At 38.7% G+C, this 249,190-nt stretch overlaps 5 protein-coding genes across 11 annotated transcripts; 3 read left to right on the forward strand and 2 right to left on the reverse strand.

Annotated features, from left to right (window-relative positions):
- The first annotated feature begins 8,041 nt into the window (after nt 1–8,041).
- On the forward strand, nt 8,042–90,152 carry NFKB1 (nuclear factor kappa B subunit 1). Of its 3 annotated transcripts, XM_058192333.1 has the most exons (24): nt 8,043–8,378; nt 27,269–27,321; nt 32,902–32,989; nt 36,173–36,213; nt 39,703–39,801; nt 47,487–47,635; nt 49,789–49,952; nt 51,265–51,423; nt 52,023–52,127; nt 55,618–55,709; nt 55,966–56,104; nt 67,958–68,098; nt 70,001–70,090; nt 71,099–71,257; nt 72,873–73,014; nt 78,105–78,219; nt 78,755–78,956; nt 80,777–80,946; nt 81,274–81,376; nt 83,735–83,853; nt 86,843–86,909; nt 87,249–87,421; nt 88,150–88,324; nt 89,488–90,152. In XM_058192333.1, the coding sequence occupies exons 2-24, from the start codon at nt 27,277–27,279 to the stop codon at nt 89,673–89,675; spliced, it is 2,925 nt and encodes a 974-aa protein (XP_058048316.1). In that variant the 5' UTR covers nt 8,043–8,378; nt 27,269–27,276; the 3' UTR covers nt 89,676–90,152. The 3 variants fall into 3 exon arrangements, 2 of the variants coding, with proteins under 2 accessions (XP_058048316.1, XP_058048317.1); XR_009156241.1 differs by lacking the exons at nt 88,150–88,324; nt 89,488–90,152 and having other exon boundaries at nt 8,042–8,378; nt 81,274–81,384; nt 87,249–87,386; XM_058192334.1 differs by lacking the exons at nt 8,043–8,378; nt 27,269–27,321; nt 32,902–32,989; nt 36,173–36,213; nt 39,703–39,801 and having other exon boundaries at nt 47,512–47,643.
- Nucleotides 90,153–90,305: 153 nt separating this feature from the next.
- Nucleotides 90,306–150,135, reverse strand: MANBA (mannosidase beta). Its single transcript, XM_058193120.1, has 17 exons — nt 149,752–150,135; nt 145,750–145,844; nt 145,375–145,480; nt 140,386–140,556; nt 131,024–131,147; nt 124,866–125,041; nt 119,036–119,146; nt 116,713–116,864; nt 115,148–115,265; nt 112,663–112,749; nt 108,145–108,312; nt 102,904–103,122; nt 100,659–100,929; nt 98,953–98,960; nt 95,929–96,135; nt 94,074–94,331; nt 90,306–93,165 (listed from the first exon to the last, which is right to left on the reverse strand). The coding sequence occupies exons 1-17, from the start codon at nt 149,965–149,967 to the stop codon at nt 92,941–92,943; spliced, it is 2,712 nt and encodes a 903-aa protein (XP_058049103.1). The 5' UTR covers nt 149,968–150,135; the 3' UTR covers nt 90,306–92,940.
- Nucleotides 150,136–164,066: 13,931 nt separating this feature from the next.
- UBE2D3 (ubiquitin conjugating enzyme E2 D3) lies at nt 164,067–223,135 on the reverse strand. Of its 4 annotated transcripts, XM_058193609.1 has the most exons (9): nt 192,296–192,422; nt 191,351–191,715; nt 170,582–170,645; nt 170,401–170,432; nt 169,634–169,711; nt 168,441–168,546; nt 167,194–167,287; nt 166,732–166,781; nt 164,067–165,377 (listed from the first exon to the last, which is right to left on the reverse strand). In XM_058193609.1, exons 2-8 carry the CDS (start codon nt 191,372–191,374, stop codon nt 166,733–166,735), a joined length of 447 nt encoding a protein of 148 aa, XP_058049592.1. In that variant the 5' UTR covers nt 191,375–191,715; nt 192,296–192,422; the 3' UTR covers nt 164,067–165,377; nt 166,732. The 4 variants fall into 4 exon arrangements, with proteins under 4 accessions (XP_058049592.1, XP_058049594.1, XP_058049591.1 ...); XM_058193611.1 differs by lacking the exons at nt 191,351–191,715; nt 192,296–192,422 and adding an exon at nt 222,869–223,135; XM_058193608.1 differs by lacking the exon at nt 192,296–192,422 and having other exon boundaries at nt 191,351–191,780.
- On the forward strand, nt 201,932–209,840 carry LOC131203417 (CDGSH iron-sulfur domain-containing protein 2-like). Of its 2 annotated transcripts, XM_058193607.1 has the most exons (3): nt 201,934–202,181; nt 208,267–208,484; nt 209,645–209,840. In XM_058193607.1, the coding sequence occupies exons 1-3, from the start codon at nt 202,079–202,081 to the stop codon at nt 209,732–209,734; spliced, it is 411 nt and encodes a 136-aa protein (XP_058049590.1). In that variant the 5' UTR covers nt 201,934–202,078; the 3' UTR covers nt 209,735–209,840. The 2 variants fall into 2 exon arrangements, with proteins under 2 accessions (XP_058049589.1, XP_058049590.1); XM_058193606.1 differs by lacking the exon at nt 209,645–209,840 and having other exon boundaries at nt 201,932–202,181; nt 208,267–209,226.
- A 1,126-nt stretch (nt 223,136–224,261) lies between the features above and the next one.
- LOC131203420 (CDGSH iron-sulfur domain-containing protein 2) lies at nt 224,262–233,876 on the forward strand. Its single transcript, XM_058193613.1, has 3 exons — nt 224,262–224,498; nt 228,505–228,719; nt 229,804–233,876. Exons 1-3 carry the CDS (start codon nt 224,396–224,398, stop codon nt 229,891–229,893), a joined length of 408 nt encoding a protein of 135 aa, XP_058049596.1. The 5' UTR covers nt 224,262–224,395; the 3' UTR covers nt 229,894–233,876.
- The last annotated feature ends 15,314 nt before the right edge of the window (nt 233,877–249,190 follow it).

A 249,190-nucleotide genomic window follows, 5' to 3' on the forward strand; every position in this document is an offset into this window, starting at 1 on the left:
AGCTCTATTGTAGAGTCAGACAAAATGTTTGGTTTTCCAGTTTTGAAATGATCAATATTTGGAAGGACAGAAGAGGCAACAGTCGATTGTAATTTTCTAAATGTAGTCTATAGTAAATTCTAAGAGCCATTTTTATGTCCAGCAAATTCACCTTGCATTGTTACGGGGCACAGAAGGAAATTAGTGGGTAGATGTTTTTTAAGGTTTTCTCCCTCAGGGTCAGGGAATAAAATGGATGGTGGGATAACTTCAGCAGTGTAGAATAACAATATTCGTAATTCATTGCTTGCCTATAGGCTTCTGGGCCCAATTCAAACAGCTGGTCATTACCTTTAAATCCTTACATGGCCTAATACTCATATATCAGGCAACACCTGCCAGAATCAAATCTCCCTTTCAGTCTGGTTGTCTAGACAGCCATGACTTTCTTAAAAGTCATCTTTTTTATGATCTTTGAGACCATATCTCAAGTAATTGTGTTCTCTTTGCTGACGATGTCAAACTATTTAACACCACAGACAATACATCTATCATTCAAAAAGACCTTGATCATCTAACTGCTTGGTCTAAAACTTGGCAACTCCAAATCTCAACCAGCAAATGCTCAGTCTTACATATTGGAAAAAAGAACCCAAACACTAAGTACATACTTGATGGACATTATCTTACAGATGACCCCCATCCCGTTAAAGACCTTGGAGTTTTCATGACAAATGATCTAAGTGCCAAAGCCCACTGCAACTACATAGCAAAAAAGGCTCTAAGAGTTGTTAACCTAATCTTACGTAGCTTCTTCTCCAAAAACACTACACTACTAACCAGAGCATATAAACATTTGCTAGACCAATTCTAGAATACAGCTCACCTGTTTGGAACCCTCACCACATCTCTGACATCAATACAATTGAACGTGTCCAGAAATATTTTACAAGAAGAGTTCTCCATTCCTCTGAAAATAACAAAATACCTTATCCCACCAGACTTGAAATCCTAGGCTTAGAAAACTTGGAACTCCGTCGCCTTCGACATGACCTAAATTTAACTCATAGAATCATCTACTGTAATGTCCTTCCTGTTAAAGACTACTTCAGCTTTAATTGCAATAATACAAGAGCAACCAATAGATTTAAACTTAATGTTAACCGCTTTAATCTAGATTGCAGAAAATATGACTTCTGTAACAGAATCATAAGTGCTTGGAACACTTTACCTGACTCTGTGGTCTCTTCCCATAATCCTAATAACTTTAACCAAAAACTTTCTACTATTGACCTCACCCCATTCCTAAGAGGACCATAAGGGGCATGCATAAGCGCACAAACGTGCCTACCATTCCTGTCCTATTGTTTTTCTTTTCTTCTTCCTATATATAAATATGCTTATACCTCCTAATATTTACTCATATATATGTTTATATACTATATAATTTTTTTTGTATGACACTTATATATATTGTTGTGACAAATAAAATAAATAAATAAAATAAATAAATAAAGAGGTATAAGAGCCGACGTGGCGCAGTGGTTAGAGTGCAGTACTGCAGGCTACTTCAGCTGACTGCTAGCTGCAGTTCAGCAGATCGAATCCGGGCTCAAGGTTGCCTCAGTCTTCCATCCTTCCGAGGTGGGTAAAATGAGGACCCAGATTGTTGGGTGCAATATGCTAGCTCTGTAAACTGCTTAGAGTTGATAGTAAAAGCACTATGAAGTGGTATATAAGTCTAAGTGCTATTGATATATGTGGTGTGTATGTGTCTTTGATTGATCCGCTTTTTTTATTTTTATAACTAACTGAAGATAATGAATACAATACCCACCTACCATGGTGGCGGAGTAGTTAGAATGAAGTATTGCAGGCTACTTCTGCTGTTCACCGGCTGCCAGCAGTTTGGCAGTTCGGGTCTCACCAGTCTCAAGGTTGACTCAAACTTCCATCCTTCCGAGGTGGGTAAAATGAGGACCCAGATTGTTGGGGACAATATGCTGACTCTGTAAACCGCTTAGAGATGGCTGTAAAAGCACTGTAAAATGGTATATAAGTCTAAGTGCTATTGCTAAGTGCTATTGCTATCTTCCTCCTATTTTCCTCACAACAATAATCCTTTGAGGTGAGTTGCACTGAGAAAGAGTGACTGGCCCAGATTCACCCAGTTGGTGTTCATGCCCAAGGTGGAACTAGAATTCACAGTCTCCTGATTTCTAGCCTGATGCTTAACCATTAGACCATTCTGAAGTATAAGTTCCTCCACAGCTAGAGTACACACATTCCCCATTTTATTTATACATTTATTTATTTACTCCAAGGCCTTGTATTTGTTATCTCCATATCTATCTATCTATCTGTCTGTCTATCTATCTATCTATCATCTATGTATCTATCTGTCATTACATCAACTTGGTTAACATTCTGGAGGTAAGTTATCCATCCACCCACCCATCCACCCACCTATCTATCTATCTATCTATCTATCTATCTATCTATCTATCTATCTATCATCTATCTATCTATCTATCTATCTATCTATCTAGCTAGCTAGCTATCATCTATCTATCTATGTATCTATCTGTCTGTCTATCTATCTATCTATCATCTATGTATCTATCTGTCATTACATCAACTTGGTTAACATTCTGGAGGTAAGTTATCCATCCACCCACCCATCCACCCACCTATCTATCTATCTATCTATCTATCTATCTATCTATCTATCTATCTAGCTAGCTAGCTAGCTAGCTAACTATCATCTATCTATCTATGTATCTATCTGTCATTACATCAACTTTGTTAACATTCTGGAGGTAAGTTAAATCTATTAACTTAACTCAGTTAAGTAACTCTAACTTAACTCAGGCAGGTATCTAATAGAATCTTAAAAGCCTATCAAAAACTTTATTTCAATTTATACTTAGCATAATGAAGGCACAGCTGCTTTGAGTCTCTTTCTCACCCTTTCTACTTTCCCAGGACTTATATGTTCTACATTGAGTTTATATCCTCCTGACATTCCATCACAGGCTGATAAAAAGCAACTGGTCTTCGGGGACCAAGCACTGAGTCACAGGAATCTATATATGTCTGTTTGTGGGTATATCTGGCCCGTTTCTTCTATTAATTGATATTAAGTATTACAATTTTGTAACTGAAAGTAATGTAACCTTATTTTCTAGCTCTGTAAACCTGAAGATTGAGACAGTTGATAAATTGTAGAAAGAAAGAAGAGAGAATGACTACACTTGGTCTATAAACCACTGATGATCCATGGAAAGCTCTGAAGGTCTTCTTCGGATAGCAGGTAGCCAGCTTTCCTAAATGTCTATGGAGATTCTCAATCATTCAAATCATAGTTGTCCCAATGTTTTGTTTTGTTTTCTTAAAAAAGCAGCTGGACTTCCTTTTCCTTGAGGATGAAGGAGAAAAAAACCCCACCCTCAGAACTGATGAAGATTCTTGGATGAGAAGTGAAACGTTTTCTTCTTCCTCCCCAAGGGGGGAAAAACAGTCCAGTGGCCTTTAGAAGGAAAAAACAAAAATCACCTTTGAGAGATGCTTTCTTAAAGCATCGAACTCCATCTCTTATGGCTGGAATTTAGAACAGGTCAGAAAGGCCCGTTGGAGATGTCTGATGTCAAAAAAAATATTAAAATGCATTTATTTATTTCAAATTTTTTATTGGTTTATTGATATATAAAATACAAATAGAAATTTTAAAAAGGTAAGGGAAACTAGGAAGAAAGGGGAGGAGAAAATATGGCGTAAGGAGGGAAAAGGAAAGAGAAAGGCACCACCACCACATCAAAAAAAATATGTTGAGACTCTAGAAAGAGTGCAGAGAAGAGCAACAAAGATTATTAGGGGCCTGGAAGCTAAAACATAATGAAGAACTGTTACAGGAACTGGGCATGGCTAGTCTAGTGAAGAGAAGGCCCAGGGGTGACATGATAGCAGGGTCCCAATATTTGAGGGCTGTCACAGAGAGGAGGGAGTCAAGCTATTTTCCAAAGCACCTGAAAGCCAGACAAGGAATAATGGATGGAAACTGAACAAGGAGAGATTCAACCTGGAAATAAGGAGAACTTTTCTGACAGTGAGAGCAATGGAACAGAAGTTGCCTTTGGAAGTTGTGCGAGTTTCACCACTGGAAGCTACCATTCAACCATCTATACAACCATCCATTGTACACAACCCCCAACCTACTAACATCCAAAACTAGGTATGCACGCCCCTTACCTCTTCAACACCAATCACTTCAGATCTCAAATGCAAATTGATAAATGCAAGAAGCATTGTCAACAAATTACCTGAATTTATCCTCTTGTTAAACAGTGGCACATTTGATATCATTTTTGTGTGTGAAACATGGCTGAACTCATCCCTTCCTGACTCCATTATATCAAACAAAGAATATCAAGTCTATCGATCAGATCGTAAAAACCGAAGAGGTGGTGGAGTGGCTATCTTTTACAAAAAGTCACTGAATCTAAAAAATATCCAAGTAGCACATAAACTTTCTCTTCCTGAAACTATTGTATGCGACCTATCCCTTGACACTACTCTTCGATTCTTACTATGCTACAGAGCCCCTGACTATGACATTACCCATGCAAATATGCTAACATGGGCTACCTCCTGCCCATATCCTCTCATCTTCCTGGGTGACCTAAATCTACCTCTCATTAACTGGATAACTAATGAATGTTCAACTGACCCAATCCATACTACACTATACAACGCTGTTACAAACCTATGTCTTGAACAACTTGTAACTAACAATACAAGACTCAACAACTGCCTTGATCTCATCTTCTGCAACAATTCAAACTCAATTTACGGACTACAAATTAAAGAACCTTTTTCCAACAGTGACCACTGCATGATTGATTTTCGTCTCAATATACGTCCATACTTAAATCGTCATAACAACAGTATTCCCAACTACAACTTCAAAAAAGCCAATAATGACCTTATAAACAACTATCTTTCATTTCTGGACTGGCAAAATCTGTTTGCAACCTGCATAACTGCTAAAGACCACTATAGAGTCTTTCTACTTGAAATCAATAGAATCATTAAACTATATGTACCACAAATGACCACCATGATCAGGAAAAACAAACTACCCATATCAATAAAAAAGTTTCAATCAAAAAAAAAATCCCTCTGGAAAAGAAACAAAAAAGGCTATGTTGCAAATTTCAAAAACCGCTACAGAAATATATGCAACCAAATAAAAACTGAATGCACAAATTACCACACCAAGCAAGAAGAGAACCTCCTACACACAAATTCCAATCGTGCCTTTTATAATTTTGTTAACAATAAACTTAAAGACTCAAGATCCATTCCACCACTAAAAGATTCTAACAACAAAGAATGCAATGACGAAACAGTTAAAGCAAACCTCTTCAACATTTTCTTTGGCTCAGTTTTTGTTAACTCCGATAACACATATCCGACATTCCACAAACGTACCAGCAATGATTCTGATGACTTAACTCATATAGATTTCACTGAAGATAACGTTGGAAAAGCTCTTCATAACTTAAAACCATCGCTATCTATTGGATCCGATGGACTATGTGCATATTTCTTAAAAAAACTTTCCATTAATATAGCTGAACCCCTTAGTATTATCTTTGATAAAGCCTTCACTACCAGTTCCCTTCCCAAACTTTGGTCACTAGCCACAGTCATCCCTATCTTCAAAAAAGGAGAGCCCAGCTTAGTCGAAAATTACAGACCGATCTCTCTTTGCTGCGTCACCTGCAAAGTCATGGAATCAATCATCAACCAATCCATCACCTCACACTTAGAAACTAACAACCTACTCTCCAATAAACAATTTGGTTTCAGGAAAAAATTATCATGTAACTTACAACTTCTCCACTGTAAAAACATATGGACTACAAATCTTGATCAAGGCAAACCAATAGATGCAATCTACATAGACTTCTGCAAAGCTTTCGACTCAGTAGTACACGATAAACTTCTCCTAAAACTAACATCCTATGGCATCTCAGGACCCCTTCACAAATGGATATCTGCTTTTCTGTCTAACAGACAACAAGTGGTCAAAATTGGCAATGCTTTATCAAATCCTGTTCCTGTCAAGAGTGGCGTTCCTCAAGGCAGCGTCCTTGGACCAACACTCTTTATACTATACATTAATGATCTTTGTGACCATATCTCAAGTAATTGTGTTCTCTTTGCTGACGATGTCAAACTATTTAACACCACAGACAATACTTCTATCATTCAAAACAACCTTGATCATCTAACGCTTGGTCTAAAATTGGCAGCTCAAATTTCAACCAGCAAATGCTCAGTCTTACATATAGGAAAAAGAACCCAAACACTAAGTACATACTAGATGGACATTACCTTACTGACGACCCCCATCCCGTTAAACACCTTGGAGTTTTCATGACAAATGATCTAAGTGCCAAAGCCCACTGCAACTACATAGCAAAAAAAGCTCTAAGAGTTGTAAACCTAATCTTGCGTAGCTTCTTTTCCAAAAACACCACACTACTAACCAGAGCATATAAAACATTTGCTAGACCAATTCTAGAATACAGCTCGCCTGTTTGGAACCCTCACCACATCTCTGACATCAATACAATCGAACGTGTCCAGAAATATTTTACAAGAAGAGTTCTCCATTCCTCTGAAAACAATAAAATACCTTATCCCACCAGACTTGAAATCCTAGGCTTAGAAAGCTTGGAACTCCATCGTCTTCGACAAGACCTCAGTTTAACTCATAGAATCATCTATTGTAATGTCCTTCCTGTTAAAGACTACTTCAGCTTTAATTGCAATAATATTAGAGCAACTAATAGATTTAAACTTAATGTCAACCGCTTTAATCTAGATTGCAGAAAATATGACTTCTGTAACAGAATCATCAATGCTTGGAATAGTTTACCTGACTCTGTGGTCTCTTCCCATAATCCTAAAAGCTTTAACCAAAAACTTTCTACTATTGACCTCACCCCATTCCTAAGAGGACCATAAGGGGCGTGCATAAGCACACAAACGTGCCTACCGTTCCTGTCATAAATAAATAAATAAATAAATAAAGCTTTCAGGAAGAGTCTGGATTGCCATCTGCCAAAAATGGTGTGGGGTCTCCTGCTTGAGGGGGGAATGTTGGACTAGATGACCTACAAGCAGGGGTGAAATCCATCAGGTTCTGACAGGTTCTGGAGAACCGGTAGCGGAAATTTTAAGGAGTTCGGAGAACCGGCAAATACCACCTCTGGCTGGTCCCAGAGTGGGGTGGGAATGTTGATTTTGCACTATCCTTCCCCCAGGAGTGGGGAGGGAATGGGGATTTTGCAGTATCCTTTCCCTGCCACGCCCACCAAGCCACCCCCACAGAACCGGTAGTAAAAAAAATTGGATTTCACCACTGCCTACAAGGTTCCTTCCAACTCGGTTAATCTGTTAAAACTCTGACTCTCTTTAGCACAGTAGAAGATAACAACATTAAAACCAAGCAATTTTTTAATTTTACGCAACAGTATGCACAAGCCATTTCTATAGCAATAAACCTATCTAATTAGCAAAAGCAAGATCAAAGTTACTTTTGATAGCAAGCAACTTCAAAATAGAAACAAGGTGATGATAGATAGATAGATAGATAGATAGATAGATAGATAGATAGATAGATAGATAGATAGATAGATAGATAGATAGATTCTCTTCTTCGGGTAAAAGAATCCCATTTCTTTCCTTATTTATCTTCCCTATCCTCGCAACGAAAGAGTCATCTCTGGCGGCCGGCATTACTTCCCCTTGTAAAGCAGGAAAACGCTTTGGAGCCAGGGCGTGCCAGCTTAGCTTCCGTGTAATAAACTCGCGAGGGCCCCCGGCGGGTTGCCCAGCCCCGGCCACCACCCTTTCTTTGCTTCCAACCCTCCCCGGGGGCGTCTTTTCTTTCGCCGCTCATCTTTCAACGTCAGTGGGAATTTCCAGCTAGGAAGTGAGAGGGAGGCGAAAGTGCGGCAGGGGAAGGAGCTCAGAAGTGGGCGGGCAGGAGGGAGGGAGGTGCGAGGCGCTCGGGGTCGCGCTCCCAGGGAGCGTGCCCGCGCCCGGTTGTTTGTATCTGCGTGGGCGGCAAGGCGGCCGAAGAAGTCCTCGCGGGACCCGGACAGGCGACGGGTCGCGGGGTTTCTTTCTTTTTATATTTCTTTTTGCTTCCTTCTGCCGCCACCACCGATCCCGCACAGCCTTTGCGCCGTGATATGGCGCTCTTTTGACCCAGGACTTCTCCGCCACGGTCGCCTGCCCTTCTCCCACCGCGCTTGGTCTCCGATCCGAGGTCCTCCTTCCTTTCCTGGGTGAAAGTTCTCGGGAATACCATTCCCGAGTGTAAGGTGAGTCCCGGGTGTGTGTCCATCCCCACGACCCGGCTTCTTATGCTCGGGGCTAGCGGGAAAAACCCGCGAGGGTGCGCTTTCAGTGCCATGCGGAAACGTTGCAAAGTAGGGAAAGAAACTTTTTTTCCCCCTCCAAGCGCGACGGTGGCTTCGTCCCGTGGGTTTATGGCAAGCCAGGCGGCTCTTCCCCCCCCCTTTTTTTTTTTTTTTTACGATCCCCGGATTTTTGGCGGCCCCAGCTTCCCTGACAGCCGCGGTCGGTCTTTAGGCTTGACAAACTGGGCTGGGTTTTGGGATGGAGAGACCTGATGCGCTCTTCAGCCCAGTTTATACTAGTCCATAGGGTCACATGCAAAGAGATCCAAAGCAATTCTCTGTCTTTATGGATTATAATAGAGGTCGCTTTAGCAATGGATTTTGGGGTGGGATAGGATTTCAGTAGGATTAAGTCTTAAAAGCGGGGATGGTTATAGATCCGGCAACCTTGTTTTAGTTGTAGATGATCTGAGCTTGACTTCTAGAGAGGCCATAACATTTGCTGTATGGAAATCTGTATTTTGTCACATTGCTCTGTGTGTGTGTGTGTGTGTGTGTGTGTGTGTGTGTGTGGTGTGTGCATGACATCAACAGAACTTTCTACTTCCTCATTCCTTCGTAAAAGACGAGACACTATTCCTTCTTCACAGAAACTTTCTGGAGCACATGGTTTTTAGGCCTTCCCTAAATGATGCATCCAATTAATGAAAAGTTGCAACTTTTTCCATTTGCCACAGATTCTTCTAGAGGGGTGCCAAAGACCAACATGCAACTAGTAAAGCTTCCCCCCATTACTTCCTCTCTATTTCAGGAACAGTCTCAGTCTGCACATGGCAGCCTCAACACATTTACAACTGTTAAAGACATAAAAGTTTTGCTGGGAGAAAAAGGTGGCAGGAGTCTTTGATAAGGGGTACAGGATCTTGTGGGAATGTGTGATCGGCTTTCTCATGCTTGCATTGTTCAGAAAAAGGCCATTTGGGCAAAACCAGTGAAAGTGTTTATACTTCAGATGGCAACTTCACTGATACTGAAAGTAGTCTTTTAGCTTTCTGGAATGAATAAAGACAAGTTTCTCTTGCAATGATGTAAATGTTTTATCTCTTTAGTGCCAAGATTTTATTGAACTGATTTGTTAGACTGATGTTTTGTCTCTCCGCTGGTGACTTAATATTGTGTGTAAGAATATTTCTTCCAAATTTTCTCTGAGACAGATAGACTAGCCTGAGAGAGTGACTGGTCCGTAGTCATTCAATACAGTTTCATGGCTGAAGAGCACTTGAACCTGAGTCTTCTTATCTTTAACCTAATGCTTTCAATGCATTTAATCCAACATCTAATCATGTTTGATGCTGATTGTCCTATATGAAGCAAACATGGGATTAGGAGCTGAATATTTTTTTTAATGTGACTGTCATTTTTTTCTCAGATGAATGTAATATTTATCGTTGTTGGTATGACTTTTCCTAAGTATGAGGGCTAGAACTGTTATTGCATTGTTCTGCTAAAAAAGATCTGATTCTTAAAAAGGCCCTCAAAGAAAAGAAAATTGATATACGAACAGAGTGTAAAAATGACCAGAAATGGAGAAAAGGGAAATAGATCCAGTATGTTTATCAGTGCTAAGTTCTGCTTTGGAAACTTTTAATATTTTGAGCATAAGAGAACATGTCTACTTAAATGAAGGAAGGTAAATCAATCTAAAAGTCAGACATCTGAGTCTAGGTTTATATTAATCTCTAATACTGGTAAGAAATAATTATTATCACAGCATAAATAGGAAGTTTCCTATAAAAATACATTATATAAGTAAACTATTGTTGTTTCTTGATACCTAACTTAGATTCTTTTGGCTGTTTTGATTGAATAATATCAGTGGTGCAATTCTAGCCTGCAGTTTGATGATAATTACATGCCAATTCTTAGTGACCACAAAGATAAATTTACTCCATGATGATCTGTTCCCAACCTAATCTTCAGCTATTTCAACCGTGTACCCGTCACCTCTGTAACTGAGTCCATTCACCTTATTGCTGGTCATCCGCTTCTCTTTCCTTTCACTTTTCCCATTGTTAGAGCTTTCTCTGGAGGAAAAATGCAATCTAGGCATTGTTTAAGTGAAGCACATTTAAGGAACTATGCAGATGAAGCTGAGATGGGATAGGTGAAGCAGGGCATATGCCTTTGCGTTTTGACCGTTATTGTGGATTGTCAAATGCCTTGTTGAGATTATTAGGAAAAGTCTGTACTGAATAGAAATGGGAGCTGTATGTCAGTGCAATTCAAGAAGCTACATCTGCCTTTTAAGTATTAGACAAGGGATATATTAGACTTGGACATAAGGAGAAAGGACATTGTGAAGTCTGCCCTCTATTAATTTACGAGTGCTCTATATTCTGAAATAAATTGTACTTTTTCCACAATATAAGGTATTTTGGCATGAAAATATGATTTGTTGAGTCAATAATTTATAAAGGAAAAGCTGAAATCGGATTGTAAAACATTTCTTTCTTTGCAGCTAAGCTTTGCACAATTTACAAGATTAAGATTTCCTTAATAAGTACCAATTCTAAAGATACTCAGTAGTGGTTTTGTATTATTAATAACAAATACTGGCTACTTACATGTTCAGTTTTATGCAATTATTGTATTTTCCAGTTTTTGTGACTTCTGTGTTATTGTTCAATGTATTGTTTTTAAATTAAAAATACCTCTTATCTGAAACGTATATGAAGCTTTGTTGTTTTTTGGTTGATTCTTCACCAAGAAATAAGTTCTTTTCTCTACAATGAGTCTGTTAGAAATGATGATGACACGAAATACAGCCTGCCTTTGTATTGTATCAACCCTGAATTTTATCTATTTCAAAACCATTGCTACATTTTCTAGTCTAATGCCACTAGAATGCTGAGGTTGACACCTCTATGTTCCAAAAGTGGTATTGGTGTGTCTGCTATCCTCTGACTGGAGATATGATATATCCATAATTATCATTGGTAACCTCAATTGCCTTGCATATGTTAAAATTAGATGAATAGATCTCAGGGGCTGCCACAAAGAAGAGGGAGTCAAACTATTCTCCAAAGCACCTGAGCGTAGAATAAGAAGCAATGGGTAGAAACTAACAAAAGAGAGAAGTAACTTAGAACTAAGGAGAAATTTCCTGACAGTTAGAACAATCACTGGAACAACTTGCCCCCAGAAGTTGTGAATGCTCCAACACTGGAAGTTTTTAAGAAGATGTTGGGTAACCATTTGTCTGAAGTGGTATAGGGTTTCCTGCTAAAAGGTCCAAGGTCCCTTCCAACTCTGTTATTCTATTCTATTCTATTCTATTCTATTCTATTCTATTCTATTCTATTCTATTCTATTCTATTCTATTCTATTCATGCTTGTGTGAGTGCAAGCATGAAGCCGTAAGCACCAGCCTGAAGATGACTAGTGAGACCTCGTCAAAACATCGCCAAGATACTCTCAACCTTACATAGGAAAAGACCCGAATACGCCAAGACCTACATATATATATATATATCAGTGGTGGATTGACCCGGTTCACAAGAACCAGTAGTAAAACTGGTGGGAGGCTCCCCTCACCGACCCGGATGTCATCAGGAAGCTTCTGTGCATGCGCGCTCACGCACTGCCCCATTGTGAACCGGTAGTAAAGATAAGTAGAATCCACCCTGATATATATATTTTGCATAATGGTTCACGGTCCTAGGTATACATTGTGTTATATATTTTATTCCATCAGATGGATCTTCCTAATTTAGTTATATACAAACAGTAAAACACACAAGGGTTCATTAACTGTGTGAAGATAGAATTAAAATACCATATAAAAACTACAGGTTAGACAAAATTTACAGCATCCTCTCCTTAAAACAAAGGCCAACCAGATGCCTCCAAACATTGACATCCAAAATTTGAATTTATAGCTAGTCTGAAGTGCAAAATATAATATTCAAAAGAACTCTGGGCCCATGTCAGACCTGTCTGGCTTTCTTGTTAGCAAGAGCATCTTATGATAAATGGAAAATAATCAGATAAAATAATATTCTAAGCTACTAAAAACGTATAATGAAAATGCATGACTTAATAAAAATTAAATTTAACATTTATAATATCAGGTTTTTGCCAATCTCAGTTTCTGGGATAATGTCATTGTACATTAAGAGAATGAAAAACAAATGTAAATAATAATTGCTGCTTAATTCATTAAAAAACACAATCCCATGCACTGTCTGTATTCTTATCTTTAGTTTAAAGAGATCTTCTTTATTGGGTTATCAGGCAATTGGTTGCATTGATAACCCAATAAATATAACGTATGTTATCAAATTCTAGGTAGTCTTTGATTTACAACCATAATTGAGCCTGGCAAATGCAGTGGTCATTAAGCAAACATGGCAGTTGTTAAGCAAACCCATTGTTCACTATGGATCAAGTTTTACTACTTTGCCAGAAGTAAACTCTGGTTTCTGTCAGAGCTGTTGTAAATCATAGTCACATAATTGCGAGGGGCTCATATTGACCACAAATGCAGTTGCCGAACACCCAAAATGTGGTCATGTCATAGGTGGGCTTCACATAATTTAACAAGCGGTTCGCCTAGTGCAGGCCTATGTGTGGCTCAGGCTGTTAGAAGCCTGTTATTAAAACACAGCTGCCTGCAATTACTGCAGGTTCTAGTCGCACCAGGTCCAAGGTTGACTCAGCCTTCCATCCTTTATAACAGGGGTGTCCAAACTTGGTCCCTTTAAGACTTGTGGACTTCAACTCCCAAGTCCCTCAGCCAGCAAAGCTGGCTGAGGAACTCTGGGAGTTGAAGTCCACAAGTCTTAAAGGGACCAAGTTTGGACACCCCTGCTTTATAAGGTAGGTAAAATGAGGACCCAGATTGTTGGGGGGGGCAATAAGTTGACTTTGTAAATATACAAATAGAATGAGACTATTGCCTTACACACTGTAAGCCGCCCTGAGTCTTCGGAGAAGGGCGGGATATAAATGTAAAAAAAAAAAACAACCTGAAAATGTGAGCTCATGTGCTCTCTGTGCACGTGCCTTCCGCACTTGCACATGGCTTCAAACACACAGTGATTTCATGCACGCGGCTTCTAGCACACCTTCTCAGGCAGCCGCAGTGAGTAGAGCAGGTGAGGTACGGAAATCAGCTGGTCTGTGTGGGCAGGGTGAACAAGTGAACAGAGAGTGAGAAATATAGGAGGGGATAGTCTATCATATTGAACCTAATTGTGGTGTTATATTGCATTCAGAAGTCTGAAAGCCCATGGATAAAAGCTATTTTTAGCCTGTTCGTTCAGCTAGCTGTGCTTCTATATCTCCTGCCTGATAAGAGAGTAAAGAAGTGCTGACCAGGGTGTGAATCAGTGGTGAAATCTGAACTGGTTTGCTACCGGTTTGCTGGCCGCGCATGCATGCTGCACGCCAAATGCACGCTGTGTGTGCACGCGCATGCGCAGTACACAGCAGAAGGAGGCTTGGGAAGGTAAGTAGAACAGTGAGAGGGGGGGATCAGCTGTGCCACGTGATTTAGCTTTGCTAGAAAGCAGGATTTCCTGCTTTCTAGCAAAGCTAAACTGTACGGAAATACCGGTTCCGAGAAACCGGTAGCTTTTTTTCCACAACCGGTTCTCCCAAACCGGTAGTTTTTATCACTACCGGTTCATCCAAACCAGAGCGAGCCGATAGCATTTCACCCCTGGTGTGAATCATCCGTGAGGATTTTCCTCACTCTGTTGAGGCAGTGGGTCCTGGCGATTTTGTCCAGTGGTGTCAGGGACAGCCCATAATTTTTTGTGCTGTGCTCATCACCCTCTGTAATGCCTTTCTGTCCGCAGCTGTCAAGCCAGCATACCATACTGTAACGCAATATGTAAGGACTCTTTCTATTGTAGACCAGTAAAAGGAAGCCATCAGTCATTGTTCCACCTGATTTTTCCATAAGATCCTAAGGAAATGGAGTCTCTGTTGAGCCTTCATGACCACCTGGATCATGTTATTTTTCCAGGTGAGATCCTGGCTAAGGTGGACTCCCAGAAATTTGAAAGAGGAAACCCTCTCCAAACAGCCCCCCTTGGTGTAGAGTAGGGCAGGTTCCTCACAGCTTCTGGAAGTCTAACACCTTCTCCTTTGTCTTGCTGGTATTTAGATGCAAGTTGTTTTCTGAGCACCCATGTGGATAACTTCTGGACTTCTCTGTATGCTAATTCGTCTTCTCCTGTAATAAGACCCAGTACAGGGCTATCATCTGAAAACTTTATTATCATGTTCCAGTGTTTTAATCAACCTTCAAGGTTGTCTTATTGCATTATTGCTATTTCCTTCCTCTTCCTAAGAGAAATACAGAACTGGGAGGTGGGGAATCCATTTTGCGTTTCACAATTGCTTCATTTGATGCTAACCAAGATTTGTTTGTGAAATTTGGGGTGGTTTATTTTGATTTCTGCATGGATTTAAAATAGGTGATTGAAATTTTGCAACTATGTTTGGAAGCTTTGCAAAACAGTGGAATAGAAGGAGATAAATACACTTCTGAAGAATGAATAGTTGATTAAGAAATCAAGATATAAGCTTTTTAGATATTTGGTACTATTGAATAATTTCATCTTTTTTTAAAAGACATATCTTCCTTTTGGAGTTAGATAAATGATTTATATTAAAAAAATCAAGTTCCTGTTTGCATTCACATTTACGTCTCTTCATTTTTTTATGTCAGTGTATTGAAATTTCATTTCCAATTAAAATAATTAAGTACTGACCATATTATATATACTGTGCATTTTATTCTTATTTTGGTTGAAATGCATGAAACGTTCATATGTTTATTCCACTTCGTTTAATATAGAGACACAAATAGTTTGCATGTACTAAAAAGCAATTTGTAATGTAACTAAAATGTTTGTGTACAGTATCTTGAACTTGGCAAGCAGGTTTATTTGAGAGTCAAATAAATAGATAGGCAGAAGTTATGATTAGTACTCTTAGGTTTTAATCAATAATTAGCTTTAGTTGATTATGTGGTTACAAATTAAGGGAGATGAATCAAAGAATATATGTATTCATTATTATTATATTAATTTTGAATGGATTGTAAAAAGGAACACAAAATAATATATTGAAATTATATATTTTTGCTTTCAAAACAATTATAATTTATAATAAATTTAGATTATTCTTCCATAGTGATAATCTATAAAGGTGTTTGTTCTGTTGCCCTTTTACCTATCCATTGCTGGACTGATCAACTATATTCTTCAGAAAACTAATTTTTTAAAAAAAACTGTAAACTCTTATACATATTTGGAAATACTGTATTGAAATTGATCTGTACAGAGATCAGATGGTATTTATTTATGCTAAATGAGTAATATGGCATATTTGTTTTTCAAATTATTTCATCCATTCTTGAACATTATGCTATCTTAATAATTCAGTACCATAGTAGAATTTTTAGGGTGTGATGATAAAAGCTTTTTTTTTAAACTAACCAAACTAAAACTATTTATTTAAATTAGGTGTTTTGGATCGCATTTGAATATTTCAACAAAAATTCTGTTATAAAAATTGCAATTGGATATGCAATCATAGTATACCAATTCAAAATATGTATACCATAAGAATTATGAAATAAACACCACTTCTCCAGAAAAGTAAATTCTCCCTATTTGTCAATCTTATGGTAAAAGGAACTATAAAGCTGGCTTGACCGGTTTCTCTTGAAAAGAGGTAACTAATAGAGAAAAGAGGAAAAATCTTTTGAATCATAAGGTTTTCTGAAGAACTGGAATTCTTTGCGGTACATTTAAAGACCCGTGCAAACTTACACTATGGATTTCTAACTAGCTGGGACTGTGCTGAAAAGAAATCCAATTAACTTTTAACACCAAAAGGGTTTTACCACCAATTATGAGACCAGTTCCATTCTGTGCTAGCGCCGCACAGTGGAATAGAAAAGTCTTGAGCTCGCGTTTAAAAGACCGGAGGTCGGGGAGTTGACGAAGCCCCGGAGGCAACTCATTCCATAGGGCTGGAGCCCCCACAGAAAAGGCCCTCCCCCTAGGGGCCACCAGTCGACATTGTTTGACTGACGGCACCCTGAGGAGGCCCTCCCTATGGGAGCGCACAGGTCGATGGGAGGCTATAGGCGGCAGTAGGCGGTCCCGAAGGTAACCCAGTTGTTCTGTTTCCCTTCCCCCAATACTCCCAGCAAAGAGTCCGTCAGAGGCCTTCCTTTTTTTTCCTTTTATTTACATAGATACATGTCCTGGCCACGTCTACCCACGGGCCTGCCAAGTTTCTGGAGATAACGAGGAAATTATAGATAAGGCCAGAATTACTCACGAATATATTCTTCCCTCCATTGAAATAGTTAGCTCGCGCCAATTCATTAGCTCGCGCCAACTCATTACTTTGTCCAAGACAAAAAACCAGGAAGTCCCGCCTCCTATTTATAGTCTCTGCAGATGTCACTGCATGACAATTATGACTTGGCTTTGTCCCAACTCTTCCGCTGCTGCGCACGGCGATTACGTCTACGTGACCTTGCATCGCTCCAAAACTGTTCTTGGGGCGTTGCCAAATCAGAAGGAGGCTCCATGGAATCAGGCTGGGCCCGAGCCTCCCCTCCCTTTGAGTGGGTGCCAGGGAGGGAAAGGGCTCAAGAGAAGCAGGGCTGGCCAGGTCTTCTCCCTCACTTTCTGAATCATCCGAGTCCAGGAGTCCGGGTCCAGGAACCTGGGTCACAACACCAGTCCTGTGTCATGGAGTGCTTTAAAGGTGATAACCAGGACCTTGAATTGCACCCGGAAGACCACCGGTAACCAGTGCAGGCTGCGCAGGAGCGGTGTTATATGGGAGCATCGCGGTGCCCCTTCTATCTTTGATTTATGCTTTATGATGACTATGAGTCATTTGGGCTGCAGAACAATTGTTTTTGGCCATTAAGTGTGTCAGTCTATATTTTCCCTCCTCTGTCCATAAAGAGCCTTTTAAGCTATTTTCTCTGATTCATTTTCTTATTGCTTCTCATTCCCAGGCAATAACAAAATTAGATAAATAGTTTTATGTAGAGAATTAGGGAACCATAAATAGGAAGAGTTTTTTTGTCCAGGAGTGCGTTAGAATGATGGCATTGTTCTGTGTTAGTCCTGAAGTTTAAATTATGGTCTCCTTTCTTCTGTCTTTGAATCAACAGCCATAGAGCTCCTAATTTTCTGACCATCAAGGCTTCTGCCACCTATCCCTTGTTTATAAAATGGTATTATTTGATTTTATCAGCTTCAGTCCTTATGGCTTATGATACAATATACTACAGTATTCTTTTCTGGATTGAGATTTGTTTTTGATGTTGTTAGTTGCAAAGTCGTGTCTGACCCATCGCGACCCCATGGACAACGTTCCTCCAGGCCTTCCTGTCTTCTATCATCCTCTGGAGTCCATTTAAGCTCATGCCTACTGCTTCAATGATTCCATCCAGCCACCTCCTTCTCTGTCATCCCCTTCTTCTTTTGCCCTCAATTCTTTCTCAGCATTAGGCTCTTCTCCAGTGAGTTGTTCCTTCTCATTAGGTGGCCAAAATATTTCAGTTTCCTCTTCAGGATCTGGCCTTCTAAAGAGCAGTCAGGATTGATCTCCTCTAGGACTGACCAGTTTGATCGTCTTGCAGTCCAAGGGACTCATAGAAGGCTTCTTCAGCACCATGGTTCAAAGGCCTCAATTCTTTGGCACTTAGCCTTTCTTATGGTCCAACTTTCACAGCCATACATTGCAACTGAGAAAACAATAGCCTTGACTATACGCACTTTTGTTGGCAGGGTGATGTCTCTGCTTTTTAGAATGCTGTCTAGATTTGCCATAGCTTTCCTCCCCAGGAGCAAGCGTCTTTTACTTTCTTGGCTGCAGTCCCCATCTGCAGTGATCTTGGAGGCCAGGAAAATAAAATCTGTCACTACCTCCATTTCTTCCCCATCTATTTGCAGGAATTGAGAGGGCTGGCTGCCATGATCTTAGTTTTCTTAATATTGAGTTTTAAGCCAACTTTTGCACTCTCCTTCGTCACCCACATCAAGAGGCTCTTCAGTTCCTCTTTGCTTTCTGCCATTAGAGTAGTATCATCTGCATATCTGAGGTTGTTGCTATTTCTCCTGGCAATCTTAATTCCAACTTTTGATTCATCTAGCTCCGCCTTTCTCATGAGGTGCTCTGCATAAAAGTTAAATAGGCAGGGCGATAGTATACAGCTTTGCCGGACTCCTTTCCCAATTTTGAACCATTCAGTGGTTCCTTGTCCAGTTCTCACTGTTGCTTCTTGACCCGTATATAGATTTCTCAAGAGATAAATAAGATGATCTGGTACTCCCATCTAACTCTTTATATTACCAATAAAAATATTACAATCATACTTTGTTTTATTGTGCTTAATTTTATTATGCTTCTCAGATATTGCCGGGGTGGTGGTGGTCCATATTGAAAGTTTGTGGCACCATTTTTTCAATAGCCTTTGCTATCTTCATGTCTTTCTATCATATTTTGATAATCTCACAATATTTCATTTTTTTCATTGTATTAATCAGATAATGATTAGATTTTAGCAATAATGTACTTTTAATTAATATATATACATTTATTTTGATATAATGCTATGGCACACTTATTAGACCACAATATAATGCAAACATACCTAACTTTTATATGCCCTGGGGAACAAAAAAAATCATGTGACTTTGTTTTATTGCTTCGGTCTGGAACCAAACACAAAATATTTCCAAGGTTTGTCTCTATGGAGACGTTTCTTTCGTTTTGGTTTTAACTTGGTCAGAAGTTACTGCATTTCAGTAATGTATTAGTGTTCCATTGATACAAAAGAAGGCAGAGAAATGTGAGAAATATATGAGGTTATAGATGTAAGTTATTCAATATGAATCTCTGCAAAATTTTAAATATATAGTAAGGTGATTGTATAGTAAGGCTGAAGAGTTTACTCTACCATCATAAGAAGGTGCATTAAACGACTATGTGGGAATAGTTAGGCTAAGTGGTGGGGTGGGTGGAAATATATACAGAACAATTGGGAAAATGAGTATGTTATAATTATATCATGTATAACAGATATGTTATAATTATATCGTGTATAACAGATCTGAGCAACTGCAAGAGTTTATAAGCTCTCTTTTAAATGGGGAAAGGAATCTATAACTATAACAAAAGTTGGTTTAATTAACTGTAAAACTCCACTAGAATTCTGTCTACTTAAGAGCATACTTTGTAGCTTTAACGTTACGTCGGTATTTTCTTCTTCCCTTCCTTTCCTCCAGTTTAAATTTATTCCCAATCTCATGAATAGTTTGTGGATAGTTCTGAAGAATTCAAAAGCTTGTTCATGATGTTGCAAAATTATCTAAGTTGGAAGTCATCATTACATTTTGGAATTACACATTGTAAAGAAGCATCTCCCAAATTCAACTTCATTGGATAAACCCAAATTATAATGTAGAATCCTTGGTGCTTTCTGAGCTTGGTTGTTTTCTTGCAGATGAAACAGACTAGCTAATGTCTTCAGTACTGCAGGAAAATGGGCTCTGCTCTCTGTTTATATGAGTAGTTTGCCTGACAGTGGGGACATTGCTATGTATTTCCTTGATTAGACTGTTGTTTACTTTTTGATTGTTTGTCTCAGTTAGTAGTTCTTTGATTAAGATATTATTTGCTACTTGATAGTTTGTTTGGTGTTAATCGGTGTCACCCCCTGCTTATTTGGATGTTGATTGCTGATGAGAAGGTGTTCTGATTTTGCCTTCCATATTTACATGGCATTTCTAGGTGACAGTTTTCTATGAATTTGAAATTGGATAGCAATTATGGATAACACCTGGTACTCTCTTTCCATTGATTCATTGATGATTGTGAACGATCAAGTCATTTTTGACTCTTAGATAGATTTTTTTTCCCTTTATGATTTGTCCCTAATCTGGTCTTTCAAGTCATCCAATGGTGCATTGCTGGATATCTTCTTCTTCTCTTTCCTTCCACCTTTCTCAGCATTAGAGCCTTTTCCAGAGACCTAGGTCTTTGGACATAATATGCTCAAACTAGGATAATTTGAGCCTCATCATTTAGGCCTCGAATGAGAACGGTCGATTGATTTGTTTGATGACCCATCAATTTGTGTTCTTAATTGTCAATGTTATTCTCAAGAGTATTTTCCAAAACCCAGATTCAAAATAGTCGATTTTGCTTCTTCAAAGTCTCTCCTTTGAATCTGAGGATTTTTTTAATGAATGTCATAACACAGTAATTGTTATGTGGGCTCATAAAAGGAAATTGTATTTAGTTAAGATAAGGTACTGTAGGTGATTAGGAAAACTAAATGAGGAGTAGTGTAATGGTAAGTAGGACTGACCTTGGGAGACAAGGGGAAGAGATGCTGCCTGTGGAATAATAGAATAGAATAAAATATAATTTTTTATTGGCCAAGTGTGATTGGACACACAAGGAATTTGCCTTGGTGCATATGCTCTCAGTGTACATAAAAGAAAAGATACGTTCATCAAGAATCATAAGGTACAACACTTAATGATAGTCATAGGGTACAAATAAGCAATCAGGAACCAATCAATACAATACTGATAATCAATATCAGTAAGGATACAAGCAACAAGGTTACAGTCATACAGTCATAAGTGGAAGGAGATGGTGATGGGAATGATGAAAAGATTAATAATAGTGCAGATTCAGTAAATAGTCTGACAGTGTTGAGGGAATTTGTTTAGAGAGTGATGGCCTTTGGGAAAAAACTGTTCTTGTGTCTAGTTGTTCTGGTGTGCAGGGCTCTATAGCGTCGTTTTGAGGGTAGGAGTTGAAACAGTTTATGTCCAGGATGTGAGGAAGGGCCAGGTAAGAAACAGGTAAGAAAAATCTAACTATAAAGTGGGTGGGGCAAATGTCTCAGAAGGGTTCTTCCCTAAGTTCTCGGACTGAGAAGGGAATGGTAAGAGAATTTTACTTTCAGACTTTCAAAAGTAGCTTTACAGTAAAATAGAATTAATTTATCTGGTTGTGTGTTCTGTCTGTTTTATCTATCAGGCTGAGCCTCTTGCTATGTCCGTTATGCAGTTGCAGACTATGCTGCCTCTTATCTGACCTTTCCATAAGCAGCAGCCTGTCTTGCAAGGTTTTTCTCACGTGCCATTATAAGTAGGGATAAATCTTGCTCTACATTGGGTTTTATACCTCTTGAAAAACAAGACCTGCATTTACATATTTATAATACTCTTCAATATGGTTTTGAGCTCCAGTGGGAAACCTGGCAAAAAAATATTGGTTTTGCCCAATTTGTGATAGGCATACCAGAAAATATGCCCTCATTCTCATCTGCTGGCAGGAACTCTTCAAGAATGAAGGTTCTGTAACAAAGTGGGGAATACCGTTTTAGCTTTACTTTACATCACCTTTGTTTCATGATAATTGCTTCCCCTATTTTCTGAGAAAAATTTAAATTCTTAGTTCTGGAATATAAAACTCGAAACAGTTTTATTCGATAAAAAAGTAGATAGAATCCACTATCACCTTTTCTGAGGAACAGTTTTTTTTTAAATGCATATGCTTTTAACTGCAGCTCGCATAACCGAATAGTTTTTTCTAACCAAATGCAAACAATATGACATCATTCCTAAAGGATTGAGTAACAAACTTCTACAGACTACAGCCAAGGTCATGCCATACTGACTCCAAGAAATTCAGCATTCTTTGAAGAGCAAAAATTAAATCTAGTGTCATCTCTACTCTACCACATAAGGTCTTCTCCAAGACGAAGACAACAAACCTTATAGAACAGAGCATATCTCTTTGAAGAACCAGAAACAAACTGCCCATGCTTCTACAAATCTCTACTCACCAAAATGGAAGGACTCAGGATTGGGTAGCATTTCTCCAGTTGGAATTGATGCTGATTTATGGGTCTTCCTAGACTCGTGGCCCTTGCTTAAGGAACAGGGGCCAGCTTTGACTAGAAAGGCCTTACCAAAGGCCTTTATCTTGAGTACCAACTGCACCCTTTCCTGCACCAGGAAGTTTTTCTCATAGTCATTCATGTATTACTCACCTCTGATATCTCATTTGGATTACAGCAATGTGTTCTGTAGGCTCCTTGGAAGCTACAGCTGACTTGAGTAGTTACAATTGTATGGTTGCACCATGGTAAGCTTATATTACACAAAATATACTAGTTACCATTAGGCTTTCAAGTACAATGCAAAGTGTTGGTGGGTTTCTTTGAAAGCCCTATACCTGTGATGGCGAATCTATGGCACACGTGCCACAGGTGGCATGCAGAACCCTCAGCCCAGCTCCACCACCCACGCATGTGAGTCTCCCACCAGCCAGCTGGTCTTTGGGTCTCTGCCACGCATGCCTGGAGGGCCAGGCGCATGCATAAGATGCATATGCCCATGCCTTTTGCACCAACCTGGAAGCCAAAATGGGGTGTGGCAGTGTGGGGCGCATGCACAGAGGGTCCGCTGGCATTGCATTTTGGGGGTTCAGGCACGTGCGCATGCATTCACATGTGTGCACGCTTTGGCCACTCGACACCCAAAAAGTTAATCATCACTGGCCTATACAGCCTGTTCATTTTCAACCTCTCTCCAATTGTCTCTGCCCATCCCATACAATCCATCATGGTTGGCATGCTTCAGATACCCTCACACTCATGGAAGGTAATCTTGTGAGAGACCTGAAGCATGCCTCCTTTATTGCCATTCTTGCCCACAAGGTCCATGTGGCTTCAGCCTGCTGTTCTTCAGGAAGGCCATAAAGAGCTGGCTTTTCCTGCAGGTCCTACCCATTGGGGTTTTATGAGAGCTCTGTATGTTATGATTATTTTAACTTTCTATTCCCCAAACATTGTTTCTATTTGATTTTGTTTATTGCTATATTGTGCTTTGAAGTTGGGTCCATCTTCAACATCAGGTTTTCTCAGGGTTACTTGAAAGACATAACAAATTAGGATTTTTGGGTCCTTTGTGCTGTCTGAATTTAGCTTTTTTTTGCAGATGTTTCATTACTTAGCCAGATAACATCATCGGTACTAGAAAGGAATGGGATTTGCTGTCTGTTTATATACAAGTGCCTTGCCTGTCACTGTTGATGGGAGTGCTCTTGATGGTTCTTTGATTAGGCTGCTATTTGGTGTTTGTCTGAGTTAGTTCCTTGATTAGAGCAGTATTTACTGTTTGATTGTTGGTCTGATATTAAACTTGACCTTAATCTTTGCTTATCTGGATATTGATCGCTCACAAGAATGCATTGCGGTCTTCTAGCTTTTTGATAGTTTCTTTTGACTAGTATGTAGGTGTTGTTTATCTCTATATTCCTGTTGACGGCTGATATAGTTTAAGTTCTATAACATTTTTGGATTTGGCTTGGTCTAGGATACTCACAGTTTCCCAGTTGAAACTATGGTGAACTATGTCCATATGTTGCGGCAGTTAAGAAGTTTTTATCACGGGTTTGACTGCTTGTTGGTTCATTGATGCGATCTGCTAGTCTTCTGCCTGTTTGTCCCACATAGTGGCTGATACAGTCCTTAATATTGTATGTTGTAGATGACTCCTGTTTTTTCTTTTGGGGTTACTGTGTCTTTTGGTTGACTTAAGATATTTTGGAGGGCTTTAGTTCAGGGGTGAAATGGAATCGGCCGATCCAGTGGCAATGATGGCGGGTGGTTCGGAGAACCGGTAGCAAAAATTCCTGCCCCACCCGCCCATGCCCACCCAATCACCCTGTCACCCGCTTGCCCACTTGCCGCTTATTTTAAAAGATGCTTTTAAAAGGTTAAAAAATAGTCTCTGACGATCACAACTGAGCTGTGTGATCGTCAGAGCCTTTTTTTTACTTTTAAAAGCATTTTTTACAACCTATTCGGCCGAATAGGTTGTAAAAAAAAACTTTTAAAAGTAAAAAAAAAAATCACGCGCCACAGCTGATCCCCCCCCTCGCGCTGTTCTACTTACCCCATGCCTTCTTTTGGTGCGCACTGCGTGCGCACACCCCTTCCATTTGGTGCATGGTGCGCACTGCGCATGCGTGCACACAGCGCGCATGTGCAGCCAGCAAACTGGTAGTAAACCAGTTTAGATTTCACCACTGCTTTAGTTGGTTTGTGTGCTACAGCGATGTCATGTGATAGTAATAATACATTGATGGTTTCTGAGACAGTTGCAGTGGTGGGATTCAGCCAGTTCGCACCACTTCGGGAGAACCGGTTGTTAACTTTCTGAGCAGTTTGGCAAACTGGTTGTTGGAAGAAATCATTAGGGCAGAGAACCAGTTGTTAAATTACTTGAATCCCACCACTGGACAGTTGTTATCCTTTTCACAGCTTATATTGGTTATGCTGTAGTGGGTTGAGTGGTCAGGCACTTTTTTGATAAAGTTGCGTAAGTATCTGTTTTGTTGGAAAATATATAAATTACCTGTTTCCTTTTTCTTATGTTGAATGGTCAGACAATTTTTCTCAGGTTTGCTGCAATGTGCTTCTGCTCATCTAAATGGCGTTCTTATACAGCTTGTCTTGTGGGAAGTTGAGTTATTACTTTGGTAATGGAAATCTTAATTAGTGTGGGTGGTTTTAACATAGACTTGTGTTTCTAATTTGCTGTTGTTGCTTCCTCTGATGAGGCTATCCAGGAAGGGTAATGAATTGTTAGGAGTGTTGGGAATTAGGATATTTGGGAATTAGACAGCGTATATATTTAGATGACAATGATGATGATCTGGCCACATCGAAAAAGGAAAGAGAAATTATTTTTGTTTCCGCTATTTCCAAGTTTTATGGATTGTGCCAAACATATAATCAAGTTTATTGTTAGTCTATAACAATAAAAATAAAGTGCATTTGACAAGTATTGTTTTTTAATACTGGTAACAAAATGTCATTCTCCACAGTCTCTACATAAAATAAGCCAAAGATTAAACCTTATGATGGCTTAGTGTGATACATGAATCTAGCTATTGAAATCTACACTGCTTTATTCTCTCATTCCATTCTGTTCCTTCTAAGACTATGGGTGGAATCTAAAATTGAATTTAGGATCAAAAGGTAGAACGAATATAAAAAATACCTTATGTTTTTGTCTACTAATATCTTGTTTGTATTAGATATAAATAGAATTAATTAATATTAATATATTAAACTTATATTCTCAGTAATTTTTCTAAAAAGTTTGTAATATACTTAATTTCTTTTGTTATTCTTCAAAGAGCTGGTTAGCTAAATTACACTAAGTATTCTTCTAGTAAAAAGACAAATTATTAATATTACATTTAAAATTGGTCGTATCTTAATCAATAGAATGCTGCTATATTTGTTAAGTGCATAGAACCTTGTGCATTGGCGCTTGTAGAATATAATCTGTGTTTCAGATTACTTCTGCTTTTTTAACGATCTTTTCTAATTGTCTTAATTTGCATCTGTATATTGCTCATTCTTGAATCATCCAAAATTACATCAGATTCATATAATCATACCTATTAGTTAGAAACTTGGGACACTTTTATATGGAAATCCCAAGAGTGAAACCTTTGTTGTAATATGTTGCTCTGCTCCATATCCTTGGAGCTTATGCAAGAGCATTACTCTGCTATGTCTCAACTCCTTCTAGTGAAGACTTACGCAGAAACACATTTTTAGAAATTGTCCCTTGGCATGCTGTGACTAGAACTATTTCTGATGTTGTATTGGTGAAATGCATTTGTTCCAAACCGGAATGACTATTGCTAAACTACAGTCATCCTACAGCGTTGTTTATGAGCAACCTTATGTCCATTAATTATATTTCAAAGTCCCTTCAATTTTTTTCACGAAACAAACACATTCTGTAAGGAAACCAAAACAGTTAGAGGAGGGGTATCAAACTGGATTTCATTGAGAGCCGCATGAGGGTTGTGTTTGACCTCGGGGGGGCCAGGATGGGCGTGGCCAGCTCGACATCACTCCTATTGGGGGCACCTGTGGTGGCCCGAGCGCTCTGCCAGCGAAAACAGGCTCCCGAGCTCCACTTTTGGCTGCCAAGGCCTCCTGCAACTCCTCTGCCAGGAAATCAGAGCTTGGGAGCCTGTTTTCGCTGGCAGAGGGTTGCAGGAGGCTGTGGCAGCCGAAAACGGAGCTTGGAAGCCTGTTTTTGCAAGCAGAAGAACCACGGGCCAGTCCTTCACTGTTTCCAGGGCAGCTCTGTGGGCCAGATCTAAGTTCCCTGCGGGCCGGATCTGGTCCCCTGGCCTTGAGTTTGACACCCCTGAATTAGGGAGTTTAACATAAACTTAACAGACTTCATGCACATGGCATCTTAATTTCTCATTGGTTGCTGAAAGCAGTTCTGAAATATTTCCCTTGTTGTCTTTTCTGTTATGGAGCCTGTGGAGTGATATCTTCCAGCTCCTCATAATTTCACTGGTCCTGACCACGTTAGCCTTCAAGAAGGTTTTGAAGATTCTAAAGATAACAGGATACTCATCCTGGGAGGTGAAATATATTCTGATATATGCCAAATGTGTGTATTTTCTTGATGGTTGTTTTTGTTGTTGGGGGATATACCTGTCATCTTTCAAAAAAAATGAGCAAAAACAGCAGAGATTTTGATTTGCAGTTGCCCTCCTTATTTTCTTAGATTTTATAGATGCTGCAGTATCTGACAAATTTATTTCTTATATAGATGGATTGTTTTTCCTCTAAATTTTGTTCCCTCTTATTGCCAATAATATTAGTAATAAAATTACTAAAAGCCATTTGCTAACTGTGCACTGACTTATCTATATTTGCTTAATTGTTTCAGCTCTCAGAATGGCAGATGAGAATTCTTACCTCTTGGGAATGAGCGATCATCAGGTGAGTATCTGTACCTAATAATAGTAAAATGGAAATAATAAAATGTAAAAAGCATTTTGTTATATTGTCCATTTAACAAACGAAGGCTGTCAGAGCATTGTAGATTCTACAAAATATAAATAAAATATGCCTAATTCAGGCAAAAATATATATCATGAAATATCCCATTAATGAAACATTAAAATATCAGAGGTACAACATATTAAGTGAATAATAACAGTGTCCAGACATGTCATTCATTTAGCATCTTGTACCTCTGATATTTTAAAAGCTAAGTAAATTTCCCATTGGGATGGACACACAGGTTCTCATCACTATACTGAACAGCAACTTTTCAAGAAGTGGGAATACCTTAAGTGAGATTTTCCTCCCTTATTTCATTATTCTTGCAATCTTAAGCAATTTGAATAAGAAGCTAAACCAACATAAGGGTTGTGTGAAGGGAAGAATTTTTCTTTATTGTGATCCTGATGTCTTGAAACCACTGTTCCTTTGATACTACTATTTGCCTTTTCCACTTGGAAAGTAACCACATTGGAACAATGTCAGTAGGTTGGGTTTTTGTTTTGGATTATTATTATTATTTTCATTTCCATCGATCTTGGGAGGGGGGGTTGTTTTTGGTTCCTTTGAGTCATTGTTGACTCCTGGAATCTACCTGGACAAGTTTCTGCAATTTTCTCAGCAAGAAATTTGGAAGTAGTCTGCCATTGCTTTCTACCAAGGGCTGAGAGAAAATGGTTGGTCCAAGGTGACTTTGTGCCTCAGGCAGAACTAGAACACATGATCTACTGATTTCTAGTCTGATGCCTTAATCCTTACACTAAATTGGAGTTAAGATGCTATTATGTTAACATTTCTGTAAATCACTTGTCTTTTAAGCTTATGATCAGTGTACCCCTTTATTTGTGAATCTATTTCAAAGACCTTTTTTGAATCTATATTCTAGAGCAGGGGTGTCAAACTCAAAGCCTGGAGGTGTTTAAACATGGCCTACAGGGCTGCCCTGGAAACAGTCCTGGAAACTCACTCCGTTTTCGCTGGCAGAGGGTTGCAGGCAGGGGTGAAATGTAATATTTGTTACTACTGGTTTTGTGGGTGTGACTTGGTGGTGGGGGTAATGTGACTGAGTAGGCGTGGCCAACTTTTTTTTTTTACTTTTAAAAGCATCTTTGGCTGAAGAAGTTGTTAAAAAATGCTTTTAAAAATCTCTGATGATCATGCAACTCAGCTGGGATCGCCAGAGGGAAAAAAGGTTTTAAAGGGTTCTGACAATCCCAGTTGAGTTGCCTGATTGCCAGACCCTTTAAAAGCATTTTTTCTACAACCTCTTCGGATGAAGAGGTTGTAAAAAATGCTTTTAAAAGATTTTGGTGATTAGGCAACTCAGCTGGGATCGCCAGAGGAGCCTTTTAAAAGCTTTTTTTTAAACAACCTCTTTGGCTGAAGAGGTTGTAGAAAAAATGCTTTTAAAGGGTTTTGACGATTCCAGCTGATCATCAGAGGCTTTTTTTTTACTTTTAAAAGCATTTTTTCGGCTGAAGTAAAAATGCTTTTAAAAGTAAAAATAAAACCCTCTGATAATGGCGCGGCTCAGCTGGGGGGGGGGCAGGAATTTTTGCTACTGGTTCTCTGAACTACCCACCACCATTGCTACCAGATCAGGCGATCTGGTCCAAACCGGGAGCATTTCACCCCTCATTGCAGGAAATGGAGCTCACAGTCGAAAATGCAGTTCGGGAGCTCGTTTTCTCTGGCAGAACAATTAGGCCACCACAAGTGCCCCTGACATGAGTGACGTTGAGCTTTCCACACCCACCCTGGCCCCCTGAGGTCAGATACAACCCTCAATGAAATCAAGTTTGACACCCCTGCTCTAAAGTTAGTTTCATAGCTATCTGATACGCTATTTAAGAAAGAGCTGAAAGTGAAGGAAGAATTTTCTTTATTGTGATCCTGATGTCTTGAAACCACTGTTCCTTTGATACTACTATTTGCCTTTTCCACTTGGAAAGTAACCACATTGGAACAATGTCAGTAGGTTGGGTTTTTGTTTTGGATTATTATTATTATTTTCATTTCCATCGATCTTGGGAGGGGGGTTGTTTTTGGTTCCTTTGAGTCATTGTTGACTCCTGGAATCTACCTGGACAAGTTTCTGCAATTTTCTCAGCAAGAAATTTGGAAGTAGTCTGCCATTGCTTTCTACCAAGGGCTGAGAGAAAATGGTTGGTCCAAGGTGACTTTGTGCTTCAGGCAGAACTAGAACACATGATCTACTGATTTCTAGTCTGATGCCTTAATCCTTACACTAAATTGGAGTTAAGATGCTATTATGTTAACATTTCTGTAAATCACTTGTCTTTTAAGCTTATGATCAGTGTACCCCTTTATTTGTGAATCTATTTCAAAGAAGACCTTTTTTGAATCTATATTCTAGAGCAGGGGTGTCAAACTCAAAGCCTGGAGGTGTTTAAACATGGCCTACAGGGCTGCCCTGGAAACAGTCCTGGAAACTCACTCCGTTTTCGCTGGCAGAGGGTTGCAGGCAGGGGTGAAATGTAATATTTGTTACTACCGGTTTTGTGGGTGTGACTTGGTGGTGGGGGTAATGTGACTGAGTAGGCGTGGCCAACTTTTTTTTTTTACTTTTAAAAGCATCTTTGGCTGAAGAAGTTGTTAAAAAATGCTTTTAAAAATCTCTGATGATCATGCAACTCAGCTGGGATCGCCAGAGGGAAAAAAGGTTTTAAAGGGTTCTGACAATCCCAGTTGAGTTGCCTGATTGCCAGACCCTTTAAAAGCATTTTTTCTACAACCCCTTCGGATGAAAAGGTTGTAAAAAATGCTTTTAAAAGATTTTGGTGATTAGGCAACTCAGCTGGGATCGCCAGAGGAGCCTTTTAAAAGCTTTTTTTTAAACAACCTCTTTGGCTGAAGAGGTTGTAGAAAAATGCTTTTAAAGGGTTTTGACGATTCCAGCTGATCATCAGAGGCTTTTTTTTTACTTTTAAAAGCATTTTTTCGGCTGAAGTAAAAATGCTTTTAAAAGTAAAAATAAAACCCTCTGATGATGGCGCGGCTCAGCTGGGGGGGGGCAGGAATTTTTGCTACTGGTTCTCTGAACTACCCACCACCATTGCTACCAGATCAGGCGATCTGGTCCAAACCGGGAGCATTTCACCCCTCATTGCAGGAAATGGAGCTCACAGTCGAAAATGCAGTTCGGGAGCTCGTTTTCTCTGGCAGAACAATTAGGCCACCACAAGTGCCCCTGACATGAGTGACGTTGAGCTTTCCACACCCACCCTGGCCCCCTGAGGTCAGATACAACCCTCAATGAAATCGAGTTTGACACCCCTGCTCTAAAGTTAGTTTCATAGCTATCTGATACGCTATTTAAGAAAGAGCTGAAAGTAAAGCAAGAGACTAGAGAGTCACTTATTCTACTAAAGATGTGAAATAGGCTTTTTGAAAGCAGACATATAAATAGTTTATTTGGTATTGCATTTTTAGGTTAGTGTATCCTGACTGAGTCATAACTATAATTTAGATATTTCTTCATCTGTTCATTAATGAGTGGGAGTTGTAACTTTTTGACACTGATGAAGCTCTTTGTAATGTATGATACTGAAAGTAGTGAAAGGCCAAATTTCCAAATAAATAGCATCCATCTACATAAACCTACTGCAGAATTGCACCATGGGGAGGCAATGAATATGGATAAGGATACTAGTCACAGTGTCCACTAGGCTACCTGAGCCAGGTAATGTTAGGTTTTTATTACATTTTAAATAAAAAAGAAGCAAAGGTAGCATATTGCAAAGCAAAGTACCCAAAGTGAGTCTGAACCTTATATGAGCTATGATTTGCTAAGAAACAAAATATTTGTAGACAGCAAAAAATACTGCAGATTTCAGCTCTTTGCTTTGTTTGGAAGTATGCCTACTTACCCCAAAAGAACTGCATCTTCAATTTAACTTCGATTACTGAATTATATCATGTCAGTTTTTCATATTGATTGATTCACATGGTATTTGGAGTTTTCACTGTTAGCTATACTAGATGGCTAAGAGTGGACAATTCAAACCCGATACTGGAAATAGCTGGATGGTGAAATAGCACAAATAGTAATTATGCAGATAAAATATAGCTACCAAAAAAGTTACAGTTAGTCCTAGTTCAATATATGACATTGTAATACTTTAAATGTTTTTAATGGAAATAATGAAATTTAGCTAAAACATCTGAATTTATAGAATATTTTTAATGGTAATTATGGAACTTACTTAAAGCATTTGAAATTATATTATATTATGAAGATTAACTAAATTTTTGACTATGGTTCACTATAAAGAGATATAAACAAATATATACATTTGAATATTAATATTTGTGATTGGAACAGGAAATTTACTTAGAATTATAACTGAAGTAAGATCTATAAGTATAAATGAATTGTAGTAAATGTAATATAAGAGATTGTAATATTCGAAATGTTTTTAATTGCAAATATGGAACTCAGTCAAAATGTTTGAAATTATATTATATTGTAAAGATTAACTTAGTTTAAAAAGCAATGGAAATTAATGATTTTAATGTTATATAATTAAGTGAGTTGTAATAAGGTATTTGATTGTAGTATTTGGATAAATTGTATATGTAAAATTGTATGAACATCAATTTTTGTGATTGGAATAATGGAATTTAGGGAAAATGCTTGAAACTATATTCTGAGGTGAAACGGGAGTAATGGGAAAATATCTGAATAGGATGATTTAGAGTCAGGGTTAAATATTAGAAAAAATGATTGATTTGAAATTAAAGGGTTTTAACTTAGAGGAAGCAATGAGAGAAGGAAAAAAGAAAAAAATTGATTAATGATTAGAGATTAGGGTGAATGGTAAGACTAGTTATATAATAGAAATAAGGAAAATAAAATAAAACTTAGAGAAGAATATTTTGGCAAAAAATGAAACATATAAATTGTGTTGGAAGATAACTAAAAGCGGTACAAATTTGGGACTCAGCCAATATTCTGTTTAGAAAAAATGCATTGTTTGTTTGTTTGTGTGTGTTCATTAAAAAATAAAAAACTTTTTTAAAAAAAGTTACAGATAGTCCTCAACTTACAGCTATTTGTTTACTGGCCATACAAAGTTACAAGGGACCTGAAAAAAGTGACTTATGAGCAGTTCTCATCCTTTTGATCACTGCAGCGTCCCTACAGTTTCATGATCAAACTTTGAATGCTAGATTTACTGTAGTTGAAGCATCCCGCAGTCCTGGGATTGTCATTTGTAACGATACTACAGAGGTCCTGACAAGAAAAGTCAATGGGGAAGACAGATTTACTTAACAACCGCATGATTCACTCAACAACTTTAGCGATTTTCTTAACAACCATGGTAAAACATTCATCAAATGGGGCACGACTCAGTTAACCCCTGCCTTGCTTAGCAATAGAAATGTTGGGTTCAATTATGGTCATAAGTCAAGGACCATCTGCATAGTATTTGATTTTTTTTAAATTAGCTTTTATGACTAGAGTTACTAAAAATGTAAACCTTCTTAACACAGGTATATGCAATGGAACATTACCCCTTGGGGATGAATCAGCTGTACAATAACACAAGCATGATTTCAACTGATCTGCAGCTTCACACAAGTAAGAGCCATTATTGCTTGACTGATAACATTTATTAATTATATATTTATATATATATATAAAGAGAGAGAGGTATAGATATATTGATGATGAGGAATTTTTAACAAGGCAGCTTCTCCAAATATGGTTTTTGAAAACATAAACACAAATTATGCGTGCCCAAACTATTCCTTTTAACTGTTGTATAGATCGGAGAATCTGAGCTAACTTGGGAAAGGACATCTTGAAGTATTTGAAAATGAAAGGCATTGTCAAATAACATTCTGATCCTTTTTATATCATCACTGTACAATTCTTTCTTGTGTTCATGTGTGTTTGTTTGGGTGTAGGAGAAACACTTGGGAAATTTGGGGACTTCCTGAAAACAAATACCCTGTTCTTTGCAACTGTGCAAAGATGACAGGGTTTTTTGTTGTGGTCCTGGTGGTTGTTGCTATAGTCTGCTAGGCCTATTTCCCCAAATTGAAACACCACAGATGACTTAGGAGCAAATCTGCGTGATTTTAACAACAGTGCAAGGAAGGAAGTATGAATGATTTTTATTCTTGTGTTCTTTATTGTTTGAAAAATGGGAATGGTAACTCATTGTCTCCTTCAGGAAAACGTGTGAATTGCATCTTGATTTCCTGTTTGAATGTTAATCTCTTCTATTTATTACATATGAAGATGATTTGGAAGATAAGGCAGTCATTGAACTTCGGGCTATTTAGCTGTTTAGCTTTGTGAGCTGTGGGTACAATGCTTAGAATGCAGTATTGCAGGCTAACTCTGCCCAGTGCTAGGAGTTCAATTCTGACTGGCTCAAGGTTGACTCAGGCTTCCATCCTTCCAAAGTTGATAAAATGAGGACCCAGATTGTTGGGGTCAATATGCTGGCTCTGTAAACCGCTTAGAGAGCACTGTAAAGCACTGCAAAATGCTGTATAAGTCTAAATCCTATTGCCGTTGCTATTTAATTTATTTACCATTGCCAAAGCCCAGAAAACCTAAGTGTACATATTAATCATGTCCATATACTTATATGACGAAGGAGGAAGGACAGTTTCATAGGCTCTAAGCAACAGCAGAGGAAAGAACTGGTTTTGTAACAGAATGTTACAAGATAAATGATTATATTAATATATTCCTCATTAATAAATGAGGAAAGAGAGGAGGAGATGTGGCTAGGAAACAATCAGCGAGGAAATGCAAAAGCCCCATAGTTTGGTGGTCAGAGAAAGAAAGTTAGGAACAACCTACTCCAGTGATGGGGAACCTATGGTACGCATGCCAGAGGTGACACACAGAGCCAGCTCAGCCAGCTGGCCATCATGTTTCCGACATGTGCATGCACACCGGCCAGCTGGTTGTTGGGTTTCCAGTGCTCTGGCGTGCATGCGCCTTTCAGTTTGGACACTCTGTGCCAGAAAGGTTCGCCATCACTGATCTACCCTAATGGATAAAGCAGTCAAAAGTGGAGGTGGGAAGTTTATGTCTTCAGATTTGTAAGGTTTTGTTAATGTAAGCCTTACAATAAAATAGAATTCATTCATCTTGTCATATTTCCTGGTTATGGTTTACCTACTTAATCAGTGAAAGGCTGTTATTTTGAATCTTGGACCATATTTTTAAAAACTGTTTCCCTGAAATTAAAAGAATGATAAACGCATGTCCATCATCTGACCAAAAATGTTTTTAAAAATTAAAATAAAAAATCCTCAAAGGGCAGACTTGATGGACAACTAGGTGTTTTTATGCTGTCAGTTTTCTATATCTCTAATGCTCAAAAATAATTTAAAAATATAAAGCTTTAAAGATTTGTTTATGGATAACTGAAAAGATATAGGAAAAAGATTTTGCCAATAGAAGAGAATATTTATATCTCAGGGTAGAATTGTGGGATCCCTGGTGCTCTCTGTGCTTGGTTTTCTTGCACTGATGATGTTAGCTAGTTGGGTAATGAAAAATCTGCAAGAAAAGAACCAAGCTCAGAGAGGTGTCCAAAGCGGAAACAACCAAGTGGAAGGAGCCCAAAGAAATATTTTGTTGTATTTTCAGAGCAAATGGTATGTTATTGTGTTAAAAGGAAAGGAAAAGAAAGGAATACGAAGTTGGCTTATCTAGTTACGGTTAAAACACACACAAACACACACACACACACACACACACACACATGTATGTACGTACATATGTATGTATGTTATTTCTGGTAACTGGACTTCCGCTGAGTAAAACTGAGTGGGAAGTTTTAATGTTTGTAGCTAAGATATGAGATATGGGAAGAAAAGATATTTTGATGTTGTAAAATCAAAAAAGGTGAAAAGTTACTGAAATTGTTGGTATTTGTCTTTGTAAAGAGGGAAGTCATTTCTTTATCTCTTAGTTTTTCATTACTGTTTTTATTCTTTTTAAATTTTGTACTGACAGTTTTATTTTTACTTGTTATATTTGTATCATAAGTTTGTATTCATTTTTTATCTCCATAAACTTTAATAAAATAATTATCAAAATAATTTAAAACACCTATAACTATTTTGCAAGAAAACAGCTTATGTCAAATCCGAGCAATTACGGAAAGTCTGCATTTCTTTTGTGTAAAATATTTCCCAAAAAAAAAGGAAGTATTTTTAATTGCAATTCCCTTGGGCTGCAAATTGTTCTTTAGAACACCTGTTTTCTACTTGCCTTAATATCTCTTTGGGTCATCCCATTTAACATCTTTTCTGTTTTATTATTTATGCCTTATTTGTTATTGGATGTTTATTTCCTTTGGCTTTCTATATTATTAATGTTGTAATTTTTAATAAACTGATTTATGGTTTTCAATTATTCTGCTTTGTGTATAGTGATTTAACTATACACAACTGTATAGTTGTGACTGACAATAGAAATAGTTAAATAAGTATTTGAAGCTATTATTTGTTTAGAAATAGCTTATTTGCTTAGAAATAGCTTTCTAGCTACAAATTTTCATAGATGTTTGAAAAAAAATACATGATTTTTATTGTCAATAAATATATATATAGCTAGGTTTATATGATTGTATCACTATTTTATTTTGTTAGGATTTTTCTTTGTTGAATGTATCCACCAGGAATTGCAGTCATACATAAGTCTTCAGTTTCTTAAAACATTATTTGCAAAATGTCTTCAGAAATATATTTGTATGAATTCTTCTGTTTTCTTCATTATCTTTTTTACTAGCTGATGGGCCATATCTTCAAATAGTTGAACAACCTAAACAGGTAAGAAAAGAGAATTGTTTTCTTTTTTAATATTGAAAGATTAATAAATTAGCATAGGAAAAACACAACTATTTAAGATAATGCTATATAAAGAAGACACATTTTATATAAAATTTTATCATGGTAATATGATTATCATAATAGATGAAAGTTTGGTGGTCTTAAATCATCTGTCCCACAAATTGTATGAGATCTTCTTATCCTAACTCTATTGTCTGCTTTTAATATCTATATTTATATTTATCTCTCTTAAGAATATTCATTACAATAGTAAAACCTAATACAAATTAAACTTACAGAAAGGGAAGAGAATTAAAAGAAAAAATAAAAAGGGGAAAAAGGAAAGAATAAAAAGAGAATATAAAATAAAGAGAAAGAAATATCAAAAGTGACTTCTAACCATCATAAGTATAAACAACTTTAATAAATTTGCCCCAAAAGATTAAATAGATTTAATCTTTTCATCCCATATAGTATCCCTTATCTATAAGCAAATCCATAAAACATCAACTTTTCAATCATGGTATCAACAAAAAGGTTGCCAGAACATTGCAAAAAGATATCTTATTTTAACCTTGGTCAAATAAACCAACTTTATATTTCTTCATTTTACTTCTAATAGTCTTAATCAATATTCAGTCAAATATTGTCATCAAATTTGATATCTCTTCAATTCTTCTTTATCCCATTGCACAGATTTCTTCAAGATTTTAACAAGTTTGTTTTGTAAATCTAATAAGAAAACTCTTTCCAGATTCTTGGTTAATCATTTTATTTCCCTTTTTATTAATCCATTTTCTTTAGACATTTTCTGTAAAGCTTTCTTTTCCAAATCATTATCTTGGCCTGTCATTTGCAGTTCCACATTCTGTACTTTTTTATTATAGCAGATAAAATTTGTTCCACAACTTTCATGTTTTATCAATATTTTTAGATACAGTTTATCCATAGAAGCAGACTTTATGAAAGATTTGATGCTGCAGTTACTAACTTCTGGCTCCATTCTTCAAATATCTCCTTTAATGTTTCTGATTTTATATCAGTCCCAGTCCCAGTATTAACTGACATCCACCTTTGCCTTTTTTCTTCTGCTTAAAATCTTTAGTCCCCTCTGGTGTCCAATTTCTGAAATCATCACTTTTCTTTTGTTATGACTTTCAATTGTCTGGATAATTAAAAAAAATTCTGTTTCCCACAAGAAAGTGTTAATTTTTTATAGTTAATTCCAAAATGTTATACTAAAAATCAATATCCCAAGTTTATTTGGACCCATAATTCATTTATAGCTTTATTTGATAACAGTTTTATATTTTTGCTGCATATATCCAATTCTTTAAGTTCTTCAGCTTGTGATTAATATTTCTTTTGTTTGAAGTTGAAGATAAACTCATCCAAAGAAGGCTTTTCAAACCTCTCATTCTGAAGGTCTATTTAATAGCTTTAGAATAGTTAATAGGAAACTTCTGAAAGTGATAGAAAGTGAGGTTTGTGAACTTGGTGTCCTTTATAAGGGGTGTGCATAAGTGCACAAAAATGCCTACCGTTCCTGTCCTATTGTTTCCTTTCATTGTATATGCTTGTATATAATGTTGTGACAAAAATAAAAAAAAAAGTCTCCCCTCCAGTTGCAACCAAGATGGCTGATCCTGTTGTCTCCCAGACAGCAAACTCACACAAAGCAACCGTCTTGAAGTCTCCATGCAGGGAGCAGCCCTCCAAGCATATGTGAGCGATCTCCTATCCTCTCCTTATCCAAAAATGTTCCAAGAAACCAGTCTACTCACAAGTTCCTTGGCTTTGGTTGTGTTCATTGGCCTTACTTTTACAGAGCCATCTTCAGTTCATCTCATCCCCCCCCAGAAGTCCTATCTCCTGTTTTGATACAACAGCTTGGAAATTCTCGTTGCCACCATCTTTTTCCAGGAAGATGCTTTTACCTGTTGTCTGTCCCCCAGCTCCAGTCAATCAGAAAAATAAGGTTCACATCACCTATGCATCTTACTGGCAAATAAAAGGAAATAAAAAATGACAAATGAAATAAATTCTATAAATACCCTTATTTATAGCATTGATATATTTCATCTCATCCTCATTTTCTTCTGTAGTGATCTAGACCAATTTCACAAGAGATAAATACAAGCCAACTTTATTTTAAAATGTGAAAGAGAGAATGTAAAAATTCCCTTCAAACATCAAGACAATGCAAACCAATCAATGGTGGAAGGAAATAAAATTATAGGACTGCTCAAATCAGGGACAACATTTTACAGGAACATCCAACAGGAAAAAAATATGAAGAAAAATGCAGGAATTTCAGCAGTTACATGGTTTTGCTTCTATTTAGAAGCAACTCTGCCGTAAAAGATACCTGTTTTGCACAAATCCTTCATGCATGGAGCATGTATAGGGAAAATAATTAAACACAGAATTGGACTTAAAAATACAGGGTGGGGGAATCAGCTCCATCCAGTTTGTATCTAACATTTACCTATTTCTCTAAAAAATATAGACCTGTGGAACATATATTAACTTTACACTGTTTTTCCTTAACAAGTCCTTCTTCCTTCCATTTCAAACTTAAACCAGAGATTGGAGGGAAATCTGAATTCTGTCCCTTGAATCTAACTTCACTCTAGCTTTTTGGTCTCTTTCTCTCAGAATTCTGATTGTCGTTTTTCAAATGTAAACATTTTCCCTCTAAACAGAGAGGGAGGGATTTCAGTAATTTGACTTTGTAGGTGACCCAGAACTCAAGAGTTGTCCTTCCTGGAGATGTAAATTTAATGTTTGAGATGAGTGAATGCATATTAGACATGCCCAAGCCTGTTAGACAAGAATGGCTGGCAAGAAGGCTGCACGTTTGTAAAATTGGCTGGTTATTTGGAACCATTGGTATTTTTTTAAAGTATAATATTTTTTCCTATGAATGACAAGTTGAAAGGATATTGAAAAATTAAGCTGTTCTCTATATGAAATATGTTTTTGACAAAGCATTGTAAATGATACAGAATTAAGACAACTAAGCCTTGTGTTGCAGCTGCTGTTCATGTTTCCACAAACAAAATACATGTTTCCACAAACAAGTGTAGGATGAAAAATAAAGACACTAATACAGTAGTGTATAGGTTATAAAAGTCTTGCTAAAGGAAAATCAAAGCTGCCAGCTTTCCCTTTTTTGTGGTACTCCAAAGATTTAAGACACAGAAATTTTCATTTAAATTTCATTAGTTTATTGTCTCAGCAGCATTATCACTAAATGTTACCGTTCATTATTGTTGTGAAGATATCTATAGTTTACATTTAAATAACATTTTGAAATATAGTTCTGATGTTAAAAAAATATTTAAAATTCTGGGAGTTGCAGTCTACAAGTCTTAAAGTTGCCAAGGTTGGAGACCCCTGGTATAGGATATTACTGATTTATCTACCTGTTGAGGAGTTTGTAATTAAGTCAAGTGTTCTTTAATTCTTCAAAACTAATCTCTTTAGAGGGGCTTTCGTTTTCGCTATGTTTGTGAAGGACCATCCCATGGTGGACTTCCTGGAGCTTCTAGTGAAAAGAACAAGAAGTCTTATCCACAAGTTAAAGTAAGTTAATAATATAATTACTATGTTTAATATGATTAATATTTATTTAACATTACTATATAACTGTATTATCTATTTGTGTGATACACTACAGAATAAGAAAGGACATACTTTGCTGCTCAAGGTACAATTTGTCTGAAGTGATTTTACTTAAAGTTCCTTCTGTGGTATTGTATAGCCTTCATTGGAAATAAATGATAAATTAGATTAAATCCCCAGTTCTATCAATATTGAGAAGTGAGGGATGAGAATTAGCCCGATAAGAATTAATTCAAAATCCACAATTACTGAGATCTTTTTGAGCTTGAAATGTTTTTCATAAAACAGTAAGCTGAGATTCGGGGGCATCCTGGTTTATTTTTATCCAACTGTGTTGTGATAATTGTGGACCTTTCACTGTTGCTTTGCTTCTCTTCACAAGCAGAGAAATAGCTTCATCAGACAGGCTGTGTTGAGCAAATCCAACTCATTTCCTTAAAAAATATCACAAAGGAGTTTGGTCTTCATTTTCAATTCCCAAATTCAAATATTTCCAAATGTATTGATTACTGTAAAGATATCTGTGCTTTTACATGTTTTGGTTAAAGTATTATATATCTTCTCTCAGCTGTAGCTGAATTATCTATATACTGTATGTACAGTTTTCAGAGAAGATGGTTGTGTCCATATTGATGAGGTTGGCATGTATTTATTTATTTATTTATTTATTTATTTTTGTCACAACAATATACACAAGCATCACACAAAATGATTATATAGTGTATAAACATATATATGAGGAAATATAAGGAAGTATAAGCATATATATAAATATATTTAAAAAACAATAGGGCAGGAACGGTAGGCACGTTTGTGCTCTTATGCACGCCCCTTATAGTCCTCTTAGGAATGGGGTGAGATCAATGGTAGATAGTTTTTGGTTAAAGCTTTTGGGATTATGAGAAGAGACCACAGAGTCAGGTGATGTGGTCCAAGCACTGATAATTCTGTTACAGAAGTCATATTTTCTGCAATCTAGATTGAAGCAGTTAACATTAAGTTTAAATCTATTGGTTGCTCTTGTATTATTGCAATTGAAGCTGAAGTAGTCTTTAACAGGAAGGACATTACAATAGATGATTCTATGAGTTAAACTTAGGTCTTATCGAAGGCGGCGGAGTTCTAAGTTTTCTAAACCTAGGATTTCAAGTCTGGTGGGATAAGGTATTTTGTTGTTTTCAGAGGAGTGGAGAACTCTTCTTGTAAAATATTTCTGGACACGTTCGATTGTATTTATGTCAGAAATGTGGTGTGGGTACCAGACAGGCGAGCTGTATTCAAGAATTGACCTAGCAAATGTTTTATATGCTCTGGTTAGTAGTGTAGTGTTTTTGGAAAAGAAGCTACGTAAGTTTAGGTTTACAACTCTTAATGCCTTTTTTGCTATGTAGTTGCAGTGGGCTTTGGCACTTAGATCATTGGATATGAAAACTCCAAGGTCTTTAACAGGGTGGGGGTCATCTGTAACGTAATGTCCATCAAGCATGTACTTAGTGTTTAGGTTCTTTTTTTCAATATGTAAGACTGAGCATTTGCTGGTTGAGATTTGGAGTTGCCAAGTGTTAGACCAAGCAAGTTAGAAGATCAAGGTCTTTTTGAATGGTAGATGTATTGTCGGTGGTGTTAAATATTTTGACATCGTCAGCAAAGAGAACACAATTACTTGAGATATGGTCACAAAGATCATTTATGTATAGTATGAAGAGTGTTGGTCCAAGAACGCTACTTTGAGGAACGCCACTCTTGACAGGAACAGGATTTGATAGAGCATAGACAGGAACAGGATTTGATAGATGTATGACTTAAATGTTTTTGAGGGCTATCTCTGCTCTTTCCTGAGACTCAACAGAAGAAATCTAGTTATGCTTTAAGAGAAAAGAAATATTTTAAAGACTGCTAGATGTTAACACCAATAAAGAAACATCGAGAAGTTTGGATATGTTGGACTGGTATATCTGCTGTTGAGGGCAGGCAAGATGGAGGTTGTAGCTCATAATCAAAGCCATCGCCTAACATGTATTTGGGACTATTTGGATGACACATTACCCATTATGATACCATCACCCTTGCAACTACTCAACTCTGGAGCAATAATTTACAGTACAACGTTATTTTTTTACTGTAATTCCTGTTACAAAGACACAGGACTATATTGTTGAATCACAGTGTAAACAATTACCAACTGTTTCCTCATAAGGCTATACTGGCTTCTTGAAGGCATCTTTTATTATTTTTATAATCATAATAGGTGATTCTTAGGCTTTTATTTCTACATAAAAATTGGTATCTGTTTTTTAAGGTTAACTGTATTATATTCAAGAGGTCTAGTGGCCTAGCAGTTAAGACACTGGGCTGTTGACTGGAAGGTTGGCAGTTCAAGACCCAAGTACTATGTGGAAGGGTAAGCTCCTGTTTTTGCCCATCTCTTGCCAACCCAGCAATTTGTAAATATGCAAATGCAAGTAGATAAATAGGTATCACTTTGGTTGGATAGTAACAGCATTCTGTGCACACCAGCATATAGTCATGCCAGCACATGACCATGGAAGTGTCTTAGGACAACACTGGCTCCCTCGGCTAGGAAATAGCAATAGCATTTAGACTTATATACCGCTTCAGAGTGCTTTTACAACCCTCTCTAAGCAGTTTACAGAGTCAGCATATTGCCCCCAACAATCTGGGTCCTCATTTTACACACCTCAGAAGAATGAGGCCTCTGGTGGCTCAACAGACTAATGCAGTCTGTTATTAACACAGCTGCTTGCAATTACTGCAAGTTCAAGTCCCACCAGGCCCAAGGTTGACTCAGCCTTCCATCCTTTATAAGATAGGTAAAATGAGGACCCAGATTGTTGGGGGCAATAAAAGTTGACTTTGTATATAATATACAAATGGATGAGACTATAGCTTAACACAATGTAAGCCGCCCTGAGTCTTCGGAGAAGGGCGGGATATAAATTCAAATTTAAAAAAAATAAAAATGGAAGGCTGAGTCAACCTTGAGCCTGATGAAATTCAATCTGCCAAATTGCTGGCTATCAGCAGAAGTAGCCTGCAGTACTGCACTCTAACCACTGTGCCACCACGGTTCTTATATAGAGTCCTAAAGGTGCTTTTTCAAAAGGCAATTGGACTTTCTTAGCTTGGAAAACTGGAAAAAAAACTTAAGAAGTCCACTTGCCTTTTGAAAAGTACTTTTGGGACCACCATGATCTGAATGTTTGAGAATCTTCATAGATATTTAGAAATGGAGATGAGCAAAGCCCCTTAGAGTTGGACACAACTGGATAGGGGGAACCTTTGCTGGATTATTCCCTGTCTCCTAACTTATCTTCATGAAGGAACTTCTGTTTCTGGCATTGGCTCCAGTATGAAAAAGCCAAGCTAGAGAGAAAAATGTTTCTCATGGAGATAAATAAAGTAATGTAGGGGAGAGCATTAGCTATTCTCAACTATGGACATCTTTTTGGGCTCAAAATTAAGATATTACTTTGCTTTTCTCAACATCTTAACAGGGTTTGTTTGTGAATGTGTAAATATAGCTCTTCTTAGGGCATCTAGCTTGACCTCACATCTTTTTCTTAGAACTCTCTGAGAACATTAGAACAAATAAACTTTTTGTTTATTTCATTTATGCTGGGTCTTTTTGGAAAATATGTCAGAGATTTTCTCATGTCTATGGAAATGGGCAAGGCATGTGGGTTTTTATGGGTATTTCCCCTCTTATTATTATTTCATCCTGCCTTTAATCTTTTATCATAGTTATATTACTCAGTCTTCAATTCTATATTTTTTTTAGCTGAAAAATCTGATTAACAATAGATTTTGCTTCAAAATAGACATATAACAAGTGCACTGTCAGTCTTTTTTAATTTTATGTCAAAATATTATATCTTTTTCTTTTCTATTTTCTTTCTTTTCATTTATATAAATCTTTACACGACAATACCTGCAAAGAGAGTTTGGCAGATAAATATGGGGAAGTTCCTTAAGGCTACTTTAGTAGCTTGTTAATACCTGCTTTTTATTTCAAGTTTAGCCAGTTGGAAGCTGGAATATTTTCTGTTCTATTTCCTTCTAACTGTCTGCCTTTAACCAAAGTGCTTCATTTACACAAATGGAAAGACCTCCAGTTTTTCTGAATTATATATTTTTCTGAATTATTCTGAATTATTCAGAACAATTAGTCAGATTGTTCTGAATAATTATTAGTTGTTTTATCTACAATGATTATATTTCACATAAATTTATTTCTCTGGAATTTGGTCTGTTTAAAATGTGCTGTTGATTTATGCAGTACCATATTTTCAAATTAAGTATAATGAGGTCACTTCAGATAGCAACATACATAAATCCCCCCCCCCAAATTTAAACTTTCTGGGTTTATTATTCTCAATATCCCATCTTTGGAGAATATGGAAGTCATAATAGAGCACAATCTGTATTTTTTAAAGGAAAGTAGTGGCTAAAATTCCAGAAAGTAAAGCAGAATCCAGTGATTTTGTTAAAAGTATGTAACAAATGTTTTAGCATCACAATATAAATTTTACCCCTTTGTATATTTGTGCATTACACTGCATGTACAAATGGCTTAGAGTCCGCTTTGGTTTTCCCCATTTTTACCTACCCTTTGATTTGCTGTAGTAGAAAATGCATGTTACCAAAGACAACCAGTTTGGTATAGTATTTCTAGCCTTGAGCTAGAAGATCATGAGTTCTAGTCCCACCTTACCATGAAACTAGCTGTGTGACCCTGAGCCAGTCATTCTCTCTAATTCCTAGGGAGAAGGCAATGTTAAATCACTTGTGGAAATGCCAAGAAAACTGCGGAAACATGTCCAGGTAGTTGTCAGGAGTCAAAAAGGATTTGAAAGCAATAAATAAATAGTATGAATTGCTGAAACAAGGCAACGCTAGGATTGCACTGGGTGGGGCTTTCCCACTCCCAAGCTGTAGTGCTATTGTTGAGTCAGTAGAAAACTATACAAGTATTAAATATGCTCTTCCTATAGCCAGTCCCCATCCTACATTTAATGTTTCTGTTACCAGTCAGTACCAAAATATAGGTCTGTGGCCCACAATCTCCAAGGACCAGTAATGTGGAGGGTGGTTTTTCCACCGACTGGGGGTGGTGGGGGTGGTTTTGTGTGCTACTTGGGTCCCGCACATGAGCGGATGAGGATTCGCTCGCTTGCGTGCCCTAGTTCCTAGTAGGCAATGGACTGGTACTTGTCCATGGACTGGTGGTTGGGAATCCCTGATACAGGTGACAAAAGTGTAAAAGATATTATGCGCTGTAGGACTGCCTTTCAGTGGTGGTATTCAGCCAGTTCAGGTGAACCTGTAGTGGCGACCTGCAGGTGGCCACCAACCCGCCCCGGCACTATGCTGTCCTACTTAGCCACGTTTTCTAACCTGCGCACATGCGTGAAAGCCACACATGCGATCAAAGCACATGTGCAGAAGGCCAGGCACATGTGGAAGGCGGACACGCGATCTAAACAAATTGCGTGCTCACATTTTTGGTGTGCGGCGAACTGGTGGTAAAATTATGTGAAACCCACCTCTGCTGCCTTTGTACAGTGTTGGAAAAAGACACAATACTACTTTATCAAAAGTACAACTAACAATGAATAATATTTGAATGCATAGAGGAACACAAATGGATTGGAAATAAGAGCGTAAAAGGAGCCCCAGCAGGCCCATCTGAACTCAGCATTTTCTTCTCATAATGGGGACCCAGACGCCCAAAGATACTTGAAATGAATTTGGATGAGCCTGTTGATAGTTTGACAAGTTGTTTTTTAAAATATTTAACATTTTAAAAAAGTTTTATCATTTAAAACATTTGCCAAAAGTATGTTTAGATTTGTGTGTCTGTATTCTGAGAAACATATACAGTATTGGAATCATTGCTGTTAGTATAAAAGTTATTTTTGGTATCACCATGACAGAATTTATTCACACAGAATTTCTGAGTTTTCATACAGACTTTTGCTTTCCCTTTCATTTCCTGTTTTTGTTTAAGGAATATCATTTTGAAAACAAGCTTGCAACATATAGTAAAAACTGACCATTTCCAAGAAAGTTTTAAATTGCTTCATTAACTGAACTTTATAAAATGCCCACAAGTAACTTCTCTGTTGCGTCCACTTCATACTTCCTCTTTTTAACCATAAGAAATCTGTTAATAAAAAGAGGATGCATATATTTTAATTTATAGTGCCAGGAATCAGCTTTTTGGTTTTCAGATGTATATTATATAACACATATCTGACTTAAATGTTGTCAGAAATAATATATTTGGCTTATGAAAACATTCTTTCTGCTTTCCATAATTTAAATATATTGTTTTTGCAATTATATATTTACATTTTGAATATACTAATTTGGTGTGGTTTATACATACCGTCTTCAACTGAGATGACAGCAATTGATACTCCTAGATATATATTTTAGTCCTCTAGCTCAAAATAAATGAACACCTTCACTTCACTGGATGGATTCATCAGTGATGGTGTCTGAATTTATTTTAGAGATCTTAACCGTTTCAAGAAGACTAGAGTCAAGGCGTGGAAAGTCTGGGGCATAGTCCGATAGGACTATAAAACTGTATTAGTATTGTTAGCATTCAATTTCACTTTACCTAAATAAAGAGCAAATATTACAACAAAATAAAAGTGTAATGAGAAATAAGAAGTATTGTTTCAAAATCCATTTTGCCCTTCTTATTAGGATAACATGACTTAAACATACTCTTCTTGTATTTCCAAAGAAAAGGTATTGTTTTATAAAAATAGTTCTATCATTGTTTTATTTTATATCTAGATTAAAATTAAATCATTAAAAATAAGTGGTATATTTATTTCTAACTCCAATGAAATTACTTGTGTACAGTGTTCATGGGGATGTCACACCAGTTAATTTACCATTTTAGTTTGAGTATCTCAGATTTAACCTATAAACCTATAAACGATTTTCAGCTTCCTCTATGCATTCATCAAATCTCTCCAAATGTTATGAAATTATTTATGTGCTATTTCAGAACTTTGTATTTATTTATGAATATTAGAATCCTTTTCTTGTTTTCATTTCAAATCTGTGCCACTTAGCATTTGACATTTCTTTGTAAATTTTAAATAAAGATTTATCCCGCACTTTACAGCAGGCAGGAGTCCCCAACTCCCGGCCCGTAGCTCACTATTAAGCTGTGGCCTATTCAGAATTGGGCTGCAAGAGAGACTGGCTGGATTGCGCACGCATGCGCAGCTCAATTTGTGTGAGGGGCGGTCCAGTAGTGCCTGTGTGCATCGGTCTGTCACTTGTGTTAGTTAAGCTGTGTGCGTGCATGCCGGCCCACCACCCGTGAGAGTTAAGCTACGAACGTGCACACCGGCCTACTGCTTGCATTAGTCGACCTTCGCGTGCTGACACATTACTAGCACAGCCCAGTTCCCCTCCCCGCCAGTCAGGCTACCAAGCCGCAAAGGTTGGGACCGCTGCTCTACAGTGTCTTTGTGCTACAAGGCTTAAACACATTCCTAACATGCAAGCACCCCACATGTAATACATATCAAAAATCAGTGTAAAATCAGAACAGAGAAATAATTGCTCAGAAATAAAAGTGTTTATTCTGCTTCCTACAGATCTGCAATTATGCTGGACCTGCAAAAGTAATAGTGCAGTTAGTCACAAATGGAAAACATGTCCACTTGCATGCTCACAGTTTGGTAGGAAAACACTGCGAGCAGGGAGTTTGCACAGTAAATGCAGGACCAAAGGACATGGTAGTGGGGTAAGTAAGTAAGTAGTATCCTTATAAAGTACAATTTCTCCATAATTATGATATGTAGATTCAGTTCTACCTAAAGTTTTTATCCACTCAATGTTCACTCTGAATCACTTTTCTAATTAAGTGCATGGTAACAACTTAAAATGTTTGTAATTTAAATCAGTCTATAGTAGAATAAGAAGAAAAATGAATTTTCTTCATAGAATAAAATCTTCTGGATGCTTATCTTTCATTTAGGATTGCTATACATTTAATCTATGATGAAGTACATCTGCAGGGCATACCTGTGCATGCATGAGTTCACTTTTAAGATACAGTCAAATTCGTTGGGAATGTGGTTTTTGTTGCTATTGTTATTTCTAGTGTACTTTGTTGGGAAGGCTTCAATTATTAGAGAATCTGCTTGCATAATGAACTGAAATTGACTATGGATGTCATGGTGGAGAAACAAAATGTTATAATACTTTAATATATATAATGATAGTGGTGTATTTGTTAGCGTTTCATTATATTTGTTTAGTTTGAAAACTATGGAAGAAAACCACTGAAGTACTGAGGGAAATAAATGTTTCATTATTCTGAAATAGCTAAGTCGAGGTGTAATAGGCAAATAATATGTTATAAAAATATAACACTTGCAAAAATTATTTTTGATTATTGTTATTTTTTTTCAACAGTTTTCCTGTTAATTTTTTGTCTTGATTTTCAGATGAAGAACTAAAACTGATAATTAACTTCTTATTCAAAGCTGCCTGATTAATAACTGAATAGCAAAAAAAAAAAATAGAATTCAGAATTTTTATGGAGATGTTTCCTTTCCCCCAAATACATTTCCTAACCTATAATAATAAACGATTTTCAGCTTCTTCTATGAATTTCCTAAATTCAGTTTCCAGGTTTTTCTATTTTGTTGGAAGCTTCTCCCCACACTTCTCTAATTGTGTAGGCTAGCCTCTTTCTTCATTAATAAATTAAATAAATATCTCTTTACTCAGATTAGATTAAAGTCATTATGACGTTGACATAAACATTGGATTCCTTTAACTGTTGCATTCCAAGAACAAAATAACAAAGGGAATATTAAATCCTAGTTAATCTTCTGCCTTTTTTTTTTGAAAGGGCAAATAAAGTACGCATATTATTGTTCCTAGGATTGGATTAGGTTTCAGATAAATGCTAGTTTGATGTTATATAGGAAGATTTTAGAAATACACACATGCATACAGGTGCATATACACACACACAAAAATCCTGGGGAAAAATTAGCCAGATAGAAGCTGCTTCTCAGACTTGAAAGACTCATTCTTTTAATTGAGTACAAGATCTGCTTGCAATTCTGCTTCTAATCTTGAAAGGTTTATCATATTCTTTCTAAGCATACTTAAATTCAGAGTATATAATTTTGAAGTAACTTATCCAAACGTCATACCTTAGTCAATATTCTCTTGCTATTGAAACATAAGCCCTCAAAATCTTTCCCACATTTCAAAAAGCTTTTAGTGAATTTATCCAGTCACTTTTTATTGGCTATAGATTTCTCCCTCCTCTAAGTTACTCAAAGGAATTTATTTGCTTTCCACATCTCATTGCATACTTGCAATAGCCCAATTAGGGAGGTTATTGGTTCAAGAACAGTACTTGACAGTACTTGAGTGGTTTTAAACCTGGGTCTTTTTGGTTATGGTCTAATGCAGGGATGTTATTGAGGACTGCATCAGGGTTGTGTTTGACCTCGGGGAGGGGGGGCAGGGAGGATGTGGCCCTCTGCCAGTGAAAGGATAGTTTGGGGGGGCACACACACCCCGGCCCCCATTTTCAGCCGTGACGGCATCCTGCAGCCTTCTGCCAGTGAAAATGGAGCTCAGGGGGGCTACACACTTCCCCCTGGGCCCCATTTTTGGCCATGATGACATCCTGCAGCCCTCTACCAGCGAAAACAGAGCTTGAGCTCCGTTTTTGCTAGTAGAAGGCTGCAGGAACCGTCCCGGCTAAAAACGGACCCTGGGCGGGCCATGCGTGGCCCTCCCAAGCTCCATTTTTCCTGGCAGAGGTACCACGGGCTCGTCCTTAACTGTTTCCAGGGCAGCCCAGCGGGCCAGATCTAAACACCCCGTAGGCCAGATCATATCTATATAATGATTTGTACTTCTCTACAGATTTCCAAACCTGGGAATATTACATGTTACAAAGAAAAAAGTATTAGACACACTGGAAACCCGCATGATTGATGCATGTAAAAAAGGGTACAATCCAGGACTCCTCGTTCACCCCGATCTCAATTATATACAAGTGGAAGGCGGAGGGGAGAGGCAGCTAACAGGTAGGTAGAGCGTTATCTCTGTTGCACACGTGAAAGAAATGTTATTTTTAAAATTCCTCTTCATTACCTTTACAGTAAGCAAGCAATTGTCTCTTTTTTTAAAATCATATTTATGATCAACACTCAAGAAATAAATGATACGGTACTTCCTTCAAAATTGTTAATATAAAGTTCAGTGGGAAAGAAAATAATTTCTTTTATGGTGTATATTCCTTTGATCCTTTTTCAGTTTTTGTTTCTGTTATATGGATCTCTCACATTTTTGAACATTATCCAGTCCTTTTCATTTTCTTTATCTCTTGGTCAAAGTGATGCTTAGCATTAAGCGTGCATAATGTAATTCTTTTTCAAACTCCTTTGCATGTCAAATAGCTGGGTGGGTGATTTTGAACTGAATGGGGAATTTGTGGAATTTCCAATATCTCTTGAAGAAACAGCCGTGGTGTGTGTGGGCATGCTTGAGAAGGTTTGAGCATATTAAAAAAAAAAGTTCAGAAGAATCATAACATTGAATATAATGTATCTTTACTATAATGCCAGCTGTCTGTCCTATGATTTGGCTTCCATCTGACCTCTTGCTTTCTTCACTTGGATTAAGACATCCTCTTAATTCAATTTTTGTGCCTGCTTCCCCTTTCACTTACCATTACTGCCATTAAAAGACACCTTGCTACAACAATCCCTACAGAGGAATTATTGAGTCTGTCATTTGCACCTCTATAACTGTCTGGTTCGGTTCTGCAACCCAACAAGAAAAACACAGACTTCAGAGGATAATTAGAACTGCAGAAAAAATAATTGCTACCAACTTGCCTTCCATTGAGGACCTGTATACTGCACGAATCAAGAAGAGGGCCGTGAAAATATTTGCAGATCCCTTGCATCCTGGACATAAACTGTTTCAACTCCTACCCTCAAAACGATGCTATAGAGCACTGCACACCAGAACAACTAGACACAAGAACAGTTTTTTCCCGAAGGCCATCACTCTGCTAAACAAATAATTCCCTCAACACTGTCAGACTATTTACTGAATCTGCACTACTATTAATCGTTTCATAGTTCCCATCACCAATCTCTTTCCACTTATGACTGTATGACTATAACTTGTTGCTGGCAATCCTTATGATTTATATTGATATATTGATCATCAATTGTGTTGTAAATGTTGTACCTTGATGAACGTATCTTTTCTTTTATGTACACTGAGAGCATATGCACCAAGACAAATTCCTTGTGTGTCCAATCACACTTGGCCAATAAAATTCTATTCTATTCTATTCTATAACCCAGTCTTCTCCACGATTTGCAGAACGAGAACGCGAAATCATTCGTCAGGCAGCACATCAGCAGACTAAGGAGATGGATCTCAGTGTTGTACGGCTCATGTTCACTGCATTCCTTCCGGATAGCACTGGCAGCTTCACAAGAAGACTTCAGCCTGTCTTGTCTGACCCTATATATGACAGCAGTGAGTGTCTTTTGACTTTTCTTTCCATTCCGTAGCCAAATCCCAATCTGAATAGGATTTTGTTGCACAGTTCAGGTATGGGCAATTTCGCCTAATTAACATTTTGAAAGGGATATGAAAGGCTTCCATTTAAAAAAATAGAAAAAAACTTATGATGGGTTTTCATACTTATGACCCTTGCAGCATCCCTAGGGTCATGTGATCAGAATTTGGCTACTTGGCAACTGGCATGTATTTGTGCCAGTTGCAATGTTTGTTTGCCACCTTCTGACAAGCAAAGTCAACAGCAAATGATTCACTTAATAACTGTGTTTCTATCTTAATAACTTCAGTGATTCACTTAACAATTGCAGCAAGAAAGGCCGTAAAAAGAGGCAAAACTCACTTAACAACTGTCTTGCTCAGCAAAGGAAATTTTTGCCTCAATTGGTCATAAATCAAGGACTATCTGTAATATTTTCTTATTTTACTCTATGGATTATTGTGGTCTATTTTGTAATGCTGAAGCTTTGGAGATGATACAGCCAGGTTGGGACAAAATTCTTGTTGCTGAAGTAATTAGAAGTTAACTTAATTCTTTCTTTAATTTTCTCCCCCAGAAGCTCCAAATGCATCCAATTTAAAAATTGTACGGATGGATCGGACGGCAGGCTGTGTAACAGGGGGAGAAGAAGTTTACCTACTTTGTGACAAGGTCCAAAAGGGTGAGAACTCAACACTGCATTTGTCATGCTTGAACATAGTTATATAATCATGTTCCGGGAATCAGCAAAGGTGGCCAATAAGGAAAGAGCTGGATGCTCTTAGAACAATTAACTGTTTCTCAGTCTAATTCATTTCACAAGCTTGTTCCAAGAATAAAATGGAATTTAAAAGTAACGCAATTGAATTCTTCAAAGGAAGAATGAGATAAGAAGGCAGCTAAATACAGATTCCAATAAAGGAGAATATTTGGAACCCAGGGTTGAAATGAGGGGTCCTTTATGCTCTCTGAGTTTGGTTGTTTTCTTGCAGACATTTATTAGGAAACTAGGTAACATCATCAGTGCTAGTTAGTACTGTCACTGATGATGTTATCTAGTTTGGGTAATAAACATAGATTACTGTCCTATTTTCTTTTTGGGGGGAATTGAAAATTTGTACTATAACATTTATTAATAAAATATGCTTCTATAAACTGGAAATTTGCAATAATTATTCGAAAGCCAAAAATTGATTTGATTTTAATTAGTAACAAGAGAGATTAGTGTAGGATAGATTTTTGTAAATGATAAAAATAAAGATATCAAGTCTGACAAAGTCCTTCCCAATCCAAGATAGGGAAGTGAAATAAATTTCTTAACTGATTTAAATAAGACTCTGAGTAAATGGAAACTCCATAGTGGGGTTTTCCCTTAGCAAGTATGTTTTTTCCTTGCAACAGCATCAATTGAAATCTCTCAATGTATACTGAGAAACGTGATACTTTTTTTAAATCAATAAACACTTCTATATTAAAGAGTTTTATATAGAATCTATTATCAAAAACTCTCCATAATTAGTAAGAGGAAAAAATTGGCCAACACTCAGAAAGAAAGTATAAATTTATCAGAATTGACAGCCCACAATTTTCTCCATTTAGACATTATGGGGACTGTAATGTATATGGGGACTGTACCTCTACATCTATGTAATTTTTGACATAGGATACATTGAACCTGTTTTAGTAGCCACTATAAACTGGTTTATTTTAATTAATTAAGAAAAAAAGGAAACATTAGCTACAACTTTGTTAACAATATAGGCTTAGTGCTTCCCAGATTTCTTAAGAAAATATCGTAACCTTTGTTGCCTAAATGTTTGTGGTTGTTGTGCACAATCTATAATTTTTTATTATATTTATATGGTTCCAGCATTAGGATGCAAGACGGGCAGAAAAAGCAACAATTTAAGAATCATTAAGGTTCTTCCTGCACACTTGGATTACATTGATATTAGAGTTGTTGTTTTTTTAACTCCAAATTTGCACCTTTTCCCAATAAGACAATCCATTTGGGAATGCTTCATACTTCTAGACATCCTAAACACTTTTCCCTTCCTGGAGGGTAATACTTCTGTTAATGAGTCCAATTAACTTACTGCTTCCCCAGTCCTTCCAACTTTTTCCATAGTTTTGAAGATCTTGTATTTTATTTCTGTTCTTCACAGGGTTACTTCAATATTTAGCATATGATGAGAAAATGATAGAAAAGAAGTAAACTAGGGATGAAATCCAGCAGGTTCTGACAGGTTCTGGAGAACCAGTAGCGGAAATTTTGAGCAGTTCGGAGAACCAGCAAATGCCACCTCTGGCTGGCCCCAGAATGGGGTGGGAATGGAAATTTTGCAGTATCCTTCCCCCAGGAGTGGGGAGGAAATGGGGATTTTGCAGTATCCTTCCCCCAGGAGTGGGGAGGAAATGGGGATTTTGCAGTATCCTTCCCCTGGAGTGGGGTGGGAATGGAGATTTTGCAGTATCTTTCCACTGCCACAACCGCCAAGCCACGCCCACAGAACCGGTAGTAAAAAAATTTGAATTTCACCACTGAAGTAAACATATACACACAATCCACGGAATTATATATAAAACTTCTACAGGGGTACAGCAGTGGCCTCATAATTGGATGTCCAACTCAGCTATCTAGGCAGTCGCTTTTGGTGGTTGTTTTGTACACATCTTCTAGAGAACCAAAGAACCCACGTCATGGGCAACCTTGCACAATATGTTTAATAGTTTGCATATCAGCACCACAGTTGCAACAAGGAGAATCTTTCCATCTCCATTGATAGAGGGCAGAGGCTTTTCTTCCAGTAGCACATCTAATTCCCTTCAATTTCTTCCAGACAAAATGTGTATACGTGTGTGCATATATGTGTCTTTGAGTCAGTGTTGATTCCTGCTGACTGAACAAAAGCCTGCATTTTTTTGGGCAAGATTTCAGAAGTGATTTGCCCTTACCTGCTTCTTCCTTGGCTGAGCGAGAGTGACTGGTCCAAGTCACTCAGTTCACTTTGTGCCTAAGGGGGGACTAGAACTCATCATCTCCTGATTTCTAGTCTGGTGTCTTAACCACTAGACCAGGGGTGGGTTCTACTTGCCTTTACTACTGGTTCGCATCGTGCCCGCCCACGCGCAGAAGCCCATGCACAGATCATTTTTGATGACGTTCGGGTCAGTGGCAGAGCCTCCTACCAGTTTTACTACCGGTTCTATGGAACTGGTCCGAACCGGCGGCAACCCACCACTGCACTAGACCAAACTGGCTCTTATTACTTCGGTATGATGGACAGGAAAACATTCTTCCTTTTTGACAATTTTATTCCAACCTCCACTTCTCTACTCCTTTTAAAAATCACCTGTGAAAAACGTAGAACCAGATTTCTGCAACTTAGCAGAATACATCTTGATTCTTTAGCCATGTGGCTTTGATGATTAAAAAAAAATTGTATTCTTATACCAGATGGAAGCTTATGGATAGGGAAAAAGAAAATCATTAGCTTTTACTTCATTGTCTCAACTTTGTTTGCAAACAGCTTGCTTTCTAGCCATGCATTCTTATCTACGACATAAAATGGCAAAGTTTTCTTGATGGAAGGCAAGAGACTCTGGATTGACTAATGCTGGCCTAGTCAGAATCTAAGGTTTTTCAGCATCTGTTTTCTGTTTGGGACAAAAGAAATGGAGGGGTGAGTGATGGAACAGACAAATCGTTCCCAGATTTGGATGCAAACTGAGAAATGTTTCTACAGAAAGACCTTTTGCGTAATTCAAGGGTCTCCAATCTTGGCAACTTTAAAACTTGTGGACTTCTACTCCCAGAGTTCCTCAGCCAGCAAAGCTCTGGGAGTTGAGGTCCACAAGTCTTAAAGTTGCCAAAGTTGGAGACCCCGGCATAATTGTTCACCACACATCATTTGGCTATTAGCACACTGGGGGGAGCGGGGAAGCAGAGTCTCAGGAAATGTCTGGAAGAATGTTATCACAACTTTAAAAAATCAATTAACAGTGCTTTAAATTGGATCTAGACAGGGAATGTAAAATTGAAACAATGTAGTCTTTTGAAATCCAACCCAGCCCATTTTAAATCATCCTGGACCTAAGATTCCCGCTCCTGCGCTAAAGCAGAGGGTAAACATGAATCACGAATCATATTATTCATGTTTTCTCGCTTACAGATGATATTCAAATCCGTTTTTATGAAGAAGATGAAAGTGGTGGTGTCTGGGAGGGTTTTGGAGACTTTTCACCTACTGATGTGCACAGACAGGTAAGTTCTTTTGGCAAGGAATTATAGCACTAGCATATACAACAAGTTTTAATGTGAGGTCTTTAATTTCTAACAGTTCTCAGGGTTTGAAAACCTGATCAGAGTTCACTTCCTATTATTTCAATGAAGTAGTAATTAATGTACAGAGGGGTATAAACCGCAAAGAAGATAATATAATATGCAAATAGTTTAAATATATAGATTATTACATTTCACCGTACTTATCTTGATCATCTGTATCATGTATTGCCTACAGTTTGCAATAGTATTCAAAACACCGAAGTATCGAGATGTCAACATCACGAAAGCAGCATCTGTTTTTGTTCAATTAAGGCGAAAATCAGATCTAGAGACAAGTGAACCCAAACCTTTTCTGTACTATCCTGAAATCAAAGGTAATTATCAATACTGTTATGTTGCGTATTGTAGAAGACATGCATCTTTTTAGAAAACCATCAGTGTTGGAATTCTTCTACATATTGTAATATGTTGCAGGGAGTGGTGTGGTGGTAGGTAGAGGCAGATACTTCTCTCTCTGGGCACAGTGAGAATGTATCTGCTGAACAAAACTCCGCATTGGTGACAGGAAGGGCATCCGGCCACGCTGCTAGCTCCATTCAGTTGTCCAGACTCCACCCAGCAAGTGACCCATTGTAGGTCAAGGACTACCTGTATATAAGCAGGCTTGCATGATACTGGTATTTTTATCTTGTATCATTTAGGACTTTTTTCCCCTTATTGACTACTGTATTAATTGCAACATTCTGACCATTAATAAAAATAGAATTAATACAGTACTCAATAAGGGAAAAAAAGTCCTAAATGATAAGAAATAAAAATACCAGTATCATGCAAGCCTGCTTATATACAGGTAGTCATTGACCTACAATGGTTCACTTGGTGACAGTTCAAATGCAAATCTGCTTATATATAGGAGTCCTTGACCTACAATGGTTCACTTAGTGACAGTTCAAAGTTACAACGGCATTGAAAAAAGTGAATGTTTTTCACACTTATGACCGTTGTTGCAGCATCCCCATCATCACATGTTCAAAATTCAAGTGCTTGGCAACTGACTCATATTTATTGACGATTGCAATGTCAATGTGGATTACGTGACCACCTTTTACAACCTTCTGACAAGTAAAGTCGATGGGGAAGCAAGATTCACTTAACAACTCTGTAACTAATTTAATAACTGCAGTGATTCACTTGTGATAAGAAATGTCATAATTCACTTGTCAAATGTTTCGCTTAGCGACAAACATTGGGGACTCAGTTGTGGTGGTAAGTTGAGGACTATTTGTATGGAGATATGTTGCAATGATTAGTGTGATGGTGGTTATTATAGAAGCTTCCCATATTTCTTTTCCAGTCCATGAGTAAAATGCTCCACCACCTAGTAGTTTCCACAACAGAAAAGCTATTCCGTCTCTAACAAGAAAAGCCATTATTTACTTTCAAATTTCCAACTTTTTGAACACTGTAATTACATCACTGCTGTTCTTTTGTAGCCTTGGGCTTCTATTCCATTAGTCAGAATTCTCAGTAAACTTCCCAGCTCCTGGATTCAATTTAACCATTTAATTTCCCTGTAGACCAACGACAAACCCGTAGCAGCTGAAATCAATGTCTCTTTCCTGATATTTGTGAAACCTTTCCCTCCATAACTAGCTTATTAACAGTATTTTTCTTCATTCACAACATCCAGACTTTGTAGCAGATCCTGTGCACACTAATTAGCTGATGATTTCTTCAAGTTCCAGCATTAAAAATATAGGCAATCAAAGATTGTAGTGTTATGAAAATCAGACCCCATTCTGAAGGAAGGCAATAAAACTACACTGACTTGATTTTATCATGCCTTTTAAAGATGGGAAACTTAAGCTTGATGTCTATCTTAAGTTCTTAATGGATGCACCCAATTTGGATTTCTTGAGAGAAACCCATAATTATTTACTAATTCGAGTAAGGATTCCTTAAAGTGTCATAAGCTCTCTTTTTTTAATGAATAAATTCGTGTTTATCTATTATCTGAGTTTTGGTTTTTTTATTTTGACAAGAAATATCTTTAGCAATATTGTTGTATCAGTTGTGAAATTAATGTTTCAGTTGTGTCACATTAATGGGGAACAGGAAGAACAGAACACTGATTCTTGGATAATAGAAAAGAAGTATTATTGATTACAGTGGATAGAAACACAAATCATTTTAATCATGTATGCCTAAAAAGGCGGAACCACTGATTGGTTCAAAATTGGGAAAGGAGTCCGGGAAGGCTGTATACTGTCGCCCTGCCTATTTAACTTATATGCAGAGCACACCATGAGAAAGGCGAGGCTGGATGAATCAAAAGTTGGAATTAAGATTGCCAGGAGAAATATCAACAACCTCAGATATGCAGATGATACTACTCTAATGGCAGAAAGTGAAGAGGAACTAAAAAGCCTCTTGATGCGGGTGAAGGAGGAGAGTGTAAAAGTTCGTTTGAAACTCAACATTAAGAAAACTAAGATCATGACATACGGCCCTCTCAATTCCTGGCAGATAGATGGGGAGGAAATGGAGGTAGTGACAGATTTTATTTTCCTGGGCTCCAAGATCACCGCAGATGGGGACTGCAGCCAAGAAATTAAAAGACGCTTGCTCCTGGGGAGGAAAGCTATGGCAAATCTAGTCAGCGTATTAAAAAGCAAAGACATCACCCTGCCAACAAAAGTGCGTATAGTCAAGGCTATGGTTTTTCCAATTGTAATGTATGGCTGTGAAAGTTGTACTATAAAAAAGGCTGAGGCCAAAGAATTGAGGCCTTTGAACTCTGGTACTGGAGAAGACTCCTGTGAGTCCCTTGGACTGCAAGGCGATCAAACTGGTCAGTCCTAGAGGAGATCAATCCTGACTGCTCTTTAGATGGCCAGATCCTGAAGATGAAACTGAAATACTTTGGCTACCTAATGAGAAGGAAGGACTCACTGGAGAAGAGTCTAATGCTGGGAAAGATTGAGGGCAAAAGAAGAAAGGGACGGCAGAGAATGAGGTGGCTGGATGGAGTCACTGAAGCAGTAGGCATGAGCTTAAATGGACTCCAGAGGATGGTAGGGGACAGGAAGGCCTGGAGGAATGTTGTCCATGGGGTTGCGATGGGTCAGACACGACTTTGCAACTAACAACAACAAAAAAGACAATGATATATATTGATACAGCCAAGAAAGAAATAACCGAAAAAGTAAAGACTTTTTGAGCTTTTTTCATTTATTGATTCAATATGTAAATTTCATTTATTGATTCAATATGTAAATATGTAAGACATATTGATTCAATATGTAAACCTATCAAACTGGTTTCTCAATAATCCCCTAGTGATTTTTTAAAAAATAATGTCACACTCATAATGTTTATTCGATAAGTATGTTTGACATTTAAATTATTTTTCCAAGAGTCCTATTTGGCAAATTTGCATTTTAATGTTGTCAAATAATTTTGATCCTGATAGTTTAATAATTTCATCATTACTTCATTGTTTGACTTACATTCTTAAAAGTGCTATAACTTTTTTCGTCTTAAAAATTAATTAGAGGTAGAGATAGCTTGCTTATTTTCTAAAGAATTGGGATATTCTCTGAAGTATTTCTTGTCTCATCACATTCAATTCTGATTATTCTAGTCATGCTATAATCATGTTCATTTTTAAAAGTATATAGTGATCCTTGGTTTCCAAGACAGGAGATGAAGCTTATACATTTCTCAGTTCTTCTCAGGTGTCTTTAGTTTGCTTCCCATCCCAAACTCTTTTTTCCTCAATAACAACTTTATTTGTAGTTTCAATGCTGTGGCAAATCTTTACTTTTCTGGTAAAAGTATCGCATGTCAGATAAGCATATATGAACTCCTTTATTTTCACCAGATGCCTCTATCTATAATCAATGTTTGTGGAACACCCATGGCTATTTTACTTATGTTCACTGTACTGGGTTAGAAAGGTATAGCAGACCTTGGTTAAAATAATTTAATTTATAAATAATGTATGTATACTAACTTTAATTATTCTGGTACGTGGAATCACATGGCACACTATCAGTTGTTTCAAATATTTTATTATATGCAAGATGAAAACGAATGAACAAGCTGGAACTAAATACTGTGTTTCCCCTAAAGTAAGACTCTGTCGTATATTCTTTTGAACCTCGAAATAAGCTCTTGGCTTTATTTTCAGGGAGGTCTTATTATTTTGGGGTGCGTGGAGCAAGACGGGGCTCCTCTTGCTGACTTACCTGATTCCAACTCTGTCTCCCTAAACCTAACCAGAGGAAATGGCAGGGACCGGCTGCACATGCGTTTAAATATTTTTGGGAAGGCTTATTTTTGAGGGAAGGCTTATTTTAGTACATGGGCTCAAAAGCCCGATTGGGCTTATTATCCGGGGAGGTCTTATTTTCGGGGAAACACAATATGCACCCTGTACACTAAATATGGTCTAGCAAAAAAGTAGACTCATTCTTGGCATTGAACACAGATAAACAAAAGCAATATTCTATTTCAAGAATATTCTTGAAATATTCTCCCATTGAATAGTCTCCCATTCTTACAAATACTCAGAGGCAAAACTGATCTCAAATCAGTTTGTGAGACTGAAATCTATCACACCTGAGGAAAGTATTTAAAGGGTGAAAGGGTTGATATATAACAACCAAAAACATGTAGATGAGATGGACAAATGAGGGAACAGTTGGTTTATTCTTCATAGGTTGTTATCATAACTGACAGGAAGTGATGTGCTTTAGGGAATTTCCAGGTTTACCACTGAATTGATGAACTCTGTACACTTCTTTTTTTAGGATTCAGAAATCTTTGTGGTATATGGTTGAACTTTGCAGAAACTTTCAAAAACTCCCTAGGCACCTACTGAACTATCCTGGGGTTGGTTGGCTATCTATCTGTATCACTCGGGGGAATTGCCCAGATACAGTGGCCTACTTTGGATGTAATGATTAATGAAGTTGCAAGTTTATTGAATATTGTCCAAATCTAGGAATACATATTTATTTTATATTATTGTTACTCTGTACTACTACTAAATTGGGTAGCTGGATGTTAATCCAAAGGGGAAAAAACCATTATGGACAGTAATTTAAGAAAGTATAACTTTGAAGAAAAGAATATTAATAAAGTTCATGTTTACCCAGAAGTTATCTTATACCATGTCAGACTTTTTATGCAACTTGTCTGCCATATCTATGCTAATTAAGCACAGTTTTTCAGAGATCTAGGCACATTCAAATTCACATCTGCTTCTTTTTGGTATTTTTCTTATGTAGAAGTGCCAAAGTTTGACCTTGAAATCAGTGGTAAATGCAATACATTCTTGTCCTACTCTGCAATTTTATTGTCTCTCTCTGCCTTTCTCAATGTTTTCGCCTTCTTTGGACTGACTATTAATATATTATAGTTGTAATACAGTATTTTGATTTTTTAATTGCATGGGGCCGTGATAAAGACACCACATACAGGTGGGAGACTTAAATTACAGCCATTTGCTTCACAACATAGAGTTGTGATGGCGAACCTATAGCATGTGTGGCACAGGTGGTATGCAGAGCCCTCTCTGTGGGCAAATGCGCCATCGCCCCAGCTCCACTCTCTGTGGTGTTTCTTTCGTGAGCTTCTGTTTCCCTGCAAACGACGAAACAGAAGCTCACAAAAGAAGAAGATCTTCCCTCTGGCAGAGCTGCCAGGGTTGGGATGCCCCGCCTCCCATCAGGCATCTGGTCTTCGAGTCCCTGCTTATACATGCACACATGGTCACGCGTACATGCACGTGTGGTCGCGCATGTACACATGCGCAGTTTGGGCACTCGATGCCTAAAAGGTTCGCCATCACTCACAGAGAAATATTTTTATAAAAAATATCCTTTGTGTAAAGTCTCATGGGTATTTTCCCATATCTCTCTCTCTCTCTCTCTCTCACACACACACACACACACACACACACACACACACACACACACACACACACACATCTGTCTTTCTGTCTATCTATCTTGGTTGATGGATCATCAATCAATCTATATCATGTGAGGTACTTCAAGTTCTGTCTTTGGCCCAATGGTGTTTAACATCTTCATAAATAATAATAATAATAATAATAATAATAATAATAATAATAATAATTATTATTATTATTATTATTATTATTATTATTATTATTATTATTATTATTATTATTATTTATATTTGTATACCGCCCATCTCCCGAAGGACTCAGGGCGGTTCACAGCCAAAAAACAACAGAAAACATATAATACATATAAACAGCTAAAAGAATAGACAGTTAAATTCAATTGATGCCCTAAAACTATAAGTATAAATTTTAAAACCTCATTTAAACCCTTTTTTTTAAAAATCCCAATTTAAAAACTACGTTCAAGCTAGTCCTGCTCTTCGAAATAGTAACGTCTTCAGCTCGCGGCGGAAGGACCTGAGATCGGGGAGTTGACGAAGCCCCAGAGGGAGCTCGTTCCAGAGGGTAGGGGCCCCCACAGAGAAGGCCCTCCCCCTAGAGGTCGCCAGCCGACATTGTTTAGCTGACGGTATCCGGAGGAGGCCCTCTCTGTGAGAGCGCACTGGTCGGTGAGAGGCTAGTTGTGGCAGTAGGCGGTCCCGTAAATATCCCGTAAATGACCTAGATGAGAGGATTGATGGGGCAAATTTCCACATGACACTAAGCTGGGGTAAATTGCTAATATTTTGGAAGATAGACTTAAGATTCAGAAGGATCTTGTCAGACTTCAACATTGGGCCTATCTAGCAAGATGTAGTCCAGTGGTGAGAAAAATAAGGTTCTGTATTTAGGCAGGAAAAACTAAATGCACAGGTACATGATAGGCAGTACCTGGCTCAACAGTAGAGCCTGTGAGAAGCATCACTGGGCCACTGCCTAAGTATGAGTCAGCAGTGTGCTGCAGCCATCAAAAAAGCAAGTGAAGTCCTAGGCTGCATCAACAGATGGATAGCATCAAGATCATGAGCAGTGAGAGTACCGCTCTATATTGCACAAGGGAGACCACATTTGTAATACTGTGTCCAATTCTGGCCACCACGAGACCAAAAAAAGATGCTGAGGCCCTAGAAAGAGTGCAGAGAAGAGCAAGAAAGATGATAAGGGGTCTGGAAGCCAAATCATACAATGAGCAGCGGTGTCAAACTCAATTTCATTGAGGACTGCATTAGGGTTGTGTTTGACCTTGGGGGGGGGGGCCAGGGTGGGTGTGGCCAACTCAACGTCACTCGTGTCAGGGGCCCCTTTGGCAGCCGAGCGTTCTGCCAGCAAAAACGGGCTCCCGAGCTCCGTTTTCAACTGCAATGGCCTCCTGCAACCCACTGCCAGCGAAAACAGCTCAGGAGAGCTGCACACAGCCCTCCCGAGCTCCATTTTTACTGGCAGAGGCACTATGGGCCAGTCCTTTGTTATTTCCAGGGCATCCCCATAGGCCAGATCTGAGCACCCCACGGGCCTCATCTGGCCCCCGTGCCTGGAGTTTGACACCCATGATCTAAGGCAGGGGTCTGCAACCTTAAACACTCAAAGAGCCATTTGGACCCGTTTCCCACAGAAAAGAAAATACCGGGACCCACAAAACCTGGATGGGCGTGGCCAACTCGATGTCACTCACTCCTACCCAGTCACATGACACACACACACCCAGCCATGCTTACCCAGGTTTTGTGGCTCCTGGTGTTTTCTGTGGGAAACAAGTCTCTCTCTTTCTCTCTCTCTCTCTCTCTCTCTCTCTCTCTCTCTCTCTCTCTCCCTCTCCCTCTCCCTCTCCCTCTCCCTCCCTCCCTCCCTCTCTTTCTCTCTTTCTCTCTGTCTCATCTCCCTCTCACTCATCTCTCACTCATCTCTCACTCATGTGTGTTCCCTATTGAACCATTTCCAAAAAACAGGCAAAGGTTGGTGTTTGTTTTTTTGGTTTTTTTTGCTGATGTTGTTCTTTCTTCTTCTTTGGGTGCTTTTTACAATATTTAAATCAAGATTCATTTTAGGTTCCCAAATAAATGAAGCTTTTTTGTCCCCCTGCTGTGGCTTCCTGTCAGTTGAACCCACCACTGGCTGGCCCCGCCCCTTGACCTCCCCTCCCAATCACTCCTTGCCTGGCCTGAGAAGGTAAGAGGGGGATGGAGACTCGTTCCATATTCCAGAGCACCTCTGCACTTGCCATATCTCGCAGGCGCTTCTTCCAGCCTGTGTTGGTGCTGTGTGCACCTTGGTCTCCATCCCCCACCGTCATCCTTACCTTCTCAGGCCAGGCGAGGAGTGACTGGGAGGGGAGGGCAAGGGGTGGGGCCAGCCAGCGGTGGGTCAGCCGACAGGGAGCCACAGCAGGGGAATGAAAGAGCCGCATGCGGCTCTGAAGCTGCAGGTTGCAGACACCCGATCTAAGGGAACTAAGTATGTTTAGCCTAATGAAGAAAAAGGGAAGCCCTGATAACTGTCTTCCGTCTCTTGAAAGGCTGTCAGAGGAACAGGGGGTTCAATTTATTCTTCATAGCACCTGAGGACAGGACAAGACGCAATAGGTGGAAACTCATGAGAGGAGATCAACCTGGAAATAAGGAGGTTTCCTGACAGTGGGAATATTAATCAATGGAACAGCTTGCCACCTGGAGTTGTGGGTGCTTCATCACTGGAGGTTTTCAAGAAAAAAAAATGTTCAGCCATTTGTCTGGGATGATATAAGGACTCCGGCCTTGGGCAGGAGATTGGACTAGAAGTCCTCCAAGGTTCCTTTCAGTTATATGATTCTGTGATTCTATTAAGGAAGATAGTGGCCTTTGCTAGTTATGTTATATACTGGTCACATTTAACAGAGGCTGGGCAGCCATCTGTTTTAGATGCTTTAATTTCGATTGCTGTCTTGCCTGCAATATTGGATTTGATGGACCGACTGCTTTCAGTTCCATGAATATGATTCAATTTATATTCTTTTAGCCAAGACAATAAGAGATAATTAGGATCATCAGAGGGGAAGTAGGATTAGTCTGTAAATTAGCCTGAGAACTGCCTTAGATGCTAGTATATCTCTCGACCTCTCTTGTGCATTGTTCATATCCTGGTGTAAATCTAAATATAATTAGGTTTCTTATTTGCCTAGAATTAATTGGAAAATCTTAAAATAAATAAAAGGGCTCTTAGGAATGACTTGGATGCACACAGAATGCTTATTATTCAGTATCTCTCATCCCATCTTTGTCATTTTGCTATTTCCCTAGGACAGGGGTATCAAACTTAAGGCCTGCGGGCCGTATCTGATGAGTGCTTAGATCTGGCCCATGGGGCTGCCCTGGAAACAGCAAAGGACCGGCCCGTGGTGCCTCTGCCAGCGCACGGCCCTCCTGGGCTCTGTTTTCACTGACAGAGGGGTGCAGCAGGCCACTGTGGCCAAAAACTGGGCCTACAGGGGGCTGCGCGTGGCCCTCCCAGGCTCCGTTTTTGCTGGCAGAGGGGTAGCAAAACAAACAGAAGAAAACCAAATGTTTCCCCTTTTGCATTTGAGCATCCAAGAAGGACAGGAAAGAAGAAAGGGAAAGAGGAAAGAAAAAGAAAAAGAAAAAGATGAGAAGATGGGAAGAGAGCAGGGGTGAAATGCTCCTGGTTCAGACTCAGATCGGCCAATCCGGTAGCTATGGCGGTGGGTGGTTCAGAGAACTGGTAGCAAAAATCCCTGCCCCGCCGCCATGCCCAGCTGAACCGCGCAATCATCAGAGGGTTTTTTTTTTACTTTTAAAAGCATTTTTTCTTCAGCCGAAAAAATGCTTTTAAGAGTAAAAAAAAGCCTCTGATCACACGGCTCAGCTGGGATCGTCAGAACCCTTTAAAAGCATTTTTCTACATTCTCTTCAGCCGAAGAGGTTTTGAAAAAATGCTTTTAAAAGTAAAAAAAAAAGTTGGCCACACCCACCCAGTCATATTACCCCCTCCCCACCAAGTCACGTTCACAGAACCAGTAGTAACAAATTTTACATTTCACCACTGGAAGAGAGCTAAGAAAGAAAAATAAGGAAGGGAAGGAAGAAAAAAGGAGAAGGAAGAGGGAAGGAAAAAGAAGAGAAAGAAGGAAGGAAGGAGATTATAATTTATTTATTTATTTATTTATTTTATTTGTCAACAAATACAAGAAAACAAGTAACAGAGTAGACACAGACATTGACACATAAAAATTTTTTGGCACACAAAAAAAGGATATAAATAGGCAAAACATAGCCATAAACACATAGAATGATTACATATAATTGGGAACAGTAGGACAGGGATGGTAGGCACGCTGGTGCGCTTATGCAAGAAATATGCAAGGTCCACTGTAGACAGTTTACTATAAAAAAATATGGGGATTAGAGAGACTAACAACAGGATCAGACAGATAGTTCCAGACACTTACTACTCTATTGCAAAAGTCATATTTCCTACAATTAAGATTAGAGCGATTACATTGAGTTTAAATCTATTGATTGTCCTTGTATTATTATGGTTGATATTAAAATATTCATTTACAGGTAGAACATTTTGATAAATAATCTTATGAACTAAGCATGGGTCAAAACGTAGATGTTTAATGAGAGGGAGGAACGGAGGGTCTAAAGGACTTCCTGCCTTAGCACTTGGCCGCACCACAGGTGCACCCCAACATGAGTGACATCGAGCTGGCCACGCCCACCCTGACCATGGCCCCCCGGCCCCCCAAGATCAAACACAGCCCTGTGGTGGCCCTCAATGAAATCGAGTTTTGACACCCTTGCCCTATTTTGACAGCTCTATCCTTTCACGATACAGAAGGGTTTTTTTTCTCTATAAGAAAACAAGGTCTTAAATCCTTCTATTTAGATGGTTGTCCTCTTTCATCAATCACACAGTTTCAGGAGAGAAGCACATGGAGCAATCGGAGGAAAGGGAAACCCACCTAGACAACCAGATCAGCTGAACAAACAGCTGACAGATGTTGCAGCCAGTTCACTGTCATGGTTTTTAATTAAATGTTAATAATTAAGTAACAATAAACATTCCATGCTCTGCACTGTGATCAACATGGTTCCAGAAATACATTTGGCAATCCATTATTAAAGAAAAGAGAAAAGGGGAAGTGAAAGGAAGAAAACTTTTTAAGTACAGGAGAAAAATAAGAATTTTATTAAATTTGAATAAAATGTTAGTGTGAGAAAGCAGCTGAGCCAATGCTGAGACCTAAGGTCACCGAAGAATCCTAGGTGCCTAGTAAAGCTGGTTTGGTCAGGAGGTCTGTAATTTATGGCCACATCCTGGCCAGATAGCCAAACAAATATACACTTAAACAACGGGTTATTTATAAAAAGGGGTCATGCTATTTTCCAAAGCACCCGAAGGCCAGACAAGGAATAATGGATGGAAACTGATCAAGGAGAGATTCAACCTAGAAATATGGAGAAATTTTCTGACAGTGAGAGCAATCAACCTATGGAATAGCTTTGCCTTCAGAAATTGTGGGAGCTTCACCACTGGAGACTTTCAAGAAGAGATTTGATTGCCGTTTGTCAGAAATGGCTTGGGTGGGGGTTGGACTACTAGATGATCTACAAGATCCCTTCCAACTCTGTTGGTCTGTAATCTGTAAACAGCATTTGCTTCATATCAGTCTACCATGACAACTTTTATTACAGGCTGTGCCTCAGTTTTCCCTATCTTGTCCCAAACATTGTACCCAGCAATGAAAGAGAAAGTTCCTTGAAATAGAGCTTCATAATCTCCATTACACAAGCGCGTATTTAGAAAAAATAGTTACACAATTATCTGTTTTATTCAGTATTTATACAGTCATACCCTTACAAAATGTGAGAATTCCACTCATAGTTATGTAATGTGCAGCAGTAGCAACAGACCTTGTTCCCTATTTGATAGCCTTCTGAAACAAATGGATGTCCCTTCAGGTTTTGGTTGCATCTCTCTCTTATTATGCACTACTATTAATCGTTTCATAGTTCCCATCACCAATCTCTTTCCACTTATGACTGTATGACTATAACTTGTTGCTGGCAATCCTTATGATTTATATTGATATATTGACCATCAATTGTGTTGTAAATGTTGTACCTTGATGAACGTATCTTTTCTTTTATGTACACTGAGAGCATATGCACCAAGACAAATTCCTTGTGTGTCCAATCACACTTGGCCAATAAAAAATTCTATTCTATTATGTTATTTTTTGTCAAAAATGTAGATAAAGAAGAAGTGCTAAGGAAACGACAGAAACTCATGCCGAACTTCTCCGATAGTTTTGGTGGAAGTGGCGCAGGTGCTGCAGGAGGTGGAATGTATGGAGGAGTAGGAGGAGGAGGTGGTGGCAGCAGTGCTGGATCAGGTAAAGGAAAATGGAATTATGAATGAATAATGGAAGATGCATTGGGAAGTGGTTTTGCTTTCATTTTTGGATTGTCACTATGATAAAGTGGGTTTTGTTTGGCAGAAGATTTAGGAACCTAAGAACTTATGTTTTATGTCTGTGGCCCCATACAGTGGTGATTCTAAACTACTGCCATCAGTAAAGTCTATATATTTAATTCTCTATGGAGTTGGATGCCTCTGTATATTAAATGAATTGCAGATTATATAACGTATTGCTTTCTTCAATTTAATGTTTTTATGAAGGCAAATTGACAGAATAACGTTTTTCATCCCTAAAATATTTTCACAAATATTTACATTTTTATGCACAGTTGGAAAAGAGGTGTCTATTGAGACCAACTGTTTTTTTTTTAATTTAAATGGATGTAATATATTTCACAAAATTCACATAAAATGTTTGAATTAATTGGAGCGCAGTTTGGCAAAGCAGTGCACACTTCGTTTATTTGTTTGTTTGTTTAAATTTAGGCACTCCCCAACTACAAACTGACTGTAGGCACACAAAAACAATAAAAAAACACAATATAAAAAAGGACAAGACAAACTGGTTGCTTTGTACAAATTTAAATTTTCCCATTGTATTCAAATTTTACAAAAATCATTCTCTTTTTAGTTAAAATAATTATTAGTGAATGTCCAATATGTTATTAATTCTTTTATGGCCTGTGCATGCATAAGAAATATACATACACGTATGTATGTATACACACATAACATTTTCTTTCTGTGGATATAGAAATTATTGCTTTGTTGTTCGGCAAACATAGCATCCATATCACATTCAATTGGAATTACTTTTAATTAAGAATAAATAAATGCACTTAATTGTTCTTGATTAATTATTTGAATTAGTATTGCTTAAGAGTAAATTAATGTACTAGCACTAGCTTGTATTTACAGTGATAAACACCATACTAGGTAGTGCATTTTTGGGTGAATACTAATAGAATGTGCAACAATAATATATATCTTTGAATAAAAGTTGGATTATTGCTAGAGTGCACCAAAAGGCCTGCAAGGAAAAAATTTTTTACTAAAGTATTTGCTATAATTGCAAGAAACTTACTTTAGTGACCTATTCATAGTTAATGCCAGACTTATTATTACATATAGTATATAACAAAGTTGTAATGTTGTATGACTATAACTTGTTGCTGGCAATCCTTATGATTTATATTGATATATTGATCATCAATTGTATTGTAAATGTTGTACCTTGATGAACGCATCTTTTCTTTTATGTACACTGAGAGACAAATTCCTTGTGTGTCCAATCACACTTGGCCAATAAAAAATTCTTCTTCTTCTTCTAAAAGCATACTTTCATATGTGTCTAAATCATGTGTTTAAATGTTTCTGTACTTACAATAAAATATCCATAGAAAGTAGCATGTTAAGCATAGGTATTGCATAGTCTTCTGTTTGTTATAATTCTGAGACCCTGAATCCTGTGATTTATCTTTATTATGTGGATGGACTCATTTGTACTACTTAGATTTCTATTTTGTCTGCTACAGACCTAAATAATTTATGTTTTTCTTGTTTATGATAAAATTAGAAAGAGCTAACATGACACAAACATATAGATGCCACTGTTTAATTTTAAAAGATGAGAAAATGCCTTCTTTATATTTGTTTTATTACTTATAATCTGGATTTTTTTTTCACTTGGCACAAACCAAAAATGTACAAACTTCCATAGAGATTCCTCAGACCAAGACATCCTCTAGATACTTTTATCACTTGGAACTATTTAATAATATGCTTGAATCAGTAGTTCATTTGTTAATCCTGTTCATCTGAAAAAAGCTACAATTAATGAAGTGTAACCTTTTAATCCTTTTTTTTTTCCTTTTAGGATATGGGTACCCACCATATGGGTTTTCCAGTTATGGTGCAATGCATTTCCACTCCAGCACAAACAAAAGTGGTGCAGGAATGAAACATGGTAAAAATCAAAGGATTTTTTTTCTTCATTTGTGTTATGCATTGGAATGTTATTTGTGTTATTACTATTAGTAGTCAAGTAATCTAAATATGATTACACAAATTCATTTAATTTTTATAGTATTTAATTCTGCCTATAAGTATAGTCTTTTTAAAGGAATAAGTTTGATGGATTGGATTGGATTGGATTGGATTGTAGAGCATGGATTGAATTGTATTGGATTCCCTTAAATAGGATCTAGATTGAATGCTAGGAGCAGACAAAGCCAAGGATAGAACCAGAAAAAGATAGGACCAAGTCTAGTGTTAAATGGGATATCAGTTTGCTCTTTATCCATCGCCTTCTGTTCAGTTTTCTTTTCTTTTCTTTTTCTTTTGCTTCAGTTCCTTTCTTAAAACACCTTCTTTGTATGTAAAATACAAATCCTTTTTTGATAATTATATTTTATAAAGATCTAAAATCTAAATGTTTTTATTTGTGGTAGTAGAGAAAGGTAATATAGCCTGCAAAGAAAAGGGAGGAATTTCTAAAAAAAATCTACACAGAAATTAGACCCCCCCCCCAAAAAAAAACCCTTTAAAGCCAACAGAATAGTTTTTCAAATGTTGCAAGGGACAACTTATTTCAGGAAAGTCACAATCTACAGGGAGCAGAGTTATCCTTACCTCACCAGACTATCACCCTCCGAATCTCAAACACACATACACACTCACAGCAGGGTCTATTGCAATCGGTTGCAACTTGGAGGGCAGTGAGGGTTAGCATAGCCAAGAGGACAACCCCAGATCACTCCTGCTATAACTATTTGGGTGTTCAGGTTATTTAATTGTGCCAAAAATTTCTGGACCAATGTCTTTACTTAGTGGAAAATGATGTCTGCATCTCTTGGCATTCACTTTGAATGTAATAAGAGGACGAGCCACAACTTTTGCCATTTATACTCTGATGCAATACGCCCAGTGGTTTTGTTGGATTTTAATTAAAAACTTCCATGTTTCCCTTTTTAAGGAGTCTCAAATGGCATGCCCAAAAGAGAGAATCAAATGTGCTGTAACACAAAACACAATGAGAAATTCAAGGAAAAAGTAGAGATTGGAGATAAAAGCAAAGCCAGCACTGGCTTGGTTTCTGAGATAGAAGATGCTAGTGCCAACATTCATTTACAAGGTAATCAGCAAATTTTACTTAGCATCCTTGCAGTTATTTAGGAAGGTAAAGTACAGATGAAGCAGTGACTCTTACGTGCAGTTCTTAGATGACTTGCGCAATTCGAGATGCTCAGATTTGATCATTTTTGGAAACTGAGAAATCAGTTTTCTAATTCAAGCATCTTCTAGTTATTTATTCAAGACTACTAGAGGCATCTGCATCTTAAAATGTGCTGTTTTATCATTGTAACCTGTCACCCAGAAAGGACTGATGTTCTGCTTTAAGCTTTATAAAGCTGGCTTTAAAGTCCAGTTTTGGTTCAAGAAATAATATGATCTTTGGTCATAAGAATCCTAATGTACACATGTACATAAATGCATGTGTACTTACATACTTGTTTGAGTGCATGTGTGCATTTATTAACATGATTTAATTTATCCCTTTTTTGAGCCTAAATTTAACTGACTTTATAACACTATAAAGATATAACCTGCAACTTCAACTAAATAACAACACTGCAGTGATAAAGAGATTGTGACTATATACAGTATATATAGCCAGTCCTCTTTCCACTTCAGTAAATGTATTATGTGAAACATGTTCTGGAAAATAAAGATCATGCATGAAAAAATGTTTTGTGCAATTGCATACAATGCATGTCACTTCCCATTAATTAAAAAGCACAACAACTAATTCAATCTTAAACTTTGTGGGTATTCTTGTGACCAGGCAGTGAAACAGCTTCAATGGTTTTCCAAGGTTTTCTGTATAAAAACAAAGAGGAATACCAGTTGTTATTTGACATGAGAATCTAAAGCCTCTTTGAGCCCAGCCAGGTAAACAGCCTTTCTATCTTCTAGCCCTTTTGATTCCAGCATCAAATACACCAGAGACGAAGCTGTTATGTTTTTTTGCAGCTGTCTGCACTGTAACTCTTCCCAATGGAATAGCAGCTCTGTTGAAGCAAGCAAAGGTGAAATAAGCCAGAGGGAAACAGCAATAGACAGCTGGAATTGCCCTGCTGTACCATTGTTCATGGCTTGTCAGTTTCAAAGAGAGCAATGCCTTGAAATAGAAATTTCACGTCTATACAAATAGAATGATTGTACAATTGCACCTGGTTATGGTCAAACCTAGAATGGCTCTGTATGGTGGGCCATCAGAAACACACTGAGAAAAGCAAGAAAATAAATATTTCTCAGTTAACCTTCATCTCCTCAAGACCTGCTGGAGCCAAACCCATTTCTATTTATTCCCAGATTCTTGAATAATTTAGTATATTGAATTAATTAGAGAATACCATAAATACAGTTACAGTATATTGGTACTTAAAAGTTTTCTGTTTGTGATGTTTTGTGATTGGCTGTGGCAGTCATTTATTATTATTTTTTACTAGATTCCACCTTTGTAGATCCTGCATGTAATCTACAGATCCTGCATGTAATTTTGGCTTAGCTATCATGAGTTGCCTAGTGTGCAGATGAAATGTTTTGCTCCAAATTACAACTTCTATGTTCTCTTACAGGGTGATTTTGAAGTATAGTGGTTTCATTCTCTTGCATCTGACTGATACTCAGAAAGTTTGGGGTGTATGTTTCCATTAGAACTGAAATGATAATTCCACTCCCTACAGATGCCTTCTTTTTGGAAAAAGCCATGGAACTTGCTAAGCGACATGCGAATGCTCTTTTTGACTATGCAGTCACAGGAGATGTAAAGATGCTTCTGGCAGTACAGCGCCCCCTTACAACTGTTCAGGATGAAAATGGGGATAAGTAAGTATGTAATATCATAAAAGCAAATTTATAGAACCTGATGGGATGGCTTTTTTATTTTTACATGATGGGGAAACCCTAATTTCCCATCAAATTCTGTGTTTTTCATTTTATTTTTTTATTACAAAAACAGCTTTCTCAATGATGTCTACAGTTGATATCCAAAATGAAAAAAATATATGTGTTCTAGAATTACAATGCCGATTCTGCCCTTTCATAGTTGTGTTGCAGCCTATCACACAAGTCTCAAGTCTATTCAATGACATTTACTTTCAGGCTAGTATACACAGAACTTCATGGTAAAGGCAGAGAGTAAGTACAGGGTTTTCTGCAGAAGAGGAAAAGGAAGGTTGAGTGATAAAATATGCATCATAACATCATAATGCATATATTGATGCTTGCTAAGTTATCCTCTGCAGCGGTGAAATGCTTCTGGTTCGGACCGGATCGTCCGATCCGGTAGTGATGGCAGTGGGTGGTTTGGAGAACCGGTAGCAAAAATCCCTGCCCCGCCCATGGCCAGCTAAGCCGTGCGATCATCAGAGATTGTTTTTTTTTTTTTTTACTTTTAAAAACATTTTTTCTTCGGCCAAAAAAAATGCTTTTAAAAGTAAAAAAAAAGCCTCTGATGATCTCGTGGCTCAGTTGGGATCGTCTGAACCTTTTAAAAGCATTTTTTCTCAACCTCTTTGGCCAAAGAGGTTGTAAAAAAATGCTTTTAAAGGGTTCTGGCGATCAGGCAACTCTGCTGGGATCATCAGAACCCTTTAAAAGCATTTTTTCTAAAACCTCTTCGGCCGAAGAGGCTGTAAAAAAAATGCTTTTAAAAATTAAAAAAAAAAAAGTTGGCCACGCCCACCCAGTCACATTACCCCCCCAACCAAGCCACGCCCACAGAACCAGTAGTAACAAATTTTACATTTCACCCCTGCTCCCCTGCAGGGATCTATGACTCTCTCTCTCCCTCTCCCTCTCCCTCTCCCTCTCCCTCTCCCTCTCTCTCTCTTTATGATGCAGTTCCATCTGTACTAGCCTGAAAGTAAAAGTCATGAAATTCACTGCTTTTTCTATTGTTTCTAGGTAAACCAGTTTAGCTTTTGAAGTATCATTCTCAATATTTTATTTTTCCCCAAGTAATAGATGTCATATTCTACTCTTGAGATGACACAGAAAGGAAAATAATGGTTCCAAAATGAGGCTACATTCCAATGATTCATTGTAGGTGCTTCTCATTTAGAGAAAAAGAGGCAAAATTATCTGACTCATCTCTGTATGTAACATTTCAAAACAGGATGAGAGGGTTTTTTTCCCCCCCTTTCGACTTTGATCCCTTTTGCTTTTAGATCAGAGAGAACTCATCCCTCATTCCAGTCTTTTTTTCCAGAATGCCTTAAGGCTTGGGTTTTTTGCAGTTAACATCTCTTGCAGTTGATACAAATCAATTATTCTTCCAGAATGTACCGAAGAATTTCCATATGGAAAAAAAGATAATAATAATGATGGAAAGACTCTATCTGGAGTCTTAGACTGGAGTTGAAGTCTAACGCATCTGGAAGGTTATCTGATGGGAGGAGTCTATCTTTCCTCCTATTCCAAACATCAGTCTTTGAAATTTAATCTTGCCATTTCCTTCAAACAAATAATGAAGAACTGGGAGCTTTTCAACTTTGAAGCTGTAGAAATTGACAGGATCATATGTTACCAGCACTTCCCTGACACATAGATCTGGGAGGAAGCCCATGTAGGTTTATGAGTCAAAAGAAGGTTGAATTTAAATTAAAAGAATGTTTTAAAAGTTGTTTAAAAGAAATAAAGCATTGAAAGAAGATCTTTCATCGTGGCCAACGGTAATAATGTTGCTGCAAAGAGCTAGCTCAAATCATTGTGATTCCTAATAGCTCTAGTACAAGAGATTTGCATACTCTATTAAATCAATTTCTTGCTTTGTGAAAACGTTGCAGTCTTGATTTATGACCTCTTTTTAAATACATGCTTCCTCTTCCTTACATGTGAAATCCTATTTTGATTACCGTACTGGAATTCTATTCATGCTATATCTTGCTACATTTTCTTAGGCAGTGTTCACAAGGCACAAATAATGAAGCCATCCTCTCCCCATTGGTTAATTACCTTTTGTATGTTGGCAATACTTAATATAAGGTAGCTGGAAATGTCACGTGATTTTCATTTTGTAATCCTCTGAAATCCAGCATTCAATGAGCCGCAGTGGTACAGTGGTTAGACTGCAGTACTGCAGGCTACTTCTGCTGATCACCGACTGCCAGCAGTGTGGCAGATCGAATCTCACCAGGCTTAAGGTTGACTCAGCCTTCCATCCTTCCGAGGTTGGTAAAATGAGGACCCAGATTGTTGGGGGCAATACGCTGACTGTAAACTGCTTAGAGAGGGCTGTAAAGCACTATGAGTGGTATATAAGTCTAAGTGCTATTGCTATTGGAAGATTGGAGGTTGCCTCTTTCTTTCCCATTCCTTCAAAATATGTTAATGTATGAGATGTACTGCATTGCATTGCATTAGATTACATTATTAATAGCAATGACACAATTGGGGTTAATGCCACTACGGAAAAACTGGAGTCCTTCAAGTTGCCTTTGGCCTCTTTTTCACATGTAGACTAAGTGTGGCCATTAGAAAGGTGAACTCTAGGATGGGAGTTTTTAGGTGGCTTTGTTATCATCGGAGTCTCTCTGGGATGTGATTTCAGGTTGAATATGTTATTTCCAGGAAGTGAAGGGAGACAATTGCCTGGAGGAACTTAGTTTAGCCTCAGACAAGACTTGTTTTTCCCTCTCTCAAAGGACCAGCATAAAGCTGCCATACAAACATGCTTAATTTATTCTTAAAAATCTTATCAGTTGGCTCACAATGAATCTCATTGCATGCAATGTATGCTTCTCTGAGCCGAGTGAGATGGGGCAACAGTTAGATGTATTTCCCTCATAGGAAAATATATTCTACTGGAGAATTCCCAGCCTCTGATAGAAGACTATCCATAGTGTTAATCCACAGGCCACTGTTTCAAGGCATATCTTGACAAATAACTATGCATCTGTACAGCCAGGTGAGCCAAATTAGCCATAACAAGAACTACACAGTTTGCTCTGCCATACAGGATTTCTTTTCTACAAGTAGATTTTATTTTGAATTGAAGGATGGAATATAAATCAATAAAATTAAATAGAAATATTGGTTAGGGGTAGGTGTAACGGCTTTGGGGTTTTTTTTTAACCATACCAGATTTGACTTCCATTGTCATTGGAAGCTTTTATCTTTGTGTCTGTGATGAGATTGAACTCCAGCAGCCTACGATTTCCACTAGGTAGAAATCATTGATCAGGCTACCAATTCTGTCTTTGGAACTAGATATATGTTTTAGACCTAATGAAGAATGAATACATTCATAAGCAGTACTTTCAGTTATGAGTGAAAATAGACAGGTCTTGGGTAAGGCTTCTAAGAATTGAGTTGTATGTTCCCTATAACCAACTTAGTCTGGTCAGAAACCAGTTGAAACTTTCCATTATCAATTTCTATGGAAATTCTCAATCATCCAGGTCAGAACTGAAGAAGCTTCTTGAATGAGAAGCAAAATATTTTTAAGGACAAAAAAATCAAGAAAGTTCCATTGCCTTTTGGAAAAACATTTTTGGGATTTCCATCATCAAGGGATGTATTTGAATTTTCAGAGACATCTGACTGGCTGCTATTGAAAAAGACATGCAGGAGAAAATGTTTTGATTCTCTGAGCCAACTTGCAGTTCAGCATTTCATGCTAGAAGGACAAAGTGAAAAAAAAAAAACAACCACACTTGTTGACACACTCTCCAAAAATCACCTTTGCCCAGGACAACCAAACATGATGGGAGTTAAAGGAGTGCAGATTGGGTGTAACTTTTTTGAAAATGCTGCTCCTTGTTCTTGCATCTTCTACCAAACCAAACAAATCATTTATGTGTCTTTGCCTTGCCAATCCCTCTTCTCCCTCAAAAAGATCTTAGCTTTTTATTTTAAAAAAATAGTTTTGGAGTTTTATTCAACGTCCTTGATGCATTGTTTGATTACTTGTCTAAAAATGTAAGTTTGAAAAGTGATTAAGCAACAGTGGATAAGTTGAGGGAGATGGACAGTTTTAAAACTCAATTTTAAAATCAGTTAGAAGCACATCAGGAGATCTTTTCATAGGCAGTTGTGGGAACTTTTGTTTGTTTCTCTTACCCTTTTTCCTTTTTTGAATTATGAATGAATGGGAAACAAATGCACTTAAAGAAATAAGAAATTGTGGTCTCAATATAGTAAAACAAGGAGGTTGGATTTCCGTAATGTGTTCCATCTTACATACTAAATGTGGTTTAGAGTTATTTCCCCATTACATCTCTTTTTCTAGCTATGCTTCTGAATATCTATTAAAGACAGGAACATTAAAGATCTGCTTAATAGTAGAGAACGGGTAATTTCTCTTTCAAGCTGATGGAGTTCTCTACCTTTCAGATCTTAGGTCATATCCAATAATTCATCAGAAAACCTTTCTCATATCATGAGAGACAATAAAAAATTACTTTATTTCTTAAGTTTACAGGTTATATTTATATTAAATATACAAATCATACTTCTTTATGCCAGATTATAAGGATTTATCCCATGCCTACCTACAATATTTCTAAATGTGTTAACTGTGTTCCATCAAATCAAGAAACAATGATATAAGGATATCAGGGAGGCTTGTGACACCTTAAATTGATTATGGATAGTCCACTTCAACAGAACTGATTTCAACTCGGTTTCACATGATGTTAGGTTTTAAAGATATTCAAGATTGCCCTTTGTTGTATGAAGCAAAACCTTGGCTATCTTTCTGGAAATTGAGGATAATAATTTCATTCTACTATTGTATGTAGCTTTATTTGTCACTAAAAGTCTGGATTTAGAAAAGGAATTTCAATTTTCCTACACAGGTGTATAATCTGCAAAAATGCTAAGTAAGGAAAATTATATGCAATATCTTTATCTCTTCTGGTATTATTGTTGAAAAATTTCTTTTCTTTTCCTTTCTTCCTTTTGATCGATACCAGTGTCCTGCATTTGGCAATTATTCACCTTCACATGGAACTGGTGAAGAACCTTTTAGAAGTAATAGCAAACATGAATGCTGCTGATGTCCTCAATGTGAGAAATGACCTTTACCAGGTATGGAAATGTTGGGAAGAAGGGAATACCCAAACCAGTTCATTTTTGGACCTAAGTGGATCTATATTAGAGGACAGAGTGAAATTGACAAGATGATATAGTGTCTGCGACTGAAGCTTATATGACCCATTCAGTATTACCTTTCTACTGTTCTTAAAGCTACAGGTTTTCCTGCGCATCCATCATATTAATCATTTGAGTTCCATGTTTGTACTTTATATTTCATAGAGTTTTAAATGGGTATATTTGTGCAAAGTGAACCAGTTTAGGACAGTAGTTAAAAGCCCCAGGTTAGAAATTGGGAATCTGAGTGCATTAGGCACAAAGCTAGCTTGGTGAGATTTATACCAGTTGCTCTGTGTCAACTTCACTTCCAAAAATGTTGCAAAGAAAACAGCAGGCACAATTCTAGGCAGTTGGCAGGAGTCAAAATGACTTCAAATGCATAGACTTAAATACATATCCAAAAACAGATGTGTGTGGGGGGGAAATTCTGATGGCCTTTTTATTTCTCCCTTCTCCTTTTTTTAAACAGACTCCTTTACACTTGGCTGTTATAACAAGGCAGGCAGGAATTGTGAAAGCCTTGCTTGTGGCTGGGGCTGATGTGACCCACTTGGATCGTCATGGGAATTCTGTCTTCCATTTGGCAGCTCAGCAAGGAGACGAGGTGGTTTTAAGTATGTTGCTTCAGCATAAAGAGGCATCTGTGATGAGAGACCTTCCTAATGGAGACGGTAAGCAAGTATCAGGAATATCTTTCTAATGGATTGATAATGCTGTCCTATTATTTTCTCAAGAGCTATTTGTTGTTCCATTAAAATTTAGATTTCCAAGCGAGCTCTGTATTTTAATGTTTGCATTTTGAAACAAAACACATTATTTTACCACTTCATTCATCAACAGCTGTACAGCCTTCTTTAACTGTACAACCAACTGTACAGCTTTAGAGTAGACCAGGGATAAAATCTACTTACGTTCCCTACTGGTTCAGAAGTGTGCGCTCTGTGCATGTCACGTGTGTGCTTGGACCCTCTGTGCATGTGCAAAGCGTATAAGCAGAGGGTAAAAAACAGGTTGCTTCCTGGTTAAAACCAGGAACTAATGATGTCCAATCTCGATTGCAGAAAATATGACTTCCAGTAACAGAATTGTTAATGCCTAGAATGCACTACCAGACTCCGTACTCTCATCCCCAAATCCCCAAAACTTTAACCTAAGACTGTCTACTGTTGACATCACCCCATTCCCAAGAGGTCTGTAAGGGGTGTGCTTAAGAGCATTAGCGTGACCACCCTCCCTGTCCTAATGTTCCCTTTAGTTGTATTCATTTTATGTATTCAATTCATGCTTATACATATATATTATTTAACATGTATTTGACTAAATAAATAAATAAATAAATAAATAAATAAATAATTTAACATGTATTTGACTAAATAAATAAATAAATAAATAAAATAAAAATAAATAAATAAATAAATGTCCGGGTGGGTGGGCGGAGCCTCGCACTGCCGCTTCTACCAGTTCTCTAAACCACATTCCACCACCACTGCTATCAGTTCTCCAAACCACCTATTACTGCCGCCGCTATCGATTTGGCTGAAACCGTCCGAACCGATAGCAATTCACCCCTGGAGTAAACTGAATAAAACTGACCATAACCTATAAGAAGACAGTGATAAGGAGAATGTCATGTCCATGTACCATCTCTTCCCTTGTCTGTCTCTGATATTGTTTATTATTTTCTTGATGGAAACCTTCCAAAAAATGCCTTTAATGTTTCCATTGTTTCTATCCTACAGTGCTTCCCATCTGAAATTTGGTATTTTGGGGTAGTTCATTTTGTCCAATTCTGTCATAGATGTTAAGGAATATGTCCTGAAATATGTCAGCTTTCTTTTTATACAGCCCGTCTTTTGTTTTTACATAACATGTTGGTGGTCACTTCTTTAAAATTTGAATTTTCAGGAAAAGTTGTCTTGAGACAAAGGGCAATTCTCCCTATATATAGTTTTTGGTTTTTTTTTATGATACAGCTACTCTTTGCCTGATTGTATCTTATTATGGTTGAGTGCATGAACAGGGAGATGTTTGTACTTCATATTTCATAGAGGTTTGAGGTTTTTATCCACTAGTGAATCTTTCCCATTGACCTGGGATAGAGAGATGCTGTTAAAAGTACTGTCGCAGGATGTGAGCTTTTCTAAGCTGTTGTTGCTATTATTATTACACAACAGTGGGAAATTACAACTGCCAGAATCTAGGATATTGTCATATTTCATTGTTGTATATGTGTGGATTTAAGCAGTGTGGGTACATGGAAATTCTGTCAATGCACAGATTTTCTAATTGCTGTTTTAAGATTTTTTGTAGAGCGTGCCACAAACTATTGGAACTACCACAGTTGGTTTATGCCACAATCTTTCAGCTTTGCTTTTAAGACCTTGATACTTTCTGACCTTCTTCCATTTGTTGCTTTCTGTTCTACTCTCCCTGGTATTGCCACATGAATTATCCATGTTTTCTTCTTATTACTATTCTTATTATAATACAGGCCTGACAGTCCTTCACTTAGCTGTTATAGCAAACAGCATGCCGTGCCTCAGACAACTCCTTGCTGCTGGTGTTGATGTCAATATCCAGGAACAGAAATCTGGAAGGACAGCCTTGCACCTGGCTATTGAAGAAGGAAATATTTCCATGGCAGGTTGCCTTCTACTTGAGGTGAGAGAGGGAGGGAGAGGGGAAGAGAGAGATCCAACATGCTGGAAGATCATCACATCTCACGTTTCAATTCACTTAGTCAAAATACGAGACATGCTGTTCTTACCTGAAATCTCTCAAAATTTCAATCATAAACACAAAGCCTTCTGAGATTTGCTAGCTCTGGAACATTTTGATTATTTTAATCTTATTTTAAAGTGCATGTATTCTAGAAAGACTAGAATATAGTTGTGATCTTAGGCCAATTTACTATGTCTTTTGTAGCTTTTGCTTTCAAGCTGATCATGAGCCAAAACACCAATATATTGTTTTATCTTAAAAAATCAGGGAGATGCATTTGTGGACAGCATTACTTATGATGGAACCACTCCACTTCACATAGCAGCTGGAAGGGGATCTACAAAATTGGCAGCTCTTCTCAAAGCAGCAGGTAAGGAAGTAAGTTATAATGACTGTGTCATGATTCACAACAAAGTTCTAGCTGGAAAAAATATATATAGAACTAGAAATTATAGCCCCAAAATTGCACTGCTTTTCTAATACTCACATATGCAATCTTATGCTTTGCATTATTGTAATGCAACAGTGGCGGAGTTTTTGTCTTGCAATATTAAACAAGTCACATTTTAAAATGTTTCTCACTTTTCCCTCTTAATCATTTTTTTCATTCTCTCCCTTTTCTTAGTCCATTATCTGCTCCACACCCTTTCTTCAGCTGCATTATCATTTCTTCTTACTCATTTTCTTTTGTGGTTTTAGTCATTCTGTCATTGAAAATGTCAATATAGAATTAACTATGTCATTAGGCAGATTGGGGTAATTTCCCTGATCATCAGAGGCTGACAAAATATGGGATGGAAAGCTTCATGTGATCCTGTCCAATTCCTTGCTCAGTAGCCCAACACCCTCAGATAATTTAGTACCTCGGTTCCCCCTACTGACTCAGTGTTGACCTTTTGCTTATTATTATTATATGCATTGTTGTAATATATAGTGTTAAGTCTTTAAAGGCAGAGATATTTTCCCCACTACTGAGTTAAAGTACTATCCATCAAGAGGCACAAAACAACGCCAGCATAAAATTGGCTGTGGCCATTGCCAATAATTATTCTCCCTCTATTTCATTTATTTCCACTCGCTATCAAATGATACTGTCCTTATTTAAGGGTATGTCATATAACAGTGATGGCTAACCTTTTTGCCATTGTGTGCCAGGAGCGGGGGAGGGGGTGTTGCATGCATGAATGCCTACACCCTTATTTCTATGCGCCCTGCCCCCGCACATGCGCATGCAACCCCGCTTTCCCACCCACCCCGCTCCTGGCACATGATGGCACGGTTTTCTCTCTCCCCAGGCTCCAGAGCCTTTCTAGGAGCTTGGGGAGGGCGAAAATGGCCTTCCCCACCCCCCCAGAGACCAGAAGTTGGCAAACAAGCCATTTCCAGCCTCCAGAGGGCTTCTGGGCCATTTCTGGCCTCTGGAGAGCTTCCAGGCCGTTTCTAGCCTCCAGAGGACGTCCGGGCGGGTGGGGAAGGCCATTTTCAATCTCCCCAAGCTGCTAGAAAGGCTTTGGAGCCTAGGGAGGGAGATCCGTTCTCCACCACCACCCAAGGCCCTGCAGAGGTAGGAAAAAGCCTGTTTCCCTACTTCCAGTGGTTCCAGAAGGCCCAAAAATCAGCTGGCCGTCACGCATATACATGCTGGAGCTGAGCTCACATGCCCACCTATATGGCTACACGTTCCACCTGTGGCACACGTGCCATAGGTTCCCATCACAGTCATATACTCTTACATAGGAAAATTGTGACTTGTCCTTTATCTGTGCTGTTGTCCTCTTTTACACATCACACTCAGTGAGAAAATGTTCATCAATCAATGCACTGCAGCATGAATCGGGTTGTGTGTCACTGTGGGAACCTGTATATCATTCTCCAGGCTGATTAGTCTGCCCCTCTTAGCACACCAAAGCCCCAAAGAGAAAGAAGGCATCCCCTGCATAGATATTGCAACTAAATGGAAACTAAACAAATACTAATAAGAACAGAAACTGATAGCTGTTGGGAAGTGTTTGAAACTGACAAGTATGGAAAACTGGCATAAAACCTCAGTTCAACTATGAATTGAGCCCTTCAGCCCTCATATTCTGGACATGTAGGTAATTGTTCTAAAGATAAAGATACATTTCAAAATTCTATTAAGGCCACAAAGATCAAGAATACCTACCTTTCCTTCTCCAGATAAAATAATGGAGGTCTGTATATTTTAAAACAGGGGTTTCCAACCTTGGCAACTTTAAGACTTGTGGACTTCAACTCCCAGAGTTCCTCAGCCAGCAAAAATGATAACCCAAACCAACGCTGTCAATGTGCTAATTTCGTTTAAAAATCGGAATTTGCTGTGGCCATTGCCAATAATTATCCTGCCTCTATTTCATTTATTTCCACTCGTTCTTTCCAATCGGAAAATAAGGGGCGTGCATAAGAGCACAATAGTGCCTACCGTTCCTGTCCTATTGTTCCCTTCATTATATCAAATTAATATAGTTGATGCATATTTTTTTTACTTATATATTTTCTTCAATACATGTTGTTTTATCTATGACAATTGTTTGTGTATACTGTTGTGACAAAATAAAATAAAATAAAAAATTGGAAGGAAAATCCCAAAGCAATGATATCTAGGTGCCTTGAACTTTTAATTTCCTAGATATTAAACTAAACTATTACAATAAAAATGCTAAAGGTAGTTTATGGGGGTCTCTTTCATATTCCGTAATTACTAATATAGGTGCAGATCCCCACATTGAAAACTTTGAGCCGTTGTTTGAAGAGGAAGATACGAAAGAGAATGAAAGTGAAAAAACCATACCTGGGACAACACCTCTTGATATGGCAACCAGCTGGGAGGCAAGTGATCACTGACACCTTGTTTCAAAAGCCAACCCTGTTTTTCTTCTTCGGTTCATTTTAATCAGATATTTTCTTTTTTGAAAAAATGGACAATCTGTGTTTTTCTAATAGGTTCAGTGCTCAAGGATGTGGAGAATTATCGTTCAGCAATATCTGAAGGGCAATTCTTAATGCACAATGACTCTTATAAGTGACTCTCATTCTATGTTTACATCTTAAGACAGGGTGTCAAACTCAAGGCCCGCGGGCCAGATCCGTCCCACCGGTGTTTAAATCTGGCCCGCAGTGCCTCTGGCAGCCAAAACGGCTGTGTACCCCATTTTTGGCCTGGACAGCCTCCTGAAGCACTTTGCTGGCCAAAACGGTGTGGGGGACATTTTGCACCCCATTTTGGCCAACAGAGTGCTGTAGGAGGTGTCTGTCCCATCTCCTCTCTCACCGGCCCATGGAGGAGAACTACAATGCTGATCCGGCCCTCCCTTAGGATGCTGTCTATTCTCAGTCATCCAGGTCATGGTTGTCCCAAAGTTGCTTTTTCAAGAGGCAACTGGACTGTCTGATCTGAAGACACTTCTTGGACGAGAAGCGAAACATCTTCAAAGGAAAATCAGAAAGTCCATTTGCCTCTTGAAAAAGCACCTGTGGGACCCCTTAAGGTGTTATTTAGTTTTGAAAATTGTCATGTATGAACTTAGTTTTTTAAAAAATAAAGATATTTAAAATTGTGGTTTAATTTCAGGTGATATTAGCAATGTTTGTATAACTAAGAGGTTTGAGGAGGACAGATCTAGCCCCACCTTAGGCACAACTGGGTGACTTTGGGCAACTCATATTCTCTCAGTGCTAGCAAGGAAAACCACTTCTGAAAACTTGTCAAGGGAAATCATGATCATCATCATCATCATCATCTAATTTTTATACCGCCCTTCTCCCGAAGGACTCAGGGCGGTGAACAGGAAGATAAAATAATACAATACATTACAATAAAAACACTATTTAAAAAAACTTATTCAATATAGCCTAAATTTAAAATACAATACAAAATATAAAATAAACCCCAATAAAATCCATGTTTAAAAACCCTATTTAAGCCAGTCCTACTCGGAAGAATAGATATGTCTTCAGCTCGCGACGAAAGGTCCGGAGGTCAGGAAGTTGTCGAAGTCCTGGGGGAAGCTCATTCCAGAGGGTAGGTGCCCCCACAGAGAAGGGTCTCCCCCTGGGGGTTGCCAGCCTACACTGTTTGGCTGATGGCATCCTGAGAAGACCCTCTCTATGGGAGCGTACCGGCCGGTGGGAGGCATGTGGTAACAGAAGGCGGTCCCGAAGATATCCCGGTCCTATGCCATGGAGCGCTTTAAAGGTGGTAACCAACACCTTGAAGTGCACTCGGAAAACCACAGGTAGCCAGTGCAGCCTGCGCAGGATCGGTGTTATATGGGAGCCACGAGTGGCTCCCTCTATCACCCGCACGGCTGCATTCTGAACCAACTGAAGTCTCCGGGTGCACCTCAAGGGGAGCCCCATGTAGAGAGCGTTACAGTAGTCCAGGCGAGAAGTGACGAGGGCGTGAGTGACCGTGCATAAGGCATCCCGGTCTAGAAAGGGGCGCAACTGGTGGACCAGGCGGACCTGGTAAAAAGTTCTCCTGGAGACGGTCGCCAAATGATCTTCAAAAGACAACCGTCCATCCAGGAGAACCCCCAGATTGTGCACCCTCTTCATTGGGGCCAATGATTCGCCCCCAACAGTCAGCCGCGGTTGTGTAGGGATTATTCCAGGATTTACAGATAGTCCTTGATTTATGACCACAATTGAGCCTAAAATTTCCATTGTTAAGCAAGGCAGTTGTTAAGCAAGTTCCACTTCATTTTACAACCTTTTTTGCCATAGTTGTTAAGCGAATCAAAGCAAGTTATTAAGTGCATCGTGTGATTGTTAAGTGAATCTGATTTCCCCCATTGACACTGCTGGAAGCTTAGCTAGGAAGGTTTCAAATGGTGATCACATGACCCCAGGATGTGGCAGGCAACCATTGTAAATACTTGCCAATTGCCTAAATGTTGATCACATGGCCATGGGGATACTGCATTGGTCATAAGTATGAAAATAGGTCATAAGTTCCAATCACTAAAGAAATGGTTGTTAGTCAAGGACTAGCTATAGTTGCCAGGAGTCAACAGTGACTCGAAGAGACAAAGAAAAGTTTTGTGGAAATTAAATCCAAATACTGTATTTATTTACAAACAACTCAGGGTTGAAATGAAGGGTCCTTGGTGTTCTTTGAGCTTGCTTGTTTTCTTGCAGATGTTTCATTACCTTAACTAGGTAACATCATCAGTGCTAGTCAGGGTAATGAAACATCTGCAAGAAAACAAGCAAGCTCAAAGAACACCAAGGATCCCTTATCCAATACAGTTTTTAAAAAGTAGTTGTGATTTGGATATTTCAAAGTGGATTAAGTGTATCAAATGCAAGGTAAATTATGTATTTCATAACAAAGATATTTTAATGTTATACCACAGCTTAGTATTATAGCAGGGGACATGACCTCCCATTTTTCTTTTCTCCTGTAGCCACAACGAAGAATTCAGAAGTACAAGCTTATGCTTTAAACCAATCATATTTTTCTTATCTTTGAAAAGACAAGTTTTAATTGAACTATCATTAATAAGCAAGATGCTGTGTGAGTTTTGTTCTTAAAAAGAAGTTTAAACCAATAGTAGTGTTTTTCTCTATTAATTAAAATTACTTTTGAGTCAAAGCTGGAGAAAGTTTCTTTGTGTTCTCTCGGCTGTTCTGCTACTGTAGTAAAGGAGAGAATCTAAGAACTTGACTCTCACTGTGATATAGCAAGCTGTGATTTGGCAGCGAAACTGTGATTCTAAACTTGGCAACTGACCAGTATAATGCTCAGGAAAAATGTGCTTGATAAAATCAATACTTTCTCATTTCTAGCTAAGTTTTTTTTCCCTTTTTTTGACAGGTGTATGACATCTTGAGTAGCAAACTCTGTAAGTCAAAGGCAGCTTCTGAGGATCTACCAATTCAAGGTGAGAGTATATTTAAGCAAGAAAATTAATCCTTTGATACTCATATGATCTTTCTTTCTGTAGCAGGTATTATTTTGCAGGGAGCCAGCTTATATAAGAAGTCAGTGGGGATTTAATTTTTTTTTATTCTAATTAAAAATACCAATGTGACTTGTTTGGATACATATAAGAGTATGTATAGTTTTGGTTTCCAAATTGTAGTCAATAGTGAATTTTAATGCTACTTTAAAATACTGTATGCTGTTCCTTGGAAATTTGAAGGAAGTTAACATAGTTTAATGTAAGTTTATAGAATCCATAATTATGGCAAGCTAGTGGATTTTTTTCTTTCTTTTCTAGGCAATATGAAAGACCTGAATGAGGATGTTAAATTACAGCTGTACAAATTACTTGAAGTTCCTGATCTGAGCAAAAGCTGGTCCATGTTGGCACAGAAGCTAGGCCTAGGAATATTAAACAATGCCTTTCGGTTGAGTCCTTCTCCATCAAAAACTCTACTGGATAATTATGAGGTAATTCTCTTAACTGCTATGATTACTATGGTGAAAACCTTTTTTTTTTTTTTGGACATGGAGTTTAAACAATGTCATAATTTTAACTTTCATGTTATTACGTGTACAACTTCTCACATACTGAATACAAATTCTTTGTATTCTGGAACGCCTAATTTTTAGTGATTTCTTCTTTCATACTATAGATCAGGGGTGTCAAACTCAAGGCCTGCGCTGGATCCAGCCCACAGGGTGCTTAGATCTGGCCCACAGAGTTGCTCTGGAAACTGGAAAGGACTGGCCTGTGGTGCCTCTGCCAGCAAAAAATGGAGCCCTGGAGAGCTGCGCATGGCCCTCCCGAGCTCTTTGCACTGGCAGAGGGTTGCAGGAGGCCATCATAGCCAAAAACTGAGTGTGGGAGCCTATTTTTGCTTTGACCACCATAGGTGCCTCCGACACAAGTGACATCAAACTGGCCACACCCACCCTGGCCCCCCAAAGTTAAACACAACCCTGATGCGGCACTCAATTGTCTCTTATATCATTTTTCAGAGTTGCAAAGTATGTTTCTAAGATATACAAATTTATCTCCCACTAGATTAGGGTCTCTAACCTTGGTAACTTCAAATCCACAAATCTTAAAGTTGCCAAGGTTGGAGACCCCTTCACTAGATATTATTGTATCTATGTAGAGTTTTGGGGGGCAGGGAACCTTCTAAATTATTTCACCTTTGTTCCCTTCTTGGTAGGTTTCTGGTGGAACAGTAAAAGAGTTGATTGATGCCCTCAGAAAAATGGATTATCCAGAGGCTGTTGAAATAATTGAGAAAAGAACTACTTCGTCAAGCCAGTCTAGCCAGGAGAAAACCAAAAATGATGTTTTTCCATTATGTGATTTACCTTCTCCTAGGACAGAACAAGCAGGTAAATTACATTTCAGTTCAGACCTGTAGACCGGTAGACCTTGGGAACTTCATTGTCCAAAGTCCAAAGATTTGTGGACTTCAACTCCCAGAATTCCCCAGTTACCAGAATTGGGAATACCACTAAATTCATCATTTTGCAGATGAATTAGTTTCTTAGGACGAAGACAGCAATAACATCAACGTGATGATGCAGGATTTGAAGCTGAAAAATTCTACCTTGAGCAGTTTAGAAACAGGGCAGGATATGTATATCCATATAATTGTCACACCAAATAACTATCTAAATTAGGGCATTAACACCATCAGGTACTTTTAACCATGATAAGCTTCATATACCATTCAGTCCTCAGTATTTAATGGTTACCGATTGGAAATATTACAAATCAAACCATTTAGAAGCAGGAATGGCATTTAAAATGCATTACAAGCAATTGAAATTCCTGAAGATGGAGGTAGTGAAGTAAGATTGAGACAGAGGGTGGTAAAACTATGAAAATTGACAGCTTCAGTTCCATTGAAACTGGGGCAGCCTTCAATACTTGAAACCCAGTTTGCAAGAATAGAGGACAACTGTTGGCATGAAAGCAATTCTAGAAGAATCTTCAGAGAGTATACCACAAATCTGGTTCAATTTGCCTAGGATTTCCTGCATTATTTATATTAACTCTAGGGCATTGGTTATCCAAAAACATTATTTATTTTGTATTTATTCATCATGTTTTTGAAACACCAATCTACCTTCCAGAGGGATTAAACCAGTGGTGAAATTCAGTCGGTTCTATCCGGCTCGGGGCGAACCGGTAATGCTGGCGGCGGGAGGCTCTGCCCACCCGCCCAGATGTCATCATGTCCCTTTTTTACCCTCTGCGCATGAGCAGAAGGCTCTGGGCATGTGTGCAGGAGGTGTGCACACTCACATTTGCGAACCGGTAGTGAAGGTAAATAAATTTCACGCCTGGATTAAACTGTTACTAAACTGGAATTCCTGCAAATAATTAGAAGGCAATATATCGAAAATTCCTGCCCAGACTGAAACTTGACTCTGGATTAGGAAAAGCAGAGGAGGCTCTATTACCTTCTATAAAAAATGGGTGTACTTTGTAATTCTGTAAAATGTTGTGCCTCATTGCATTTTTCAATTTTTTCTTTTTCTTTCACCAGATGAAATACGTAATTTCAAATTCCAGGATGCTGAAAACACTTGTGACAGTGGAGTAGAGATTTCTCTTCCCAAACTTAGCTTTACATATTCTGAATCTTTTACCAACAAGACATCAATAACTCTTAAGAAAAAGGCTTCAGGCTATGGACAGGACAACTCGTTACAAGGCAAAATTGAAGTAACTTAAATATGGTATTGCTATGAAACAAATGTCCAGAGAAAAGAGAGCTTTTAATGATCTAACGTTCACCAGAAGAAAAAGATCTTTGAAATCTTTATCCACTGGACTTTTCAACCCACTCAGACCAGATCTCAGTAAGACTCAGGAAAAGGATTGAATGGCACTTATTTTTTTTTCCGGAAGGATCATTGGTAAATGGTAACTAACCATTCTCTTCATACTCAGTGAAAGTTGACTGTAACTATGGTCCAAAGCTGTGAAGCACAAAATCACAAACAATAATCGGGATACTTAATTGCAAAATATAATGTAAATGTATTTAAAACTTCAATTGGTGTCTGTAAAATAATGCAAGCTTTTTAAGGGTTTGCATTGTTTTATCCTTTTTATATTGTAAATACTTCAATTTAGATGAATTGCCACTAAGTTTTTTTTTAAAAGCTTTTTTTTTTATTTTACTTTTATAATAAAAAGCAAAATTGCGAGGAATTGCGGCATTGTTTATATACTACTTATGGGTAGAAAACTTCTCACAATTACTTGATAATATTGCATGTGGAGCAAGTTTAAAAATGGAAATATATAAACTGATTCCTGTTACTATTTCTGAGGTAGACAAGTTCATCATTTTTGAGTGACAGGAAAACCAGGGGAAAAAATTAAAACATTTTTACGAATTCAAATATCGCAGAGGGTGGAAAAACTACAGGTAGTCCTCAACTTACAACAGTTCATTTAGTGACTGTTCAAAGTTATAATGACTGAAAAAAGTGACTTATGACCGTATTTCACACTTACAACATCCTTATGGTCACATGATCAAAATTCAGATGCTTAGCAACTGTTCACATTTATGACGGTTGTAGTGTCCCAGTCATATGATCACTTTTTGCAGCGTCCTAACAAGCACGTCAGTGGGGAAGCCAGATTCACTTAACAACCTTGTTACTAATGTAACAACTGCAGTGATTCACTTAACAACTGTGGCAAGAAAGGTTGTAAACTGGGGCAAAATTCACTTAACAAATATCTCACTTAGTAACAGAAATTTTGGGCTGAATTGTGGTCGTAACTCAAGAACTACCTGCAGTTTTAAATGGGTCCAGCGACAGTGGTGGGTTTCAAAAAATTTTGTGACCGGTTTGGTGGATGTGGCAAGTGGGGGGGGGACATGTGACTGAGTGGGCGTGGCCAACTTGATGTCACTCTTGCCCACTCAGTCACATGACACACATCCCCACCTAGTCACGCCCACAGGAAAAGGTAGGAAAATTTTTGGAATTTCCACCTATCTACCCCGTCCTCCCTTCACCAGTTGCCCCCATTTCCCCTCCTTTAGAGGCCCCGGTCCAAGCCCCACTTCTTCCCCCACCACCGCATCTTTGTTTGGGCTGCTTACCTTCCGCAGTGGCTGGTCTATAGTCTGGAAGGCAAGCTGACTGGAGTTTTTGGCGGCCCCCAGCAAGCCGTCACTGCTGGAAAGCAGCTGGCAAAGAAGCCTCCCAGGCCACCAAAAAGTACCGGAGGTCACAGAAAAATCTGCTGCCATCACCATGTTCTTCGTGCATGTGCATCCCATTGGACTTGCAAGGCAATGGGATGCACGTGCACCATGGCGGCAACAAACATGGCGAGAAGCGACCGGGGGACCTGTTCGGGGGCGTGGTCAGCCGGCCATCGCTACTGGTTCAGCGATCTTGGCCAAATTTCCGCCAACAGTTCACGTGAACCGATGCAAACTGGCTGAATACCACCTCTGGTCAGCAACATGCTGAATTCTGCCTTTCCTATTCAATTGCTGCTTACTTCAAGTGCCAGAATTTAAGTCCAGCTGAAAGCTTTGTTACAAATGATAGTTGCTATTTCTAACAAAAAACCGAACACTATTGCTAGAGTTGCTCATGCTGTTATCTCTGATCTGCCCTCTTTAACAGTAGACACAGAAGGTCCGCTCTATTAACCACCAGTCTGTTCAAATTGTACTAGCAATATTATCTTTATATACCACTGGTTCCCAACCTTTCTGGCACCGCAGACCAGCAGGATGGGGGTGGGGGGTGGGGGCGAGAGGATGATCGGGGAAGGAGGAGCTTTGTGAGCTCATGCACTTGCCACTTCAGCGGCCCGGTTCCTGGAGGATGGGGACCCCTGTCAGCCACCGTAAGATTTTTCTGTGACAGTATTATAATTAGGGGTCCTTGGTGCACTCTGAGCTTGTTTTATTGCAGACATTTCATTACTCTAACTAGTAAGGAGTGCTATTTGCTGTCAGTTTATATTCTTGTGTCTTGTCTGTCTGTGTGGGTGGGGGCCGTCTTAGAGATTCTTTGGTTGGGCTGTTTACTGTTGGCTCTTTGGCAATTTCTTGATTGGGGTATTGCTTACTTGATTGTTGGTCTGAAGTTAAATCTATGCTGATCCGAGTGCTGATTACTGGTCGAGAGATGCTGGAGTCTTTTTCCTCTTTTGCATTGTCTACAGATGTTGTTAATGTCTATGTGTCTGTTGATGGTTGATTTGTCAGAGCGCCAGGCTTCTAGAAATTCCCTGGCATTTTTGGACTTGGTCTGGTCTAGGATGATCACATTTTCCCAATGGAAACTATGGTTATGGCTATAGCGTTATAATTACATGTGAAAGATGCCCATGTAGTACTTTAACCATAATAGCTACAATGCCCCTACACAAGAAACGAGGGAAGCGCCCTCTGGTTACTCCTGTAATAGGAGCAGTGCCTAGAGATCCATACAGATCTATGGCCTTTTGCAATGTATTTTTTCATTGGAGATGCAGGCTCTGGTTCTGGTCTTCAGAAAAATGGCACCAGAGGGATGCAGCGTATCACATATTTTACTGTCCAGTCTCTCAGGATGTGTGCTTGTCTAACTTATTTAAAGTACTCTTATTCTAAAGAGATTCAGAAAGGCACTTGGCTTCTCTCCACTTAACTGAGTAATTCCAGATCTGTAAGAAGCTGGCCTGAGAATAATGTCCAATCATTCCACTCTGCTTACCTTTACTACTGGTTTACAACGGGAGAGAGCGCGCTTCATTTGCGTGCACGTGCTTCACTTGCGCGCACGCGCTTCTGTGCATGTGCAGATCGTCCATTATGACACCTGGGCGGAGCCCCCCACTGCTTTTACTACCGGTTCTCAAGACCCGGACAGAACCGGGAGCAACCCACCACTGCATTGTATCCATTTTATTTTAGAGTTACATTTCTACAAAAGTTCCGTGTTTCCAGTAGCTTTCTTCTCCATTCTTTTCCTCAGGAAATGTCTGTCAGCGATTTTAAGCTGAATGACTTCTCCAGCTCCTGGACATTAGTGGTTTCCCAAGGGTAAAAGAATATGAGTTTTTGTTTCGCTGTGAGAAGAAATCCATTGTCACTGAATCTTCCTGGGATGTTCCCAACATCCAACCAAACAAAAGGAGCGATGGCTGTGGCTTCCAGGGCAAATTGAAAATGATCTCCTTCTTGAGAAATAGAAGCCTGAAAGGGGCAGACAAATTTAGGTTACTCTATTGTTTCATTCTTTCTTTACATATTTGGAATTCTAGAAAATTTGTAGTACACCTGGTCTCTTTAATACTGTGCCATCGTCACAACAGATTACTGTAGTTTACAGAAAGAATAAATGGCACAATAAACAGTATAATGAACATCCTAATTATAAAATTTCATTTATACCCACATAAAGGGTATAAACAACATCCTAATTATAAAATTCCATTTACAATAAAGGGTGCTTTAGAATTTATCGATCCAAATTCCCCACCATCACCACAAAAATTCCTGAAATTGTAGCTCTTAATTGGTGAAAATTCAGGAAACTACCTCTTACCAATTCCAAAATATATAATTCTCAAGATTTCCTAGTTTAAAAAATGAACCTAGATGTAGCCTTAATTTACCCTACTAATTGCAATGTTGTTTGGATGCTCAAGATAAACGTTTTCTGTACAACCTGTTTAAGTTGGTGAACACAGCTCTAACTTATGAAACTTAGACATGCAAAGCATTGATCTCCCAGTAAAATATGATTTAATGACCAGGTTCCAGTGTGTTTGATTTAGTCTATTTCTCTCCACCAAGCCCATAATTTTGGGACTACAATTATGGGACCAGAAAAATAATGGAAAAATATTGGTGGCAGAAGCACTATTGCAGAAATATACACATGATTAATGATTGTGTTACTTCTATCACCCAAACCCAGCTAGTTTCCTAACAAGCAGTTTTACACTTATATTTATGATTAACATGGTAATACAATTCAGAAAGTGATCGTATCTTACAACTGAATTCTAAGTCATTCAAAGTCATTGATTGAGAAAAGCAATTATAGAAATTGACTCTATTTGGCTGAGGTCAAAAGTATTGCTGGAAATGGTACTTACGTGAATGTGTGGATTCTTTAATCCTTTTGCATTTTTCAGTGAGGATAGGAAGTGGCAATTTATTGGACTGGAGGGTTCACCTTCAGTCTCAAAGTGAAAGGTAATGACGCAACTTTGCCTGGTACAATTTCCACATCTTTTCAAGAGATCATTGATGGGCTCCTTATAAATGGGAACTGCACTTCCTGCCTTAACAATCACATCATCTTTCGTCAAAGTACACACTGGATCCATTCTGCTCCAATCATATACAATTATCTATAGTGCCCATAAGACAGATCAAGAGAGAGAAAAAAACTGATTACGAGTGACTGTTCTCCATCAAATGAATTCAAGTACTCAAACATCTCTGTAAATTTCTTTAAAAAGTAGAATCATATTTTCATTACAGCTATCATGCTGCATCTTGTCTTGCATGACAGCTGTACAGCACAAAAAATAGAAAATATATTCTGTTTCACACCTGAAACAATCCACTGTGTTCTGGAAGTTGGACCAGTTGTGACTTATGGTAGAAAGAAACAAAGGCCAGAATATTTTGGTAGTTTCAGGTTTGTGCCAAAATAAAATCCAGAGAGATCCCAGAGTAATTTCAGAAGCTATATTGTATGTTGCCTCCTCTGTCCAGCTTAGCATCCTCTTTGGTTATCCAATGTTTTATCCTCCCAGTACATTCCCTTTGTCTCTCTCTCTCTCTCTCCTTCCCTCCCTCCCTCCTTCCCTCTTATGTTCCAATCTCCACCACTACCACCACCATCCACAAAATAAAACCAGACCAACTGCATTTATATGACATCTGGACTGAAATTATGAAACAAAATAGCCAAAATACACCTTTTTCAGTGTCGCTACAGAGCACTCCAAAACAGCTGTAACTTTTGCCCAGAATGGGTTGGGCACAGAATATTTTGGGTATTCTACTCTTACACCTTCTGTTGCAATGTTCACAGCTTTAGTTTAAAATATTAAATATAATGTTTAATTAAATATAACATAATATAACATTATTTCATTTCTGGCTTTTGAGCAAACTAAGGCAAGCTGAACTATCAGGCCCCCCCAAAAATAAAAATTCTAGTCTCTCTCAAATTTGATTCCTGGTAAAATCTATTCCAAGTTCTTTTCTTGGCAACTATATTTTTTATTTCCCAATCTAGCCTCCAGCCTTGAGATAGCCTTTAGCCTTTCATGCACATAATTACCAGGCCCATTTCTGCATAACATTTTTCTGAATGTATTCAAGGTCAGCTATGAGTTGCCATCCACTATGACATCAGGCAAAACCACAAAAAACGAATCAAAATAGAAAGGGTTTTCTTGTGTTTTCTCCCTTCCTTGCCTCTTTAAAAACGTTTTTTTTCCCGCCTCTTTTTTAAGGCCGAGAATTTTGCTGGTGATTTTGCCTCAAAGCAAAATTTTGTTGCTGCCATTTTTCTTTCTCAGAGTACATCCTTGTCCCAAAGAAAAAGGGAAAGGGAAAGGGAAGGGGAAAGGGAGAAAAAAGAAGCCAAGTCATGAAAGGTAAAGAATCTTCTATAAAATTGCTCTGGACATTTTTTCACGGCTCACACTGCAAACTATAGAATGAAGCCAAAACCACAAAAGAAAATTACTGTGTTAGATGTTTAATTCTTTCCCACTTCTCTTTTAAGAAGATATTATAGTCATCAAAGCACCAAAGAAAACATTTCTTGCTTCAGAATTCATTTTAGTCATAAAAATTTTTTAAGCAACCCAGTAAAAACAAAATAAACAATAAACCATTGTCTTTTACAATCGACTGGCAGTTTTCCTTTTCCCCTATTCCAGAATCTTCTCCAGCTCACATTTCAATGTGAAGCAAAAGGGGACTTACTTTGAGGGCCAGGTTGTAGTCAGAATGAAAATCCGAGACTCCATATATGTAGAAAACATTTTCCTTCTCATACGCCACAGGCAGCAAAGGAGCAAAGAAATGCTTGGCAAAGTAATGAAGCATCTTCCATTTGCCACCATATTCTAAGAAAAGGTTCAAAATAGAAAAAAAAATCACCACACTCTTCTCAGAAGAACCCAAATAGAACTATGAACCATGGTGGCACAGTGGTTAGAGTGTAGTACTGCAGGTTACGTCTGCTGACTGCCGACTGACTGCAATTTGGCAGTTCAAATCTCACCAGGCTCAAGGTTGACTCAGCCTTCCATCCTTCTAAGGTGGGTAAAATGACCTAAATTGTTGAGGGCAATGTGCTGATTCTATAAACCAGGGGTGGGTTCTACCTACCTTTACTACTGGTTCGCAGAAGGATCACATGCGTGGGCTTGCTTCGCTCGTGTACTCGTGCTTCCTTCTGCATATGCACACAAGCTTCTGCACATGATGATGACGTCAGGGTTGGTGGGCGGAGCCTCCCCCCAGTTTTAATACCAGTTTGCAAGAACTGGTCCGAACCGGAGGCAACCCACCACTGCTGTAAACAGCTTAGAGAGGGCTGTAAAGCACTGTAAAGTGGTATATAAATCTAAGTGCTATTGCTATTCAGCTTCAAAAGCCTGCTCCCTTCTCTTCATTCAGGAGGAGCTCAAAGACTGTCCCTACATATATTGCCTTAGAAAAGGTTGCCAGAATCTGAAATCTACAGATAAGTTGCTTGCTGGGAATTTTAGGAGTTGCCATTCCAAAATGTCATGGGAGGGCTGGAGGATTGGGCATGGATACCTTATAAGTACAGCTTTTTGGGGGCAGCAATGTACAGGTTGTCCTTGACTTACAACCACAACTGAAACCAAAATTTCTGTTGCTAAGTAAAACAGCTGTGAAGTGAATTTTTTGCCTCATTTTAAGACCTTTCTTGCCAGAGTTGTTGTGAATCACTGCAGTTGTTAAGTTAATAGCACGGATATTAAGTGAATCTGGTTTCCCCTTTGACTTTGTCAGAAGGTCACAAAAGATCATGTGATCACATGACCCAGAGACTACTGTAACTGTAATAAGTAAGAGCTGGTTGCCAAGCACCTGAATTTTGATCACATGACCACAGCAGTGCTGCCACAGTCGTGTGAAAAATGGTCATTTTTCTTCACATTTTTCGCTGCTCTTGTAATTTAAAATAGTCAATAAATTAACTGTTGTAAGTCAAGGGCTGCCTGTAGTACATAACAGAAATAACACCAAGTATAGTGGTGTTAAAGAATAACAAATGTATGACTACAGGAACTTTTGGGAATCACAATCCATTTCCTGAACTGAATCAATGAAAGATTCAGGCACTGTAAACTAGATGGCCTAGTCCTGGAACTAGGAAGAACAACCTGGCTCAATGAGACTTCTTAGACTTCTTGGTGGGATTTTGATATAATTCACCATGATGTCTTATGGAGGGCTAGGATATTATAAATAAGAACCTAAGAAGGTGGACTGGAGTGTTTCATTGGGCTCTACCTTATTTCCCATGCTGTTTATATCAGAGTTTGTTGCAGAAATTAAATCCAGAAAGCACACACAGGTAAACGGATTCAGCAGGATTCATTAACTTCTTAATATACATATAACACATGAAGATAAATGTACAATACCAATATAGATTCTTTTTCAATGTAGTAGCAGTTACAAGCAAAACACACAGGCAGAAGTACAGAACAGTTTTTAGTTTCAATTTCAGCAGAGCAGACAAGCCCATGCTTGTTTCATTTCAGAGCTGAGCAGAGCTTAATACCAAGAGAGCCTCCTCTATCCAGGGCAGTTAACCTTCTGCAGAGCCTCAGCTGCCTAAGCCGTGCCCAGACTCCAGTTTTAAGTTTCTGTTTCCAAATAAGCCTCATTGGCTGAGCCTATTACCATGCCTATTCACTGGCTGACCTTATTACCATGTCTCCATTCAGTCCCCATTGGCTGATCTATTCCAGTCCATGAATATTCATACTCTGACAGTTTAGTATATAGATGAATGAATTTGGATGATGTCTTATAGAATTTAAGTTCCGACAAGATGGAGATGCTATTGATCATAGGAAATGGGCTTTAAGATCATTCTGTTCTGGATAAGGCTACCATCCCTCAGAAAGAACAGATCCACTGTCTTGGACTGATCCTTGATTTCAGAGGCATTGTAATTCTCAGGTGGGCTCTGAGGCCCTCATGCCAGACACAGGATAGACCAGAGGTCTTCAAACTTGGCAGCTTTAAGACTTGTGGACTTCAACTCCCGGAATTCTCCAGCCAGCTGTGCTTGAAGTTCACAAATCTTAAAGCTGCCAAGTTTGGGGACCCCTGGGATAGACATTTATTGGTTTTAGACAGAGACCCTATATTTTTACAAAAGGGATATTGTACATTTTGAAACATATATACAGAACAGATTTCTCCCAGCCCCCTCTTAAAAGTCTCAATTTGTTGAAAATATAAAGCTCAATAACAGGGCTATGAGAAGGGGAAAGTAGCCTCATTCTCCTGAGCCTTTGATTAAAGCAGTGTTTTTCAACCTTGGCAAATTTTAGATGCATGGACTTATACTGATTGGGGAATTATGCTGGCTGGGGAATTTTGAGAACTAATGTCTGCACATCATACAGTTGCCAAGGTTGAAAAACACTGGATTAAAGTATAGAATTTACAAGAAGTGATGTGTGTATGTGTTTATTTCTAAGGACTGTAGACATCTCGAAATAATTAGCCAGGAAGCTGCACTGGTAGCTTGATTTTTACATTTTCGTGTAATGCTATTTAAGCCTTATTATATCTTATAATTATTTCTGCAAATGTAAGGAATTCAGTGTAACCTCAATCTCTCCATTCCTAAACTCTCACAAAGTGAAACATAATTAACAGCATTTTTTTCATTAAGATTCTGCCTGAGCTCACAGGCCAGAAAACTCAAGCCAGCCCCATCTAGTGGCCTGCCTGAAACCCTGCAGGTAGATACATTTGTAAATTTTAGAGTAAGGTTTCATGTACTTTTTATCTTCTCCATTAAAAAAAAAAGCTTAGTTTTGTTTATCACATGTGAATTTATCTGTCATTCAGAAAAGGTAAATTCTAAATTATATAAGTTATTGCTCTTCCTTTTTCACCTTTCAAAAGGGAGTGTAGGAGGTGAAAGTGGTATCTCCCTCATCTGCTCGACTGGAGAAGGACACCGATGTCTCTATGGAAACTGGGGCTTCCATAGAGGCAGAGGGAGCCACCAAGATTAATCTAAGAGACAAGGCCAGTGTTTTGACCCAGTTCCCCAAACACGACAAACTCTCTGATGTGAACTCAAAAGATCCCTTTATTGGGAATGCTGGCAGTCCTGGCAAAAAGTTTCTCTCACAGGCTAACAAGTCCGGCTGGCCGGAAGATGAATAGTTGTCTGCCACACCTATTCATCTCCACCCCCTGCCTTTTATCCCCAGAGCTAGGGTGGGCCTCGTTAGCAGCAGTGGCCCTTCCTTCCCCAGGATTGGCCCACGGCTTTCCACTGCTCTCCTCTTTTCTGCCTTCTGCGCAGCCGCGCATCAGGCACTGGACCCAGCTGTTCCTCTTCTTCTTCATCAACCACCTCCAGACCTGGGGGCTGTTGACTCTCCATCTGAGGACTGACGGATGGCCCAGGCTCCGCTTCTGCTCTCTCTCTCTCTCTCTCTGCCACCTCCATTCCCTCTTCCCCCTCGCACTCTCAGGTAGCTCTGATGCTGACCTTGACTCCAACACCTCCTCCTCCTCCTCTGATTTGGCTCTTGGCAGGGCCAGTGGCCAACAGGCCACAACAGCCAGCCAAGATGTAACGATTCAGAAAGTTTCTTGGAAATGAGGTTCCAAAGATATGGGGCAGCCATATCATTTTCCAGACTCCCAATGTTCTTTGACCTTTAAATCATGGTTTGAAATCAGACCAGTGAGGAGATCACCTATCTCAATATAAAACCTGAGTAGACATTATGGTCAACAAAAAAAATCTTCTTAAAATTTCCCTCAGTTTTTCCTACTCCCTTTTTTTAAGCTCATATTGAGAGGGTTTTCTCTAATGATGTTTCCAAGCTTTGACAAGCAATCCCTCAGGAGCTGTGCTGAGCAAAAGTTGATTTTTGGACTGAAACTGAATCCAATTTTACTGAATCACTCTTGTCAGGGGGGCTCTGTGGTGGCCTGGCCGGGGCTGGGGGGATCCACTTTTGCTAATAGTTTGATTTGCTAGCATGCCCCCCCACCACCTGGGCTCCATTTTCATCCAAGACAGCCTCCTGCAGCCCTCTGCCAGTGAAAAGGGCCACCAGGCACAGCCTCCTGAGCTCTGTTTTCACTGGCAGAGGCACCTTTGCTGTTTCCAGGGTGGCCACACAGGCTAGATGTAAGCACCCCGTGGGCCAGATCTGGCCCGCAGGCCTTGAGTTTGACCCCTGCTCTAAGTGATGTTGCTATTGCTTAACTGCTAACATAACTGCGTAGCTCACTACTTAGTTGCTAACAGCTAAGATACTGTGCAGAATCCAAAATCCATGATGTGGGAAGACATATCCCCCCCCAAAGAGTGGGGAGGGATTTCATATAAATACAGTGTATTTACATACATACATACATACACACACAGAGGGAAGTTCAGTTTGTTCTTAGATCCAAGAATTAGCTTCTGCAAAATGTAAGCAGATTATTTGCTGCACATTTTCCATGAAAAATCTCAACATTAACTCCTTCTTTTTTAAGGTCACTGTTAACAATCTGACAAATACTTACCTGAGTGAGATAGATTATCTGTTTGAAGTTCTCAACTGGATTTACTACCTGAGGCAATTTAAAGTGAAGCTCTGCCTGCTGAAGCATCTCATCGTTACCTCCAGCATGATGTTGTCGGTGCAGGGAGAAATTACTCGTATAAGACCAATCTTCCTCCACAGAAACCTGAACTTAAAAAGAATACATTCATATGATTATAAGAACAATGAGTAGCATTCAGAAATGCATGCAGCACTTTAAAAATCATATACTGTACTTCAAAATCAGTATCCTATTTATTCATTCAAATAATATAACATCCTCACCTAAAACAAGGACTCTAAAATTAATGCAAAGCTCTTAAACATTTGGGAGCTTGGAGGGAATAGCCCTTAGGATGACTCTTTCTTAAAAAAATAATGTTACTATAATTGCTTCAAATTGTGATAGCTCATTTATTTTTGTATAGCTGAAATAAACCTATTGTTCCTAATGTTGGGTTTAGACCCAGGAATCGTAATTTCTTTCTTCTGATCCAAGTTGTTCTACTTTTTCGTTTCTATGAGAGAAAATTTTTCAAAGTAGCATTACGTTCTGAATTCTCCAAGGCACCTTTGTTGGTTTTCAGATGAGCTAAGAATCATGCCACAACCAGAGAAATCACTTTAAGGCAGCATAACGTATCCTATATTCATTCAACAGGCTATTGGTTTAAACTGGAAAAAAGGAAACCATGTGCAGACTTGTCAGCCATCCTTTGTTGGATTAGAACTGCCTCCAAGCATCCAGTTAGAGAAGCACTGGAGAATTTATGTTTCTTTTTTGCTTTTGAGCTTACAAATTAACATAGGCATGCCTGACAAACAGGGGAATAAATACTATTTTAAGTCTGCAGCTTTGGCTTCTCTGTAAAGCCAAGCGTGTGCCCACACATCCTTCTACTGAAGAAATGGAGGAGACACAAGAGATAAGAATTTATTTATTTTTTCTTAAAGTGAATTTGGTCATTTAGGTGTTGGTGGAGCATAACTGAACACCATTTCAATGCGTGCATCTGTGCATTTAATATGCAGATGTTTAAATATGCAAACGGCATCAGCAGGGGAAGAAAAGTAACTAAGACATCTCAGCAGATACTCAATTTATCATCGCTACCATCTCCATCTCCAGCTGAGAATCCAAGGAAAATTTTAGTTCTGAGTCTATTGAATCTCTTACGGGGAGCCTGGAACCCCCAGAGAGTGCATCTCTGGGTGGCGGATTGGGGGCCCCTACCCAGTATGGCTTTTATGTTGTAAGGGTGGGTTGGAGGGAATCAAATACCTCCCATGGACCTGTTGAGTGACAGCTGGCTCATCAGTATCGAATGAAGGCGGAGACCACATTGGTCAGAATGGCTTCAGAAGAACAGCACATGGTATGGTGGCAGCCACTTGAACAGCGTGTGCACAGTGGTGTAGAAAGCAAAGGGAAGACTATATATTTCCCAGGGAAATCATGTTAATGTCAGCAAAACCTAACAATGGCCCCAAGTAAGGGCGCCCCTTAAATGGGCCAGGGATGCTAATAATCTCCCGGTCCGCTAGAAGCATGATAAACCAAAAGCTATTAATTGGAATATAGAACCTAAGAAGGCCAACAAGGTCCAGGCAGAAGGAAAACATCATTGCTTTCAAAATCTAAGGAACTGGTTTGGACAAAACTCAGCAGCACTTTTTTGTGCGGTTGTTGATAAAAATAGGATCGCCAACACGATCGCTAATGTCCAATGACGAATATGGTACAAGAAGAAGAAGTCTATTGAATCTCTCTATATATTATCCGATCTCTGAATCTATTAGGTTTCCAAAGGTCAAAGTCAGTGTTTCTCCATTTGAGCAGCTTTCAGATTTGTGTACTTTAACTCCCAGAATTCTCCAGCCAGCCAGCCACTTTAATCTAGCAAAGGCTGTTGAGAATTCGGAATTGAAAATGTAGCATCCAATTTTATATGGTTTTATTTGAAGCACAGGGTGCTGGGTTCCACAATATTTAATCTCATTCTTTGGTGTTTTGACCTAAGACTGAGACCAGATGGACCCTTCAGCTGATTCCCTAAGTGTTGTGTTACATTCACAAAATGGGCTGGAGAGTGAGAAAAGACAACTGGCTTTTATTTACCTGTATCAAGGTGCTAAAGGAAGGCCATGACTGAAAGCCATATTCAGAGGCAAACCGAGCCCTGGGATACAGGGTCCAGTCCCAGCAGTTATTCAGGTAATTGTAATAATGGGTATCTCCATAATGGGTGTCATAAGGGTTACGAGCCAACCAGCCTTCCTTGATTGACTCCAATCCGTTGGTAGGGCTTGAGGCAATAAAAGGACGGCTCTGATCTTCCTATATTGAACAAGATTCGACATAATAGAATAATTAACATCAAGAAATAAAAGAGCTGCTATAAAAACTATCTTGGCAAATTGTAATTTGGAAAGTAAAAGCCAACAGTAGATTTTCATGCTGAATCATGTTCTCTTTTCCCCAGAATACTAATTTCTATTATTTCTGCTTAACTGAATGTTTCAATAAATAACAGATTCCTGGAATTAGATTTTCAGGTGCAAGAAACAGTTTCATATTACAGCATTCGAAGGGATTGAATCAGATTCACAGAACCATAGTGTTGGAGGGGAAGGGGGACTTTGGTTCTCTGATCCAACTGCCTGCTTAGTAGAATAATATAAATCAGGGTTGTCAAACTCAAGGCCCACAGGCTAGATCTGCCCCATGGGGTGCTTGGATTTGGCCCACAGGGCCACCCTGGAAATAGCAAAGTCCATGGTGCCTCTGACAGCAAAAACTGAGCTCTTGGGCTCCATTTTCAGTTGCCACAGCCTCCTGCGGCCCTCTGCCAGCCTGTTGTGGTCCGTCAGCAGCCTGCAGTGCTGACAACGGAATCGGACAGCTATGAGGCAGAGGTGAGGCCAGGGCCATCGGGAAGTGAGGTGCGGACTCCAGAGCCTCCAGAGACTGATAGTAGTGAGGCAGAGGAACAGGAGGAGCCTGTTTCTAATGCTCGCATGAGAAGAGCTGCCAAAAGGCAAGAGCAGCTCAAGCAGAGATGACAACTCGGGAGTAAGGCCAAGAGATGATTGGCCCCTCCCATAAGGTTTAAAACAAGACCAGCACTGGTGTTTCAGCTTGCCGGAAAACAACGTTGTAGCTGCTCTGACTTCTGGACATTTATCAGGAAGGGCCTTTGGCAGTTTGCCTAATTGGACTCAGGTTTGTGATACCCGAAGATTGTGTGTTTGTGAGGCCTTTGTTTTATTTTGAGTTACACGACGCTGGGAATGAAGTAATTCCCAGCTGTTCGAATAAAGTTTATTTTATCACGGACTGAGTTTGTTGCTACCTACTTGGGTCTGGGTCACAACACAGCCCTGTTTTCGCTGGCAGAGGGCTGCAGGAGCCAAAAATGGGGCCTGAAGGCTAGCAAAACAAACTAAAAACAAAACAAAAAGAGAAATGTTTCCATTATTGCATCTGAGCATGCAAGAAGGAACAGGAAAGGAGAAACGGAAAGAGAAAGAAAAAGAAGGGAAGATGGGAAGAGAGCAAGGAAGGAAAAATAAGGAAAGAGGGAAAGGAAGAAAAAGGAGAATGAAGGGGGAAGGAAAAAGAAGAAAAGGAAGGGAGGGAGGGAGGAGAGGGAGGGAGGGAGATAATTTATTTTATTTATTTATTTATTTATGTATTCGAATTTTTATACCGCCCTATCTCCCGAAGGACTCAGGGCGGTTCACAGCCAGATAAAAACATGCAAATAATACAGGTAAAAACAACAATTAAAAAACTTATTAATTAGGCCAAATTAAAAATATCACTAAAATAAAATAATATAAAACCCCATTAAAAACTAAATTTAAAAACTAAAACCCTAGGCTAGCCCTGCGCAAATAAATAGATGTGTCTTAAGCTCGCGGCGGAAGGTTCGGAGGTCAGGAAGTTGACGAAGCCCTGGGGGAAGCTCGTTCCAGAGGGTGGGAGCCCCCACAGAGAAAGCCCTTCCTCTGGGTGTCGCCAGTCGGCACTGCCTGGCGGACGGCACTCTAAGGAGTCCCTCTCTGTGAGAGCATACGGGTCGGTGGGAGGCGATCGGTGGCAGTAGGCGGTCCCGTAAATAACCCGGCAGTAGGCAGTCCCGTAAATAATGAAAGTGAGGGAGGGTTTGAGGGACTTAGCACTTGGCCACCACAGGTGCCCCTGATATGAGTGATGTTGAGCTGGTCACGCCCACCCTGGCCACACCCCACCCTGCCCATGCCCACCCCGGCCCCCAAAGATCAAAAACAACCTTGATGCGTCCCTCAGTGAAATCAAGTTTGACATCCCTGATTTAAATTAAACTATCAGATAGCTAAATGATTGTGGGTTGTTGTTTTTTACATATCTAGTGATTAAACTCTCAAACTGCAAGAAAAGTAGATAGAAAATCTTAGGACTCATCCATGCACTTGGTTTGTAATAATCCAGGATGTCCTCTGCATCTCTTCAAATTCTTTTACAGTAGAGCTGATTAACTTCCCACCCAGTTCAGCCATTTACATGGCCAAAGTACCTTCAAGTAGTGTTAATGAACACCATGTCATGCTCCCTTATCAATTTTCCTCTCCCCCTGATGAACTCAAGGCAACACAACAAGGTTATGTGGTTTTTCCAAGGTTTCTTATGCTGACAGGAAAGAAACCCTATGTGTGTATGCCGTGGGGGGAAACATGAGAGAGAGAGGAACTACAAAAGCAAGATAAGAAAAGAGATGCTGGCTGGATATTGATTTTTATACTTCTCCTTTGGCCAGAGGAGAACTTCCTTTGGAAGAGAATAGTTGTTAATTATTCGTTCTCAGGGGAAAAAAATGAGCTTCAAGGGATGAAACCAGTAGTTCCATGGAAATGCCTCTGGAAAAACTGAGAAAGGGCCAACAAGTTGTATCCAGGAAATGAAGATGCAATTCCTTTTACATTTCTTAGGCATTGCCTACATAATTTTCTCCTCCCAGTTCTATTTAAGTCTTTGACAATTTCCAAAGAAACAACTCATCATATTTGCTTCCTGAAGGACAAAGGAATCTTTCACCCGTGTCAGTTTACCTCCTAACTATTGTGCGTAATTCCCCATGTACATTAATGTTCACCATTTTAGCTATCAAACTCAGCTCTTTCATTGAAAGATGAGGCAATTTTGAGGATAATCACAGGGAGAGTAGAAGGTAATTTTCTTTCATGACCAAGATAATCCAAAGGGAGCTAATGCCTCCATCTTCAATATGGATAGTATATGGCAGGGGTGTCAAACTTGATTTCATTGAGGGCCCCATCAGGGTTGTGTTTGACCTCGGATGTGTGTGGGGTGTGTGTGGACGTGGCTGCGGTGGGCATGGCCAACTCAGTGTCACTCGTGTCAGGGGTACCTGTGGCGGCCCAAGCACTCTGTCAGCGAAAACGGGCTCCCAAGCTCAAGGCCCTCCTGAGCTCCATTTTTGCTGGCAGAAGCACCACGGGCCTTTTTTTTTTTTTTTTGAATTTATATCCCGCCCTTCTCCATCCTTTGCTGTTTCGAGGACAGCCCTGCAGGCCAGATCTAAGCACCCCAAGGGCTGGATCCAGCCTGTGGGCCTTGAGTTTGACACCCCTGGTATATGGCATATCCAAAGGTCATCCTATCTTTGAAGGGAATGAAACAGAAAATTGGACAAAAGAATCCATTTCTTGGAGAAGCCCTTTCATCCCCTATAAGCACAGGGCTCTAGGAACAGCTTTCTGTCTGAGCAGCTGCGGCCGTATGTTTTATTCTCAGTGGGCTGTACGTGGATGCAGCCATGACAATTGCCTGCATAGGCAGCTGGTACAACCGTCAGAGAATGATATTAAATTGCATCATCTCTTGAACAATCTTTCAAGAGGGGAAGCCCGTTCTAATGTTTATACTTCTTTTCCTATGGTTACTAATTATTTCTTTCACCAGGCACAGCCTTCAATGTGGATAATACAGGGAAGACCTTTTTTCCCAGTCCCAAAATGCCTTTGTACCTAGAATAAAAAAATAATAATAATACCCCTTTCAGACTATTCTTGCCAGACTGCTGCTATTCAACAACAGAATGCTTTCAGAAGCACAAGTGCTGGGGGTGGGGGCGGAATGAGCCCAAAGTACAATGTTTGCATCCTATAATGTATCATAAACAGCTTTCTGGTTTGTTTTTTTTAGTCAGAATTCAGAAAAATTCATAACAATCATTGCCCACTGGACTGCACATCTTGTAACCAGATCTTTGACATTCCAATGTGAAGTGGCCATTGGCAGAGATGATAACGTTCCAGGATTTGTTGTCTGCTTAAGATTTCAGAAAAGAGGAGGAGAGGGAAGAAGAAAATACAAGGAAGAAAGGAAGAAAAGAGATGTGAGAGATAAGACATCTCATCATCCAAACAACATGGCAGCTGGATTGATAGGTAGGTAGCCCGGCCTGGACCAGACTGATATAGAAGGGGGGGAAAGCTGTGTTCAAAACTAAGGATTCATGGTCACGTATTCTTGTGAGCAATGCAATAAGGTCATCAAGCAGATGCGTAACAAGGGCATGATAAAAACAGCCTCCTCTTTCTATATCATTAGGTCTATTAGAGAAGTCAGGCAAGATTCCTAAAAACACAGAGGTATTCCAAGAGGATCCAGGAGGCTAAACTAGGCCAGATAATCATCACCATTTTTAAGACAGACAGAATGATTTAATCTTCTGTCTGTTTGTTTTTTACAAAATGCCTGAAGAAATACTATTACTATTAATATAGTCTCATAATTAGTAAGTTAACCATGTCCCAATTCGAACAGACTACCTTTAGTCGCAAAATGAAAAAAGGAAATATTTATCTCTGTGAACTCAGGAGTCCCTGAGAAAGAGTAGGTATGCAGGGTAAAAGATAATTGTTGTTTGTCTTAATTTTGAGAAAAACTGTACAATCTCTTTTTAAACATATTTAACAAAGCAAACACTGATATTCAAATTAGGACATTGGTCTTTTTCCCTCCTGAGCAAAACTCTTCTAACCTGCTACAACAGGTAATCAACAGAAGAAATCATTTTAATACATATCTTACAAAGCCAGCACAAATGTAAGGGGAAGGCAGAACATAAAGCACTGTCAGCGCATTTTGAGAACATCAGAACTCAAAGGAAACAGATGTTTCCAGATTTTATCTAGTGCGTCTTTAATGTTAAGGGTTTGCTTGCAAAATTATTCAAAACAATCTACTCATTTCCAAACTCTGAAGGAAAGTCACAATTTGTCAGAACATAAAACCAACTAAAATGTCAGCCCGTTTTAGATCTATAAGGGGGGGGGGGAAAGCGGTACTTACAGCAAAAACAATTTCTCGGATATTATCCACATAAAGTGTCACATAATCTTTGAAATAAAGGTTCATCTGTGCACTTGGAATGGAGAACCAATTGGTGGAAAGTGCAGCTTCATTTTCATTGTTCCCACTCCATAAAATGATGGAAGGGTGACATTTCAGTCGCTTTACCTGGAAAGAATGTTCTTTCAAGTAAAAAGTATTTGTATAAAATTGCAAATTATTTATATTAAAAGTATTTGTATGAAAAAGCCTAAAGTCAAACAAAACAAAAGTAATACTTCAAAGACTGGCTTCTTTCAGATGCACTTCCAGTTGTAGAAAGTTAGTACTTACCCCTCTCCTAGAAAATTGAAATATTCTAGGAAATGTTAAAAAGGAGGAATATTATATTTCCCTGGATGAGAAAGGAGAAATGTGTTTTTAAAGACAAAGCAGCTCCTTGCAGCTCCCTCTCCCCAGCAGATATTTGGTGCACATTAAGACTGGGCCAGCCTGTGGATGTAGTTTAAATGATTATTTGTTTTAATTGACACGTTTATAGATAGTAAAAGTTATGAAGTTAAGCTGGAAATATTATATTTGAGAGATTTTATTCGAAATGATATTTGATTGGGAGTAGTATTGGAAGATTGGATATTAAATGTTATGACAATTGAAGAAATATATAAGTGATAAAAATTTGAATTTGAGAAGCTGGATTGTAATTTAAGAAATGGACTTATGAAATTTGAAGGAATATACAAGTGGGTGAAAAAAAATTGAATTTTAGAAGATGGACTAATTTTTAAAATGGACTGTAAGAAGAACGGACATTAAATGTTATGGCAATTGAAGAAATATATAAGTGATGAAAATTTGAGTTCGAGAAGATGGACTGTAATTTGAGAAATGGACTTATGAAATTTGAAGGAATATACAAGTGGGAAAAAAATTGAATTTGAGAAGATGGATTAATTTTAAAAATGGACTGTAAGAAGAAGTAATATGTGAAGTTGGTATTGCTTCTTTTCTTTTTCTTTTATTATTCTTTCCTATCTCTTTATTTTTATTGTGAGGAGATCTAAAGTTTTAAATTTTTAAAGGTGGGAGGTTATGTATATTTTGTATACTTTAGCTTGTGATTGTTGGTCATAATACCCGGTATTTGCTCTGGGAAGTCTGGGTGGGGGGAAGGGGGAGGAGGGGGGGGAAAGGGGGGAAAATGATACATGGATTGATTATTAATGTACAGTAATTTTTGAAGATATGAAATTAAAATTTAAAATGATATTTGGGATGCTCGACTGCCATTTCAGAAAGAAAAGGAGAGAGGAGTAGAAGGAGGGAAGAAAGTAGGTAGGAAAGAGTAGAGAAGGAGGAGGGGAATAAGAAGGTTAGATAGGGTGGAAGAATGGAGGAGTGGAGAAGGAGGAGAGGAAGTAGTAAAGTGAAGGAGATGAAGGATGGGAAAGTAGTAGAGGGTAGAGAGAGAGGTTGTGAAGAAAGGAAGTGGCAATCGGGCAGGCCTGAATTAGTAATAAATAAAAATTAATGATTAATGATGGATAATAGTTTGTACATAAATATGATGTTGGAAAATGGAAATAAAAATTATTTAAAATAAAAGACTGGGCCAGCCTATCTACAAGACAAAAGTTCAAGCTCAAGAGTGATAGGATTAAGACATGACCCCCTCAGGACTCACTGCATTGTGAATTCACCTAGGGACATTATATCAGTCCAAGGTTCCACCAAACGTGACTCAGACAAACATGACTCCACATGGGAGTCTGACTACAACCAATAGAATACATTTCTTGCACAGGAACAGGAAGCTCAAGGGCAAGGCCCAAAAGAGGGTATAAATACCTCTCTCTCTCTCTCTATCCTCCATGTGTTCAGCTGCCCGGGACCTAAAACCCATGTGGTCCTGCCCATCAATAAAACCAACTTTCCAATCAGCCTCCATGTTTCCAGTGTCTTTCTCCCCACTTGGAACTGAACCCAGATGGACATTTCTTCCAACACAGTAATCAAAGCAAGCATGACCAAGGCTACCTTAAAAGTCAAAGGACACAAATGAAAAGAAAAGCAAAACCCACATACAGTGCATTCAGAAAGTATTCAGACCCCATTCACTTTTTGTCAATTTTGTTACACTGCAGCCTGATTCTATAGATTCTTCTTATCCCAACGTGATATTTTAGGGGTTTTTTTTCTTTTTAATAATTTTACAGACATTTCTAAAATTCTGTTTTCACTTTGTCATTAGGGGGTACTGAATGTAGATTAATGAGGAAAAAGATGAATTTCAACAACAGCAGAATCAGGCTGCAACATAACAAAATGGACAAAAGTGAAAGGGGTCTGAACACTTTCTGAATGGACTGTAACATTATCAAGTGTCTTTAATGTATCTGGAAATTTAAAGAAACCTATTCTTCATATGCTGGAATTTTGTTCTAAAAAGTCCAAAGAACAAGAATCTAGTCCCTGTACACCAGCTCCTGTTTAAGTTTTTTTTAATTATAATAATTACTAAGGAAAGAATTAGATTAGAATTGCCCAATGGTGCCCAGTTATTTCTATTGAATCTGCTAGCTAGGTTTATCTCTGATAAACAAACAAACAAACAAACAAACAGGGCATTTAATGTTGTGAAGCTTTTATCAACAGATTGGAAATTTCCAAAGTCACTCCCTATTAAAGGATTAATCGAGTCATATCTTCTTCCACCAAGGCAAATTATCTGAGCTAAATATGTATAGCGGCATTGGGACCATGAATATCAATTATATAACCTGCAGCCAACAATAAAACACAGCTTTCCTTGTGTTTCTTTTTAAGAGAGATCAGAATAGTTTAGAGCAGTGTTTCTCAAACTCAAGCACTCAGAGGAGAATCTTCCTCAGCTGAGCACAAAAAAGACTCTGTTTATTTAAGCCAGAGAGGCAAAAAACAACTGAAACTTGCTTGTGATAAACTTTGCCTGAAAATCATCCAGGGATTTCAAAGAAATTTTACTACGGTACCTACAAGTACCTATTTCTGAAAACATCAGAACAGAACTCAAACAGGAATGTAGTTTACAGTCCAATACAGTGAATAGTTTGTATAGGATCCATTTATAAGCTTTGAGTTTGCCCCTTATTGGAATTTACACAGTGTCACTCTTGATAGCAATGATGCATCCAGAAACGATCTCCTCTTCTTAATGCATCCAAACTCTATGAATCCCAGCCAGGGTGAAAAATGCTACTGGTTCGCTCCGGTTCAGGAGAGTCGATAGTGATAAAAACCACCGGTTCAGGTGAACTAGTAGTAAAAAAAAAACAGCTACCGTTTCGGGCAAACCGGTAGTTAGCTACCATTCCAGTTGAACCGGCAGTTTAAAAAGCTACCGGTAGTTTAAAAAAGCTACCAGTTCCCCTGAACCGGTATTACCAACAATCAGCTGTGCAGCGGGGTTTAGCTCTGCTAGAAAGCAGGAAATCCTGCTTTCTAGCGAAGCTAAATCACATGCCACAGCTGATTCCCCCCCTCACTTCTACTTATCTTCCCAAGCCTGCTTTTGGTGCACATTGCCCACACGCATGTAGCGCGCATTTGGCACCCAGCGCGCATGCGCAGCCAGCAAAACGGTAGCAAACCGGTTCGGATTTCACCATTGATCCATGCAACTATTCAGTGATGGAATTTACTATGGGCCAGAGATGGTAGTAATGAAACTACTAGTTCTACCAGCTCAAAATTATACTGGCCCACTTTCAGTATTTACAATCAGATTATTAAATGATCAAGCATATAGTACAAGCTAATCAGTGAACACTTTTCTATATGAAAGGTAATCCACATTACAATGTAGTTCCTCTGAGGCAAGAAAGCACCCATTTTTTTCCTCCATAATCCAATCCATTCAGTCCTCCCCCCTCCCGTGTCTCTCTTTCTGTCTCTCTCCCACCTCATCTTATCTCTTTTTCCTCCTCCTTGGCCAAAATCCATATAAAATAGCTAAGAGGTTTCCCTTGGCATCAGCGGAAGCTCACATGCTGTGCATGTGGAGAATATTCATCATATGGATCATTCATCATGAGGAAAAAACGGTTAACAGGCCATAAAACACTTTTTGCTCCATGTGGAAATTAGGTTGGGAAGGATGGAAGCTTTATGGAGATTTTAAGGATGTGACACACAGGATGGAGAGACTTCAGGCTGAATCCCACCACAGAACAAGAGTTATCTACCTCTGACATAACTGCTCTCTGAATGAGTTTTAAAGAATGTTACTCTACTCTTTCAATTACTCAACTTCATATTATAACTTGCCATGCGGACAATTTACCATCTTAGATAGAAAGTTTGCATATCCACCATTAACATCTTCCACACATTGTGGGAAAGAAGAGAACAGTGGATTAACAATAGAATTGGCCTACTTGGAGCAAGATAAACTTGTCGATAAATGTTCAACTGACATGAATGTTTATTTCTTTGTGATAGTTTATCATAACCTTCATCCCTATGTAAAGAATACCATACCTGTTGAGCAATTTCTGCTCTTACGGAGTCTAAGTAGTCTTGGTTGGTCGGATAAAGGGCACACGCAAACATAAAATCTTGCCAAATCTAGAAAATTAAGGGGAAAAATTTGATGTTCAATAAACAACCAGTGTCTTTCTATAAAAACAGAACATATATTATATCGTATCAGTGATTCCAAAATGTTATTTACAAAAAATATTGGAGCATAACATTCATCAAGGGCATACTAACTAGAGGTTATGAAGACTGTTATGTCACAGATCTGGAGGGCACTGAATCAAGAAAGACTGGGTTAATCTTAACCTTAAGGGTTACTTTTTTTAAAAGAATACACAGTCATAAAAATATTGTCTTCCTCCAAATGGTACTTAAAGTTAGGTTCTTGTCACATTTTCTTGAAACTATGCCTCTGAATATAGAGCTTGCACTGCAGGTTTGCAGTACATAAGATATAATAAAAGTATAATAAAGGTTTGTTGTAGCCCAACAAAATTGGGGTAATTAGGGGATTTGTTAGCATTATAAAGTGGAAAAAGCTACATACAGTAATATCAAGTAATGATGAAAAAAATGATGGTTTAATTGTTGTCAAACATCCTACAGCCATCATCGTCTTTAGCCTGAATACAAAAAGGAAACATGGTTTGTTTCCTCAACAAGCAATTGGGTAGAATACCGACAAATAAAAATGCCTAAGGCAGCAATTCCCAATATGGCGTCGTCTAGATATCTGGAAACTACAACTTCCAGATTTCTCCATGTTTGTGGGAACTGAAACTCAACACGTCTGGAATAAACAAAGTTACAATATCTTGGCTTACTTTCAATGGAAGCCACACATTCAGAAAACAGACAAAAGCTTGTGAATACTTGTCCCAGTATTCCCTTTTTGGAATGATTGTTCCTCATAAACCAAAGTGAAAATTATCAGCAGGATTACTTTTATTATAGAAACAGCAAAAATAGTTATCCCCACAAGATACTATTTTGAAATAACAGAAGCATCAAGTAATCAAGTATGGACTTTGCACGGAAAGAGAATGAGACATGACACTCAAAACAGGCTCTAAATTCTTTAAGCTAAACTGTACACTTTTTGCACCAGGTTCACTCTTGCTAGAGGGAAGAGTTAGAGGAAGGGGAGAGAAAAAAGAATAATGGTATCTGGATGTGATCCAAAGAGCCCAAGGTGGGAGCTGAAATTTCACCTGTCTATATCATTAATGAGAATCTAAAGAAATGAACTTATAAGCTATAACTCAAGAGTTCACAGATATGATTTATTTGCAGTTTCAAGCAAGTTGTCTTTCTCCTAATCATACTTCTGTAATCTGTTTATATGTGCATGTATATAGATATAGATATACCCTTCATTTTTTTTTTTAAAAAGGGTTTTGAAACTTTCTGAGTTTGGTGTCAAACCAGAACTCTGTGTAGGCTTTTTTAAAGAAAAAGTATTATTTGGTTTCTAAAGTAAGAAATTTCAAAATAGTCTAAAGCTTTCAATTATCTTTTGATGCTTAAATTATATTTTACAGCATTTGGACTTTAACATATATATGGAATCCTTGAAGCTCTCTGTGCTTGGTTTTTTAATTGCAGATGTTTTGCTACCAGACTTGTTGAAGATGATACTTACCTTGCAAAACATTTGCAAGCAAACAACCAAGCTCAGAGAGCACCAAAGATTTCATAGGGGAACCCTGAGTTATATATATTCTCTTCTATTGGTCTTAACTTAATTTGGCAGTTCGAGCCTCACCAGGCTCAAGGTTGACTCAGCCTTCTATCCTTCCAAGTCGGTAAAATGAGGACCCAGATTGTTGGGGTCAAAATGCTGACTCTATAAACCACTTAGAGAGGGCCGTAAAGCACTGTGAAGCAGTATATAAGTCTAAGTGCTATTGCTATTGCTATTAATATATCTCAAAAGTCAAAAAGAACCATCACAGTGAGTACTTAGTAATAATACAGATTAGAAACCACACATATTTTAGATACTAAGAAGACCAAAACTAAACAGGAAACATGAACAGTTCCTCCTGTTTCTCATTCTCCTACTTCTGCATTTTTCTACTCAGGTACTTTTGGTTTTATTCCTTTTGCATTTTCCAGAATAAGGAGACATATGAACAGTTGAAGTGTGCAATCATTCCCACATGAGCATAGATTTAGTAAACTAAAACCACCAGGGGTTTCTGTTTCTTCAGCATATTCACAAACTGCTGTACAGGAGAAGTGTAGACTGATTAATCTGGCTAAGCATTCCCACATTGGCGCAATAGACACACAGTGCTAAATTTTAGATCTGTTCTAGTAGAATTCACCTTCCATCCCCTGGCTTAAGCTATTACCTGTGGTTTTGCCACAGGAATGGGCAACTATTGTGCAGCTAAAGGCTACCCTTAATTTAGAAAATAATATTTGGGCTACTACATTTGAAGTCAGTTGCTGCTAACGAATGATGGTTTGGGGAATTTACCATGATTCCTAGTTCATCACAGATCTCATAGAATTCATCTTGCTCATATAGGCCTCCTCCCCAAACTCGAAGTATATTCATATTGGCATCAACTGTTGACTGCAATAAGAGACGTAACCTATAAAGAAGAAGCGAGAGTTCAATCTTACTAAGCAGCAAGTCTACCTGTAGGAAAACATAAGGAAGTAGCAAATATTTCATTTGAAAGCATGCACATAATTCACTGATGACCTTGCTCTTTATATTTGGGCACTGAATTATTCCCTGAGCAGCACAGAACTGAAGGAAAGATACTTGGCTATCGTATTTTATGGTTGTCCCAAAGGTGATACTAATCTAACATTTTCAAAAGGCAACTGGACTTTGTTTTTCTTTTAAGATGTTTCGCTTCTCATCCAAGAAGCTTCTTCAGTTCTGAACTGAAAAACTGAAGAAGCTTCTTGGATGAGAAGTGAAACGTCTTCAAAGTTGCCTTTTGAAAAAGCATGGGACAACCATGACCAGATCCTGAATGACTCAGGATTTCTACAGACATATTTTCTGGATGTTGCCATCCAGAAATGAAATTAATCTTTGCAAGCTGTTATTTTCATTCTTCTTTCAAAGTAGCATGAAAATGGGGGGGGGGGGGAGAGAGAGAATCACCCACTGCTAAATTCCTGAAAGAACTATGTAATATATCTTATTTCTAGAATGGCAGAATTACTTATCTTCCATTAGAAAGCAATATTAACATTTCCACACAAAGGAACTATAAACTAACAATGTCCACTGCATGATTAATAAATAAATAAAAAGAATCAATACAAAATGTTTTGGCATATGCCACCAGAAAAATTGGCAAAAATGTTTAAGGATAAATCAGCTAAATGTTGGAAATGTCATCAGATACCAGTATCCTATTATCATATGTGGTGGACATGTCCAGAAGCCAGAAACTATTGGAGTAGAATTAAAATATGGTTAGAAGAAATGATTCAACAACATACTGATTTAAAACCAGAGCTGTTCCTATTGGGTATCCTACCAGAAAAAATTAGTAAAGAAAATATATATTTAATTATAGATGTAATAACTGCAGCAAGGATAGTATTTGCACAAAGATGGAAAGCAGAGAAAATCCTTTCAGAAGGGGAAGTAATTAAGAAAATTTTAGACTGTGCAGAAATGAATAGATTAACTTTGATAATTAAAGAAAGAGAGGATATGGATTATTTTAAGATATGGAGACAACTTTACCATTAGTTAGAGAAGAGATATAGATAAATGTATTAATAGTAAATAAGAGAATGTTATAATAAATGAATTGTGGGGAGAATGTTGTAACAGAGGAATGGGAAATATTAAGAAAGGATGAAGATAGGAGGAGTTATAAGAAGAAGTCAATGACACACGAATGACTGATGTATTATGTTTGTTTGTGTATAAAATAATTTTTTTAAAAAATATATTTCCACACAACTGTTTCAAAACTGTTTCAAAATTCTCCAACCTTCAATCAAGTAGATGCCTCTATAGACAAATTTCCTATAGCGAATATCTAAAAAACATTTGTTCAAACTCACATTTTAGAGTTCACTCTGTCAGGAAAAGAATCAGCTGGAATCCAGTTGGAGCCTTTCATAAAAATGGGCAGTCCATTTATTCTGAAATAAAAACTCAAACCGGGCGAATCAGGAATAGGTTCCTCTATCAATTCTACTGTCCGAAAATAAATCTGGGGAAAATGAAAATTTGGACACATTTGAGAAAAATCTTTAGCTTTAAAATGTATGATTTGGATATTCTCCTCCCCAAAACCACCATGTGAAATATAAGGCAACCTTATTGTAATTGTAACCTTAATATATTGTAATAATATTACAATAAGATTGTACCTTATGATTCTTGATGAATGTATCTTTTCTTTTATGTACACTGAGAGCGTATGCACCAAGACAAATTCCTTGTCCAATCACACTTGGCCAATAAAAAAATTCTATTCTATTCTATTCTATTCTATTCTATTCTATTCTATTCTATTCTATTCTATTCTATTCTATTCTATTCTATTCTATAATTCTTAAAATAAGACAGACATGAGGTTGGATTAAATTGGAATCAGTTGGAAATGGAACCTAAAACTACACACTGCCGGAAAATTCTAAGATTTCTGCTCGAATTCTGATTTTTTTTCAACAAGGAAAATATGTTTTTTCTATGAACATCTATACAGTTTGCTTACAGGGTAATTTGGGTAATATAATGTAAATTCAGGGTAATTTAATGAATCAACTAAATGAAGTATTTATTACAATCAGACTGCATTCACAGAGAAACTACAGAAATCCTAGGACAGATTTAAAAGGATCACAATTTTTTTCTCCAGCCACTACTTCTGATTCAAATTACAGTTCAAGAAAAAAAAAACAGTTCAGCTATGGAAAAATGAACCTAAAGTTTTTGTTGGCAACTTTAAAGGAGCAGCTGGGTAAATTTGAGATTATCCCAATTCATTATACAGTGAGTTTCTGAATTACAGCCTTCTGGGAGAGCCTTTTCCTTCCAGATGGGTTGATCTACCATTCCCATAATTCCCAGCCAGCATAGCCATTGGCTGTGTGTGATGAGAATGGTAATCCAACATATCAGGAGGGCAATGGCTTGAAAAGGCAAGCTAATTTGGGGGAGATTGTTTCCTACAGCTACGATCCATCCCCAAAGTATAACTATTCAAGAATAAAGATCCAAACATACACATAGTAACATAGTAACTTCTTGAACAGGTATTGTAGAAATAAATCACTCCATGATGACAAGATGCTGCCAATCATGAGACCAATAGTGAAACAATCATTTTTATCTTTTTAATCATCTGTCTTTGCCTTTCCATTAATATTATTGCACAAAGTGGCAATAAATAACACCAAAGAACATTAAATGTAAAAATTAATATAGTGGGGCCATTTCTAGAGATATTCCAGTAATTGCATGCAATGTTTTCAAAGATTTCAAAGATTCTTAGCGACCTGGTGTCTAATTTGATGAAAAGAAGGACTAGGGGTGACCTGATAGCAGTGTTCCAATATCTCAGGGGTTGTCACAAAGAAGAGGGCATCAAGCTATTCTCCAAAGCACCTGAGGGTAGAATAGGAAGCAATGGGTGGAAACTAATCAAGGAAAGAAGCAACTTAGAACTAAGGAGAAATTTCCTGACAGTTAGAACAATTAATCAGTAGGACAACTTTCCTCCAGAAGTTGTAAATGCTCTAACACAGGAAGTTTATAAGAAGAGATTGGACAACCATTTGTCTGAAGTGGTATAGGGTTTTCTGTCTGAGCAGGGGGTTGGACTAGAAGACCTCCAAGGTCCCTTCCAACTCTATTATTCTGTTATATGCAGTATTCCACCATTTCTTTATGGTCCACAGAGGCATTCAAGAAACCTGCCTGATTTTCTCACTGACCAAGTTATTGGCCTGATCAAATGTCCTACAAGAAACAAAGCGATGAATTTCCAGAACCCCCCAAATACCAGATCTTTCACGAGGAAGAGGAAATTTATTTGCTTTCTCCTTCCTTTCAGGGACTCTGCTGATATTGATGGACAGATGGGGAATCTAAGATCAAATGTAGCCATCAATTCACAATTTTATCCTTAACACAGGTAGGCTGCAAAATGAAAATATTAAAATAGATACGAATATTTAAGCAACACTGGACAATATGTGTGTATAATTGAAAGTGGAGGTGTAGTTCAAGCTCCATTCATCCACTTCAACATTATACGTGTCAAAACCTTGCAAGATGTAGTGATTCTTTGACTATTGATACAGTGCAATCTATGAATCCAGTCACAAAGGCTATGAAAGAGACAATTGTATGTCATATGTATTATGTATTACATACCTTCCAATGTTTTATGATCTTGTATTCTTCCTGCATAATGAAGATCACTGTCATGTTGTATCCAGGCTGATTTCCATGTCCAGATGGCCACCAAAGTTCCACTGGCACACTCTTTATAAAACCACACCAGGCAAAGAAAGAAATACGTTACGATGAAAACCTGAACAGAACTTCATTTAATTCATAGAGAACTGTTCCTTGAACAAACAACATCCTTAAACATTCCTGGAGTGATGGACTAAGAGCTAACAATATGAAAAGCAACCCTTCCAAACAACCCAATTATCTGTACTAGATATTAGTGATATAAGAATTCCATTTTAGTCAGATTTTATATACTAAAAGAGCTATTAAAGGTAAAGGTAAAGGTTTCCCTTATACATATGTGCTAGTCGTTGCCGACTCTAGGGGGCAGTGCTCATCTCCGTTTCAAAGCCGAAGAGCCAGCGCTGTCTGAAGACGTCTCCGTGGTCATGTGGCCGGCATGACTCAACACCAAAGGCGCAAGGAACGCTGTTACCTTCCCACCAAAGGTGGTCCCTATTTTTTCTACTTGAATTTTTACGTGCTTTCGAAACTGCTAGGTTGGCAGAAGCTGGGACAAGTAACAGGAGCTCACCCCGTTACACGGCAGCACTAGGGATTCGAGCCACTGAGCTGCTGACCTTTCGATCGACAAGCTCAACGTCCTAGCCCATGAGCCACCGTGTCCCTTAAAAGAGCTATTACTTTATGTCAATTTAAATATTACATATAAAAAACCAAAGGTACGAGACCATCGTTTAAAACGCATGCTCATGGTCAATTCAAAATTTCTTCAAAATCTTACATGATCAGCGACCGTTATTTATTTCAGTTTAGGAAAATGAAATCCAAGTCAATATACAAAACAGAGATTATCTTTACAAGGCAGAGAATATTCACTGTAGCATTCAGAACCTATTTCAAACATTGTAATTACAAAGTTATTAGCACCATTAAACCAATTTAAAAAAAAAGATTTGTGAGACAAAGGAAGAAATTCAACATCAGCGTATATGTACAGTACTGGGTCATTCTAACAACACTTAATAACTGTTTCCTGCATTCCTTAAAATAAATAATCAGATGTGGGTATAGTTGGTGCCATTCTCCAGCAACAAAACATTGCCTAAGAATGCTTGCCTTGAACTAGGTCAGGGGTGTCAAACTCAATTTCATTGAGGGACACATCAGGGTTGTGTTTGACCTTGGGGGGCCGGGGTGGACGTGGCCAGCTCGATGTTACTCATGTGATCAAATGCCACCTTTGCTAGTAATTTGTTTTGCTAGCACTCTGCCAGCGAAAACGGACCACGTAAGGAGCCCACACGGCCCTCCTGGGCTCTGTTTTCAGCTGCAACGGCCTCCTGCAGCCCTCCGCCAGCAAAAACAGAACCTGTGAGGGCCACGCACAGCCCTCACGAGCTCCGTTTTCACTGGCAAAGGGCTGCAGGAAGTGGTCTCAGCCGAATATAGAGAACACAAGGGCCGCCTGCAGCCCTCATGAGCTCCGTTTTCACTGGCAGAGGTACCACAGGCCGGTCCACTGTTTCCAGAGGCCAGATCTAAGCACCCCGCGGGTCAAATGTGGCCTGCGGACTTTGAGTTTGCCACCCCTGAACTAAGTGGTCAGTGCAACCAGCTGGCCTGGAGTGAAAAATCTCTGTAGGATCAAATCTCATTAGGATCATCAGTCATAAACTATTATCTGCTAGCAAGTGATTGGCTAAGAACCAATTGTTGACTTCCTGCTGCTAAAAGCAACAGAAACAAATAAACTGACATAGGGTCCAGTGGGAGATGAGGAAAAAAAGCTTATTGCTTTTATCTTTCTTCCAGCAACTCTTAAACCTGAGCTAGACTTTAGTCTCAAGGAGTAAGTTCCTTTTCAAGTACTGTAATAGCATTTAAGCTCAGTTTAATTGTCTTTCTTTTGATCATCTGGCACTATGAATAATACACTCCACACTGAGGATCTGGAAATGTATATTAGCATCAAGGAAGAATGTACCAAAACATCATATATGTTTTTCTTCCTTGGCTACTCTATCCTGCCTCACCAGTTGCCATCTGAAGTAATTTTAGAATGATGACGTAGAGTTCAGAGAATTTGGAAGAGGAATATGATAGGGATAGGTTGGTATTAGGTAAGGTGCCAGTCTAGAAAGCAGGAGACTGCGAATTCTAGGCCTCCCTTAGGCATCATAACAGTAACAGAGTTGGAAGGGACCTTGGAGGTCATCTAGTCCAACCCGCTGTTCATGCAGGAGATCTGTACTAGGGATTCAAACCACCGAATTGCTGATCTTTCTGATCAACAAGCTCAGTGTCTTAGCCACTGAGCCACCTAGTCAGGCCAGGTAACTTTAGACCAGTTATTCTCTCTCAGCCTAACCCATATTTGCTGTAACAATAATAATAAAACTAATTACCATAACCAAAGGCATGAGTGCCTCATTAAAAACAAAATATTCCCCAAATCCATCATTCTTGCCTACTGAGATCTCATTTGAATTTATTTAACAAGATTTTAACCATTAAAAATAACTAAAGTCCTATATAAAAAAATAATTTGAATTTGGGTGTTTTAGAAAGTATAAGGGTACTACAACCACTATACCAGCGGTGTCAAACTCAAGGCCCGGGGGACGATTCCGGCCCGCAGGTTCCTTAGATCTGGCCCGCAGGGCTGCCCTAGAAACAGCAAAGGACTGGCCCACTGTGCCTCTGTCAGCAAAAATGGAGCAAAAATGGCTCTATTTTCAGCTGTGACGGCTTCTTGACGCCCTCTGCCAGTGAAAATGGAGCTCGGTTTTCACTGGCAGAGGGCGGCAGGAGACCGTCGCAGCTGAAAATGGAGCTCTGGAGTCCCTTTTCACTGGCAGAATGCTGGGGCCACCACAGACGCCCCCAAACACGAGTGACATCAAGCTGGCCACGCCCACCCTGGCCATGCCCACCCTGCCCCCAAGGCCAACCAGAACCCTGATGTGGCCCTCAATGAAATCGAGTTTGACACCCCTGCACTATACTGTTAACTCCTGGACTACACACTGTCTGAGGTCCTCACACAGTACTATACAAGACTACAGTTGTTGGACCCTGGGCTATCATGCAACTCATTCGATTAGAAGTCCCAGCCTGCTGTCATAGAAAATCATCTTGCAACTTTTCATATGCAAAGTTCATTATAGGTTTCCATCCTGACATGCTATATAATTTTTTTTTATAAGACCTGCATGCAAGTTCCCAGGTGACTCACCCAACTCTGTTCACAATTACTGTAGCATTCCCTTAACCGAGTGCCCTCCTGATAGGTCAGGTGACATCAAAATCCTTAGGTAGCATGACTTTTATCTATCTATGGATCAATGTCACTCCTTTTTCTAATTATAATATTAACAGTGAACACTATTCAACAAACAGTTTAGTAAACAAACGGTTGTTTGTTTTAGGTAGAAGTATTTGCCTCTTTTATGTAAAATAAATCCTGATGCAAAATTTTAACCCTGAAAAAGTTATGAGATATGCCTGAAAATTTTAAATGAATAGATGTCAAACACATGAATGGTCAATAGTCTGGATATTTCACATACAACAACTAGAGAAGAAACATTTAAACAATCCAGTTTGTTGCATCTATTACCAAGGCATTACATCGTAAAGCTACTAATGCTTTACCTTTCATTATCTGGGATTACATCAAGCAGGAAGCATGACAGGGTACATGAATTCTTAGCAGAGAGCACAAAGCATTACTAATGTGCCTCTTTCATTCTGCAGCATAAAATAGAGAATGGCATAGAAGCACAGCAATTGGCTGTTAGTGATGTCACATCCTCATTCATCCATTTGCTACTTCTTTTCTGGAAAACACCAAATACATTCAACTTGGGTAAGAAATGAGGGAGAGAGAGAGAAATTTATACCATTTTGGAGGGCCTCAAATGGTTTGAGCAGCCTTGTCTTTGGCACTCTTCCCAGGAATAAATTGTAGTTGCTTTTTAAAAAAAAATGTGTTCTGTGACTTAATACATCAAATCCACAGAGCAACATCAACTGCAGGTACAGATTTCTTTACGCTATATAAATTTCATTTCTGAGTGCTTCATCACAAGAGCATGCAAACAAGGGATCAGGGAAGATGGGACTGCTAAGCAACAAATGTGTTGTTATAATGGAACAACAAATGTGTTATTATAATCATAGGGCTTATCTGCTAATGTTGCTGAATGGTTTTAAATCTGTTCTCTTAAATGGAACTTCTGAAGCAAATTGGTTTGTCCTATTCGGCAAGTCTTCATAAAATCTCATCTGACAGTCAAACTGTAGATTAAATTGTGACTAAAGAAATCATACTAAGTAATACAAAGCCATGTATAGTTCAAATGGAGGGGTCTTTATGTGGTTTATTTTCCAGGTTGGCCTTTTGGCCGCAAGAGGAGACTGGAAGAACTACAAAGTAGGACCGTTCCAGCTGCAGTATATTCTGTTGGTTCATCTTTTTTTCACACCCTCCTCTTGGGAGGGTAGAAAGCTAAAATCAGGATACAAGGTGGAGAGAGAGAGAGATCCTGTCTTGGTCTAGTAATAGCAATAGAATAGAATAGAATAGAATAGAATAGAATAGAATAGAATAGAATAGAATAGAATAGAATAGAATAGAATAGAATTTTTATTGGCCAAGTGTGATTGGACACACACACAATAGCACTTAGACTTACAGTATATAACACTTTACAGTGCTTTACAGCCCTCTCTAAGTGGTTTACAGAATCAGCATATTGTCCCCAACAAATTGGGCCCTCATTTTACCCACCTCGGAAGGATGGAAGGCTGAGTCAACCTTGAGCCTGGTGAGATTTGAACTGCCAAATTGCAGGCAGCCGGCAGTCTACAGAAGTAGCCTGCAGTATTGTACTCTAACCTCTGTGTCACTGTGGCTCAGTAATGATCAGAATACTGTAGTGTCAAGGTTTGCTTCTATTACGCCAATACATCGAAAAGGAGCAAGCTACTACAAAGGTGGCTGGGATACAAACTATGCCAGGAGTTAATCAATATACTGAACCCAACCACAGTTTACCGTGTCTTCTAGTAGCTGGCTATCATGTGAAATGTAAGCAGGGATTTTTGCATCAAGCACAGAGAAGAACTTGGCTCTTTTAAGACTTGTGGACTTCAACTCCCAGAGTTGAAATCCAGAAGTCTTAAAAGAGCCACGTTTGCAGACCCCTGCCCTAGGTACAAAATGAGGTATTAGAACATTAAATACCAACTATAACCACTTGGCAATAGCCCTAGGTACAAAATGAGGTATTAGAACATTAAATATCAACTATAACCACTTGGCAATAGCCATTCTTTGATCATAAATGTTATAATTTATAATTTATAAATGTTTTAATTCGGCCACTTGTATAATAAGTTTTTTAATTATGGTTTTATGTGTATATTGCTGTTATTTTTTATTATGGCTGTAAATTGCCCTGAGTCCTTCGGGAGAAGGGCGGTATAAAAATTTAATAAATAAATAAATAAATAAAAATCATCTAGATTCTAGGTCAAACTATATTTTCCCAGGCAATCACAGAACCAAGGGCTTGCAAAATGGAAAAGTCCTAGTTCTTTCTCAACTAAGGCTTTAAACTCAACAGAACGATTAAAATGATGCTGAAAATGGGGTATAAAATCAATTAACCTTTGTCTAGATTGTGCTTGCTGATATGGTTTTTCAGTATGTATCAATACGGTACACTAATTTTCACACAGAAGAAAACTCTCCACATGCAGCAGATGTGATCCTCACCTTACTGACATTTATGAGCAATGCAATAGTGTCTTCTCCAGAAAGAAGTTGCCCAGTGAACATCTGCTGGATCCTGAGCTCAGGAATGTTCACAGTCACAAAGCCACCAATTGGCTTTTTGCTGACAATATCAAACTTTGACTCTATCTGAAGGTGCCACTGATGAATATCTCGCTCTGGACAAAAATAAAAATAAGAAAGTTGGTTGCTGGTAAACATGAAATATGATGCTTCTTTTACGTACCCTGTTATGTCAAAATGGTCTTCCTGATCTGGTATTCTTTAGGAGTGATGGACCATCATGACCATTTGGAGATGTAGACTTTGCCTTTTGATGGCCTGGCAATGGCCACACTCCAATAATAACAGAACAAAGTGAAGTTAGAACAAAAATATCAGCCGCTGCCATTGACTTCCCTCTTCAAGCAAGTATTGGAAAATTAGATCCATGCACCTGAGATGCTTATTCATTGACCAGTAATAATAGATTGAGACATAGAAGATAAATGCTGCATCAGTTACAGCAGCACAGAATCAGCCTTTTAAAATTCTTTATCTAATTTGCAACTGAAGGATGCAGGATGGAAGATGGAAACAAAACCCCCAACAATTATTCAAGGGCAAGACTGCCAGTTTGGAGTGACAACAGCATTACTGATGGAGGAGCAACGAGGACCAGGAAACCGCTAAAGAGATTATTTGCAATGAAACAGAGGATATTCACATGTTCCTCTTGGCCATCTCACCAGTATTCTTTCTCCTTTAAAATATATGTCAAAACCAGGTAAGTGAAGATAATGAAAATTATCCTCCCCCACCCACCCAGCCTGGCACCAGTTGTACTTAATGACACCAACCATTGGGTACTCCCCCTCTTCTGTTACATTTGCTGTATTTTAGGGGAAGATTTTAACTTTTGGACAACACAATCACTGCAGCAGAACAAACAAATGCTGCATTCAATCCAGACAAGTGAAAACATCTTGTGTGCTGCAAATTGGAAAGTGGGTGAAATGCTGGAGGAGAGTGAATTGAATCTATTGTGTCTCAATCTTAAGGAGTTTATGCTTTTTATGTTGCATACCTATGAGTCAAGTATGCTGGACTCACAGGTATGCTGATAAGTGGCGAGGAAGGTTCCCTGCAGCATCTAAAACAATCTTCCAGTTCAATTCATCCAATCAGAGTATTCCCAGAAAAAGTTTGGTATTCGGATATTACAGAATAAACTGTACTTTGCTGAAGCTTTGTGAATTATCTCTTTAGCATACAATAGGCAAATCCTATGAATCAGTAAATGCAGGCAACATTTCTTTTAAAGTACAATAGCTATATGTTTCTATGTGCGCTCTTACCATGGTATATGGCATAAATGTGCTGTATTTATAGAAGGGTATAAATACAGAATTTAGAGTCCCTTGGACTGCAGGGAATTCAAATCAGTCAATCCTAAAAGAAACCAACCCTGACTGTTCTTTGGAAGGGCAGATACTGAAGCTGAAGCAAAACTACCTTGGCCACCAAATGAGAAAAGAGGACTCATTGGGAACAGGTGCTGATGTTGGGAAAGGTTGAAGGCAAAAGGAGAAGGGAAACGCAGAGGATGAGATTGTTAGATAGTGTCATTGACGCAATGGGCATGAGTTTGGGAAGAATATGGCAGAGAGTGGAGGATATCGGGATCTGATGTGCTGTTCTCCATAGATTTGTGAAGAATTGGACATGACTTAAGACTGAACAACAAATAAATACAGAAATCCAAAGTAATCAAAGACAACCACTGCATCTCAACTGGTCAAATTACAATTTCTTCAAATGAGATATGCTCACTTTCCCATCTAATCAAAACTTCTATCTGCTCTTCTATCAGAATAACTAATTTCCACCTATGGACACCAATGTATCCAAGGGTCCCTCTCTTTAGAGTATGGAGTGGAATGAGAAGGGGAGGGGAGGGGAGGGAAGGGAAGGGAGGGGAGAGGAGAGGAGAGGAGAGGAGAGGAGAGGAGAGGAGAGGAGAGGAAAGGAAAGGAAAGGAAAGGAAAGGAAAGGAAAGGAAAGGAAAGGAAAGGAAAGGAAAGGAAAGGAAAGGTATATTCATTTCCAGATTGTTCCTACTGCATCACTGGGTCTGTTGTTCAACCTCTAGGCTATATGCAAACTCATCACTATTTAGAATGAGACCATAATTGTTGTATCATCTGCAAACTTCAATACTTTAACAGAGGGATTCTTAGAGATGCAGTCATTAGTATAGATAGACAGCTAGGTAGGTAATTAAAGACACTGTCCATGGATTGAATGAATTATATTATTGTGTCACTAACACCTATTTGGTTCCATTCATCATATTAAAATTTAAAATTATATGGATATGATTATCCATATCCTTCTCTGACCCATGGAATTCTGGCAATATTGTGTATCTTTGGAAATTGACTCTTTTGGAAAATGACTCTTTTTAAAAAACCCAATTACATGAACAAGGTCAAAAGAGGCTGATTATTCCAGTCATTGTCTTGGGCTACCCGAGTCTATTTTTCATGCCATTCTAAATATTTGCATGACTATTTTAGACATTCAAACGTTTCTTGTTCTTTGCTCTTCTCTTCTTCTATGAACAGCCACCTTTGAGCTCATCTCCAGAAACAACCAAGAGAACTAATGGTAATTGAAACTGGCTACTTATTAATGGATGATGCTGGGAAACTCATAATTTTGCTGTGACATTCTGACAACTCCAATTGTGTAAATTCTGGCCATAAGTGCAAGTTTTTTCCAAAAGCTTTAAAAACATATTTCTCTCCTGTATTATTGATATATAGGGGTCAAAGGGATTGGGTGTCTCACCAGCAGAAAATGTTCATACACATGCTCAGTGGTGGGATTCAACCGGTGTAACATCCAGTTCGCTGAGCACACGCGCACCAAACACATGGTCCGCACGCGTGCAGTGCGTTTGAAAACAGTTCTAAAATTTACCTTCTACTGCAGCCCCAATGAGTAAAACAGCTGAGGCATGGCAATACACTCTGCTACACCTATCAGCTGGGCTTCAAACATAGGAAATATAGGTCGGTATAGCGCAGGGGCAGGCAGGCGGACCCAGCTGATTGTCGGATTGAACCGGTTCGCTCTCAGCTGATCATCAGAGCTATTGGTTCTTCCAAACCGGTCTGAATCGGCTGAATCCCACCCCTGCACATGCTGAATTTTCACACAGGAATTGATAGGACAGAACTGTTGCAGCTGTACAACAGAATGCCCTTCACAGGTAAACAATGACTTTTGCCAGAAGGATCAAAACACCTCAGGCATTTATGTTTTGCAACCTTGAAACAAATTATTAAATCTACAGATTAAGCATGTGACCTAAAGCAATGGCAGAGTTGGAATTCAGTAATATATATTTTGCATGCAGATATTATTTCCAAATAAGGATGGGAAATTCCAAACATGTTCAAAGAGTGCTTTATCAGATACCATAGGAATGAAAAATGGCTCTGGATCAAATGGGGGGTGGGTGGGTGGTCTATGAGATATTTTTAAGTTATTTCACATTACAGAAAATCTGTTCATTCTTTGCTTTAGTCAATTCAAGCTAAACTACAAAAAATTGGCCATCAGGGACAGGAAGCAACTTGGTGGCTCTGCAGAAGAACAGAGTAGGAAGCCTGATCATATTAAAGATAAACTATCCTCACACCTTTGCTTATGCTACAAACTATTGGAAATCAAATCTGGAAAAAACTCAGCTATTCAGAATGATGGTCTACATCAAGGGTGTCAAACTCGTTTTCATTGAGGGCCGCATCAAGGTTGTGTTTGACCTTGGGGGGCCGGAGTAGGCAGGCCAGCTTGACGTCACTTGTGTCAGGGGCACCTGTGGCGGCCTGAGTGCTCTGCCAGCAAAAGTGGGCTCCCAATCTCTGTTTTCAGCTGGGATGGCCTCCTGCAACCCTCTGCCAGCAAAAACAGAGCGGGAGCTCCGTTTTTGCTGGCAGAGGATTTCAGGAGGCCGTCCAAGCCAAAAACAGAGATTGGGAGCCCACTTTCACTAGCAGAGGCACCGCAGGCCAGTCCTTCACTGTTTCGAGGGAAACCACGCGGGCCAGATCTAATCACCCTGCAGGCCGCTTCCCCTTGAGTTTGACACCCGTGGTCTACATTAATCTCAGCATTCCTGTTTGAGAAAGGTACAGATTGAACATCACATATATCAATAGAAAAAGTAATGCAAGATAAACAAATTAGCCTTCATTTTACCAACTTTGGAAGTATGGAAGAGTGTGTCAACCTCAAGCTGAGCTGGTCAGGATCAAACTCCTGGCAGTGAACTGAATTAGCCTGCAATACTGCATTCTAACCACTGCACCACGACAGCTCAGTAATATTAAGAATAATTTTTAAAAGTCAGATAGAAGAGTGTTAAGCAGTCTACCAGAAATACAAACTCTTTCCATGCTTAATGTAGGAACGCTATCTTCACTCCTAAAACCTCATTTAGATACAGACAGCACCTATAAAACTATATTTCCCCCCCCCCATTTCAATATCTTGGATTGTAAGAGTACTCCTCCCTGATTACGTGTATTAATATTTCATTTTTACAGCCAATTCTACATACATTAAACGCTGATTCATGTGCTGGTCTTGCACTTTGGGTAACCTTTGTATACAGCTTAACACGCTTTCATCATAACCCTTTATTCAGGAAAGCCTTCATAGAACATGTAGAGCAGGGGTGTCCAAACTTGGTCCCTTTAAGACTTTTGGACTTCAACTCCCAGAGTCCCTCAGCCAGCAAAGCTGGCTGAGGAACTCTGGGAGTTGAAGTCCAAAAGTCTTAAAGGGACCAAGTTTGGACACCCCTGATGTAGAGCCAAGAAAAGGAATTTTCAGGAAATTGGGCAATGAGCTAACAAGCGAAGAAATAAAGACAACATCTGTTCAAAGCACAGGAACAGTGGTGGGTTTCAAAAATTTTTACTACTAGTTCTGTGGGCATTGCTTGGTGGGTGTGGCATGGCTTGGTGGGTGTGGCTTGGTGGGCATGGCAGGGGAAGGATACTGTAAAATCTCCATTCCCTCCCCAATCCAGGGGAAGGTTATTGCAAAATCCCCATTTCCTCCCAATCAGCTGGGACTTGGGAGGCAGAGAATAGATGGGGGTGGGGCCAGTCAGAATTTTTACTACCGGTTCTCTGAACTACTCCAAATTTCCACTACTGGTTCTCCAGAACTGGTCAGAACCTGCTGAAACCCACCTCGGCACAGGAAGTAATATGATAGAAGGTCCATAACAGAGAAGCTAGAAACATTCGTGTAGCAATAGCAGTTAATATGGGGAGAGCAAGAAGGATGTTAAGTGAAAACAAGAAGAACAGGCAATGTTCAAAGTTTGTGATATAATACAATTTATGGATCTAAAACAATGGAAATTTGAAGAATTATCCAACAGTAACTATTGGAAACCCTTCATAAAATCAATTTTATATTCTGAAAACAGAGGTAAGCACACAACTGAAGACAGATAGCTAATGAAGACATTGACTTTCTTCATAACTAAAAACACAAAAAGATTCTAGACTACCTAGAGAAAAAAATTCAATGTTCATTTAACATTCATAACTATTACTACAGAGCCTATTTTCAGTCAAAGTTTCATGAACAAGAAATGCCATTACAGGTAGTCCTCAACTTACAACCACAATTGAGCCCAAAATATATGCTGCTAAGCAAGACATTTGTTAAGTGAGTTTTGCCCCATTTTACGACCTTCCTTGCCACATTTGTTAAGTGATTCCCTGAAGTTCTTGAATTAGTCACACAATTGTAAAGCGAATCTGGCTTCCCCATTGACATTGCTTGTCAGAAGGTCGTAAAAGGGGATCACGTAAGCCTGGAACACTGCAATGGTCATAAATATGAGTCAGCTGCCAACCTTCTGAATTGGATCGTGTGACCATGGGGATGCTGCAGTGGTCGTAAATGTGGAAAATAGTCATCTGTCATTTTTTTCAGTGCGGTTGTAATTTCGAATGGTCACTAAACAAACTCTTGTAAGTCGAAGACTACCTGTAGTTGTCTTAAGTTTTAAAGTATCAAAACACCATTGCTTCCCACACTCAGTCAAGAGTTAGGAAAGCAGGACTTACCATAGAAAGGAGTCACAGAGAAGTAGACAAGCTGATAAAGATTATACGTTTCAATTCTAACATCCTTCCAAATACCTTGAGTGGGGAAAGAGGGGCCCCAGTCCCAGCTAAATGAACACTGCTCCTGAAATAAATGAGACAAAACACAAAGTGAACTGCACAATGAGCATCTGCAATAGGAAAACACCAGATTCTGCAACATTTAGGGGATCTGCATTTTTTTTTAAAGACGTTTCAGGGTTGGTTGCAGGACTGAAATATGGTACAATGACTACCATATGTAGCAAAATTGACTGTGGAGGCACTTTCTGGAGTTTTGTGGGCTTCAAGGAATTGTGGTGAAGCAAAGAGTTTTATTTACAAAGAAAAGATTGAATTTCCTGCCAGATTTGAGTAAGTGGGGATCACAAAACAGGACTGAAGGTTAAAAGAGACTGGTTCATACTTGTACAATGAAATGAACAAGTTCTGACATACACTGTAAACAAACTGCATTTCTAACCCATTCTATCTCCAAAGGGAATTATTTATTATTATTGTTGTTGTTATTACTAAAAACCTCAGTAGAGTGAACAGAAAGAAATATAAATAACAAGCCATTTGCTAGTATGGAGCTTCCTTTTTATATGCTTCCTAGCTTAAAGAAATCCATTCTGAAGAGGAATAGAATTTTTCATAGACTCTGTGAATATTAATTTATCATATAAAATAAAAAATGGTAAAATAAATTAACAGAAATGGTACACTGGCTTGGTAAGCTCCAAATGGAGAGTGATTTTCAAGATCAGAATGATAAAGCAAAATGGGTTATTTTAAAATGATTGTCAATGACGGCTGAGTATCTTGTTTTTAAATGACTTTCCATTTTGGAAAGGAAGCTTCAAATCTCTAGATTCTACCATATCGCAAGATCTAAAATGGAAAGCTAACATCAAAAAAGCACAACAAAGAATGTTCTTTCTGCACCAACTCAGGAAACTCAAACTGCCCAAGGAGCTGTTGATCCAGTTCTACAGAGGAATTATTGAGTCTGTCATCTGCACCTCTATAACTGTCTGGTTTGGTTCTGCAACCCAACAAGACAGACACAGACTTCAGAGGATAATTAGAACTGCAGAAAAAACAATGGCTACCAGTGTGCCTTCCAGTGATGACCTGTATATTGCACGAGTCACAAAGAGGGCCATGAAAATATTTACAGACCCCTCACATCCTGGACATAAATTGTTTCAACTCCTACCCTCAAAACGACGCAACAGAGCATTGCACACCAGAACAACTAGACATAAGAACATTTTCTTCCTGAATGCCATCACTCTGCTAAACAAATAATTCCCTCAGCACTGTAAAATTATTTTACTAAATCTGCACTATTAATCTTTTCATCGTTCCCATCACCCATCTTCTCCCACTTACGACTGTATGACTTTAACTTTGTTGATTGTATCCTTATGATTTATATTGATTGTTTCCTGATTACTTATTGTACCCTATGACTATCATTAAGTGTTATACCTTATGATTCTTGACGAATGTATCTTTTCTTTTATGTACACTGAGAGCATATGCACCAAGACAAATTCCTTGTGTGTCCAATCACACTTGGCCAATAAAAAATTCTATTCTGTTCTGTTCTGTTCTGTTCTGTTCTGTTCTGTTCTGTCCTGTCCTGTCCTATCCTATCCTATCCTATCCTATCCTATCCTATCCTATCCTATTCTATTATTCTATTCCTTTTGATGTTTGAAACAACTTCCAAATTTTAGGATTTTTTTTTTAATGGTATTTCTTTTCTCAGAGCCTGCAGTACATTTGCAAGGATTAAGATCCCAATGTCTCACTATGGCACGGTTACAGACTGAGACAAGAAATCTTTTAGGAAGGATAGTGTACAGCAGGGCTGTCAAACTCAAGGCCCAGACACTGGATGCAGCCCGCAGGATGCTTAGACCTGGCCCGCAAGGCCACCCTGGAAATAGTGAAGGACAGGCTCGCGGTGCCTCTGCCAGCGAAAACGGACCCCAGGAGGGCTGCACATGGCTCTCCTGAGCTCCGTTTTCACTGGCAGAGGATTGCAGGAGGATCCCCTCAGCCCCACACAGGCCACCCTAGGTGCCCCTGATACCAGTGATGTTGAGCTGGCCACGCCAACTCAGCCCAGAGGTCAAACACAACCTTGATGCAGCTCTCAATGAAATAGTTTGACACCCCTGATGTACAGTATGGATTTTGAACCATTGATAAGCTTCCATGCTCATAACCCCATCCACTGCTCTAGCTTGGCTAAGAAACAAAATTCATTTTCAAGCATCTGGGCAGGCAAGGGAAGGCAACAAGCTTAAGATGTAACTCAGTCAAGCTCTCATTAAGCCAAACCAAACCGAAACTATAATGATAGGCTGTGTGAGAACTCAAATCTTCTTGGTCATGACGTTAACTCAGTTATTGTGGACAAGGTTCTCTCTGGGTCTAACTAACCTGTAAGGATAAATTGGAGTACCACCAAATCATGCATATTATTTCCTTGGTCTTTGATTTATGGGACAGAGATGTGACTGTAATATTATTATTTGATACAGCTAAAGCAATATTTATTTCTAAGGAGAAAACGAAAACTCAACATGATTACTATCCTATGTTCTCTATAGATGATTCACTATTGCTTTTCAGCTGTGCTATTGTGTAAATTAATAGGCTAGCCAAATCCTTTCCCTGCAATATAGAATCACAATGGGTATCCTCCCTCTTCTCAATTCTTTTTCACCGACAGTGTTTTACGTTTTCTCTTTAAGTATGTTCTTTTTCAGACAGTTATTCAGTTGGTATTTCCAACCTTAGAATTGAAAATAAGTGAATTATAGTCCACAGGGGCCAAAAGAAAGTTCAATGAGATAAAATCTTAATATAGAGTGTTCCATTTCAGTTATGGTCTCTGCTATACAGAATGCCTGCCAACCCCTCTAGCTTGCTTCCAATTATATAATTTCGAGGTTCTGAAAGTTCCCAGTCATTCTATAGAAATCAGGCGAGGGAGCACCTGGCAGGTATATACATATCTCTATATATTGTCTACCAATATTGGTAAAATACCTTGGTCATATGTATTTGGCTACAACTACTATTCCAGTTCAAAAAAATACTAAGAAATATCAATTATGCTTCAAAAATAGTTAAGTACAATTCACATGCTTCAGAAATAATTTGTTCTTCTCTCTGAGATTTAGAAATTCCAAAGGGCCACTTGACACATTAACTTTTATCCCATGGAGTGGCACTTCCATGAGAAAAACGCTACCAAATGAAATGATAGACTCTTGCATGTGGCAGCCATCCACACAAACATTTCATCACATTCTAGCTGTCAGGCTTCATGTCAATGTACACAAAGCTATCATAAGACTTGCCGCATGAGGCTACTTTGAAAGCATGTTAAGTACTACATTCCATTTCTGGATGATGGCAAATGTATATGTTACCAGGCAAAACAAAAAACAATAGCTAGAATAGCACCATCGGAGACTTTTATTCCTGAATCTATAATTCCTTAATTTCAACTACAAGATTGGCAGCGTAGCTTATGACAGGCCCCTGAAAGGCTCTCACAGAGTTTTCTTTTACAACTGCCAAAATTTCAGAAAATTTCAGCTAATTTGGGGATGAATCACACTACAGGGCCTGAGTTTTAAGAAGTTTTGTAGTTCTCAAGTTTTCTACTTGAGAAAACAACTTTTGAAATTTATTTTCTGCAACTTCACCATGCTTGTGGAATAATACTTGGAGGCCCGAATCGTCAATCCCTTTACGAACAAGCAAACAAACAAAGCATAGGTTGCTTCACTAGGTCTGAAAAAAAAGCTTCAAAAAAGCTACATTCGGAGTATAAGACGCACCCAAATTTTCAGCCTCTTTTAGGAGGGAAAAATGTGTGTCTTTATACTCCGAAAAATACAGTAGTTCCTGCATTTGAAGAAAAAGACCCTCAGGAGTTTAGCTTCTAAAATTAAACAGTTTAGGTTTAACATAATTCAGTAATCCAAGGATGAGACATCCAGAATCTATGCAGCACCAAAATTTAACAGTTGTGCTGCTTTCCATTAACTTTATAATTGAACTGATCTGTAAACTAATGCAAAAAAACCACATTCCACTCGGATTTGAGATTTTGACCACAAGAAAACATTAGGGCAAAAAATTTATTGACCACTCCTGGACAGATACCTCGTAATATCCCCCTCTGGGCATAGAAGCGACCTTGCTAAAGTTTTACACTGTGACCTACCATCTAAATTTATAACCCTAATAATCAGTAGCTGAACCATACTAATTTTGGCAACACACACTGCACTTGCCTCATTTGTTCCCTACATCCCAGGAACTGGCTTGCCTGCAAGTAGATCAAATTACAAGTAATGTGAAGCAGGCATTGTGCCTATTTCTAGTTTATAACCCTGGGAATAACAGTTTCTTAGAACAGAGGTTCTCCATCTCCGTACCAATTACCTTTCAGCTTGACTGCTGCTATGATGCAAATGTTTGGTTTCAAATCTATACAAGCAGCTGGTAAGAATACAGCAAGGGAAATAGTTTCAGACTGGAGTCACACACTTCTAAATCCTAAATCTGCACGTGGCAACTACTCTAAATGTTCCCCATGGAAAACGCAGGCGACAGAATCGACATAGGCAGATATAAAGTATCAGAAATAAAGGCAAGAATCCAGGTTTCATGTGCTATAAAATCATTTTAAAATTCTAAATTTTATTTAAAAAATAAAATTCAATCATCAAAATTTGATATATAGATGTTTAGTGTAAACTCGCTGTTATTATTCGTTTAATTATATTTTGTATTTCTTTACTGCCCATCTCCCTCATTTTCCTGGAACTTTTTACTTCCATATCCCTGCTCTACCAACTTAAAGTTAAGTTTATTTATTTTTAATAAAGGATTAATTTCCTCATTTTCTTATGTACACTACTGCAAAGTCAATGTATAATAATAGGTCAGAGAAGATAAACAATCCACAGGGCGAATCTGGTTTGCAGAGTGCCCGCACATTGGTGGTTAACAGCTACCTCCAGGTAATCAAAATGTTGTCATTCAAACTACTGACACTTATCACTGAAATAGCCTGCAAGTGTAGAGTGCAACCATGCCACTTTTCTTCAGTGTTACCAGTATACCATAAGCTGCTTCAACAAGGATTCTTTTCCCCCAACCTCATTGAACTCCGTTTGCCCTTCAGGACCATGCCATTCTGCATAGGGCCGCATGAGGGTTTTGTTTGACCTTGAGCAGTGGTGGGATTCAGCCAGTTCGCACCACTTCGGGAGAACCGGTTGTTAACTTTCTGAGCAGTTTGGCAAACTGGTTGTTGGAAGAAATCATTAGGGCAGAGAACCGGTTGTTAAATTACTTGAATCCCACCACTGACCTTGGGGGGCCAGGGTGGGAATGGCCGGGGTGGGAATGACCAGGGTGGACATGACCAGCTCATCACTTGTGTTTGGGGTGCCTGTGGCAGCCCAAGTGCTTTGCCAGTGGAAATGGGCTCCCAAGTTCTGTTTTCACCTGTGATGGCTTCCTGAAACCCTCTGCCAGCAAAAGCGGAGCTAGGGAGGGCCACCCATGGCCCTCATGAACTCTGTTTTCACTGGCAAAGGCACCGCAGGCTAGTTCTTCTTTGTTTTCAGCGTGACCCGCGGGCTAGATCTAAGCATCCATGCCTTGAGTTTGACAGCTCTGCACTAATCCATACACGAAAGAAGCTGTATTATAATTTATATATTCCAGGGACATCCATCTGTCAACTGGCTAATGCACTGCCCAGTTTTGTGCAACAGAAAGTTTCCAAATATAAACATTAGATGCATGTGTCTTTAAAAGTATGTGTAGCTTTTATTAAATTAAAATGGCTGAACTTTTGAGAAAAGAGATAAATCTTGAAAGATCTGGGTTCTCAGATTGAATCACATAGTACTTGAGTCACTTCTAACTAATTCTGTCTCTCTCTAGAAAGACAGACAGACAGACAGACGTATGTCTGGGGGGGATATGGATTGCATTTTAAAAAAAGAAAAAGATTAGTGACCATCATTCACTGGTATGCCTTGGTACCTAGGAGAACCATGTTCTAGTCCAAGATGAACTCGAGCTTGTGGTTCTAAAATCACAAACATTATGGGTACTGCACATTGGCACAGACCCGTTCCTATGAAATTTTCCTGAAATTTCCCTGAAAATAAGACTCTGTCTTATATTTTTTTGAATCCCGAAATAAGCACTTGGCCTTATTTTCAGGGAGGTCTTATTATTTTGGGGCACATGGAGCAAGACGGTGTTCATCTCCGTTTCAAAGCTGAAGAGCCAGTGCTGTCCAAAGATGGAACACTGTTACCTTCCCACCAAAAGTGGTCCCTATTTTTCTACTTGCATTTTTATGTGCTTTTGAACTGCTAGGTTGGCAGAAGCTGGGACAAGTAACGGGAGCTCCCCCCGTTACGCGGCACTAGGGATTCGAACCACTGAACTGCCGACCTTTCAGCGTCTTAGCCACTGAGCCACCACATCCCATCATTTTAACTGCTATTCAGACTTAAATGCACAGTTTCTTCAAAAATAAAAAACTTAACTCAAACTGTGTCTCCCACAACCTTTCACAAAGGATACCTCATCTTCTCTACTAAAAATATAAGGCAATTTAAGTTATTTTTCCCCTTTCTTCCCAGCACTGTTTTCTAACCAGCCTAGGAGAAGCAAGAGAAGGCAAGAGATTTTCAGACAGAAAGATGACCCTTTACATTTTAATTGGTCATGATTAATCATAGCTTTTTCTTTATAGCTTATTCATCTATCCAATTCAATCACAGAGGCCACACTGAAACTCAACCAAAGTTATTTCTGTTATATTTGAATACATTTTAATACATTCCACCCATGTATGATGAAGTTATTTTTTTTAACAAGGGACAAAGAAGAATCCAAGCTAATAAACTCATTTATTTCCCACTTTTATTATTTTGATTAAAAAAAAAACCTCAAGGCAGTAAACATTCCTAATAGTACTCCCTCTTCCCACTTTGTTCACAACAGCTGTGAGGTGGGTTGGGCTGAGAGCAGGGGTGAAATCCAGCAGGTTCTGACAGGTTCTGGAGAATCGGTAGCAGAAATTTTGAGCAGTTCGGAGAACTGGCAAATATTACCTCTGGCTGGCCCCAGAGTGGGGTGGGAATGGAGATTTTGCAATATCCTCCCCCCAAGAGTGGGGAGGGAATGGGGATTTTGCAGTATCCTTCCCCTGCCACGCCCACCACGCCATGCCCACCAAGCCACGCCACGCCCACCAAGCCATGTCCACAGAACTGGTAGTAAAAAAAATTGGATTTCACCACTGGCTGAGATTGAATCCATCTTGGCCTAAGGTAATTCAGCTGGCTTTCATGCCTAAGGCTGGACTAGAATTCAGTTTCCTGGTTTCTAGCCTGGTGCCTTAACCACTAGACTAACTGGCCCTTATTTTAATTGCAATAATTGAAGCACATCACATTCACAATGGTGGATATGCATCTCTACTCTATGACTGCAATCCTGTATACATAAGGAGTAGGTCACCTTGAATACAGAGGAACTTGTATCCAGATAAACATGCAGAGGATTGTTCTGTCTGATATTTACAGAAACAAGGTTGATTGGTCTTTTTAATACATTTCTAGGCGTTATGACTGAACTGAATAATAGCTGTTGGGAATTATCCTCTAATAATCCTCAAATAGATCCCACTACCCTTTTAAAATAGCTTAATAAGATCTGACATCTTGTTAGGTAACACTTCCCAGAAATTGTCAGGGCAGGTTGCATGACATAAGTAGTTTGGTACATGGAGAACAGCATATGCATACAAAGTTGTGTGGCCAAGATTTTTACAAGTCTGCCTGTGTCTTTTGGGACTTCACAGAGTCAGTTTGCATCTTTTCTCATTGTTGAAATTCTCTCTGTCATGAAGCACCATTCATGAAAAGAATAGGAGTTGGCTATTTTTAAAAAATCCATTCTATTTCTATTATCCCAACTAGGAACAGTTTACAACTGGCTTTTTCTGGCATGGATTATATGAACTCTCTTGTTGTCTACTATTATTTTGTTATCGTTGGTGCTAAATAATCTTTTCACTGTACGGAAAAGTCTCCATTTCTGTTTCTAAATGCTTTATGCCTCAATAAAGTGTGTAATATACTTAAGTGACTTTAAATAAAGGAAAAAAACATTTTAATATTAACTCTATAGAGCAGGGGTGTCAAACTCAAGTCTGGGGGCCAGGTGCGGCCCACGGGTTATTTAGATCTGGCCTGGAGGGCTGCCCTGCAAACAGCAAAGGACCAGTCTGCAGTGCTTCTGCCAGGGAAAACGGAGCTCGGGAGGGCAACGTGAGGTTCTCCGAGCTCCATTTTCCCTGGCAGAGGATTGCAGGAGGCTGTCGCAGCCGAAAACGGAGCTCGGGAGCCTGTTTTTGCTGACAGAGCGCTTGGGCCACCACAGGGGCTGACAGGAGTGATGTCGAGCTGGTCATGCCCCCCCCCACGTCCCCGAGGTCAAACACAACCCTGATGCGGTCCTCAATGAAATCAAGTTTGACACTCCTGATGTAGAATATTAGAAAAAGAAAATAAAAATCATAAGTCTATCAGCTATATCATGAATTCTGCAAATATATTTTCTGTCATAATCCAATGTATGCAGTTTTCTCTTTTACTTTCAGATAAGAATAACAGACTGTAAAATATTCTCATTTTATGACGTACTTCTGAAAAGCAATCACAGCATATTTAAAGTTCATAGTTCGGCACACCATAACTATAATCAATGAAAATACATGTAGTCTTGTTTAAGAACCACAAGTGGGACAGGTCACTCTAAGCAATTATTAAGCAAACAATTAAGCAAATGATTATGATGATTACTAAGTGAATCATCCATAGTTATTATGCAAGACATCTGTGGCTGCAACTTGCAATTCCACTGCCGGCTCCTCCATTGACTATGTTTGTCAGAAGCTGGTTGTAAAGCACTCAAATGGACCATTGGGACACTGTGACAATCATTAGCCCAAAGACTAGTCATAAAGTTACTTTTTTCGGTAGCTGTTCATTAAACAGAGCAGTCATTAAGCAAGGGTTACCTCTAACAAAAAAGTCAAGGTACATCCCATTGCTTAACTTTGGGTGGACCCATAAAAGTATCCATTGATTATAGATTATTAATAGATATATTTAAGTGACGGAGTTCAGTTACCAAACAAGGACAATTGTAGGATTCATTTCCCCTTATCATCATTCTTATAACCTACATGCACACAACAGTATTACCTTCCTGATGAAATTCACGTGACATTCTCCTTTTTGCACAGGTGGGGGACATTCTGGAGGCACTTTGTAAGCTTGGTGAATTTTACTTTGTTGTGCAGCATACAAAATAGCAGACAAAAAATGAACTTGGATTGTGTTGATCTCCTTGATCACATCAGTAACATCAAATTTCTATTTCGGGGACAGACCAACAAAGAGAGAGAGAAAGAGAGAGGGTGATTATAGACAAAAAGAATGAATTACTTTGGTGCACAGAATCATTTGTCTGCTGGTTCAGTTATATGTACTTGGATTCTTCTGTTTTTAGATGTATACCACATATGTGGGCATTGTTAAGAAATATATGTGATTTGATGATTTGCTGTATGATTATCTTCACATTTCTCCAAAGGAAAGGAACTCGTAAGAAAAGATTTTTCTGCTCTGAGCATAGCAAACCTTATGGATAATAGCAACAAAAGCTTCATTATTATTTATTCTTATTATTCATTTATTTATTTATTTGTCAACAAATACAAGAAAACAAGTAACAGAGTAGACACAGACATGGACACATGAAAAAAATTTGGCACCAAAATAATAATAATATATAAATTGGCAAAAACATAGCCATAAACACATAGAATGATTACATAAAATTGAGGACAGTAGGACAGGGACGGTAGGCACGCTGGTGCACTTACGCACGCCCCATTATTATTATTGTTTTGTTGTTGTTGTTGTTATTATTATTATTTGCTGTTGGTTGGTCCTGTATTTTACAGTGATGTTACCAGAAGAGGTGCTTTTCAGGCAATGCTGAGCTTTCTGCAGATGCTTTCAGGAAGGTATTGGGAGGATTTTTTGCCTCGCAGATGCCTTGTGTTCCCATTTCTACCCTCTTATTATACTTTTCAAGTATAATAAGCATCTAATAATAAGATACAGCACCTAAAAGCTGTTTCTAGCACTAGGTTACCCCATCTTATTGATGACCCAGATAGTTGGCTTACTCATTTCATGATGTAACTGTTGAACATCAAATTCATCTGCAATAAAACATCTGGAAAGTCATCAGTCTGGAAGGGGAGGTGCTTATAGTGAATCCTTCATTGTGGACAGAGTTGGATGTGATTACCTCTTAGGTCCTTTCCAATCTATGATTTATTATGTCAGTGTGGTTAAACAAGCTAACCTAATTTGTATCGTAGAGACTTGGATGAGAAATCTAAGTGGCCCAGATTTAATCAATTAAGGTTGAGTGTGTTTGTGGAGTTGCATTCATATACAGAAATTCCATCCCCATCATCAGGAAATTACTCATTTTGCAATTTGAGTTCCCAAAATGCAATCTGTCTATAAGGGCCTGTATTTTCTTCTGGGTTGAAGGGATAGAAGTGTTACTGGCATATCATTCATTCTGTTGTCCAATAGCCTTTGTATTTGAACTCGTAGAGATGATCTCTAGTGTTGTCATACTTATTTATTTATTTATTTATTTATTTATTTATTTATTTATTTGTCAAACACAATAATATATATAAGCATGAAATAACCATACGAACTGGATACAACCAAAGGGAACATTAGGACAGGAACGGTAGGCACGTTTGTGCTCTTATGCATGCCCCTTACAGACCTCTTAGGAATGGGGTGAGGTCAACAGTAGATAGTCTTTGGTTAAAGCTTTCTGGATTTTGGGAAGAGACCACAGAATCAGGTAGTGCATTCCAGGCATTAACAATTCTGTTGTTAATTGTTGTTAAATTGTTGTTACCTCTTCATCCTGGCTTCAATGTGCATTCTGGGCACTCAAATTGACCAGTTCAAGACTTTGTGTTCTGTACAATAATTATAGGGCTTTCTCAGTACATCACATACTTTGCAGGTAAAATGGTCATGTTAATTTTTGCTTCCGAGCAGTTAGACAGAAAACCAGTGGCTGGAGGTGTGCGTGTTTTTCTTTTTCCATGAACGTATCTATTCTGAATACAATTTGTGTTGACTATCACTCTCATCTACAGGAATAATGAACCCCTCTCAAAAAAGATTTATGAGATTAAAGCATTTCTGACTTCTTTGAGGGATTTTTCAACGCATAAAATAATAAAATTGCAAGCAGGAAAGAACATAGTTGCGATACATAAAATCGATGCTGTGGGAAAAAGGTGAATAGGAAGGGGTTCTTTAAATTTAGCTTTCCCTTAACTTTAGAATGGAGGGATATTCGACAAAATTGAACAATAGGAGATTCTGTACAGACAAAACCAATCCCTTATATGGCATATGGAATTTGCTGCTGTAAGATGCAACAGCGGACACCAGATGATTTTAAAAGAGGATCAGCTAAATTCACAGATGAAAAGCAACCCCAAAGAGTTTTGGTATCTCCAATATCAAAAGGAAAATGTCTACTAATACTAGTTTCTATGAAACAATAGAAATCCATTGTTCCCTTGTCCATCCCATAGATATCCCATAGACAGTTTCATGGTCACCATGGAAACAGAGTAGTGGATTAGGTAGTTCTAATTAAGATCTCTTCTTGTGGGATAACACTGATCAATTGACTTATCCCACAATAATTCTGGCCACCTGACTTCTTTGAGGGATTTTTCAACGCATAAAATAATAAAATTGCAAGCAGGAAAGAACATAGTTGCGATACATAAAATCGATGCTGTGGGAAAAAGGTGAATAGGAAGGGGTTCTTTAAATTTAGCTTTCCCTTAACTTTAGAATGGAGGGATATTCGACAAAATTGAACAATAGGAGATTCTGTACAGACAAAACCAATCCCTTATATGGCATATGGAATTTGCTGCTGTAAGATGCAACAGCGGACACCAGATGATTTTAAAAGAGGATCAGCTAAATTCACAGATGAAAAGCAACCCCAAAGAGTTTTGGTATCTCCAATATCAAAAGGAAAATGTCTACTAATACTAGTTTCTATGAAACAATAGAAATCCATTGTTCCCTTGTCCATCCCATAGATATCCCATAGACAGTTTCATGGTCACCATGGAAACAGAGTAGTGGATTAGGTAGTTCTAATTAAGATCTCTTCTTGTGGGATAACACTGATCAATTGACTTATCCCACAATAATTCTGGCCACCTGACTTCTTTGAGGGATTTTTCAATGCATAAAATAATAAAATTGCAAGCAGGAAAGAACATAGTTGCGATACATAAAATCGATGCTGTGGGAAAAAGGTGAATAGGAAGGGGTTCTTTAAATTTAGCTTTCCCTTAACTTTAGAATGGAGGGATATTCGACAAAATTGAACAATAGGAGATTCTGTACAGACAAAACCAATCCCTTATATGGCATATGGAATTTGCTGCTGTAAGATGCAACAGCGGACACCAGATGATTTTAAAAGAGGATCAGCTAAATTCACAGATGAAAAGCAACCCCAAAGAGTTTTGGTATCTCCAATATCAAAAGGAAAATGTCTACTAATACTAGTTTCTATGAAACAATAGAAATCCATTGTTCCCTTGTCCATCCCATAGATATCCCATAGACAGTTTCATGGTCACCATGGAAACAGAGTAGTGGATTAGGTAGTTCTAATTAAGATCTCTTCTTGTGGGATAACACTGATCAATTGACTTATCCCACAATAATTCTGGCCACCTGACTTCTTTGAGGGATTTTTCAATGCATAAAATAATAGAAGAGATTGTGGAAATCTTGGCCAGGAAGGAATCCCCAGACTATGCAAGACAAACGGTTGGACAATCATTTATTTAATAACCTTCAGTGATGGACCAGCTACAGTTCTAGGAGACAGAGTGTTCTTTAACTTAATAGCTTTCATAGTCCGGAAATACTTCCATATTTCAAATTTTGGTCTTCCTATGAAAGCTTAAACCTCTTGAGTCTTGTCATACCCTCAGAGGTTATGGAGAATAAATCCACACCCTTTTCCTAGGACAGCCCTTCAGATATTAGAAGACTGATATCACATCTCCCTTTCGCATTGTCATCTTTGGGTTAAACTTGCACAGTTCCTTTAATTCAGGGTCTGTGGCTGAATTTCAGGGGCTCACGAAGTTGGTTGGAGAAAAAAAATGTATTTTTAATATTAATACATTAACCAATCATTAAAAAGGTCATTGCATAACCAAATCAATTCTGCACCCTTTTTTGCAGTGTTTGTTAAGCAAAAAAAAAAAGTGGTCAGAATTTGAATACTGTAGTTGTTAGGTAAACCCATTGTCTGCAATGTGTATTTTTTTGCAATGGAAGTAAAATGGTTTCCAGTAAAATGGTTTCCATTTTGCAATGGAAGTAAAAACTGGAATGCTGGTTTCCAGCAAAAAAAAGACACAAATCAATGTCACGTGACTGTGGGATGTTACAAACAGCTATAAATGCAGGTCAAAATCTGAACACATGAGTACAGGGCAAGGAACTTTGAATCTGGGTTGTAAAGTACATAAGTTTTTTTTTAAGTCCATATTTCAAATGGTTGTTAAGTGACAGTTTGAAAGTTAAGAACTTCCTGCATACATCAGAGTGCAGGATCTCACACTGCAAAGCACCAGCAAGATTTCAAATTGAGATTTGAAGAGGCAAAACACATCAAATCTATATATTCTTTCCTGATTCACATAAACCTTTTTAGGACAACTGTAATATATTATTTCCCAGCCTAATGCTGGGAAAGATTGAGGGCAAAAGAAGAAGGGGGACGACAGAGAACAAAGTAACTGGATGGAGTCACTGAAGCAGTAGGCATGAGTTTAAATGGACTCCAGAGGATGATAGAGGACAGGAAGGCCTGTAGGAACGTTGTCCATGGGGTCGCAATGGGTCGGACACGACTTCGCAACTAACAACAACAACAAATATATAATACACTGCATTGGGAGTTACTATCTTTTTTGAGTTAAAGTATATAGTTGAATAAATTGAATTGTCCTGAATTTGAGATGTGTTTATTTTTGTTCTCTTCAGTGACTTTAACGAAGCACAATCCCCAAAAATGATACTCACATATGTCTGGAACATATTATCTGTCTTTCCAACAGTTATGTTATTGACCACAACCTGTGCTACCGTATCTACTCCCTCAAAAACCAATATCACTTTTTGCCACATGCTGCAGAAAAGATAACAAAAAACAGAATTTTGAGTCATTTTATTTGTTATATTTACATTCCTTCTTTACAATTCTAATCCCACTCCCAAATTCTATCATTATAACAAATCTGTGAAATAAATTAGGTGACTCATAGACCAGTACCTTGATCAGTAATTCTCCTGTTCAAAGATGTGTGCTGATGTATTCAGGGGGGTTTATTCCTGGATAAATGGATGGAAATGTACAGTCTAAACCTTAATAATCTTAAATTCAGTTTTATCACATACCTGATATTAAAAGGAGCTTTGAATGTTCTGCTATATGTCCAATTATCCAAAGAGATCCATCTGTAGGCCAGATCATTAAATCTATAGTAGGGATCCTACAAAATATTGGCAAATGTGATGAAAACAGAAAACAAGCAGACTGCCTCCAACTCCGATAATAACAATATAACAAATAAGTCTCCAAGTATGTGTTCTAATGTAGGCATAACAACTTATGCAATCAGGTTGCAAACATTAGCATCAGGGAACTGGCGGTAATAGAAATATCACATATGCTTAATAGATGTAGTATGTTAATCTGACAAATGAGGAGAAAAATTGGGGAGACGGGACAATTCTATGTCCTAACTACAAAGATAGAAGATTTGGAGGGCCAATGATTTGTTATTACACTTACTAAATTTGTGTAATGATCCACATCTGAAGCAGAAACTGATTTGGAGCATGCATGGGAGTTCATGTAACTCTCATCAGCAACTCCTTAAAAATCCTGTATCTTCTACATTTTTTAATTTTTTTTTATTTATTTTGTCACAACAGTATATATAAGCATAAGCATGAAAATAACTATATAATATATAAGCATATATATAAGCATGAGTATGTAATAACTATGTTAATTGGATATAATAAAAGGAAACAATAGGCCAGGAACGGTAGGCACGCTTGTGCTCTTATGCACGCCCCTTATAGACCTCTTAGGAATGGGGTGAGGTCAATAGTAGAAAGTTTTTGGTTAAAGCTTTGGGGATTTTGAGAAGAGACCACAGAGTCAGGTAGTGTGTTCCAAGTATTAATAACTCTGTTACAAAAGTCATATTTTCTTCAATCAAGATTGAAGCGGTTAACATTAAGTTTAAATCTATTGGTTGCTCTTGTATTGTTGTGATTGAAGCTGAAGTAGTCTTCCACAGGAAGGACACTGCAATAGATGATTCTATGAGTTAAACATAGGTCCTGTCGAAGGCAGCGGAGTTCTAAGTTTTCTAAACCCAAGATTTCAAGTCTGGTGGCATAAGGTATTTTGTTGTATTCAGAGGAGTGGAGAACTCTTCTTGTAAAATATTTCTGGTCACGTTCAATTGTATTAATGTCCGGAAAGTGGTATGGGTTCCAGACAGGTGAGCTGTATTCAAGAATTGGTCTAGCAAATGTTTTATAAGCTCTTTTATAAGTTTTATAAGTTTTATAAAATATAATTTTATAAGTTTTATAAAATGTTTTATACATGTTGTGTTATCCCTCAAATCCCATTTGATCTAAGACATGGGTCTCCAACCTTGGCAACTTTAAGCCTGGAGGACTTCAACTCACAGAATTACTCAGCCAGCTTTGCTTTCCTGGGGAATTCTGGGAGTTGAAGTCCTCCAGGCTTAAAGTTGCCAAAGTTGGAGACCCCTGATCTAAGAGAAACCAACACTTGATACTGTACAGTACATGAATGCCTTTTTCTCCTTCAAACTTTGAAATCTGCTCAGTGTTACTGTTTTTAAAGAATGACTTCTTGGTAGGATCAGATACTATACATTCACAGAAGGTATCAATCTGTGTAACATCATGAGGAAGGAAGCAGCTGTAACTTGTACTGGCAAGCCTCAGCATAACCAGAAGAGTCAACAATCCAACATTAGTTGAGTAATCAGAAAGATGAGCCACCTACTGTGGAGATATGGGTAATTTATAGAAGTAATTTCCAATCTTTTTACAAGCAGATAATTTGCCTTGCTAATGCACTACAATGTCAACTCAAGACAACAAACAGAAATAAGTGTATTTATGCTGTGTAGTTTGTAGCCACAGGCATAGACCATTAAATGTAGACCACCTACCATGTAGGGAAATTATCTGTTCTATTTAACATTCAGCTTTGGTAAAGTCTCAGAAATGCAGAATTGCTCATGATGGCAACAAAACAAGGCCAATAAAAATGATCAATTGCCTACAGCAGAAAAGGGAACAATAATTGAGGTTGATTATGTGATATTTTTTTCTTTGCTAGATATAGGAAGAAAGAAGTCGCTTAAAGTTCAACTACATATCTTAGACCATCAAATGAAATTTGAGTGGTAAAACAATTTCTATGATCTGAATAATTCAGTCACAAGCAGACGGTGGTAGAATTAATTAGATACCCATGTGCATGAATTTATATACATTTATGCACATACTTCATACACTTAGGCAGTCACTGTGAGGTTTTTCTTGGCAAAAAAAAAGCTAGTAGCTGGTTTAGAACATGGTTTCAATGCAAATAAAGAGAATTCAGCACTCACAGTTTGGTTTCGGGACTCAAAAGAAAATGCAGAAATGCTCACTGCCGTATATTCACATGGAAATTACTGAGAGCACTTAATAGAAGTGTCCAGCTCTCAATGAAATTGCTGCCTAACCCTTTCTCAGAAATAGACTTCAAATCCCGAACTATTCCATTACGAGGTAAGCCTTGAAATGTGAGTCATTCATTCCACTATCCTTGAACAGCTTCCTAGCCTTCATGAAATGCTTAGCAGCGCCTAATAAAGTATCCCAGCATACGTTTAATAATTTGTACAATAGGATACCACAATGCATCAAGCAGAAATTGTCCAATGAATTTGTGGAAAAGCATTACTTTTAATGCATCCATTTGTTTATTTCCTATTAACATCCCCGGCTTGTGTTTGGATCCTAATCCCTACCATTATGCTCAAATGAAGCAATAAATATAGACTGCAATTCTATACCGGTCTCCCCTGAAGCAAATTCAAAATCAGAACTGCAGGCTTCAGAACAAAAGTAGACAATGAAATTGGGCTTGATGATTAGAGGTCTTTTAGATTTGTCATTAAAGGAAATAAAAAACATGCCCCAAGGAAAAGATTGGTTATCATTGACTTAGTGTTATGTGTGACTATGCCCCTTTCTTGAAGGTTAAACAGCTCAATATTAACTGGTGGAAAGACACAGCCCCATTTAGGCCTAAGATATATGTTATGACAGACAGAAGTCATGCACCTACACACAAAAACCAATTAATCCTGCATGGGAAGAAATTAATGTAGTGGCTGGTGGTGGAAAGCCACACCAGAGCTTCCTGAAAATCCCATCAAACCTAAAACACACAATGCCTGCAGAGATGAGCACATCACTGGAGCAACTTAGCCACCAATGAAACAAGCAAACACAAAGCTCCAGGATACTTTATTACAGGGGTCTCCAACCTTGGCAACTTTAAGCCTGGAGGACTTCAACTCCCAGAAGTCCCCAGCCAGCTTTGCTGGCTGGGGAATTCTGGGAGTTGAAGTCCGCCAGGTTTAAAGTTGCCAAGGTTGGGGACCCCTGCTTTAGTACATGTTCTTGATCCATCTAAGCACCAGAACATTGGCTTGGGCTCACAGAAGCCTCACTCAGCACTGAGAAAGACTTTCTTTGTGGTTTTTGGTACAGTAGTTGAAATAGTTTTCATTTGGCAACTTCTGAATCACATAGCTGGGAGGGACTTGGGAGATCTTCTAGCGAGCACAGGGGTCTCCAACCTTGGCAACTTTAAGGCTTGTGGACTTCAAACTCCCAGAGTTGGCAATTCTGGAGTTGAAGTCCACAAGCCTTAAAGTTGCCAAGGTTGGAAACCCCTGTCCAGCGGTCTAGTCCAAACCCCTGCTGGAGGCAGGAGCCTTATATCATCCCTGCCAAATCCAAGAGCACCCCCTCAAGGGACCATTCAGCCCGAATTTGCCACTCTGAATAGTAGACAAATTCCTTGTGTGTCCAATCACACTTGGCCAATAAATTCTATTCTATTCTATTCTATTCTATTCTATTCTATTCTATTCTATTCTATTCTATTTTATTCTATTCTATTCTATTCTATTCTATTCTATTCTCAATTGTCTACTACTGTCTACTAACAGGATACAGTGAATCACAATTAACACACACACACCACAATCTGGACTCGCGACACACGTCCTGCCAGCCACCTGCTTTTCCAACGAGCGCAAAGCCGGACCGCCGTCACAATACCTGGATGAGACCCTCTCGGAACAAGGCGGTGTGCACGCAGCCCGGGACCTCGCCTTTCAGAGCCAGCGAGCCGTTCGCGTTGTTCACCCGCCAGCTGCCCCGCAGGCTGTGCACAGCTGCTCCTGCGCGGCTCGGCGAAGTGGAACCGAGCGGGGAACCGCTCCCGCACACGGCGATCAGAAGCGCCAGCACAAGCAGGAGGTGGCCGCTCTCCATCCTCGACTCTGCCAACAGGCAGAGGCTGCTGGCAGAAGAGGCGGGCGAGGGGGGGGGGCAGACCGATGGGAACGCAGCGGGCAAGAGAATCTCCCCGGAGCAACGTCAACCGAGTTTCCCCGGAAAAGCGAAAACTCCCGTGTTCCTTTGGCCTCCGCGCAGAGGAAGAAATACGCCTGCGCGCATCTTCCACGCCTCCAAGCGCTGGAAAGCGAGGCAGGGCGCTTTCGCTTCATGCGTCGGCAAGTTGGGGAGAGAAGCCGAACCAAGGCGTGGGCCTGGCTAGTCTAGCGAAGGGAAGGCCCCGGGGTGACATGATAGCAGGGTCCCAATATTTGAGGGGCTGTCACAGGAGAGGAAGGGACCAAGCAAGCTATTTTTCAAAGCACCCTCAGGCCAGGCAAGGAATAATGGATGGAAACTGGTCAAGGAGAATCCTTACATTCCCCAAGGTCCTGTCAGAGTTGAAGAAGCTTCTTGGATGAGAAGCGAAATGTCTTCAGGCAGTGGGGGGGAGGCAAGAAAGTTCAGTTGCCTCCTGAAAAAGCACCTTTGGTCAAGGAGAGATTCAACTTAGAAATAAGGAGAAATTTTCTGACAGTGAGAGCAATCAACCAATGGAACAGTTTGCTTTCAGAAGTTGTGGGAGCTTCATTACTGGAAGCTTTCAAGAAGAGACTGGACTGCCATCTGTCAGAAATGGTGTAGGGTCTCCTGCTGAGGGGGGGTTGGACTAGATGACCTACAAGGTCCCTTCCAACTCTGTTATTCTGTTATTCAAGTGGGTGGCCAGTGATCCCCTCTAGATGTTGGTGATGATTCAAGAGGGTGGCACCGCCTCTCTTAAGAATGGCAAAAATGGCGCCGGTGCTGTTCTTTTCCCGCGGCCCCGCACTTTGGAAACTTCTTTTCCGGACATGCCCCTTCCAAGTTCCCTCTTGCGGTTCGGCAAAGTGACTCGGTTTTTGAAATCGGCTTCTCTCCCCACTCCCCACCCCTTCGCGTCAAGTTTGCATTTGGTGAGGTCGGGAAATCGTCTCCAGTATGCATGTCTCGGAGCAGTGCTCGGGGAAGGGAGAAGAAGATCTGGGGGAAATGCCAGGCTTTTTTTTTTTTATCCTTTGTAGGAAGTTAGCACCCACCCCTCTCCTAGAAGAATGCGATATTTTGGGAGATATTAAAAAGGCATAATATATTACCCTGGATGAGAAATGGAGAAATATGTTTTAAAGACAAAGCAGCTCTCACCTTCCTGCCTCCCCCACCCCACACCTTTGTCAATAGACCATCATCTGCAACACAATAGGACCCATCTAGCAACAGGAACTCACCACATGGCACCTGGGAAGATTACATCAGCCAGCAAGGCTAACTAAGACCCCCCCACCCCCTGGGAGTCTGACGACCAATCAGGGTACTCTTCCTGTGCCCCAGGAAGTTCAAAGCTCAGAGAGGGCATAAAACCAAGGCACCCTCAGCATCTCATCCCTTTTCTGTTCAGGAACTCAAACCATGTGATCCTGTCCACCATTAAACTATCTTTCCAAGCAGTCTCCATGTTTCCAGTGTCTTTTTCCCCACTTGGAACTGAACTCAGAAGGATATTTCTTCCAACACCTTAAACAGTGGTCACACCAGATCTGGGAGGAGATAGATTACCTGAAGCCATTCCAGTTGCATTTCAAGCCAGGGTACAGGAGAGAGCTTTGCCTATCAATTATCTTTGGTAGAGCTTTATTTGCCATGAAAGCAGTTGGGTGGCTTTGGGCCAGTCATTCTTTCTCAATCCAATTCACTTCAGATTGTTGTTGCAAGGAAAATAGGAGAAGGAAGGTGTGTTGGACATGTTTACCGCCTTGAGTTATTTGTATAAGAAAGGCAGGGACAGAAATAAATAAACTTCCTAAATTCCTGTTTTGAGAGTATAATATTTCATTGACTATTTTCTTCTAGCATGACGTTCATTCCTAGAGGCATGTTACACATTTTTGCCAGATCTTCTATTCTGTATTTATAAATTCTTGGATAATGTCCACCTGGAGCTGGACATATGTCTGTTTTCCAGCTAGAAATGCACAGAACAGAAACAAAAAAACAATAACCCACAGTCCTTCAAATGTTACTAAACTATAACTCTCAGCAGCGCCAGCTAACATGGCCATGGGTGAAGATGCAATCAGTTGTATTAGCAACTGGAGAAGTGTACCTCTTTTTCTATTTCGTGTTTGCTATAATTTCTCAGATACCAGTATCTGAACAGATATTGTTCACAAGAGAATCTCTTATGTCAAAGGCAGACCTACCTAATGCATTTATCTGCTTTGCAAGCTCCATTTTTTTACTATGCCTCTAATCTATAGAATTATGAAGTTGAAAGATACCATTTAGGTCCCTGGGTCCAGCTCAAATGATTCAAAATCAGAGATGGTTATCTAGCCTTTGCCTGAAAATACACTGTGAAAAAGAGCCCTTTTCCAGCTGAGTCATCTGCAACTGACTGTACTGTTAAGCTTTGTTTTAATAACATTTAACCAGACTCTACATTCTTGAAACTCTGATTCATTTTTCCATGTCCTGCATAGAATACATCGTCTCTAACTTTTTCAGTTAGATAATATCTTTTCAGGTATTTTAAGACTGCTATTTTTTAAACAAGCCAAAACCATAGGCTCAAGGATTCAGCCTGGACCTTAGATGGTTTTCCTGATTCTGATTCTGATTAATCTAGTTAATCTAGGGGACAACCATTTAAATATGAGCCAGCAGTGTGCAGCCGCCGCCAAAAAAGCCAACACAGTTCTAGGCTGCATAAACAGAGGGATAGAATCAAGATCACGTGAAGTGTTAATACCACTTTATAATGCCTTGGTAAGGCCACACTTGGAATACTGCATTCAGTTTTGGTTGTCACGATGTAAAAAATATGTTGAGACTCTAGAAAGACCGCAGAGAAGAGCAACAAAGATGATTAGGGGACTGGACTGGAGGCTAAAACAAATGAATGGTTGCAGGAACCGGGTATGTCTAGTTTAATGAAAAGAAGGACTAAGGGAGACAAGATAGCAGTGTTCCAATATCTCAGGGGCTGCCATAAAGAAGAGGGAGTCAAGCTATTCTCCAAAGCACTTGAGGGCAGGACAAGAAGCAATGGGTAGAAACTAATCAAGGAGAGAAGCAACTTAGAACTAAGAAGAAATTTTCTGACAGAACAATTAATCAGTGGAACAACTTGCCTGCAGAAGTTGTGAATGATCCAACACTGGAAGTTTTTAAGATGTTAGATAACCATTTGTCTGAAGTGGTGTAGGGTTTCCTGCCTAAGCAGGGGGCTGGACTAGAAGACCTCCAAGGTCCCTTCTAACTCCTATTCTATTCTATTCTAGCTGTTTTTTGTGATTCAAAATTATTTTCTTTTTTTAAAAAAATAACCTTATATGTACTTACTTCCATGTTTACAACTTTGAAAGGGTTGGAAATATAACTGCATAGCCCATGTCTTCTGGTTTTATAGCATGTATTAGATTAGATTAAAATCTGAACGTCTAAAATATGTTTATTTAGTTGAACAGAGAACATAGGCAATCCCACAATTATATCTTATTTCCAGAAGGAGTGATATGTCACTCAGTTCCAAGAAAAAACAAGAAATTCTTACGGTATGTTAAATATTCAGATTTTCTAGGATAGTGATGATGAGAAACATGCATCAAAGGTGACATGTCACATTTTAGGGGACATGCTAGTGTTCCCAAACGCCAAAAACTATTTTCAGAAGTATGGAAATTACACAGAGTTGTGCATGTACATGCTCCAGAGTCTCTGAAAATCACCCAAGAATGGGAAGTGCTTTTATACAATTTTTGGAAGTTGCAGAGGCTGCAAAAGAGCATCCTTCAAAGCTACTTCAAGAATGAAGGCCTTGTGTGACCTGAAGCAGCCTCAAGTAGGCCACAGAGGCCTGTCAACCAGGAGTGAAATCTACTTACCTTCCCTATTGCTTCAGAAGTGCGTGCGTCATGTGCGTGCGTGAACCCTCTGCGCATGCGCAAATCCTTCTGAGTATGCACAGAGGGTAAAAAACAGGTTACTTCCTGGTTAAAACCAGAAAGTAATGATGACTGGACCAGTGGGCGGAGCCTTGCGCCGCCATTGCTACCAGTTCTCCGAACCACCTGCCACCATCGCTACCGGTTTGGCTGAACTGATCCGAACCGGTAGCATTTCACCCCTGCTGTCAACTGAAAGAAAACTAGCAGTGTGTGGCAAATTTGGGGAGCAGCTGGGCTTTGGGGGCAGTCACGCCTTAGGAAATGATGGGAGGCAACCTTTTTAAGTGGCAGTAGTGGCTGCCTGAAGACTGAAGACAAGGGCCCAGGCTTGGTGCTGCTGAATGCCACTATTTAGGGTGGCCTACATGGGTCATGGACCAGCAGAGTCATGAATTTTTGACATGCCAAGCCCAAAAGGTTCACCATCACTGATGTAGGGCATAAGGTTTTGGGTATCATCTGTAACGGGGAGAGAGAGAAAGAAGGAGAACGAGAACTAGCTAACTGTAGAGGCATAGAAACTTTGAGCAGTCAGGCATATTTTTTAAAAAAAATAATTATGGTAGCCTATTGCTATGTTGAACAGCGTAGTTACATCAAGGAGGGCATAACTGGATTTTTAAAAAAAAATGCCAATCACAGGATAGCAAAACGTCAAAATAAAACATCCCATTGTTTTCCTGTACTAGGATAGTGTAAAACAGGGGCCAATCTGGGCTGATTGAGAAAACTTGTTCTTTATTTTACACATAAATTAAGAATGCTGCTACTCTGTTTATGTAAGACCATCCCCTGATATCATGGAATCTGCCCATGATGGAAAGACCAGATGCAATTCATAAAACTAGATCCAGTTCTGCCTCCCGCACAGAAGAGAAATGGCAAATTAAGATGACCAAATTTGATAATCTAGTACAGGAAAAAAAACATTGATCACTTATACCTCTTAGCTCAGGGATGTCAAATTCAAGGCCCGGGGGGGCCAGATCCAGCTTGGGGGGTGCTTAGATCTGGCCCATGGGCCCACCCTGGAACTAGTGAAGGACTGGCCTGCAGTGCCTCTGGCAGCAAAAACGGAGCTCTGGTTTCACTGGCAGAGAGTTGTAGGAGCTGTCATATCTGAAAATGAAGCTCTGGAGCCCGCTTTCGTTGACAGAGCGCTCAGGCCACCACAGGCGCCCCCAACATGAGCGACGTAAAGCTCCCCATACCAACCCTGCCCACGCCCATCATGGCCCCCCCGAGGTCAAACACAACCCTGATGCAGGCCTTAATGAAATCAAGTTTGACATCCCTGTCTTAGTTAATACATTTTTAAAATGTCATAATGACCTACAGGTCATAAGTGAGTTATTTTTTTTCAAACTTCACCGACTTCTTTCTGCCCCTTAATATCTAATGTTATTTAAGAGAGTACCATCCGATTGATTCCATAATAGATTGATTAGCTTTTAAAATACATTTTCAGTAATTTAAATTACTGTTTCAACAAGAAGATGAAATTTAATTTAATTTTATAGTAACCTAGTTTCACTGCAAAAGCACAAAATAACTTATTAAGATATCTAGTTTGCTGAACTTCCAAAATACATAGATCATATATTTGTTATCCAGATTCCATAATTAGGCATACTGGAACAGCAATTTAATGAATTCTTTTAAATAGTAATTTTATTAAAAATTAGAATAGAATAGAATAGAATTTTTATTGGCCAAGTGTGATTGGACACACAAGGAATTTGTCTTGGTGCATATGCTCTCAGTGTACATAAAAAAAAAAAAAGATACGTTCATCAAGGTACAACATTTACAACACAATTGATGGTCAATATATCAATATAAATCATAAGGATTGCCAGCAACAAGTTATAGTCATACAGTCATAAATGGAAAGAGATTGGTGATGGGAACTATGAGAAGATTAATAGTAGTTCAGATTTAGTAAATAGTTTGACAGTGTTGATGGAATTATTTGTTTAGCAGAGTGATGGCCTTCGGGAAAAAACTGTTCTTGTGTCTAGTTGTTCTGGTGTGCAGTGCTCTATAGCGTCGTTTTGAGGGTAGGAGTTGAAACAGTTTAAAACTAATACAAAGAACAATAAGAACAATAAAAATAAAGCTACAGAAAAGAACACCTTCAACAATCTTGATCTTCAGCCCCTTCAAATAATGTCCTAAAAGTTGATTTTTTCTTTGCCCTTCACACAAAATTCTTCAAAGCTTTAACAAGCTTTTTTGTATATCCAATTTAGAGAAAATTTTCAGGTCACTCTCTTGGTTTGTTATTTGTACATCCCTTTTAATTATTAAGACATCGACTGCTGCTTTGTTTTTGTATGCTCAGTGTAGTATCCATATGATTCTTGTAGCTTATCCTTTTTAAATCCTTTCAGTCATCTGGCAAAACTTGTTCTTCTTCCATAAATAAAGTTTATTTATAGAGGCAAACATTCTTTAACTTCTGGTTAATTGTTCAAAAATATCCATCAATATGTCAAACGTTAAAATATTTTGCTCTATTCTCCAATATGTCCTTCTCCTTTAATTGTAATATTTAGTACCTTCTGGTTCCCACAAGTATCCAAGCTTCAAAGAACCATCCCATCATGTTACTTAAAAAAAAGCAAAAGCAAAGTATTTCCTATGGAAGAATTCTTGTAATTCCAGAATCTTATTTCAAATTTATCTGGACTCTTGGTACAATTTGTGGCTTTTTAAAATCAGTTTTAATCACGTTTCTGCTTCTAATTCCAGGTTTTTTTGAATCCTTAAACTTGTATTTAAATCTTTTTTGGCTAAGGATTGAAAGAAAATGATCTGGAGCTGTCAAACTTGTCAGTCCATAGTTCTCCAATAACTGAAGAGCAGTTAACAAGCCATTTCTGAATGTGATTAGAAAAAGAAGTAGCAAACTCAAATGTCTTTAAAGGCGCTAGCTGTAAGTACATCAAGATATCTATTCCCTTGTCTCCCAAAGGAACAACTGTAAGGAGCATTTGTGGGCAATCTCAGATCCTCTCTTTGTCCAGAGAATTATTACAGCTTGTCAACTCGCCAGCTCTTCATTCTGCTGCAGTCAGCGGCTCTCCCCCAAAGTCTTCCAACTTAACAAAATTCACATTTATGACTTTTTATGCTGCTGGTAGCTGCAATTGCACTGAGTGTCTTGCTGGTGAAGGTTGTACGCTAAGATTCTAGTAGAAAGTCCTTGGGGAAAAAAATGGGTATCTGATTCAGGAAATACTTCCCAAAAGAAAATACGTTGTTAATTGACCAGAAAAGAGCTTGATGATGGTTAGACAATTTGGGATTCAACAAATATAAAGAATATAGGAATTCAATGGTTAGATTACTATACATGAAATCTCAGAGTTCAGAGATGAAGTATTACCAAATATTAGTTCTGAAAACATTAGTACTGTTATCATCCCAGGAAACACATGGCTGTTTAGGGGTAAACAACATGGACTGCATGGTACTTTGCCCTGTTCATTCTTTATTTCTAACAATTACTCATTTTTAACTGGAAGCATTGAATAGGCTTTAAATCATACTCCATTACATTTATTTAATATTTTACCTGCCAGTCAAAAGACTATCCTACTAGCTTTTGTTTCTGTACTTCTAACAAGCTAATTTTGCTGTTGTATTTTACATTTTTGTTGCATTAATTTATAGAGAAAAAGAAACACTGACGTCACTTATTTATATCAATATAGACAAATTAGAGGCCATGAAAACATGCAACAGGTTTTTATATCTAATACTAGGTAGCTTGTGCTCAAAAGCTTCCAACTGAAATCATGTCTGTTGGACATTAGAATACATCATTTTTTGCAAATACTCACCCCTCCCCAAAATTATATGAAAAGCAGCAAAGTCTGCATTTTCCTTTAAGGCACTTTAAGCTTCTGCTTGCTTCTTGTCTTTTATCGGTAAACATGTAAAGTGAAAATTAAGGTAACCTGTTTATGTGGACTTACTTATCCACGTTAAGGGTCCATCCAACTCTCTTCACCATTTGCAATAGGCGAACAGCGCCAAACTTGTTCAGTTCAAAATGTGAGATAAAGCAAGCTGCTGAAAACATGCCCATTCAACACAGTAGCAATTCAAATGTTGAGAGTTTTAGTGAAATCATAGCAGAACCATAGATATGAGTTTTAGCAATTATCAGATTCCTAATAATATTCATTCTATTATGACAGAGCACATTCTGTTTCACCCAACTTGTCTTTGTATACCAGTAGTTTCTTAAGACAAGGACTCCAAGGAAATGCAACTGCAAATAATCTGGGTTTGGCTGAATTGGTGGCACGATACAGTAGCTTGTTCAAAGCCCGGTATCCCCATAATTAGGTATCCCTCCACAAATGTTGGAGGATAACAGTTCTCTAAATGTAGACATCTTAAGCTGCATATTGACATTATGCTAATACACTAATAGGCATGGTGTATTAATCCAGCCTCTATACCTGTAGTTTAGTGATTGTTGGTTCAGCCACTGTAGCTAATCATGATTTAGCAAATCATGATTAAAGTTATGCGCAGTGTGGGAAGCACTTTATTCTCTTAAGCATATCTACTCAAATGTTTTTTTTTCCAAGAAATTATCTGAAATACAGAAAAAAACATCTCAACTCTTCTTGCACGATGAAGACAAAGAAACTTTTAACACTCATTCGTTAAAACACTCTGACCAGACAGCAAATTTACCAAGGTGGAACATGACCACAAACATACCCTATTTTTTCTGACTAATCTATACGATTGAACTTTCAAGATCTTCATTGAGCGCTCTTAGCCATTTGGATAGGAAATAGCTATCAAAGAGACTTTTTGGTAATAGTGCTTGTTATGCAGAAATTCTAGAGTCATTACTTAGTATGTAAGTAACCTTATGATGAGCCTCAGTGGCAGAATGGTTAGAGTGCAGTACTACAGGCTACTTCTGCTGCCTGCCGGCTGCCTGCAATTTGGCAGTTCAAATCCCACCAGGCTCAAGGTTGACTCAGCCTTCCATCCTTCCGAGGTGGGTAAAATGAGGACCCAGATTGTTGGGGGCAATATGCTGATTCTGTAACCGCTTAGAGGGGGCTGTAAAGCACTGTAAAGCGGTATATAAGTCTAAATGCTATTGCTATCTGTTTGGTGCTCGGTACATTTGTATTTATAGAGGTCTTTTAAATGACTTATAGCCCAGGACTGTTTTACAAACTTTAATTTTTATAACTCTTAAGATGATTGGGTTTTATTTAATAAAAAGTTTCTCTCATATATATTTATATTGTAAAATGATCTGAAATACCATTACAGAATGTCATGTTTAGTAAACTTATACTGTTTTATCTGTCAGTCTTCATACATGTATGAAATAACATCATCTTAAATAGTTTGAAATTTATTCCTGCAACTACAACATTCCTGAAATTTTAAGAAGCTGCTTTGATGGACTGTTTTTTTGTATAAAATCAGAATTGTGTTTTCATGCTTCAGAGTTCCAATTAAAACCTGTATGATCCTTCCATAATCTTTAAAGCCAATAATTATCAAAGTTTTATTTTCCATTTAATTTCAATGGCAATAATCTAGAAAAAAGCACCAAAAGAGCACATACCAACACTTTGTAGTGCTTTTAATGGGAAAAACAAAGCTAACACAACTAGTTATAGAATTTGTGGCTATTAAAACAGGGACTTGGGCTGTTCTTGAAAAAGGGTTTTTTATGAAGAAGTGAAAGATTAAAATCTGCAGGACAAAAAATGTCTCTAGATTTATAGCATGATTATCTTGGTAGTTTTTCATTTTTTTCTCAGCACAAACTTCGTTTATTTTTGTGTTGCAATCCTAATTATTAGTGTCCCAATTATCTAATACTTTTTATTTGTAAAATTGGTGAAGTACTCAGGATAGAAAATTTCAAAACGTCCTATATACGCATGTAATTGGATGTGACTGCCCTGCCAGGCTACACCCATTGCTTACTGTACTGCTGTCAGAGAACTTTTATAAACACACAGAAGGCCAGCTAATATTGTCCTTGATTAGAATGGACCAAACCAAAACTAACAAAAAAACCATTAAGTACATGTCTCTTTTACAGTACTATATTCCAAGGACATGTGTCAAGAAAATAAGTGTTGAGAAGAAAATCACCAACTGGAACATTTAATGCAATTAATGTAAATTGTCTATTGAAGCCTATCTTTTGGTACACTCTATATAATTGGGAAAAGTAACCCAATTCAGATTGACCACATCTATTTATCTTCTTGTCACAACTTGATTGAAAAGTACATGGTCCAAATGCTTTTTTCCATAAATTTGAAGAGCCCTGGGTGAAAATGTTGTTTACAGCAGTATAGCTTTTTAATTTTCTGAGTAAATCTCCCAAATCTGTTTCAGTCAACCAGAAATGGTTCTAGCAGATGCCTAGGTCAAAACATGCATCATTTTTGAACCATTTGTGTAATTTCCACAGCCAGCAAAAAATAATAGCCACACATTATAATATTGTTTTCCCTTTGGCCTTCATATTTAGAGAGAGAGAACGAATAATAGGCAAACTAGGTTATATTCACACATTCTGTGGGGACATTGATCACCCCAGACAAATCTCAAGGCTGGGGGGGAGATTGCAAATTTTTTCTAAGGCTGGCAGGGTCATAACCAATGAAGCATTGGACATGTGGAATTATTCCAAAAGGCAGGCACTGTTATCTAAATGGCATCCCTTCTGGGTCCCACCTGGTAACACTTCAAGGGAGGAACCCCAAGCTTACCCACCCAATTAGAATGAGTGGGATGGCTATTCTTGGGAAAAGAGATCTATCAAACCATCCTGACTTGTGCCACGTTGGGTTTTTGAGCAAGGGTCTCCAACCTTAGCAACTTTAAGCCTGGCGGACTTCAACTCCCAGAATTACCCAGCCAGCTTTGCTGGCTGGGAAAATCTGGGAGTTGAAGTCCGCCAGGCTTAAAGTTCTTTAGCCATATCAGTGTGCAGTATTAGAGTGGTATTTTTAAAAAAACAACTGTTGAAAGCATAATTAATTTGAAAAAAAAAATCAAGTTTAATTTTACACTTCAAAGAAATATTTTTCTAACTCTAATTAGGCTAAAATACCATTGTCCCTTCCACCTGAGGCTCTATAACAAGCTTAAAGTTTAATTCCATGGATGAAAGGACTGATCCAAGAATTCTTAAATTCGGTTCTATCTTGATTATATTTAGCAACTTCCTTGCCTGGCGCAGTTACACAGAACAGCAGTAGGATACTTGAAGTCAGCTATACAAATGCCAACATCCCTTCCTACAGACCACAGTAGCCAAGGCTGCTGGCAGCTCTGATTTAGCAACACCCAATTTGGAGTGAGTACTTTTCAGTTTCTCAGGTGCAGTTATCCAGATTTAACAAGTCTGATTATTCCAAAAAATCAACGTGGACATTTAATGAAAGGCAAATCATGTGTGGAAGTTGCCTTCAGAACATCCACATTATATTAATATTCTAACAGTCATGCTTCAACTTGGGAAAATCAAGAACAACTTCAAGATGCATTTTGTATCCAGTCTCCTCTCAAAAGTTTAGACCTGCCCTAAGATTTATAGATGGTTTATAGGCCTAATGGCATGGTCAGTAGTCACTTTTATCATAAACCTGCAATTTTCAGTACTCCAGCATTAACTAAATAGCCTAAGGATGTAACAAAAACTCTGCACCAGTTTCTTCACAGCAAGGCAACTTATCTGATCAGTAGAAAAACCTGAACAGTTGCAGGAGTGCTACAGACATACAGTTCAGGACTAATGACAAAAATAGTGATCAACCACTACAAAATGCTCTGAAGCCACTTAACAGGTTAGTCAATAAAACTACAATACTAGAGTTAAATTTAAAGCTAGTCAAACCAGTACTGTATTATATTGTAAACAGAAAGGCCGTTCTCTTTTAGTTACTGAAAACTACTTAAGCATGTAACATGGCCCTGAAAATAATTTAGCCTCATCTATAAAAAGAAAGTTGACTCAGCCAAGTTATTTCTAGGAAATAGGAGAGCAAGAAATGCTTGAGTTGAATTAAGACCGTATCTTAAATAAGAGGATGAAGTTAGTTAAAAATCCAATGTATTATTACTGCTAATAACGCCTGGTGTGCGTGTATGAGCGTTAAGATCATAAGAAACCAACTGTATTCCAACATCAGATTTTGAGAAAAAGGGTTCAATACCAAGATTCAATCTATTTTCAGCTCATAGCATCTAGAAAAAAATAAAATATCAGTTCTTGTTTAGTAACTACCTTGTTTTGTTATGACTATAATGAAACAGTAACTTTATGACCAATCCCTGTGACCACCTATGTAAAGCAAAGAAAACTTTGGTATTCAGGGATCTTGAAGATATAAGCACACTGTATTCATTTGATGATTGCTTTGCTTAATGGCCAAGTTGCCAGTGCCAATTGTGGTTGCCAAATGAGGATTATCTGTATTTGCCCTGCAAAGTGGAATTCTATTTTGCTTGCCTGGTTGGCATATACACTATGACTATAACATGATTCCAAGACCGATGAGGACCATGCCAAAAAGCCAGATACCTTATTTGATGTATTGCAGAAAGAACTACATCTACATGACCTCCTCAACATACCTGAGATCACTACTGCACTGGGAGACAAAATTATCTGGGGATAGCAGTCTTATTTGGCCATCCTCCAAGCATTGGTCAATGATGAAAAGTAGATGTCATGACACTCTTTATATTTATTAAACACTCCGATAGAATAGAATCAAATATAGCCAAATCAATTCTTTTCCAAAGCTATGTAAATTGTTGAAACTTTTCCAAACATAAAGGTTAAACAGTACAAAGGTCTTGGAATTGTAAACTGAGTGTAGGAAAGCAGTGAGTTCTGAAACAGGCATTTATACAGAAAATCTAATCCACGCACGTCCCTGTTCTTTAGGAGTATGACTATACAGCAGAATAACCAACTGTAATTTATTAATATTGTTTATTCAACCTTTGAGTTTTGTTATTTTGTCAAGCATGTGAAGAGGGGAAAAGAGGCTTATATAGCATGCCATAGTATTTAAAATGCTTCAGGAAAGGCAAAGATTCTTCTGTAATTACAACTACATGACAATCAAGTCTTATGTTTAAGCTAGCAAGCAATCAGTGTTGAACTGTGAAATGTTTTTCTATCAAAGTTGTGCAGATTATATAATAAACAATCAGTGTTATATTAGAAGTCAGCTTGTATATGAGATTAAAATGTAAATTACATCATCTGAAGGCAATAGAAATAGGCTTTCCAGATACATTGGAAGCTATCATCTCAACATATCTAAAGGGCACCAAGTTGAAGAAGGCTACCGTAGCAACATTTTAGTAAAAATGCCACGTTTCCTATAATTAAGGAGTTTATTGCAAACTTAACAAAGGAGCCTTATTTTAATTGTTGGCCCTGATTCTTCAAGTAATCTTTTCTCACCCTGTAAAATTGTTTTTACTTACATTGTAATATATCCAAAGCACTTGGGTGGAACTCGGTGTACCACACTGACAAAACTTAATTCACCAAAATGTGATATATGTAAAAAAAGAAAAAGGTTGAAACAAATCATGGCCAAACCTGTTCCCCTTTCATAAAATGTATAGTCTACATTTATTTTACAATGATATTTCCAAAATTATGCTGAGGAAAAAACATTAGGATGCACACAACAGTGCTAAAGATGGAAGTAGAAGTGGCAGAAGCACACACTCATAGCACAGGACTAGTAAATACTAAACTGTAGACCTGGATAGAGACAAAATTATGATGCAGGAAGGATAAAATCCATAATTATCAAACAAGAATTAGTGGCACAAGTCAGTGCTTCTTAAAACAGAAAACACTGTAGCAATAACTTTATTAATTTTTAATCACCCTGAAATAGTGACCCTTGCAGCAAAAATGTTTGTTAATATAGGTGGTAGCATGATAATCCTTTGGACAGCAAACATCCCACATTGAAAAGTCACTTCAACACAACCTCATGACAATTCCCACATCAAAACAGTACTTTATTTTGCAATTTTGCCTCTTTACTCCCACAAAAAGATCTTTCAGCTGTCAAGTATACAAGGCGAAGAAATGCTTCTCAGTTAGCAAGCTGGGTGCATTTGGTGAAGTCTCCACAATACACCTGTACATATATCAGCTGGATTCCAAGTCTGTAATTGAAAACTTGGTTCCCAGGACCTTGTGTAGCTCACTAAAGTCTACACTACTAGGTTAGCTTATTAATTCTGCATATTCCAGAGCTGATCAATGTGTCAACCTGAACACAGACCAAGTATTATAACTGAACATGGCAAAAGGTTCACTCTAACTTCACATCATTATTTGATGTCAAACAATGAGGCAAATCCCAACAAGTATATACAAAAACCACCTTTGCTTTTACAAAAGACTTTGTTTCCCATACTGATTAATTCAGGCAGCTAACTCATTGGTTTATGTAACTTTATTGAAGAAAATAAAATCAATTACTAGGAGAGCTATTAGTTGATCATTCATCCATTGACAACTTGCATCATTTATTCAGTGCTATATTAAACTGCTGTGGAAGATAGATTAACTAATAGCTCCAAGCATCCTAACAAAATTTAAATGAGAATTACAAAAATGTTCCGAGACCCTATTTTGGAATACAAGGGATGTTGGACTTCCAATCTCCATTCTCTGTAGAACAAGAACTGGTCATTCCTTTATTGACATGCATAAGATACATCACGTGTTCTGTTCTGATGATGCTACAAGTTCTGTACCAATTCTCCAGCCATACCAGTTATGAGCACAAGTATGTCATGAAACCTCAGTCTCTAACACTGGAAGGTTTTAAAACAAGATGGATGATGCTACAGCAATGCTATTTCCTGTGATGTGAGCAAACTGAACATCCATCTCCCCTCCCTTTGGGTGATATCTTCAGAAGAACTGTTAGAGCAGTGAGGAATGATTTCAATCTCATAACCAAGTTAGAGTGAAGACATTGGCCACAACACACATGCTCCATTTAAAGAATTCTGAATCTTGGGCAATTGTTCTTGTATAACTACTTTACAAATTCTAAAAAGCAGTTATTGTCCAAAGCTGGAAGAGCTAAAGTCTTCTCAGATGAGCATGTGCATGAATGGATAGAGGTAAATTAAAAAAAAAAAAGATGAGGTCTGATAGGGGAGCAGCCGGATAAGAAAATCAAAAAAGAACAGTAATTTAAAGTTTATTCCAGCTATAATGCAGGTTATTCTGACTTAAGGTAGCATCACATGGCATACTTCTGAGTCCATTCCCGAGATATTCTGTTGTACCTGAAAAAGGAAAAAATGCTTTTTAAAAAGTTTAATTTTTTTAAAAATATTATATATATTTTACATATATATATACATACATACATACATACATATCAGAAAAACCAGAGCCAGCAATAAAAATATAACACACTATGAAGTTCTGTGCTAGCCTTTTGACTATAATAAAGGTTTGATCTGATCTTATATAGTTCTTTGCAGTAACTCCTGAACATAATCATTTATACTAACTTTTGTAAATATTTAATGTATTCTAATGAAATCTGAAAAAAAAATAGTTTCTAAAATAGAAACAATATATAAGTCAATAACAGTAATACCCCAAATCATTTTGAAATGGTTACCAATGAAGAAAATCTACTTGGCTTTCTGGAAATGTGAATAATGTGAAGGGAAGTTTTACCAAGTGGTCATGTCAAAAAGCCATATTCTCTTTAAAATTTTTAATAAATGCATTTTTTAAAAAAATTAACTAAAATCTACTTAGCTTTCTTAATACATAATATTTGTATTCAAAAATTTAGGATAAATTGAGTAATTCATTCCAAAAAGCAAGACAAATTTTATGTCTTGCTTTTTGAATGAGATTACTCAATTTATTTGATTACAAGTTTTAAAGAGAATATAAAAATCAGGAAATCATTGATGTGCAGTATCCCTATAATTTCCTATGATTCAAAACAATTCTACTAACTGGTATCAACTCCAATATTCACTTGGCCATTTGGATAGCATTAATAAGAGTGTGAACTATCTACATATTTTTGCCACTATTCTAAAAGTTTTGCAGTAGATTCTGGACAAAGCACACTTGCCAATTTTGATATAGAAATCACGTAATATGCAAGTATAAATCAATATTTTTTCTAGCAAAACTTCACACAAACATCACAAACCCTTAGATACTAAATATAGCCAGCCTCTCGCATAAGCGGAGATTGTGAAAGAACTGTGCAGAACTCCACTGAAATCAAGTCAGTGCTAATTTACATGCTCCGTTATTATGTTAGTGTCTACCTATACATGCCTATAGACTTTTTTACTTCTGAATTTAAACTACTAAATAATTTAAATTATAAGTAGAATCACATTTGTACTGAACAGGACCCAAAACACTTACCAGCTAAGTGCATTTTTCCAGAACAAAGAAATATCTACAAAACTTTTAAATATTTGACTATGCTCATCTAGTCATGCAGATAGCCTTCCCACGCTGAATACAAATCAAGCAGTTAAAACTTTGTATTTTCAGTAACTTGAGCGATCTTTTGTTAGTTAGACCAGTGCTTTAAGCATGCTGCACTCAAGTGCTGAAGTCCCCACATCATTAATGCACCATGAAGTGCAGTCTTACCCTACAGCATAGCGTATTTCTCTGTCCACTCTCTTGCTAACCTATTGTACCTAATTAGATAAGTTTATTTAGTAACAAAGACAAGCCAATACAGCCCTATTAAATTTATCTGGGCAGATTTAATTGCAAACACAAAGCAGAAATACTAATAGATAATTTTGATGTAACTAGTTTACTTCAAAAGAAATATTAAAGTTATCAAAGTAGTGCCCAACTTTTGTTCCACCCAACTCAAAACTATTACCAGAGTGTTCTCATTTATAAATTGTCCATAGTAATTTGAAACTTGAAAGTAATTTTGTGTAGTGTAAAAATTCTATTCTAGCATGCTATTGAAGCCTTCTAGATTAAAAAACACACAAATATTTTACCCAATTCTGTTTTAAATAGCAGCAATTACTCAACTGTTCTCTGCCCACATTTCACCACTATATTTTTTTTTTCAAAAACAGTTATACTTACTTGTCTCTGTCTGTTTTATAGATGCGCGCAATCTCTGGCACTAGGGGATCATCTGGATTTGGATCACATAACAGTGAACAAATGGATAAGAGAACTGAAACAAATAGAAAAGAGCATATAAAAAATTGTAAATAGTTCAAAGAACAAGTTATTTACTTCTGCATGTGCAAGTAGAACATACAGTCCAATTTATTTTACTTCAAAAAGATTATTTCTAATTGAAAAAAACTTAACTTAGTCACCAGAAACTTTATACTTAGTTTGTTCGGCCATGCCCCTATGTAACCCTGCACCATATTATTCTGAATATTCTGATAAACCAAATTGCGAGTTTGAATTCATAGGGCTCATTGCTCTGTGTGCCAAATCAAGATTCTTTGGCTTCTTGGTAATGTTAAAGCCATGTAGGTGTAAAAAATAAAATTAATTGCTTTGCAAGAAGCCACTCAGCTTCTCTTTAATGACCGAGTCTTAACCCGTAGAGATATCTGGCTTGGTTTCAACAGGGACTGGCAGTTTTTAACATCAGTGAGAACATGGAACAATTGTATAAAATTAATAACAACAACAACAACGTGATAAGGAAGTGAAACTACAAAAAGCAAAACAGCCTCACCATGTGACTGCACAGTTCAAGAATCAACTGAAGCTAAATACCTTGAATTGAATTCTACTTTGTTCATATAACTCTATTCCTATTAATATTTTTGGGATCTTTTTCTGAAAAAATGGAGAGAAATCTGTGGGACAAATGCATGGCTGGGAAAAGTACTGGTGGGTAATTGCCTCAAAGTAACAGTCAAACATCATGCTAAAATAGAAATGAAAGTAAGACCAATTCTAGTACATACAGTACTAGGGATATGCAAAATTTGTCAATGTAGGAATAGATCATTCTGGAAAATTCAAAAACAAATCCTTTCAAACCATATTCCAGGGGCAATTCAGAATTATCAAAATAAATGCTTCAATCTAGAAGCAGGGTAATTCCATGGGTGGTCCAAACCCAAAACATAGCTCTTTCAACTATAATACTTTGAATCATTTCAATTTGCTAACCTGCCCTTGGAATGACATGATCTAGGAAGAAACAAAAGATTCAGGAGCTCTTTAGAATATTCTGTTCCTGGAATGACAAATTTTATATAATCTAAATATAAAGCACACATTCAAGCTGCTTTTTGTCAATAAAATACAAAAAAATCAACAATATCAACTAATATCAACATTCATCCAAATGCACTTACCTTTAGAAATAGTTAAAGCAGGAGACCACTGTGACCTTAGAATGTCAAGACAAATGCTGCCATTACTGTTAATATTTGGATGATAAATTCGTGTTGTAAATGCAACCTAAAAAATTGAGATCAATCTGCAATCAATATTCAGATCCTTTTCAGATTAAAAATGCTAGTTCTCAATATTAGAATATACATAATTCTGCTTAACAATATCAAAGAGAAAAATGTCTGCTTGTTAAACCTCATATAAATTTATTTTTTTAATATACATAGCTTGCAATGTAATTCTACAAGTGGAATAGTTACAAGGTATGTAAATTCAGTTCTGTACAACCCCAAATTTTGTAATTTAAAAAAAACACTCTTGTCAGTTTCTTCAGAAATATATTCAGGGTTAGTGTACAATCTAACACATGCTGTATCACATCACCTTTCTCTAGGTTTGGTACTTGAAACTGCATGGGCAGGGGTGAGCTATTTAGTACTGGGGGACATATCAAAATAAAATTTATAATTTTTATCATTTAGAAATATTTATCTTTTTAATCAACTCCCAGAATTATTTTTACAATGTTTTATTATTCTCAGGCTGGTTAAGAAAAATTCGCAATGATGTTACACATGACAGACTCAAAAAATATAGAAGGGTCAGTAGTCTAAACAGTGAAAAATGGCTATTACGTTTTTAAAAAGTCCACAATACATTGTATAAAGGTAAAGGTTCCCCTCGCACATATGTGCTAGCCGTTCCTGACTCTAGGGGGAGGTGCTCATCTCTGCTTCAAAGCTGAAGAGCCAGCGCTGTCCGAAGATGTCTCCGTGGACATATGGCCAGCATGACTAAACGCCAAGGGCGCACGGAACGCTGTTAACTTCTCTATTATATATATAATTACATATACAATACATTGTATATGACAGTCCAAATATCCGTATTTAGCTTTATAAAGTTTGTCACTAATCTATAACGGCCTGAAAGCATGTTCAATAACTGCAGCTACAATCATAAAGCAAATATATGAAATTCTGTAATTATTTGAATGTAGTAGATCTGTAACCCAAAGGGTAAATCAGTGAAGAGACCTGAAGAAGCTATTTCTTTATGCCTCTTTGGCAAGCCAAAATGCTTTAGCAATGGTCACAGTTGTCTATCCATGCAGAGATTCAATGTTTTAAATTAAGTTTCCATTTTTACTTACCTTAGGTGGCTTGAAAGGGTAGTCTGTAGGGAAATGAATTGTCAGAAAGAAAACACCGCCTTGATATGGACTGTCGTTCTGACAAAGAAGAAAATTCAGAAGTTAAAAATTTCTGTAGGAACTATGGTTTAGAAGAACTATAGTAGCTAACTAAAAGTATAACTACCTGCAGCTTTTGCTCATGTACTAACAATTAAAAAGCACACTTTGACAACATTAACAATGGCACATGATGATAGGCTGACTTCAACATTTCCTTCTGAAATTTTCAAGAATATAGCTACATGTTCTGACATAGTAGAGAAGACAACCATGACATTAATGGACTGCTTTTGCTGGCATCAATATTGTTTCATGAATATTAAAACTAGCCAACAGATCAGTTTCATCTGTAATATTACATCGATCATGATGCGCAAACTTGCCATAAGGAATAAATTCTGACTTAAAAATAAAAAGTATGATATACATGAAGCCCCCAAAAGAAGCCATTATAGTTTTTCAGTGTTACATAGAGGAACTAAGGTATTTTTAAGAAGTAAATTTTTCAGAAATCTTAGACAAAAGTGTTTCCATGAAATTGTACATCAAAGATCATGATATTAGCCCATTCTAAAGAATGTACAATTGAGAAAAACAGTAGTCCAATGAAAACGTGCCAAAACCTGTAAACTTTATATCATATATAATAACATAATAACGTGTTTCTGGAATAACTTTTGAATAGCTGACTTTAGAATGAATGTTAATAAAACTGCAGTACTTACAGGACCCATAATTGTAGCTTGCCAATGAAACACTGAATGACAGAGTGAGAAGGGAAGAGAAAAAGGAAAAACTGTTATTTAAATGTTTTTCTCCCCCCCCCACCCCAAAAAAACCACCCCAAACCATACTGGTTTACAAGAATTTGTTTAAAAGAACCAGTATTTATTATAAACAACTTACTGTCATCTCCAACAGGGCCTGCAGAACACTGAGCTGGTGGGTCACGAGCCAAGTCACTAAGTTCCTGAAATAAAAACAATACTGTCAGAGAATTATATATTTCTACCCCTTGCCCCTCCAAAGCACCAAGTCAGACAAATGCTTTTGTATACCAGTTATCAAAAGAAATCAAACCTGATTTCACATCGATAAACTAATTATAGGTATATCAATGCAACTATAAATATTGAAAGCATTGTGGAATGGTCCAAACACTACAAACATTTTACACCCATAAATCAAGGGAAGTCTGAAACACTTTTGCTTGCTGAAACACTTTTGTACACCCAAGCCATGGTAAGTTCTATAGTGCAAAGAGAAACAGAAGCTCTGTTTGCCACCTAATTTTTACCTTAGGCACTTATTGGAGAACTAGGCTCTACACTACAAGTAAAAAGGAGCTACATTTTAATTTAGTTTTCAAGCAATCTTAATAAAACCTAGGAAAACTCATATTTTCTCACAGAAAAGCTTTCCTTCTTTTTCAAGAATGTCAACCTTGACCTGAAATATATTTTAAATTCTGTCGCACTATCTTAGGATTCTTGAATGAATTAGAACATTTCATAATAGCTAAGGCAGTATACGGTGGAATATTAAAATTATATTAAAACTTATGATGGTTGAGGAAAGGAATTTTTTTGACACTAAGAAGTGGGGAGACAAATAAAAGCAGTCCAAAACTGGAAGGCTATATCCTTAATTACTAATTATGTGAATTCTTAAGACAAAAATAATCAAAAACAGAATGTTTGTATGCATGGGCAAATAAAAAAAATAAACAGCATCTAAAAGCTACAAGTCATATACAGGAAGCCCTCGACTTACAATGGCAATTGGAACCAGAATTTCTGCTGGTAAGCAATGTGGTCATAAAGCGTGAATCCCAGCGTTATTAGGTGAGGCAACTTCTCACCAGCTTCCCATAATCAAAGTCAGTGGGCAAGCTGACAGGGAAGACAGGGACGTTGTAACTGATTATAAGTACAAACCCCTTTGCCAAGGGCTTGTCTGTGACCACATGGGTATGTGTGACAGCAAGAACTCTGAAGACCATTGTAACCATTTGTTCAGCACCATAGTATTTACAATTATTGTAAGTCAAAGTCTATTTGCGAAACTTTTAAAAGGAAAATAAAAGGCAACTGTGGATTGTCTTACACATGTGTGAGAAGTAAATATAGTAGAAAAATCAAAATAACATTCCTAAAGCCATAGCACTTTGTCTGAATACATAGAATGCTCAAAAGGCTTCATTGAAAATTATATAAATGATATTAAATGTTCAAACTGGCTGTAATTTTCTTCTAAACACTTATGTATTTGACACATGATCTCTGAACATGTCTAGGTACAATAATATTTCCCAAAAATATTAATAAAACATTTTGTAATTGCACTATGATCTTTATACAACCTGTGTATAAAAATACAGTTTGTATGGACTTGTACAACATACAACCTAATCTTAAATCCTTTAGAGATAGTCATGATTTGTATATAACATCAACTATAGGAAACACTGAAGGAAGCAGGGCCTCAGGAAGTTAAATTATTCATCTAACTTCCTCCATATGAATTTAAAAAGACATATTGTAAAACAAAGAATCAAAGTATTAATTGTTTCAAATAATGCACTGGATTCCACATGGACCTATAGGCTTTTAACAGCAGCTATTAACCAGTGGTTTTTTTTGGTCTGCAAGTTGTCTACCTGTCCTAAAAAAGTAGTCTAGCTGGGAAGTCCTATTAGTGTGATAATCCACAGAAAATATTTTGCAAATAAACTATATATACAGCATTTAAAAAAAATTTTTTGCTTTAAACATGCTAACACAGGCAGGCTGACCATCAGCACCTCCATGGACCAACTAATCAAGTTCAAATCAGCACTTGGTCATTATAGCCAAAACTAGGCTATATATGTCTGTATATTCAATATCCTCCTCCATGTTATATTATAATAATTTTAATAAAATTGAAAAAATACATTTCCTCTTGCAGATGTTTATCTACTGGATAACTCACAATTCAACAATAACTTTGTTGATTTTAAAAATTGCCTAAAAACTGTACAAAAATTGTTTTCAATTCTTTTAAGACTTGAACACTCATTCCATAGCCCAAAGCTTCATAGATAATTTGAACTTTATACCTAGCAGAAAGCAGAGATATGCAGTATTCCTTTCGCTGAAGCCTCTAATTAAGCAGATTTAACATCTTCAGCCTAAAGTCAGATAGTCCTCTCCCATCACTTGCTTTTTAGTAACATCTTGATTAGGATGTTTTAAAAATCTACCGCTAAATACTGTTCATTTCTAGTAATCTTAATCCTTGACTATGGAGTTCAGAATTTATATTGATCATATGGTTCTATGAGGAAATGCTATTTTTTAAATATCTGAATAGACAGATATTTATTCATTTACATGCCTATACCGAACTAAGATATAGGCTGAATTCCCAATGTGGGATTTGTCAACATGTCTTTTGACACATACCATGCTTTGACCCACTTATTTTAAATTAAAATAATTTTTATTAAGTAGAAAGCTGGCATATTGCAAAACTTCAACATCCTTATTTAAAAGGAGGTCCTTGTGTCCAATCAGCATTCCTAAAAAAATACTCTAGAAGCAATTTCAGCAGCTCAGAAGATAAAAGATGTGGAGGCACAAAAACTATACAGATGCAACTTAAAGTCTGGTTTAAGTAATTGAGGAAAAAAGGCTGCTAAAATTACAATTTATTCTCTATTGAAAAAATACAGGGAAGAATAATTGCTAACAAGATGGTTCCCTGATTTCTCACTGTAGTTACATAAACTTGCTAGATTTGGAAAAGTAACAAAAAACGTTTATTTAAAAATCTGCAAAAAGTATACAAATATACCATATTTTTCGGAGTATAAGACACACCTTAAGTTTTTGGGGAGGAAAATAAAAAAAAAGCTGACTAGCAGGTGGATTGGCCTCCCAGAATACCCACAATCAGCTGTTCTCAGAGGTGAACTTTAGCAACAGGTTCCTTGGTTGTGAGCTCTCTGCCTTGCTTTTTTTTTTTTTTGCTTTATTTCCTACCTCTGAAAGCCTCCAAAACAGAACTTCAGAATAAAAGCCTCTGAAGCTCTGTTTGGGAGATTCTTTTCTGAAGCTCTGGGGCTTTTTTTTCCCCCTAAGCTCTGTTTCTGATGCTTTTTACAGCCTCTGAAACCTCCCGTTTGAGAAGCTGGGCGGGGCTACACTTGGAGTATAAGACACACCCCAATTTTCACCCTCTTTTTTGGGGGAAAAAGGTGCGTCTTATACTCTGAAAAATATGGTACTTTCCTTCAGTCTAGAAAATACACATTCTTTAAGGTAACACTTGGTCTCCATTTATTAATACAATTTAAAATGCACCCTCAGGTAATTTACTATAAAGTGAAAAAGAAAGGGTAATCAGTATCACATTACAGTATATTTGTCAAGGTTCCAGAAATACCTCTTCTGCATAAAAGAAACTCAGAGACATTTCTTTTCCAGAGTTCTTTACTAGCATGAGGAGACTGGCACACGATGAGTGCAATTCCAAAACTGAAGTTCCGGATTCTTTTCCCCAGTTATACAAACCCCAAGAGTCCCACCCCCCTGACCCCTTTGATGGTCACATGGTCCCACGTTCTCCCAGTCCATTCGAATATCTTCTTGCCACTCTTCCTGCAGATGTGAACCCCATCCGACCTTGACCGTCTAAAGAATGTTACCATACCCCTCAGCCCCCCTTCTTCCCCTCAGGGGAAAAATGTGGCAGCGTCTGGAAACCTAAAGTCTAATATGGTTTCCAGGCCTGACAATATTTCTTCTAGTTACTGCATGAGTTTCCAAAACTGCCATTATCTTAGAAAAAACAGTTATGCTTAAATATATGTTTAGCCCCTACACCCATGATGGCAACCTATGAAATGTGTGCCAGATGTAGCATGCAGAGCCCTCCCTGTAGGCACAGAGTAGTCACCCCAGCTCAGGTCCAATCGCGTTTCTCCATCGTGTTTCACTCAATCAATTCCAACTTCTTGCAAAAGAAAAAGATCTCGTGAAGTTGGAATTGATTGAATGAACTTTTTCACTTGTGCACTTCACAGTGGGGGAGACGGGATCCTGTCCTCCGCCTGAAGCCCATTACGAAGCGGAGACATAATATGACCCTGCATCGGCTCGGGGGAAAAAAGCAGTTACTTTTTCTTCAGAGCTGCCTGTTTTGGGATGCCCTTCCCCCCCAGCTGAGTGTGGGTATGCTGCTCCTGGGCTCCGACTTCATTCCCACCACCCGTTCAAGGGTTCTTCCCCTGCGCGGGGTGGGGTGAGGTGGGGAGAGAAATAGAGGGAGGCAGAGAGAGGGAGGGAAAGAGAGAGAAAGAGAGAGGGAAGGAAAGAGAAATGATATTACAAAACTTTTTCTTTTTTATTGTTGCTAAACATAATGTTTCAAAAGCAGAAAGCAGTCTTTGAGGGCTGAACACTAAGAGGCACGGATTTCCTCTGCCTTCTGCGTTCCCACTCCATGCTGAAGTCAACCAATTGGGCCAGGGTCTCCCCACTAAGAGGCCCCACCAAGCCCGCTTGCAAACTCCACCAAGCGCTGCTTTGGCTTGCGCGTCCCTCCTGGCCAGTGCTGCAGCAGCAGTGGGGAAAGGTGTCCGCTCTGCCTCTCCTCTCTCGCTCACTCTACGCTGCTGCCTCCTAGCCAGAGCGCCACATTTGTTTGCTTGTTTGCTTGCTGGTCAGCTCCAAGAAGGAAGCTGTGCTCAGGCTGCCCGGCCCCCACCGTGGGGGGAGAGAGGGAGAGTGAAGGGGGGGGGGTTTCTCCCCAACAGGATCCAGGTTGGAGTTGCCTTATTTTGTGTGGATCTCTAACACTTGGCTTTGCCTGCCAGCCTCCACTCCCAAGTGGTTGGATTCACACGACATGTGAAGCTGGACAGGAATGGATGGATGGATGGATGGATGGAGATAGATAGATGAGACAGAGATAGAGGGAGGGAGGGAGGGAGAGAGAGACTGGGGGGAGAAAGAGAGAGAGAAATCTCGCCATCACTAACTGTATAGATGCATTTTTCCTAGAGCAGCATTCCCTAATCTTTCCAGTCTGGTAGCCTGACCCTCCATGGGGGAACAGTGTTTTTGTGTGAGGGGCAGGCGCATGCACACAGTTTCATTTGTGCGAACAGGGCTGCGAGTGCCGGCACCCACCGTCTGTGCAAGTGGGGCTGCGTGCACTGGCACTGCTCACATAAATAGGGCTGCGCGTGCACATCAGCCCACCAGTCACATGGCCCAGTTCCAAATAGGCCGCAACTCAATAATGGGGACCCCTGTCCTAAATGCTGTAAGCATTTACTCAGCAGCTTTGCTTATCAATGACAAATAAAGTGACAATTTCTTCTCAGTGTCTAAACCAAACACGATTTATAATCTTGAAAACATGCAGCATAACATTAAATATGTTCTGAGGAAATCTCAATACTTACTATCATCATTCCCTACTTAATATTAAAAATTAAGTATATACAACTATGTAACAGCCCAGCTTAATTCTATACTGAGTCTCTTAATAATCAGTTACAGGTAGTCATTGACTTATGACCAATTGCTTAGTGACTGTTGCAAGTTACGACCAACCTGAAAAAGGGGACTTCCACAAAGAAAAGTGAGTCAACCTATTTTCAAAACACCAGAAGGCAAGGCTAATGAAGAAGAAACTAAGGAACTAAGGAGAAATTTCCTAACAGAACTACTTGCCTCCAAAAGCTGTAGGGGCTCCATCATTGGAGACTTTTAAGAACAGACTGGATGGTCACTTGTTTGGAATGGTATAAGGCAGTGATGGCTAATCTTTTCGGCACCGAGTGCATGCCCCCCCCCGCTCACTCTCCACGCATGTGCATGTACCCCGCCCCATGCATAACCCCACAAATGAGCACACAATCCCATGCATGAGCGCTCGACCCCCATGTGTACACCACCCGTGCATGCATCTCCTGCATGCACCCCTCCCCCACACAAGCACAGCAGAGACCCAAAAACCAGCTGGCTGGCGATAGGCACCTACACATGCGCAGCGGAGCTGAGGTGACAGCTCTCGTGCCCGCAAAGAGGGCTCTCGCCATCACAGGTATAAGGTCTCCTGCTTAAGTGGGGGTTGGACTAGAAGACCTCCAAGGTCTTTTCCAACTCTGTTATTCTATAACTCTGACTCAGATTACACGTTCTGATGGCCAGACTCTCCCCAGTCATATGATCAGATTTAGATGCTTGACAACAGATGCATTTATGCCTATTTGCAGAATTCTATAGTCATATGACATTTTATATTACTTTTGCAGAAAATCAGCACTTCTAGTTTTCAACGTAATTATGCCCATAAATGAACCATTGATTCACTTAGTGACAGTGGCATTTGCTTTACGACCGCAGTAAAATTGAGTCGACCACACAACTGACCCATATTACAACCATCACTTATAGGACTATCGAAAACTACTTGTATCTGCAATGCCTTCAAGTAGAAGACGGGATACAACACTTTTCCATGCACTGTTCTTTGCAACTGGAATTTGTAGAAATGATCCCATCAGCACAGAAGTAGCATTCACGCTTCAAGACTTCAACAGCTCCCCATGAAATTATCTAAACTCCTTTAAAGACAGCCAAATTATTTTTCCCATTATTTTTCCTTGCAGTAATGGAATTCCACAGTTCAATCAAATGTTGTATGAAGAAGTCTCCTTTTCATCACTTTTACTTAGGCATAATACATTCATCTTTATCCTACTTGACTTCTCAATGACTTTTGATATCATCAATCTTGGTATCCTTGGGCTTCTGTAATCTATATGGTTTATCCTTGAAGAGTATCTGAAAGCTGAGTTTGGTGATTCTCTTGCAGACATTTCATTACCAAACTAAGCAATATCATCAGTGCACTGATATAAGTTTTTTAATATTTGTATTGCTGTTTTTTATATCTTCATTTTTATCTATTGTTCTGCACTGCCCAGAATCTCTTTAAATTGGGTTGATGGCAATATATAAAAAATTGATAAAACACAGGTGCTCCAAACCAGGGGTAGTCAACCTTTTTATACCCACCACCCACTTTTGTATCTCTGTTAGTAGTAAAATTTTCTAACCACCCACCAGTTGGTGCGGTCGCACTATAGTGCCATTTAGTTTCACTTATGTAATGTGAACTAAACTTATGCGTGGGCGATACAAATAGTATATTTTCAGAAATTTAAACTGGCATGGAAAATTTTATGAAAACCTAATGAAAATGTTTTTAAATAATGCTATGATTTTTTTTAAAAAGTCAGTTAAATTAAAAAAAAGGAAAGTGCTTCAGTATTGAACAAAACCCCTACCGCCCACCATGAAAGCTGGAACTCCCACTAGTGGGCGGTAGGGACCAGGTTGACTACCACTGCTCTAAACCTACTACAACTGTCAAACTTTATGAGAAAGCTGTGAAAGACTTTTAAAAAATCCAAGCTCCCCTTGACTAAAGCTCTCAATTTGTGAAACACCATTTACCAATTTATCAATCAATGTGATTAAGGTGCTAGCCAACAAATCAGGAGACTGTTAGCAATAGCACTTAGACTAATATTATTGCTTCCTAGTACTTTACAGCACTCTCTGAGCAGTTTACAACGTCAGCATATTGCCACCAACTATCTGGGTCCTCATTTTACTGGCATCAAAAGAATGGAGGGCTGACACAACCTTGTGCTGGTCAGGATCAAATTTCTAGCTGTGGGCAGAGTTAGACTGCAATACTGCATTGTAACCATTGCACCACCAAGCAGTGTTCTATTCTTTAGCATGAAAGCCAGCTGGGTAACTTTGGGTCAGATACACTTTCCCAGCCCAACCTACCTCACAGGACATGGGGGGGAGAGAATAAGAGGAGGAAAGAATTATTATAATGTTCATCATTTTAGTTACATATGAAATAATAAAGGTGGGGGAAAATATTGCTTTCTCCTTCAGTAAGGCTATCTTATCAGGTTTTTTTTTTAGACAAATGGTAGAAATTCTAGTAAAACAAATATCCTGACAGGTCTTTAATTCTTAGAAATCTTCAAGGGCTCCTTTTTAAATAAACATCATCATCATCATCATCATCATCATCATCATCATCATCATCATCATCATCATCATCATCATCATCATTATTATTATTATTATTATTATTATTATTATTATTATTATAATAATATTTTTATACCGCCCTTCTCCCGAAGGACTCAGGGCGGTGTACAGCCAGTATAAAACAAAAACAATGTACAGTTAAAACAGAGAATTAAAAAACTTATTCAATAATTGGCCAAAAAATTCAAATGTTTAAACTTAAAAACCCTTAAAATTCATCTAAAATTACAACCCCAGTTAAAATTAATATTTAAAATCGTGATGACCCTAATTTGAGTTAGTTATGTCAACAATGATTGCAATGCGAAGGATCTCCCCCACAGTTAACTCAGCCTTTAATTTAGCGCTTATTTGTCATTAGTCATAAAAACAGCTTTCAAACTTGCACTCTTACAAGCATTATGCACTTAAAGTTACTTCTAATTTCAATCACCTTAAAAATATCTAGAGTAGTCAATTTCTCCAATAAATGGTTAAGTTTATTGGTTAAATGTAGCATGGGGGGAGGATAATGGAATTACACAAGACTAGGCATCATCATCAGTGCACTGGGAGGTGCCAATTTATAATATGAATTTTAAAAAGCATGCAACATTGTTATTCTTCTTACAGAGGCTCATATTATTGATTGACTGTTATTGTTTGTAAACACTATGTAAGCAAAGGTGGCAGGAGTGAAGAATTATAAAAGTTTAGGAAACTGTGGATAGTTCTGACTAGAGGAATAGGAAACTGTGGAATTCAACTCCCACAATGTTGTTCTTATAATATGTATATGCTATTTCTTGTAAACTATGTTGAAGCTGTTTAGTAAATTTTCAAATAAAACACTAAGATAAAATAACAGGGGAAGAAAATTTTGTCTCTTATCATTCCCACTAGAAAGAAAAAGGGCCTTATAATAGGTGCATCCTGAATATAGATAGCACCATATTGGGAAGGCCAGTCAGTCAGTAATTGCAAACAATTCATCACAACCACAAGTAATCTACGTAGAGGACTTGTGCAGCAGCTATCTAGATGAAGTCAGAGACACTAACACAAACCTGTAGTCTTTTTTGTCTATTTAACTAATATTCAAACTTACAACTTTGTAATCATACAGAATCATACGTAATCTTTGTAATCATACAGAAAGAACACAGGATAGTCAGGAACACAGGAATATCACGAGGTAAATTAAACAGTATACAAAAGCATCCAGAAGAAAAAGGCGGGAAAAAGGAAAACGCCTTCTTTATATTTACGGCAACCAATCATAGCCTAGATTACCTCATGCATGAGTCAGCACTCTCTAACTAATCAACTACAACTGTGTATTCTGGCCTATTGTACACTTCATTGTTCCAGCTACTAAATTCAATCTTTATCTATTATTGATTCAAGTTATTTCAGACATATTTGCAACAAACAGTTCTTGACTCATAAAAACTAGCTATCATGGTAAAGACAGACTAATGCTTCATACACATAGATGTAAAAGATGCTAATTCCAACAGTGGGTTCTGGAAGCCAAAAAAAAGAATCAGCAGGAACGAAAACACTGTTCACTAGTGGAGTTTGAAGAACTGTGTCCCAGATACCAGAACTCGGATATATTTTCAAAATGTTTTGGATCTCATCTTCTATCATTCCTTAAAAGAGCCCATGTTTTTCAGATTCCCTTACAAGCCTGTAAAAAAAAAATTCTTTTAAAAGCCACCTTAGCTTTAATGAGAAAAAGTGAGACTGCTTTAATGAGTAGCAAAATGTGCTGTACTTACGGTCATGCAAGTTCCAAAGCATATTTCAACACTTGCACAGACCTATAAAAAAACCTAAGTCCAAGTTATATGTTTGCAGAAAATTGAGACTATAGCATTATCATAAAATTAATGTTTGAGAACAAAATTACCATTTAGCCAACTTTGACATTGCTTAAGAAACATGAACCATGTTATCTAATTCTAGCCCTAATCTTTAGTATACAATTTTTTGAATAAATAATACCGCCATTTCTAGGATGTCTGAGTATTCTTAAAGACTGTTAGGCGTTCTATCATTTCTTAGTAATGATAAAATTAAATAGACTGGGTAAAACAATAAAATTAAATAGAGTGGATTAAATAGATTGGAAGGATCTCCTGCCATTCTGAATATTATGCACAGCAAAACAAACCAGAAAGCTAGTGTAATGAAAAGTCATTTTACATAATTAAATGAAGATTGTAAAAATGTTCTGCTGAGGAACTCACTTTACTCACTCCATGTTTTAACTATCAGGGAATAATATTTGACAATTGCTTCCAGATCCTGCATCTTGATGGAACTACATGATGTGAGTATTTTTTTATGGCAATTACAAATGATTATAAATTACTTCAGTAATAGAGTCAACAAATCTTAAGCTATTTTGGCAGTTCTTTCTCAATAGTCATTACAAGGAACATACAAAGAATGACTACTTTTACTAGTACAATACTGAGAAAAACTGGTGGTATAATACATCACTTCAGCACTTTTTCTATGAATCTGCATTTTCAGCAACATAAAATCAGGAGTTAGGCAATAGGCAGTGGAAAGGGAAATATGTTATGGCTAGGAAAGGAAAAAAGGGGAAAAAACTGAAGTAGTACTGACTGTCCTGCAAGACAAATCAGGAATAACTAGATTTGGATGAATCAGCATTACCCAAGGTTCCAAGTAGCAATTAAAATTGAGAAGTGTGGAGTGTATGTGCATATGCATGAAATGTATTCTAATATTAATGGCCTTGCTTTTGGAGAACTACTTAACAGAACATCCTGGAATATTAAGTCTGAGACTTTTATAAAATGAATCAACTTCTATTGAACTATGATCTCTCTTCCTTAGTGCCACACATTTTACAAAAAATACAAAACCACCCTTTAAAGACAGGTAATAGAAAAATGGAAAAACGCTCTGAATTACGAAGTCGACTAATAAACACAGTGCTCTTTTATAGATTGGTTATCACCATTGTCATGACTACACACACAAACATATAATTATTAATATATATATATATATATATATATATATATATATATATATATATATATATATATATATATATATATATATATATATATATATATATATATATATATATATATATATATATATATTTGTTTTCTGAGGTTCCCAGAATGTCGCCAAGACACTTCCGAACAACCCGAACAACCAAAGTCCCCAAGCGTCGCCAAGACACTTCCAATTTACAGGAGAAAACCCGAACAACCAAAGACCTATATATATATGTGTGTGTGTGTGTGTGTGTGTGTGTGTGTGTGTATGTCGGTCTTTGGTTGTTCGGGTTTTCTCCCGTGTAAAATTGGAAATGTCTTGGCAACGTTTCGACGAAGTCTCATTCGTCATTTTCAGGCTTCAGCTTCGTGCTTCTGGGAGCAATGTGTGATCGCAGCTGTTTCTTCCTTTTAACTGCTAGTGGGGGTTTGAACTGATTGGGTGGGAGCTTGGCTGTGCTCTGATTGGATGGAGGTTTTTTTGTGCTCTGATTGGCTGGGGGTGTGTCCTGTTCTGAAAACCTCAGAAAACAAATATATATATATATATATATATATATATATATATATATATATATATATATATGTTTTCTGAGGTTCCCAGAATGTCGCCAAGACACTTCCGAACAACCCGAACAACCAAAGTCCCCAAGCGTCGCCAAGACACTTCCAATTTACAGGAGAAAACCCGAACAACCAAAGACCTATATATATATGTGTGTGTGTGTGTGTGTGTGTGTGTGTGTATGTCGGTCTTTGGTTGTTGGGTTTTCTCCGTGTAAAATTGGAAATGTCTTGGCAACGTTTCGTGAAGTCTCATTCGTCATTTTCAGGCTTCAACCGTGCTTCTGGGAGCAATGTGTGATCGCAGCTGTTTCTTCCTTTTAACTGCTAGTGGGGTTTGAACTGATTGGGTGGGAGCTTGGCTGTGCTCTGATTGGATGGAGGTTTTTGTGCTCTGATTGGCTGGGGTGTGTCCTGTTCTGAAAACCTCAGAAAACAAATATATATATATATATATATATATATATATATATATATATATATATATATATATATATATATATATATATATATATATATATATATATATATATATATATATTTTCTGAGGTTTCGGTGTTTGTATGTAGATCTTTGGTTATTCGGGTTTTCTCCCGCGTAAAATTGGAAGTGTCTTGGCGACGTTTCGACGAAGTCTCATTCGTCATCTTCAGGCTAGGTGTTTACAGCTTCGTACTTCTAGGAGAAATTTCTCCTAGAAGCACGAAGCTCTCTATATATATTTGTATAAATAGTTCAGGATGAAATTTTAAACTTCACTAGTGGTTTTGTTTTGAAATCTTACTTTTAAAATGCCAATAGTATTCTTACAACAAGGTACTTTAAAAATACAGCACTATGTTGTTTAAGAATAAGCTATGTAGTAAGTTATTACTAAAATCAAGTCTTCAGCTAATTTAAGGAGGGATAACTACAGGAATAACCCCATTAAAACAAATTTTACTACAGGCTGTAAGATTGCTGTGTCAAAAGATTTACTTATTCCATTATTGTTAATAGCCCCAAAGACTACTTGATTAAAAATTCTACTTTGAAACAAAATGGTTCATAAATTACAGGGCAAACTCTCCATGGACTGAAGTGGAGCAAAAATCATAGAACATAATCTAGTAGGTTTCAGCATGAGGCATTTCTATCACAACAAAGATTTACAAGTCTTGAATACTTCATAGGTGACATTTATTAATCCACATTGAATTATATAAATAATTACTATAGAATTTAAAATGTAATTCTGGAATTGTAAGGATGTAATCCAAAACAGAATTTTGGAAATCAAATTAAAAGTTTAGGAAATTCTGTTCTGCTTTGTTCCTGGCCCTTCTTATGTAATGAAGACTCACTGTGAAAGTTTTATCAAAATTAATGCAAAAGTCAGACATTTTAGCTAAAAGAAATTTGCAATAAAGAGTATTGTTTCTTTTTTCAAAGAACCTCAACACGCCCATGTAAAATATAGAAAAACCATATATTGATTAAAACTGTACAGCATTCTGTTATTTGAAGACAGAAAAGTGCCTTGGATAATGCAACCTAGCATCTGTCTAGAAGTGGTTTCAGGTGCCAACACCTTTTCCTAGAATTGCACAGGCTGCTTTAAATACTTGCAGAAAAAAGTTATAATTACATAATCCAAAGTGCCATTTTAACTTCAAATCCAAAATATTTTGGTGGTCTTGCAAACAAGACACAGCAAACAAAGCAAAACATGGAAAGCTATGCAAGTCAATTATTTAAAATAGTGCCAATACAAAACACCTTGAAACATTCCAGATATGTAATTCAATAACGAAAATGAGGAATAAAATATTTTATTTTACAAGTGTCTCTTTCCCAATCTATTATTTTGATTTCTGAAGAAAACATCAACATCCAACCAGTATATCATTATGTGTAACCAATGTATAAATATATTGCACTACAAGCAGCTACCATAATTGGAGCTAGCTACTCCAGTCAGTCTCTAAATTGGAAATCATGTGAGTGCAACTGTGTTTTCTGTCTGGAAAGAGATAAGACTATAGCTAAGTCCTCAAATTATGACCACAACTGAGACAGAATTTTGGTTTTAAATCATTACTATTATATGTTAGGTCACCACATAGCCAGGCTCAGTTTTACGACTCTTTTTATAGCAATCATCGAGTTACCACAGTTGTTAAGCGAATGATAAGGTTTTAAGTCCAAATCTAGCTTATTCAATGGATGTTTACCAGAAAATGGCAAAAAATGTTGCAAAGTGCTATCATGTGATCGTGGGATCCTGCAACCACTCATAAATGCAAGCCAGTTGCCAAATGCCTGAAATGCAATCATGTAATCATGGAAGTAGTACAGCAGTCATAACTTTGAGGACAGGTCATAAGTAATGTTTGAGTCTGTGGTAATGTTGAATCGTCAATAAGCAATCAGTTGTATGTTCAGGACTACCTGCATAGTTTCACTTCTTTGATTTGTGTTGCCAGCTAACCACTCCTCTGCCCTTTAGAATGCTTGGGTACCTGCTTATTATCTTGTACATATCAAAAACAATGTGATTGCACCAATTGCCTGGAGCTTCCTCTGTAGTGTGTGTGTCAGATGATTACCTACAGAAATGGCTTGCTTCCTCCATTCCCCTGCAAAGAGATCAGAGAGGAAACAATTTCAAAAGAGTAATAGAAGTAGCTGGCATAGTGTGTTCACAACCCTGGTCACACTGCTTTTGATATGTAGAAGAGCAAACAGCTTGTTATCTTGCAATCCTTTTTGTGACATTCTGACAAGCGAAGTCAATGGGGAAGATAAATTCATTTGACAACTGGGTTCTAGCCTAACAACTACAGTGATTCACTTAACAACTGTGGCAAGACAGGTTGTAAAATGGGGTAAAGTGTAAAAAAATCACTTAAGAAAAGCCTCACTTAACAATAAATGTTGTGCTTGAGGACTACCTGTACTACCTGAAATTTAAATACTAATTTAAGAAAACTTATAATGCCCCTACGTTAAGGTTATTTTAATAAGGATCATGTTCCATGATTTCTAATCCAAGGTCCGTAAATATAGCTAACTCCACAATTCTTTTAACAAACCAAAAGCATCACTGCAGCTAGTTTTACAATAGAATTAATCCCTGTCATATTGTACGGAAAGAATATTCCAAATTTCTCCAGTACTGCAGGATGACGAAGGCAAACATGAAGTAAAGTTAACTGAAACATATATTGTACTCCACTCTTTCCAGAGAACTAGTTTAGTGATATAATCTTAGTGATAAGGTATTTTGGATTATAGATCTTCTCCAACACAATTGTGAGCAAGTAGGGACCAAACATTCATGGCTAATAACGGCAAGATAAAGATACAACATAATTTTGTTAAGATGTGAACAATTTATCATTACCAGCACTATCATTGTTTTTAAAGCATCTTTGGGATTTCTTTCAACTCTAACAGTTAAACCAAAATGTAAACAAATTGTAAACATTTGGTCTACAAGAGTCATAAATCAATGTAAAATAACCTAGCTTCAATTTCCAAGAAAAAAACTTTATTTGCAACTCTCCAGCTACTTTAAGAAATGAAACACCAGCTATGCCATACTATCATGCAGAGAAGGAGTGATATTTCATTTGCTAACTTCTCCATAGAGGTGAACATTAAAAATTATTTGAAAAGAAATGCAGGCTAGAATTCTGGTGTGATAAGTATCTCTGTGCTAATGGAAAACTAAGTATTCCAAATGTAAAGAACAATTCAAACTGATCTGATTTGCTGTTATGTGTAAGGATGAATTCTTAAGATAACACTGAATATTAACATGTGTTACCAAGGAAGTTTCGAAGACATCCTGAACTAGAATTGCAAACAAAGATGTCTTTGACAGATCTACCTAGATGTTATTATAAACAAAGATTATGAAATCTAGCACATAAAGCAAAACTGACAGGAAAACATGCAGTAGAATGGCATGTAGAGCAGCCCAGAGTAATGAAATGTGTAAAGGCAAGATTACTGGTGATATTTTATCTATTTCTGTGGTATTGCAATCAAAAGAAATTTACAGCAGCTTATTTAGAACAACAGATTGAAATATCCATGGGAGGAATAAAAGTACAAAAACATTACCGAGTACATGAATTACAGATAAAAATAATTAAAAATAAAGATAGCAACAAAGGGGAAAACTCTGTAAAATAATCTGGTCTTCAAGAGCTTCTGAAATAGCAACAAAAAGGGAATCAGTCTGGTCTGTACATGGGGCTGTTCCACAATGTCAGCAAGTTACTGTTTAACAATTATAACAGCATTTAAGAAACTTAAAACATTTCAATTTTCCTCCCCTATCAAATCAATATAATGAATAATATAAACACTACTGATGAAATTGCTGTGAGTTTCCTATCAATATGGTTAAGAACAGGGTTGGGGCAATGGAGACAAAGCATCTTATTAGGATAAAAAGTATTTTCTTTTCTGATATAACCAATATGAGAAGAAAATTAGTTAATCCAGTATCCTAATTTTGCTAGCATGGGTTTTTGCACCAGATTAAGCAACTGCTACTAAAAGAATTAAATCGGTTCATTACCTAATTTCATAAAATCACATTGGATGCATCAACAAAAACAGATTTTTTTAACCAATAAAAATATAGTCGTCTTCATTCTCTCAACAAACAAGTAGATATAGCCAAAGCCAGCTTAAATTTTAACATCTAAGATAAATTATTGAAGGGGAACCATTTGGCACTATATTCTGTATAACATACCAAATTTAGTATTATCAAATCAGTTTCATAATTATTTTAAATCTATTTTAAATTAATTTAAATTAATTTAAATAAATTATCTTAAACAATTAGGGAGAACAGACATAAAGATTGAATCACATTTTTAGTATCTTCTTTAGGAGACAATAGATTTACTAAAACTACATCATAGTCACAATCCTTTAGGTTAGCTAAGGATAGCAACTGACTGAAAAATATCCAGTAAAATATACAGCTGAATGGAAGCTACCATCAGTAGTACTGATTTTTTGTAACTTTTATTTCCTCCAAACATATTAATTGAAATTAGAGGCTTCAAATGACAAACATTTTAAATATCTTGGAATACAAAACCATACAATTATTAGAAGGTAGTTTGGTATAGGATAATTCAGTACAATAAAGAAACCTTCAAAGATTTTAAAGACTACAATGAAAAAAATGAAGCTCTGTAAAAACAATGTTTTAGCATAAATGCAAAAGTAAAATATACAAAATAGATGGATTGTATGTCTCCTGAAGTATACTATTGTCATAAAATATTGCTGATGATAGGTGAAATCAGAATTGAATCTGGTGTAGCCATGATGTAAAAGAGCACATAGTAAATTGATAACTTAAAACAATTTTAGTCCATTGCATTACTAATGTTTTCATGGTTCATTTTGGTTTTCTTGGTTCAAGAACTCATGGCAACATGATTCTGTCTTCCATTTTATTAGTGTGCAGTCTGCATGGTATCTTAGAGAACGGCTTAAACTTGTCCCGTAAAGATTTGGATGAGTTGCATCTGTAGCTTTCCTAGTGAATAGATCACCGTTACTTGATATGCATGATACTTAACTAGCTGTTCATACTTGGTAAAATGTCATTTTCTGGTTTGTCATAAATAAAATATACAACACAATGCTGTATAATGTCTTTGTATTGTTGTTTGTTATATTGACTGGTCATTTATCTACATAAAACATTATTTCACTAAACACTCCTGAATATATTCATTTATTGTACTATATAACTGATAAATTTAATTTCTTTATAAAACTTTGGATAACTTGCCCGAGGTGAAATGTTAGCATCTGTTAGCTAGATCATCTGTTAGCTAGCTGAGTTCAATAAACTAAGTAAACCAGTATGATCAATTGGCAGGTAACTGAATTTTCTGTCACATTCATAAACAAGACAGGTGGCAGGAACTACAATTGCCATTCCATTGATGCTGCCTTAACTAAAAACTATTCATTTTATAATAAATCAGTATGGTTAAACATCTATTCTTTGTTTTACAGAATTGTGTATTAAATGTGTATATTAATGTACTTTTCTCAATCCTATTTGGATACTATTGTTGAGAGAATAGCTAAACAGACAGCAACTTCCATCATATTTATTTGGCATTTTATAAATTCTAAACAACCAGTACTCAGAAGTAATACAAAAACTAATTACAGATTGCTTGGTTTAACCACACCCACTGGGATGAAGGAACAAACAAAAGTAATAAAGTAGGATATACCACACACTTTACAAAAAGTATTCCTTAAATTAAACATACCAAGACAATTAGTAAATAATTCTCATTTTTAAAGCTGAACATCAATACATATTTATACTATGAAGTAATTTTACAAATGTTCAGATTGTAAGTGGGATGCAATCTCTAAAATTTGGCCAATATATTGAAACAAAATTGAGAATTGTTTCTTCAGTAACCATGGGCAATCTAAGGATTGAGAATATTTTGAATTACTGCTTCTTGACTATTGAATAAGTAAGGGAGTAAGAAATCTTGAGTGCACCTGGTTATCTACTTAAAGCAACAACTCCTATCCATAATTACTTGTTTACTAGATAAATAGTATAGTTCTTTCATATAAATGTGAGCCACTTGTTTCTGTTTACTTTTAACTAAGCATGCAAGGGTTACTTTTAGGATTTTCATGAAGAGATATCTGTAGTGGTTTCAAAGTTGATGGGAAAAAAAACTGCAACAAACGTATACAATGAAAAGTGGCAAACAGGAATATCAGAGATCCTTAGATAATATTTAAATAATGGTTAAGAGGTAGGCAAACATTATTTCAACTGATTCACATTTTGATAATTTGTAAGGTTACATAAAATGTTTTCTAATTCAAAATGTTTCAAACTTGAGTTGTTTCAAGTTTGGAATAGTTTGTTCTGCTGTTAGACTAGTTCTGATCATTCCAGAACTGTCCCAAGCTTAGAATACTTCTAGAATGGTTGAGAAAAGTTTGGAACATTTCCAGGATGTCTGGAGTAACTATTTTAAATTAAAAATATTTTGCACACTAGTTTCTTGCTCTGGCCATATCAACCTTCAGCTATTTGGGGGGAAAAACCCAGGAAGCGCTTCTCAGGCAGTCTATATATTACATTATAAGGGTGTTACTGATAAAAATTCATTATAACTAACCTAGGTAAACCAGATAGAAGTGAGATATCAGCTCTGAGAGTTCTAGAACATTTCAGATGTATTGATTTAACACCAGTTAGTTTACATTACCAAAGATAATGCTATTATAGCATACAAACTCTGAATTCTAGAACTTGGTTATTACAACTATATTCTTATTTATAGAATCCCAGTTTCAATAAATTAAGCTATTATATACACGTAGACTTTAAATCAAATCTGACTTTCTAATAAGATGAAATGCAATGCAAACAATATGAGAGCGTCTTTTGTCAGGGCTGATTATCTTTCAATTCTTTAGCATTTACATACATTAGGAAGAAATAAAAATGTTCAAGACTCAAACTGCTAAATATTCTCCCTGTGTTGTTGTGAAAACTAATTAATGCTGGGTGACTCCCTTCAGTTGTTATTCTCTCTACTGCAGGGGAACAAGTTTTAGACAAAAGCTTACATCTATTCAGATTTAACATTGAACACAAACTTTAGAAACCGTGGCAAGTAAGTAGTTCTATCTAAAATAAAATGTAAAAGATGGTGCACCTATTACAACTGATCTATTACAGCTTCCTATTACAACACCTATTACAGCTTCACATGCACTAACTATAAACAGCTTTTATTGGGACAAAATACCGTCAAGCCGACCCTGAACTTGGCTGAAAAACGCTAGGAAAAAGGGAAAAAAACCCTCCAAAGGTGGAGATAGCTAAAAGCTTTAAGCAGATCACTAGCACTTCCAAAACCGTAGCCATTTGTGAAAACACACTGACCCTTAATTTACAGGAAGCGTCACCAGTGAAACTGGGTGACAAAGTTACCTAAACCGCACCCTCTGCCAGAACAAGTGAGCCTCTAACTCAAAATAGGAACCAACTTCCTCACTCAGTTCACATTAAGCTCCTTACTCCACCCTCCTTCTAGATTGTGCAAGAACCGACATTCTCGATGCATCACAGAGCCGCCACCACATACTTCCGCTCCTTGTCAGAAGCGGAGGCAAGAGACAAGGATTCCGCATTTAACCCAAAAAAAAAAAAGGGGGGGGGCTGCGGGGCCGAGATCGCGGCCAGGCCGATCGGCAGCTGCCGTGGAGGCGGCCGAGAAGGGAGACGACTGTGCGGGTGTCCCTCCTGTTATTGCTGAAAGCAAGCGAGGAAAAAGAGAGAGAGAGAGAAAGAGATCCCGGGGAGCGCCTGAACTGGCAAGCTCGCCGCCATCTTACAATGCGGGAAAGAAGTTCCTGGCCAGAGCAGAGAAACCGACGACGGAGGGGAGGCAGACGCCACACACACACACACACAGATAGATACACAACACACACAAGACAGTCACACACACAGGGCGGTGCGGGTGACTTTTCCACGGCTCCCTCCATTAAAGGCCTGGGTGGGGAGCTACGGGAACAGGAGGCTTTGTCGTTTCAACCAAGGCAGGTACAGCGGGGTCGCGGCAGCCCGATCGCCTCGGCCGGACTTGGTGGAGGGCGAATCGGCTCCGGACACTCCGCGATTCGCGTTGAGCCCCAACGGTCCCAAAGGCCCGTCCCGGCACCTTCCACCCCTCAACCCCACCGCCGGGCCCGATTTCGGGCAGCAGCCAATCCAACCTCCCGTAATGCTCCTACAGGGCCCAGCCGAACCGCCGAACGCCCCGCAGAAAGGGCGGGCGGGCAGCCTTCTTCCCGCCCGGCTCCTTCCTCCGCCCGGCGGCTCAGCCAAGCCGGCAGGCCGAGGCCGCGTATGGACCCCCGCTCACCTTGTTGATGCGTTTCAGCGCCATCCTGCCTTCTGCGCGGGGAGAGCGGGGCGGTGCGGGTGGTGGTGGTGGTGGGTGGCCGCCGCGGCCGGGGGTCACTCGAACTGCGCCTCCTTCGCCTCCGCCTCGTCGGGCCTGTCTGCGCCGCCGCTGCCGCACTCCCTCCCTGCGGGTGGGGGATGGAGCCGCTCGCTCGCCGCCTGCGTTTTCCTCCTTCCTCCGGAAACAGCCGGGGGCGCCCGCCCGCACCGAACACCAGCCGCGACGTCAACGGCGCCGCCTCTTTCGATCGGCGGATGTCTCCCGACCGGCCTCTCCAGCAAAAAGGCGACGAGGGGCCCGCGACTACCTCCTTGGGACAGGAACTGGGGAAGAGCGCAGTTAAACTCAGGCGCAGCAGCCGCGCCGCCGGCGAGGCCAAGAAAAGGGCGGGGCTAGATATAGGTCCCGCCTCCTCCGCCACCGCCCTCCCCCCTGGGGCGGAGGCGGGCCTAGGACGATCGGGAGCGTGAGGTCCCGCCCCCCGAGGGCCTTCCGATTGGTGGATGTCAGCAACGCTCAACGGCCGCTATAGGAAAGGAGACCGCGCGCTCATTCGGTGGAGCGAAAGGAAGAGATAAAAGGGGGCTAGAACATTCGCGCACGCGCCCTTCGCCAGATTTACTTTTTTTTCCTTCGTATTAAGCGAAAAAAAAGGGCGCACAAACGTCTTCTCTTACCTCTCGCGAGATAAAAGGCGCTTGTCCCCAGGTAGGGGAGGGGAAAAATGCCCGGCTTCGCTCATCACCAGGGAACGCGGAATGCGCGCGTCGAAACGTGAGCACATGGACGCGCGCAGCCCTCCCACCCCACCCCCAGCTTCTTCCCTCTTTTGGAGCACCCCCGCCTTCCCCTCCCCCCCCGGCTCCCTCCGCGACAGTAGCGACGGCCTCCTCGAACACTTACGGTCGTGCTGCCGCTAGAATCGGGATGAAGCGCTTGCGCGCTTTCGGCCGCCTCCCGCAAATACGCCGCTCGGCCCCTCTTCGGGATTGCGCACTCGCTGAATGGCCGTCACCGCCGGATCTATTTAGCAAGGAAGGTCTGGCCTTGTATCCCTCCGCACAGCTGGGCTGGGGCTCGGGGGGGCGTCAGTCGCCTTGTTGGATCAGCCCCCCCCCCCACCCAAATGGGATGTTACCTGTTGACGGTTAATGCTTCTCGGTATGCCCAGAGTATTCACGAGCTGGTTGACTTAACTAAATCTTAATGAAGTTCAGAGTCAGGAACTGACCAAGATTAAGGTTGCCCCTTCTTAAGAGCAGGGAATTGTTTTTCTCAACCCCGACTCGAATATACTCAATTTCTGAAAAATTATATCGAGGATTGGGGCTGTGCTTGAGTCCTACGATAGATTATACTCTGAAAGGATAAGGTGCTGGCCTAGAAAGTGGGAGACTTGAATTCTACTCCCACCTTAGCCATGAAAAACCGGCTGAGCGACTTTGGCCAGTCACTTAATCCAACTCTCCTCACAGGGTTGTTGCTGGGAGGAAAATAGGAGGAGGAAGGAACATTGATAGGTTCACCACCATGAGTTGTAGATAAAAAAGCGAGATAAAAATCTTAAAAATCCTACTTAGGTTCCTACATGTTAAAAGTAATTACCTTTGATTTAGAAACAATGTTGACTGGCCTCACAAAATATGCTAAGCTACCAAGAAACTAACATAACAGAGATAACCTATGTTCCTTCCCCCTCCAAAAAAAAGCTAGTCAGTTTTTAGTATCCACATATGTTGTATTCATGCATTAACCATGGTTTTCTTCGCCATGGGTTAATAAGGCTTTCTTGGGTTGTATAGCACCTTGAAATTTAAAGCAGTAGCCCAAGCTATTTGGCTAAATTTATTTCAATTTTCTATATATCCCACTTCTTCCTAGGACTGAGAGTGTGTGACTGGCCCAAAATCACCCAGCTGACTTCTGTGCTCAAGGCAGGACTAGAAGGTGGATCTCCCCACCCCTTAATCACTTTACCAAAATTGCTCTCCATTTTTTACTGCAATTTTATACTGTTCAGATCAACACATCCCTGAAAAGTTACAGTACAAATAATATATTTAAATCAATATATGTAGAATACAGATGGTTGCCTGATCAGCCAAATGATATCTATACAAATAATAAAATTCTGCCCTACGGAAAACTGCGAAAAAAAATTGCCAGAAGAGGTTCCGTACCCTGTTCCAAAGAATGGGCACAAAGGAGGGAAAGAGTGCCTTTAGGCCTATGCCTCTTGAATTCTCAACATCCCTTCCCTTCATGAACACACAGGCTAGAAAGATTCTGGACAAGGTATCCTAGAGCCAAGGCATTTAATGCTGTTAGAAATGGACTTAAAAGCCAATTGGCAACTAATACATCAACCAAAGAATAGGCCTTATGTTTGATGATCAGCTCTTACTTGCTGTAATCTTGGTTACTACATTCAGTAGCAACTGTAGTTTCTGAATCATTTCCAAGGCTGCCCCTAGAGACTGTTACAGTAATCTAATCATATAGTAATATGGTAATAAGTTACTGTTGCCTGGGTATCCTGGGTATCCTGGTGTAGGTAGCACTGGAAGTTTATTATGAAAGCCCTTCTTGCTTCAATTTTCATCTGCAGAAGGAAGACTCCCAAATTGCACGTTTGCTCCTTCAGCAGGAAAGCAACCCCATCTACAATCCACACCAAGAACAAGTTATTTCTAGAAAAATACCTTTGCTGGACTTTAGTTTGCACTTGTTTCTACCCATCATGATACAGCCTCCAGATACTAGATTGTGCCAACAGCACTTCTGATTTGGCCTGCTATCAGCAAAATGATGATAGCTCACCTCAGACTCTCCCAAGTGGATTTACACAAATTTAAATAGGAAGATGGCATAGGGCCGGGTTATCTACGGGACCGCCTGCTGCTACCGAATGCCTCTCACCGACCCGTGCGCTCTCACAGAGAGGGACTCCTCAGGGTGCCGTCGGCGCGACAGTGTCGTCTGGCGACACCCAGGGGAAGGGCCTTCTCTGTGGGGGCTCCCGCCCTCTGGAACGAACTCCCCCCAGGACTTCGTCAACTTCCGGACCTCCGGACCTTTCGCCGCGAGCTTAAAACTCACTTATTCATCTGCGCTGGACTGGGTTAGTTTTTTAAGTTATGGGTTTTTAATGGGTTTTTATTTTTAAATTTTAATTGTGGCCAATTTAATAAGTTTTTTAATTGTATTTTAATATTTATAGTGTATTGTGTATTTTTTACTTGGCTGTGAACCGCCCTGAGTCCTTCGGGAGAAGGGCGGTATACAAATTTAAATAATAAATAAATAAATAAATAAAGATTAATGAGCTGTAGTGTATCTAGTAGTCTCATGACTACATCTACAACACATGTACTACATCTACAACACATGTACGCATAAACGCACACTCTGAAACCAGGGCCACTACCAAATGGTGCCTCCACCTCCCAACCATGTAGGCAGTTCAGTAAGATTCATGCTCAACAATATAAAAAGCTAATGAGATTTTCTAATAGAGAAAACCATCACAGTTTCCATCTCAGGCTCAGCTATGAGTCTAGATTAAAAGAATCCTAGATACAGTAATTCATTTTATTTACTAATATCTTCTGAAACTGAACCACCTTAATCTTTTGTACAATTTTTCCTCCAAAGGGAAAGCTGTAATAGGTCAATAGTTGCCTAAGTTGAATCAAGAGATAGTTTCTTTCAAGGCTGGTGGCATCATGCCCTCTTTTAACTTATCATGGAGAAAGTTTCTTTGTTACAACACCAGCTGTTATTACAATCCTTACCATCTTTCTATTGGATCCAATAATTTCCTGTAGGATGTTATTTTACTTTTAATTTGATCAGCAATTGAGGTTATTAATCCTAAATATTACTTCCTATTTCAGATATATTTATTATAACATTTTAAGTAATTTTTGTTATGATTATATATGTTTATATATATATATATATGATATATATATGATTATATATGTGAAAATATGGAGGCAGACCCATATTTTGCTTGGTTGTTTTCTAAAATGGAGTCGTGATGGGTCGGACACGACTTCGCAATTAACAACAAAGAAAAAGTTAACTCTTGAAATAAATAAAACATTTACATCTTTTAAGTTTTTCTACAATGAAATCAATGGTACATAAACAATTCAACTGTGAAAATTCAAGATTCAAGTTATGCATGATTTGCAATAAATGTCTTCTGAAAAGAAGTTTTATCATGAGGCAGGCAAGGTAAATACCACTAATTCCTGAAATACATATAGATGTAGAAGTTAGACAGCCATTACTCATCTTTCAGCTGAGAAGCTTGAGATCCTCCTCAAGATGATACATCCTACAGAGGTATACAATTTAGTTTATTGAGTTTCTACCTACTTAGCTGCATCACCTGGCTTGAATAATTTTGAAATTATTTTAATTTTTTAAAATTCTCTACTTTCATCCTTATTTAGAAGACTGCCTCTAGGCTCTTCATGGGTCACATAGCAGTCTTAGAGGTTAAAATCATTCGATGGCAGCAATTCATTTTGTTTGAAATTATATGTATACTCAGAAGAAATAAAGGTAAACCTGGGGAATAGAGAACATTCCGGGGATGGGAGAAAGGAAACTCACCACTTTGCTTCCTTGCAAATGTACTCTGACTGGTCATATAACCTATGGCAACTAGTTTATCAGAGTGCTCCTACTATGTTCACCACCCAATGTAGAATGTATTCCTGCCTTAGAGATTTCAAGCAAACCCCAGACCTGAATAATTGTTTAAGCAATTGGCATATAAGTTAGTCCAGCACTCATTTTGCAGCCCCAGTGCATTTGAAAACAAAACCATACCTTTTCATAAATAATGAATCACATTTTATGAGATGGGCAGATGAATGAATGAATGAATGAACAAACAAGTTTTTCCTGTTTTCTTTAAAAAGTTAGGGGCACAATAGATATCAAATATAGAAATTTAAAGCACCCATTTTGCTATTTTAAATCCCATTCAAAGCCCAATCTCCTTCCCACAAAACATCAGAAATTCTACCTTATGGATTCAGTCTAATACTATTATCCATCTCTTAGTAATATTTTCTAAGAAGCATTTTGGAGCCGTGTGGCCCAAATTGAGCATACATTATATGTGCTTTTTATATGAGCTTTTTAATGTGTACAACAAAGTGTGTAGCACATCCTCCAGTCCCTGCATCAACCTTTCCCTATAAATGATGTCATGCATCTTGTTTATTTAATTCTACATTATAACAGAATTGTGGAAAGTAATATTCAAAAGAATGTTCATAATCATTTAGCAGTATAGCAGGTGTACAAATGTCAAGAATGGCAATTCTAATGTCCAAGAACATGCCTGCCTCCCATTATATTTGGCCTGACTAATACACATCAGCAATCACTGCCTGATACTCAAGGGAATGATGTGGATAGTAACTCATCCTCCAAACCTGGACAATGCCACTTACTGAATCATTTACATGAGGGACAGAGAGACTCTGAAGCAGTCACTTCTTTTCTTGTGACTGAGATGTCATTTTGCAGGAATGTGGTCCTTGGGCATAGCTACTTGACTATGACGTACCTAAAATAAGAAGGATTTATGTAACAAAACATATCTGCAAGGCAAAGCTCCGTGAGAATCCTGGAAAGGTAATAAAATATTTGGTAGAGTAAAATAACAAATTATGGCTTGGAAATAATTTTTTAAATTGTTTATTCTTGATTTTTTTTCTTAGAATAACCTTTATTTTAATTCAAAGCTGTTGTAGCATGATTTTGAAAAATTGATATTTTTTGAACAATTAAAATTATAGTGTATTGTATATCAGGCCACTGTTTCTATTTTATTTAATCTGGTAGGTGGCGTTTCCCTTTTATAATTAAACTCTGAGAAAAACTGGAAAGTGGCAGTATAACTGGTGGCCAAAAATGGAGGTTTTCAGTGGACTCTGTATAATCTATCATTTGTTAAACTTTCACCCCACCTTTCTTCCAAGAACTCAAAGTGGGATGCAAAAATTCTTTCTCACTCATTTCTAAGGAACAGGATGTGGATTGAAAGGCCCATTGTGAGTTTCTTGTGAACCTGGGTGTTCTAGTTCTATCTAGCCTAACACATTAGATTATCACACTAAAGCAAATAAATGTTGGTGTCTCTCTCATTGTATCTATCTACCTATACCTATCTATATGTCTACGTCTGTCTATTATGCCTACGTATTTCTATTTAATTTTATTTCACCTGACAGAACAGCAGTTGTCATTTGGTATTAGGACCACAGAAGTGGTCTGCAATTATGGGGTCTGTCTCCTCATAGATCACTAAAAGGCAAAAAAGTCTCCTTGCTAATTCTCCTAATATTGCTACAGCCCTTTAATAGGTTTTTGCCAATAGACTAAGCATAAGAGGGACAACTTCATAGATGCTATAAATTTGAGAATATAGTTTAAAACATTTTTTGCCAAATTGTATCATTGAAATTCAGTATTCAGTGTGGCCTGTATTTCTACTGATACATTTAATTGCTAAATTGCATTTTTGTGTGTGATTTAAATAACTGGAATTCAATTTCTGAAACCATACAGGAAAATATTGCAATTGACTGAGATATTCATATGCCAGGTAGCAATGTTATGGCCATGTAAGTGAAATAAAATCAGATAAATAAGTTCAGGGCACAGTGCAAAACGTATAAATTGGATGCAGATTTTAGGGGAAATAATGGAGGTAGCAACATTATGCATTCATTTTCTCCACTTATTTTCAAAATACATTCCTAATTCAATGGGCTATATTGTTACAGTACATAAATTTAAAAACACATTTAAAATACTATATTTATAATTTTACACACACACACATATATAATTTCGCTGCATGTGACTTACTAAGATATTTATAATCACACCACCTGCTGGTAGTAATACAATACTGTGTTTGCTTTACTGTAGAAAGAAATGGACACTTGCCTGCCTGGCTGTTTTTATACATTTAGCTTTCAAATCTGGTATAAACCATCAATGGCAACTGGTTCAAGTTCACATGATATATATGACCTCACATAACCTTTGATTAAAGAGCTGCATCAATAAGATGGTACATTCTGTGGCCATATTGAATAGAATAGGAATTTTGGATGTTGCATACTACATTCTACAATATAATTAGGGTTTTTTCCTGCATTGATTTTGTATGCTTTGAAAACCTAACCCTCTAGGAAAATTAATTAGGAATGTAATAATGCTTCTTAGCTAAGTCTTATCTTATTTCCTGATTTTAGAACTTCTGTCTCTTCAACAAATTCTTTCATTTTATATAAGCCCAAACTTAGTGAATGGAAAAGTGGTGTGGTAGGGGAAACTTTCTGCTCAGGATGTTCAGTTTGTCCCTGTGCTGAGAGAGAAGTTGAGATCAAGGGGAACTTGCCAAGATTGGGTAGCTCCAGGAATTTATTTCAAGCATTTTCATTGGGGTATAGAATCAAGAACAGAGAAGGAGTAAGAGAAAATAAAAATATGGAGGACCATTGACTGGGATGAAGACTTTGCTAGGTTCTAAATTACAATGTTCAGGCTGTTAGCCTTTTACAACAAACTCTAGAACAAACCAAGGGCTGAAATAAGATATACACAGCTGGTTTTAACAATTCTCCCTCAGAGTGTTTTAATTTAATGGCATGATTTTTTCTTTTGAGGGTAAGCAAACAATAGTTCAGAATTCAAAGACAGCTATCAGAATTATTAATAAAACAGGACTGCATAGGTAGATATTATGCATAATACATCATAATGTAATTGTTTCATTGTAGCTTACTGTGCTCTTAAGGTTTAAAAAAATGTGTGAATTCAGCCAAAGACTTTATTAAGGAGGAATTTCTTACTGGGTACAATTTGATTTGCCTCATCATTTACTTATGGTAAATTGAATAAATCAGAGTTTGCTTAGTTTGCACAACATACTAAACCATAAACCATATTGACAACCAACCAATCAGAATAGAGCTGGAAAAAACCTTGGAAGTCTTCTAGTCCAGCTCCCTGCCCAAGCAAGAGACTCTATATTATCTCAGAGAAGTGGCTGTCCAGTCTCTTCTTAAAAACCTCCAGTGAGGAAGCGCCCATGATTTCTGAAGATGAGCTGTTCCACTGGTTAATTAATTACTGCAGGTTCAAGCCCGGCCCAAGGTTGACTCAGCCTTCCATCCTTTATAAGGTAGGTAAAATGAGGACCCAGATTGTTGGGGGGGCAATAAGTTGACTTTGTAAAAATATACAAATAGAATGAGACTATTGCCTTATACACTGTAAGCCGCCCTGAGTCTTCGGAGAAGGGCGGGGTATAAATGTAAACAAAAACAAAACAAAAAAAAATTGTCCTCACCATAAGGAAGTTTCTCCTTAATTCCGTGGTAGGGGCCGTGGTAGCTCAGGCTGTAAGAAGCCTGTTATTAGAACACAGCAGCCTGCAATTACTGCAGGTTCAAGCCCAGCCCAAGGTTGACTCAGCCTTCCATCCTTTATAACAGGGGTGTCCAAACTTGGTCCCTTTAAGACTTGTGGACTTCAATTCCCAGAGTTCCTCAGCCAGCTTTGCTGGCTGAGGGACTCTGGGAGTTGAAGTCCACAAGTCTTAAAGGGACCAAGTTTGGACACCCCTGCTTTATAAGGTAGGTAAAATGACCCAGATTGTTGGGGGGGCAATAAGTTGACTTTGTAAATATACAAATAGAATGAGACTATTGCCTTATACACTGTAAGCCGCCCTGAGTCTTCGGAGAAGGGCGGGATATAAATGTAAATTAAAAAAAAAATTCCAGATTGCTTCTCTCCTTGATTAGTTTCCATCCATTGTTTCTTGTCCTATCCTCTGGTGCTTTGAAAAATAAATTGCCCAATAAATCTTCTTTGCTGCAGCCTTTTAAATACTGGAATACTGCTATCATGTCACTCCTTTTCTTTAGACTAGCCAAATCCAAATCCTGCAACCATTCTTCATATGTTCTTTAGTCTCCAGGCCTTTAATAATATTAGTTGTGTTTCTGTAATGTGGTGACCAAAACTGGATGCAGTATTCCAGGTGTGGCCTTACTAAGGCTTTATAAAATTGTACTAATACTTCACATGATTCATTAATATTTCATGTTATACAAAAGTAATAAGGTTCATATAGCATTCTATGTGAAAACATAATCCTTGTCTTCTCAAATTTTGTAAAGCTATACTGAGTGAAGATTAAACATTGTTATCATGGGTGTTCATAGGAGACCAAGGAAGCAAGTGACATGATTGCAATTGCAATTAGTGTTTGTAATTACACTACAGTGTCATTTGCTTGACGTCATAAAGTGCATTTCATTCTTTTGAGAATAGTATGGCTTGTTATGGATGTTTATGCATACAGTATATGTATCCACTAAAAATATTTTATATTCTTAGGATTCTTAGAATTAGTATCACTTTTGAGAATTCAGATTTGAGTTAAATTCCTTATTAAACAAAATAGTTAGAGTCCTCTTTCCAAAGGGGAAGAGGCTGATCTTTAACCCCAAGTTAGCAGTAGCTTCTTAGCTGGGGTGAAGTAGGGCCTCCAGGCATGTGTACTAAGTCTTGTCAGGTAGAGACTTATATTAGGGACTTTCCAGAAAGAACAAACAAATGATCTTGAATGCTCCTCTCCTCCCACTTTTTTGGTTGAAAACAGAACATTAAAAAACTAAACAGCTGCCATATACATATATATATATAATGCCCAGATCTTAAGACTGTGCATTATATACATACACAAATTAGAAGAAACACGTGCACTCCAAGGTCAACCTCGACTGCCACATTTTATCCATGGGGCTGGTTAGGGGGCAGGGAGAGCCCTAATAATTGGATCAAAAGTGCTACTCCTCCACAATTACAGTTCCAAGATTCCAACCTAAATATTTTTTTCTAAGAAATTGTTTTTGCCATTATGATGATTAGTAGAAGCAGTTTAAGGCTGCAGCCTGACTTGGTTATAATTTTTTGATAGTAAAATTGCTATATAAAAAAAATATCCCGGAGTCTTGCTCAGCTTTTCGGGTCATCATAAATAAAATATCCACGCAAATAAAACTCTGGTTAACCACCAGATGGGAAAAATTAGCTACACAAAATTGTAACCCTCCTACTTCCAGTGGTCTCCGGATAACCGCAGCCCCTAGACTAGCATCTCTGTATCTGCGAAGCGTTTATTCCAACCAAACCGTAACAGCTCAACTCTCTCAATCCAGCAACGCATCAGAAGCTTTTTCCCAAGGGGGACTTTCTGCTTCCTAGTCTCGCCTTCTTTCCTTCGCAATTTCTAATTAGGGCGACGCTGCTGAACTCCTCGCGCCTTCCGCAGCAGCTCCCGGATTTCCTCCCTCTCTGGCTACCGGCTCGTCAAACGCCGGGAAATGCCTCGGCGGGCAAGCGGCGACCCATCCAGCCCCAGCTTGCTTCGTTCGGCCCCGCCCTCCTTCCTTGATAGGCCCCGCCCTCCTGGTCCCGGTGACGCGCATGCTCCGTGGCCGGGAGAGCCACTGCTTCTGTGCGGGGAAAGAAGGGCAAAGTCCGAAGCTGGCATGAAAGGGCGCCGCGCGAGCCGGAGGTAGCCCAGCAGCGTCCAGCCTCGCCCCGCCCCCCGCGGAACCCTCTGCCGGCGCCATGGTGCTGGATAGCTTGGCCCGCATCGTCAAAGTGCAGCTGCCTGCTTACCTCAAGCGCCTGCCGCTGCCGGAGAGCGTCGGCGGCTTCCTGAGACTCACAGGTTAGGTAGGAGGCGGCGCAGGGTTGTTTGGGAAAGGAGGGCAGTGTGTGTGCGCGCGTGTGTTGTGAGGCGAGGAAACCCCCCTTGGGACAAACCTGACGCTTAAGGGAAGGTCCCAGCGTTCGCTCTCCGCTTGGCTGAAGAGAATGGACGCTTGCAGAAAGTCAGCTCGGAAATCAACCCCGTCGGATTCAATGGGGACCGTGTCGGCAGCCGCCTGCGCCTCGGACTACAGTTCCCCCTTTCCCCCACACGTGAGGCTGCCTCCGAGACGGGCACGCAGCGCCTTGGTTCCCCCTTTTTTGCGGCTGCTCACTTCGCTGCCTTGGTTCCAGGGCTGGGAAGAACGCAAAACTAGAATAGAATAGAATTTTTTATTGGCCAAGTGTGATTGGACACACAAGAAATTTGTCTTGGTGCATATGCTCTCAGTGTACATAAAAGAAAAGATACATTCGTCAAAAATCAATTGGTAGTGAATTGGTAAAGCTAATTGGTATGGAAGCAGAAAGAATGTCACTTGGGTTCGCACGTGGTTCGTTTGTGGCTGGTTTCTTTTTGTGAAAAAACAAAAACCTTTGTGACTGGCTTGGAACAATCCATGAAGCTGGTGTTATATACTGGTTTACCATAATGGTTAAATCGAATACCTGAGATGACAGGTTGGCTTTTAGTCTTTCATGGGGATGGTGGTGTCAAAACGAGCTTTCTTTTGATAGAAACACATGACTTTAATCTACTTACATCCACTATCCAATGCAAATTGAAAAGATTGTTGGAGTGATAGTGTTATGGTGCTTTTCAGCATTGTAGTTTGTAGCTTGTAAAAGTCACATCCTAAAACAGTTCTGTTTCTAAAGTTACTTTCTTTACTTTCATCATCCAACCAGTCTGTTTTATGGTGCAATTTTAGGTACATTTAAATACTGCTTTTAGATAATTTAGTTTCCCAGAAGATGACAACATTTTGACCAAATTTTTTTTAGTTATTGATGCAGTTTGATCTGGGCAGTATGTATCCTAATTGAAGCCTTTTAAATATTGTAAGCACTCAGTGTCTTTTGGGAGTCAGGTGACATCAAAACCCAATAAATTATTGATTTAAAATATAAGCTAATTAAAATGCTAGGTTAATTCTATGGCTGTAGAAAATGGAAAAGTATCCTGAAAGGCAAATGCAAACCAGTTCCATGCTGTTACCAGAACCCTCTGTAAAACTACCAGGAGTGGTTCTCCTTTTGAGAAAACCTTTATATAATATGTAAAAGAAACATTGTATAGAAATTTTACCCATTCATGTTTTTCTTCAATGGTAATAGGACTTTAAAATAAATTTCTTTAGATTTTGTGCTCTACCATTTCAGCGTGTATTTATAAAGAGTATAAGGTAAATAGTGAAATTGTATTTGTAGAAACAAAGCTTATTGAATCATCTATCTTATGTCTATATTGATTTTGATTTTACAGTTTGTATCTAAATTGTTTTGATGATTCATTCAAGCCACTCGGGAACTGTATGTAGTGCAGTAAAAAAGGTACATAAACAATGATGATTGATAACATTATACAAGTTTTTGCAAGGAAGTGTTTATTTAGTACATTTATATGGGCACCCATCTTCCATGAAGTGACTTTGGGTGCCATACAGTACAACCATTAAATAAAAATAAATGTATAAAAATTAAGACAAACATATAGTAGAGGAGACAGTAGATTAAACACAATGCCAGAACCATCTTAAGAGAGCTCCAAGTCAGGTCTTGACACACTAATGAAACCTTAGCAGTGATGGAACTAACCTCACTCTGGAAGGAGAATGTTTCACAAGGAGGGCATCTGGGCAGAGAAGGCCCACATTCTTGGACCAGCCAAGTCAAGCCTTCTCTTTCTGCCGGCTCTAATGGGGACAGGCAGATGCAATTGCAGACGGGTGGTCCTTCAGGCAACTCAGTCCCATGCCATGAACTATAGCCAACATTCTTCAGTGTGGATAAGTTACTTTTTCTATATTAACTCCTTTTTTATTCCTAAAATGGTGGGTTATATGAATGGCTAATTATGCCCTGATGATCTGTTTCTGTGCATGTTTCTGTCCTGAGTGATATTTTTATTTCTCATATTTCTAAATCATTCATCACTGAAAAGAGTTATTATACCAATAAAAGAGAATATTTATAGTATGAACTGTGGCATCCTTGGTGCTCTCTGAGCTTGGTGGTTTTCTTGCAGACGTTTCACTACCAAACTAGGTAATGTCATCAGTGCACTTCAACCTCCTCAATCATAGCATGTTTTGGAATATGCATGTTGAAGACAAGAGATCAATATAAACCTTATGACAGTAACTGGAGAGAAAAGGTATGTGAACTTATTCTTGGGAAAGAAAGACAAACATTTGTTCTCTTTCTTGTGTTAATAGAGGATGGATCACTAAACTTCTCTTTCATCCCTGAGCATGATACATTTTTCTGATTCTGCATGAGACACAGATACTTCTGTGCAAATATGTCTATCAAATAGCATGTTAATCTTGTTTTCCTCTCTCTAAAAACTACTGGTTAGATGTACACAACATTCCAAAGTAGATCTATCAAAGATCTAACAGCTGTATATACAAAGCATAATAAAGGTGGTTATTTTTAACCTTACTTAATTTGTGAGGTCATTTTGTTTATTGTGTGAATTCAGTTGATTTGATTGTGCAAACTCAAAAATCAGTTAATTCTGTTAGCAGATTAAGTTTATTTTGAAAGTTTCCCCAGAGCTATTTTTCTCAATAAACATGGCATATCTATCAACTATTTTTATTTCATTTTAAAAAAAATCTTACTGAGCTGCCTAATAAATTCAGAGGTTTGGAGAGATAAGTAAACTTCAGCTCAAATGAGTGCATTGGCTCTGTAGACACTACAAGGTTACGAACCAGTTAGAAGTAATAAACACAGTTGAAATGCCAATATGGGGTAGAGGATAAAGTGCCTTGAAAGAAAAGGAATCTTGCTCAGCCTGCCTTTCTTGACTGAATGCAGAGCAGCTTTGGAAATTTTATCTATCAATTTGTAAAGCACAGAAGATTTTCTTGTACAATTTTACATGAAAGGTCACCTTCAGGTCCACAATTTTATTGCCTTGTTTGCCTCTTCCTGTTCCATTCATGTGTGCTCTTGCATCAGGCTAGATATCTGTTATTGGCACAGTTACATTAGATAGAGAAGCCCATTCCTGGCTGACATGCTTTGTCCAAAATATGGTGTTTTCTTATGTTAGCCTAGCAAATTGGTCATGAGGTAAAATGATGCTTCCATGGAAGCATCTCAAAAAACATTGTGCAGTTATTTTGCGTTAACAAATTTTTGGGTAACAATAGATGTTTCAAGACATAGTAAAAGCGGTACCACACATAATTTTCCTGTAAAACTCTAATATATTCAGCTCCAGCAATGCCAGAGGAATACCTATGCATTCTAGAGGCAAGATGGATCAGTGCTTCTGCTCTCACTCCACTTTGTACATTCATATTAGATTGGTTTCATAAAATTGTCTTCTGCTTCTGATTTCAAGGACATTCATCCACATTTTCCTTCAAGCTGTGTATTCTAAACCTAAATTTGGTTTTATTGTTCCAATGAAGACATAATAATTATTAATAAATAAAAATACAGTAAATAAACATATGGAATCAAATTAATAATAAATAAAAATACAGTAAATAAACATACGGAATCAAAAATCGTGGTTTGCTTAGTCATTGATTTGTGGAATATTTAGTTACCCTGTGTTTATGATTTTTACAAATAGGCAGTTGTTGGGTTCATAACCATTGCTAAATCAGAATTAAATCAAATTATGGCATAGTTTGTTGTGTGAACTTGGTTCCTAAGATTTGTAAGCCATGTTTTATGGCACTGTGTATCCAAACTAACTGTGACATATTCAACTATTGTGTGAACTCAAGTTATTTTTAAGTATGCTTAAGATCATGAAAATTGGATTCATGCAACATGAATAAAACCAATGAACAATTTGATGAATTAACACAACGGCCAGTCTAACACAATATGCTGACATTAAGACAGTGATTGACTTCCCACAATATTCTGTACCTGCAACTAGTCAAAAACCTAATCTGATGTGTTGTATGAAGTAAAATGAGTAAAACACAACACAAATGATTTTATATTCTTGTTGAACATTTATAAAAACTATTTAGTGACCCCGGCACATATATTGCATACATAATTAGTAATCTGTCCTACCCAATCTGGTTTTTATGAAAGTTTCCCAAGTATTTGATAATATTGATTGATCTCCGTTGAGAGCCAGTTTGGTCTATTAAGTTACTAGGCTAGAAACCAGGAGACTGAGAGTTGTAATCCACTTTAGGCATGAAAACTAACTGGGTAATTTTGAAACTGTCACTGTCTTTCAGCCACTTAAAGGGTGGTGGTTGTGAGAAAAACTGGATGGAGGAGAGTTAGATTTGATTACAACCTTGAGTTGTTTATAAAAATAATAAAAGTGGGATTAATTTTTTTAATAAAAATATTCTGATTATTCATTTGAAAAAAATTGAAAACAGACTACCACAATGAGCACATTAGAAAGTTATTAGTTGCCTTTCTCACACCATTTCAGTACCTTGGCACCCTTTTTTTGCTATAGTTCTATTGTGTTTTCTATAGTAAAGGCTGCAGTTAAGATACATTTTAGAAAATGTTGGAACATAAAAGGAAAAGTATAGTTTCAGCCTTTACTCACACTATGTACAATATGTGATAAACCCAATCTAAAAATTGCAGGCAAATCACTTTGGGAAGGCAAGGAATTATGAGAAATGGTATTAATATTTAAGATTATTTTATTGATAATCAAGTTTTTAAACTATTTGTTATTGCAAGATGAATTTGGATTATCTAACCTTAAAAAGAGCCAGAATGTTTTATTAAAACATTTCACAATTCTGCAATAGCAGCATCTACATTCAAATCATACCAAATACTTGGCATATATTTTTATATAAAGAATTAGATTTATTGAACATGGAGAATGAAAAAGACATAATTAGAAAGATACTGCAATCCCAAATTTATAATTGTGGCTCTCTATGACCCATTCTATTTATAAACTCGCTTTGTATAGATGTATTGGAAAAACTTATCTTTATTCTGTGAAATTAGGTATATGTTTAAAATTTAAGTGGAATGATTCATGTGAAACGTGATGTGCTTTTTTTTTCTTTGTTCTGTCTTTGTGACTCTTTGTTTACTTTCCAATTTGTTTTCATATTAAAGCAATGAAACAAAAAGTATGCTGAATTACAAACTATTTGGTCCCTTTTTAGCCCAATCTAATGTGTTCTGAGGACCAAAGGAAAGCAGCAGTGAAATACAACGTAAAAAGATATGCTGGATCTTCTTTTGGCATATATAGAGTGTCTTTGTATGACAAACCAACTTGGATTATCTATTTTTATATTTTCCTTTCCTGCTTCTTCCGCTTACACTTACACTTCAGCAGAAAGTGTAAAAATTGATTTCCACTTCATTTGGATGCAAGGTGAAGAATCAAGAAAGGCTCCTGTGGCATTGCATTGTGCTCTTAGTTATACCTGCCTGCTCTTGTTTCCCGGTTCTGTTCCAAAGAATTCTACTAAAATATACCGTATCATCCCAAAATGACTGCTTTTTATACTTAAATTGGTGTCATTCTGCAATTTGTATCTGTTTTCTGCAGAGGATATGTAACTGCCTGGCAGAGAGAAATATCTGTCCCCATTCAAGACACTGTATTAGATGTATACATAGTCCTTGTTTAGGGACCACAATTGAGACCAGCACTTTTGTCATTAGGCGAAGCAGTTTGCAGAGTACAAAATTATGGGACTGAAAGTGTGCTTTCTGGCTCAAAACTGACAAGATTAATGTGTTTCACATGTTGTTGTTTTTTCTCCTAACCATTCTCAATCCTTTGGAATGCTAGTCCTGGCACTGGGATAATTAACTAGAAGGGAACAAATGTTAGGGTATGTTTGTATAAGGTCTGCTGCAAAATACTGTTCTATAACATGCTTGTGGCATCTGCTCAGTTTCAGAATGGCTGCGGTTATTGCCTTTCCTGGGTGTCCTTGCTCTGCTCGGATATCTTGCTATTCGCCCATTCCTTCCCAAGAAGAAGAAACGGCAGAAGGACAGCTTGATTAATATCAAAATCCAGAAAGAGAATCCCAAAGTAGTAAATGAAATCAACATTGAGGACCTCTGTCACACTAAGGCAGTATACTGCAGATGCTGGCGCTCTAAAACAGTGAGTTGTTTTATTGAATTCGCTATACACTTTTTACTTAAGGTCATTGTTGTCGCTTCGCTTCTTTTAAAAGTCACAATTGTGCACTTCAGGGTAGAATGCTCTTATAGACTGTTTATCACTAGTGAAGAATTAATACTTTTTTTTTTTAGTTTTGCCTGAACTAGTGTTTATTGTATACTACTAAATACCTGCATTTTAAAATCTATTCTGTAGCTAGAAAAACATTTTTGCCCATAGTCCTCCAGGTTCATTGGGAAAGTGATGTCTGACAGCTTTATATGTGCTTTTGTGAATCAGCATGGTTCTGGTAGCTTGGCAAACCCATCTGTGGGTTTGCCAATCTACCAGGCCATATATATTCACCATGATTTATAATGCAAATGATTTAAACTATTTTGCTTTCATTTAGCTTCTGACATGTTATTGAACTGCAAAGGAGAACAACAGCTATAATATAGATGTGATTTGTCCATTTTATTTAACTAGCTAAGGATAGCACGCAATTCCATGGTTAGGACAAGTGTTATAAACATATTATGCCATCTGTTCATAAACCATAGTTGAATTTGGATAAAAAGCCAAATATTGGCTTTTTATTATGATTTGATGTGTCCAAATTGGCAACTATGACTCAATTCTTTTAACATGGATTACACTAAGCAGAATTCTCTACATATTGCATATAACCTTTAATTTTATTGCCACCAAACAATTGTAATTAAGAGGACGAAAGTGAAGATCTAAGCAAAGTACACCTAGTACCAATTGAATTCTCATAGTAAAGTAACGGGGTTTATTAATGTAGATATTTTAAACCAAGCCTATTATGATTTCTAAACCACACATTATACCTTAACATATGCCAAGCCAGCCAATTGTCGAGGTTAAACTAAGTAGGAATAGATTTTGGACAGAATATTTTTGTAGCTGTTCATTTCTGACCACTTCTCATTCCTGTTTAAGCTGTTATTTTAAAGCATACATATCAGGTGCTAAACTTGTTCAATAGCTCTTAGTACTGGTGATGAATAAACATAGTACATAATTTAAAGCACCAAGAATGTCATTTAGATTTCGGTTTACATTTTGGATACATCTCAATTACAGTACTAAACCTGTATTCCAGGTCACCTACTTTTTCTCTGTTTTTGTTTCAGTTCCCTGTCTGTGATGGCTCTCACAACAAACACAACGAGTCAACGGGAGATAATGTGGGCCCTTTAATACTAAGGAAAAAAGAAGTCTAGCAAACTCCTAAATATGCTGTGACTGAGGGAAGTCCACTTGTATATGTACATGTTGGGTTTTCAATCTTTTAATAATCATAGAAATAAATTTGGTATATTTTTAAAATATGTTGTTAGGTAATGTATTGTATATTTTATATAACAAAAATATTCTACAGGTATGCTTTGTAATCGTAGCAGAATTATTTTTCCCATAACTGCAGTGTTTGTAACAAAAATTAGAGAGATACCTCTATTCTAACTACAGGTGTATCTAAACAACAGATATAAAGCCAGCTGTACTGCCAGATTACCACAAAATTGGGAACTAATTTTTGTAGGTTGTCAAAAGATAGTCATGATTTTGATCTTAAATGGGTTTAGGAATTTGCATACGAGCCAGTAAATCAATTTGAAAATTGAGCGTGAATAACAATAATTTTTATACAGAACTTCAGACAGCCTTCCTTGAGAATAATTAAAGGGCTCTACAAACTAGTAGCAGAGTGTTTTCTGCTTTTCAGAAGTTATACAGATTGTATTTAAGATAACTTTTATTATCACTTTTTCTATGTATATACTGGCACACATTAAAAATGAAATCGATGCCTGGTTTTAAAAGAAAATGTGTGTTTGTGTATCTACACATTCACACAGACCTGAACACTCACAGAAAACGTTTACAGAATCTAGTTGTTCTGCTTCGGATACCATGAGGTCTCCTCCCAGAAGATAACAAAGAAAACCGGAGAGGATGTTTAGCATCTCTGACAATACTGCTGTGGTCAAGCAACGCCTGTATGCCATATCACGGATAGAAGGAAGTGCACTTCCAATCTTTTTCTGCTGACTTCACTATGCTCTGCATAGCCTTCCTATCAAAACAGTAATACAGATAGTCTTTGACATGACCACAATTGAGCCCAACATTTCTGTTGCAAAATAAGACATTTGTTAAGAGAGTTTTGCCCCATTTTACAACTTTTCTTGCTACAGATAAATGAATCATTGTTTAATTAGTAATCAGGTTGTTAAAGGAACTTCCCCATTAACTTTTCTTGTCAGGAGGTCACAAAAGTTGATCATATGACCCTGGGATGTGCAACCATTATAAATATGAACCAAGTGCCTGAATTGTAATCACATGAACATGGGGATCATAAGTCACCTTTCAATACTGCTGTAACTTTGAACAGTCACTAAATGAACTGTTATTAAGTCGAGGACTACCTGTACTTCCAAGCCAAACAGTAATACAATATGACAGGATGCTTTTAATCATCCCTTTACAGAAAATAGTATGGATAGAGGAAGGAAGATGTGCTCTTCTCATATGGCGCCAAAAATGCAGACCCTGCTGTGCCCACTAGACTCTGGCATAATGATATTAATTTGTGGCTTTCCAGGCATTTTGTCATACCTGTTTTGGAAAAACGATTTCATATACTGAAAACAACTACTTGAACAATAATATTTATATATCTATACATCTTGGATTCTTTATGTCTTGGTTAAAATATTTGTAATATGATTACATATAATCAAAACTGGTTATTAGTTTGAATGCAAGAGTGTGAATAAATAGAGTTTTTAATTATATGACTGACAACTTTTTAAAAAAAGTTTGCTACATGGAAAATATGAGAATGTTCCAATTTGAAAAAGGCACTCAACTGCCAATCTATATATTGTTATAAACCATAATGTGATTTTAAATCATGGTTCTTGGCCCACTGTATTCTATAAATGCCACCAACTCTGGGTAAGATTCTGGTTCTTCTCATAAGGAAGCCAGGCAGTATATTTCAGAATGCTATGGCTCTTTTATGCAAACTTACCAACAGTTTCAAATCTAACAGAAGTAATGGAGATTTCAGCTCCAGTTAAACTAGAAATTAATGGAGCTAGAAATTAATGGAGCTGCCATGGAAGAAGTCCTTTTTTTATTAAATATTATAAAAGATGGGAAAATATTAACCTCTATCTTTATATTAAGATGATTAAAATTTCTGAAAAATCCCTCCATTGAGTCTTAATATACCTCAATATACCTTAACTTTCATAAGAGATAAATGGTATCTATACATGGTTTCTATCAGGACTTACAATAATAATAATGCCATTATTTCATTTATGATATATGGTATTAATTATGTACATGCATTTATAATGAGGTCAATGCTTACATGTATTTGATCAATGAGTAAAATACAATGACAATGTTTGACATACATCTACACTCACAAATGTGTGTGTGTGTGTATATAGTATAATGTGCATGTGAATACGTGCATGTGTGAATGAAAAATATGAGGAGGTTAGGAGATAAAAAGGATTGAATAAAAAATGTGAAACAGTTATATGATATAAAATACATGCAGTATATAACTAAGTAATTCAACAACTAATTTCTTCACACCAACCTTCTGTAGATGACTGGGATATTTCTGAATCCAGTAAGTTACCCCATGATGATAACTGAAATGAAAGAACGGCTGAAAAAAAAGATAAAACATTGTTTTCTTGTTAATATAGTTGATTGTCAAGACATTTCCACAAGATAACCAAAATTTATGAAATGCTTCTTAGAACATCCGGAAATAACAAACTCATTTTTTAATACAAAACAATTCTTAATATAATTTCATTTCATTCAGAGATTATTTCATTCTCTTTTATAAATTAATAAAGGAACAGTCTTTAATGTATTCATTAATACTTGGAAGCTAAACCCCATAATCAACATTAAGATTTCATGATATCTTAATATGGTTTCTACAAACTGTGTTTGAGATATTTGAACAACTTTCCAAAGAATTTCATGTTTTCACAATATAATGGCGAATAAAAGATAATAAAATGCTTGTCTTACTTCACAGTGAGTAAATATGTTCCACATTTAATATCTATTAAATCATTTTTGACCTATAACATTTTAGGCAGGTTTTTTTTCTCTACTTATATCATAGATAGTTTGAGATGGAGTGACAGAATGCCTTCATTAACAGATACCTGTCTCGTGCATCTCAAAAGGAAATGCACTTTTGACACAGATTTCTGAACTGAAATAGTTCAGCCAATTTAACACCCACAGTGGATAATTGGCATTTTTAAACCACTTAAGAATATAGTCCTGTTAAACCTCAGGAATATAGTAAGTCTAACCATAGTAAAGCATTAACTCTAAATTCTATATAAGAACCAACAATAAAAGACATTGTATTGGGCTCATTTCTTATTCCCTCATTGAGTAACCAAATTTATATTATGCTGACATTGTTGATGCTGCTGTAATCCTAGATTTCGTTAGTATGAGAAATCTGAATTACGTTTTGCTGTTAATCTTGACAGCAACATTGGTTGCCTAGTTAATAGTGGTCAACTACTTAGTATCAATGAAGAGAAGAGCAGTGATATGATCTATTTCATATCAAGGTAGACATAAGAACCAGGCACTCCTGGGATTTGATCCTGGGGTTCTGCCTAAAAGGACAAGAAGCTGTTTTTTTCAGTCTAATTATCTAAGATTGAAACAGAACATATGCCCATGATTTAGCATAATTATTACAACTATAATTAATTCAATGGTAATTGTTCCTTTGTCTTTCTCTCCTCTCTTCCTGTGAGAGAGGAATCTTAGAAATCTTCAACCGAAGGTAAAGTGAATGGAAGGATTTTGCCGCAACATTCCAAAAGTTTGAATCCTTGTGGGCATGTAGTATCTGTTGTCTTATAATAATTTAATCCATTCTCTTGGCAGATTCCAAATGATTTAAACATCATCATAAGATATTCAACTACCTGCATTAACTGTGTAAAAGAAATTGATCAATATATTGATAAATTATTCCTATATAATGTGAGCATCTGAAATAAACCTAAACCTTTAAGATACTTGGAAGATGGGGATTTTATAAAAAAAAAATATTCTGAAATTTGAGATGAGTCCAAGATGGCAATATACCGTATTTTTTGCACTATAAGATGCACCAAACCATAAGACGCACCTAGCTTTGGGGAAGGAAAACAAGAAAAAAAATAGTTTCAGCCACGAAAATCTTGCATGGCTTTGTCTAAACCTTTTAAGACTTATCTTTGGTTGCCTCTTGTAACATGCTGTCATACAGAATAATAGAGCTGGAAGGGACCTTGGAGATCTTCTAGTCCAACCTCATGCTCAGGCAGGAAACTCTATATCGTTTCAGCCAAAAGCTCTTGAAGCTACAGAAGAAATTTCCCATAGGTGAGGCTGTCCCCACAATGAATTTTTTCTCCTGCGACCCGGGTCTATTTTATTGCTATATTATTTTATTGCTGTTGCGGCAATGGGGGGGGGGGAAGTGTGTCTTATAGTGCAAAAAAATACAGTAACTACAATCCTCATAATGAGCCCCTCCTAAAAAACCTTTTTATCCAACTTGAATTTTCATTCAACATCTATTTTGAACAACTATCTGACTTCTTTTAACAATCATTTTTTACAATTTTATCATTTAAAAATTTTTTTTTTACTTTTTTATTGCTACTAGCTGACTAGCCCTATTTATCTAAAGCATATTTGCACTCCAGTCATGGGGGAAAGGAAGAAGCAACAGAGAAGCTTTGCTATGCCTCTAAAACAGCAGAAAGCTGATGGATTTATCAGAAGCAAGCAAGCCTCCACAGTGAGTAACATCATCATCCTGTTTCATCTTTTTAACAGATTTGACCCCTTAGAGTGGGACCTACAAAGCAGAGCGTGAGAGTCAGCAAACATCTAAAACTTTCCACCTCTTTGATAGAAAATGCTCTCTTTCACAAACTGTTGCTGCTTGTTCAGCCCCCAAAAGCTCTCATATAAGAGAGAGATGAGGGCTCTACTTTCAAATCCTTGAAAAAAAATAAAAATACACGACTTTATAACTACGGAGTCTATCGATAGCATACACTCTTCTATCAAGTTTTGAACTGCTGACCAAAGTAAAAAACAAAGTAGATTCTCTTAAAACATTCCTTCAAAAGAATTATTGAAATTCAATCAAATAAAATCGCTCACTTTGCCAAGGCAAACAGTCTCTGTTCAAATTGCAAACAGCCAGCGGGGTGGTAGTGATGGATAAAAAAGAAAAATAATAACTACAGAGAGAGATGAAAAGCTTTCAAAAAGCAAGTGTCTCTGACAAGCTAGCAGGATAACGTTGCAAATCCTAAACAACAGAGTAAACTGAAGTAGATGAGGTCTAAAAAAGCCATCACCCAGTCATTACACCAGCTACTACACTGTCGTGTCCCACTCCTCCTCTGACGGCCGGGTCTGGGAAGTCTGTATCAAGCGTGGCCACGAAGCCTCTGCAGCTTTGCCAAATTCCTGTCAGAGTTCTCAGGGCAGGCAGGAATCCAAGGTGTGACTTCAGCAACCAGATGAGACTTTGCTTGACTCAAGGAATGCCAAAAAGCAGATCCTTTATATAGGCCATGGGGTGTGGCTCCATGACTCAGCACTTATCCAGGCCTGCCCCTCCCTTCCTTTTGCTGAAGTCGCCTCTCCATTTTCCGGAAGCGGGGATCTGTCCACTGTGTCTTTTCGTCCTCCTGCTCAGCTGCCAGCAATTCTAGCTCGTGGCTGGCTTCGTGCTCACACGCTGTAGGGAGGTTTGTTTGCTCAGTCTGTCCGGGCATGGTGCCAGGGCTGGGGACTGGAGGCTCAGATAGCAGGAGATGGGAGGGGCCCGGCTGAGGAGAGGAGGGCGGGCGAGGCACAACATACACTGTGAAAGACAACTGATGGACTTACAAAAGGTAGAATGGCTTCCATCTAGAGACACTCTAGTCCTATTGACATTTGTACAGCCTATAATCCCCAGCATGCTCTTCAAAATGAGAACTTTTTGAGCATTTTCTATCTTCCAAAGCTTTTCTTTTTATTATTACTCTGAGGAATTCAGTCCACTTCTAAGTCAGTGCAGCTATGACGGCACTGGCATTTTAACACGTAAAAATAAAACTCCTCACTCAGACTTCAAAGATACCTTACCAATAGAGCCTCTACAAGGGAAGTCTAATTAAACAACTTATTCAATTTACAGCCACACAGCTGTTTAATGAACAACTAGGAGAAAGTTTAACTAACTACTTCAGTGCTCTGTAACATCAGACTGACATCATAAAGTGGCTGGATGACATCACAGAATCCCTGTAATGCAGCCAAGACACTGCTGGTCCGAAATTAAGTCCCTGATCAGCCAACTCAGGAGACGCAAGGCTCCTGGAGCTACTTCATTCCCACAAAACTACTGAAGAACATAGAATGACAAAGCTCTAACCTTGGCATGATTCTTCATTTATATTGACACCACTGGATGCATCCTTGAGGATTGAGGCCTGGCAATTATAGTCCCAAACTACAAGAAGTGAAAGAGGTGACTGCAAACTGCAGGCTAACTACCTTGCTCAATGTAATCAGCAAACTCGGAATGCAAAGGAACTTTACAAGTACTAAATCTTCCTTCTATAGATGTTGGATACTATTTCTGCAAGCAATTGCAAGGGAAACACAAACAAAAACAGTAATAAAAAACCATTATAGTACTTACATAGTAGGTTGCAAAGTAATTACAAATAAGCACAGCAGTTTATGAAGTACTTACAAACAAGCATAGTGCTATAATGAAAACAAAAACATTAAAATACTTACAAAGGCAACTGTATTGCTCCATCCGAAAGACCACAGCTACAAGAGAAGCAAGAAGGGCAGCAACGAGAAACTCACTCCTCTAGTTTTCTACCCGGCAGCAATGAGAAAACTCCATGCGTAGGCCGCAAAATCCATGGTCTTGATTGATCATGTGACCAGGGGGAAAAAACCACTCGCTGATTGTACAGGCCTCGGAAGTTGTCTGAAAGAACTGTAGGCAAAAAAGGGCAGTCACTGGAACTGATTGCCTTAAGTTATAAAATCAAAAGAGCTGTAATGAACATGTCTTCACTTAAAAAAAGAGTGATTATTTAGTGACACTCTGGACATAATTATATATTCTTATTGGGTTTTTTTGGCAAAAAGAACCCTATTCACCAAAGTTCATAATGACTATATGGAACTCGGAAATGGCCTTATCTGAATACACCTTTGAGGCCGTTTAAACCTACTTGGAGGTCTCCAAAAAATTTGATTGGCTATAGGAGCTTTGGGACTTTGGCTTTTAGGTTTACTCAAAAATCTTAAAACTACTGAAATTAGTGGCACTTTTTCCAACTAAATGTAAATACAACCTCAGTTTTTAGTAAAGTGTTATAATACTGTTTATCGATCATAGTGAAAAGAACTTTAACCATTTATCTCATAACCACGAGTATTTTTATTTATTTATACCTATGACTGAGGAGTGGGGTTTTTTTCTTTTATTGCTTTCCAGTTCAAAGGATATGTCACTTTCATCCCATCAGTTCTAAATAAATTAATATCCTTGAAATTCAATTTTTAAATACATTCATTGTGAAATGTCCATTTCTAAGCAGTACTGTGGATGAAATGTATTGATGCATTTGTATTAAAATATATTTTCTTAATTGCATCAATAGTTACATAAAAATGACAGATAACGTGATGACTATAATTATCTTTAATTCTAATATTTGGATGAGAAAAAAAACTGTAAAATGTTATGAAACACCCTAAAACAGTAAAGGAGAACGGTTGCAAATGGTAAGCATTGATGCATTGGAAGAAATAATTGTTGTCACAGGTGGTCTATAAAACATGTAGGAAACAATCTGTGTGGAATTTCCAAAGAATGTCCTTGCCATACTCCAAAGGGCCCCCTTGATACAAGTCTGCATTACTTGACTCAAGCACAGGAATTCAAAAGGAAGACCACTATCTTGGAACAGGGGCAAAGAAACGTTTGCATCCCAAAGCAGGGCTGCGGGACATAGTATATTGTGGCCAGGCAGAAAATATATGCCAGAAGACAGCAGCTGACACATAGCAACGAGTTCTCTGTGGACCATTTTCTTTACAAATGCCCAGCATTCACAACATGCACACACACTGCAGTGCTGCCAGAGAATCCCAAGCAGGGGAATCTGTCATTTTCAATCCAAGGTAAGAACTTTTCTCTACTTTTGTTCTGGAGATCAGGAGTCTGCAGCAGTTGGTCTTCTAGATCTTATGGAACTATAAAAAGGTAAAGGTTCCCCTCGCATATATGTGCTAGTCGTTCCCAACTCTAGGGGGCAGTGCTCATCTCCGTTTCAAAGCCGAACAGCCAGCGCTGTCCGAAGACATCTCTGTGGTCATGTGGCTAGCATGACTAAACGCCAAAGCTGCCCGGAACGCTGTTACCTTCCCACCAAAGGTGGTCCTCCCTATTTTGCTATTTGCATTTTTTACTTGCTTTCAAACTGCTAGGTTGGCAGAAGCTGGGAAAGTAACGGGAGCTCACCCCATTACGCGGCACTATTCAAACCGCTGAACTGCTGACCTTTTGATCACAAGCTCAGCGTCTTAGCCACTGAGCCACTGTGTCCCTGTAGCCAGCATAGCCAGAGGTATAAGATTGTTGAAGTTTAGTTCAGCAACATTTGGAGGAGCAGAAATGATCTACTCTGACTTTAATGTCAAAATCAACTGAAGGCCTACAAGCTTTTAAAGTTTCATCATCAGTCAGGAGTTGGTACTTCTGAGTAGAAGAGAGCTGTTCTCATATTTTCTCTCTACCCCACACCACTGCACCCATCCCCCTATTTAAAGATGTTTACATGTCTTCATTGGTGCAACTCCCTTGTTTACAGGTGGCCTTCCAGATCTTAGTGAATTATAAACCCTCCAATAGATTTGTATCCAGCATAGCCAGAGGTATAAGATAGTACTCTACCTGGACAGTTGCTTTCGGGATCCATGCCAGAGGACTAAATAATTTTTCCTTTCAATGAAAGCCAGAGCCAATCATCAAGGTAGCAACAATTCGAACTGCTATGGCCAAAAACACAGCGGCCAAACAAAGCCCTGTAGAGAGATATATTTAATAGTTCCACTTGACTGGGAGAATAGAGCAAATGGCATGGAATCACAAACTTGATCGATAAAATATAGCTAAGTATTTTTCAGATGGAGCCAGTGCATTTTCTGAAGCCAATTAGCCATGACTGTGTTTGCTTATTAACTCATTATCAAATATTTGTGGGTTTTTTAAAATAAGGTACGTTATTTGTAGCCATGACCCCCAATTGACCAGGAGCAAATGTATAGATCTACCCCAAAGGCAATCATTACTTAACATCATCTATATAGGTGAATGGGAGAATCTTGTTGAGATGTACAGATCTCGTCTGCAAACAAGGTCTCTTGCTTTCACAGTACTGCAAAAATAAGACTCTGGCATAATAATACTAATTTGTGGCTTTCCAAGCATTTTGTTGTACCTGTCTTGGAAAAACTATTTCATATACTGAAAATTACTTGAATAATATTTATGTGAACATTCATTTTGGAATTCTTAGATGCCGCAGTTTATTTATATATGTGTATAATATCCATATTATACATTATATAAAATATTAGTTGGATATTCGCGTGAACAGTGCATAAAGAGAGTTTTTAGTTGTATGACTGACAACATTTTAAAAAATATTCTATGTTTGCTGCATAGAAATATGTAAGCATGTTCTGATTTGGAAGAGCACTCAATTTTCAGCATATATATATATATATATATATATATTTGTTTTCTGAGGTTTTCACGGGTGTTTGTATGTAGGTCTTTGGTTGTTCGGGTAAAATTGGAAATGTCTTGGCAACGTTTCGACGAAGTCTCATTCGTCATCTTCAGGCTTCAGCTTCGTTCAGCTTTTTGCTCCCAGAAGCACGAAGCTGAAGCCTGAAGATGACGAATGAGACTTCGTCGAAACGTTGCCAAGACATTTCCAATTTTACACGGGAGAAAACCTGAACAACCAAAGACCTACATATATATATATATATATATACACACACACACACACACACACACACACACACGAGTGTGTGTGTGTGTGTATATACTATAATGTGATTTTAATCAGGGTTATGGCCCATTGTGTTAAGGAAGCCAGGCAGTATATTTCAGAATGCTATATGCAAACTTACCAACAGTTTGAAATCCAAGAGAAGTAATGAAGATTTCAGGTCCAGTTAAACCAAACACAAATGATTGGGACATTTGCCATACAAAAGTAACAATATCTTCCACTGCTTTCTGCAACACCACAACAGTTTTACATCAATAAGTGTTGATGGTACCTGTGCAGAAGAGTGACATATCTTAATATTAATTTGTTCAAGCAAGATATCACTTTCCTTTTCCTAACGTTAGGAATTGGATTCTGCCATTAATTATGAAGAAGTACCATCATCTTTCAAGGACTTAAAGAAACCATTATGGTAATTAACATATAAAAAACAGATCGCAGCCCAAGATCCTTAAAGAGTTAATATCTATCTATTCTTTGCATGCATGTGTGCATACACACACACACACACAAATATATGGATGGATCCATCTTTCTGCACAACATGATTAGGCTGAGCCTGAAGGCGGGATCAAATGCATCAATATTTCAATCAACATAATTTTAGCTGAAGCAAAGATTAGGAAAACAAATCTAGCACATAAAGCAAAATTGGCAGGAAAACATGCAGCAGAATGGCTTGTAGAACAGCCCAGAGTAACAAAATAGGCAAAGATAAGATTACTAGCGATATTTTACCTACTAATATGGTACTGGAATCAAAATAACTTTTTAGCAGTTTACTGAGAACAAGAACAGTTTAGAACATCCACAGGAAGAATAAAAAAAAAGAAAAATACAGAACTACAAATAGAAATAATTAAAAATAAAGATAGCAACATTTTCAGCAGAGGAAAGCTCTGCAAAGCAATGTGCTCTTCAAGAGCTTCTGAAATAGCAACAAAAAGGGATCCAGTCTGATCTCTACAAGGAGCTGTTCCACAATGTCAGCACTGCTACAGTTTAATGATTGTAATAGCATTTAAAAAACTTAAAACATTTCAATTCCCACCCACTCCCATTAAATCAATATAGTGAATATAAAAGCAATGGCCCTACTGATGAAATTGCTCTGAGTTTCCTATCAATATGCAGTTCCAAGATGCTAGCCATTTGTAAACGCTTACACCGACCCTTAGTTTACATCACCACTAAAACTAGTGGGATGACTAATTTTATTCATAAAATTTATCACCCATGTCATAACCTCTCACCGACCCGTCCGCTCTCACAGAGAGGGACTCCTCAGGGTGCCGTCGGCTAGGCAGTGCCGTCTGGCGACACCCAGGGGAAAGGCCTTCTCTGTGGGGGCTCCCACCCTCTGGAACGAACTCCCTCCAGGACTTCGTCAACTTCCGGACCTCCGAACCTTTCGTCGCGAGCTCAAAACACACCTATTTATTTGCGCGGGGCTGGGTTAGTTTTTAAATTTATTGGTTTTAATGGGGTTCTTAGTATTTATATTGTTTTTTATCAATCTGGCTATTGAATAAGTTTTTTATGTCTGATTTTAAATTGTATTTATATGTTTGTTTTTAATTGCCTGTGAACCGCCCTGAGTCCCTAGGGAGATAGGACGGTATATAAATCTGAAAGAAAAAAAAAAATAACCAACAAGACTTGGTGCCTTACAAAGTTACCGGAACCACAGCCTCGGACACTACAAGTGTCCCTTTAACTCAAAATAGGAACCACCTTCCTCACCACAGACACTCAGTTCATGTTAAGCTCCTTACTCCATCCTCCTTATAGATTGTGCGAAAACCGGCATTATGGATGCTACTTCTGCTGCTTGCCAGGAGAGGAGGCAAAAAAGGTGAGTATTCCACATTTTGAATTGAATACTTAGTTTATTTGGCCAAGGGTGGTAAGACGCAGAAGGAATCTGCCTCCAGTACAGGAACTCTCAGTGTACATGGAAAGCAACAGAATATAATTGTCATAATACCAATAAGAAGGGACAGAAGAAGATAAAGATAAATACTGCAGCCATACTACATAGGTAAATATATGTACAGTAGACCAGAGGTCTCCAACCTTGGCCACTTTAAGGCTTGTGGACTTCAACTCCCAGAGTTCTAGGACTCTAGGAGTTGAAGTCCACAAGCCTTAAAGTGGCCAAGGTTGGAGACCCCTGCAGTAGACAGCAGTGCAAGAATTGTGTTCAGCAGAATGACGGCAAGTGGGGGTGGGGGGACGGGGACGGGACAGATCCCATGTCTAGTTGTTTGTCCTATAGCGCCGTCTGGAGGGAAGAAGTTCAAAGAGTTTATGTCCTAGATGTCATGCTCTTCTTAGCCCTCCTCCTTACCCTTGCAATATACAAGTTCTGTATATTATAATGGATATAATATATATATCGTAATATAATGCAATGCAGGGAAGTTGCAATTCTTCTTTCTGCAGTCTTAACTATCCCTTGAGTCTGTACCTGTCCTGTTTGGTTGCTGATGTCTATTTAACAAAAAAAAAAAGGGGGGCTTTGGGGCCAAGATCAGCAGCTGCCATGGAGTGGGTGCGGGTATCCCTCCTGTTATTGCTGAAAGCTAGCAAGGAAAAAGAGAGAGAAAGAGATCCTGGAGAGCGCCTGAACTGGCAGAGCAGAGAAACCTACGATGGAGGGGAGGCAGACACCCCACACATACACAACATACACAGATACACAACGCACACAAGACATACACACACACTGATACACAAGACAGACAGACACCCAGGGCGGTGCGGGTGACTTTTCCACGGCTCCCTCCATTAAAGGCCTGGGTGGGGAGCTACGGGAACAGGAGGCTTTGTCGTTTCAACAGAGGCAGGTACAGCGGGGTCGCGGCAGCCCGATCGCCTCGGCCGGACTTGGTGGAGGGCGAATCGGCTCCGGACACTCCGCGATCCGCGTTGAGCCCCAACGGTCCCAAAGGCCCGTCCCGGCACCTTCCACCCCTCAACCCCACCGCCGGGCCCGATTGCGGGCAGCAGCCAATCCAACCTCCCGTAATGCTCCTACAGGGCCCAGCCGAACCGACGAACGCCCCGCAGGAAGGAAGGAAGGGCAGCCTTCTTCCCTCCCGGCTCCTTCCTCCGCCCCGTGGCTCAGCCAAGCCGGCAGGCCGAGGCCGCGTCGGGACCCCCGCTCACCTTGTTGATGCGTTTCAGCGCCATCCTGCCTTCTGCGCGGGGTAGAGCGGGGCGGTGCGGGTGGTGGTGGTGGTGGTGGTGGGTGGCCGCCGCGGCCGGGGGTCACTCGAACTGCGCCTCCTTCGCCTCCGCCTCGTCGGGCCTGTCTGCGCTGCCGCTGCGGCACTCCCTCCCTGCGGGTGGGGGATGGAGCCGTTCGCTCGCCGCCTGCGTTTTCCTCCTTCCTCCGGAAACAGCCGGAGGCGCCCGCCCGCCCCGAACACCAGCCGCGACGTCAACGGCACCGCCTCTTTCGATCGGCGGATGTCTCCCGACCGGGATAGGAAAGGAGACCAAGCGCTCGTTCGGTGGAGCGAAAGGGGCCGGATTCCGCAGTACTTAGAACAGGGGTCTGCAAACTGGGCTCTTTTAAGACTTGTGGACTTCAACTCCCAGAGTTCCTCAGCCAGCAAAGCCTGACTTAGAACAATTAGACACTTTTCTCTTGGTTGCTTAACACAGTTTTATGTTATGGCAGGTGAAATTTGATCTGGAAAACCGTGTGCAAAGAGCCGGCTTGAAATGTATTTAATCATCCCTAAACATTTGAAATAATTCAAATTTTTCTGTAGAATTCTTACGTCTTATGTGCATTATTTTTTTATTATGCTGCAGTACATCAAGTTATATAAAACAATGACGAATACAAATTCTGGTTTATTTATGAAGTATATTTTTATGAACTGTTTTTGGTGCTGATGGTCCTTGCTGCTGGAAGATTTGCGCACGCGTGACTGGACAGATTTACCTTTTTTCCTTCGTCGTTAAGCTAAAAAAAGAGGAGACGCGCTAAAAAGTCTGAAGTCTTCGCTACACCTGGTCTTTTGCTTGATGATGTCACAAAGTGCATGTCATTGTATGGCTTGTTATGGATGTTTTTATGAATATGTGCATCCACTAATAATATTTTAACGTAAGGTTCTTAGAATTATCCCTTCCGGGAATTCAGATTTAGTTAAATTCCTTATTAGACAAAATAGTTAATGAGTCCTCCTTCCAAAAAAAGAAGAGGGTGATCTTCAACTCCAAGCCAGCACTAGCTTCTTAGCTGGGCTGTGGAAGGGCACGAAGTCTTGTCAGGTAAAGATTGTACTTATATTAGGGACTCTGCAAAACAGGGGTCTCCAACCTTGGCAACTCTTAAGACTTGTGGACTTCAACTCCCAGAATTCCTCAGCCAGCTGGCTGAGGAATTCTGGGAGTTGAAGTCCACAAGTCTTAAGAGTTGCCAAGGTTGGAGACCCCTGCTCCAGAAAAGAACATGCCAACGACCCTTCGCGCAGCCCCAGCCTGTCTCGTTCGGCCCCGCCCTCCTGGCCCCGGTGACGCGCATGCTCCGTGGCCGGGAGAGCCACTGCTTCTGTGCGGGGAAAGAAGGGCAAAGTCCGAAGCTGGCATGAAAGGGCGCCGCGCGAGCCGGAGGTAGCCCAGCAGCGTCCAGCCTCGCCTCGCCCCGCCCCGCCCCCCGCGGAACCCTCTGCCGGCGCCATGGTGCTGGATAGCTTGGCCCGCATCGTCAAAGTGCAGCTGCCTGCTTACCTCAAGCGCCTGCCGCTGCCGGAGAGCGTCGGCGGCTTCCTGAGACTCACAGGTTAGGTAGGAGGCGGCGCAGGGTTGTTTGGGAAAGGAGGGCAGTGTGTGTGCGCGCGTGTGTTGTTGCAGAAAGTCAGCTCGGAAATCAACTCCGTCGGATTCAATGGGGACCGAGTCGGGCAGCCGCCTGCGCCTCGGACTACAGTTCCCCCTTTCCCCCACACGTGAGGCTGCCTCCGAGACGGGCACGCAGCGCCTTGGTTCCCCCTTTTCTGCGGCTGCTCACTTCGCTGCCTTGGTTCCAGGGCTGGGAAGAACGCAAAACTAGAATAGAATAGAATTTTTTATTGGCCAAGTGTGATTGGACACACAAGAAATTTGTCTTGGTGCATATGCTCTCAGTGTACATAAAAGAAAAGATACGTTCGTCAAGAATCAATTGGTAGTGAATTGGTAAAGCTAATTGGTATGGAAGCAGAAAGAATGTCACTTGGGTTCGCACGTGGTTCGTTTGTGGCTGGTTTCTTTTTGTGAAAAAACAAAAACCTTCCTGACTGGCTTGGAACAATCCATGAAGCTGGTAGAATAACGGAGCTAGAAGGGACCTTGGAGGGCTCAGGCAGGAAACCCCATATCATTTCAGACAAATGGCTGTCCAATCGTTTCTTTAAAATCTACCAAATTAGAGTACCCAGGACCTCTGGAGGCAAGTCGTTGCCTAATAAATTCAGAGGTTGGGAGAGATAAGTAAGCTTTACTCAAATGAGTGTATTGACCCTGCAGACTCTGCACATTTAAAAACTAGTTAGAAGTGATAAACACAGTTGAAAGGCCAATATGGGATAGAGGATAAAATGCTTTGAGAGAAAAGGAATCTTGTTCAGCCTGCCTTTCCTGACTGACTGCAGAGCAGCTTTGGAAATTTTATCTATCGGTTTGTGAACAACAGAGGACTTTCCTATAGCAATTTCGCAGGGAAAGTCACCTTCAGGCCCATAATTTTATGCCTCTTCCTGTTCTATTTATGTGTGCTGTTGCATCAGTCTAGATATCTCTTGTTGGTACAGTTACAATAGACAGAGGAGCCCATCCCTGCTTATTTATATAAACATGGCATTTTCTTATGGTCATGAGATAAGATTATGCTTCCATTGAAGGATGTTTCTCAAAAAAGCATTGTGCAATTACTTTGCATAACAGATTTTTGGCTATAATGGAAAAGTTTCAAGACATAGTAATTGTGTCTTGGACTATATAACATGCTGTATAAAACTAATGAACAATTTGATAAATTAACACAATGGCCTTGCTAACAATATGCTGACTGTAAAACAGTGATTGACTTCCCATAATATTCTGTACCTCCAACTAGTCAAAAACTTAATTTGAGGTGTTGTATGAAGTAATTCAGTAAAACACAACATGAATGATTTTATATTCTTGTTGAACATTTAATGATCCTGGCACATATATTAAAGACATATTAATAATCTGTCCTACCCAATCTGGTTTTATAAAAGTTCACCAAATTCTTGATAATATTGATCTCTGTTGAGAGCCAGTTTGGTCTATTGGTTAAGTTAGTAGGCTAGAAATCAGGAGACTTGAGTTCTAATTCCTTTAAGTAAGAAAACTGATTGGCTAACTTTGAACCTATCACTGTCTCTCAGCCCAAACTACCTAATAGGGTGGTTGTGGAAAAAACAAGATGACGAAGGAGAATTAGATGTTTGCCATCATGAGTTATTTATAAAAAGTATAAAATTGGGATTAAAACTTTTTATAAAAATATTTTATTCATTTGGAAAAAATCAAAATCAGAGTTTATGGCTTTGTTGGAAGTGGACAAGAGCTTTGAATTGTAACTGAAATCAGGTTTTCATTTCTTTATATTAATTGGATCAATATGTAGTGTTCAGTATGTCCTTTTTTTCCTTTTATTTTTCATTTAATAATGGAACCTTTACATCTTTTATTATGCAAATAGAGGTTTCAAGTATAACACTGGTAAGAGAGTAACAATTTTTTATATGCAGATTATAATTATTTTCTATACCAATATTAATTGATATTTCGTAGAAATTTTGTAATTTATCAAGAGATTAAGTACTTTTAATGTGCTCTAAAAAAGGGACATGGTGGCTCACCTGGCTAAAACGCTGAGCTTGTTGGTCAAAAGGGCAGCAATTTGGTTGTTCAAATCCCTAATGCCGCGTCATGGGGTGAGCGCCCGTGACTTGTCCCAGCTTCTGCCAACCTAGCAGTTCGAAAGCACGTAAAAAATGCAAGTAGAAAAAATAGGGACCACCTTGGTGGGAAGGTAACAGCGTTCCATGTGCCTTGGTTTTTAGTCATGCCAGCCACATGACCATGGAGACGTCTTTGGACAGCGCTGGCTCTTCGGCTTTGAAACGGAGATGAGCACCGCCCCCTAGAGTTGGGAACAATTAGCACATATGTGCGAGGGGAACCTTTATCTTTTTAATGTGCTCTAATGTTTCTGTGCAAATGATAATAACCAGGATTTTATTTTTTGTATTTATTTTTATCTCAACAAACAAATGGTTAAAATGCCACTGAAGATAATTATGTAAAAATTAGTATTACTTGAAGGCTGTTGTTCTTACATAGAAGCATTCCTGGTGCAGTGGTTAGAATGCAGTACTGCAGGCTACTTCTGCTGATCACTGGCTGCCAGCAGTTTGGGGCTCAAGGTTGACTCAGCCTTCCACCCTTCCGACGAGGTTGGTAAAATGAGGACCCTGATTGTTGGGGGAAATATGCTTACTCTGTAAACCGCTTAGAGGGGGCCGCAGGGTGGATTTGATTTAAATCAAGTCGATTTAAATTCTTTTGACATACTATATAGAGCAGTGGTTCCCAACCAGTGTGCCGCGGCACTAAGGGGTGCCGTGAGATCTTTTGAGGGTGCCGGGAACTTTTGAGCTACGGAGATTTTAAATATCTATTTCCTTATAAGGGTGCCGGGAACTTTTGAAAGGCTTTCCAAGGGTGCCTCAAACAAGAAAAGGTTGTGCCTCAAACAAGAAAAGGTTGTGCCTCAAACAAGAAAAGGTTGGGAACCACTGATATAGAGTGTCTTTGTATGACAAACCATCTTGGATTATCATTTTTTATATTTTCCTTTTCTACTACTTCCTTGTTAATTAATGTTTGATTTCAGCAGAAAGCGCAAAAAATGATTTCCACTTCATTTGGATTGTGCTCTTAGTTATACCTTCCTGGTCTTGTTTCCTATTTTCCTATGTTCCAAAGAATTCTACTATAATATACCATATCATTCCAAAATGACCCTGCTTTTTATACTTATATTGGTGGTAAAAGGTAAAGATTCCTTTTGCATATATGTGCTAGTCGTTCCCGATTCTAGGGGGCGGTGCTTATCTCCGTTTCAAAGCCAAAGAGCCAGTACTGTCCGAAGAAGTCTCCGTGGTCATGTGGCTAGCATGACTAGATGCCAAATGCACATGGAACACTGTTACCTTCCCACCAAAGGTGGTTCCTCTTTTTCTACTTGCATTTTTTATGTGCTTCCAAACACATGGTTGGCAGAAGCTGGGACAAGTAACGGGAGCTCACCCCATTACGTGGCACTAGGGATTTGAACCGCTGAACTGCCGACCTTTTAATAGACAAGCTCAGTGTCTTAGCCAGTGAGCCACTGCATCCCGATTTTGGTGGTATCATTCTGCAATCTGTATCGGTTCTCTGCAGAGGATATGTGACTGCCTGGCAGAGGGAAATATCTGTCCCCATTCAAGATGCTGTATTAGATGTGTAGCTAGTCCTTGTTTAGTGACCACAATTGAGACCAGCACCTTTGTCATTAAGCTAAGCAGTTTGCACAGTACACAATTATGGGACTGAAAGTGTGCTTTCTGGCTCAAAACTGACAAGATTAATGTGTTTCACATTCCTAATCCTTTGGAATGCTAGTCCTGGCACTGGGATAATTAACAAGAAGGGAATTAAATGTTTGTAGATGTTTGTATAATGGTTACTGCAGAATACTGTTCTATAATATACTTGTGGCATGTGCTCAGTTTCAGAATGGCTGCGCTTACTGCCTTTCCTGGGTGTCCTTGCTCTGCTCGGATATCTTGCTATTCGCCCATTCCTTCCCAAGAAGAAACAGCAGAAGGACAGTTTGATTAATATCAAAATCCAGAAGGAGAATCCCAAAGTAGTAAATGAAATCAACATTGAGGACCTCTGTCACACTAAGGCAGTATACTGCAGATGCTGGCGCTCTAAAACAGTGAGTTGTTTTATTGAATTTGCTATACACTTTTTACTTAAGGTCATTGTTGTCTCTTCTGATATAGAGTGCTTCGCTTCTTTTAAAGGTCACGATTGTGCACGTCAGGGTAGAATGCTCTTGCAGATTGTTTATCATTAGAAAAGAAGTATACTAAATACCTGCATTTTAAAATATATTCTGTAGCTGGAAAAACATTTTTGCCCATAGTCCTCCAGGATCATTGGGAAAGTGATTCCTGAGAGCTTTATATATGCTTTTGTGAGCACATAAATTGCATGGACATCTAGCTTGGCCCTGGTAGCTTGGCAAATTCATATGTGTTCACCATGATTTTAAAGCTGACATGTTGCTGAACTGCAAGGGTGAATTTGCTGGAACAGCTATGATACAGATATGATTTGTCCATTTTATTTAACTAGCTAAGGATAGCATGGTTAGGACAATTGTTATAAATCATTCTTGTTATGCCATCTGATCATAAACCATAATTGAATTTGGATATTGAGCCAAATATTATGATCTTGTTATTTAGGATTTGACATGTTCAAATTGGCAATTATGACTCAATTCTTTTAACATGTGGATTACACTAAACAGAATCCACCAATTGGAATCTCAAAGTAATGTGGTTTAATAATGTAGATATTTTAAACCAAGCCTATTGTGATTTCTAAACCACACTTTATGCCTTAACATATGTCTAGCCAAGCTAATTGTTGAGGTTAAACTAAATAGGAATAGATTTTGGACAGAATATTTTGTAGCTATTCATTTCTGACCATTTCTCACTCCTGTTTAAGCCATTGTTTTAAAGCAAACACATTATATGCTGAATTTGTTCAATGGCTCTTAGTATTGGTGATGAATAAAGCACCAAGAGTATCATTTTGATTTCAATTTAGATTTTGGATACTTCTCATCCTTGGTGATTTATTACCCATACTAGCCTACCAACCTCATCTGAGTATGTATTGTGTTTATTAATGTATTTGAGGGTAACCTGTCTGTTAATTTTAATTACAGTCCTAAAACCACTAACATTCTAGGTCACCTACTTTTTCTCTGTTTGTTTTTGTTTCAGTTCCCTGTCTGTGATGGCTCTCACAACAAACACAATGAGTCAACGGGAGATAATGTGGGCCCTTTAATACTCAGGAAAAAAGAAGTCTAGCAAACTCTTAAATATGCTGTGACTGAAGGGAAGTCCACTTGTATATGTATATGTTGGGCTTTCAGTCTTGTAATAATCACAGGGTTATATTTTAGTATATTTTTAGATTATATTAAATTTGTACTTTGTGCTAGATGTTTGGTAATGTGTTTTGTATAACAAAATTGTACTATATCTATGCTTTGTAATCATAGCAGAATTATTTTTCACAGAAGTGCAGCACTTGTAGCAAATATTAGATGATAGATAGAAAGATCGATCGATCGATAGATGATAGACAGACAGACACACACACACACATATCCCTTTATTCTACTACAGTGTATTAACACTACAGATTTAACAGATTTTAAACGAGTTGGAAGTACTCCCAGATTGCCACAAAGCTGGGAATTTTTGGAGGTTGTCAAAGATTGTAATGATTTTCGTCTTATGTGAGTTTAAGAATTTGCACACAAGCTGGTAGTTCAGTTTGAACATGTATACAGGAATCACTTTTACACAAAACTTTAGATAGCCTTCTTTGATAATGATTAAAGAGATCTATAAACTAGGAGCAGACTGTTTTTTGCTTTTCAGAAGTGATACAGATTGTATAAAATTGGCTTGTCTGTGATTTAGAAATTATATCATGTGTTTATATTTTGAAATATAGAGCAGTTCAGTCTGAGAACTACCTATTTTATTTGCAATACTCATGATGTTGAGTAATAACTGGCTGCATTAAATGAACTATAGTAATTAACCTATTTGCTACTAAACCAGCTCTTCCCTTAAACAAATTAGTTCATGTTACATGAACAGTATAGCACTATGAACTTCAAATAATCTAATGCTTGCCCCCCATATTTTCCAATTCTTCTTGGCCTTTGTATCCAATCTACCTATACATCTTGTACATAGTTAAGTTCAGATTCCCATGTGCAAGAGTAACTGTCAGGGTTCCAAGGAACACCCCAGTAACATTAGGTAATCATGGTCTACATTTTACATTGTATTAAATTGTATGTGCTAGAAAATATCAGTTGCTCCAAAGGACCCAGGCAAACAAATAAGGGAATAGCAAATGATGCTAGATTAAAGTGTATACCAACTATTTATTCTGTTACAAAAATGGGCTGAAATTAAAAAAAATCTTAGACATTGTATAGTCACATAAAATGTAAATTCCTTTTCTCCATCCTCCTGACTCTCTAGAATTTCTCCATAAACAGAATCTAATTTTCTAACAAAGCAGTTTGCAGTGTTAGTTTCCTATCTGGTGAGGCGATTGCTTGTAAAACTTAAATTTTATATCTGGTGTCCCAAATATTTCCATTAATTCTGTAAGTCCCTTGTCTGCATGCTTAACCACATAAGAATTATTGCTAGAAATATACAAATGCTTACTATCAGTTTCTTTCTAGAGAAAAATAATGCATTTCTGCTTAAAAACAAACAGCTGAGATTCTTTTTTTACTATCACTGTGTTTTTTAAAAAGCAATGTTTGCAGTTTTTATATTTCTGATCATGGAGAACAAGGATCTTTCTTGAAATGTATGATACTGGACCAGGGGTAGGTTTTAAAACCCATCGCTTCAGGTTCACTTGTGGGCGTGTGCACATTTATGTATGCATGCAACACTTCTACACATGCACAGAAGCTTCTGGACATGTGCAGAAGCATCCGGGTAGGTGGGCGGAGCCTCCCGCTGCTGCCGCTACTGGTTCACCCAACCAGGGCGAACCGGTAGCAACCCACCACTGTACTGGGCAATGATATGAACTATGAACTGGAGGAAATTTCAGGAGGTTACAAAATGACAAATAAGGTAAACAAATATGTACCAACAGTCCACACATTTTTAAATTGTCAAGGTTGAAAAACATTGATTTATCTACGTGAGGGGAAAAATGTGGGTGGCTAAGCCAATGAGCTAGTTACCTACTATGATTTTTACTGTCACTGAAAATGTTCTTCAAATAACAGGAAATGAGAAAATTTTCAGCTGGTAAATAATGAAGAAGAACTGAGGGTTGAGATGTCTCATAAAAAAGGTCCCAATGTAGTTTTGCTTTGAAAAAGAGAATAATTCCAAGAAATGCCACCATCAATGCTATTTGCAAACTTTTCTCAAACCACCAGAACAAAGTTTCAAGAGTTCTGGGAGACTGATAAATGAAATACACAAGAAAATCCAGTGCCAAGAATATTACTTATTTTTAGAATATATTATTTCTAAATTATTATTCTTATTATTAGAATATGGGGTATTCTGTTTTGTTTAGTTTAGTTTAGTTTATTGTCATTGCACCTCGTACAATAAAATTAAATGCCATCTTCACTGGAGATTAAAATGGTTCCTAACCCTATAAAATGGTTCCTAACCCTAATGGAAGGCAGGCTACCAACCTGCCTTCCATTGAGGACCTGTATACTGCACGAATCAAGAAGAGGGCCATGAAAATATTTAGACCCCTCGCATCCTGGACATAAACTGTTTCAACTCCTACCCTCAAAACGACACTATAGAGCACTGCACACCAGAACAACTAGACACAAGAACAGTTTTTCCCCGAAGGCCATCACTCTGCTAAACAAATAATTCCATCAACACTGTCAAACTATTTACTGAATCTGCACTACTATTAATCCTCTCATAGTTCCCATTACCAATCTCTTTCCATTTATGACTGTATGACTATAACTTGTTGCTGGCAATCCTTATGATTTATATTGATATATTGACCATCAATTGTGTTGTAAATGTTGTACCTTGATGAATGTATCTTTTTTTTTTATGTACACTGAGAGCATATGCACCAAGACAAATTCCTTGTGTGTCCAATCACACTTGGCCAATAAAAAAATTCTATTCTATTCTATTCTATTGGCTTTTTCCAAAGCTTTAAAAAATTAGCTATGTACTTGTCTCTGGGGCTCAGAATGTATTAAGGGCCCTAATACTTGGCTTTATGATTAGTTTATTGACAATCAGTGATTATACTTGCGCTTATTTATTTTGTGGGTATTTTTATTATTTTTAAATTTTTTAAATTGTTTTGTTTAATAATTTTAGAATTGTGAGCCACCCAGAGTCACTTAATTGAGTTAGGAGCTACAGAAATTGAATAAATAAAGCCTCACTTCTACAAAAAAAACAAAAAAACCCTTCCTTGTGTTATTATAGCAAATGGTTTCAATTGTTTACATGGGGATAGGGGCGAGTCTTGTGCAATGTTCCTATTTGTATAAGAAATCTTGAACCTCTGACTTCTAAACTGTCTGACAATCCTGATGAGGTTCTCAGAACCCTGGAATGGATTTGGACTATTTTTCTGTGTTCTCTTGTTTAAAAAAAAACACTTCATGGAAGTTTCTGTTCTGGTTACATTTTTGGTTACTGTTTTATCTCTTCAGTCTGAAAATAAAACTGCTGACCTCCACAGCAATTGTGTGCCTGTGATTGAAACTTGAAGCAGCACAGATTGTCCTGGCAGCAAAACAAATGCCCAACTTTGCTATAGACCATAAGGACACAATATGTATTTAGGTGGGGAAAACTGTATAACTGTTACCTGACCTGCCATTCATTATCAAATCAAATAAAAATGCTGAAATCGTGTGAAGATTAAATAAGATAGTGAATAAAATATGTGTCTGTGTGTACATGAAATGAACTGACAGTACGTCTAAATTATTAATTTGGTCTAAATTATTAAAAATAGAAATTGTTTGGTTGCTATCAAATCGTGTCACTTCCTAGTGACTATATGGATAGATTTTCTCCAAATGGTTATCTCTTTAACTTGGCTTTTAGGTCTTTTACTGTTGTCATTAAATCTACCTATCTCCCATTTAGACTTGTCTTCCAACTCTTATTTTCCAGTCCCTTTATTGAGCAGCTACTCTGGCAAGGCTTGGAGAGTAGGTGGGAACAGTGTACTGTATATGTTAGTAAAATCTTGCTATAATGTAACCAATAAAGTTGGCTTAACAAAATCATTTGTGCGCTGTATGTCATTTAGTGTGAGATATCTTTCCAAGATCCTACAACAGTTAATATCAAAATAAGAAGAAGGAAACTTTCCTTTAACCCCAACTTTTGGAGTATACAGACATTTGGAAGTCTTCCTCACACAAAATAGCTTCCATAGAAGGCATGATCAATCACAAGCACTTATTTACTAGAATAAAAAATATAAATTTGATCTCTACTACCCATTATAACCTCTAGCATGCAATGTGTACCAGAATACTTACATATTTTTTCTGGACGCATCACCACATGTCCAAACAAGATGCCCCAGTCTCTGTTTCCTGTCCCTTGAGCCCCATTGGCCTTTTCCCACTAACACTGGGGTCCGTCCAGGCCTTAGGCCTGATTTCTGTAATATGGCCAAAAGCCCCTCGTGTTTATGGAAGTCAACCAAAGATGGGCTTAACTCAATAGAGCCTTCATCTTTGTCTTGAATGCTTATTGGTAACAAATAAGCGTAGATCTCGGCGTAGATCTCAATTGGCTCCTTGGTTTTCCGAGGAGCTGAGGGAGATGAAACGCCGGAGAAGACGCCTAGAGAGCACCTGGAGGTCGAGCCGTTCCGAGGCTGATCGGACACTAGTGAGGTCTTTTACTAAGACCTACCTAGTGGCAATGAGGGAGGCGAAACGTTCTTACATTTCCACCCTCATTGCATCGGCAGATAACCGCCCGGCCGCCTTGTTTCGGATGGCCTGTTCCCTCCATCAGGAGAACGGGATGACCCCTTACAGGGACGTGCTGAGGAGTTTAACGGTTATCTGTACGATAAAATCGTTCAGCTTCGGGATAGTCGACCAAAATTGCGACAATCCAAGCGAGATGACGGAGCCTCATCTTGTTGAGGTGGTTTGGGATGAGTTTGATTCTGTAGCTCCCAAGGATGTGGACAGGTTGCTGGGTAGGTTACACGCAACTACATGTTTACTGGATCCGTGCCCTTCCTGGTTAGTACTGGCTACTCAGGAAATGACACGAGGCTGGCTCCGGGGAATTATAAATGCTTCATTGGTGGAAGGGGTTTTCCCCGCTGCCTTGAAAGAGGCGGTGGTGAGACCCCTCCTCAAGAAGCCTTCCCTGGATCCAGCTATTTTAGGGAATTACCGTCCAGTCTCCAACCTTCGCTTTGTTGCGAAGGTTGTAGAGAGTGTAGTTGCGTGGCAGCTTCCCCGGCACCTGGATGAAGCTATCTACCTAGACCCGTTCCAGTCCGGCTTCCGGCCCAGGCACAGTACGGAGACAGCTTTGGTCGCGTTGGTGGATGACCTCTGAAGGGCCAGGGATAGGGGTTATTCCTCTGCCCTGGTCCTTTTAGATCTCTCAGCGGCTTTTGATACCATCGACCATGGTATCCTGCTGCACCGGTTGGCGAATTTGGGAGTGGGAGGCACCGTTTATCGGTGGTTCTCCTCCTATCTCGCCGACCGGTCGCAGACGGTGTTGACAGGGGGGCAGAGATCGTCCGCGAGGAGCCTTATTTGTGAGGTGCCTCAGGTGTCGATTCTCTCGCCTCTCCTGTTCAACATCTATATGAAGCCGCTGGGTGAGGTCATCAGTGGTTTCGGGGTGAGTTACCATCTGTACGCTGATGACACTCAGCTGTACTTTTCCACCCCGGACCACCCTAACGAAGCTGTCGAAGTGCTGTCCTGGTGCTTGGAAGCCGTATGGGTCTGGATGGGGAGAAACAGACTCAAGCTCAATCCCTCCAAGACGGAGTGGCTGTGGATGCCGGCACTCCGGTACAGTCAGCTGCAACCGCGGTTGGCTGTTGGGGGCGAGTTATTGGCCCCAATGGAAAGGGTGCGCAACTTGGGTGTCCTCCTGGATGGACAGCTGTCATTCGAGGATCATCTGGCGGCCGTCTCCAGGAGGGCTTTCTACCAAGTTCGCTTGGTTCGCCAGTTGCGCCCCTTCCTTGACCGGGATGCCCTATGCACGGACACTCATGCCCTGGTTACATCTCGTTTGGATTATTGCAATGCTCTCTACATGGGGCTGCCCTTGAAGTGCACCCAGAGGCTGCAGCTAGTCCAGAATGCAGCTGCGCAAGTAGTAACGGGAGCTACTCGTTGCTCCCATGTAACAGTCTGCACTGGCTTCCTGTGGTCTTTCGGGTGCGCTTTAAGATTTTGGTTACCACCTTCAAAGCGCTCCATGGGCCCGGGTACTTACGGGACCGCCTGCTGTTACCTCATGCCTCCCACCGACCCGTACGCTCACACAGAGAGGGCCTTCTTAGGGTGCCGTCCGCCAAACAATGTCGGCTGGCAGCCCCCAGGGGTAGGGCCTTTTCTGTGGGAGCTCCTACGCTTTGGAACGAACTTCCCCCTGGTTTACGCCAAGTGCCTGATCTTCGGACTTTTCGTCGTGAGCTGAAAACGCATTTATTTATCCAAGCGGGACTGGATTAAAAGTTTTTACTTAATTTTAACTGGGGTAAATTATTTTTAGGAAATGGGTTTTATTATTTTAACTGTATTTTTAGACCATGGCCTATTTAAATAAGTTTTTTAATTAGTTTTTTTACCTGTATGATATTTGTATTTTATTGGCCTGTAAACTGCCCTGAGTCCTTCGGGAGATAGGGCGGTATAAAAATTTGATTAAAATAAAATAAAATAAAAATAAAAATTTTACCCCATAGTGGACAAGAACAATTTCAGGATTATTTCAACAAGGTTGAAACAGCATTTTGTCTTCATTCTCCATATTTTTCAAGGCTCGTTCAAAGGCTTCCAGGCAAGCCAATTAAAAGTAGGAAAATGGCATGCCACTATTAGTGAAAGCACTTTTTCTTTTTAAAAAAAAATTGAGGTGTTTGGAATGGAAAATTAATCAGTTGATGGTAATACTTAAATAAGTCCTGATGACTGTGTCTAAATGTGTGTATTTAGGTATGTAAATAATAAAACACACATACTCTGCACACATCCCTGGTCCAGCTATGTTTCAATTTTTAAAGTTTTTATAAGCACGATGGGAACTTGTTTTTCTGCCAGCACAGTATGATCTGTCTCTCTCACAGGCGTAGCAGGTAGGAAAAAATGGAGTTACATTCTACACGTTACAGGTTCTCATGGTGAGAACTCTGGGAGTTGAAGTCCAAAGTCTTAAAGGGACCAAGGTTGGAGACCCCTGACTTAAGGGACGGTAGGCCAGAGATCTTCAAACTTGGCAGCTTTAAGACTTGTGGACTTCAGCCCCCAGAATTCTCCAGCCAGCTATGCTATGCTATGCTATGCTATGCTGGCTGGAGAATTCTGGGAGTTGAAGTCCACAAGTCTTAAAGTTGCCAAGTCTGAAGACCTCTGCGGTAGGCGAACCTTCAAAACCGGCTTCTAAATCTTCCTTGAGGGCGTCCCGCGGCCCCGGTCTACCTCTCGGAATGTCGGTTACAAAGGGCGAGGATAGGGCCCCCCCGAGAGAAAAATAACGGTCCTGAAATAACGGTCGTGCCTGCCTCCCTGCCTGCCGCCGAAAGGCATCTAGTTGAACAGCGCTGCTGCGGTGCTCAGCGCGGGTGTGGTGGTGGGAGGTGGATCTGTAATTGCCCTGCAGGAAGAATTGCCCCGTTTGCTTTTTTCTGTATTTCCCGTTCAAGAAAATCCTTGGAGGAGATCCTGAGCTCAGCAGCCCCCACCCTCCGGGGACCCAGAGGGCTGAAATAGTAACACCTGATGCCTTCTTTAGCTTTTTCCTACCTTTGCAACCGGATAGTAAAGAATAAAAGGACGAGGGAGAGAGAGAGAGAGATTGGATGGATGTAGCAGTCAGTTCACCGATCGATTGAAAAAGTATCCAATGAGCGCGGTAAGGCTCAGAGGCAACGCTTTTTGATAAAAAATGAATGAATGGAGGTGAAATTTATACAACAGGCCAATCATGGATATCTGCAGCAAACAGGTTTTTCCTAATACAAGTTCAAGTATGTCCCAAAGGTGTTTTTTTTCCCCCTTTCAGGAGGCAACTGGACTTTCTGGTTTTTCTTTGAAGACATTTGACTTCTCATCCAAGAGCTCTTCAGAAGCTTCTTGGCTGAGAAGCGAAAGGTCTTTCAAAGAAAAACCAGAAAGTCCAGTTGCCTCTTGAAAAAAATCACCTTTTGGACAACCACCGCCTGGATGGCTGAGAATCTCCATAGACAAGTCGAAGTATGCATTTCTGAATCGTGATGCAGGTACAAAAGGGTTTGTATTACGATAGTGTGATCAATTCAGTCATTTGCTGCTCTACCTGTAGAAACTCATGATGCCGAACTAAAATGAAATTGTGGGGGCCCTCTGGTGCTCTTTAAATTTGGTTGTATTCTTGCAAACGTTTCATTACTCAACTAGGTATCATCATCATCATCATCATCATCACAACAACAACAACAACAACAGAGTTGGAAGGGACCTTGGAGGCCTTCTAATCCAACCCCCTGCCCAGGCAGGAAACCCTACTCCATCTCAGACAGATGGTTATCCAACATTTTCTTAAAAATTTCCAGTGTTAGAGCATTCACAACTTCTGCAGGCAAGTCTTCCACTTATTAATTGTTCTAACTGTCAGGAAATTTCTCCTTAGTTCTAAGTTGCTTCTCTCCTTGATCAGTTTCTACCCATTGCGTGAACTGATGATGTTACTTAGTTGGGTAATGAGAGATGTCTGCAAGAAAACAATCAACTCAGAAAGCACCAAAGTCCCCATAGTTCAGCCCTATGTTAAAAATATTATTTTCTATTGGTAAAATTAAGTCATGGCTTATGGTTTAGCATGTTATGTCAGTATAATTTGTGGGTGGTTTATAGCTTTGTGGTCATTAAATAAACCACAGATTATTATTTAAGTGAACTGTAGCTCAGTGAAATATTTTTCGGGATCAGCAATTCATGATCTGGAAACTACAATTGCTGTATGTCTTGTATGAACAGAAATAATATAAATAGTATTTTAGAATCTGATTATAAGACTAATTAGTAATTACTAACTACAATAAATTACTAAGGACTAATTTTGTCGTTACTCTTTTGAGATATTTTAATAATTTTCTTTAAAACTAGGTCTCATAACTTCGGTAATTTTTTATTTTTGGAACAGTTGGTCCACATGTAGTTTATTTATGCCTCTGGGGTTTTTTTTTAAACCTTGCAGCTGGCTTGAAACAACTCAAGAAGTCACAAACTGTAGTACAATGATTTACCATAGTGGTTCTCAATCTGTGGTCCATGGATCCCTGGGGGCCCACAATATCATCACAGACTTGAGGAAATGTTGTGATTTAAATCTTAAGTCGGGGGGGGGGAGGGGGGGAGGGTGTCCGTGGCCATTGTCTGTGGCCACAAAAGGTATTTAAAGAGATCCATGGTGAACCATTAGTTTACCATGGTGAATGAATCCACATCTGAGTGATGGCAGGTTGGCTTTTAGGCTTCCATGCTGAAGGCAGAATGTCAAAACATGTTTTGTTTTGATAGAAACACACAATTTTATCTACCTGCATCCAACATGCAAATACAGAAGGTTAAGATTTGAATCATAGTGTTGTCGTGTTATCATTGTGGTTTGTTTGTGGCTTTCATGATCCAAATATTCTATTTTACAGTGTAATTCACCACATTTAAATGCTGCTGCAGATAATGTAGTTTCCCAGGTGTCAGCATCTTGGTCAAATGCAGTTTGAACTGGGCAGTATGTATCCTAAATGATGCATTTTAAATATTGTAATCTACTGAAGTTTTTTGGGGAGTTGGGTGACCTCAAAAACCCAATAAATTAATTGATTTAAAAGTAAGCTAATTAAGGAGTAGCTAATTCTAGGCCTCTAGGTAGAATATATTTCTAATTCATCTGCCACTCAAAGAGTGGATATGTGTGATTTCTCTGGCTGAGGAACTCTGGGAGTTGAAGTCCACAAGTCTTAAACTCGCCAAGGTTGGAGACTCCTGGTCTACAGAGCCAATATACTCATTTATCATTAAGTGTTGTAAGTGTTGTACCTTGATGAAGGTATCTTTTCTTTTATGTACACTGAGCCTATGCACCAAGACAAATTCCTTGTGTGTCCAATATCACTTGGCCAATAAAAAATTCTATTCTATTCTATTCTATTCTATTTGAGCTGAAGCTTACTCATCTCTCCAAACCTCTGAATTTATTAGGCAGCTCTGTCTAGAAACAGTTCATAGTTGGAATCAAGATTTTTTTTAAAAAATGAAATAAAAGCAGAGATAAAGAGATACTTCGTGTTTATTTAGAAAACTAGCTATCTCTGGGTAGACTTTCAAAATAAATTTAATCTGCTGACTGGATTAACTAATTTTCCGAGTTTGCACAATTGAGTCAACTGAATTCACACAACAAGCAAAATTCTCCCAAATTAATCAAGGTTAAAACTAACCAACCTTATTTTGCTGTGTATATAAAACCACTAGATTTTAGTACCATAGATCTGGCATGTTGTGTACACTTAACCAGTAGTTTTAAGAGAGAGGGAAAGCAAGATTAACATGCCATTTGGTAGACACATTTACACAAAAGTCCCATACAAAGATTTATCATGCTCAGGTGCTGAAAGAGAAGTGAATCTTTCTCTATTAGCACAAGAAAGAAAGTCTGGCTTACTTTCTCAAGCATAAGTTAACATACCTGTCCCTCCCAGTTATTGTCACATAGATTTATACTGATCTTTTGTCTCCGAATGAATATTCCATCATATGCAATTACTGAGATAGGTTGAAGTGCACTGATGATGTTACCTAGTTTAGTCATGAAAATGTCTCCAAGAAAACCACCAAGCTCAGAGAGCAAGAAAGATCGTACAGTTTAACCCTGAGCAACTTCAATCTGTGAAGTACAAGAAACTTTCCTGTAGCAATTTCATATGGACATTTCACCTTGAGGTCCTTAATTTTATTGTCTTATTTACCCCTTCCTGTTCCATTCATATGTGCTCTTGCATCAGGCTAGATATTTGTTGCTGGCACAGTTACAGTAGATAGAGAAGCTCATCCCTGCCTGAGATGCTGCCCCCAGAATATGGTGTTTTCTTATGTTAGTCTGGCATCAGTGCTTTGCTCTCACTCTAGAGTGATCCCTTTGTGTATTCATGTTAGAGGTGGTTACATAAAATTGCTTTCTGCTTCTTTTTCAAGGATATTTATCTACATTTTCCTTCAAGCTATCAATACTAGTAGAACGGTACAAAAGCTTTGATTAAATTTATGGCTTTTTATTTATGATACTTTGCCCCATGATATGACATGTAATCTTCAAAGGAGAATATTTCTGAATAACTTCAGCGGAACTATTTTGGGGTGATGATTTTGCATTCAATAGAAATGTGACACACAACCTGGCTCCAGATGATTTACATTATGACAGTAATGTAATTTCAGCCTTTGCTCACATGATCCATGTACAATGTGCGATAATTCCAATCTGAAAATTACATGTAAAGGCAGGGGAGGCATGGAGGAGTTATGAGAAAATGTATTAATATTTCAGATTACTTGATTGCTTATCAGGTTTTTAAACCATTTCAATTACTGCAAGAGGAATTTGTCTTATCTAATCTTACAAAGGTGTAGAATGTTCAGTTAAAACTTCCCTTGATTTCACAATTTGCTCTTGATGCATTAGCAGCATCTAAAACTTCTGAATTACTATCTGTGTTCAAATATGTTTTAGTTTGGTCTAGATCTATAGTGATTTTTATAAACAGAGTATCCAGTATTATTTGCAACAGATTTGAAATAAAGAATTTAACTGTCCTGTATTAACAAATCAAGAGTTAAAGGAATATTGATTATGCATTTTTTAACTGTAAAATCTGACAAATTCAACAAAATATTTTTTGAGTTTTACTTGATAAAGTTTTAAAAGGTTTTGCTGTCTACCTCATTATGTTGGTGTAAATGGCTCAAGGGACATTTTAATGATATGGGCTTGATTCACTATAGCCCAGTTTTGGTTTTGTTATCAGTGAGTTTTTGGGAAATTGTTATGGTTTAAAGGAGTAAACCTACTTTTAAATCATGCCAAGAATTTGGAATGTATTTTTATATACCGTATATACTCGAGTATAAGCCGAGTTTTTCAGCACGTTTTTTGTGCTGAAAAACGTCCCCTCGGCTTATACTCGAGTATATACGGCTTATACTCGAGTTTTTTTTTTTTTCCTTTTTTTCACATTATACCGGCCGGCGCGAACTTGGCGGGCTTTTGCTTTAGCGCGGGGAAGCCCTGCCGGTGCAGTGAGAGGGCGGGGCGGGGGAGCCGCCAGCCTTCTCGGCCGAGGGAGGGAGGGTTTCGCCGACCGGTAGGTGCCTCATTTCCCACCCTCGGCTTATACTCGAGTCCCCAGTTTACCCCAGTTTTTGGGGTAAAATTGGGGACCTCGGCTTATACTCGGATCGGCTTATATTCGAGTATATACGGTAATTATAGATTATTGAACAAGACTGAAAAAGACATTATTGGAAAGATACTGTGTTCCCTTTCTATTTATAAACTCGCTTTTTATTTATTTATTGGAAAAACTTAATCTTTATTCTGTGAGGTTAGGGTGTAAACGATATGTTTAAAATTTAAGTGGAATGATTTATTATGTGAAATGTCACATGCTTTTGATTCTTTTCTTCTTTCTGATCTGTTTTTGGGTCTCCCCTTTGCTTTTCCCCCAGTTTGTTTACATATTAAAGTAATGAACAAAAAATATGCTAAATAATAAATTATCTGGTCCCTTTTTAGCTTAATCCTTTATTATTGTTATGTGGACCAAAGGAAAACAGCAGCAAAATATAACTTGGAAGAACATGCTGCATCTTCTTTTGACATACTATATAGAGTATCTTTGTATGACAAATTGACTTTGATTATCTGTTTTTATATTTTCCTTTCTTACTTCTTCCTTGTTTATCAACGTTGGGCTGCACCAGAAATGCAAAAATTGATTTCCACTTCATTTGGATGCAAGATAAAGAAGCAGGAAAGACTTGCTAGTTTTGGCATTGCATTGTGTTATAGTTATATTTTCCTGTTCTCATTTCCTGCGTCTGTTCCAAAGAATTCTATTGCAATGTACCATATCATCCCCAAATGACTCTGCTCTTTATATTGGTATACTAAAATTGGTGTTATCATTCTGCAATTTGTATCTGTCCTCTGCAGAAGAGATGTGACTGCCTGGCAGAGAGAAATATCTGTCTCCATTCAAAATGCTGTATTAAAAGTACATGAAGTCCATGTTTCGTGACCACAGTTGGGACCAGCACCTTTGTCATTAAGCAAAGCAGTTTGTACAGTAGAAAATTATGTGACCAAAATTATGCTTTTTGGCTCAAAACTGATAAGATTAGTCTGTTTCAAACGTTCAGTTTTGTTTCCTCCTAACCACTCTCCATATCCTTTGGATTGCTAATCCTGGCACTGGGAGAATTAACAAGAACGGAATTAATGTTTATATATACATTAACTGGAGAGGAAGAGATTACAAGAGAATAAACAGGCACACAATGGGGAATACAGATCGAAAGCAATGCACTGGTTCCAACAGCCACAAGCATGCTATGAAAACATCCCAGTGTATTCCCCACCTCGTAGTTTACTCTCTTGTAATCCCTTCTCCTCCAGTCTCTCACTCTGTAAAGTAAGGGAGGGAAGAAGAAGAAAAACAGATCAGGCATAAGACAACATGTACTGGTTGTAATGATGATTAAAAGTGATTAACGTTACATCAGGATGGAAGGTCTAGTATGATTTATACTAATAACCATTGGTATGGATATTTATTTATTTATTTATTTATTTATTTATTAAATTTTTATACCGCCCTTCTCCCGAAGGACTCAGGGCGGTTTACAGCCATGATAAAAAATAACAACAGGATACGCATAAAACCATAATTTAAAAAACTTATTATACAAATGGCCGAATTAAAACATTTAGAATAAAACCCCAAATTTTAAAATGTTAAAACATTAAAACTAATTAAAATCCTATTAAAATCCTATGCCAGTCCTGCGCGAACAAACAAATAGGTCTTCAGCTCTCGGCGGAAAGTCTGAAGGTCTGGCAATTGCCGAAGTCCGCTTAACACATGCTTAACACATGCTAGGATGTATTTTGATAGTCTGCTTAACACATATAGTCTGCTTAACACATGCTAGGATGTATTTTCTCTAACATGTTCAACCCCAAATTCCCTAATACATTTTAGCCTATTGTGTAAACCCATCTAGGGAGGAAAAACTAATAAGTGGATTACTTAACAAAATAATAAATCCACATTACAAATAATCCATGGAGTGACCGTAACAGCAAGGCTTCCTGTCATCACAGCCTTCTTGTTTTCTACCGGGTGTCACTGTTTTGCACTTAGTACTGCAAATTACATACATCTTATAAGATTAGTGTGAGACTGGAAAGTACTTTTAATACCCTGTTTTCCCCAAAATAAGACATTGCCTGATAATAAGCCCAATTGAGCTTTTGAGTGCATGACAATAAGGCCAAGCGCTTATTTCAGGGTTCAAAAAATATAAGATAGGGTCTTATTTTCAGGGAAACATGGTAGTTGCTCCATGGGTTTGTAATCGGTTCTTAGAACAAAAGCCCTTGGTAACAAAGGATGAAGTTGAAATATGTTCCTGCAGAATATTGCTCTATAATATATTTGTACCATGTGCTGTGGCCACAGGATTGGAAAAGGTCAGTTTACATTCCAATTCCAAAGAAAGGCAATGCCAAAGAATGTTCAAACTATCGCACCGTTGCACTCATTTCACATGCTAGCAAGGTTATGCTTAAAATCCTACAAGCTAAGCTCCACCAGTATGTGGATCGAGAACTACCAGAAGTACAGGCAGGATTTTGAAGAGGCAGAGGAAATAGAGATCAAATTGCCAGCACATGCTGGATAATGGAGAAAGCTAGGGAGTTCCAGAAAAACATCTGCTCCATTGAAAGCTTTTGATTGTGTGGATCACAACAAATTGTGGCAAGTTCTTAAAGAGATGGACATACCAGACCATCTTATTTGTCTCTTGAGAAACCTGTATGGGGGTCAAGAGGCAACTGTAATGTATCTTTAAAAGTTTTGGCGGGAAAATAGCACGTTGCTGATTGGTTGAAGCCTCCGGCTAAACTGTATATAAAGAGAGGTTTTTCCCAGCACTGGCTGCTGGGTTCACCATATAGTAAAGAGCTGTTGTCACTATCCTGGTCTCCTGCCTCGTTATTGCCCGAATCTAACACTGGCGACGAAGGTGGGATCTCGAGGCTAAGAGCGCCAGGAAAAGAGCTGAACTCACCAAGAAGACGCGAACCCAGCAAACAAGGGGCGGAAAGCAGCGATGTCCGGCTACACACCGCCAGCGCCATTCGACCCAGCTAAGGAAAAATGGGGGTCATACATGGCTCGTTTCGAGTGTTTCCTCGAGGCAAACGAACTTCAAGGAGTTTCAGACAACAGGAAACGAGCGTATTTCCTGAGCCACTGCGGTCCAGAAGTTTTCGACACCGCAGAATCCCTGGCGGAGCCAACGCCGGTACAGTCGGTACCGTGGCAAACTCTGCAGACTTTATTGAAAACCCATTATGCACCAACGCCGTCCAAGTATGTGCAACGGTTCGAATTCGGGGAGCGCAGACAGCAAGAGGGTGAGTCCATCAGCGCATACATGGCCGCCCTGAGGAAAGCCTCAAAACATTGCGAGTACCGAGACTTGGATGAGGCATTGCTGGAGCAACTCATCCGCGGGGTCAGGGACATCCGTTTGCGGAGGCGGCTGCTGTCTAAAAGCAACCTAACGCTGGCAAACGCCTTGGACGAAGCCAGGGCTCACGAGATGTCTACCCAAGCGGCGGAAACCCTACAAAAGCCGCTCGCACCAACGGCTGGTGCGAAATCAACCCCGGTCCACAACGAGGAGATCCAGGCTAAGTCGGACGGTGAGGAAGAGGAAGGAGTCTTCCACACCGGGAGGCCGGAGAGGCCGGGGAGGCCGGGGTGACTGCGCAAGTTGCGGAGGGCAACACCAATGACAACAATGCAAATTTAAGGATGCGGTGTGTCGGCGGTGCGAAAGGAAGGGGCACATAGCACAGGCCTGTCGAGCACCCCAACCTTCCCGCCAAAGATTCAAACTGGCCAATCAGAGCGCGGGAACGGCGAAGCGGCCCGCGAGTGGTCAGTTAAAAAAAGGCGCGAAGTTGAATCAGACTGTCGTGAGAGTGGGTCACGCATCAACACGCCTAGAGAAAAAAATCTTTACAAAGGCAAAGATTGAGGGGGTGCCGTGCCGATTGGAGGTGGACACCGGCTCATCGATCACGATCATGTCCTGGGACAATCTCGTGAGAGCCTTACCCGCCATCGCAAAGCGCAAGCTGCAACCACAGAAATTAAAGGTACAAGACTACCAAGGGAATCGCATCCCTGTTCGAGGAGTAACGTCCGTCCACGTAGAGTATGGACAATACAAGAAAACTCTGCCCATCACCATCATCGATGGGACCCTGCCAAGCTTATTGGGTCTGGACTGGTTCCGAGCATTGGGCATGGGAGTGACCGGAATCTTCAGAAACGAAGTTGGCCTCAAAGACGCACTCATGAAGGAGTTTGGGGACGTGTTCAAAGACTGCCTGGGCAAGTACAAGGGGACCCCTATCTCATTTAACTTAGACCCACAAGTCGCCCCTATCCGTTTAAAGGCTAGGAGGGTCCCGTTCGCCCTAAAGCCCAGGATTGACCGGGAACTGGACAAACTAGTAAACCAGGGAATCTTAGTGCCAGTTGACCATGCTAAATGGGAGACCCCTATAGTAACCCCAGTCAAACCGGACGGGTCGGTCCGGATTTGCGCTGACTACAAGGCAATGCTCAACAAAGCATTGCAAAAGAGTGCTTACCCCGTTCCGGTGGTACAGCACTTACTGCACTCATTGGGGCAAGGGCAAGTTTTTGCCAAGCTAGACTTGGCCCAAGCCTATCAACAGCTACCCGTAGATAGCAGCACAGCCGAAGCACAGACAATTGTGACTCACAGAGGGGCTTTTAAGTGCACCCGGTTACAGTTTGGGGTTAGTGTGGCTCCAGGGTTATTTCAGAACCTCATGGAGCGGCTATTGCAAGGACTACCAGGGGTGATACCATACTTCGACGATGTATTGGTATCCGCTGAGAACCTAGAGGAATTAGGGGTAAGGCTGCGAAAAGTTTTGGGCATTTTCCGGTCTGCCGGTCTAAAAGTTAAACTGAACAAATGCCATATCGGGGTTGAATCAGTGGAATTCCTGGGCTACCGAATAGACAGGGAAGGGATTCACCCCACTGAGAGCAAGGTACGGGCCATCAGGAAGGCCCCAGCCCCAAAGAACAAGACGGAGTTACAGGCATTCTTAGGTCTGGTCAACTTCTACGCGGTATTTTTAAAAAATAAGGCAACAATTGCTGAACCGCTGCACAAACTACTAGCAAAGACAGCTGCGTGGTCTTGGGGAAAGGCGGAAGCTAGGGCATTCGAAGGGGTAAAGAATCTCCTATCTAGCGATAGCCTCCTTATTCAGTACAATGGCACGTTGCCATTAGTATTAAGCTGCGATGCATCTCCCTACGGGGTGGGGGCTGTGCTCAGCCACCGGTTGCCAAATGGCACAGAAGCCCCTATTGCATACTACTCCCGAACCATGTCATCAGCTGAAAGGAATTATAGCCAGCTTGATAGGGAAGCCTTGGCTATAGTCTCCGGAGTAAAGAAATTCCATGAATATGTATTTGGTCGTGAATTCGAAATCATCACGGACCACAGACCTTTGCTAGGGTTGTTGGCAGGCGACCGCCCAACGCCCGTGGCACTCTCGCCCAGACTGACCCGATGGACTATCTTCCTAGCGGCATATTCCTACAAATTACTACACCGGCCGGGAAAGGAATTAGGGCATGCAGACGCCCTGAGCAGATGCCCGTTACCAGAGACTATCGAAGACCCCACTCCGGGGATACCAGTTCTGCTAATTGACTCTTTGGACTCTGGCCCAGTCACATCCAAGGAGGTGGCTCGGGCTTCGTACAAGGACATTACAATAAGGACTGTAATTGGTTGGGTACAACGAGGTTGGCCCGCTGCGCCGGGCGAACGGTTCAAAGAATTTGAAAAAAAATGTGGGGAACTCTCAGCCCAAGGGGGGTGCCTGCTATGGGGGGATCGAGTGGTGATCCCGGAGAAATTGAGGGAAAAGGTATTGGAACTCCTTCACGAAGGCCACCCAGGGATCGTCAGAATGAAGGGTTTAGCGAGAAGCTATGTGTGGTGGCCCTTAATGGACACGGAAATTGCTGAAAGGGTAGGGAAATGCCAGGCCTGCCAGGAATCCAGACCACTACCCCCAACGGCCCCGATTCGGGAGTGGGAGAGACCCCAGGGCCCTTGGTCTAGGATCCATATCGATTTTGCCGGCCCCTTTCACGGCCAAACCTTTCTGGTAGTAGTCGATGCCTACTCCAAATGGCTGGAAATCATTCTCATGAGATCCATGACAGCCGAGGCCGTGATTTCAGTCCTACGGCACCTATTCGTAACGCACGGGCTGCCCGACACGTTAGTCTCTGATAATGGCCCGCAATTCACGGCAACCCAGTTTGAAGGATATTTGGCAGAAGAGGGCATCCGGCATGTCCTCTCGGCGCCTTTCCACCCTGCGACGAATGGCCTTGCAGAACGTTCCGTTCGGAGCGCAAAAGAAGCATTGTCCAGAATCAGGCCAGGCGACTGGCAAACAAAAATCGATACCTTCCTGGCCGTCCAACACAGAACCCCCTGTGTCACAACTGGCAGAAGCCCGGCAGAGCTATTAATGGGTCGGAAGCTCAGGTGCCCACTAGACCGTTTAAACCCAAACTACACACCAGACGGTTACAAAGGGGTACAGGGTAAAACAAGAGGGATGGCAGTAGGCGACCTAGTGTGGGCACACAACTACAGCGAGGGTCCGACCTGGGTAACAGGAAAAATCCTAGAGATAACAGGACCAAAATCATATCTAGTAGAGATAGAGGATGGCCGGGTATGGAAGCGCCACATAGACCAGATAAGGAAACGCATAACCGGTAAATCAGAAACAGACGAAACAGGCCCTGACTACCCAACGAATGAATCCACAACTGACTCAAACCCGGGGCAAACGCGAGACTTATCTGAGTTCCAGAAGGTCCAGCGACACCAACCGGCCCATCCTGAAGACAGCGGGGACGACTCTAAAATTAATCCAGGGCCGGATGGCCTAGAGGAGGAGC

The sequence above is a fragment of the Ahaetulla prasina genome, chromosome 8 (genome assembly GCF_028640845.1).
Source record: "Ahaetulla prasina isolate Xishuangbanna chromosome 8, ASM2864084v1, whole genome shotgun sequence".
NCBI classification, from domain to species: domain Eukaryota; kingdom Metazoa; phylum Chordata; class Lepidosauria; order Squamata; family Colubridae; genus Ahaetulla; species Ahaetulla prasina.

Bases quoted from the DNA above. Each gene is read 5' to 3' on its own strand.
- MANBA (XM_058193120.1), bottom strand. From the start codon at position 149,967: ATGGAGAGCGGCCACCTCCTGCTTGTGCTGGCGCTTCTGATCGCCGTG. The intron at 115,266-116,712 runs GTGAGTTTGAAC...TCTTCTTTATAG, and splicing joins GACAGAGTGAACTCTAAAAT to GTTACGTCTCTTATTGCAGT. The intron at 108,313-112,662 runs GTATGGTATTCT...CATTCTTTCCAG, and splicing joins GAGCAGAAATTGCTCAACAG to GTAAAGCGACTGAAATGTCA.
- LOC131203420 (XM_058193613.1), top strand. From the start codon at position 224,396: ATGGTGCTGGATAGCTTGGCCCGCATCGTCAAAGTGCAGCTGCCTGCT. The intron at 224,499-228,504 runs GTTAGGTAGGAG...GCATGTGCTCAG, and splicing joins CGGCTTCCTGAGACTCACAG to TTTCAGAATGGCTGCGCTTA. The intron at 228,720-229,803 runs GTGAGTTGTTTT...TTTTTGTTTCAG, and splicing joins GATGCTGGCGCTCTAAAACA to TTCCCTGTCTGTGATGGCTC.
- LOC131203417 (XM_058193606.1), top strand. From the start codon at position 202,079: ATGGTGCTGGATAGCTTGGCCCGCATCGTCAAAGTGCAGCTGCCTGCT. The intron at 202,182-208,266 runs GTTAGGTAGGAG...GCATCTGCTCAG, and splicing joins CGGCTTCCTGAGACTCACAG to TTTCAGAATGGCTGCGGTTA.
- UBE2D3 (XM_058193611.1), bottom strand. From the start codon at position 222,892: ATGGCGCTGAAACGCATCAACAAG. The intron at 169,712-170,400 runs GTAAGTACTGCA...CTTCTTTGTCAG, and splicing joins AAGCTACAATTATGGGTCCT to AACGACAGTCCATATCAAGG. The intron at 168,547-169,633 runs GTAAGTAAAAAT...TCAATTTTTTAG, and splicing joins ACCCTTTCAAGCCACCTAAG to GTTGCATTTACAACACGAAT.
- NFKB1 (XM_058192333.1), top strand. From the start codon at position 27,277: ATGGCAGATGAGAATTCTTACCTCTTGGGAATGAGCGATCATCAG. The intron at 49,953-51,264 runs GTAGGTAGAGCG...CACGATTTGCAG, and splicing joins AGGGGAGAGGCAGCTAACAG to AACGAGAACGCGAAATCATT. The intron at 78,220-78,754 runs GTATGGAAATGT...TTTTTTAAACAG, and splicing joins TGAGAAATGACCTTTACCAG to ACTCCTTTACACTTGGCTGT.